This window comes from Poecilia mexicana, unplaced genomic scaffold (genome assembly GCF_051168715.1).
Source record: "Poecilia mexicana isolate PSO_F unplaced genomic scaffold, ASM5116871v1 scaffold_10, whole genome shotgun sequence".
Taxonomy (NCBI): domain Eukaryota; kingdom Metazoa; phylum Chordata; class Actinopteri; order Cyprinodontiformes; family Poeciliidae; genus Poecilia; species Poecilia mexicana.
In genome coordinates, this window is record NW_028263379.1 from 6,355,327 (window position 1) to 6,590,933 (window position 235,607).

The following is a 235,607-nucleotide window of genomic DNA, read 5'->3' on the forward strand; positions in this document are numbered from 1 at the left end:
AGTCAAATTCAGTTTTTTCTGAAGTATGTAATGCTGAGAGACCTCCGGTGATGCACAAAAGGTGTTTCCATTGCATTTCAATTCAACTAAAAAAAAAAAGAAAAACTCCTCAGGCTAGTGCAAAACTTTTTTTTTTTTTTTTTTTTTTTTTTTCAAAATTGCCATGTTTCCATAAAAGCAAATTTATTTTCAGAATTCCAATTTGTGCAATTTTAATGTCAATGGCAACGAGTGCTGCCTGCTTTGTCCAGCTATAGCAATTGTGATCGCATCAACTTCCAAAGATGGTCATAATGTTATGCCTAATTGACGTAGAAAAATCCATTTTATGAACTGACATTTTAAGCTTCTGCAGCTGAGAAGGCCATTACCAGACTTAAACAATTAGTTCTGTAAAACCTGTCCTGTGAGATTTCCCTCCATTAGTTTAAGCACTCAGACAGAGAAGTTACGCACTTCAGGATTATTGAAACATACTCCAGTTACATCCACTGTCTCAGTATTGGGTAAAAATGGAAGGAAGATGGAGTGATGCTAAATTTTAAACCCTTCTGTTTATCTAAAATAAGTTTCCTGGAGACACAGAGGAGGATTTGTTGGTGCGAATGTGAGAAGCATACAAACACGCTGATGTTTAGCTGTAAGGCAACCCGTGTGATTATTCCGAGCATGTACATGTGCCACTGCTTTTCATGCACAAGTGGGTCCCTCTCACATCAGCAGAGTTTATGTCGCTCCACAAGTGGGTTTGTGATTCACTGTGGATGTAAAAAATCCATTTCATTTCATAGATGTTCATTTTCCTGCCGTCGTTTGTGGCTACACTCAATTTCTTCAAGATGAGACTTTTCCCGTGTATTCACTGATGTAAAAATGGACCTGTTTTTTCTCGGTGTGTGTGGAAACACTTTTTCTGCTCCCAGCAGGAAGCCTGAGCAAAGACGGGCACCCTGGCTTCACACACATGAAAGGTCACCTGCAGAGGAAGTACAGCAGATGGATTTTCAGTGTCATTATTGCAAAGTTCCTTAAAGCAGGGCAGCTAAACTTGTTTGCTGGAAAAGTCACTGTGATGACAGCTACATTCCACCCGCTGTTATCTAACAGAAAATATATAAATAAATAAATAATCTGCTGAATGGATGGCATTTTTGCTGCCTCAGGTTGCTACATGTCTGCTGCATTCCTATTTTATGTAGCTACACCACAGCATGGATTTGGTAGTTGCAAAGGCACCAGATTGTTTTACATAAATTAACTCTAAACAGAATTGACTTTTTTGTCCTGGAGATAGAAAGTGCTGATGTCAGTCTTCCATCGAGACATTTAATGTAGCAACAGCCCAAGGTTGACATTCCTGACTTTTCCTGAAACATTTTGAGAATAACACATTCTCCAAATCTGTGCTGATGATTGAAAAACCCACAGTGCCATCCGTACAGCTGAAGGCTCTGTGCTTTTAGCTGTTCATCTTACATTTCAAACCTGTCAGATACTCTGAGAGCGGTTCTGACAGCTCCTGCTCATGAGCTGAATACATGGAGGAAGAATCAGAAAGGGCCATTCATTTGTCCAGGCACAATCCAATTAGCAAAGCAATCAAAATTAGCTGATTTATTTTGATTATAAACTTTTAAAAGAAATGAATAAGTGAACATCTTAAAATATTATCACCCTGTTTCATTTCTAGCCTTTTATGTCTGAATGAAATTCATATGCTCACCAGCTTCTAAATGTATTTAAATCTACCATCAAGTATAAAAAAATGTGAAAGAAATTCCTCTCTGTCATTATTTGTGAACCATAAAGCCAAAATGGAAAAGTTATGTGTGAAAAACTTGCGCTCCAAGTAGTGAACCTTTAAGCATCATGTCTTGATGCTTAAGGTTATAAAACCACTATAAGCATCAAGAAGTCAGAAACACTTTTAATTTATGTCTTTTACACTTTCTTATAGTATATTAGATGAAATCTGTTTTTTTTGTATAATGTTACTAAAGTCCATGTAGGTTTGCAAACATTTGATTCTGTACAGCTTCTTTTAGGTTCCACAGTTCCTCAGTTGTTTTCATTTACAGCCTTTCATGGTTATGTTTGCCTTTATTACTGAGATTATTCTCCAGTTTCATGACCGCATTTCAGCCAAACCTCAGCTGTCAAAGAAAGATGGCCTCACATTTGACCCATACAGTGGAGTTCCTAGTCAACTCGGGCCCTGTCCACACTAACCAGTATATTGGGTTAAATAAAAAATGTCTTTGTTTAGATCTTCTGTCTGCACATAACCAGAATTAAACCATAAACTTTTTTTGTGGTTCAAGCTGTTCTGTGTCTGATAACCTGAGCAGGTAGTACTCCGGCTCTCGCCTCATGACAGATAGAGACGGGCAGAATCTGCCCCATGATCCTGCATGTTTATGATGCATACATCTATTCAAAAGCATGACATAGAGGCCAACTTAGCACAAGCCTGCTTTTGCTTTCTCTGTTAAAAATCACAACAGTGTTTTTAGGTTATCTTCCTACTTCTGCTTAGCTTTGGTCTGGCTGTTTGAATGAAAAGTGAATGACTGAGAGCCAAAGAGAACATATACATTTCAGAAGAGTCCATAGCTCACCTCTGCTTTTATCCATCCCCAGGATCTTCTTCGTTTGAAATTAAATACAGTTAATGAGGACATTATTGCTCTCTGACTCAGTTTAGGTATTAATGCCATACCTTAGATAAAGGAAAACTAGAACTGTAACTTATGAAAGGGTTAGGGTTATGTGTGGGTTATGTGGGTAATGGTCTGCCCCTTCCAGCCCATTACGTCAGGTTCCTCATCAAACCATCATGGACCATCTAATAACACTGCTAACTTCCTTACAGATACATTCAGATTACAATGTAATATTGCTATTCAACAGCATTGGAGGAAAGCTCAAAAAGCAATTACAATAAAAAATTCCTCCTAAACTTCAAGATATTCCTAAAGAAAAAGGGTGACATGCAGTTATCATGTTCTAAGATAAATGACTTTTTAAAAATGAAAGTAATTCAATTTTTTTAAAGAAAAGAAAGCATTCAATCTAAGCTCACTAATACATTTTGCATTCAAAAATTCTCGAAATATTCTCAGAGGACCATGTCTATCTACTACAAAGCAAAGAAAATATTACTCTGAAATTGTTGTGGTACACTTAAATGTAACTTTGCAAACACAACTGGTGCTGCCGCAGCATTTTAAAAGTAGAGAGATTCTTTGAATAAGCCATTTTTAAAAACTCAAACTTGTTTTTTTATGGGATATCCACTCCTGGAAAGGCTAGCAACTGTATGTTTCTGCTTGTGAGCAATGTTTTACTGTATTATGACATTCCAGTAGTTTAGAAATGCCTTTAAAACCTTTCTGATAGGAAGCAGGAACCACTCCACTAAGATCCTTGCTGATGTTTTTTCATATTACCTGTTTGCTCCAGAATAGTAAAAGTTCTGCTCTTATCACAGTGGATACACGTCTTAATGATCAATTAATAAACTGGCTGCAACTTTCCTTTTAAAATGAAAGAAGTAGGAATGTATTTATATTTACACATACCTCTTTATTTTGGCTTTATCTTTGCTTAATAAGGAATTTGATGGTGGAATTGTACATTTGAAGTCACACTTAATTTCAGAACCTTTAAAGATCAGGTTATTTGTGTGTCCTGATAATAAAAACTCCCAGACCTTAAAACTGCGGCTGCTCTGTTTTCTCTACCATGACTGTATTATATCTACATCATTAATCAGAATTGCACTGAGCTTGTTAGGTATGTTTTATCCAGCATTTACATTATTTTTCTACCTAATCCTGCAGAAACAGGCTCTAAAGGAACTAATCTAGAACTCACATATACCCAAAACCTGACACAAAAATAATTTGCACCTTTTCCAGTTCTGCTCAGCACACATGCACACTTAGCGTGTCCAATCACAGCTGCAAAACTGATATACTATGGTTATTATTGTTTTTATTTGAAGTTGACCTTATCAGTCAATAGAAAATCACATGTTGACAATGCATTTTATATTTATGTCAGCAAGCCATCCCAAACAGTACTAACAACACACCTCTGGCAGGGTGAGAATAAAGAATCGTATTACTTTCTATCCTGAAACTCGGTCGGGTGTTATAAATAAAACAAAAGTCACAGTAGTTTGTGTTCATCTGCTGTTGTTCATTGTTTACCTTTAAAGCTGGGTCAATCATGCAGATATACTGAAAACTGGTAGGAAAATCAAAGCTCCTCTCCCTTTATGATGTGCATTCTAAAAATGTTATTTATGGCATCAAAAAAAAAAAAGAACATTGGGATTTTTTTTATTATTTTCATTTTGTATTGAGGAATGATGTGCTTTTGTCTGATTCCCGATGTATTTGTCACACTTTTAATGCAAAAAACTTTTTTTTTCTTTTAATGAAATTATCCTGTTTACAGCTAAGACAAACATGCTCGTATGTTTCACACATTTTGTAGTGTATATATGAACAGACTCTGTCCTTTCCTTTTAGTTTTGGCTGTTTTTTCATGCCTTTTATGGCTATTTCAGTGTTATGAATAGTCATGACTACAGATGTTCATTCTGTTACAAACAAATGTTTATAAATTGCAAGTGGACAAGTGTCAATGATTCATTAAAAAATCATGCTTAGTTTGACAATTAGATTTTTGTCCAATCAGTCTCTATCAAACAACTGAAAGTCTGAATCACTCAATCAAGTTCCCTTTTCAGAATGAACAGGCTCTCCACAATGCATTTCATTCTCAATTGTAGAGAAATAAGAAAAAAACATTTCAAAGATTTTCTAAAAAATAATCAATGCAGCCATTTCTAATACTTTATGCTCAGTTTGCAGAAAACTTTGTTTCTCCTTTCACACTATTAATTACTGGAAGTACTTTCCTGAATGTAATATAACAGTTAGTCTCTGTGTGCTCAACAAAGAATGTATTTATTTTGGACAGGAATGAAATTAAGTTTTATGTGTCATTTGTTGCAACACAGGAAGCATTTTTTTTACATCCTGTTTAGATAAATCCCCAGCTGGTCTGGGGGTTTGAACCTCATCTCACAAACTCCAACATCACAACACATTTTTTTACAATGTGAAGTACCATACTGGCATTTGTAAAATAACCAGTGCTGTACAATAAAATACAGTTGTGAACTCCTAAGTGAATTCCTGTTTTTTTTATTTCTGTGTTAAGTTAGATTTTTCAGTCTTTTTCTTTACTAAAATGGAAAGCATGTGTTCCTCAAAGCACAAATTATATTAGGCTGCTAAAAGGTCACTTAACTTTGGATTTTGAAGCTGAAACAAAGTGTGCAGTGATGTGAAAAAGTAGGATGATTCATATGAATTTATTAGCCTTTCTGACACATTTGGACAAATTGAAATTAGCCTTTTTTCACAAAAGCAGACACTTGGATATTTAATCTTTTGCATAAATGTGTGCTTTTTTTACTGCGAAAGCTACCCCTTCCCTAACAGATCATACAGATCAATAGTTTTTCCTATTAAGAATTAAAAGGCAATTAAATGTTTACATGCAAGATGAGGAAGGTGTTGAGTTAAACCAAAGGAATAAAGTGTGGATTTTGATTTGAGTATTTTAGAAATATAATTTGACAAATGTAAAACAAAGTACCGAAGAATAAAAATAGAAAGCAATAAATATTTTGTACATTCAACATGAGATTATTACTGAAGGTATTGCTTCATGTTCACTAGCATTACTCCAATTAGCATTTTGAAGCAGTTCACCCCAAGAAAACATGTATGTAGTTTAAATCAGGGTTTTTTGCCCCCCAAGATTTTTCAAAATGATGTTGACATTATTGACATGGAAAATCCCAAATGCTTTGCAGTTTTCTCCGATTGCAGTTTTGAGTAGATTATATAACTTTTTAAATTAGTGGAAGTTTTTATTAGAACACAGATGCTGTCAAGCCCACGGGGCATGTGTCCCACTACTGAGCTGACCCAAAAAATTCATTTTATGTCTTAATGAAAATCAGTACTGAGAGCGAATAATTACAGATAATAAATGAAAATAGGTTTCCTGTCAGTAATGTGTTTTAAGCATTTAAAAACTGAAGAGTTTAGCATTACAAAATGCAAACCCCACATTTGAGGACAACTATGGCATCGCAAAATGTTATATAATTCCTTAAATTAATGGTTACGATTAGAATGCCAGGTTAGTAGCAATAATTTTTATGCTGGAATAAAATATAGTGTGATTCATTTAATCTTTCTTTGACACAATCTAGTGCCTTTATCACTAAAAAATATGGTTTTACCTCATGTAAAAATGAAAGAAAAGTTAAGAACTTTGCTGCAATTGAAAACACAAAGAGGTTATTGGAAAAGTAAAATCTCACATGTGAAGCTAACATCAACCAGGCTTCATGTGGAGCACATACATCTGGCTGCAGAAACTGATAACAAGCCTTAAGGGTAAGTAATTACTTTTCATAGTTAAAAAGCATTTCAATTTGTAAAGTAATTGCACAAGCTGCATTCTTATAAAATAAATTATACTACAATACGGAGACGGAATCCGATAGATTTCACTACACATAATGGTTTTTAGGCTCAGATCTGAAACTTTTATACAGTAAAACCTGAACTATGTTGTCTGTAAAGATGAGTGTTCCCAAAATGACCTCTTTACCAAACGTTCCAATTAATCTGCTGTAAATCCTGTGTATTGAAATCATATATCTAATTAATGGCTATGATCAAGTAGTTTAGAAATGTCTTCAAAAGACCAAGTGAAATAACAGAACAGGGTGAGTGGATGCTGAGGAGCACAGAGATCAGCAACTTTCTGGAGAATTAAATGCTGCAGACCTCAAAGCTTCATGTGGCCTTCGGATTAGTTCCACAGCTGTGTACAGAGAGCTTCACTGAATGTGTTTTGATTGAACAAGAGCATCAAAGCCTTAAATCACCAAGTGCAGTGGAAAGCACACTGCTGCTGGACTCTACATCAGAGGAGACGCGCAGTGACTAATTTCACCTTTCTGTCTGGCAGTCGAGTAAACAAACTAGAGTTTGTCAATTGTTAGAAGGACAAACCACACTTGGTTGAATGCATTGTGACAGCAAAGTTTGGTGCAGAGAGGAATAATTTGTATGGCTGCTTTGTTGGAGTTGAGCTCAGATCCTTAGTTCCAGGCAGAGAAACTCCTTCAGCCAGCTTTCTGTTCCAACTGCACACTAATACATAAACCTGGGACATAGATGAGACAGTTTGTTGTGAAAGATTTTTACCGGCCTGTCCTGACCACAACCCAATAGAACACCTTTGGGATGAATTGGAATGGGTCTGTTTCCTTCCGTCCAACATCTGTGTCTGAACTCACAAATGAACTCTTAGAAGAGGAAGATCAGAAGTTTGCATAAACACACTCCTAAGCCTTGAGGAATGCTGAAGTTTTAACAGCTGCAAAAGAGGGGACATTATATTAAACCCTATGGATTAAGAATGTGATGTCACTCTCATCTGTGTAAAGATAGACAATTATGTTCAGCTAAAACTCTGCAGTGATGAGACTTTTTATCCAGTCCATTTAAAGTGCGTTTACAAATCCCTTTTTATTTTAGTGTACTTCACTAACTAAAATTAGTTATATTATTCCCAGTATTCTTACAATTGATTAAATTTTTAATGAACATTTTTAAGATGAAAACTTTTCAAAAGTATAGTGTACTTGAATGAATTGAATAAGAAAAATGGCCACCAGCCAAGGTTGGTAGAATTCCATTAAATTATTCTTAAAAATAGCACAACTTCAATCTATTTCACTCAAAAGTGAAAAAAAAACAAAAAAACATAGCCCTCCAAGAATTTACTAGAGAGTGAAACGGTCTTTGGTAAAAATACTTAATACTAACTGAACATCTCATTTTATATTTTAAAATGCTATCAGACTGACAAAAATATAAAGTTATGTGCAAATTCATCTATTTTAAATTTCTAAAACAAAGAAAATTATTCAAATAAATAACCATTGACAATGAATATTGATTACGGTTTATTCACTGAACAGACTCAACAGGTAGAGAATGACAGAACAACAATGTTTATGTACAAATTAGTCTGATTTTAACATAAACTGTCGGTTTGGAACGTATACATTTTTGGTTAAAATCGCAATGCTCTTTGTTCAGTGAAGTTATTCACAGTAGTAGTGATTTCAGAATAATATTAGTTAGTTAAAAGTAAAAAGCATGGTGAAAAAAGTATACCAACCACCTGCAAAAAAGTTTATATAAATGGAACTATGTAAATATAACTATTTATTCTCCGCTTCCGGCCCCTATCAAGCTGTAATTTTGTAATTCAGCGTTAAATTTTCATAATGCTGATGCATTAAGCATTGTCCAGTAAAAATATTAACAGTGTAAAACTCATTCACACCAGATAGGGAAAGCAAGTAAAAACCTTAGTTTTAGCCTATTCCTTTTTCTTTTTTTAAAGTAAATTATTGATTCATGAAATAGCCTTTTATTTGGCTTCTTTTTTTGTCATGTTGTAAATTTACCAAAGTAAAACTAATCTGAATCCAAATTCATTCAGTGAATTTCAGTGAATTCTGTGAAGTATATACAGATCTACACATGCGCAGTTCCGTATGTGTAGAGTAAACGCAGCAGCGTAGCGTATGACGTTCATACGTTGCGCTGTTATGAGACGTTGTTTGGTAAGGCAGATTCTGCGGTCATTACTTGTTTGCCAGGCTGGGAATTGTGTAAGGTTTGGACCGGGTTCGAATTGAACACAGAATTGCGTTTCTCTGGAAGAGGAGCCGCTGTCTTCTGGTGGCTCAGCGGTAGTGGACAGAGGATGTTTCCAGCCAGCAGATACACTTGTAAAGGTAAGTAAGCTAATTTAGCCGTTGGGCTAACAGGCTGAGATTTAGTTGTATATGATTAAAAAAAAAACAAGAAGCAACTTTAAAAGTTAAGCTAAATGCTTCCTCGACCGTTTTGGATACTTTAATCTATTTTGTCTGGCTTCCTTTAATTTTCTCGTGTTTCCTTAAAAAAAGCTTGGCTTAGCATTCTCATTTTTGCTAGCGCAAAGCTAATGTAGGTGAAAGTTGAATCGGTTATTTAGGTCACAGGAAATAAGGTAAAGATATCTACTGTAGATTATAAATATATATTCAGGTTATATGTGTAAATTAACTTTACAAAGTTATCAGGAATATTTGCATTTAACTGAAGATGCAAAATTGATGTTTCTACAGATGTTTAACAGCTGCTTGCTAACGACACTTGCTTTTTCTTAGGCAAACGAATTTAGCTCAGATTTTAAAAAAATTATCACAAAGAAAAAATAAATGTCATAAATCACATTTTCCAAGTATCTTATGGATGTTGATGCTCTGGGCTGGAAGGATCTTTGGTAGCAGTCAGTCTTACAACTAATCTCAAGAAGCTTCTGACTAAAGACTGTATGCCAGTCTCAAGACTGTTGTGATATGCTAACATGCATGTCACATGTTAGCATGTCAGCAGAGCTGATACTTATCGATCTCATTTGTTTTTTCCCTTTAAATCTCTGTCTAGCTGTGTGGTTAGAAAGCCAGGGAGGGAGAAGTTGAAGTCCTTGCCCAACAAATGGAATAGATGGCTTGAACTTCCTCCTTCCCTGCTAAGGCTCAACCCAAAAATAATCAACGTTATCAAAGTTTGTAAGAAGAACAAATCAGAATAAACACTCCAACATCCTGCCACCTCAGTTAGCTTTATTTGTCCTATGGAGCAGATTTTAGTGTCCCTCAGAGGATCCAGTCAGCCTGGTCTTAGCCAGTTCAAGGTCTCCCATTCCGACCTGTTAGAACTGGTCTGAATCAAATTCAGACCAGACCTGATTTGGAACTTCCTTCCTTTCTTGCAGCGCACAGATGTATCAGGGCATTGGTGACGTTACAGAAAGACCCTTCAGCCCCACAACTGTACTCTAGTATACACAGGAGGACTTGCTCTTCAGCGTCGACGACCCGCATCACCACACACTACACCATTCATCCTCGAGATAAAGATGCAAGATGGGAAGGTGAGATCTTTCATTTTCTATATTCATGATTAAAGCTCCTGTAATATTTTAATTAATCCAAGTCAGGTATCCACCTTTAACCTAAAGGGAGCTCATGTTTTTATACCTTTATTGCTTTGGGTCATGAGATTGTCATTTGGTCTAATTATGTAATCTGATCTGTTTTTCAAGATAAGTGTGGACTTTATTTTTTTACAATACACTATAAGGAAGTAAACACAGCAGATACTAAAGGCATTAAATAATGAGTCTAAACTGTGGATAGATAGTTTGAGGTAACACAGTTTGGGTATTACAAACAGCATGTTGTTATGAAACCGACAATGCAATGAGAGAGTTTGACTAATGAGCTAATGGTAAATATCAGCTTCTTTTTCTCAGTGTTCCTCTATAAAATAGCATTAGATCATTTAATAATTTTTGTGTAAATATTGAAATATGTATCCATAAATAAAAAAATCATAGTTTGGATAAATGCTTGTTAAAGTTGGATGATTGTCGACCATCGACGATAAGCTGAGCCTTTCGCTGGTTTTATTTTTATTTTTTAAAAAGCGTTCTTCTTTGGGGGCTGAGGGAGTACGAGTTAGTTTATTAATTAGTAAAAGTGCTTAAAGATGCAGCTCATAGAAAAAGATCATAAATAATGCTGTTTTTAATGTTGTACACAAACTCCTTCCAGCTGCAAGCAAAGCTTACATTTTTTCCTCAGGGTGTCTATACGTTCATCAGTGATTTATTTTCTCAAACTTATAACAGAAAGGCAGAATGGTAGCAACCTATGTTCAGTAAATTCATTTGTTTAAATAATAACCACAGTGGTGGAGAGGGAAACAAAGATTGGCTTTTTTCTTCTAGTTTAACCAGGTTTACAGGTCGTTCCAGTGTTTATCTGTTTTACATACTCAGCTAAGTATGAAACAACAAATCAGCAAACATGTGCTTCTGTAAAATCAATCTCTGCCACAGTTTATGGTCTTTTTGAGCAACTTTGTGCATTCAAAATAAATAAATAAATGAATGAATGAATAAACTAGAAACTATAATGTGTCCATACGGAATAAGAACAAGAAGAACACGGGAAAACAATCCTTACAAAGCTTTAAGATAAATTCTTTGACTTGAGTTTTATCTGCGGTGCTGAAGACGTTCCAAAGTTGTGTTTGTGACTGGTATGCACATGTATTTTTGGATCATTTGTGACATCAATGGGAGATGTTATTTTTCTTCATGCTTTTTCCACCAAGCCAGTTGATGTTCCTCTTCATGACCTTTGACCTCCTTGCTGAGGTAACAGTCCATTTCTGTCTGCGCCCATTCTTCCGCTGTACACCAAGTTGGAAGCCTCACTCTCCATAAACATAATTTACTTTAAGAAATATTTAGATGCACTGTATTTATCTAGAGCTGTCCCTTTTTGTGTTCAAATATTTTAGTAAAAGTTTGTGCTGGTGAAAAGCCTTTCTAGAGCTTGTTGATGGAAATCTACCACCAGATAATAACGTAGCATGCACGAAAACTTAAATTCTCATTCATGTTTGACATGTATGAGACGATACGTCAGCACAAGCAACACACCGCTTTGTTTACATCTTTCATCTGGTTTAAAGCCAGAGTAACCCCAAATAGGCAACTATTTATGATTTTATTATTTTGATAATTAGTTCCTCCATTTTGGACCTTTGTGTTCTAAACTGGCAAATTAGTGTGTGCATGTTTACACTGCAAAGTTACTTGCGTGAATATCTCCCATTGACATTTGTTGGACTGATGAATATCAGTTAGAAAAATGTTACATACCGCCCAAGTTGATGCTTACTTCACCTATTCTTTATTGTCTTTTTTTTTTTTAGGCAGATACAAACACTACGTAGCTACAGACAAAGAAAATAAAAATAACTCTGTCAGCTTGTAATTTGTAACAAATTAATTATAATATACACATAATCAAATAAATATCAACAGTTCAAATTTACATCCCGCTTGTGGAATGAAGCAATCTTAAAATAAAACAAATAAGTCATTCTGTTTTCATAATCGAAGGGCCCCTGGCTGATAGGGAGGCCACAAATAAAGGGAAAAAATATCTATCTAGATTTTTTATTTTTTTTTGCTGTAAAAATTTTGTTTTCTCTCCTACAGCAAAAAGCTAACACCCCCTTGTGTCTTCATGAAAGGGTTTGTTGCTGTTACTAAGCTGCCAGGAAAAATGGTAAAGTCAGGTTTTCAAAAAAGTAAAGAGAAAAAAGAAAAAGAAGACAGACAGAAGTGTCACGGGTGTCAATTTGAAACCTAGTTTTTTTCCGAGAGATCACAGGAAGTAGGGTAAACGTATCTAATGTGTATGATTATCAAGGTTTTAGCTTATTTTGCTTAGCTACACACTACTCAGGGTTTCCCCCAATGCATCGTAAGCCTGGTGGGACACCAGGCTTTATTTGCCCTCCCAACCTTTTCTTCATGCTTTTTCCACCAAGCCAGGTTTGGTTTCCACCAAGCCAGGTTTGGTTTCCACCAAACCTTGTCAAAAGGTTTTTTTTATATATATATACACCAATAGCAGTGATTGCAAAGAAGGGTCTATAGTCAAAGCACTGGGGCCAAGGCCAGGGATGTGCAATAGCATTTAGAATTTATTGCTGAGTGTGCTGTGAGACTGATGTGAGATCATATATTTTTCAGTCAACTTTTAACATTATTTAGCACAAAAACATGGTGAGCCGCTGGTGGACTTCCCTGACCACCAGGCTTAGCAAGTTTTCTCGGGGAAACCCTGGTATTGTTAGCCTCCATTTCACCAGCATTTAATCAGTGAAGAAATATATTTACAAAGTTATTCATATATTTAACTTGTCCCTGTACCTTTTACCACACTTAACAACAGATGAGTCAGCAGCAGCCCTAGCCCCCCTTACCATCCTATCTCCTCCCTGTCCCAGTGAGAAAGGTGAGCAACACTGTTCAGCGACATGTCAGTTAGCATCATTTCAAGGAGTCTATGGGGATTTCTGTCTCTCTTTGCTCTTTTGACAACAAAACTGAAATATTTATTTCTAACAGAAATTTATCTTTATAAAATGAGTACAGGGACAACAACATTTTATTGTCATGGAGCCCAAAATTGCATACATATTAAACAACTGTCAATATGCGGAGATACTGATTACCAACAATAAGCTCGATCCTCAGCTAGCCTTTCATCGATCAGGTTTTAAATCACCAACATCTCAGTTTTGTTGGTTTTGTCAACAGAATAATGCCATAAAATCTGCATTCGTAAATCTACCATGAAGCCGACGTTAATATTTCCCTCCTTGTCTGAGGCTCTGCTTCCAACCAACACAACACCTCGGCCTCTACTGAGTTACGTTTGCTTTCACCTGTTATTGGTCATAAATTTGTGGTGGGACTATGTGGAACTCTGGATTACACCTTGGGACTGGTTTCTGCAGCACTTAAACCACTTTTCTTATGTTGAGCTTTGGCCCTTTCTGCTGACTGACACTGTTCAGTGTTCAGTCCTGTTTCTTGTGGACTTCAGTGCAGTCTCACTTAGATGCATTCAGATTCAGCACTTTTTTGACATATAAATAAGACTAATTCCATGTGGCCTTATAGTTATTAGTTATTTCTGATTTTGGGATGGTTTACAGTCTGGATTATATCCCAAATCGTGACTGAAATCAGATGGAAAATCTTAGTTTTTTTTTGTTTTTTTTTTAAGTTATTTGTTAATCATCTCAATACTCCAGACATAGTTGTAGTTGTTACAGACCTTCACAAACATGCACATTACCTGTGTTGCTCTTTTTCTCTCGCAGGTATGGAAATGGAGAGGTTTGCGGATGAGGCCGATGTTGTGATTGTCGGCGGCGGCCCTGCTGGTCTCTCTGCAGCCATCCGCCTTAAGCAGCTTGCAAATGAACAAGAGAAGGAACTGCGAGTGTGCTTGGTGGAGAAGGCCCCTCAGCTCGGCGCTCACACGCTGTCGGGAGCCTGTTTGGAGCCCCGCGCCCTCATTGAGCTATTTCCTGACTGGAAGGAACGAGGGGCAAGTATCTCAATATGTGTGGCCCCTATGCTGCCCAAATACCACTAAGAATTTAGGAGTAAGTTACATCAGGTGGAGCTCATTATTGGCCTCTGGAGAACAAGATCAATTAGGAATGAACCTATCAGATCTTGTATTTTGTGGACTCTAATATTGATTTATTTTTAATATATTTTTCTATCCAGCTGTTTAACTAAATGCACAATAAGAGTGAAATCTTCCAGGTAATGGGACAAAATAAAATTAAAATGATCTCAGTTTTTCTGGTTCAGGCAAACTGTACCAAAGAAAATAAAGGGCACTTCTGGATTGGTTGCTTTGCAAATGCTAGCCAGTAGCGTGTTAATTAGCATTGCTCCTAGAAATATCAGCTTTCCGGTCTCTATTTTCTTTTGTGTATTTAAGATATTCTGTATGAAAAAATCCACAAATATGCAAATATTTCACAAATTATTTAAAGTTAACGTTCCACAGAAAAAATAATCAAATGGGGGGGGGCTCCTATTTGAGCCTCCTGTTCTTTCATTCTTCATTTACAGTCAAATACTGTAGTTAAATGAGTCACTTAGATATTGTAATTAATTCCTCAGCCAATTAATGTTCATTTTGTCATGCTAATACTGGCAAGCATATTAAACTGTTGATGTATCAGTAAAGTGTAAAATGTATTCAGGAACATATTTAATATTCCCTCAGGCTCCTCTGCACACTCCGGTGACAGAAGATGTGTTCAGCATTTTTACAGAAAAGCACAGGATCCCCGTCCCCATACTGCCAGGTAAAAACCTCCATTAGGCTCCTTGGATGGGAAGTTTATAACTCTCCCTTTGTTGATGACATGATTAATCTGAGTTTTATTCCTGTTTATTTGGGCCAGTCCTAGATTCATGGCTGTTTCTGTGAGTTCTGTATAACACGAAGAGACTCCCTACAATTTCAATGTTTCTGCCTGGACTGCAATTTGTGTGCATCGTCTTGATGCTGTGCATTTACGTTGATGTGGAAAAGATGAAATGTTCTTCAGTGGTGCACCTTATAAATATGTTTGACTTGGTTCATTTGAAGATATTTTCCACATGGTGCCGTAAACACTTTGAGCTGAGAATATGCTTTCTGGATGATTTATCTGGAATAAACCAATGTATCATCCAACATGACTGCATATGTTCTTGTGATTTATCTGAATGTGTTTAGGACTGCCCATGCAGAACCATGGTAACTACATTGTGAGGCTGGGAAACCTTGTGCGTTGGCTGGGGGAGCAGGCTGAGGAGCTGGGAGTGGAGATTTATCCCGGTTATGCTGCTGCTGAGGTGAGATCTTCAGTTCCTTTGATCAAAGGGGATTTACATATTTTTATCCTGTTACATGTCTTACAACCATTTTATCCATTTTGTTCACATGTTTTGGTTTTTTTCCCCCCCAAATGTAATTTACCTATAAACGTAGAGCGGATTTCATTTGGTTATTTGTAGAATTCTGTTATTCCAGGACATCTCTGCTGGTATAAAGTTAAAACATCAAACTTATGCACAATTAAGTGTCTTTTCAGAGTTTAATAAATTACAGTATAATAATTCAAAGCTGCTCTTTAAGTTCTATCTTTCTGTCTCAAGAAGGTAGTAAATGAATCCTTTAACAGTAATTTACACTAACTGGCTAGCCCACTGTTTTTACAGTATCCTTGTCATTTTAATAGTTTGCCAAGTATTTTTGTAGTTGCAGTGAGTGAGAAGCTCAAGGTGGGGTCTTCAGACTGCATGACTGCCCATATTGAATTGAAGTAAAGTTGCTGTTTGCTTTACTTCATTTTTCTTTCCATTCTGGCCTCTTAAGCTCTCGTAAAGCTTAATTTCATGTGTTTCGGATAATCTTGTTAAGTGCTGCATTTTATTCACCCTCACCTTAAAGGAAATTGGAAAGTATAACAAGTCAGGACCCTTCAACGCTTTTCTTAAGTAGAACAATTTGTATTATGCCAGTGGACAATGGAAAATGTCAATAACAATGATAAAATAATGTTTTAATGTTCCATAAGGCAGAACACCAGCTGTAGAGACTTGACTTATTTTATGCCTGTAAATCCAACATACTTACAATCTTTAAACACAACAAAAATTGATTTTATACATCAGCTAATTGATAGTTAAGTCTATGTTTTTCTTTGTAGACTTGTAATCAATAATATCTCAAAATGCTCCAGAGAAGTTTTATTTAAAAACAAATCTCTACAAATTCTATATAAATTATTAGTTGAAGCAAAAGAAAACAGCATAAGTTGTATCATACAGATTGAAAACACTCAACAATAAAATGTCAGCCTGGTTGTTGTAAAGTATTCTTTGTTCTGATGAAACTAAGATCAGGAAGATGAAAGTGTAGCGAAGGCTTGAAACGGTAGACGCCGCCATGGAGGCAGTGATACCACGGGTCAGGACGGCTTCCAGATGGCGCCCAATCGCTGCTGGTATTTGATCATCTGACAGAAGCAGGCAGATGAATTCTGGAGGGACGCGCTGTCAGAGCCAGCCAGATTCAGCACGACGCTCCGGCATTCAGATGGACACTGATTCAAAGCATACTGCGAAAGCAGCCCAGGAGACGTGGAAGGGAACGAGGTGGGATGATCTGCTGACTGGGTCACTCGTTTGATCTCAAGCTGGCAGAGCAGCATTTCACTGCTGGAGGAACACGGTAGAGGAAGAGCCATGGAAACCTGCCTGAAGAAAATCCAACAAACCCTGAAGAAATATTAAAAAAATTAAAATCTGCTATGACTTTGTTTAATAAGCCCACAAAATATTCTGCTCTGCAAATTAAATATTTAACATTCTTTCCTTATTGTGTACTTTAAAGTCAACTCTTATTATATCTTATTATTATATTTTATTTATTATTTTCAGAAACGCCTCCTTGTGTATAATCCCAGCTCTATAAAGACAGTGTTAATCCTTTGTGGCTATTTCTGCATTTTACTTTCAGGTTTTATTTCATGAGGATGGAAGTGTTAAAGGGATCGCCACTAATGATGTGGGGATTGCCAAGGATGGCTCACCTAAGGTAATGACCCATCTAGAAAGCTCATTTTATTTTAGAGTCTCTTTGTTGTGCAATAACAGCACTGGAGGATTTGATTCGTCAGGATAGCTGACTTTAAAGTTGAGACCTTAAGAATGTACTTTTGACTTCTGTCCCTCATGATTTATTAAATATGTGTTGTGAGAACAAGGTTACATGGGGGAAGCAAAAAGCTTTGAGTCACCGCATTTCTTTAAATCAGAGGTCCAACGAGGCAACTGTCCGGTCAGTTGCTGTGATTCTGAACTCTTTCTTTAAATATTTACGATCCTTTTTCCACATTTTTAGGTTCAGCTTTTATCCTTTGACCCTTTTCAGCAGGATATGTTTTATTTACATGTTAGAATAGTTAACATTTTTACAATAAATCACTTACTTGCAGGAGATAAAATAGTGTCTTGAGTTTTAGGATGTTTTTTATGCTAATGGCTAATCAGTTTCAAAGCGGAAACCTTTTATGTTTCTCCAGTGTAAACCGTTTTAAAGCAGTTCATGTAAATGTTACCAAAATATAAGTCGGTGGCAGTTCAGCTAAATTCAGGTCATAACTTCTGATTTAATCCGAGTTTAATTTATTCTAAGAAAAGGAAGAAAAAAATATTAAAATCATATTTGGTATTAAGAAGTTAATTGAGTTGAGATTTTATTTTTAATAGCTCGTTCCTACGTTCCTAGGAACAAATGCTTCTCATTGTTGATCAGATGCACAAAATTTTTATGGTTGTTTAAAAATTGTGAGTAATTTTCCAGATGCTTCATTGTGTTTGAAACAACTTTATGTTGATATTTAATACCCGTTTCAGGATACTTTTGAGCGAGGAATGGAGCTCCATGCTAAGGTCACCGTGTTTGGAGAGGGCTGCCATGGCCATTTAGCAAAGCAGCTTTATAAGCAATTCAACCTGAGGGAGAACTGTGAACCCCAGACCTACGCTATCGGCCTGAAGGAGGTAATTAGCAGACTGATTAAAAAAAATAAATAAAAAATGATCACTGAGGTTGCTGTTCCCTTTTCTCCAACCGGTTTAAGTAAATTATTCTGTTTGAAAGATTAAATATGAACTGCATAGTGTAAAGACAATGTGCTTTTTTCAGCTGTGGATGATTGATGAGAAGAAGTGGAAACCAGGCAGAACAGAGCATTCTGTCGGGTGGCCTCTGGACAGACACACATACGGAGGATCCTTCCTGTATCACCTGAATGAAGGAGAGCCTCTAGTTGCCTTGGGCTTTGTGGTGAGTGCTATCACATCTTGTGTGTATGACAATTGAACCTTATTGTAGTAATAAATAAAAAAATCTCAGGATAATCGGATGCATCCATTTCTCATGGGCGCAGTATTCCAATACTGCCTGCAGGTAATGTTGCAAATGTTTATTTGCTTTGCAGAATGAATCTGCTGCATATTTCTTTATAACCAAAGCATCTAGTTATAAAGTTATATTAAGCCTACCTTTTGTTAAAAAACACTTTGATTTTTGTAAGATTAATATTCAGGGTTCTTACAGCTTAAAGAAAGATCAATTTAAGACTTTTTTTAATGCAACTTGAAATAAAGTTTAAGACTTAACTTCACAATAGACACAAATAGGGGGGGAAACAACTCCAGTTACCACCAATTTGACCCAAATGTTTTAACACATGTATGACGTTTTGGTTCAGTGTAAAAGTGTCAAATTTGGAAATAAAGAAAACTTGGAAACACACAAATGGCAGATGACTATTAATTCCAAATAACGACTCTACAGTATTCATAGGTTTGTTTTTTTATTTTTGAGGTTTTTTGGCTCTAGTTAAGTATCTTAAAATAACATGCTTGCAAAACCAGAAATGACTGCCGACTGTTGGCAGCTTGATCTTCAGGCTTTGTTTCACACTTCCCACGTGTGGCTGCACTGCCTTGATTTCCGTTGTGCCGTCTTTGAAATAATTCTTGCACAAAATGCGATGCATGGCTGGTACTGGTCTCAGCTATGCAGAAATATCTTGGTTAGACAGACAATTTTTGTTTGTTTATTTTTTTCCCCCTATGGGGTCCAAATGCTACATGAACGGCGTGCATCAGCTCTGAGAGTCCCGGCGTTAATGAATTCAGTGCCTATTAAGACTTTTTAAAGATTTGTGCAAACCCTGAAGATTGCTTTTTCAGATATTTCAAATTCATAAAATGATGGATTGTCAGAGGTTTATGAATTCAGGTTTATGGCTGCTCTTCTACCAATTATGCCCTTTTTTTATTCCAGGTTGGTTTAGATTATTCCAATCCGTATTTAAGCCCCTTCAGGGAGTTTCAGCGCTGGAAGCATCACCCCTTCATAGCTGCCACGCTGGAGGGAGGCCAGAGGATTGCTTACGGAGCCAGAGCCTTAAATGAAGGAGGATTTCAGGTATGTTGCTTTAATTGGTGAGGAAAGCTACTTCTGGTTGCCCTTAACAAGGTGATTGTTATTTTAAATCGAACTTCTCCCGACTTCACAGACTGATCTGGTGTAAATGTCAGAGCCTGAGTCCTGCTGAGACTTTGGGGGTGGAAGCAGTTGTACTGACATGATTAAGGGAGAAAAGTTTCCCCTTTGGGGGTTTGTTAACTTTAGTGCTTCTGTGTTTGATTAAAACCATCTGCAAAATGGCAAAGTCAAATTTTGCAAGAACACAGAATCGTTGCTACAAGTTTGTAACAAAAATAAACAGACCCTGTATAAATTTCCTCTATTGTACTGAGCCTAGTCTTTAATCAAACTAGGCTTTAAATGTGTTCAACCTTTAATTTATTAGTCCTGATTTTCAGACTTATTACTATTTTTTCTTGCTAATGAGGAGCCTTAGCAGGTTTTTGGTGTTGGTGTTATTATGGTGTTGGTGTTGTAATCAACAACTCCAACAGCTGATTAAAACTCTTGTTTTCTGGCTGTTTCTTCCTTAGTGCATCCCAAAGCTGACGTTTCCTGGAGGTTTGCTGATTGGCTGCAGCCCGGGGTTCATGAATGTCCCAAAGATAAAAGGAACCCACACGGCCATGAAGAGCGGCATCCTGGCTGCTGAAGCCATTTTCCCTAAAGTCACTGCAGAGAACCTGGACTCAGAGACTGCAGGTCTAGTTTGTTTCTGTTCACTGTGACTTACAGTGGCTTCTCTGCTTCTGCCATTTGCAGAAATGTAATTCAAAAAGAAAACTCATTGACATTTCATCCTGAGCAAGCATTTCTCTGATTTTTTTTTTCTTTTATTATTGTGGTTTGCAGTTAATAAAACTCCAAAATTAAATATTTGGGAAAATTCAAATATTACATATCTTAAAAATATTTGATTTACACAGTTTGCTAATTTGAGATTTATTTTCTTTAATAAATGTACAGCTTTAGTAGTTTTGCACTAAATCATATCTTAGTTTTGCCAATAAACCACTGGGTTTTCTTGGTCATATGACCTTTTCACTTAAAGACAGAATATTTTATTCTGTCTTTAGGTGTACATACAGTAGCTACAAATATTTCTTCAGAGCAGAACGTTTTGAAAAGTCATGAAGGTTGACTTTTACAAAGTTTGTAAAAATTAGAAAAGTGTAAGATGACAGCAGCGGTCAAACTGGAACTAAACGTCTGAAACTGCAGGTGCATCAATCACAGAACTGAAATATCAATAAAAAACGTCTGGCCAAAGACTTTGAAAAACAACGGCTAGCTTTGAGGTCCAACATGCTTTGAGAGTGAAGCATTGTCAACTTGAAAAATACTCAAGTGTGGCACAGAATATTTCACAGTAAAATTGGTAACATAATTACTTTTCTGGTCTGCATTTGATACATGACAAAATATGGATCAAAGTTAAAGGTGTTGAGAGAGTTCCTGGTTGGAACTGCATCAGGAACTCCTTCTGTTGAGGTCAGAGTTCAGTATGGCTGCTCTGCATGTAGAGGTTACTTATTAGCACTTCATTAACCTATTTGCAAACAGTACTGTTCAGTGTCTACTGGTGATTATGTTGCATTAGTGTTTAAAATCCATTTTTGGCCTGAGTTGCTACCAGCTGTCACTGAATAACCAAACACACTGGTTTCTATCTGGCAAATAGAAAATGTTCACCTCAGATGTAATTTAATTTCCAGTTCAGAGTTCTTGACTTTTGAAGCAAATGAAATGGAGAATAAATGAACCAATTTTAGCTTGATTCTAACAAACTGGACCTATTATGAAAAGGTCGTCTAGTTGGTTGTTTTATATTTTCCTTCAAATCTGTCATTCCTTAATGTCACAAAAACAGAGAGTCTACAATTCACTCTTCATTTTAAAACCTTTTATGTATCTTAGGGCTTCATATACCTGAGTACAGTGACAACTTGGAGAATTCCTCTGTGTGGAAAGAGCTGCACGCTGTCAGGAACATCAGGCCGTCCTTCCACAACTACTTTGGCCTTTATGGTGGGATGGTGTACACCGGCATTTTCTACTGGATTCTACGAGGAAAAGAGCCTTGGACACTCAAACACAGAGGTGAGGAGGACCGCTTTATGTGGGTTTAACTTCAGACTTTATCCAATTGATTACTGATGAAAACTATGAATATTTGATAACAGCAAATCTAACGTTTGCTCAACTGTATAAGGTGAAATGGGCAAAGATATAAAAGCCATAAAAGAGAAACAGTTGAAATGTGTTTTCTCTTTTCTGAAACTAAAATGCAAAAACCAACACAAGGTCAATAAATAATACAGACATTCCTTAATGAGTGAAATGTTTTGAGTGCTTTCTTTTTCTAGGGCTGCATAATTTCATAAAAGTGTTTAACTGTGACACTATTGCTGAAATATTTAATATCGAAAAGAATCACCTCTCATTTTCAGGACACTTCCTGAACAGCTTTGTGGTCTCTGTAGTAATACACCAGATGTGAGTCCATCTGATTGGACGGAGATGCTTTAAATATTTATAGGGTGATCAGATAGTTCTGTAAATTTACTTTCTATCAGTCATACGTTTGCAATCATAGTATTGCACACACCAATATGACCAAGATTATTGCAGTTCATTCAGTGTGTCATAACCAAGCATTTTAGAAAGTTGGGCAGAAAAAAACCAATTGGAGAACTACATTCCTGAGAGGATTGTAAAGCCAGACGTAAAGCAATGAAGACAATGTTAAAAGTGTTTTACCTGAGATAAAGATTAGAAAATACCAGATTGTTGCTTTAGGCTTGCTGTTCAGATGAAAGTAAATTTCATTAGGAAATAAAGATTCCATATTCTGGAAGGACAAAATGCAATTTATTGACGTTTCCACAGCATGACGATGAGAGAAGTTGGTGTATCTGCTGATGTTGGTCCTCCTTGTTTTCTCATTAGTCAGCAGAACGGCTTTTTATTAAAGAGTCAAAAAAATAAAGAGGACTTTGGTTTAAAAAAAAAAAAACGAGAAAATAAAGAATTTGGGGGTCATCAGTTGTTTTCTATTTTATTGGCTGAATTTTTTCCATTTTTAACTTGTAGTTAAGGGCCGGACAAAATAATTTCAAAGTCCACAAATGGCCCCCGGGTCACACTTTGGACTACTCTGGTCTAGAGGGTTGGACCAGGGTTAACTAGAGGTTAATATCGAGTCCTTTTCAGTAGCTCCAAAAACCTTTTATTTATTAATCTTGTTCACTTTGAGGCACCGGTAGATGAATTGCACTAGCTGCAGACATCACCACTGATCTGTCTCGACTCGGAACGGTCGTCTGGACGGTTCTATTGTTTGAGTCGTCCTCTGAGGACAACGCCTCCTAACCCACCGTGCTCTTTCTGCGGCAGGCCTGGATGCAAACCAGCTGAAACCAGCTAAAGATTGTAAGCCCATTGAATATCCGAAGCCCGACGGCAAAATCAGCTTCGACCTGCTGTCCTCGGTGGCCTTGAGCGGCACCAACCACGAGGGCGACCAGCCTCCACACCTGACCCTAAAGGACGACCGCATCCCCGTCGAAAAGAACCTGGCTATTTACGACGGACCTGAGCAGCGCTTCTGCCCGGCAGGTAACCTCACAGCCTTTCAGCAGAGCATGAGCACATCGAGTCTGTCCAGGTTCACAGAAGGCTTTCTCTTGTTTTAAAGTAACATATCTGTCAAGACAATCATCTCTGATAATTAATCTAGAAGGGAAAAAACTCTTTTAGTCTGTATCTTCAAGACAAAAGGCTAGTGTTGAATGTGTTGACATGGAGCTTTCTCTAGAACTTCATAATTTAAACTCCAAAGAAAAACCTGTTAACAAGCAACACTCTTCTAACAAAACAACGTTTCTGCCTGGGGTCTGTTTTCCTCCAGATAATAAGAATTTATTGATTAAAATAGTCCAGCATCTTGAGTGTTGCATGGGGCAAACAGGGCTGCTGTTGGTGTGGAAGTGAGGCAGACGGTTAAATTATTGGCTGTTTATCTCATTTTGAATGCAACTAAACTCATTTTCTCAAAGACTGGCTCTGGTGGAAATGGCTGGAAAGTGAAGCTTCATTGTGTGGCTCATGTGACGCTCTGGGAAACTCGCTGCTGCTGTTTTTACGCTTGTTGGTTTCCTTCAAATGCAACAAACAAAAGCACAGTGTGTTGGATCATGCAGGACGGCAATTAATCAAATGACCGTTCACTTGACTTTGAATCATTTTTGTTTTTGTTTTTCATGGTTGCAGCTTCAATGTTTGTGTTAAAATAAATTTTAATGTTTTTAGTCTGTTATGTTCTTTCTTCATTATTATCACAGTTCAATTATATTTAAGCATTTTGAAGTGATTCGAACTTTTTATCATCTACTGCTTCGTCCTCACTTTTTCTACACAAACTCGCCAACTGCAGCTAAATATCTTCCACACAGCGTCTGTTTATTAATGCAATTAAATGTCAGATTAACCTTCAGTTATTCTGCAATCTGTGGCTCATTGTTTTGCTCAGTTTGGAAAACGGAGAGTTTTGGCAAGGTGTGCCTATATCAGAGGTCTGCAACAGGTTTAACTTCGGATAAAATAGATAACGCTTTTAAGTATGGATTTGTGTGCTGTGGAAGAAACTGTGTACATGCTTTATTTTAAAACTTAAAAATAGAAATAAAATGGTTCTTTAAAAATTTGTATAAACTTTCAATAGTAGATATATATATTTTTAATACTTGTGGCTCTAAATGACTTCTGTTTAGCTGAACGTGGTACAAATGTTTCTTTGGATTTTAAAGGTTGCAGAATTATGGTTTATATTAATCTGCTAAAGCAGTAGCAAGGTTAGTACTAAACAGGTTTTAATAAAAGATTATTCTACTAAATTAAGTAGGATATTAATTAATTAAATGTTGATTTAGCTGAACTTATTTTAGATGCTCAAACATTTTATAGAAACTTTGCCTTTAAGCTTTACAGATCCATGTTATTGCCACACTTTAAAGTCTATTTATAAAGCAGTCCAGGATACATGGAGCTAAATACAAGGCGATACGAGGAATGAGTCTACATGGATCAGTGATATATTTTAAGAAAAATGCTTAGAAAACTGAAATAATTAAATAAGACGGTGAGATCAAACTTAAAATTGTTTTTGTAAGTTGATGTAAAGATAAGTCCACAATATCAATTGTAGACTTATGAATTAAATCAAAATCGTATCACGACGGACTTTGTGAAATCGAGCAACATTGGTGTCATCATCCAATCAAATCGATCTAATATTATGTTGTGATAAATCCAGTGATTTGCATCCTTGAAAGTCCTGATTGAGGATTCAATACAAAGACGTTCCTTTCAGGCATCACATGAAACCTGATTGAATTACATTTAAGTTAAATATTTGTCTTTTTAAAATTTTCTTTGATCCATCCATCCTCTAGGTGTGTATGAGTACGTTCCCGTGGAAACCGGAGATGGGATGAGATTACAGATCAACGCTCAGAACTGTGTCCACTGTAAGACCTGCGACATCAAGGATCCCAGCCAGAACATCAACTGGGTGGTACCGGAGGGCGGCGGCGGACCCGCCTACAACGGAATGTGAACTTATATCTTCAACAAAACTTTTTTTTTCACATTAAGGAATCCGGAGTGGTCAGTATGTGCCTGAGTATGAACCGTTAGCCGTGTAACTGTCTGAGGGTACAACTTTAAATTATAAAGTGTGTTTATGAATCTTGAAGGTCCAACTGCTGGGTTCTGCATGAGCTCTGTGGGCATTTTAATCCTTTTAAAGAGAAAATACTTGATCAACAGAAACATTTTCTGTCAGTTTTGTAAAAATTAGGCTGTAAATTAATGTCTGTTGGCATTTTTAACAGAAACTAACACTGTATAATGTCACAGAAAATAAAGAAAACTTGAGTTATCCCTTGTTTTATTGACCAGTAAAAACATAAATAAAGCAAACTGGTGTATTGCATCAAAATCTCAACAATGAAATGATACAAGATACACAACTTTATGTAGAATAAGACACGACAAAGCTGTGTTGCTCAGTTAGTCAGCTGTAACCTGAACATGCTTCAGACCAAAGCTTGAGGTAATCACAGTGAAGTGTTACAGTAGAATGAGAATACTGTTACAGTCTCTGAATAACTTCAGTTTTTACTGAGATGACTGCAAAAATGAACAAAAGACAACTTGTTGCAGCACAAAGTTTGTCTTCAGGCAAACATCTTGGCATAGATTTTCTTTTCCTTCTCCTTCTCCTCTTGGATTTTAAGTTGAACTTTTTTCATCTCATTGATGATGGCTGTCAAAAAAATTGAAAAGGTTTCATTATTGATTTTACATGAAATGGTGACATTTTGATAAACTATTTTTAGTTCTACTGTACTGGCGTCACTCATCTCTTTTTTGTTAATGTTGACTAATAGGCAGTTATTAGCCGATGAAACGTTTTTATTAGACTTTAAGTTTTCCAAGCTGAATTTAGGCTTATAGGGGTGACATGAAAAATATAAACTATTGTAAAAAAAAAAACAAAAAAACAAAAAACATACCTTTATCTTCTGGAGCAATTTCCTGAGCTTTCTTTAGATCACCCTAAAACAAAAAGCAAATAAAATAGTCTTAGAACAACTTAGCAGTACAAAGGTTATCACTTTCATTTGCTAAATGGCTGCTTTAAAAAATGAGTATAGCTCAATATTCTATACATGTAAAAGCAGCAGCTGTTTTGATAACTCTCTTTCTCTTCTTCTCTCAAGATGAAGAAAAGATGTATATGCAATGAGATCCCATTCAAGTTTAACTTAAAAGAAAAACTGATCAAATCTGTTGATGTTCAGAAAGCGAAGGTAAAGGAATATTACTCTAAGAAGTGTGTAAAATTTTCATTCACATGTCCATGTTAGAAACACCTGTTTGCTGGTCATTTAGTCCTTACTAGTACATCCAGAACCATTTAACCCTGTTCTGAAATAAAACACTAAAGTATGAGAAGCATTCAGACATTCCTCTGGACTGACCCATTTTCATCAGGACGGCTATACAGTCTGTACATCATTAAATCAAGGTCACCTTTTTAACGCCTGTTTCACATAATGAATTACCTCATGGACTGCTATTCTTTTGAGCGCACACCTTTTAATTAATTACACCAGAACCAGCAGCATGCACTGTTGGCTCTGTTAGTTTTTGATTACTCTACTACACCTTCTTGTAAATTTGGCATTTAGAAATAATTTCTATTAAAAACAACGATCCAGGTTATTATGATGGACTGCTGCTATTACTTTAGACACAACCGTGTATAAAAAACCAAAACACCCCCAGCTTTATGAGCTGCCAGTTTTGTCACATCCACCACCAGCAGCTGCTTTGATAACTCTCTTTCTCTTCTCTCAAGATGAAGAAAAGCTTTGAACAGCTTACCAAGGCTTTGTTGTATTCCTTCAACCCCTGCCAGGCCTGGGCCCTCCGGAAAAGTGCCTTTGTGTTTTCTTGGTTTAGTTCAAGAGCCTGAAACAGAAATTTTATCTTTACTCGATCCTGTTTTGATTAATGCCTTTAAAGCTGCAGCTATGATGCTCTAACTGCTCCTAAATAAATTGGTTTCCAGTTAAAATAACTGGAAATACAACATTTTAACCCTGACTGTTGATCTGATGCAGTAAAGCAGCTATAAGAGCAGAGCTGCTGGTGTCACCTCATCGCAGCTCTCCAGAGCCTCCTGCCAGAGCTGCAGCTTCAGTTTACAGGCGGCCATGTTGAGGAAGCAGCTGACTGCTGTGGGCTCCAGCTTCCTGTGTTCCTCTTCATCCTCCACCAGGTTGCCACTCATGTCCAGGTACCTGCATAAACACACAGCAGGCCATAAAGGTTCAGGTGGGCCAGGTAATTAGCCCTTTTTGTGGCTAATTTCATTTTTTCCCAGCTTTGAATTGCTGATACAGATTTCTCTCAGTCATAAGAAAGGACAGAAGGACACTGAAATGTGTCAAAGCAGTTGCTGTAAAACGGTTTTTATTCCTATTTTTAAGTATAAATATTAAATACTTTTACTTTTGACTCGATGTGGAGGCTAAGTGGTAGAGTTCACAGATTAAACTGTATTTACCATCTCATATGTAATTAATGAGGTTGGCAACAAAAATAAGAGGTGTGTGTACTTCAGAAAAACTACAGTACTGTGACACTATTTGTATCCTTACAGGCTTTTTTAGCACTTAACTATTTCAGATCAAACTGCTTTTAATCAATTCATATAAAAATAAAATTTAACTATAAATGTTTCTTTAATACAATTTTGCTGAGGTGGAAAATGATTCTCCTTTGCCATCCAACCAGTGTGAAAAAGTTAGTACTCCAGTTAGTCAATGGTGCATAGAATCATCCAGGAGGTCAGAAAAGATGTCAGAAGAACATCTGAAGCTCTGCAGGTATCACGATTTGTCAATCAGGTCAGCTGTCAATCAGGTCAGCTAACCAGGTCAGTTGGTTATTTAACCAACTGACCTGGTTAAATAAAGGCAGGCGGTCAGAAAACATCCTGATCAAATGGTCAAACCACCTCAATTACAGACATTGTTTTTTCATGCTGGAGGTTGTGCTGAAAGAGTCGAGTTATAAACAAAAGAAGAAAGGTCAGACTCTGAGGTTCCTGAATCACACACCCTTCTCTCCATAACTTCTACTATATGACCTGCCCTTGAGGTTCTGTCCATGAACACAACACACATCCTGGAAGATTCCAACTCGCACCAATAAAATGAGTTCAACTTTTTGCTCGTTTCATTCCTTCAGGGGCAGAAAGCCCCTAATAGCATCTCCAACACCACAGTAGACTCTAATGGCTGCCAGCTTCTCCAAATCCATCAAGTCTGTGACAGAGATTGAAAACACAGGAGGATAAAATAGAACGACTGCATTCAGCCTTCCATTATCTAGCTTAAGTCTCAACTTCTTGTAGCTGAATGAAAAAAATGGATTTCATTTTAAATAGCTTCTTAAATCTCTGATTCCTCTGAACTTTTTACTGAACACCCAAGAAAATAGATTCTTCACTTAACCACAACAAAAAGCACCATCATGATTTGGCACTAGTTGGTATGGTGCATTCACTGACTGGAAAAAATTTTTATTTTTCCATTTCTGACAGGCTGGTTTGGTAGTAAGCTGAAAACTGGATTTTTCCTGCTCATTTTTGTCAGGGAACCTTTAATTCTGTCTTTTTTTATTGCTCTCCACTTCGTAAGTGTCTTGCATTCTGATTTATTCTTTTTCTAGACTTTTGGTCATGTTTTAAGTCGAGGTAATACAGCAAGTCTTCAGTCAGAGGCCCCTTCAGATTTGTTGCAACTGACTGCTACCTGATATTCTTCCTGTTCCCAGCATCACCGTCCACAACGACACTTTGAAGGTACTTGGATGTTACGAGTTATGACAACATTTAATTTCCCTTGGGGATAAATATGGTATTATTGAACTGAATCAAATCGCCTTTGGGACAACAACTTATTTCAAATACTGTATGAAATATCCGTTTGATTTATGCAGATGACCTTAATATTTTTAATTTGATAGCTGCTTTATTGAAGCGTTGCTTGGATTCGTGCGTCTCTCCCAGGACGGCTGTGACTGAAAGGGAACCACAGCTGCAGAGACATGGAGTCTTACCTGAGGGCTTTCTTATATTTTTTCACTGCAGCTGTCCAGTCCTGGTTCTTAAACATCACGTTCCCGATGTTCTTCACGTCTTCGGCAGTCGACACAACTTTGTCAAGCTGAAAGATTAAAATTAAAACATGACATGTTCCCCGTGTGGAAATCTTGTCTTGGTGTGTTTTTGTTTTTTACTATGTTGAGGTGTGATTAGAGGAAACCAATAGCCGGCTCACTCTGCTGTCAGACTGCTTATTTTATGCTGAGACCGACTGTTAGACGTGCTTCTGCCGGCTAATTAATTTTCTGCTAACTAGTAAACAACTCCATTTAACTGCAACTGCATCACTCTGATCTACAGAAACCCAAGGAGTGCCATTGGTGGAGAAAAAAAATCCAGATTTCCCTAAATTTAAATTTTCATAAACAGAAAATGTATTTAATGGATAAAATTGATTTGACACCCAGCTCCAACTTCCAGCAGGTCATAACAACAACAGGTGCTTTGCTTACCACTAATTATGCTGGTCATGAAAGGGTTGAAACATTTTGTAACTGCTTTAGTAATTTAGTAATTTGTGCTAAGCTTTATTGAATTGAGATTTTAAAATAAATTCAGCCATTAATAATATTTTATTTCACTGAGCTGCACATGAAGTTGATTAAGGTTTGAGAAAGACTAGCTGAGTCACTTTGTTTAAATACATTTTCAGTGACGTGTTTATGAGTAAATGTTGCAACAATTTTTCCAGCTTCCAGGATAAGGGTGTCCTTAAAGCTCAGAATGAAATTTGTTTCCGTTCTCTGGGCTGACTCTGCAAAGGGCAGCAAAGAAGCACATTTCCAAACATGGCCTTCCAGTCCTGGCGGAGCGCTCTGATGCTATCTGCCAGGATGAACCCGTGCCCTTGAAGATCAAAGACGTCGCTGGTACTTACATCTTTAAAGTCGATGTCGGAGTCCTCGGGGAAGTCTGGGTGAGCGTCTCCGGTTCCGTCATCTGGAGTGGCGCCCCAGCTGTCCCCGTCCTTATGTTCACCACAGTCCGCTACGATGCAAGGCTGAGGGGGGGGGGAAGGCAGATTACAGGACATTTTACGTAGAACGATTTTATTTGATGCTCAAATATTTCTAACAGAATTAATGCAAAGACGGTCTATAAATATATAATGTCGGCTAACAGTGTAATACTCGCTCAGGGAACAGAGACTATGAATTAAATCTGTTTGATAACCAGACTTATTCAAAGAGAGGTCAGAAATCAACTATTAAATATGTAAATGAAATTAAAGCCCTACAAGGCTTATGGTTAAAAACTGCAACCACATACAGACATTATGTATGTTACAACAAAGGCTTCTCTTTAAATCTATTCTTCTCTGATATGTAAGAAACAGGGAAGTGTGGGCATAATAAATATGTTGAATACCAGCTTAAAGATTATTTTCAAAAAGTACTTTTAATCTGACAAACAAGCCCTCAGTTATATTAAATCTGAATAAACTTTTTCTGTTTTAGGTCACTTGGGGTTATTAAAATGATTTCTATTTGCTATAATTACAATATTTTTCTTTCTTTAAATTCAAAACTTTAGATACAAATGCCTGCTAAGCCAACACCACCATTCAAGAGTGTTGCACGGTGATGCAAAGCAGTGACGAATATAATATTAATAGTCTGAGCCACTGTACTTCAAATCTTTAGTACACCCAAATATTAAACATCATCATTTTGCTGAAACTGGTTAGATTCTGTTTTGAAGCGCTCTTTGGCCTTTTTATGCAGGTAAATCAGGCCTATGGCTTCCTGCTGACTCTACCTTTATAGGCGTGTCCTCTGTGGTTTCCACGGACTCTAGCATTTTTACAACTCCTATCCCTTTTAACACCTGTCCAAAGACCACATGCTTTCCATCCAGGTGGGGTGTGGGAACCGTCGTGATGAAGAACTGTGAGCCGTTGGTGTTGGCCCCAGCATTGGCCATGCTTAGCAGTCCCACTTTGTCATGCTGCAAGAAGAGGAGAAACGCCTTCAGTAGCATCCATGAACCAGAACAAAGGCAGGTATAGACAATTGCCTTACATTGTATGTTTTTGAGCTAAATTAGTTTTTGAGAGCAAATGTAGAAGTTGAACACATTGCAGACCTTGTAGTGGAAGTTTTCATCCTCAAACTTCTCCCCATAGATGCTCTCCCCCCCTGTGCCGTTGTGGTTAGAGAAGTCACCTCCCTGGATCATAAACTTCTTGATGACTGTCAAATAAAAGAAAATAGATAAAGCACAGTAAAAGCCTCAGAACATTTAATATTTTAAAAACTGTATTTTGAACACTTAAAATTATTGTAAGGCAAGGTCATATTATTTATGTGGCAAATGTTGAGCAATAAGGCAGTTCAAAGTAACAATTTGTAATAAAAATGAGTGTCCCTTTCTAACTAGAGCAGTGGTGCCTGAGGTCAGTCCTCAAGGCCCAGTGTTCCAGCTATGCTACCCATGAATCCGTCCTACCTTGTGGTAATGTGCAAGCCCACAACGATGCTACATCACATACTGCTTACTCAGCAGATTTCTTTTCAATACATCCTACCTGTGGAAGTTTCATTTCGTCTTTTTGATTTTGTGGAATATTAAGGTAGGCTTTATTTAATTTATTTTATTTATACCTGACTTTAAAACAGTGTCCCTATACTTTAAAATATTGTGGTTTAATAACACTTTTTTTAAACTGTGCTAAATAGAACATGTTGCTAATGATATTATTTGAGATTGAAGCTGTGTCTACGGTGTAATATTGGTGTATATAAGCATATCCTATCATTTCAGGTGCACAGTGACCTGCGCAGTTCGGTGGACACGTTATGGCTGTGCTGCATATAAAGTCTGTCATACAGCATATTAATGAGCAAAAAAGAGTTGTGGTGATCTGTATTTGTAGATGTCTGTGTTTAATTTAATTTCAATAAAAACCTGTTTCCCCTGTCTGACAGTCTTATTTACAAACATCTCTGTATTGAAAATATTTTTTTTAAAAAGGATAATAAAAGGACTGGTGCATACATCTATAGCTTTTCATTTTAAACAGGTAGGATATTCAGATAAAGGAAGTGATATTGTGGTTTTGTCATGTATATAAATTGTTCCAATGCTATGCTAAGTATAACTCTAAGCTTCCACTTCAGTCCCATCACTCAAATAATGTTATCCAATGTATTTAACCTTAACACAACCTGCTATAGTTTACGGTTTGTAGACAAACTGTCTTGTTTCTGCTGCCTTTACCAGTTGAAATCCAGCATCTATGCAAAATGCATCAATTCAAGTATAAAATGAAACTATAAATGTATTGCAATTTTTATATTAGCATTTGATGTACAATTTGTCAAGAAATCCAATAAAATGTAATTAATGCTTCAATTACAGCACATTTTCACCTGTTTTTATATGAAGCATTTACCAATATTTAACTGTTGTTTTTTTTTTCAACTATGGCTAAGAACAGTTTTTCCTGTAACTATTGAAAAAACAACAACAAAGGACTCTGTACTTTTCTTAAAAGGTTATCACAACTAAAACTTGAGATTTTTAAATAAAACTGAAACCAGTAGTACTTCAATCCTGCACCAGAAGGCATAAAACATGTAAAGGAATGTAATATGGCCAAGTGCCGACTTTAAGAGCTAGATGTCATTATGTGTCTCTGTATGAATGAATATTGACAATAACTGGATAAATAAATTTACTTTCAAAGAGTTAAACCTCTAGCGGTCAACAAACCAGATCGGCTTGTCACTGTTTACAGTTTGAAGTCCACCATCCAACATCTATGTTAAAACTGAGCTACATAAGCATAACTTTCATTACACACCCTCCACAGGTACAATGTGTCGCTTCACTGGAAGCCCCCTTCAGCCGTTCACCCACCATACATAGGTTCTAACTTCAAGGTATCCTCCTGATTCATTCAACTCAAATGTGAGATCAAATGAAAGGATGAGGGCCACTTACTTCTGTGGAACGGACATCCTTTGAAGTGCAGCGGTTTCCCCGTCGATTTCCCGACGCCTTTCTCTCCGGTGCAGAGTGCCCGGAAGTTTTCAGCAGTCTTAGGGGTGACGTCGGCAAACAGCTCCAGAACAATGCGGCCGGCTGAGGACAGAAAAGCAAGAGAAACAGCTTCAGAAAGAGGACAGTTTGGGTAAAACTTTGATAAATCACAAGTAGTTGTAAACATGTCAGCTAAATAGTAAAATCTTAAAACTGAGTTTAAGAAATCTTTGTTTTGAATAGTTCATGGATTTGCTCCATCATATGCATAATTATATAAGCTGTACAGTGAAATATATCCAGGTAAACTCTGTTTTAGGCTATGCAGTGACTGAAAAGGACTAGAGCAGGGGTCCCCAAACTACGGCCCGCGGGCCGGATCCGGCCCGCCACGTCATTTGGTCCGGCCCCCTGAACAATGCCGCATCCGGCCCGCCTCCTCATACCAGAGAGCATTCAGTGTTTTTTTCATATATTGTATTTTCTGGTTTATATGTGGATTTTTCTTCAACCACCAGGGGGCTTGAGCAGATGTGAAACTTACTTTCCCTCAATGGAATATATACTAGTCAGTCCCAGTCACCGTTTCACTCACGGTTTTTTCCATTTGTATTCTGGGTAAAAATCTATCTAAAAGCGTGAATGTGTCGTCGTCCCCGTCCCCGTCCATCCGTCCCCCCCCCCCGCTCGACAAGAATTTTCTAAGGTTTCTTTCTCCAAAAACTAAGACAGGCCCCCGACCAGAGAAAGGAACAGCTATGTGGCCCTCGCAGGAAAAAGTTTGGGGACCCCTGGACTAGAGGCAATAAATTGGATTAAAAAGCAGTAAAGCAAGAAAAAGTGCTGGGACAATTCAACACTAATATATGAAAAATAAGCAGATTTAAGCAAACATCAGAAGGATTACTGATGTTTGCTACCTTAGGAGAAAGATGATGGTTGAGGTATTCAGATCATTAAATGCATGTTAAGCTGCTAACATTGTTTGAGTGGTAACTGCATTTTGTATGTGATGTGGATGAATAAATGTGTGTGGACATGTACAGATCTGCAACTAAATGTTCATGTAAATGTATTGACTCATATTTTGTGTCAAAAAAAGCAAACTCCTGTTTAGACAAATGGATGAACTAATCTGGGACAACTTTGAAAAAGAAACTTGAAGTTTTTACCTCTCCTTTTGGAAAGGACTGTCAAGTGAAACAGTGTCTATGTTTCAGTTTATGTTTCTTATTATTATTACAAGCCTTTATAAATTAACATTTATTTTCCTTGACGTGTTCTAAACGAAAAAACGCAATCTTAATCTGTTCCAGTACTTTTTCAGACTCGTGAAAAGTAATGGTGAGAAAAAGGGAAGATGATGATGGACAAACAGACGAGTGGATGGACATATGGACGGAAGAACAAGCAGATGGGCTGAAAATGAACAGATGGAAGGGAGAACAATGTTCAACCAAATGGATAATGATGGACAGCTGGATGAAAGAATAGATGGATGGACAATAGATGGGCAGACATTGGACAAATGGGTAGAAAAATGGACTGATGAATGGTAGAAATTTATAGTGAATAATTTGCTGTGATTAATGTATAGAGTGAAGGTAAGATAGATGAATGGATGTCTTACAGAGAAGTCTTTTTTTTTCCATACTCCATTTTTTTCCCAATTTAATCCTGACCTGAAAGACGTGTAAAAAAATCCCTGCTTTTTCAGATTGCTAAAGAAAACCGTGAATTCCAATTTTAACTTCAAATTTAACTCAAACATGATCATAAAACCGTAATAAGGAAAATAAAAAGTATAAACATTATATTGACCTGATATACTTTGTAAGTGTGATACTCCCAGATCTTAATAATTAATCATAACTACTCAATACAACATTTTTAAACTGAACTACACTGATTTACCACCATTCTTTAGAGAGCATATTATTTTAAAGACAATTTTAAAAAATACGTGTGGCTTTACAACGCTAGACTTTAACAGTGAAATGTTATCATCAATCTAACATGTTTATTTTATCAGCTTTATTTCGTTTTGACTCCTTAGAAACTGACAGAGCTTCTGGAAGCCACTGGGGCGGATGTAGCTAATAGGCTAACAGTTCAATTAGCCACAGAACGTGCTGCTACATGAGTTCATTTAAAATAAAAAAAAACGGACCTTTTTCCCCGTCGATGTCAACGTCGAAAAAAACGCGAGGATTCTCGGGGTTGGATGGCTTTTCCGACGGCACTGCGTGAGACATTTTAAGGAATAATTGTTGCAAATTGTAGGTAGGTGAGACCGTCGCACTGTAGCCGTTGACGTTATGAATGAAAGGCATACGTAACTTCCAACTCGACGCTTCAAAATAAAAGCCAACTCCGCTAATTGACACATTTTTGACGATAAACTCGAAAGATCATCTGGGTTCTTTCATAATTTAGCAGGAATCATACCCCTAATCCTTACTGTGTTGGTTGTCAATTACAGGACAACGGAGAAACACAGGACAGAAATTAAACACACTCATTCATGACCAGGGAAAACCAGCAGCTAACCAGCTAACAGTCATGTTTTTTTTATTTTGGTACCCGATAAGAACACACGGACGTATAATGAGTGCCTCCAAACTCGAACGCACGATCATTCTTTTGCAAGGCAAAAGTCCTACCATTTTCTCGCTTCTATGTGTGTTATAATATTAGGATAAGCAAAACAATGCAACCCATAAACTAGAACACAACGAGAAAAAAAAAATTTCACTATAAAATATGCGTATTCCACAAAAACATAATTATACAACAAAGATCATACGTTATAATACATGATTTGCCGCTTTACAGTCTCAGGATTTTCTTCACAGAGATCAGCACTGAAGAACAAAAATAACTTTTTATGCAATGTTAAATTGAAATTTTAAATTATTTTCACTTTTGTGGTCAACAAAAAATTTAATTTGAAGTAATTTTATTTTCTTGATTGAAAATGTTCCTCAACTTGCTCCGGTAAATACGCGAATTTGTGACGTCATCTCCTTGTTGTGGGAGGGCCGTAAATTTGCAACATTGGACAAACAATAACACGAGAAATGTTAAAAGTCACAATGTCTCATCAATTTATGTCTATTAAATCCAACAGGACTTTATTCTTCTATTTTTTTTTTTTTGTTAGTTTTGTTTTTGTAGAGAGAAAAATACTTGAGATGAGACCTTTGGAATGGCTTAACTACCTTCAAAGACCACTGGTGCAATGTTCCCATCACTGCTGAAGGAGCATCAGTTGATCTCCTTCTCCATTATTTCCTCATTCATGAATAAGACCCAGTGAAAAATAAACTCCATCTAAACTCCCAGTCCACTTCATACTGGGTTGGGAAAGTCAGTGAAAGATGTAGATCACAGTTTGATGAAGCCAACAGAAACACATGTGCAAAATGGAGAAACTAGATCCTAATGCCACCAAAATGGATCCTCACAAGACTTTAGCTGCACCTAGAAATTCTGTCTGTTAAGGTTATCTAGACCAGTGTTTTTCAACCTTTTTTGAGCCAAGGTACACTTTTTTAATTGAAAAAATCACGAGGCACACCACCAACCAAAAATGTAAACCAAGGTACTCTGTAGCCGCCTATACTACATATATAGTCATTCTTATCAAAGTGTCTTGAATAGGAATCAAATAAACACAAAAATGTATTTTTATCACATTTTACTTATTTCAAAATGCACGTAACATGTCCACTTCAAAAATATATTTGAACAGTGTCACAACACTGTGGTATTAAATTTAAAGAAGTTGTAGAAAACTTCAAAGTGTTTTACAAACTAACCCACAAGCATTATTTAAGCTGTAATACAGAAAATCATTCTTATTCTGAAAGAAGCAATAATATTTGGGGAAAATTTCACTGTTACAATATGAAGATTTGCATGTACAAAATGTCAATATCTGTATATTTTACCCATCTAGTGTGAAACCTATGCATATTTGGATGAAAACAGCTGATTTCCTGGCAGAAATTGAAGAAAGACAAAGTTCTTCCTCAACAGCTCTCAGTCTCTCTCTGGTTTCAGTTTTTATAGTAACCAGGCTTGAGAAGCTCACTTCACACAGACATGTTGAGGGAAATGGACCCATGTTCTTTCCAACTACTGCTGAGCTTCACTGTCTTTTCCATCACTGTCGTTAGTCTTGCTAGATACGATGCTCTCACCGCTACCTGTAACATTCATGCATCACTGATTATCTTGTTTTAATGTAAAATGCTCTGTACCTACTGCCATCTAGTGGTTAAAAAATACATGATTTACGTCACTAGCCACTACTAACCATGGTTTCGTTCACGCCGAGTTTAAGTGCAGCGGCTCTATTTCCCTCCTGTAGTGGCAGCTCGACAGCCCTCGACTTAAAAGCTGCATCATATGAGTTTGAAAACATTTCTCCGTCGTGCCTGCTGCTAGCATGTGGTTGTTCTAAATGAAAAGTAACGCGTTCTTCTTTGATTTACAATTTTGACTTCTAATGATTCACTTCCTGCTAGAGAGCCCCCCGGTGGTTGAAGAAAAATACACAGAAAAGCTGCACCGGGCTACAATCCGCATGGTTCAAAGTTTAGGAAAAAAGAAGCAGCTTATAGTCCGGAAAATACGGTACCATAGGTGAAATTGGATCATTTCCACGGCACACCTGACGATCACTCACGGCACACTAGTGTGCCGCGGAACAGTGGTTGAAAAACACTGATCTAGACAATCAGTGGCAAGAGCAACCTTGACAAAGTCAGGCTCTCACCAAAGATGATCCCGACTTAGTCCCTCAGAACTTCCCAAAAGACATGGTTAAACTCCTTTTCCATGTCCGCAAACTCCTGTAAACTTATTGGGTGAACTCCCTTGCACCCACCAATTAAAGAAGATTAATTGACACATTTCAACACATTTCGTCATAAGATGCCCTCAGGTGGTGGCAGAGTATGTCCAACTCCACTGAAGCACTGATGTCATCCGCTTGGGTCATAGTGTGGAAATTTATGGTTTTTCAGGTGCCAAAGAACTTGTTCTGTTATCTACAGCAGACATAAGGGGATGTGATTGCTGGGCCCTGGGGATGGATTAACAGGTGCTTATCAAATGATCTAAAATGTGTGACAAAGGACCTCTGAAAAACAACACCAACTTGAAGTCAATGTCATTTCTGTAGGTGAAGTCCGATTTGAGGAATTATTTCTATTGTTCAAATTTTGACAATTTCAGGCCTTTTCTTGGCTAGTTTATGTGATCAGTAATGTATAAACCTCAGATTTCATAGATATAGTAATAATATTATATGAACACAGCCACAAACTTGCCATGAGCTTTCAGATGTGTGGAATTTTTTTCTTACATCATCTGATTGTTAATAATGCCACTTTCACATACAAGTTGAAGGGTGTGGATAGAGTCAACTCTTTATACTGAGTAGGAGATGTTTATTCAAACTCTCTGTGGGCGGTGGAATACCATCTGCTGTTTGCCCTAATTGTTTTTGGAAAACTTGACTTTTTCTGAGTCATCAATGTTCCTTCTGAAAGAAAGACAGACAGGAAACCATTGGAGGGTACAGGAAACAAGAGATACAATGCATTTGTTGAATAGCATGAATAGTTTTAATGTTTATCAACAGGGCAGAGTAGTTTTTATTCTTTTTGTTTGCTCAAAGTCACATATTTGTCATTTCTAATGGACATTTATTATGATCCTAGGAATTTACATTTTCTCTTGTGTTATCCCATTAATATAACTTTTCAATATAGGCAAGTTTTTCATTATTATTATTATGCTTGGCAAAATCTCCAAAACCAAATCAATACAAACTTCAGCCCATGCAGATTTTGATTTTTTACTTTTGTCTTTACCTGTTTTTTCTCTCCTATTTTTACCATTGCACTGAATCACTGTACAAACATTTTTCTTTTTAAGGCCACATAAGTCTGACCTCTGGCTCTTTCACCCATAAAAAATACTATGACTGCCTTCACACCTGATTTAAACTGACTTAGTCTCCAAGTTTGTTGACAGCTTTTTGAACGTCTTTAGCATGCAGCACAGTTAGAAACCTCACGACAATCTGAAGGCAACCATGACCCAATAAAACATGTTGGCCTTAGTACAAGGCAGAGTTTTATCTCTACTGCTTTCATAACTATGCTACTATCACAGGTACTACATCTGCACCAGGTTATTTCTTATTGACCTCTGATTTTGCTACATATGTGAGGTTTCTGCACATTCACAATCAGTCTTTGTACAAATATTAAGTTGGAAGCATTGCAATAATTCTAAGGAGCCAATAAATGGATACTTATTAAGCCAGTCATCTCCATATTTTACTGAATTTCTGTTTCTTAAAATGACAACATGGCAAATGTTCTTCAACCTTCTTAGTGATAATTTGGATCATATTTAAATTCTATTTATGGATCTCTTTGAAGAGAAATTGGTCACTTTTTCAAGTGAAAACCATGTGAACAAATACTGAAAAATTCAGACCAACAGAACTCTTTTACTTTTGATCCTTCACATTATTTCAAGTTCATTCATTATTAATGAAAAAATAACTTGAATCTCATCAACCATTATCTCTGTCATCTTTGTTTTCCCACAGTTTCTTCTTCAATGATTTATCCCATTGTTTCGCTACATCAGTCTTACATATAATGTATTTCTCTATTTGAGTTTCCTGCTTTTGTGTTTTTAGTGATATCCTTTATTGCTTCACACAAAGATTAATGTGCTGCAAAACTGTGCAAACCTATTTGGGAACAAGAAAGAGAGTCATTTTTCAGAGCTTAATATCAGAGATACATAAATGAAAGATGGGAATACTCACCCATTAGTGGCAAAATTTTAAAAGAGAAATCCATCAAATATCCAACAGAACAAATGTAACACTCTTCAAGGTTTCTAACAAAACCAGTCGGATGAAAAAAACAACTATAGAAACACAGAACACTCTGTCCATCATCATCCTTCAGCTGTGCTGCCAGCAAGGGTTCTGATCAGAGTAAATGTGTCACAATCTTCCATAGATAAAGTTAATACAAGAGCCCCACTAGAAATATGTCTAAATACTGAAAAAAATAGATTTTGTATATTAAAGACCATGCATCTTTACACATTAGTTTTCACATTTTATTTATTTTCTTTCAACTCTACAGAAAATCCATTGAATGGGATGCATCTCAATAAACTGGAATATATGTAAACTCAAATTAATCATATTCACTACACAGAGTAAAATATTTCAAATGTTTATCGATATTGAGATATAAACAACTCTCAGTTACCCAAAACCCATATTCTCAGATAATTTGAATAGTACATAAAAAAATAAAAGATTTTAAATACAGGAATAAAAATCCATTGCCCTGACCACTTGGTCAGGGATTTTGATGCTTGAATAACTGCATTATTGCACTACAGGTTCTGCACAAATGTTCAGGGAGCCCATGTTAATCTAAGAGAGGCCTTCAGGTCATCTACATTGTTGAATCTGGTCTCATCTTCCTTCTCACAATACTCCATAGATCCTTTGTGGGTTTGTTGGCCAATCAAATCCAGTGATACCATGGCAACAGAAGCAGATAACAGTACTTCTGGTAATCTGAGCAGGTGCCAAGGTTTCTCATGAAGTCAGCATCTCCTTAAAGCTTGGACCTATTTAACCTGATGTACTTTATAATCTTCTCAAGGTTTTCTGTGTTGTTTGTGCTTTACATATTTTCCTTCCACTCAATTTTCCATGAACATGCTTAGTTACAACATTCTAATCAAAAAGCCAGCTTCTTTAAAGATGACTTTCTTGGGGAGTGTGTCAATGACGGTCTCCAGAACAACTGTAAAGTCAGGCCAGCATGCCTAGGTGGGCCCCATGTGGGGAAAAGGAGGGCAGACTATATGGGTCCCATATGGGTTTGTCCGCGGGTTCCACGATGGCCCCACATGGGTTTGCCCATGTAGGGCCAGAGCCCACATGGGCCCTGCATGGGCCCTATATGGTGGTGGCCCACATTGGTTTGTCTATTTAGGGCCCATGTAGCGCCCCTGTGGGCTGTGGCCCTACATGGGCAAACCCATGTGGGGCCATTGTGGAACCCGCGGACAAACCCATATGGGACCCATATATCAACCCTCCTTTCCCCCACATGGGTCCCACCTAGGCATGCTGGCTGCTATTATAGCATTATAGCTATTGCAGTATTACTAATATGTTTTGTTTGTACTATTCAAATTTTAGGGAAATTTTATTTTATTAGCTATGAGCCAACACATTGAATCTTTATTATTTATTAACAGTTCTTTTTTAACTTGAATTACTGAAATAAAAAGTTAACTTTTCAATGTTATTTTAATTTATTGTGATATACCTGTACTATTCCGCCATTACTCAAGTAGAATCTCTTCAAGTTATGCCTCCCAACATACAAAACATAAATGCCATTGCATTTCATGAATATTTTTTTGTAATATGAAAAATGTAAAATGTAAATAAACTCTCCAGACGGTTTGGCGGCTGGGTGTCCAAGTCCGTTCTGGCTGATTTCGTGTCCATGGCTTGAGGCGCTGTGTGTTCTCATTAAAGTGGACATGTTGCATTATGGATGAGGAAGCAGGTAACATGCAATCCAGCTAGCTCAACACTGTTCAAACATCATGTACATATATCATGTTTATGTGTTTCAAATGGACAAATTGGGACCTACTGGTTCATCTGAAACTTCTGAGTGACTCTGTCCTCCAGTGTTTGCCTAATGTCAGTTTTCTGTCAAAAAATAAAACATAGTGAAGTTTTAATTATCTTGGATCAGGATCCAGACTTGATAAATAATCCATGTGCCAGTCCTGCCTTGTTATAGAGAAAATAAATTCATATTTCATTATCTCCGTCTGTTCCTCACAATAAAGCTGAGTGTTTTTTTTTTTTCCACATCAAAGTTTATGCCTCAACCTTCTCATTAGAATCAGCTCCACAAGGTCATGTTTATACCTTAATTTGCATGTTGCTGAGGAGCCTGTCTCCATTCAACAGCTGGTTATACTGCCATCCCCAGCCCACCTCACCCACAAAGCTCTGCCTGGGCACAGGCGGTGGAGCGTCAGGAGCAGCTCGGCATAAATAACTTAGATCACTGGTGGCCTCGGGAGAAGTGGCACCCACACCAATGTAGAGGGGGAAATAATTCGATCTTGGTCTGTAGTCTCCAATTCCACCTGGACCTGGAGAGAGTTCGAAGTTGTGAGGAATGAAATTGCGTCCTACTTGTGATTTGTGATCAATGGTGCCTGTGGTTGCATTAAGCTGAATGGGACAAACAGGCAGATTAGCTATAAGACTTCAAATGATTTCATTATTAAAGGCAACAAAAGCATGCCTCTACGTAAAAGTATAATTGCACCCTTTGCTAAATCATGAATAAATTATGAAAAAATCACTCCAAGAATGCATCAACAACTCATCCAGGTCACAAAATACCCCAGAACAGGGACCATCAACCGTCACCCAGTCCTCCTAATCAAAATTTGTCTGAGGTAAATTAAATTTGTTTAATAAGGACCAATTAAAAAAAACAATTGCTAAATCAAAGGAGCAGAGCCATGTTTTTGTTTTTAGGTTGTTCAAAATATAAAACTTTTACAAAAGGTGACAAACATATTTTCTTGACTTTTATATGCATGTACGTTGTCTAAAAAAGCACACACTCTGAAAACTTATACGAATAAACTGAGGAAACAAAAATATAATCTTTGCATCACTTGCTGAATTCTGTTGTAGAAACCACAATCAGAGATTGCATAAGAAACAAACAAACAAACAAACAAACAAACAAACAAAAATCGCCCTGCTAAATATATTCAGTTTTATCAGCTTAGGAAAACACTTCTTCCTTATCATTTTGGCCAAAGCTATCAGAAGTCCAGAGCTCCAAATTGTAGAACATCTGGATAACTACAGGCTTTACTTGCCCCATTTAATCTCAGAGTTTATGGTTCAACATTAAGAAAGCGAAACAAAATGAAATTTTCATTCTTGAAAATCCTCCAAAGTTGCTGAATTAAGACAATTCTGTGTAGAAGAGAAGGCCATAATTCCTTCACAGTGGTTTAAAACACTGAGGGTGGACCAACCTGTTATTGGGTTGAGGTTGGCATTATTTTTTAAAGACTGCATTAACACTGCATTTTGTACTACTCAGTTTGTAAACTGTCCTTTAAAACTTCCTTTCAATCATTTGAGTGCTTAAAATCCATGTTATTTATTAATTTATTAGACTATGTCATCTGACAGCTACATCAGAATTGCTTTAATTTAATTTTTAGCTTTTTAGAGTCTCAGCTGAAGGAAACACAACAAAGGCACATTGTGATTTAGATTTTCCTACCTGTGAAAAGGATCCTCTGCCCATACCGTATCTCACCTGAGTTTTTGTTACTGTTCTGCATCATTTCTAACTTATTGGAGCTTAGAAAGAGCTTTCTAATCCCCCTGATCAACTGACAACATGAACCCAACAGTGCTGTCCATGGGGTTATGCCTGGTTGTAATACAACCAGCGGTTGTCATGGTGCCACTGCCTGCGGCCTACTTACACTCTACAACCAGGAAACCTACATTATCTACTCAGCTATGCCCTTTTCTAAATATCTGTAATATTATTCATACAAATAGATTTGCATGTGGAGAGAGAGGCACATCAGACAGTCTCATACATACTTAACTATTGTACACCATTCAAAAGAAGTAGTTTTTGAAAGGTAAACATATTTACGACCTTTAAACTTCCGAAAAGAAAGTTAAAGTGTGAAGATGTCTAATTTTGATTGGCTGGAAAAATTATCTAACCTGGGGTTTCTTTTTAATAAATATACATTCCTAAATGTGAGCTTTTAATGATTCATTTGTGTTTTGGCATTTTACTTAATTGTATTTAAATCATTTAATTTATATGTTACAATAAACGTGTTGGACTTCCTAGTCTTTCGTGGAGTTTGGAGGAGTTATGTATGCCATAGTTCTTTACATTTAGCCCTGTAATTTCCGACAACGTCACTTGGTGGCGCCAAAGCACTACCTTTCCCACATTAACATCCCTCACTCAGTCCTTTGTTGAATGGACTCGCCCATAATAAGCCTCCTCCATGTTACTAAATCCTTGTCAAGTCAAATAGAGATGACGATGGATTTGGAGGAAACAGAATTTTCTCCCTGTCTAAATAATATCAATAGGGAATAAACCGAACTGAAAATTATTACAGAGTTTTCTTTTGTGAGTTTTTACATCTAGTTTTATTTGTATATCTCCGTTTGATAAGTTAATTGCAAAATGACCATTGTGCCAATACAACATTTTACAAGTACAGTATCCCTAAAAAGAGCCTGAAACAACCCAGCAAACAACAAAGAACAAACGGAAACATCATGCAGAATTTTTTTAAAATGTTCCTATTCCATTTCATTGTTTTAACTTGCTTCTGTCTCGTGTAATCTATATGAGAGCATTAAATGTATATTTAATTATTTTTTTACTTGAAAACTTAAGTACAGTTATAATATATATATATATATATATATATATATATATATATTTTTTTTTTTTTTTTTTTTTTTTTTTTTGCAGAACTTTATTTTGAAAATCGCACAAGGAAGTAGTATTCCTAACTCCTTCGGACTTGATGTCGTATGTCAGTCACCATGGTGGTGGCATACAACAGAACACGGCGAACGGTGGTGTGCCATTTCTCACTTTTAGTTGTCTGTAAACGCGAATAAAATGAGTTTTCTCAGTGAACACAAGGAGTTTTGACCTTTTCGTGATGGACGCCATGTTGTTGCTGTCTGGTTAGCTTGTAGCCGTTAGCTTTCCTTTTGTTTACCGGATCCTTTATGGAATTTCTTCCCGTCGCCAGCAGAATGCTGAGGAGACAAGGAATATCTTCACGTAACGCTGGCTTCAACGGTGGGACTTTAGGTTTGGCAGTTTGAAAATAACTCAAAGAGACTGTTTGAAACATTTTTTAATTTAAATAAGTTTAAATAGTCGGTGGCAGCGGGGACCGCTGTTGGCAGCCGGTTTCGGGTTGGGCAGCAGAGAGGGACAGACACCCCGAGGAGACCGCTCGGCTGTCTGGCTCCAGTCGTGGCCTGGCTTGGGGCACTCCCAGCTCCGGACCACAGCCAACAAGAATAAAGTACAACAAAACAGAGGCCTACGTCTGTGCATATACATCGCCTCTGGATTCCTATAAAGTGATTTTCAAGAATAAGAAACTGCGCTACACGCCGCCTTCCAAGACAATGGCGTCTTATGTGGATAACCGCTTTCGGCAGGCTGTGATGATGAATCCGTCTGAACGGACGCAACAGGTCAGTGGGAGAAAGGATTTACTACATTGTACTGCAAATTAAATCTGTCGTGCTTATTTCTGGAAGTCTATTGCAACATCTCGACACTGCAGCGCCCGGATCTGCAACAGTTTAACAATGTTTCTGTGTGCAACTGTTGCCATGCAGTTGGTTCCTGCTAGGTACGGCTGCATCCCTCTTTAAGCCCCTTATCAGCTCAGATAATCGGGTACACTTAACTTACAACAGGAACTGCAACGACCGTGGGAATCCAACCCGCATGCATGCGTGTGCATCGTGGTTTTAGGTCGCTGCGGTGTGCAGGCATTGCACCCTCAAGTTCACCCCATGCGGTATACATCAGTATGGTGGCCTCTAATGTTTTCGATGTTCCTCTGCCTCCATAAAGCATCCCAGCATGCCAAATTCTGCACAAACCTGTTAATGACCATTTAATATAAATCAGATGCGGCAGAACATGCAGGACAGTGAGCCACTAGGACCAGGAATAGGGACCGAAGCGTCACAACACAATATGAAACAACAGCAAGCAACGCGAGATTGTTCGATTTACACCATAAGACACGAATCCTTTCTTTGTTTACATACAAAACTTCACCAGGCTCATACAATTGGACTAAAAGTTTTTGCGTGCTGTGTACTCTACTGTGTTTGTATTTGTTGTGATGCACAGAAATAGAAGCATGTAATTTGTTATTTACATTTCCATCGAAAAATATAGATATGCAAGGTTACTGTGTCTGGATGGCTCAGCCTTTATTATGCCATAACTCTGTTCTTGAGAAACATTCCCATTTAAAATAGACACTTACTTCAAGAAGTGTGATTTGTACTGTACACAGTAACTGCATTCAATCATATTTTCAAAGTTTCTGATTTTATTGACGTTCTTGTGACGCAAAAGAAGCGGAGAAAATGATATCTAAAAATAACATTTTTAGATATTGTGTTTTTTTTAAAAATTTGATTTAATTTGATCAAAGTTCTTATCTTACGTTTTTCACTATAAATGATAAGCGATATGATAAATACCCATTCTTAATTCCCAGTGTTATGAACATGCATTTTACATTGTCATGCACAATTTAGTCTCACGGCAGCAGATGTCACAATGGACACTAATGTCATTACGAAAATGCTAAATGACAGAATGATGGAAAGAAGGAAGGAAGAAATGGGGATAAATCACAAGTGATGATGTCATTGCAATATTTGCCAATATTATTGTTCTTCCAAAATATTGTAATATAGTTCAGATCTGGAATAAAGCAATGCTTTGTTTTTCTGACACTCATTGCTCTTTACTCCTCTTCTCACATCTCTGTGTCTACGTTTGGATCCCTCTCCTTGAAGCTCCTGAACTTGCAGATATTACGGGTATTGACTTTGATCTACCCGGGCACCCGTACATAAGCTTGCATTAATATTAATTTTTTTCTGATTTACCTCTATTATAGGTCAAACATAAATGTATTCTAGCTGTAAAAAATGACATCTGGTTGGCATAGACCTTTCGCGTAAGAGGCAATCAATACAATAACACTTAAACTGGGGGTTACCGATGGAGGCAAACCCTTTGCGTCTCTGTGAATAACAGTGTCATTGCTGGCTTGTTAACTGCCCCAGGCCGATGGTATTTACAGCTTTTTTGCAAGCTGTAAATTAAGTGGATGAGAGATGCCAGCGTACTGAGGATTGGGGAAAAGGAAATCGCTGCCATTAGAGTTTTATGATGAAGCAACTGCAGAGAATATTTTCATTTACAGCCGATCAGTAGGGTTTGCATTCAGTCGGCTTGTGGAATAAAGATAAGAAACTCTGAGATTTGGTTAGAAATGTTGGAGTCAGCTGCATTGGATATATATATTTTAAGAATTTAACTTTTTTCTGGCAGCCAAGTTTTGAGGATTTATCTCTGCATGATGTGCCAGTTCAGTTTGAGAGGTTCTTTACCTGCCAAACATGTGTGAAGGAGTTAAATCGTCAACATATGTTTGCTTGAAAATTCGGAGAGAAACACTTAAATTCAGGGTTTCTATGGAGTCTGGAAAATTATGAAATTTGATTTAAAATATCTTTCTGGTTATAGAAATAAAAAGGAGTATTTCAAATATTTGTATAGTTCTCCTTTTTATAAAGTTTAGCATTCATCCAAACATTTTTCTGTTGAGTTATCCATTTGTCAATTCATATGTTTTCTGATTTTCAGTTTGTCCGTTTCTGTCCAGTTTCTGGTTTTACCAAATTAGTATTTAAATGAGTGTCTGCAGTATAAGTTCATTATGTTGCGATTTAAGACTTATGCTCTAAACAACCCACGTTGTGCAAAGATGCAGAAAATATTTGCGGAAGTCTCTGAAGAAAACAGAAAAAAAGGAAAATAAATCTGCAGGAAGGCAGCTCTCTGCATGCTTGTCATTTTGCATTTATGATCCACATAATTTTTCACCCTCAGAATAAAAGCCTCTGCCGAAAGCCAAGTTATTTCCAGCTGTATCTTTGTGTTATTGCAGATCACGCCATTCTGACACAATATTGGTGTTGAGTGTTTTTCATTCCTGTGTGTTATTCATGTGTGGAGTGGCTGCAGCGCCTCAAACGGGTTTATCCTAATGGTGCTGGCAGGACCTCTCTGTCAGGATTAGCCAACTGATGCAGGGATCTGTCTTTATCTGTGAAGACTCACCGCAGCGAGGCTTGACCCCGAGCCTCACGCTGGTGTCACATGGCAGGTTAAATAACTGACCACTTGACAGTTTGTGTTCTCGCACTTTATCCGTTTTCTTTTTTGTGATTATAGGGTGGGATGTTGGATATTTTAGGCACAGAGGGAAGAACAGAAAAAGGAGGTTGACATAATTTTTCTGCAGAGCGCTGCTGCGCGTTCTGCGTTACTCTGTCAGTTGTAATGCAAATTACGCAAACCGGACGTGATGGTTTTAGGTTTCATGGCTGCTTTGTGTCTACACTTACTGATATGTTGCAGAGAAATTGAGACTTTTGGCTGTGAGAGATTTGAATAAAATCTGAAAGATGTGCAGCAGTTCTTAGAATACTTCAGCTGGTCACTGCACTTTCTGCAGATTCTGAGTTCTCTTTGAGATCTTCAATATAAAAAGGCATAAAAGTGACACTTTTAACTCAGCATTTTTGCCACAAGACCTCATACATCCTTTACATCAGGAAACGTGGGGGCCTCATTCCATGTAAGACTGTAAAACTGTGTGTTTTTTTTTTACTGGTCGTCTTAAACAAATAGAAGATAATTAGGGAGCTGACATTCTAAATTGGTTTGAGCATCAGTTCCCTCATCAGCTCCGCAGCGACCTGGTAGTGAGTTTAGTTGGGGTTTGTCGGTCCACAGACTCAATCAACTAAGGGTGTTTTCATACCTGATAGTCTGGTTGACTCGCTTCCCACTCGGGACCAAAATTCAACATTTGTTCTATTTTCAGCTGCTGCAGTTCATTATCAAACTGCACTGTGTGAAATAAGGGGAACTGATTGAAAAACCTGTTCATTTTCTGTCTGCTCATTCAAACAACACATTCTTATGGAGATTTTAAACTTTTAAAATTACTGCACTTTATGTGCACTGGCTGCTGACGACCCGTCTGTTTGTCTTTAAGGTCAAAACCAACAGTCTTTGTTTCAGAGACAATGAGATTTTCCACTTGTGACCGACCGCTCAACACATACTGTTTTGTTTTTTATTGCATTGTTTTACAGAGACTGAACACTAGTTTTGTTATAAAGATCTTGTTTTTTATTTCAATGCAACAAAAAGTCACAATTTTCGAGGGGGAGGGGATAAAGCATCATGCTTTTCCCTCAGCAGGGGGAGGACCGTAGATGTTCACAGCTTGGCTTTATTTATCAACGGGGACATATCTGGATGCAAGAGCGGCATCTCTGCTCTTCTTCAGCCAGGTGGCAAAGCCAAAGGGCACAAACAACAAACCGCCCCCCGCTGCAGTGACCCTGGTTCACGGCCACAGAGCTGCAGGGACACGCCGCCTACTTTACATTGTTTCCACATACTCTGGGGAAAGAGCAGGAGATCAGTGGCGGCTCGCTGCGACCAAACTGGAAAAAAGAAGACAAGTTGGAAAGTTTCATCTAAGAAAATAGCAGCTTTTGACACTGAACTAAGACATTGTTAATGCAGCTAAGTTGCAATTTATTAATGAAATTCTAAGCATTTGGCTGATAATTTTAAAGATATGAAAGTGAGCAACTAGTTTCTATTTTTGGGTTCTCTTTATTTGTTGGGTTTGCGAAAAAACAACAACAAAATCCCACATAACTTTAAAAATGCCATAAATTATGTAATCAGAATGTAGTTATGTTTAATAAGAGGTAATGAACTCTTATTAAATAGGCCTGTACATGACGGAGGCGCTTCGCTGGTTGAGATGATTGATGGCGGCGTTGTTCCTCAGCATCCTGCTCCGTACAGTCAGGAAGAGGAAAAGCACCAGGATGTCTTGTGAACCTTTTACAGGAAGAGTGCCTCCAACGCTTTCGCTCCAAAGCAGCCTTTCTGTTTTATTGATTTTTTTTAAGTTTCTTTTTTGTTTTGTGAGTTGCTTCCTATTTTTGTTCTGGTGTCATAATCATCTGAACATCTGTTTGAAAACCTTCCTGACTGAGTTTCTAGGGCAGGGCTCTTTAAGCGCAGTAAAAAAAAAAAAAACAGAGTCCATTTTTCTTCCTGGCAACTAAAGACTTGTTAATTCTCCAAAAGTCTGATCCAACCGGTATATTTAGCTGCCACTTGCCTTGGCGTTTGTAGAGCTGAAGTGATGTCACATGTTATTTCTGAGTGGAAAGTTGAGAGCATGTGCAGACTGAAGTAGTTACACACTGCCGAGTCTCAGTGACGTATTCCTCTGAGCCTAAATATGGGGGAAAGTTTCAGGAAGGGAAAAAACAAACATGAGTCATCAGGGATGCCCAAACAGAAAATGAGCAGAGCTTCAGACGAGCTTATTTCAAACAATATTTGTTCTGTAATTGCAGTAGGACTGGATGCTGCTCAGTGGATTGACTCTTCAGGAAGCATCTAATGAATTAAACTAATACTGTTTGATAATTATTACATTATTAGTCATTTAAGTCTGCTTTAAAGTAGGAATATGCGATCCATAAATGTTTCCCTTTGCTGAAACTCAAACGAATGTTTGTGCAGAGCTGGAGGCAAGCTAATAAGGAAACATAGATCAGTTGTAGTTGCTGCAAATGGACCTGAACCTGCTGTAGTTTGACCTGTAGCTCATTTATTACAAGTCCTGTACAAAAACCAGCTAAAGTTCTGTTGGCTAAAAACAGCATTGGTTTTGTTGCAATGACAGATATTTTACATCCCATTTTCATAAATGTTTTAATTTTGATTTTTGAATACGTTGTCCTATCAAATGGGTTTTAACCGATTTCTAATCAAGAACTCAAAATTATAATGCACAAGTCTACTTTTTATTGAAATGTTTAAAGAAAAATGAAATGACCTTCTTAAAAAGAACTCATGGTCAATGGTCTATCTTGGCTTCTGCAACACAAATGATGCTATAAAAATACAGCAAAATCTTTCAGGTTTTGGAAACCAGGTATAAAACCCAAACCAAGGTATTTATTTTCTTTCTACAGGACCCATTCAAAATGAATGTGATTTTTTTTTGTTTTTTAGGTTTTGTGGTGCTACTGTAGAAATACTTGCAAGAAATTTTGCCTTCACTTCCAAAACCTACATATGAAGACAGAGAGAGCAGTCAGTGGTCCACAACTGGCAGTTCTTTTTTTCCTCCTGAATCCTAGCAGTGCTACCAAAAGTGTGCTCTGCCTGACTGTTGTCTTGAAACATATCTGAGAAGATTAAGTTGCTATTTCTCCTTGAGTCATGATGACTTCACACTTGAGGTACTCTGTAGGATTATTGTTTTAGCATGTTAATCCTTTTGCATAAAAAAATATAAAAATGTTCTCTCAATAACTTTGTTGTTACAGTAAGAATTAGTTCCTTAGTTATAAGTTTCCAGTTTATTCATCTCATTGTTCTGTTAGTAATTCTTGACTCGTTTTAAGTCGGACATAAAGTGTTTAAGGCGGATGCTTCCTCAGGAGGTCCATGTAGAGAGAAGTGTTTATGCTGCAGAAGAGTCTGATTTCCTTCAAATACTTCATGTTTCTTATACAACAATAGAGGGTCAGAGAAAGTTAATGCAACATAGTCCAGTTCCCCCCGTGTTGGTTGCTCTTAATGCTTTTTCTTTTTGCTCTTTGCGTGTAATGAGGGCTTTTTGCAGGTTGCGCTCATGCAGCGGCTGCTTTGATCAGCTGGTTGCACCATTCTGTTGCAGCTCACAGCTTGTGTGCAGGTGCCTGAAGCTCGACTGGTTTCCTCCATGATCCGTCAGTGGTCACATTGTTCCCGTGCTTTTTATCTGCAAGATAAGCTTCAGGCGTGGCTTCAGGGTCACTATGCACAGTGTAACCCACAGAATCACACTCTCTACTTAGAAATGTACGTTTTAGGTTCCCATGATAACATTCCTCTGGGTTTTTTTTCTCGCACTAAACAAAACATATCTGGAGAGTAAATTCCTCCAGCTTTCCCAGCAGGAGGATACGGCCGTCAGTCCGCTGAGTGACCACAGCCTTTACATAACCTAACCCCTGACCTCTTGCCTTGGATTTTTATTAACAACCACAAGAAAAGATCACTTAAACACCAGTTTTTTATGCTGTTCTGGTATTTAAAGGGGACCAATTCACATTTTTCAGGTTTTGTACTTCTATTTGGGTTTCTACTGTTTCTATAAATAGCCACAGTGCTGAAAAGAACCACACAGACTTTTTTTTTGGTAATAAATCCGATGTCTAGAAAATGAGTGGTTTCAAAAACCTCCCAAATGTAATGTTACAAATCAGCAACCTAGAAACCCTAGCAAAGTCCAGCCTGTTAACCAAGCAACCACAGCCTAGCAAAGCCCATCACCTAGCAACCCAAGCTGAGCTCCAGCACGTTTGGTTAGCTGGTTTTACTGTTGTTTGTGCTGTACAATGGCAAGTTTAGTTGTTAACTTACTATCCAGAAACCACATGTTGCATTTTTGTTGGTTGTGCATAAGGCTCTACTTCTGCTTTTCAAAGATGTATGGTTTCATAACTGCGCATCTGTTCACAGCTATTTTTTTGTGCGAGTGTAAACATTGAGTTGGGGGCGTGGCCAACACCAGCCTATTAGGATTTTAAGTGACAGGGGCACTAAAACAGCTCATTCTGAAAGGAGAACTGAGCAAACTAAAATCTCATTATCTAATGATTTTGTACAAAAAATGTAATGAGCTTCTTTTTGTTTAGCCCATAGATCTATCCTAGCGTGTTTAGGAAACATAGTAGGTCACCTTTATGCCTCTGAATCTGAAGTAGAACTCTGAATTTTATTTTGAGCCACCTCTTGATCAGTAGTGGTAGTATTATTGTTCTTTGATTGAATTTATTGTTATCCTTGGTCCTAGACAGTACAGGCCCACTCTGCTGTGTAATCCACTGTAATCCTGCCTCACGGTGGACTGCTCAGGCGTGACATGGATCAGAGGGAGAGCTGATTAATTTGCCTGATTATAGATCTCTTAAATCCCGTTACGCAGGTTCTACATGTAGTTACTACTTGTTTACACTATTTGGAAAAATGGTGCTTAATGATATTTGGTTTGGCATGACAGGATCCAGGGCAGTACTTATGGTGAGGATGTTTAAGTACACAAAGCTTATCTAGAATCAGTGAAATGAAAATATATTTTCTTGTTAGATCTTTTATCTATGTAAAAAGTAAACCAAAAAGGAGAGATGCACCGATCAGGCTGATTCTGATGCTGAGAAAAATGATGCATAAGTGAGAAAAAAATGTTTACTTTAAATGGTGAAAGTTATTTTTGATGCACTAGATGAAAAGAGGGAAAATTGTCCACTTCCTGTCTGTGGTCAACTGATTGATGCATCTTCACCACAAACGATTAACCAGCCTTTCATGCAGCCACATTTTATGCAGCTGGATTCTGGGTGTACATTTTTCAGAATTGTATTTTAGGTTGTGCATATAATTTATTGGTTTGCAAAGGTTTGTCACATCTTAGTAGTAATTTAGTGAAAGAGGAGTGAGGCCAGGGCTAACAGATTGGTGCAGCTCCTGCATGCATGTCTCTGCTCAGCTGCAGATCTTCTCCAAGCAGCTCACAGCTGTCTGTGTGGGAAACATGGAAGACACCAGACACACAAAAATTACCATTAAAACAAAACATCTTCTGAAAGTTTTGTCTGGGTTCCATGAACAAGACTGAAAACTGTTAAAGCAGAATTACAAGCTGGCGGCTGTTAGCCGAAAAAGGTTTTTAATGGGAAAGAGAACATAAAGAGTGATTTACATCAACTCTGACCCAACAGTGAACAAGAAAAATAGAGACACGAAGAACATTTTAAAAAAAATCTTTTTCAAAATGTCTTTCTCTTTCTCACTGTTTTTTCAATGTCACATGCTGCTTTTATTTTAATTATGTGAAGCACTTTGAAATGCCTTGCTGCTGAAATGTGCTATACAAATAAAATTTGATTGATTGATGATTGATTTATTTCCCTTATAAAATAATGATGAGGAGAAAAGATAAACTCAGTGAGTTTTGGCTTGAACTTGAATTTTTATGTATGGATAAAGAAGATTAATAAATATTAATTAAAATAATATTATTTTTTAAAGAAAGTTTTAGAGCTTAACAGAAAATAAATCCTGTAAATTTTACACAGGAGTACCAGAATGGCTGATCAATACTTTGTCGAAACCTTCCGGTTGTTGCCGGTGTCCCCTGGCTTGAATACTTGAGACTTTCTCTATACATACCTATTTTAATAGTTCAAACATATCTAGTCCAAATATGACTGGATAGGCATTAATATACAGAGTGGCAACCACTTCAACGCCACTGCAGAAGCTAACATTTACAGTCTTCCTTACTGCTACTTGGGGTACAGACAATCAGTGGAAAGTAAAATGAATGGCGCTGATTGTCTGTTTTAGGAAGCTAAAATCATACATTTCAACTTCCCAAGCTGCATTTTCTCTTGAATCTTTTAAATATGATGCACGGCAGTACAACCAGTGTAAACAGCAGCGCATGTTGAGAAAGGACAGGAAGTTTCTGACATGTGATGACAGATTAAAAGATGAAAAGCTTTTTGCAATAACTTGTGACTTGGTTCTATGAAGCTGTGAAGATTCCAGTGATTAATGCGGCCTGTTGAGCCTTATGAGGTGCAGCGCTGCTCGTAGGCAGGTTTTTACTCGTCATGAGGCTCCATAAGAGCCGATTCATTCTTCTAGCAGCAGGAGCAACGGCAGCTGTCTGCTGAAGGAGGCTGCTCTGCACCAGCAGCTGTTGAGTTTGCCCTGCAGGAATATCTGGAGTGCTACATGTTCACTTTCCTCATTTATAAATCAGTGATCAGTGTCGTTCCACTTCCTGCATGTAGCAGAGCGAGCTGGTGTACCGTATCTGTACCGTTGAAATCTTATCTTGGTAATTGGCCCTGGAGGGTTTGTCTGACCCGAGGCTGGTCACGTTTCCCACCTCACAACATTTTCCCCCAGTTACCCACTCGAGGGGAAACGTTCATTCACTTCCAGGACTTGAACCTAATCTGATTCATGTTGGAATGCTTGACAGTTTCTTCCCACTTCCTGCTTTGGGGATGAAGGGCCGTAATTATCCCAACAGCAACTCCAATTATCTTCCTAACATTTCTGAAAGCAGATCCCTAGAATGCTAGTCGGGAATTTTTTTTTTGGAGTCTTGATCCAGAAAACTTTGCACTGTAAGGATCTATTCTGGAACAGAACCTCGTGAGATATTTACTGGAATGATGCAACATTAGCAGCCCAGAAAACATCCATTTGAGTCTGCTGACAGTGTGGTATGTGCACCATTCCAGCTGTAGTTTTTCTCTAAATGATGTCAGTTCATGTATTAGATGGTATTATCTTCTTGGCGCCTTAGAGCTTCTCCTTGGTTGACCTTTTATGATGCCAAATGTTTTCCCATGCTTCCCTCTGCTTTTCTACGAATCACCTTTGCTGTAATGAATATTTTGATCTCCTTATGCATCATTCAACCTTGATGCAGGAAAGACAAAGAATCAGAAATACGATTACGTAATACTGCATTAACCTTGTGTAGAGCTAAAGCCCGGCAGCCTTCTTAAAGTGGCATTAGCTTGTTTGCGATTGAGTAATTTGATTAGTAGACGCGGGATTGAAAAGTTTAGAGAGGGAAACAGTCTGAGCGATTCAACAGGACACTATCAGCTCAAATCAAAACCACACAGTCCTGTTTCTACAAGTCTGCTGGTTTAAAAAGAAAAAAACCCTGAAGGAGGTGGAGCCTTGACATAGTTGCATCATACATGCTGCTAATCAGACGCTCTGCTGGGAATGAGTGGTTGTAATACTCGCCATGACTGAGTCAAAACTCGGAGGAAAAAATAGAAAAATGGCCAATAAGCAGAAGTTATTCTGATTTCATTTTAGATTCTCGATATAACAGTAGTTAAAAATAATATGCTTTTCTTCAGATCACCGGATTTTGATCTAATTGAAATAAAAAATTTAATTATTTCTGTTGATAAAACTTTTTAGGCCTGCAACAATAAATTATTTTAATAATCAATTGTTCTAATACAGTGGTGTCCAAAGTTGGTCCTTGAGGCCCGGCATCCTGCATGTCTTGCTTCTCTCCCTGGTGGTAGTAACAACATTTTCAGCATGTCAATGTTCTTCTTAGGCCTTCTAACAAATCATCATTTGATCCAGGTGCGTTAAACCAGGGAAAGAACTAAAACATTCAGGATGCCGGCCCTCCAGGACCGACTTTGGGGACCACTGTTCTAATCAATAAATAAATAAAATTGGCACATTCTGCAGATTTTTTCATTTAACCACTTTAACCAAGGGACACGAGCTGCGAATTAGCTTGTGCTAAAGCACTTGGATGCAAACAAGACACTTCTGTTCTGTTCAGTTTGTCTGTGTTGATGTCTGTCCCTGTCAAATAAACTTAAATTAATTAATTTAATTCAATCAATCAAACAAAACAATCAAATTTTGTTTGTACAGCACATTTCAGCAACAAGGCATTTCAAAGTGCTTTCCATCATAAAAACACAAAAATACGAAGTCATGCAACAAAGAATCAACAATCAAGGCATTAAATCAGGTGCCATTGTTAAATTCTTAATTGATTGTTCAAAAGCATTAATTAAAAACATCTTGTTTTTTTAAAACAAAATATTGTTTTTAAAAATACAGTAAAAGATGTAAATAACACATAATTCTGATCTTTTAAAAATAAGAAAATAAACATCTTATTTCCTAAAATGCAGAAATAGGAATCCATTAGTGTACGTTTCTTCATAGATGCATCTGCAGCTAAAGAATCATGAAAAGCTCAGACCTTTCTGCTTGACTTAACATCAATTCAGTGTAGCGGATCTGTTGACTATGTGTTTATAACCAGGTAGAACAAATTTACAGGAAAATGTTTGTTTTTTTTACTGACTTTTCAATTGTTCCATGAATGTGTAACACTAAAATAAAGACAAATTCCCCAAAATATTTTTTGTGCAAAAAAATCTAATAAAAAATGTCATCCATTTGAATAAATTATATTTTTTTCAAGATGATATTAGATGAAATACATTAAAACCTACTTGTATGTATTTTTCTTTGTTTTCCTGCTGAGCAGGTTTTCATCTTTTTGACCAGATGAAATTCTCAAATCCCTATGATCAGTTCATTTTAACACCAAAAACAAACGTATTGGTTGTTCATGATGTGCTGTGCAAGCAGATTTTCTTACATCATCTTGTGCTCTGTCCTTGTTCCTCCAAGATGCCATTCGTAGCATTTCCAGCTGTTACAATACATCTGCAGCAAAGAATTTCCTGCTGTGGAGAGCATATGTTAGCTATGAACACAGAGAAAGTTTCCACTAACTAACCTTTGCATCAGTTATCAATGCAACCTAAGCTAAATCATTGATAATGGTAATAAACCTGCACACAGATAAAAATTCATAAATATAAAGCCCAGCCATATGGAAGTAGATCTTCCAGTGAAACAAAAGGGAAGGGAAAAGTGAGGACTTAAGTCACCATGATTGTTTTGGGAAACATCCTCAGGACGTAGTCTGAAATCCCCATCCGTCTGGAGCGGAGGCCTATTTCAGGCGAGGCGAAGTGAAAGGCTTTGGGTGGGATCATGGGGCAACTCTGTAAACAGGAAACTTCCATTCAAGCCCTAATCAGCTTGGTTTAAATCAGTGCTACAGTGTGCACTGCATGGTAAACAAAAGAACGCTACAGTCGTTTTGTGAGCTGTGCAACATTTACAAACTGAGGAGGGTTTCTAGTAGTGCGTTGAGTGGAAGAAAATAAGTGCAGTTACTCTTCTTAATGTCACACAAATATGGGACGGAAACATGGGTGATATTTTTATAGATTTATCAATGGATCAGTAGTTTTATTCCACAGAAATTTAAAAGAACAAAAGCATAAAACCACTTATCCGGCAATTCCACATGAGCCAAATAGAAAGTGTTCAAGTTCAAAAGGAAGCCACAAGAAGTCCAGTTTAAAGTTTGTGACGAAGGAGACAGAGCAAGCATTTAGAAGAAGATACTCTGGTCAGAACATTTAGGCATACATGCCTCACCCTTAACTCTTTATCCTCATGGTGAAACATGGTGGTGGCAGCATCATGTGGTGGGGATGGTTTTCTTCAGCAGCTGCAGAGAAACTGTCAGAGTTGATGGACAGGTGAGTTGAGCTAAATTCAGGAAAATCCTAGAAAAAGCTGATAATTTTACAATTTGGAAAACTTGGCTAACGCTAATTACCATAGGACCACCAGAGAAAAGGTTTTTAGGAAATTATTACACCAAAATAAAACCATATTTAATTTCAATTTTAATGTCAAAAGATTATGAAAGCACAAATATTTGTATAAAATGATAATTGGCATGCTTCGTCTTCTGCAGAGGTGCTGGACATTCAATTTGCTGTAAGAGCCACTGAGTATTACCAAGCGATATTATGTGTTCTCTTAAAGACTTTCACCAGTGTGTTTACAGAGTTGGGTGTGTATTTTTTTGTCCTGTGCTCTAAAATAGTAATAGTTTTGTGAGAACAAAACTAGAGTAACTCCCAAGCAAGCTGCAGTGTCCCTCCAGTGAGCGGGGAGTGTTTGTGGCCTTCGGGGTTTGAAATAAAAACTCTTGCATGAAAGTGGCTCCAGCAGGACGGAAAGCTTTCCCCGACTGTTCCCTAGCAACCAGATGCAGGAGTGGCATTGTAATTCTGCAATTATTTCATGCAGCAGGCCATAGGACAAAGCAGCAGAGATGTAAAAGATTGATTATTGTATTCAATAAATATTTTAGATTCAGCTGGGGGAGTCTGAGGATTAATGTCTCTGTTCTTCAGGAAACGCAGCTAATTGATGCTTCAGCTGAACAGAATTGAATCCGAGCAGCGAGGAACCTGGGTTCTGTTCTCCCTTTGTGTTAAACTTTAGGATTTCATTAGCAGCTCTCCTCCAGGCTTTGGCTCCTTTTTGTGTCAAGTTAATTGGACAGCAGCAGAGGGAGGGAGGTGATGCGGGAGCCTCTTGGGGTCCTTTTGGCCACCAAGCGAGCGATTAGCCCCGGGAAGATTAAAGCACATCTCCATCCCACTTCATCCACCCTTACCCTTTCTTCTTGTTTTTCCTTTGAGCTCTCATGAATCGATCTTTATATATGACGTTGCGTAACTTTGCGATTATTGCAGCACACCTCTTTGAGGGCTTTGTCTGAAAGAGATGGGGCGGGTTTCATTTGGCCGGACGTTTGGCGTTTTTCCCGGGAAAAGGACCCTCTAGGTTGAGGTTCAGTGACGGAACAAAGAGATTCCTTTGTGTCCAGTATTGCTGTGTGTCCGGCATTGAATCCTCACTGAGCTGTTGTTGTGGTTAGAGATTCTAAAATAAGACAAGATTTTAATTAAGATCATTAACCCTAATTACGCAGAGACAATTACATTGTTTTGTTTTATCATCTTTTTTTTATTATTATTGTTGTTCTAATTATATAATATAAATTAAGATGGTTTAAGTAACTAAACCATCTCAATTTTGCCTGTATTTAACAAACAGTTGAAGTAAAACATTGTCATGTGTTGAATGTACGAACAGTTATTTAGTAAACTTGAAAATTGATGCCCATTAAATCTCTTACAAACATGTTTTTCTGATTATTCTGTCAATGTAGCTAGTGTAATTGTTGGATACATTTGGAATTCTCCTGAACAATAACTAATATTCTTTATTTCATAAAACAAAAATACATAAACATTTGAACTTTGACATATAAATTGTATCTATAAAGTGCCACTTGGAGCATAATAATCCTCCCAAATAATCTTTTTAACCAACTGTATTCACACATAAATCCCTGGGTATTCAAAATGCTAAATATGAGGAGAAGAAATTGGAGAATTGCTGGGTGATGCTTTGTCATACTAATAATTTTTACCATAAATATGACAAAAACAATATTGTAATAAAGTTTTAGAAAGTATTTAGAAACTCATCAATCTTCTTTTCATATGTTGTGTGTTTGTGTAAGCACCACACAAACACACCAAAACAAATACTGTTCTGAAAGTAAAAGGTACCTTTTATCAAAGAGGTCAACTTAAAACAAAAGTTATGTAAGTATTGTGTTTGTACTGGTAAACGGCACACAAGAATTGCATTCAATCATGTGTTCAAATATTGATAGTTAGTCATACTCTTGATGGATCTACACTGAAAAATAACTCAAACTGCAAAAGTAATAATCTCACTATATAGTCATTATTTGGATTTGTAAATGTCTAATTAAATTGCAGTGGACTGCCAACTATTCATAGACATTTCTAGGTAAGACTCCAATTTCTTTTTATCTCAGCCCATTTGATGGTGATTCTGATACTTTGTGACCTTGTTTGGTTTGAAACTGTTGGTCTGTCAGAGCCAACCAGTGACTGACACACCCAGACACACTCCACACCTCTGCAGATGTAGTTTTATCCACATGAGCCGGTTATGGTGTAGATACTCTAAGGATCCATACAGAATCAGCATCGCAGCCATCCTTTTTCTGTGCACACCTTATCCAGCTTGTGGACACAAACTGCCAGCACCTACTGCTTGTTGTGGTGTTTATGGTCAGTTCTGTACAGAGGCTGGCTTTGAACAGGCTGTGGCCAGTAACCGTGGTAACGAAGTGTGCCAGCAGGCTGCTTGCTTGATGTTGCTGCATGTCTGTATTAGTGACAACAAAGAGCCTCTGCTGGGACCCAGGAGGACCCCAACTGTGACCAAACATCCCCCACTTTGTTCCACGAGCTTCAGGTGTTTATAGATGGATTGTTCATTTTATTCTGCTTTAGCTTTTAATAAGTACAACACAGCCCCGTAGATATCTGATTTTCACTGGTGTTATGTTTTATTTGCTACTTTCAGGAAAAACTTGGAATGTTTCTTTGTTTTATATTGACTACGCTTCACTGAGTCAGCAGTGATAATTAAATAGCTGTAGCAGCCTGCTTGCTGCAGGGATAATGGTAACAACTTGCCAGACAGAGGCAGTAAAGTTTGTCCTTCATCGTAGATGAACTTATCTTGTTTTTACCTACAAGGACAGGAGTAGAGTATTTTGTCCTGGCAGTTTTTGCTGCAGCTTCAGAATATGCATATGGAAGCTCTTGTACTGTTTCCCCTTTTATTCTGTTATACTGATTAGTCTGTTATTTAACAAAATATTCTTTCAGGTTCTGGTTGTTCCATAAGTTCTGGACACAAGATGTTTGAACTTGTACCTGAACTTTGTAGCTTTGAAGAATCGCTGTGAATTGTTCTATTCATCCCTTTTTTTCCACATTTTGTCACACTAAAAACACAAATACATTTTTTTAGGACAAGATTGTTGTGATAAAGCTACAAAAACTTCTGCATAGTCCTCTCCGTCCTCCGCTATCGGGGTCATCAGGCGGGATCATAAAGAGTAGTCTGAGTGTGTCCAAGTGACCGTATCAGCAGGAGCTGTTTTCTGTGATTGTAATTCAGTGTTTCTTCCAATTCTCCTCTGGCTGTCAGTCCTCTCTCCTGGCAGAGCAAAAGACAGTGGCTGTCTTTTCAGACTTTGGAGGTAGATCAGTTTTACATGTAAGTATTGGACAATCACCAATCTTCCAAAATTAAGGAAATCTGTGCACCCCTTGTGAAAATCTTTACATTTTCAGAGGATTTGCAATCACAGCTCCTACAGTTTTTGTGTATTCCCTTAACCTGTTTGAAAATGTTCCCTTGTCAAGGGGTACAAAGCTGTTTCCTTCGCTTTGCCCCTTGCAATTGTAGAGCCATTAGCGAACATTAAATAGAAATCAGCTTATACTGAGATTAAATTACACACGGGTAAACTCCAAGGTGAATCCACGCTGCACTTTAATATTTTTATTTGTAAAAAAAATTAACAGTTATGCACTACTGTGTTTTTGTCTCATATAAAAACACATGAAGATGTTGAAGAAATCTGTAAAAATTGCAATGGATGTGAAGACTGAATATTTTAAGTGCTGCTGGTTCAGTTTTGTTTTTAATTTTCTGCACTTTAGACACATTTATTCATTTCCAAAGCTGACTGCAGTGCTGATCAAAGCAAATGGATGGAAAAAGTCTGTTCCCCTGTGGTCTGTTCAGATATGTTTCCTACCAAAACTGTTTGATCATTAAAGTACATCCACCTCTTATTATTATCTTTAAGACACATTTTCCAGACTTTCGAACAAACCGACTCTCCTGCTCTCCACCATTCATCTCATTTGCCTCCCACTGGAGACGGAGTTCATTATCGGTCTTGAGGGTTTTATCCTGGCGAGCAGCTCAAGTGGGCACCGCTAAGCTCATTCACATGCCTCCCTGGCTCCCGTTCCAACCAGTCGCCATGCCCACCGGCTGCTTCAGCTCGGTGGGGAGGAAACATCAGCTTCTGGCTGTGGCAGCATAGCTTTTCAGTTCACCAGACCTCCACATTAGCATTCTGATAGGTGTAATTTCTATCATTCTGTATAGCAGAAGCTGAAGTGGACGTTGTCTGGAAGCAAAAGGAGAGCTCTGTCTCTGACTTGAACACATCTAAACAGGTGGCAGAGGAATGTAAGTGTGTGTCTATTGCCGCATTCAGCTTCCAGGCCTGGGAAAGAAAATGGTAAAGTCCACTCTGCTGTCTGAAACCATTAACACCCGGTGATTAGTAAGACCAATAACTAGCTTTGAATTATTCCTGACAATTCCATAGAGGTTTTAAAGTGTTGTAAAGTAAGAATATGATATGATAGTCCAAAAATGTTTGTCTTTTTGATCCCATATTTAGGAAGTCGGCAAGAATGTTTCTTTTCTTACAAATCAACACTGTAAAATTTTCTGAAATTAATTTGAAATTCTTTAAAATCCATAAAACCCAAACAATCTCAGCTTAATCCCAAAAATGTTTAATGTTTAATTCCACTTTAAAATTGTTAACTTCAAATATTAATATCTACATTAGTGATTTTAACCAGTGCATTTAGCATTTACATTACTTCACTGTTTTTATCGGCAAGCCCTCCACCTAAAATAACAAAAGAGTTTCCATAAAAACAGTGCATAAAATGCAAAGATCTGAGAACATTATTTTTATTAGGGAAGGAAGTGTGTCAGTGGTTGACAACATGAGTTTTGATGCATCATTATTATTAAGCGTCATCAGATTTAAACTAGACAGAAAAACATCTTGTATTCAAGATCCTAAAGATAAAAAAATGTCAATCCAGAATTTATTTTTAAAATATGATCATATTTTTTTCATTTTGAGTTAATATTTTAAAACTGTGGGTGTCTTATTCAGTATTAATTACATTTTATGAATTTTAACCCTTAAAAGGTCAGTATGTCATTTCTTACAAATCTCCATAAAAATATATTTATTTTTAAACACACATATTTACAATTTCAGTAACAGGGATCCTAAAAGTTTGAAAAGTTTCTGCATTCTTTGAAGGGACGTAAAGTAGTCCCATCTGGAGGATAAACATTAACATAGTTAGTTGTCCAAACTGGAATCTAAATATAATTGAAGTTGTTAGTTTATGTTGAGATTAATGTGGAATTAACATGCTTTTGGGATTCATCTAAAAATAATGAATAAACTCAATTTTAGTTGCTGGTATTGTGCCCAGGCCAGTTTATGTGGTGAAAGCGGGTGCAGATAGCGACTGCCGCCACCATGTGACCTTGTTTTAGCATCCACCTGCTCTCTCACACAGGCGAATGGATAAAAATACCGTGCAGATCCCACACTCTCTGTCAATATAGAGTCAAGGACAGCTGCCGGCCACCGTGTTAACACACGGGAATGTACAAACAAAGGCAAGGGAATGCACACAGGCACACACTCCTGAGCACAAACAGAGGCTACGCAGCGGCACCCGGTGGAGCATCATATCGCCTCCCTGAGGTGCGTGATGGATGCTCTGCACATTTTGGAAGAAAATGCCGTCGCTGCGGTTTTGGCAGCTGTGAGAAGTGGAGGAGGTGGTCTTCCTCAGTCCCACTTGGCACACAGACGTGGTGTTTTGTTTTAGCTGAGTAGACAATATGAAGCAATATATTGTCATTAACGGATACTGCATCGTAGACAACATGACCTTCCAACCTTCAGCACTCGTCTGACTCCCAGTTGTCCGTTTACCTCATTACTTTGCTCCAGGCTGTTTGTCTCCTCTCACTGCTGCTCCGTCCACCTCATTATTCACCAACGTTCACCTCGGGTTGCTGCGCGGACTAAGATGGAGACTCATTCTTTATTAGATTGCAGACAAAGACAAGGCTGACATTTGATTTTAAACAAAGCTGCATTAAGCCAAAGGTGAAGACTGGGAAGAGGACACTGCAGGATGTGTCAGCATTCCTGCTTGTTTCCAAAGAAAATCCTGTTATGTCTTTAAGGCTTAAAGGAAGTTAGGTCTGGGTGACCTTGTCCTTTAACATCAGCTAAAAGACTTGTTTATGGACAATAATAAAGATCAAACATTAGGGAAAAAATCCTCAATACTTGGAAACACAAAATCTAAAAAATAATAAGCATATGCATGGATAAGATGCTTCCTGATTGATAACTTTGGGTAAAACATCAACAGTCCAGTTGCTTTTTATTTAAAATACAGAAGCAAAAGATATCCCCAATCCTGTTATAAATAATAAAGGAAACTGATTATTATATCTATGATATCTATTTATTGTTTTTGATTGTAATACATAGACTCCAAAAAAATGAAAGAATATAGTTTTCAAGTGTTCAATCCCCCAAATTAAACCTATATTTTATCAAAAATATTTCCAAATCTCTAAATTTGCCTTTTTGTTTTTTTTTTGTAAATTTGGGAAGGAGGGTACTAGCCCTCTTTCAGCCAGCTGACCAGTAGTGCACAGAAATGGGTAGAGCAGGCGCTGTAAAACCTTATATAATGTGATGAAGAAATTGTTGAGATTTATATGGAAAAGCTTCAGCTATAACCATTAAATAAGTAGTGTCAATTCATAGAGGAATTTTGTATTGTAAGGCTGTTTGTTTTTTTAGGTATGTTATATTTTGAAAAGGTATAAAATATTGCATTTCATTGTTCTGTTTTATGATAATTTACATTAACAGCCCCGATTTTCTTGATATTGGTGATCAGCCTTGAAACTGATCTTTTACATGATCTTATCCTCCTCCACAAAGGTTTGAAAATCGGCCACTGGTCAATGGTTAGTTTGATGACTTAGTCCAATGCTAAGTCATTGAACTAACCATGACTTGGCAGACAGAATAAACTGTCACTACAGATGAAAGTGGTCAAATTAAACTCCGTAATATTAGTTATCTGAAGTGGCTCTTGCCTGATTGGTCAGTGAAAATGTTTTGGCATGCCGTGCATTTGCGTAGCAGTCAGTAGAGTACTCAGGGATTTGCCAGTGACATATGAGGAATTCAAGCCTCACTCCGGGCTGATACATAAGACGGACGCTGAGATGTCCCGGTAACTGGATCCAGGAATGCTGGTGGCTCTCTCAGCGAGGGCGGGGAACCAGAATAGAAAGGCTACAGAGTAATCCACAGGACCTTTAAACGCTGTGGATCACTGTATTATGTTGGAATAATTTACGAGCATTAACAAATTATAGGCATCATCTTTATGCCCATGTTTTTGTTAAAATAAAAAGGCCACTCTTTTCTTAAATGAGGTGTTTTTAACATAAATAATACATTCCTGTGGTATGTTGTTTGATTGCAACCTTGCTTTGGCCCTCAGTACAGTTGAGAGAACAAGAGGATGGAGGAAAAGCTGACCCTGCAGTGACAAACGAGCAGTTGTTGTAAAACTGGGTCGTTCCTGCGCTCAAGTGGAGGCCGATTAATTTGTACTTTTTGTAGCTGTTTTCTCAAAGAGAACAGTAAATCCTCTCTGCAAAAGCAATGAGATTGGATTTGCCATTCCCACTTTGCCTCTCGGGACTGGAGGTTGGAAGAATGGTCAATGGTGGGACGTTTTAATGAGCTAAATTGAAGGAAAATGCAGTTTGTCTGCAGCTTGCCGTACATTAAAAACTCCTGCAGCCTGATGATCCCAGTTTAATCCAGGGTTGCTTAATCTCAGGCACAATGCTGTCCTTTCTTTTGGAATGTTTTGCCTACTGCCATCTTTTTCAGTTTTTCAGTCATCTTCTCAGAGCAAAGAGAAGCTTTGTTTCTGTTCAATAGGAAAGAAAGAACAGGTTTTCTGGTTCTTGAATTAGTTGTTTCACTCTGAGGACCGACTGCTTTTCAGAGGGAAAACTCTTTCAAACACCCTCCTCTCATTTGCTGGGTGGTGCTATGGAGCTACTAATGATGTCAGTACCTTGTCTCCCCATCTGTCTTTTGTTTTTTTGTCTATTATGAATAATTTAAGTAGAAATAAGACAGCTCTTGTGATTTTGGTCCATTGTTCCCCACAAGCTGTCTTTAAATCTTGTGGTCGATTTCTATGCGCTCTTGATCTTCAGTTGATAAGGTTATGACTTACTGAGTGCTTCTACTGACTCTTTTTTTTGTTTCTTGAAATCAGCTGACAGTTTTCTTGGCTGAAAAATCCCCACTGGTTTCATCTTCAAATTCTTACCAGGAATGTTTTGGTACATTTCTCCTGTCGACTCTTCCTTCAGCTAAGTGAACCCTACATACCATATGTTGAAAAACAGCCTACCCATTATATTCCCACCTCTCTACTTCAAGTTATGTTTGATGTTTTTGTGGGCAATAATATTTAAAGAGTTGCATTTTGGCTAGACGTTTTTTTCCTGAATTGAATTGTCTTGTCTAGACCTTTTCCGACAATCCTTAAACAAACTTCTCCATGCTTCTCTTAAGCAGTGGAGTATTGTGCATAGACACCAGTTTTTTTGTCTTAATGGAACAAAAGACATCTGCTAATTCCTGGTTATTCTGGTTCTAATTTATACTCAAATTTGGCAAGAAGCTGTATTTTAGGTTTTCAAGCTCCAAGCCTTATTCCTCAATATAAACATTTGAAATGAGTCACTGTGATTAATCAGTGAGTTTCAGTTTTTCTTTACAACCCCCTTTTCTTCTTTTCTGCATTTTCTCAGTACCTATCCTCCAAGACATTTTATTTGTTTCACAACCCAGATTGAAACTATTTTTTTTGTTGACCATTTCAGTTCTTGTTGACATCTGGAGTAAATTTCATGTCATGTTTTAACTTCTCACATTGAAAACTTTTCCTGCTGAATAAATAATAAAGAAAATAATTAATGCAACTATAATCAATCAATTTTGCTTGACTTTGTTCCAACTAATATTTTACAGAAAGTGTGGAGGAGCTCATAAGAGAACTTGCATTTAGTGAATAAACTCAAACGGGCTGTTTGTCATGGAAATGTGATGATGAAACATCTACAGTTTCTATTGCAACACCATCACAGGAATCAATAAATAAAACATCAGAACTCACAGTAAGGCCACAAAATAGCTTCTTTCTGCTCAGAAGACCTGCTGCACTTCTCCATGACCAAAAACCTGTCATAGACACACCATCAGACCAGAGATGTGATAAATGTATTTTTCTTTTATCAATCTGTAAGAAAGTGACTGGAGAATATGGGAATAGAGCTATGCTCTAATAAAAACACTGACATGTTACAGGTCAGGGTGAGTCAGAGGTTCTGCAGCCCAGTTGGCCAGAAACCAGGATGTGATTGTGGTCACCTTCCCCGCTGTGGGCTTTAATACCTCCAGCTGGATGTTAATGTTATCAGTAAAGAAGACATGGCCGTTGATTCACTCTGCTTGGTGGCCCCGGGTGGCCAGTGGCGCACAAACACACCAATCATGTCTGATTTTTATCGGTCGGCCATTAATTTGTCATGCAAACATGATTGTAAATTGCAAACATAAAACCTGTACATGCAATTTGCTGACCCATTCAGTAATAGACTCCATGTGTATCTGCTGTTCTGCAAGTGGGTTCAAATATCAGAACTCAACTCGTCTAAATAGCCTTTATATATTTTTTTTACATAAAAAAAAATAAAAAAACAAGTAGCTTTTCTTTCAGATTCAACATACAAATGCTATTTCCCTGCAGATCCGTCTGATAAGATCCGAAACGTCCTTCACTTCCCTACCTGGGTCTTTAATCTCTCCCACAGTGTCCCATTGTCTCTGAAACGCTCCAGCCCCTTTCCCTTTGATGCTTGTCTGAAGCTGCTGATGGATGGACACAGAGCGCTGCTATCTGCTCTCAGCCAGAAGCCAAATGAATAAATGCATTGACCGTTTGTGCTGCGGTGAAAAGGGGTCCGACCTGAGAAAATCCCACTATCTGGCACACAGATACCGTGGCGTTAGGCGATAAGCTGCTGTTGGGCCTGACCCAGAGCTGTTAAATTAATGAATACAAATAGTGGCGTGACATTGACTGCTGCGTTAAGATTTAGGTTCCTCTGCTTTTTCGTTTTTTTATAATGTGACAGTAGAGCTAAAAAGGCATGTTTATTGATTTAAACAATCAGCCAGTGTATTAAGGGTTTTTCTTTCTTTTGTCATGCCATACATTTTGCATGCTTTTTCTTTTTTCCTCCTTATTATCTTCCTTTTTTCATTTTCTCCTTTTTCATTTCTTTTCTATCTTTTCATTTTTTTTGTTACTATAATAATTAATATCTGTTAGTAGGAGAATACTTTATCTTAATTTGTCCAGGAGCCTCAGCCTGTCTCAAATTATGACTCAATTGACCCAAATGGGAATGGAAAGAACCAAAATAGAAGGGAAAAAAGTAGTAATAAAAGATGTAGGAAGTATTACAATTAAATTAAAATTTTCAAGGTTTTATCAGTTTCATGACAGCTTTATTATTTACTAACAAACTACAAAAAAACATGAACTGATATGCTACGGTTTTGATAACATTAAGAAAAAATGGTTCGTTCATGCCAATGTAAAGGAAGTAGTAAGGGACAAAAATGATCTTTAGTGTTTAACTATCAGTAATAATGGCCTTAATGTTAGTTGGTACCTTAAGGTTTTTTCCTCCTGTCTGACAAGAAGTCAAACTTAGCTTTTCTGTTTTGTTTCAGTTGCCTAGTAAGACTAAACTTACTGCGTCCTGATAAATCCACAATCACTTCCTTGACTTCCTGTTCTCTGCTGAGTGCTCTGCCACCCAATCGGCTGGCAGTAGGCCGGACACTGCCTCTCCCACTCCGGGGGGGCCCAACATAAGGGGTGGGAAACCACGGATGGCCTGCTCCCTGTGTTTGCAGGACCCAAACAGGGCATACAAGGCCTGCCATTGTTTAATTCCTGTCCTGGAAAGGAAATGCCTTTACTTGTCTGGCTGCATTGCTCTCCTGTCATCTGCCTTTACAAAGGAAGGTGCAAGATTCAGTTGCATCAAGGAAATCACTATTTGCAGAGGTCCGGTTGCCAGTGTGTCAACGCTACGTCAGGACTGAAACCAGTTTAAAAAAAACCCTTTTGGGTTTTTCCTAGATCAGCGTCTGGGTATGTTTCTCCTCCTGTGGGGGCCACCTGTGTTCCTACAAGGATTAGTTTATCGGCAGAATGGAGAAGGATTAGATTGTTGTTACTGGTATAGACTGGGATTTGCTTTTTTTCTCCATAACAGACAAAGAGCAGAAATGCAGCTGAAAGCAGCTTTCATCAGCCCAGCGCTCTTTCTTCTTCTTGATCTTGCTTTCAAACATCGAACATGGGCACCAGACTGCCTCCTCCACTGGTCCTAACTAAACGCTGAAAGAAATGTAGCTTTTAAAACAGCTGGAGCCTCTTAATTTTGAATAAACTTCTCAGAATTTTTTTTTTCCCCTACAACTTTCATCTTTTTTCTCCATGTAATTTCTGGTTCTGTTTGCCCTATATGCAGGAGACGGGTATTAGAGACCGGAAAATGTAAGGTCAGGGGAGAGGAAAACATGGGGTCCTTTACGTTCTTTCCATAGAGTCAGTCTGAAATATTTGCGAGTGAAGCCACAATTGATGGTTCTGCATATTTCTCTGTGTGAGGCAGCGCCTCAGTGGTGCTGCTTTATTCAATGTGATGTCAATCTGGAGGCAGAAACAGGCCTGCACACACTGCCACCTGTAGGCGTCTCTCTGCTAGTGCTTAAGAAGGTTAGCTTAAATCCCTGCCGTCTTAGGAAACACTCATCTCCTTACATGAAGTTATTTATACACGCTCATTGTTTTTAGATGTTTATAGTCACTGGTTTCTGAAAGAGCTAAAAGAAAATCTGTGGAAAATCTTTTGGTTTCTATATGAGCGTATTTTTAAATCACAGCAAATGAGGAAACTAATATGCAGCTAAATTCCTGGCTGATGGTTCTTGTGGTTAGCCGGCAAGAAGAAGAAGACGTGGTTCTGTTGCAGTTATGTGGTTCTGGCTTTAGAGCACTGGGCCACCAAGCTGCCTCATAGTCAGTGGTTAATATAAAAAAATAATCAAAACAATGCAGACATAATGGTAGGAAAGATTCTTGCTGACAAACACTCCAGACTTTCTACATAGATTATATTTATTCTTGTAAAAAGATTTTAATGCTCTAAAAAAACAGCCTCTTAAACTATTGCTTTTTAAATTATAAACTAACCAATGACGTGTTCTCTTTCTCAGCCTCACAAACAATAAAAGAGCAAATTAACAAAAATAAACATTTTATAGCTCCAACTTTTGTTTTTTATTGCAAAACTTTGGCTTTGTAGTTTTCAAAGGTCCAGAAAACAAAATAATTGTCTTTAAATAAATGTTCTTGATCTGAAAACATCTGAAAATCATGTGTATTCATAATAATTAAACATATTTTTTAAAGATGGAGTATTGTTTGAATGTATAATCAGCTTAAAAATTGACAAAATGGCCATGCTGCTTTTGAATTCAGTGGTTTATACCGCTGTTCTTTTGTCGTCCAGTGGGTGGCAGTAGTTGTCTTCAAATAACCCCTGCTGGTCCTCTAACAGTAGCTGCTCTTCAGACCTTTTGAACATTGAAATCTTGTTACTCAGGATATCACTGTGTGAGTTTACAGAAACCATCTCCATGGCAACGCTAACCTCTATGTGCATCCAAACTGACCTCTATTTTTACAAGTATTTTAATACTTTACAACATTTTAATGTTATTGCATAATTAATCTGTGTGACTATTATTTATTGTTAAATCAAAGGTAGAATCAGGAATGGGATGACATTCTCACAATATAACTGAAAATAAAACTTCCAAACTAAAATGAGTATGATCTAACTATTTAAAACATAATGGCAACATTTTGTTTTAATGTTGCCATTTAACAACATTAAAATTAAATGTTTTGAAATAAAACATTAAGTCTAGTGTGGCAACATTATTACAACCTTGATTGTTACAGTTATAATTGTTATTTGTGAGGCTTATTTATTGTTTTCTGGAGACAGTAAGTTTGTTATAGTCCTTCTTAGGTGATCCTTACAGATGTTGTTGCCTTCGTCGTTGTTACATTTAATGTAATTTCCTATTTTTGTTTTTCTTGTTTTGGTTTTAGTTTTTTCAGTTTTCTTTTCCTCTAGAACATTTTTTATTTAATTATGTTTTTCTTTTTTTCTCCTGTCATTCTTTGTGTCTTTCTTAATAACTTCATTCCATGCACAATCACATATGGTGACAAGTGAGTTACAGCGTGGTGGAGGGCTGTGTGTTTACGTAGCTCCTTAAGCTAACAGAGCCTCGGTGTGTTGCACAGAGGTCAGCGATCCTGAGGGAGAGCTTGGTTAGAAAGTCTTCATCAGTACTAATTTATCTGTGAATTACCATGTAATAGACACTAAATGCATGTTATTTACCTGACATTTTAAATATGTTTACCTTTCATCATTTTATAGCCACTGAAACCAAGAGAAGCTATTTTGTATTTGTATTGTGAGCTTCTTAAATGAACTTCTCCTGCTATTGTAACAAAAGTTTAATAAACTGGGGAAAATGGGGGGGGACACACACAAAGTCATACTTTCTAGCTTTATAACATACATTGTCCTTGTAGCTTGCTAACTGTAGTTTTTAAAACTGTTGTCTTTATAAGGGTGATGAGAGGAACTATCTGTTTACAGGAGATAGACAATTGTAGGATCTCTTTCACCCAGCTGACCTGCAGTGTGCTGCAGCAGTGTGTCATTAATAGGATCTCATTAATAGTTGTAACAGTATATAAAAAGAAATGCATTAAAGAATAATATAAAGTTAAAAAAAAAAGAAACTAATAAATCAATAAGATTGGGCATAAAATAGAAAATCAATTCTAAATCAATCCTGTTGAAAATGAGAAATAGTAATTTATATTACACTTTATAATAAAATAAGTTGGGAAAAGTCCTTGTTTTTATTTATTTTTTAATGCAATATTTGATACATAAATTACTTAATCAAACCATGTATTTATTTCTATTTAATGCTAATTTTAGCAGGATTTGTCCTCCATATCTCCCAGCACCATCCCATGCCTAGTTGCACTGTTGATTCATTTCCTTCAACAACAAAAGATCAAAATGGCTGCTAGCGATACTCATTCATAAGAGAGATTAAAAAGAAACCATATTCTGAAGCTTTTCCTGACTGGTTTTGATTTGAAGGTAGAAAATAACCTGGATTTGAGCTATTTTGGTCACACTTTATACTGTCTGCAGCCTTCCAGGTCAAAAGTTTTCTTCATTTTATCTTTCTAAAAAGTGATTGTCTTCCAGTTCTTCTGTCTTCTTTTATTCATTCTTTTTTCCATGAAGGAATACAACATTGACAGTCCTCTCACACACACCATGAACTCTGACAGTTGTCTCCATGTCACAAAATGTTCAATAATTCCAGGATTGCTGCTGTGAGACACTTAACCCAGAGACAAACTGTGCGTTCAGTGTGGCTTGATGCGGACGTCTGGCCGGCTCTCAGGACAAGTTCTCTGTTGTCCCGCCGCTCTGCCGTCGCCACATCTACCTCCAGTTTTCTGCCTACAAAGGCCTCCCAGTAGCTTCCACCAGTCGTGCGGCTCCAGCCCAGACTCAGGGCCTGGAGGTCTGTGGCCCAGTGTGCAGCGGCAGACAGTGGGGTGGCTGTGCTGTCTGCCAGCTCTGGGAGAGGGCCACTTTGTTTCACCTCAGACTTGGACAGCGGCCAGACCATCCCAGAGTTACTCACTGGGTCACTTGATGAAGTAATTGAATAGAGTTTATAGTTGAGCCGTGGATCTTTATTTTATTTCTTCCCCTCTCTGCTGCTGCTTTATTGCCGTCTATTCCAACGTTCAGACTCACAAGTCAATGAAGCCGTGCTTGTTAAGAGTTTTCCGTCATCCCACAGTCAGTTTATGTTCTGCAGCATGAACTAGCAGCATTATAACTGTTGAAGCGAATGCATAATTATAATTCACCAAAGCTCAAATGCGTCAATTTGTTGCGACACTCATTTAACAAGAATAATGTTAATAATCACAGATGAAATTTATTGAGAAAAAATGGGTTTAATTTCAGTTCAGGGATGCCAGAAAATTATTTCTGAAACTATTAATGATATAATCAGTTATAATGATGAATAATTTACACAAGAACATCTAAACAGAGCTTCAACAAATGATTTATTAACTTTTTACAACTCTTATGATTAAGTTGGCACGGATCTATGTCCGACTGACCTTCTGCTCCTCTTCCTCAGGACCTGGAGATCGTTTACTCGTATCTGCATGGGATGGAGGCTCTGTCCAACCTGCGGGAGCACCAGCTGAGGTAAGCGTCTGCACCAAACGTAGATATTCTGATACAAACATGTTCTATCGGCATACATCTAAGATGGAAAACTAACAGCAACTTGCTGAGGAAGGACTGAAAACTTTGACAAGGTCTTTTTATTCTCTAAGGTCTCTAAAGACTTGATACAAGGAATATTTTAATATAAATTTTACAAAAGATAAAAATAAAACTGAATAGAAGCCACAGACCCTTAAAATCACATTTTATTGCTTGTGGGTGCTATTTAAGCTCAATATTTTTCCTTATTAACCTCATGACTCTTCTTCCTGACTCCTTTTTGTTTAGTCAATCTGCTTTCGATTATTTACTCTCTTCCAGCTTTAATTAACATAATTTAGCATTTTATTTTCAAGGTTAAAAAATCTGTCAGTTTTAAGTAGAGGTGCCCAAAAAAAAAAAAAAAAAATATATATATATATATATATATATATATATATATATATATATATATAATTTATATAAATTATATATATAATTATATATATAATTTATATATATATATATAAATTATATATATAATTTTGAGCTGACTGTATAGCTCAGTGGGTAAGACACCAGTCTACCACCTGGGAGACCGGGGTTCGAATCCAGGTTGGGGCAAGTTACAACAGTGCAATTGAGCTATGCAGTGTGGGTCCCTAGGCAAGACCCTTGGAGCTATATAGCCTACCTCATACAATGAGAGACACTGATAAGCATGACATGCCGGCTCAGACGTCGCCCGGCCAAACAAGGTCTGCGTCAGGTGCTGGGGAACCAGAGCACCTTGATGAAAAATGGGCTACTGGAACAAGACGGAAATGGGCGAGAGACGAAAACATGGATCTGTTGGAATGCTACTACTCAAGTAACCCTAGTCAGAGGGGTTACATGCAAAGACTGAGGGTGGAATGGTTACTTCGACACCCACAGTCTACAATGACTGCCAAACAACTAGTAGCTCAGTGCTCCAACATCCGCAAACGGCAACTGCTATCACAACTTGAGATTGACGAGGTACAACACAAATGCTACGGCATAAGGGAGGAGCCCAAAGGTAAGGTCAGGGGGGAGTTAACTACTCCCCACCCCGAGACTGGGTATGCAGCCCCAGTAATGAACGAACTATCAAAGCTGAACGAGACAGCAACTGACCTGAGAGAGAGAATCGTGGCCCGAATGAACACCAGGCAACCCCGACGCCAATTACAACGGCTGAGTGAAGTACCATCAGAAAGTCTCATTGAAGATGTGAATGCAGCATTGAGAACAATCCCTACCAACACCATAACAGAAACCAATGAGCTGATATACAACTCAGCATCAGTGATCCTTGAAATGCTCGGCTATAAGAGCAACCATGAGACCCAATATCCATCATGGAAAAGACGGTTAGAGGCTAAGATCAAGATAACAAGGAGGGAAGTGAGCCAGCTGTCAGAGCTCCTAAGGGGTGCAATGAAAAGATCAGTACCCAAGAAGTACAGCCAGATGCCCATACCTGAAGCACTCGAAACTGCCAAACAAAGGCTCCAAGCCTTGGCCAGCCGCCTAAAGAGATACACAAGAGAGAATGAAGCCAGGAGGATCAACCGGCTCTTCTCCACCCAACCAGCTAAAGTGTACTCTCAATGGCAGGGTACTAACAACAGAACAGACCCACCAAGGCTGGAGACTGAACAATACTGGAAAGGCATATGGGAAAGGGAGGCGTCCCACAACAGCAAGGCACAGTGGCTAACCTCTCTACGAGAGGACCACAGCAACCTCCCTGAACAAGCCCCGGTAACCATCACTGTGGCAGATGTCCAAGAAAGAGTCTCGGGTATGAAAAACTGGACAGCACCAGGGCCTGACATGATCCATGCCTACTGGCTAAAGAAACTCACTGCCCTCCATGAGCGACTGGCAGCTCAACTGAACCAGCTGCTACAGAATGGGACTCACCCTGAATGGTTAAGTGAAGGGCGCACAATCCTGATCCAGAAGGATCCCTCAAAGGGTTCAGTCCCATCCAACTATCGGCCAATAACCTGTCTCTCTACAACATGGAAGCTCATGTCAGGCATCATAGCGGCTAAGATAAGCGGACACATGGATAAATACATGAGCACGGCACAGAAGGGCATCGGCATAAATAGTAGAGGAGCCAAACACCAACTCCTTGTAGACCACACAGTCGCCCGAGACTGCAAAACCCGACACACCAACCTGTGCACCGCTTGGATTGATTACAAGAAAGCCTATGACTCAATGCCACACACCTGGATCATTGAATGCTTAGAGATGTACAACATCAATAGGACTCTAAGAGCCTTCATTGCAAACTCGATGGGGCTGTGGAAAACCACCCTTGAAGCCAACTGCAAACCGCTTGCACAAGTGTCCATCAAATGTGGCATATACCAAGGAGATGCTCTGTCCCCACTGCTGTTCTGCATAGGCCTGAACCCCCTCAGCCAAATCATCAACAAGACTGGCTACGGATACCGACTTAAGAATGGGGCCACAATCAGTCACCTCCTCTACATGGATGACATCAAGCTGTACGCCAAGAGCGAGCGAGACATCGACTCACTGATCCACACCACCAGGATCTACAGCACTGACATTGGGATGTCATTCGGACTAGAGAAGTGTGGCCGGATGGTTACAAAGAGAGGGAAGGTCGTCCGCACAGAAGGGGTCTCACTCCCAGAGGGAACGATAGCAGACATAGAGCACAGCTACAAGTACCTGGGAATACCACAAGCAAATGGCAACCTCGATGAGGTCACAAGGAAAGGAGCCACAGCCAAATACCTCCAACGAATAAGGCAAGTCCTGAGAAGCCAGCTCAATGGCAAGAACAAGATCCGTGCAATAAACAGCTATGCCTTACCAGTAATCAGATACCCTGCCGGAATAATTAGCTGGCCAATGGAAGAGATGAAGGCCACGGATGTTAAGACTCGGAAGCTACTAACCATGCATGGAGGGTTCCACCCCAAATCCAGCACCCTGAGACTGTACACGAGCCGTAAGGAAGGAGGCAGAGGACTAGTGAGTGTGAGAGCCACTGTCCAGGATGAAACATCTAAGATCCATAAATACATCAAGGACAAAGCCTCAACGGACGATGTGCTCAGCGAATGTCTCAGGCAATGGGGAACAGAGGACGAGGTGCTGGAGGAACCATCATGGGAAGACAAGCCCCTACATGGGATGTACCACCGACAAATAACTGAAGTGGCTGATATCAGGAAATCCTACCAATGGCTGGAGAAAGCTGGACTCAAGGACAGCACGGAGGCCCTCATCCTGGCCGCCCAGGAACAGGCCCTAAACACCAGAGCAATAGAAGCTCAGATCTACCACACCAGACAAGACCCAAGGTGTAGGTTGTGCAAGGAGGCCTCTGAGACAGTCCAGCACATAACAGCAGGGTGCAAGATGCTGGCAGGGAAAGCGTACATGGAACGACATAACCAAGTGGCGGGCATAGTGTACAGGAACATCTGTGCAGAATATGGACTGGAAGCCCCGAGGTCAAAATGGGGGACACCCCCAAAGGTGGTGGAGAATGACCGAGCTAAGATCCTGTGGGACTTCCAGATCCAGACAGACAAGATGGTAATGTCGAACCAACCGGACATTGTGGTGGTGGATAAAGAACAGAGGAAAGCCGTTGTGGTGGATGTAGCAATACCAAGTGACCACAACATCAGGAAAAAGGAGCATGAGAAACTGGAGAAATACCAGGGCCTCAGAGAGGAACTGGAGAAGGCCTGGAAGGTGAAGACCACAGTGGTGCCTGTGGTCATCGGGGCCCTCGGGGCAGTCACCCCCAAACTGGAGCAGTGGCTCAAACAGATCCCAGGAACAACATCAGACATCTCAGTCCAGAAATGTGCAGTTCTAGGCACAGCTAAGATACTGCGCAGAACCCTCAAGCTCCCAGGCCTCTGGTAGAGGACCCGAGCTCAGAGGATGAAAGAGACCACCCACGGAGGGTGAGAGGGGAATTTTTTTTTAATTTACATATATATAATGGGAATCTGTATCCATATTGAAAAACCTGATGATCTGCACTATACCATGTTCTTTATTTTCATTTTTTACTACATCTGTATTTCATTAAATTGGACCCTCTAAACTTGTTCACTCAGTCCAGTAAAATTAACCTCAAGGAATATTTTTCTAATTGTTGGTCTATGTCCACTTTCATTCAACCTATTTGATGTGTGAAAATTGTAGATTTTTTTTCTCTACGTCAGCCTCCCCGCCTATTTTGACTCGCTGCCCAAACAGTGTGTGTTAGAGGTCTGTTCCCACCCTGGCCTGTGTGCACACACAGGAATTATGTGGAGTAGGGAACAATGTTTCAGCGTGCGACTCGTGAGCGAGAACATTCCAGCGCCTGAGCCTTCAGAGGCCTCCCGCCCAGCAGCAACCCGCCGTGGTCCTGCCTGTTTGGATCCCCAGGAATGTCCTCGTAGTCCCACAGACCAGCCCACCACTCCTGCCAACTTCCAGACATCCCACTAACTATGGGATTATGTAAAGTCCTTTTTTCTCAACATTTTTCCTCGCAAGGAATGTGTTGTTTTTCTCTTGTGGTACTTTCACAGCTACTTTTTTCCAACAGTTTTTTTTTTTTGTTTGTTTTGAATATTGTGCAACTAGATTTCCTGCTATAGTTGATTTCACTACAGTTCTCTCACACAAGTATTTCTAAACATATGGGGAAAAGTTTTCTATGGCTTTTTAAGTGTTTATGTAGCTGAACCATGCGATTCAAAAATGGGACCTGCTGCTTGTCAAATGCACTTGGCTGTTAACATGGTGCCACTTGGAACAGAAAGTAGTTCATCTTAGGCCAGTTGTCTAATCTTGTTTATATGAACTAGATAAAAGTTGGCTATAAGCTTCAGGGTTAACTCCTCTAATCTAAAAGCAAACCTTTCATTGTTGCGTTGCCTCTCTTTAAGAAAGTCTCAGAGGCTCAAGCTGCCACCCTGCAGGTGGTTAATGGCAGGATGAATGAAGTTTAAATCTGCTGCACATCATTTTGGTGTCTCATAGGCAATGGGAGACCTGTTAGGATGAATGAAATGTAACATTAGCAGATTATGATGAACATATTTTACCTTGTCAGTTGTGATGTGCAAGCTTGGTCCCTATAATATAGTGGTCTACAAAATATTGAATACAGTCAGTGATTTGCAGTTATGACGTTTTGAAATGTTGATGAAGAATACAGTAGAGTATATCGTGCAGCTCTATATTAGTATTTAATTGGATTTTATGAACTGGAGAAATGTCTGAAGTCAGATCAGACTTTGTTTCCACCTGGAGCTCAGAGTCTGTCTGTTGGTGTGAAGTTGTCTTTTTTTTCTCCTCATCAAGCATGCAGCACCTTCTACCAGCTATTTATAAAGGCATTTAGCACCTGACAACGTACATACTGCATGTCTCTAAAAGTGGTGGAAAATAAATCTGAGAAAATGTCCTGCATGTGTTTATGAATGTAACATAAAATTCATATTTACCTCTGCTAGAGCTTTTTATGTAGTTTCTTTCAATGCTTGAAATAAATGTGATATTACTGCAGGTGACTGACGTCCTTCTTGCTCTGTTTCCACAGAATAATGTGCGAGACGGTGCGATACGAGAGACACGAGGCCAACGAAGTGCTTTACTAGTAAGTCCTACAGCGTGTGCATTCATGAATGCAGCAAGTAACAGATTTACGGGCTCTGACCCCGGCAATAACTGGATGTTATTGATGAACTGAAACAGGCTGGCTGCACACAGCAGAGCAAACGAAACGTTGCAGGCAAATGAAAACAAATGTCTAAAGTGCAGACGGAGTTAAGGCAATCCCCTGTATAACGTTAGTGAGTAAAAACTGTTTCAAGGCATCTGAGCACCGCTAAGAAGAGAAAAATATCTTTTACAGCAGAGGTAGGATGTTAGCTGGTCACAGCTTCACATTTCCTCCTTTAATATATAATTTGGGGTTTAATTGAATCAGGGAGGTGTATTGAAAGCTTCTGGATGTGTTAGATCAGTTTCCAAAGGCTGCCACTGCTGCGGTTCACAGAATCAACACTTAGTGTTTGACTGCTGTCACATGGTGACGACTTCCCAACACCCATGGTGAGAATGAAGTCTGTTAATTAACTCTAAGCTTTTCCACAGGCTGGAAAGAGTTCAGTGTTCATTATTTTTTCTTCCTTCACATTCCTCGTATGTGTTTTAGGAGATAATGAAGAAGACCAGACACCTTCCTAGAAGTCCTCCTGGTGCTTTAGCAGCTGAGCAAACAAAAGGTCTACAGATTAAGTAGTGGTTGAATAATGGATTCAAGTTTGAGCATGATTCTCTGGAACCACACACTGTGCCATGAAAATCTCATAAACCATTTCTAGTTTTGTATATTACATTTTCGTAATCTTTAAAAGTATCTTTATTCAACTATCCTCCTCACCTACTGAAGGAAATAAGCCAAAAAGCAACCAGAAATGTTTTTAATAAGCATTTTCAGAACAATTATAGAAATATACTCCAAGACCACTTTTAACCACACTGAGAAACTAACAATCTGAAAACAAAATACATAGAAACAAGGAATTAAGTTAAAACCTCTACACAAGCTATCGTGTGGTGTTATCTTCTAATCGGTTGAGTTGTTTTAGTCCTCTGTGTTGCTGGATGTTTCCCATCAGAGCTTTAAACATTATTGGTGCACTGATAAATCAGCCCTGATTTTCTTAATTTTGGGAGATCGGTGATAGGATAATATTTAAATATGACACCGATCTTTTCTACCTTCACAAAGGTCTGAAAGTCTTTGCTGTAATAAACCAGGGTCTTTATTCAGTCCTTAAATCTGGAACGACAAGGATTTTTATTCAGGGATCTTCCATGTATGGAAACATTCTAAACAATAACCAGACTCTATCCCTTCTCCCATGGAAGCTGTTTCCATCCATCCAGCTCATCTTTCTTTCTGTCCATCTATCCAAGCATCAATTCATCATCCATACTTTGATCCATTTCTTTCTCCCATAATTTTGACATAAAAACCATAAAAACTTTAATAAATGGGCGTTATGTTAACTGAGGACTGATTTGTGGTGTCCTGAAAGTATTCGGTGACATGTTAACCAAACGAAAGCAGGAAGCTTCGGCTGAATCTCGTGGAAGATGAAGTGTAAAGCCAGCTCCTATTTATACAAGATGCACTACGATGTAAATTTAAAATAGGAGATGCAAGTTCTTCAGGTTTCCAAGCATACTGTTTCTATTTAACCAGATAGAAACCTGGCTCTCTGATGTCAGTAAAGCTTTCCTAAGGTGTGGAACATTCAGAAAGTAGTTGAGGATTATAACCAGGCAGTCTGTGTGCCTTGTAGCTGACTTCTCATAGAAACAGTGATGTAGCAGCTCCGCTCTGATAGATCTGTGAATTAAAAACCTTCTCAGAAACACAGCAGGTTATTTCTCTCTTCCTCATTACATGTTTCTAAGCCTGTGGCCATTTTCTTTCCAATGACTTTGGCACAGCTGTTCTGTTGCATGTCTGTTTGCATTTATTAACCCATAAAAATCGTGCAGCGCACTCCCTGATAAAAGCAGGGGTAATAAACAGCAGAGGTTCAGATTGAGTTTTGTCATGCAGCAACTCAATCGGACCTTTCCTCTGGATCAAACAAACCTTTAACTGCCCGTTATCACATCTTTATCTATTGAGAACAGTAGCAGCAATATGCTGTGGAATGAGGGTTGTAAAAGCCAATGAGGGAGGAGGACTGTTAAGGTAATCATATGGCTGAAGCAGTTTGACAAAAAAGAAATGCTTTAGGAGTTTGTCATCAGTGAGACGAGGATTTCTCCTTCAACCATCCGATTTTTACGTTGGGCTAAACCCGGACTCTTAAGTTTTTCTCTCCTACAGAGACATTTTCCAGAAGTTAGTTAATGAAGCACTCACTTCTAAGCTCATTGAGTGTCTGTGGCTGTCGGCGGTCCTGGAGTAATGATGGGAAGATGAAGACAGTAGTTCTAAAAACAGTTCTCATATTTACTGCCTGCGGAGCTCCCTGCAGTGATGACACTATATATATGCACAAATATGAGCAATCTCATTTAATATCTTTTGAAGACATGACATCCCATAAAGAGCAGAACCTCCCAGGGTTTACGCTCGTAACGTTATTGTGCTCAGCCATCGTCACGCGGAGACGTCAATGTTTTCAACGGTGGGAACATTTTTCTGTCTAGGAATGCCTATAACTGCGAATATTTGACTCATGCGGTGCACTGATCACATGTTTACATTTATGCAGCAGAAAGTACAAATAAAAAAATATATGTATTGAAAATTTGTATGTGGTAACAAGTTTCTTCTTAAAAAATAAGAAAAAATAAATTCTTTCAACCTGTCTCCAACATCCTCACTTAAAATCACCCAAAATGTCAGCATATTAGTCATTAATCCTATAGCATTGCTAGAAGCACTGTATGGTAAAATATGAGAAAATGGATGGATGTGGTTTGAAATGACCAGTTGAGAGGTGGGTCTCTTTTCAGAGGAAACCTCACAGGTTCTAGTACATCCTGAGGTGTTTTGAACTGAGCCCTTAACCAAAGGCAACGCAGCTCTGGCATGCTGCATGATGGTTGAGGCTGTGTCTGTCTATAGGCATCTAGTTAAACAGCAATCAGCAACTGTATTTGACCAACAAGTGCCAAAACATTGAGTTTTACTGGTTGAGACACAATCCTAATTCAGGTATGACATGCACAGGATCTTTAGACTTTTTTCCTCTATGCACACACGCTTGATGGTTCTGGACGAAAGCCCCAGTTCAGCACTGTCGCTTCAGTGCCACCATCGCAGCAGGAAAAGGACAAGGACAAAAATGCAGCATGAGGGAGTTATCACCCACATGGTAGCAGCACAAAGACTGAGAAACCACTGTCAAGTCTTCAAGAAGTGTGCAACAGTTAAAGCGTGTGGATGCTTCCATAATGATCTTCATTCATTTTTACTTCCTAACTCAGTTCCAGACATTTACATTGACATCTCAGTCATCTCCAGAAGACATATCTGTCTCCGCTTGTATGACTTTACCAAAGATGAGCTGAGTTTTTTTTTTTTTTATCTGATTATTTGACACACAGATCAACAAAATATCCAAGAAACCACGGCAACACAAAATCACCTCTTAGTTCCACCTCTGGTGTTCCTCAAAAACTTTAGCCGTTCGTTAATGTATTCCGAATTATCTGTATAAATATCTGCATGCAGTGAAAAACAGATTTCATCCCCTCCTCTGAGCTTCTCGTCAGGTTCTTAAGTTATCATTCTTAAAAGTGGAAAATCATTCTGGTTCATAAAAATTTACTTTGGTTTTTCCAAGCTTTCCAAAAACTAGAAATCGGAAATTGTCCACAAAACATTTCAAATCTCTAACCAGTTGGTTGAACATTGTTTTGTGTAAATATGAACTGGACTCTGTGAACTGGAGCAGAAGTCACCACATGTTGGACATTACATCGGCGCTGGGTCACAAACTGCTGATGGTGCGAATATCACAAACAGCTGATCCCAAGTTCCTAAATCACGATAGCAACCAGGGATTTCCTCTCAGGTCATAAGACTGACAACAAAAAGAGCAGAATTCTGAAAGATTATTCAGGATTTTTTCCCCTCAATAAATGTCACTGAAAACTACATTTTTGTACTTACTGAGTTTATCTTTTTTATATTAAATGTGTTTAATGATCTGAAACATCTTTGTCAACAGCACTAAAACAAGGGGGGGTAAATAATGTTTCACAGCACTCTACATTTTTCCAGACTGTCATTTCCTACGTTTGTGAGGCTCTGAAGCTCTTTGTGGGGAAAAGCAATCTCATTAAAATCTCCCCACATTTTGGTAGCTAACCAACATTCAGCACTGACAGAACAGGTTTGGGTAAGGAGGAAATGTTTGATCCTGTTCTGAGAAATCCCACTAAGGTAACAATGTCTCTCAGCCCGGCACTTGAGCTGTTTTTGGTTCTGTTTATTGTAGAAAAATTGTTAGCTTTATTTCGTAACATTACACACATATTGTGGCTTTGAGTCTCTGGAGAATTTCATGGTGAAGGCAGCCGTACAATAACATCTTAATGGTTACCGCTGCTGTTTTATTTTCAGTGGAGAGAAACCACCGTTGTGTCGCAACTCCTCGCTCTGTGTAACCTTGTGTTGTTCTTGGTGGACATTTCTTACATCTTTGTTTGGCCGTTTGGGAATCCATTGTAGTATGAACTGATTCACATATAAAGAAATCATAACTGTCATGTTAAAAACACTTAAAATCCAACAGCTGCTTTTGTTTAAATAATCTTTATTAAACATCAGTTGTATGAAGATTAACTATTGATTTTAAACCCATATGAAAACAAATTCTCCATGATTTTTTTTATATTCTAGATGGAAATGTTTCATGTTTGTTTATATCCTGTCAAGGATATAATAAATATTGAATCTACATTTTAATTTCTTTGATTTTTATGTATTTATAGTTATATTGATCATAGTCTAATTTGATCCTTTCCATTCTATTATCCATTATATAAATTAAGAATTTAATCTGTAAATCAGTTTGGAGTTGATTAGATCAGGAGTCTATGTAAGACAGACATCTTCAAAGAATTTGTATGAACTTGTGGAAGTATAAATCTACTTTTGACTTCATGTCTACTTTGACAATAGTATACATTAGTACTAAAAAACTGTTCTTAGAATGTATAATATTTGACTGATTTGAACATTTCTTACGAGTAACTTCTAACAGATAAAAAGCTCATGAACTGGAATAACCTTTTAAGTTTCCATATAACAAAGATAAAAAAAAATGTTTGAATTAGCAAAAAAATGTAAAGAAAACCACTTTTGTTTTTAGCTGATGTTGGAGTTGGAGCTCAAACCAGAAAAATCCAGCTGAGCATTGCCAGAAGGGAAGTGGTTATCATGCTGAAATCTGAGGGAGTGCAGAGTTATGAACTTCTGAACCTGGATTTTACTAATCATTGATTATCATAAGGGGAGTTTAATTGTTGCTTCATGTTTCATGAGTCAAAGCTAATTTTCTGAAACTCTACTTACTGGAAGGGTTCTGTCTTCATGGTTTCACCTCTCCATCTCCATGGCGCACACACAAGCAGACTCCCTGTTGTTCCAGGCCTCCCTGTGGGCTTTTACAGTGTTAGTGTTTGGCTATTGCTTCCTATACGGATGACCCAGATCAGTCAAGCCGTCCCAGAGCATCCTAGTCTTCTTTCTGCGTCTTTTTTGTTTTGGTGCGCTCTCCTCCTCCTCTTGTTAGGCGCTTCCTTCGTTTTGTGCTTGCTGGTTATTAATAATTGAAGGTTTTGTTTGTGTTCATCCCAATGCAGAGAGGGATCATGAAAGTATGGAGCGAGTACGTGGGAGAGCGGAAAGAGACGGTGGAAAATGGAGCATGATTCCTTTTGAAATAAATGAGAGATTTTACACTCTGTCAGGTGAAAGTGTGGAGAGGAGGAAGAAGAGTTGATTAAAAAAGAACAAGTCAGCAGCACAGAGGTGTTGGGTGTAAATGTATGCTCTTGTGTAGAAGCAGGTGTATAATAGGTTCACCCATCCTTTACTTTTCTGTAAGCACAAACCAGTGTCACATGTATGATTCCCCTTCTGTTTCCTTTGCTGGTTTTAATTAAAAAGTCAAATTTAGCCCTTAAACTTTGCTTGTCGGTCTCATGACTGTCATGACATGCTAATAGCTAAATTTCTTAGCAGCAAAGATGACCTTCCACAGTAACATGTTGTTGACAGGCTATGCTAATCCACCTCATTTGCTTTTGTCGCTCCTTTTTAAATCTCTGTCTGGTTGTACGGTTAGAAAGTAATCTCTGAAGATAACTGGAATCGTCAGTTTGGAACTGATCTGTAATTTCTATGTTTAGCTTCTGGGTTTACGTCACATTACTGGCTAAAAACTCAGGATTACGCATAATATTAATGTTTCCTTCTCTGAATTTCTGCTTCCTCTTTACAGTCTGCCAGCTGCCCTACAGCACCTATGCTGACAGTGACCACAGTGGAGTGCTGTGTTAAAAAATGCTGCTGTCCATTCAGGGAAAAGCTGTTTTTTTCCTGGTAGTAATATGTAAAATCAACTTTTTTGAGTTTTTTAAAGAGACAGAGGCCCAATTTCAAGGCATTAAGTTACAAAGTTAAATTTCTTTTTGCCATATTTGATATATACTGCGACAGACTGGCGACCTGCCCAGAATGTACCCTGCCTCTCACCCAAAACGCTCGCTGGAGATCAGCACCAGCAACCCTCCTGACCCCACTAGGGAAAAGGGTTTACAGAAAATGGATGGATGGATGGATATTTGATATTTATACTGCATTTTTATAACAACAGAAGGTAACATAGTTACTTTATTGTGCTACAAAGTGATACCCTGTAGCTGGAAAACACATAACCCTGCCCCTTTAAGGGAAAAAAGACAAATTAAAACATAACTGATCCTCGTGAGTTGTCCTCAGTTCCGCTACAATAAACAACCGACTCGTTAAAATCCTGTAAATGGTGCCAAAGGTCAAAGGTGGTGAGACTATGACTCTATTTTTGTGGAATTACTTATGGACGATGGAATTGATCTACTGATTTCAAAATTGATCTATTAATTTCTAACCTAACACTAAGAATTTATTTAAAGTTACTTTAGCAAAGTCAGATTGAGTTTTTCAGTTTTTACTATTCTTTATTGCCACAACAAGAAAAACATGTAGCAATGTTTTTATTCTGTATGAACATTTTTGAGAATAAAAGGTCGGTGTTTCTCATTAAGATCCAAAAAACTAATGAGTTGTCAGATATTATCTGAACCCTAAAACCCCATCCATCACCTCTTCCATCGTAGCATCTCTCAGACCAGCTAACTGTGCTTTAAAATAATAATTTAAAAAACTAGTACGGTTTGAGGCTGCATAACTTGGTGACTTAAAGCAAATATTCAAAAAGATTCAACAGAAGGCATCATCCTTGCATGTGGGTATGATTTATTCTCTGTATTTGTTTGTTTGTCCTCTTGTAAGGATTAGACTGCCTGCTACATCGTCTGAGGGTCAGTGTGAGTTTATGTCTGTAGCGCCCAGATTCTCTGTCTACATCCCTCAGCAGGGTCATGCTGTGGGTGGTTTGTTCATTCATGGTGCTACTCCATCTGTGCGTCTCCAAGGAAGCCTTCTCTTTGTTTTCTGCTTCCTTTTTAGTCATTGTTCTCCCACAAAGCACTACAAACTGAAATTTTAAAGTAAAATCTATGAATGTTTGATCCAGGAGAAAATATATTATACACTGTCAATAAGGGGGCTGCATTTATTTAATATTCATGTTAAAGAAGCTCTTTTCTAGCTTTATTATGTTATTTATGCTACTATTAATGATGAAACTAATGTGTAGATGATAATGTTGATGCAAAATATAAAGATGAGTTTATGAAAGTGCCTCTTAAATTGATGCTTATGTTTGGAGGTTATTTTACGTGACAACCACAAACATCAATGAGTTATACTGGGAGTAAATTTAAAATATTAAACAAATCTTAATATTGCTGGATGCATTTGTATTCAGTCCATTTTACTTTGATAGCTAAAGCTATCAAATGCATGCCACACTTTTCAGATTTTAGTTTTTGAACACCATCTTTACTTTTTCTTCCACTTCACTATTATGCACTCCACTGTGTATTTTCAGAGTATTTTAAGTAAAGGGGTTATTAATTAGATTGCAACTGTTTGTAAATTTAATTTCTGCAGATGAAAACTGTGCAGAAACTGGCCAATCGGAAGAGAAAGAGCTATTAAAGAACTTTGAGGGGTGAAGAGTTAATATTGCTTGATTTGAGTGATAACAGGGACTAAATGTCCTGCAAAGTAACTGTAGTGAAGTGTTGCTAATTATCAGACTTACAAGTAAACCTTTTACACGCCTGTTTATTACTTTTTCACTATATTTGTGTATAAAACTCTTGGAATGTTGTTTCTCATTCTTTGTATTAATTTGAGTCTTTGCTTGTGATTTTCAGCCCGGATGATGTGGGAAGCTGCTGGTACATCCTGTTGTCAGGCTCGGTTTTCATCAAGGAGTCCATGTTTCTCCCAAGAAGCAGGTAAGATCACCAACCAGCCTCAGTGCTATTGGAAAGTTTGATCTTCCTGAAACATCAAAACAGTGTTCTTCCTGCTGTTTAGTGTTCATACTTGCACAGTCGAGAGATAAAACTTAAAATCTGGATGTTCTAGACCACTATATCTTGTTCATTATAACTTATTTATATCTTCTGCAGAATTCAGTCATGACTCATTTTATTTTTTTACTTTACAAAATTAGTTGTTTAAACTCAATAATTTTTCAGCACAAAGCATTATGAGGAATTTGCAGTTTAATCCACAGGATTAGAAATGTCTCCGGGAACTCTGCACTGATCAGCACCACTGGACCCAAAACCCAAATGTTAAAGAGCTGAGATTTCACAACCAGAGCTGTAAAATGTGGAACTCTATCTGTGGGCGGTTTGGAAACAATGATCTTTTTATGAATCCAGCTTGCATAACACACCTACGGCCACTGAGCTTGTGGCTGACGCTTTAGCCATTGGAGCAGAACCCTCCTGGCTCTGCAGCGGGGGTCTTAACGTGTCATTCTTTGGGTTCTTATGAACATGGGAGGAATTTAAAATGGCTGAATTTAATCAGAGATGCTGATCTAGTCTGAAACAAACCTCAGTTTTACAAAGGTGAAATTGTGATCTGGATGCCAGATAATAATTTGCAGGTTGGTTAATGCCAAACGTCTGACTTCAGTCCCTAAAGCTTCTACTAAGTGTTGGTTGTGAAATAGCTGAACCTCTGCTGAATAATGAGCTTATGTGCTAACTGATGTGATCACAGCTCTCAAGTTTCTACATTTGGTTGAAATTGTAAATATGGTGCATTAACTGCTTAATGATCAACTTTGGAGCTTTATTATTTGAGTAGGGAGATGGGCATGTTATTGCAAAAGTCAACATGTCTTTTGGTTGTAAAAATCCACATTATTATCCACATTGACTAATCAGAGGCCGATGTGGCTGATGGAAGAAGCTGATCAGGTGTTGCAGTGTTGCAGTCTGAATATTATGGGAAGACATAATATTCAGATTCAGAAAATCATGTTGGAGGAAAGTTTGGAAAGAGAAGCTGTTGATTGTTTTAGTAACATGATCTGTAAACGGCAGCCGACATTAGACAACACTCCAAGATGCCAAGATTCTATAAAATACTCTTTTCACAACATGCAAAACTTGTTTTCTTACAGAGGCCTCTATTTTTGGTGTGTAAAGTTGAATTAGCACTCATGATTTTCACAAATCCACCCACTTTTCCTGGGCTGGATTCACGAGGAAAACATGCTGTGTTGCCATTTAGCTGCCGCACATCTATGTTATCATGTTTTTGTTGGTTTCAATCTTCCTCTACTGAAGCAATATGGGAACCAGCCTGGTGGCCCCTAAAGCTATATAGCCGTTATAAATACGTGAATCAGGACAGTGTTCATTTGGCAATGAAAATGGCTGTTTGGCTCATACAAGGTGTCAATTTCTTTGTTACTACTATCAAAATGTGTAGAATTTCTGCCTCCACAAACAGTGGTGTTTTGACTTGTACTCTTGTTCTCTGGGTTTAATAATGGAACATGTTTTTATAACCAGTAATGTGCTGCAAATTCTGAAGACATGGCTGACATTGAACCCTTCATAAGAAATGCTGATACTTTGACAGGAAATCATTTCAAGCCTTGGTTTAGTTTCATATTCTACTAGTTAGCTGTTGGTCACCTTATGATTCGAATAAAAAAAGAAAAACCCTCCGCTCTAAATGACAGAGCACCCTCTCAGCTTGAAAGGGAAACCATTTAATAACAGGAACAGTTTGGTTTTTATACTGGGGACTGCAATAAAAGTTCTAATCAGTGAATATGTGGAGGCCACCCCATGTTGTGTCTAAGAGTATCATTAGGGGTCTATGACCTCAGTTACATTTAACTGCCTTGTAAACGGTTTCCTAAATCGTTACCTACTCCATTTTGTCAGGTTTCCTCTTATTTAGAATGACTTCTCCTCATTAGATGCTTTTTTGAATTTGCACCAGGAAGAAAACACATCCTCCTTCATCTAGTCTATAAAGACTGTTGAGGGCAGAATGGCTCTGAGGGGAAATTGGTTGTGACACGAGGAACTGAACAGAGTCCGGCGGGACTTCCTGAAGCTTTTAAAGATGCGCTGGAATTGGGTTTCAGGCGGACCTTGCCCAGAAATGGCTCTCCGTATCTAGACTGACAGCAAGGTTGAAAACCTGATATGGCTCCATCCTTCTCTCAGTGCCTCTGCTCTCCTCCCTGGTAGCGGTAGTGAGATCTGATCTGGGGGAAGATGAATGACTCAGCCGTTAAGTGAAGAAGTTGGAGCTGTTTGTGCGAGATTTCACCCATGTGTGAAATAAAATACAACTCTTCTGAATTAGTCTTTAGGAGTGGGTGACGGATTTAAAGTGAGTGCAGGAGCATAGTCTGGTAAGCTTGATCAAGAGGCATCATGTCTTTATATTGAAGCTTAATAAATCATTATGGGGCTGCTGTAATGACAGATTACTAAAGAGTCAATAAGAATCTTCACTTTTCTATCTTGACAGCCATAACAGTGAAATGACACTGTGAAACCATTTTCCATAGCAGTGGTTAGTTTGCGTTTTGTGGGCATGTGTTGATTTTCTTCAAATTAGATTAAAATATTTTTTCAGAAAATCTCATAATTTCTTAACCAACTCCTCACTCACTTACTCAGAAATCTTATTTTACATGGAACAGGGATATCTGACTTTTAGTTTTGGATTGACTTGTGGTAATTAAAAGAAAATCTCAAATTAAACCTGGAGTCTTCAGTCTTAATTTATTACACATTTGTACACAAATGTGTGTTTATTTTTGTGACAATAACATTTTTCTGCTTGGATAAAGATTGTATATGTGAACATGCCAATATTTGCTAATGATTAAGAGAAGCATGAATGTCTTATCTAAAGCTATACAATATAACTTGATTGTGCAGATTATTGCAACCGACCATTTGAAAGACTATTGTTGAATTTGTAAAGGTTCAGCTAACTCAGATATTACTGATTATTGATGCCCCCAAATTTATAGGAACATTTTTGGGATTCCTGTTAAAACCTGACCTTGTACAAACAATGGTCTATAAAGATTAAAGTGAGCAAGTTTGGTTCTGAACTGACCTAACTCCCCATTTCAAGCCCACACAATGCTGATTGCATGAATTTGAGCGGAGACTGCAAATCAGGCCTTCTTGCCCAACAATTCTACAATAATGGTCAAAAACCCCTAAACTTGCGGATCTTTCCCACATGGATTGAAGCTTGGATGACATGTTTAACCCCATGGATTAGAAATGGGATCTCACTAAAGTTCATGTTTCGAAAAGAAGTTTAGAAAATACTTTGACAATATAGTTTATTTACAAAAGCCAGCAGAGTAAGTGGACAATTTGCTGAATACAGATCGGTGTTCTCAGGTTTCGCAGCTTTTCTGACAAAACATCCAATTAACACTACAAGTTCTTAGAAATTATTTAACTTAGGATAATATAACACTTGAGTTGTAAGTATAGTGTGTCAGGTTTTATACCAGCAACCAATCAAAGCCATATTTAGTTTAATTATAGATTTGGAGTAACTGATTTTGGGTAATGATTGCCTCTGAATTTCTTCTCGGTGTTCCTCAGCTCTCATTTTACAGATTTTTCTCCCATCCTTATGTGACTCAGACTTGTTGCTGTAGGCAATCCAGTTACAGATTTTGTTTACTACTAAATTTAGAAAAGCTAATTCTGGAGATTGTAGTTTTTCATGATGGACTGAGTAACACAAGAGGAATTGTTCTGAATGTTGGAACAACTTCTCTTTAAATGAACGTGATAGCTTCCCGTGTATTGTGAACTTTATTAACCCTGTTAACGGTTTAACTTCCCTCCCTGCTGAGTCGGTTCATGATGAGCAGACCGCTTCTAGAACCTTCAGCCACTTCTAAATGAATCAGCACCTGGTTAGTGGAGGAAAATCACGCTGATGAGTTAATTTGTGTCTTGTGTGTCGCGAAACGGGCCAGTACAGCTCAGACTGAGAAAAGCCATTCCATCTTAAGTTTCTGTTGCATGACTACTTGTGTTTTTTGTGTCCAAAGCTATTTTCAAACTGCTGATCTTTTTATTTTTTTTAATTCCATGCAAAAGAAACATGTCATCTTTCATCCAGCTAGCTGGAAGTGCACAGCAGCAGTTGAGGGAGAGGAAGCATCCAAATATTCTGTACTCCATACAATCTAAGATAACTCAAGTTATTTGAGCATGTTTAAAATGTTGGAATCGGTAAAGAAATTACATTTATTCCCATCGCATAAAAACATTGTCAATAACCTTGGCCATATTTGTGTTTAGATCAGAGTTCATTGAACCACATGCTCTTGTTAAGTTCTTTGTAGACTAAAAGTACCGATATGAAAAATTGGGCCGATATTGATATTATGTTGGATTCTAATATTTAACTGTATGATTTCAATTTTGATACAAACAGCATTAATTTTACTTCTCTACTTTAGTTAAAACCCCCATCATCCTGCATTACATAACTGTGACTGTTACATGACCAAACAAACATCACATGGCTGACCAACCCGCTTTACTGGAGCACAGTCTGCAACAAAATGAAAATAAAGATTGGTTGTTAATATCAGCCCAGTTTTACTTATCAAACCGCTACTGGTATATTGATGTCAACATGTTGTCCATCCTGACTTAAAATAGGAGTTTTAATGTTTGTTAATCAAGACAGAGTTGTCGTGTCTGAAAGATTAAATTTCATCTCCTATCTCTGTCTATGAAACATTGCCTATAAAATTGTTCACCTTCTTTGATTTGGTGCTTTACCCACTTATTATTTTTACAAATCAGTCATGATCAGTAAAATTTTGCTTTTTGACAAGAACCCAACAAAAAAGACTTTCATGTCAAAGTGAAAATTGATAATAGTATTATTAATTTAATAATAGTATTATTAATCTAATTAAAACACTTAATATAAGATGAGTGATTCCATAAATATTCATCCCCTTTAAAGTGGCTGACCTAATTTATCAGAGGTCCAGCCAATTTGTGCAATTGGTCCCACATTGAATGGAATGGAGATCACCTGAGTGAAGTTACTGATTTTTAAATCAGTAACTTTTGGGACGAATTCTTGGGACTCTTTCCGGACTATCAGGAGGAGATATTTTAAGGTGGGATCTATTAAGTTTTTATTATTGTTCACAGTAAATTATAGTCACTTTTCGAAAACAGACTGCCATTAACAGAATGCTTTAAGGTGATGTGATATCTTTGCTGAGTCATGTTGAAATTTAAATATGTGAAACATGTTAGAGAAGATTCCTGAAACTTTAAGGGAATTTCCTCTTATGTGTAAAAGGATTGATTTTAGTATAAACTGTCCATTTAAAATTATTAATAAAAAATCTTTCTTAAAATAGATTTTCATTGAGCTAAAACTAAAAGACTTAATAAAGTGAGAAATTTTTACTGTAATGGGAGGACAGCGGTCTACACCTAACTACAACATAAATACACCCTGAGAACAAACTGTCCTCCCTCCCTCTCTCTCATGCGTTGTGACTGTAGCAGGAAGTGAGTCGTACGCTGGAATGCTGTCTGTCGTCTACGCTCCACATTACGCTGGGAGAGAGGAAGGGCAGACGAGAAAGGGGGCAGAGCTTTTAGACAGGAGCTGATCCACACACACACACACTTTCAGAGCCACACACTCCCATTTCACAAAACGCAGATCTCCGACGGCAGCAGCGGGTGTGTGCAGGACGATATGCTGCAGTCACACATTAGTCCCAGAGCTTGGGACGGATTTTTGGGACTCTTTCCGGACTATCAGGAGGAGATATTTTAAGGTGGGATCCTGTTGTCTTCCCAGGTGGCCGTGTCACTCTGCGAGCACTTTAAAGTGACAGGGTGAGTGCTCACACTCCGGCAGCAGCTGCAGCTTCTTCAGTCTGATTCAACCTAAAGACATGATTATAGCTCTCACTACATCTTCCGTCGACTCTGTGGAGTTCAGGGTTGTGAGCTTAAAGTGGGGCTCGTCTCCACGCCGGGAGCTGGTAGCTGTAAAGCAGTCACGTCTGGAATGTGAAGCACGCCTTTGAAGTTATTTAGGATATGTCAGCAAGGAATGGGTGTGTATTTCTCAGGTTTGTAGGGTGGCATGCGACTTTTGGCAACTTTATAACCAAAACAAGACATACTGCTCATGCTGCAGGGGTAAATGTGTTGGATATGTTCCAAATGAATTGTTCTTTTAGTTGTTTTAAACACACTTCTTCCCTTTCTTGTCAGTATCAGGAAACTTGTATTTTGGGAAGTTAAAGTCACGAGTCATTCGGACATTCTTGGCCTCAGTGATGACTTCTATTTTGGGTCTGAGGGTAAAGGTTTAGGCTGTGTGTGATCCAGCCATGATGATCCTCCAAAGCATTCTGTTCATCTTTGCCAGGTGGGCGAGCGATCAGCTGCAGCTGATACAGATGCTCCAGAGCACTTCAAACCCAAATGTGGTTTTCATCAAATTATGAATCATGACCAGTCACTCCTCTCCTCCAGTCTCTTCTCTATACTCTTCCAAAGTGTTGTAAAACCAGGGAATCTAAACTTTATTCAGCTTAGAGTGTTGTAGTGTTAAAATCCAGCATTTCCCTTTTAGTGAGTTTAATACCTAAGCAAAGTGAAGAGATCTTATCCACCCAGATCAGATCCAGGATCCAGGCTTCTGGGTTAGTGATCCTTGTGGAATGACATTTCAGATGCGCAGGTTGGTTGGAATGCTAAAGGGCCACCAAGGCAGAGGAGAGTCTGTCAGAGATGACTGAACAGTAGCAGCTGACACTTTATTGGATATAAAAGCTGGAGGTGAAATGATGATTCTGATTTCGTAGAACTGCACAGTTTACCTATGAGCTTTACTACTTCTGATGATGCCCAACTTCCTAGTTTTGATGCATTCATTGACAAATTAGCATGCAACTAAATGAGACAGGGATCTGAATCTAGGGCTCGAATTAGTGATTATTTTATTCAAATAATCATTTATCGGATATCTTTATAGGATAAAGTTATCGGATATCTTTTTTGGATGAGGATATTCGATAAAGATAAAAAAAATTGGCACAAATTTTGCCAATTTTTTATCTGATTAAGACAAATCCATAATGCACAGAAAATTGAAACAAATTCAGCTCATTTTTGAAAAAGAAAATAAGAATGTTCTTGTCTAGAATACCATAACAGTATTTCCTCAGTGCATGCTTCATTATTTGAAACAAAGGATGATCTGCAGCTAGAAAAATGCTTCTGATATCAACATATACAATCTCAGCCCTTTCTGATTGACTTGTCAATACAGTTTAAAGCTCATTGTTTATTTTTTGGATTAACCAGTTAATAGTAGGTTAATAAAAGTTGTTTACTTTTAGATTTATTTATTTATTTATTTATTACAATTTGCAGTTGGTGAAGATAAAACAATACCTCTTGAGGAGTTCTGGGTAGAACATATTTAAAGCAGATTGTTTTTTCATCTTAAATACAAAGTGTGTATATTTCTTACAGTTTTGGCTCAATTACTGTTCTGAATATGTTTTCAGCAATCTGCCTTTTTTAGTCTGTATGCTCCAATAAATTATTTATTAATTACTTCATCAGTTGACTTTTATTTCAATAGCCGGTTCATTACTATTAATCTGATTAATCGTTTCAGTCCTATCTGTAACAACAATCTGTAATTAAAGATAACATATATGCTATTTTATTGCACCATTTTATTCTTCTAATTAAGCAATGTAAAGAATCTTCTCTGCAGTTTTGCATTGTACATGGAGAGCGTGTCCTAGTCCAAGCAAGTGAAGGACTAAATGAATAGTAGCGGGTTTAGTCAGGTTCTTATCATTGGTATAAACAATAGTAAAAGAAAAAAAAAACAATCTGTGTTGCAGCATTGCTGTGTTAAAAATAGGAGAGTAATGATTAATTCTGACGTATTTCTCTGGCTGTTAAATTTGTCTTTCTGGTTTTGGAAGTTTCCCATCCGATGCAGTTCTCAGGAAAGCTGAAACAGAGCTCACTTCAGACTAAATTCCTCATTGCTCGTAGGAATTCGTAGGAACTGCTCAGTGCACTTCAGCACCATCAGTTCTGCTGATAAAAATCAAGTATTTGCATTAATTTTAGAAGTGCCTCCATCCCACTCAATTCTTCACATAATTTCTGCTCTTGCAAGACTTTTTTTTTATTTTTTTATTTTCACTGCTAGTCCTGGAGCACTACAAGCTTTAATCTCCAAACAAGATAGTTTTGTGTTCCTCCCCCACGCTGCACTTCCATAATCCCTGCTTTAATATCTCACATTGCCAGCGGTGCGTTTATTTTTTATGTAAAATTGAGCACTGGATTACTAATGTCAGGAATGGAGGAGCATGATTGAACATGTCACTCTGCTGTCTGCACTGGGTGGCCTGATGCGTCTGTGATATGTATATGGGTGGAAACACAGCTTAGAGCTGCTGGTAGCATCAGAAACAGACCGAGCTTCCTGTAAAGCCACTGCCTCCCTGACAAATCAGCAGTGCTGGAAACCAGTTGCAAAAGAATTACAGCATTTGTCTTCTTGTCGAGAACCGCAATAAAAATACTGAGTAAGCTCTTCGCGTCGGTGTGTTTTGTCCCGTGGTGGAATTCAGGCTTGTGTTTGTCAGGGAATACAAGCAGAGTTACAACGGCGTTAGACTGAAGCTCAGGCAAAGCAAACAGCAACAATCAGCATTAACCCACTCGCTGCCATCTCCCTCAGGCTGCCGCTCATGTTTTCTTTGATTTAACACAAGCCTCTTGGCTTAACTTATTGCTTTTTAAATTGTTGAGTTATCAAAGGGAGCTTGGAAAAATGCACTTTGTCACTAAACAACAGACAGACTGACAAGAGTTGATAGAGTTTCTAAGAGTTTTCTAGAACAAGAAAAGCAAAGCCAGCGAGATCTGCTTGGAGAAATGAATGTGTCTGCTCTGTGCCATTGCAGCCAGCTGGTAATTATTTCCCAGCGTGAACAAACCCCAGCTATAACATGTAGCCACAAGCCCACAGTGTTTATGTCCTGCTGGGCCAGAGGTCTGCTCTCATTGGCCACTCACTTAATCTCTGGGCGCCTTTACCTACCTGAGATACCAAAGTTTGCCAGTGGATTTTAAGCATCTTTATAGCTTAGTTGATGACATTAGGCAACAAAAATATGGTAAAAGAAAAAAAGCTTATTTGAAGAACTGATACTTGAGTATTTAAAATGTCAAGGTGCTTTTAATGTGAAAGGATTGCCAATGGTCTATATGATCACTCACTTAATGTCTACACTCTCTATGCTTGGGAGTACAAGACAATCAGCACCAAGGAAAATGAATGACTGTCCTGGATTGGCTGCTTTGCAAAATAAATAGCGTGCCAAGTAGCTTTACAGCTATTTTAGCCTCCAAAGCTGAATTTTCTTTCAAATATTTTTGATTTTCACTTTGGGAAAATCCTTGATTAGGTGGATTTTATGCACATAATTTGAATTTAGTTCCACAGAAAAATCTTTAAATATTGAACAAGTGGTGGTCTGTAGTCGTCATCCATCATATATAAATAAATAATTAACATTGGGCTTTTTTCTCTTGGACTTTAGTTTCCTAAAAGCTTTTGCTTCACCCTGGTTGTCAGTTGTGTGGGTTTCCACTGTGGAGTCCAAATCTGGGTTGTTTATGGAAATAATGTCTACTGAAGCTGAAACATCTTCCTCTCCACAGAAGTGTCCAGGGTTGGATCAAATACCCTGAAATCAGACCAATACAGCATTTATCCTACAATATTTCACCGTTATTATGGTTTAAAAACCAAGTAAAGTCACTCCAGACAGTGTGGCAACACGTAACTATAAATGGACTTAAAATGAACTGCGTTGATCCTGAATCAAGAGTGTGTGGGAGAGGCCAGTGGTTCCAGTTAGAAAAATAAAAATCTGTCACAGCGACCACACTTGCTAACTTTAGTAGAGTCACTCCAGACCTTATTTAAAAGTACATACTGCAGCTTTAGCAAACTTTAAATTAATCACTGACACAGACATCACTGTTTCCTCAACTTTGGAGTTGGAGGAAAACTCTCACCAACGCTGCAAAAACACAAAGTCACACCAAGTAAGTTTGTCTAGTTTCTTGTGTAAAGACCTCAGTAGATTAGCAATAAGACAAAACTAAGTCACAAGTAAATTTTCAGCACAATAAAGGAGCTTGTTTTAAGTAAGTAATTTAAGTAACTTCCTATAAGTAACAATATAGCATTAGAACCAGTACTTTCTCATCAATATTAAGGAATTATTCTCTTAAAACAAGCTTCTCTATCTTGCTGAAAAGTTACTTCTATGTGAATTTTGTCTTATTTCAAAGGTTCCACGATATTTACAGTAGAAACTAAACCAAAAACATTTGGCAAGATGTTGTGTTTTTGCAGTGACAAAGCTCTGGTCGAGGTTTCAATCTGGGGTTTTCACCCAGAACTTGTGCACAATGGGTACGCTCTGAAAATAATTCATATGCTAAAGTCAAAAGAAAATTTTTAAACGTTAAAAACTTTTATTAGTTAATCCCCTTGTTACCTCTGAAGGGAGAATTAACCACCACTACCAGCTATCAAGTATGATGGTATCATTCAAACGTAAAAATTGTTAATAATCAACATTACTTGAATGTTAGTACTTTTAAAATAAAATAGATGCTTTTGATTAAGAGGACTATATTTTAAAATGCTCCTGTATCTCAGTGATATAAACAGAGATGGTTTGTTACACTAACTCCAATAAATCTCAGGAGTTTATCTAACCAAACAATGAGCAAACAATCGAGATTTGGGTCACATTGTGAAGCGAAAGATGTTTAAAATAACAAACAAGGACGCTCTTGTTCGTCTAGATGGGAATCGTGTTCTGGACAAAGGCAGCATTCTTCCCAACACCCACAACTGGGATCTGCACGCTTAAAATTTCCATGGCTGAGAATCTTTTTTTTTTTATTATTATTCATTTTGGATCTTTGCTGCTTTTAATATTTCTCTGATCATTAGGAGGAGGGCTTGCTGTGCAAACTGACGTCATGAGAGTGGAGTTTTCCAGAGCCGGGTGTTTCCCTCCTGAATCTGAAAGGAGGCGGTGCACAGTCAAAGCTTTTCACTGTTTTTGGGTAGAAATATGCAAACATTTATGGGATTCTCCTCTGATCCTAGCTGACAAAGATTAACAGAGAAACGTGTTCATATGTGAATATAGTGCAAGTCAAACCAGACTCTGTTGCTTTAAGGTGCATTATTGACATTTTTTTTTCTTTAGTTTTGGGAAGCGATCAGCAGGCAGCCTGCGGCGTGGATGTGAATGCATCGTCCTTGAACCCTCAGAAATGATTGTGGTGAGTTCATTTCTCTGCTTTTTAAACTCCTGCTCAGAGCAGACTTCCTTCTTATGAAAAGTGTGAAGTCTGATTTATTTTCTAAGATAAATAAGTATGGAAAAAGAAAATGTTGCAGATGTTTATTTTTTTCTCACTTTATTCCCATTGTCATTCCTTTCTTGTATCCTTTCTTGTCATTATGCCCACTTTCCTTCCATGTCCCTGCTTACTTACTCAATTACTTCTTTTGTTTTCTCTTTCCTTTCATACACTCACTGTATCCTATCTGTCCACTTTTTCTTCTTTCTTCATTCCTTCTTCCTTATATATCTGCTTTTCCCCCTTGCTTTCTGCCTTGTGTTCTTCCTTCTTTACTCACTTGTGTCCCTTTTTTGTCCATCATTTCTGTTTCCTTCCTCATTCTAATCGTCTTCATTCCTTGATTACTTCCTTTCAGTTTCATTCTTCTTTCCTTTCACTTTTATGTTCTACTTCCCTTTTGTCCTCCATTTATTCCTTCCATATGACCTTAATTCTTTCTTTTCTTCTTTATTTGCTTTTGTCCTTTTTTCCTTAATAACTTTCTTCATTAATTTCATCCCACCCTTTCACTTTTTGTGTCCTACTTACATCTTTCTTTCCTTGCCTCATTCCTTCCTTGTCTTTCCTTCTGCTCTTTCTACCCCTTACCTTTCCTTTTCTTCTTACTGTTCACTGTAGAAATGTCTTCCATAAATTTGAAGCCAGTTTTAGTTTATATTTTGAAATGACAGTAAGTGCTGGGAGCTCAGTATGAGTGATTTTCTCTGTGTAAATCCACTGAAACTTCAGAAAACAGCCATTAATGTGGATGTGAGTTCACTCGCATGTTGCATCACGTCTTAATGGATTATTGTTAAACCCACAGTTATCCACTTACCGCCTGCAGTGTGAAAGTTGCATCATCCTGTGTGGCCTGCTATATAAACTATATCAAGTTTTAACACAAACTGGGCTTTAGATTGGAGGTTCGTTCAGCATACTTTTGATATATTATTAAGCATCAAGACCTTTGTGTTCATTAAATTTAGATTTTTCCCTCTTAATGCGGCTTTGCTAAAATTAAAAGTGGCTGAGAATGAAATTTCCCCTCAGAGCGAAGTGCAGCGGCCAAGTTGGCAGCAGGAAACAGTCATCTGCTGAACAGAAGCTAACTGGGGCCTGAAGTCACCCCATAGACTGCTGAGGATCCTGCCAAGACACATTCAGACAGCTGCAACTTCAAGTCTGTTAATACACCAATGCAATGCATTGGATCTGTTGACCTTTCAACTTGCAGACTTGAACGCATCACAGTTTAAAACCTGAAGACTAGAAGAAAACCCAAGTGGAAGTTTATTTTCAGATGAATCTGCCACCTTTTTACAGATGAACCCATCCTCAGAGTGAGGTTTTATTCTTGGAGGCTTCATAAATAACGCAGAAAGTAAAAGTCCTAATGTTAATTGATCAGTTTTGTGCTACATCAGGCCTGAGAAGATTTAGATTACTGTTGCATGAGACACCAAAAAGCTGCAGATATGACATCATGAGTAAAATACTGCTGCAACATTTCTTATCAATGTCCTCAGCACTAAACCCAGAGCATTACTTTGTAACTACATCACTCCACTTTGGACAAGGTTTGTGTTGATAAGATGGCTTTTTATGGTCTGTGGCTTTATGAAAGATAAATGTGCTCATCTTTATGATCAATCCATAAAAAAGAAATGAAAGCCACTAAATCAAATCTTATGGCTCAAATAAAAAACAAATCTTGGTACAAATATGCTGATTTTATTGATAGGTTCAACATGAAGCCAAGTGCTGAATACTGATCATGTGCAAAAAGCTGTCCTTGTTTTCTAGCTTCATCCAGCCACACTGTACAAACAGATAAAAGCAGCTTCACACATTAAAACTACAAACTTCAGTGTATTTTGTGTAAATTTTATCTCATATTCTAAGTAGAAGGACATTTATTTTTATTAATAAAACGCATTGAAATTTCAGTGATTCTGCCACCACCATGTCTCATCATGTGAATGTACGGCTGCATAAAATCCATTTTATTTTCAAAGTTCCTTTAAATTTTTTCCGTCAATAACAATTTTTCCATTTTTATTTCCACATCTTCCATTTTATCTATGTGTATTAACTCAATAGCAACAATTTAACAAATCAACAGCCAAACATTTCCATATTTCCTCTTGTTCAAGTTTCGTATTGCTATGGTTCAGCAGAACATTGAATGATTTTGCAAAGTGTTTAAAAGTATTTGATTTTTTAAACATAACTTAAACATTATGAGAAAAACTTAGAAATACATGTTTTTCACATTTTAAAAAAGTATAACCCCCTTCTGAAATGCATTTCAGTTGTCATCACCAAAATGTCAGATAAAGAAACCTGCAAACAGTAAAAGCCTCCAAAATCATTTTTTTTCCAAGAGAATATTGTTTTACACAGAGCAGCAAAACATTCAACAAACCTTCGCCTCTCTTTTTTCTGATTTTTGGTCTTCAGTGGTGCATTATTTTGTTGGGATGCATATTATATTGGCATCCCAATATCGCTAGCAGAAATTAATGTCATTTTTTAACATTATTATCAGATATTGATATTGGCAAAATTTCCAATCTGATGCACCCCTGTTATTTTGTTGTGGAATCTTGCATAAACTCTCACAGAAATACAATGAAATCTGCGATCATAATCTGACAGGAAGTGATGAAGCTGTATTTTAGTTGTTTGTTTTTGTTTGTTTTTTGTTTTTACCACATAATAAAATCTCACCCATTAACAAACACTGCAGTCTTTCAAGGAAGTGCAACCATGCCCTACTTTCATCTTCCTTCCAAGAGAAGCAGCAGAGGTAACCTGCATGCTGTCAGTGTGCAGGAATAACAATGGACTTCCACCGCTGCAATCACAGCGTGTCTTCATTTCACATAATTGCCGTGCAGATGGGACGACAACTCCAGCAGATCCTCCCCCCTTATTAGCAACTCCACCCTGGTCTGCTGGCTGCTAGCTGTTGCTTTTGCTATCCCAGAAGCCAAGCCGTTTCATAATTACGAAGCAGGATGGATCAGAGGTTCCCCTGCTGCAAAGTTTCCACTCGGCTCCATGAAGCTGCAGTGAAATAAGCACATTCATCCACTGCCGAGGTGCCTGTACTGTACACACACACATGCACACACACACAGCTTAGAGAGAGCAATTAGACACACAAACACGCTTTTATGCCCTCGCTAGCACACAACTCTGCTGCCGTTGTCATGGCAGCCATTGGTAAGGCGGAGTGAGGTTTTTAGCAGCGTAATCCCAAAGGTTGAGCTGCAAGAAATGTGAAAAATAGCGAGAGAGATGAGAAGGATTGGGCCCCGAATATGAAGATAGAAAAACTATTTTAGGATTACCTGGTAGGATGAGAGCTGTCCTGTTCCAGTTTTCTATGTTTTTTTCTCCTTCTCCTCATTCATTATGAATGGAAGCAGGGATTTAACCTGATTTTAACTTAAGGTAGCAAAGTGTCTTTTTCTGCACGGAACTTCATCATTGTTTATGTCTGCCTGTCAGTCCGCCTCTCTCCCAGCTCACCACTCTCATACAAATTCCTCACTGTCTCTTGTTTCGTGATGTGAGCATCCTCTGACGTCGGTGTGCGCCGCGCTGCACAGCCCACACACACACACACTTCTATTTTTACGCAACCAGAGAGGCGGGAGGCAGGAGAGACATGGGGGAGTTTTGTTGTTATTATTTTGTTTTCTTTTGCTGATGGGAGGATGAGGAAGAGGAGAAGGGTGTGAATGAAGACGAAGACAGTCACTCCCCTTCTATCCGTGTTGCTTGCAGGTGGACTATATGGATGAAAATGAGGAGTACTTTCAACGACAAGCCTCGCACCGACAGTCCCGGCGGCGCTTTCGGAAGATCAACCAGAAAGGCGAGCGACAGACTATCATCGACACGGTGGACCCGTACCCCACTGGAAAGCCGCCCGTAGCCCGGGGTTACCACACGGTGAGTTTCAGCCCGTGTTTATTCTCGCTGTTCTCCAGAGCCGCTCCTCCGCTGTAATCGCTGTTAGGGTAACTTTGTGTTTTCTGCCTTTAGCTGATCTGGTCAGAGAAGGTTGTGCTGTGATGTCTGGTCTTTTTGGGGGGAAGGGGAGGTGCTCGCTTTGCCCTGCCCTTCTGCTCCTTCATGCTTTCCTCTGATCTTTGCTGATTTAAATCGTTTCCCTTCTTCTTGTTGGATTAGAGTTGCTCCACTTCTGTGTCTGTTTAGAGACTCTTGAGACCGTTCAGCTTTCTGTTTGTTGATCTGTCGTCTTTTTAATGAATGTTTCTGTAGTTTGTTCAGCGTGTCTAACTGAGTCTCTTCTGGAACCATGTTTGGTGTCAGAGTAGCTCTATTTGTGATTCATGTTGGGATGTTTGTGATCTCTTTAAAGTGACTGGCTAAGTCATCAGGTTTTTTTCGTAGAGATGTTGCGGTTTCAGTGAATTTACAAAAAAAATGTAATGGCGTATTTTCTTCCAGCTGATAGGCAGTGCACATGTACTGGAGGTGGAAGTAGAAATGCTACAGCTGGAGAAAACTCCACTTTCTTTAAAATCTCATTAAAAGTAATTCAAACCGCAGATAGTAGAGATGCACCAGTCAGGCTTTTCCTGACTAAGACCGATTCATGATTTTCTTCTAAGTCTGCTCTGCCAGTCCCAATATTTTTACTAAGGATTATAACATATGAGACATTGGTTTGCAACTTTGAACCTTCCACAATGGCTCTTTATAACTTTGGCTTACTATTAAATAGATCCAGTTACTGTTTTAATATGGATATAACAACAAATGCATGTTGTTTCTTTTATATTTGCACTGAATTTCTACAAAGAATGACACTGTGAAACTACCAGTATTAATTTTGATGCATTTAATAATAATAAAAAAATTCAATATTTGAGCTGCAGATCAAAACTAAATTGTCAGATTTTGATCTATTTTTTGTTTTTTATCTTTACATTGAAGAAAAATTAGCTGGTTGCTGAGTGTTGTTCCTCCACATAAACTCTTTGCACTTTAGTTTATTTCCCTGGGAAACGAAATCTCAAAGAAATAAGTAAATAGCCATCATGCAGTTCCTGCACACAACTTCCTGTTCCAAAGCGTCTCACAGCATTCCTCTCGTTCCCAGCATTCCCTCGGGTCCTCGTCAGGGTACTCGTCTGTTTTTGTCTCCGACTTTGTGAATCTGTTCCTCTTAAAAAGGAGAAACGTAATCTTCCAGCTTTTATCACACCCTACTCTGATCTCCAAATACATGCTGGACGGTTCTGAACTTTCTCATGGCCCGACATCTCTGCACGAACTCTGAACTCTGTGCTCGGAAACAAATCCTGTGAGAAGGATGGAGCCTGCGCAATGACAACCAGTATTACCAAATGGGCGCACACTTAGAAGTACAGTATGGAAGGCAGATTATTTAACAATAACGTTGTTGCTGAAGGAGAAGGTAGTTAAGATGCTGAATATTGGCGGTTGCTAAGCTGGCATAGCATGCTAATCTGTAGCTTTTAGAACGCCAGGCATAACCCAAACGTTCCATCCTTCCTCCCTGAGGCTTGTTGAGGAGGAGAGAAGCACAACAAAGAGATTCTTTGAAGCGAAAGAAGAAAAGGGCTTATCTCAGTTATCGTCTTTAAGGTAGATGTGAGGACAGGTGTGAAACCACGGAGAGAAACTCAGTCCATAACCTCAACTTCCTCATGCCTATAGATGCCAGTAGAACATGCATCCAATCCAAACAAACATCAAGGCAGAACAAAAAAGTTGACCCACGTTGCCACCTTTAAGATGGTGCAGTATGATTAAACAGCATTTTGCCCTTTGAAAAACTAGTAAAATGGTTCAATTCTGTTCAAATGTTTGAGACACTAAATTATGTATATTACAGTGAAGTAGTATTTGAATATCTTCATCTCTAATTTGGTGCTTAGCTAAACATGTTTAAATGTCAGCCATAATACTTGGTGAATCCTGAAATAACCGATTTCTTTGCTAGAAGCATCAGTGGCCTTCCTGATTTAAATAGAGATTGTTGTATAACTCTCAGGTCCCAGATTGTTTGCAGGCAGCTGTGCGAACCCCTCCTGTCCCTGAGCAACACTGGGTACAGGTTGTAAGCTGCTGCAGAGCACCATGGGTGAAAAATCAAAGTCAGACTCACCTCAGATTGAAGCTCCCAGTGGGAGGGCTCACAAAGACAAACAATCTGAAGCTGAGCTGTTGTTAAAGGAACTTTATTAGGCCTTTAAGGTTCAAACATAATGGAGGATAATTCCTTAAACACAAATAGAGTCTGCTCTCATGACTGTAAGCATGTTTATTTTCTGATCTGAATGAATTCTGTTACACAGAGGACTGAACTGGGATTAATATTAACATCCATTAGCTGATGAACTTCACTACAGTTCTCTGTTACTCTGTAAAGCCAGAGATCAATCAAGTCAGGAGTGATTTATTACGTTTATTTCCAAAGTGCAGGAAAGTTGTAGTGCTTTATCATGTTAATCAAAGAAATAAGCATCTATAATATTAATCTTACTGCCCGTTTAAGGGCTACAATGCAAACATCACATTAGGTTACTCGATAATTTAGACCGCATTGTCTTTTTTGGGTGTTCATCCTGCAGAAAGTTGTGCAGTAAAGGGATTAAGGTGACCTGATTGTGTAGATTTTACTGTTTTTATAGAACTGCATAGATTCCTGCTTTTAATGCCAGATCTCAATTTCACCCCAAACAAACAAATTCAGGAAAACTTTAGTAGTTTAATAGTTAAATGCCACATGGATGCACTAGAGAAATGTTCTGCAGGTTTCTTGAGTGAGGTAATAGTTTTATTACACAAATAATTCTCATTTGTGCATTAAACTGTATTGACATTGGTATGCTGGGTTGGCATACCAATGCCAATCCAATGCCAACCTGGCATTGGATTGGCATTGGTTGTTTAGTCTAATTCTTACTCCAAGGAAAATTATTCAAGTAATGTTTGTCCTTTAATGTATCATGAATAAATCCAAACAATAATTTTTTATTGTCACTGAAAATAAAAAGACAAATGTTGGATTCATAAGGATCAAGATAAATATTTCACATATATTTCTGTTTCCATGGATAAATCAGTGCGTGAAAAAGGACAGTGTTTAGGATTCAACACATGCCTCCTGTGTACTCAACACTGTGAGATGACACTTGTGTGCCTTGTTCAAAATGAACACACACACACACACACGCACGCAAACACGCACATACACGCGCACACACACACACACACACACACACGCACACACGCACACACACACACACACACACACACACATACTTGATCTTTTTATATTTCCTTTCCAAATGGCTGATAATCTCCATTTCTCAGTCGCTCTCCATTTTGCACCTTATCTCACATGTGCTATCTCTTCCTCTAAAATCATCGACTATTTGAGCTGTCGACCCAACACACACACACACACACGCACACACGCACACACACAGAGGTTTTCTCTCAGATCTCTTTCTCAGTCACTCTCTTAAGGTCTTTGTGGGGATTCTCTGTCACTCAGACTAGAAGGAAATGTCAACATGGCTGCTGTTGATGGATCTTCTTTACTGAATGCTGCACAGCAGATCAGATCCATAGCTCTTTTTAAGTTCTTGATTTGGATGTCTCCCTTCTATCTTTATTTAAACTCATCCTTAATTCCAGGAAGACATTCCCAAACCTGGAAGGACTGGTGTATCATTTATTTTTAACGTGTCAGCGAGGTTTGCACCTTCCAGGTAGATGTCAGATAATTGATTTTCCTTCAGCTTGACTGTTTAAAATGTAACTCCAACCTCAAAAGCTGAAACTATAATAGAGTAGTTTCTCTCCAACACTTTGATCATTTTCTTAAAGGTCACCACAGAGGTAAAACAAGAAGTCCAGCTCAACTATTTCCTAAAATACCATTAAGAAGTAAAAAATGTTTTCTCTTTCTGTGCTTATATAGCTTCAGGAACCATCAAATTCAATTCTAATTTGACTTAAACATAAAGAGAAAAGTTTTACTCTGTTAGCTGCCCAGAACTGTCCCAAAAGTCAGGGCTTATCTGCAGCGAAAACCTTCTCATCCCCGTAGAAGCTAACGTCTCCAGTCTTCCTTAGCGCTACTCTTTGGGGTTCAGCCAATCAGCACCCAGCATTGTATTTCAGCTTCCAAAGCTGAATTTTCTTACAGGGGTCGACTACACAGCTTTTGTTCTTTTATTTAATCACAACACTGATGTCACATGTGACCATCAGTGATCATTAAAACTGTTGGTAAAAAGTGCATTCTGTGATGTATTTAATTGAAACTTGGCTTTCACAACTTTTTTCTGCTGTTTTGTTCATAACTTAGATGTTCTCAATGCAAAGGTTTCACAGTTCATATGCTAATCTGGAGATAGAAAAAGATAAAACCAGGTGTATGATTTATTTTTAACATGTCAGCAAGGTTTGCACCTCCAGTTTCTCACACCCTCAGCTGAAAAGTGTCGTATTTGATAACTCTCCTGTCTTCTGCTTCCTTTCACGGCTCGCCCCCTAACTCGGCTTCCAGGAATGCAATAAACCGAAGAAGGTACCGTATCCATTAGCAGTGTTTGTCTGTTGTTTTCATTGTGCGTCTTTTGTTTCTAGCTGCATGTGTTCGGTAGGCTTATCTGCGTCTGATTCCCCATTCGTCCTATCTGTAGCTGCTAGCAGACTTCCTCAATAAACACCTTCCATTTGCAGGCGCGGGCGCTGATAATGATGGAAAGGGAAGCTCTGCTCCGCTCTCCAATTCTATTACCATCACGTCAACAACAATATGAATTGAATTGTTAATAAGAAGGACTGATAAAAGACGCCCATTCTGCTGCTGCCATCCATTTTATCTTGATTTTACTTAAAAAAAAAAAAAGCAACCACTACCACATCCAGTTGTCATGTAATGACAGGGGGATGATAACTATCACTCTTATACAACTTATAGGGCTGTAAAGTGTGATAATGGTAACAATTGAGATGATTGAGGTGCATGTTTTTTCCCTGAAGATTATCTTTGGGCTCTTTGGATTATTATTATCTCTACTCTGGTTGTCGTGACAGATGGAAGATTTCAGTTTTAATAATTCTGCTACATATAGAATGCTGTTACACCAATAGATCTGCAGCTTTTTCAGTCTTTCATTAGGGTGCTGCAGTAACAGGGCGGAAAGGGATTAAGAGGGAGAGGTGGAAGAGATCAGAGCTCAAAGCGCTGATCGCTCATACCTGCTGGTAAATGCAGAGAGAACAAACCTGCCACTCTCGGCTGCAGAAAAGCCGTGCTCCTATTTTTAGAGATGTCCTTTGTGACTGCCTGCTCTGCCTCAGCTGCTCAGAGTTACAGAAACCTCACTCTCGCATGGAAATTGTGTAGGAAAGGCAGTGATCAAAGCATAATGAGTTTATTGTACAATTATTCCTCATCCTGCATCTGTGACTGCTTGGTTTCTCAATGATCCAGTTGAACTTTCAGCGTTTCTTTCATAAAACATCACGATTGTTTAAATTCTATGCTAATTCCCTGCATAATTCATTCTCGTATGTTTCAGCTTTCCTTTTTAAATGAATAGAAGTGGCAACAGTGAAAGGAGTTCTTCATGCTTTTATTGTCAGCAGTGTGTGGGTAGACTATGCAGTTTTTATTTGAAGTATCTTTTGTTTCTTTGATTTAAGCACCCACGCCTCTTTTCCCCATCATACTCCACAAAGCCAACAGCCCTGTTTGTTGTTATTAATAGCCTAATATCAAACATTAAGTGTTGAAGTAAAGTGGAGCAGATATTTTTGGCTCAATAGTTCAGCTGAAATAGAGGCTTTTGTAGGTGAAGGAGAACTGCTAATTTATTGGCTGGGCTTCGGTTTTCAACCTGTGGTATAGAGAAAGCTTAGGTTGCCAGGTACTTTTAGAGACCGAGTGTTTGGAGCATGATAGATGGAGAACATCTATTTGAATGGTAATATGCCTGCATGGCAACAATCTCAGTTTCCCTCTTTTGTCTCTTTGAAGCATGATGAAAATCGGGGCTTTAAGCTCATAATAGGATTGTTTGATCAGTTTATGGTTGAGCTAATTTGCTTGATCAGACACTGCAGACTAATATGGCAGTCTGGCCTAAACCTTTGAGTAGATATCTTAAAATATGATTAATAAAATAAAAAATGGAAAACATTCACATGTGTAATCCTGTGAAACTAAAGAGATGTTTCTATTATTTTTTTAGATATATTGAGATTCTTTCAACTGCAGCCTGAGCAGACAGCTCAGCTAATAAACCTGCTAATATCAGTTTGTCGTAATCATGTTACTCCATAAAGAGCCAAACGGCAAATATAAGTTGCTGAAAACTACTGCTAATTTTAACAGGTGTTTTATTCTATGCTTGTGTTGATTATCAGTCCAAATAACTCATATTCATACAGTTACATGAAAACATAATTTTGGACCATATTGATCAGTTGGTTAGGTTATTTTTATAACCACTGCATTGATATACTTTTTGAATTTGAGAATCTCCTCCCTTTCTTGATGCAGTTGGAGATTAAAGTTGAAAGTTGTGATCATCACATTTCCTGCTGTAACTGACTGTTGAACCTGAAGAAGTAAAGACTACCAGGTCGTAACCTTTCAGTTACTATCTGACTTGATCCGGAAACCGCAGGTTACTGATGAACTTCTCCTGCTCTCGGTGTGCTGCTCATTCTCTTGAAAGCACCGTAGTTCATGTTCCTCCCAGATTTATGCTGCTTCCAGCAGGTGCTCCAGTACAACAGATGTTTTGCCCTGATGAACCTACAAGTGTAATCTTTTAGGCGTGTCTGGCAGCCCGCATCTCTATCAAATTGTTTCCAGAGCACCGTGCAGGTGACAACAGCTTGAAAAATGAAGTAATCCCATGAGCTGCAGCAGCTATGAAAATGGAGTCTTTTTATTAGATCATTGTTCCCGCTCTCACAACGCCACTTAGAGCCGTCGTAATGGGACACATGTCACTGATTAATGTCCTTGCTGCACGTGGCTTTCTGTTGACTTCCAAACAAATTCACTGAATACGTTTAGGAATGGATCAATAAATCAAAACCTGAGACTCTGATCTTCTAATGGATGCTGCAGGTCTTTCAGAGGATCAGAGGAGCAAAACGTTCATGTTTGATCAAAGAACTTTTAACCGGCTGTTTATTGATGTGAGGTTGGATTTTCTGACTCCTTACAGCTTCTTATAGACATTGCCTTGCAGAAAGATTCAAACCACACAAACTTTTAATATTTTGCATACTTAAGTCGTTGGAGGGAAAATAACACAATGGATTCAAATGAAAACCTGAAAATGGTGTTGTGCAGATATATTCATCCCCCGTTTATTCCGAAACCCCTAAATAATATCAAGTGCAACCAGTTTCAATAACCGGTCACGTAACTGTGTGATTTAATGCAGCCATTTTGTTTCTGGCTCAAAGAACAACCAGCATCATGAAGACTAAGGCCTAGTCAAAGTTCATATTTAAATCCAAATTAGAATCTATGTCAAAAGTTAAACATTTATTTTCTGTAAACAAAATGGACGACGCACTTCAGGTGTTTATTTGTAAAAATTATTAAAATAGTTTCCTTTTCCTAACATATTGCAGTTGTGCTCTACTTTTGTTGAAATCTTGTTACCTCCAAATAAAAAGCGAAGTCAACATAAATGATTTTTAAGTTTGTTTAGTTCTACTAAGTCTTTGTATAGAACCTAACAACACAGTCTCGTGTTTTACTCTTGGATTCCTAGATGTCATTTTCGATCCGACCCAAAAGGCAAATTCCCGTTATATATTTATATATTTGTTGTGCTTTATGGTTCTGTATAAAAGTAAAGTAATAAAATGTTTCTTATGTCAGTTTACTATTTTGATGTCAGATGCTTACTAACTCAGGATCTCTCTAGAACTAAAATTTGGGCCCCTCATGCTGTTTTGAGTATATGACTACAAATCCACCCCTGTTCTTTGGTTTAAAGCTGGAATCTCATCGCTGTGAGTCCATGTGTTTGTTTTCTGGAGATGTAATGAGGTTTTTATAGCTCCAATGCTACGCATCAGCAAGTAAAGCACCATGCATGGCCTTGCTTATCACACCCACTTTGCAGTGTGTTTACAGTGACACATGAGGCCCCCCCCGCCCCCACCTCCACCTCTTGCGTTTAGCACTCTCTGCATCTGAAAATGAGAGCTTTAATGCTATTCTGAGGGGGGGTGTTTTTTAATGTGCCTGCCTTTCCTTTAAATTTTGTTTATTAGTCAGTAAAAACCTGATTAATTGGTTTGTTGCTAGAAAGCTCCAGATGATGGGGGTTGGGCAGGAGTTTCTGATATTCCCAAGGCGCAGTCTGGTTGCTGCGGTGATGTAATGACGCCCTCTGTCCTCTTCACCCCCCACCCCCGGAGACAATTGTTGGAGACATTAATGACTGGGCTGCTCTGCAAACCACCTGAGCATTTTTTTGTGCTTGTTTTGAAACATTACATCATGGCTGGGGGCAGGAAAGGTGATGTCATCCTGGGTCTCCAGGCTTCTCTCACCCCCCTCCCACTCACCTCCCCCGTTGCTTTGACTGGAGCTGCTCCAAAACCAGCTAGTAGTACTCCACTTTCCAGGCACAGGCTGAGGACTCAGGCTTTGTGCAAGACACCATCCGCAACAAATATGAATCCGATGAAATATTGCTTATTAGATTTTTTTGTGTTCTTGATTGTGCATTCATTATTTTTGGATGTTTTGCATTGGATGTTTAACGCATGTATGATATATATATATATATTTTAATTCTTGTATGAATGGAGCAGGGATGTGCAGCCGCCATTCAGGATTATGGTTATTGATTTTCCTGTTTCCCAGTTAATTGTGTAATCTTCCAGTTGACTTTGGATACATTTCCCATGGCAGCGTCCTGTGCACTAATTCAGATTCTGATGGTAGATTATTTTTGTAAAACTCCCCCCAAGATAGTTTGAAGCAATTTATGAGCTAAAGCACCAAAAGACAAAGAAGGATGAAGCTGGAGTAAAAAGACCAATCACATAATAAACGATAAGTAAATATTACATGTACAGTTTTCATGTTTTTGTCTCTTCTGCTGCAGCTGGTTTTTCTGCTCTGACTGACTTGATTTCTGCTTGTTTTGTCGTGAACAGAAACTCTTTCACAATTTATTGTCATGTTTGACACTTCCATCCATTATTTCCGCAAATCTACCTTCTTTCTCTTACTGTTAGCAAAAATACAAGGCAACTTCTTTGCATCAACTTTCAGCATCTCCACAAACTACAAAAAAAAATATGATGGCACCCCTGGCGAAGCCTTAAAATCGCTACACTTTTTATCGCATCAGCCTAATCTCTTACTTAAAATTATGGGTTTTTTGGTTCTTGAAGATTATTAATTTGGAAAATCTGGTTTTTTGCTGGGGGTTTTTTTGTTTTGTTTTTTTTGTCATCAATGCGCTCCTCGGTTTTTCATAGTTCAGCGTGATGGCAGCAGGCCTATCATCATGTGTTTTAAATCTTTAGTTTATTTAGATTCTGAATTCAGGTTAACCTTATGAGAGAACATTATGGCAGACTACATTTATTTAAGGTCATAATATTACCAGAAATAATGTTGTAATATTATGAGAATAAAATGGAAAGTTTATGAGAACTCAAGACATTTAAAGTGAGAAATACTGAGCATCTTGTGAAATTCAGGCCCATATCAAATTATTAGCAGTAGCAGGACTTTGAAACAATTGTGTAAATGACTTGAAGAAAGAACCATATGAACTAATTTGGTCACCATATCTTGATAACTGTAATTAGTTGCACTTAGTTCTTATCAAATCAAAGTTTTTTGGGTTTTTTTTGTTGTTTTTTTATCATGTAACTTGATGCAACTGAAGTACAAGTTGAATTTTTTTTAAAGGTTTCTTGAGTGGATTTGTGTATTTCCCAGTTTGTGAAACAGAGTGAATAGTTAGTATCTCGGTTGATGAGTGATTGGAGCGTCTCCTGGTGACACTGCGGCTCGTTGTGGTCCAGGTGAAGTGGCTCACTCTGCTGCCACTTTCTCCGTCTCTTTTATGCTCTCTTCTCCCCTCCCTCCCTCCATTTCGGTATGTCTCGCTGCCTCCGTCGCCACAGCAACTAAAGGCCCTGGAGGGTGTGTGTGTGTGTTTGAAGTGTGTGTGTGTATGGGGGTGCTGGATGGTTGGCTCTGTGGGTGCGGGGGCTCGTAGTCGCCTAGTTGCCATGGCTATCTCCACTGAGTGGCAGCTACAGCTGGACCTCCATCTCCTCTTCGCTGCTTCTCCGAGGAGGAAGTGCTACAACTTCCCCGCCCAGGAAATGGCTTTCCTGCAGTCCGTTGCTATGCCAACCGAATCCAGCTGCTGTCTTGTGCTAAAAAGAGTGCAATGATTGCATTGTTCAGCTTCTGCCTCCCTTCAACACCCCATGCCTTCATACCTCCATCACTCATCCATCTATTCATCTACCTTTTGATCTCTACATCAGATTGTTCTTCATCTCTCCATCTCTCATCCTCCCTTCTCTTATTTCCATCTCTGAATTTGCCAGAGGAGCGCTCCAGCAGCATCACTGTCAGACTGGGAGGAGGTTCTTACCCCCTTCTCCTCCTCCCCCTCCACCCCTGACACACATCCACACACGCCGCTCCAAACAAACCACTGGGTACCTCACTGGAGGCTGCAGGCGTTTCAGGCTTGGAATAATCTAATGGTGCACAAAAGGCGTTTCTACGTGCGTGCGCGTCGCTTCACTTTCCGAACGAGGGAGAGGGAAGAAGAGGGAAAGAGAGAGAGGGAAGGCGGAGGGAGCAAACGTGAGTGAAAGTGTTGTCAGCCATTTTTGTCATCTTTTTTTTCACGTTTTTCTGCTTTCTTATCGGCGCGCTGCTGCTCCCCGATTGGAGATGTGACAGCCAAAAAGAAGCAGGCTGTTTATCACTTGGATAAAAAAGGATCTTTTTTTTTTTTATCCCTATCCATCTTCCTCTGTATGGTTTTCATGATCCAGCTGGAATAAACGCAGGAGGCGTCGCTGCTTTGGAAAGCTGAATCGGGCCGAGAATAGCGGGTACTCCCAAAACTATCAAGCAGAGACGGTGCAGCTGAGGGAGAAGGGGTGGCGGGTTGCTGAAGATGAGGGGAAATCAGGCCTGGGATGTTAGCTGTTAGCCCGGTGAACATTTTTTCATTATGAAACCATTAGCAGCATCAGACAGCAATGGAGTCCCGAGCCAGCAAGATAAAACCCCGGTAAGTAGCCTATCGATGTGCATCCTCTTATTTTTTTTATTTTTTCTCCTCTCCCCTCATCATTTATGACCCTGTAGATATGATTACCGGCCCTGTAATGGACGTGCATCGGATTTCTATTGAGTCTGTGCAGGATGAATGAAGGCAGGGCAGACCAAGGACGCGATCAGAGGCTGATCGTTGCCCCCGTTGAGCCTCAGATGTGTGTCAGTGTGTTGTACTAGAAACGGCCGCCATGTGCTCGCTGTCAATGACGCGTGCAAACACACTCTCAGATTCTTAATAACACTAGCTGCTCGCAGTGATTTATATATTAATCTACGCAAATAAATCTACTTTGTTTTTATCAGCATCATCAGTGACATTAAGGTTGTGTTTTAGAGAACATCTGTGATTTAAATGCTGTTAGATGGGAGCTCTGGGTGTTTAAAGAACGACGCCTCTGCCCTCGTTTTGCAGGAAGGTGTCAGTAGTTGCATGTGAATCCTCTAGAAGTGGCCATGACATTCAACACTGTTTTACATGGGAGGAAAATTACAGTGGGCGTTTACATCCTGGCTTCCATTTAAAAACACTGATGATAAGGATGAGAAATGCATAAATAAATCCTTTTTTGTATTTTTTCACCTGCTGAAACCATTTGATCCACCACTCCGTTGCTGGTGGCACTGTCCGTGGTGCTGGAAGCAGCCTGCAGCTCCGGCAGACACACGGAGAGGCCTGACACCATCTGCACTTGAACAGTAAACGGATTGATCGACTGTCAGCGCCGCTGGCATCACTCACACGCCGCGACCACACGCAGACACACACTCAAGCACATGCAAACAGCAGGCTGTACATCTTTGTGATGGACGGTGCCTGGTTTGCAGAGCACATATGCTGTGGAGGGAAAAAAATCACCTTAATATTCCTGTAATTGCCGTAAATGTGTCACTGCTGATGAGTTATCTCATCCGCTTTTCTCACAGTTTGCGCTGTTCCCCTCAGGGAGGCCTGCAGGATACCAAAGCCTCTGACATGCTTCGCATGATATAATGCTCAGTATGAATTTTTAAAACTGTTGTAGCCTATGTATAAAAATCTTTGTGTAAGTAACTTTTTTGTCTGGTATGCTAAAATGTCTGTAACCATAGTGGGCTGTAAATGTGGAAACTTGCTTTCAATTAAATTTGTAATTATTAATATGCCCTTTATATGTCATTTTAGTTTCAAATTAGACCAAAAAGTGAACAAAAGTCCCAACAAAAGATTAAAAAAACCTAAAGTAGTCAATCTTTTTTTCTGTCTTTTTGTTTATATGGTATTTGCACACAAATGAGGGCTTTTGTAAACAACAATTTATCTCAGCAGGATACCCCCCAATGGGCTAACAGATCCTATTACAGTAATGGCATCATAATGTTATTCCCATCAGCATCGGCTGCCATGACAGTAATGCCATGCCTGCTTATCTCACCCATTAACACCTGTGATTTCCATTTCTGGTGTAGCTTTTTACTGCAACAGTGGGAAAACCATCACAATTCAGTTATTGTTGATTTTTCAAATCTTTTTTTAACATCCTTTAGTTTTCGGTAATATTTTTTTTTCAGATGCAATATATGAAAAAGCCCAAATTTCAGCTAAAACGGTTGGCTCTGATCACCATGTTGATTTTGTCAGTATCAGCTTATTTATTCTAACTAAAATGTTAGTATTATCCGTTTCTGTCTTCCTATTTCAACTTTCTGAAAAAAATCATTAAATCATAGCTAACTTCATATTTTTGAAATTATATTTCACAAAATAAAAGTCAGGGCTTTCCAACCTTCTGCTTGAGAGCACAAACTCTGATTTGTCAGGTTGCTATTAAATCATTCATTAACTATTAAATGTCTGTACTGTTTGTCAGTATCAGATTTAATGTCAGTGATCAAGAGAGCAGTTGGTGTCACACAGCTTCGCAGTTGGACACAATTTTGGAACAAACCAAAATCACTACAGTTCAGACAATTTCAACTTTCTTTAACATTTGACGTTGCATATCTGTTTTATCCACGTGAACCCCCACAAATCCACCCGAGTGTTGTTTTAAACATACCAAACCCATAGGGGGCGGTGTAGAGCAAAGCTAAAACCTGTCAGCCAAACCAATTGCTTCAAATCAACCACGACTTCATGTTGGGATTTAAACGTGGCACCAGGAGGTTCATTTAAACAATGTCAACTGGAAATCAAAACAAGTTTGTGGGTATTTTGGCACATTATTTGTGGCAGACTACAATGTGTGGAAAATCTCCATTTTTTTCATGTACACACACACACACACAAAAATACAGAGTTTTCTGAAATGTGGCAGTTAGCTACATTGTAGCCATAGCTGCCCTGGGAAAGACTAACAGCAGTGAATGGCTGAAATTTAACCAGCATCAACGGGTCACTGACCACCACCAGCAGGCAAACTGGGCGAAGAATCTTCTTGCTCAAGGACACGACTGAGCGACTGTCGTTCCAGTAATTCCATTGGGACAAAGTTTTACAACTTGTAGCATGTTTTATCATTGTGGAGTGAAAAGTCTTTTCTTCACGATAAATAGCGTGACTCGCTTTGTGTGGGCCTGACTGATGGAGATGTAGAAAGTGAAGGAAAAGCCCAGAGAGCATATCAGACCCATTTAATCAGACGCCCTGCCAACAGGATTTTAATCTCCTGATCCCAAAGGCTCAGGAAAGCGAGAAGCTGCCGCCTTGGTGAGAGAATCTGAATGTGCTCCCAGTTGCCATTTATTAGCTAGTGTAGTGTTTTAATAAAATCTAACAGCACATTCAAATAACTTAAATGACATAGTGTCGCCTTAATTTAAACCAGCTACAGGAATAAAATGACTATTAAAATGTCGTCTAGGTCTAAATCTCTGTTTAAGAAGTTTTATTTTCTCTTCTGATCGAGTGATGGAGTATAGCAGGACAGATTCACTGGCTGCATGCAAGCAGTAAATGGATTGAGAGGCAGCCAGTGCTTCTACCCAGCAATCTAGGTCATTAGGTCTGTAATGTAATTTAAGGAGCACCACATCTGCTCACATGTAAGCAGAACTGAGAGTTGTGGCTTGAGCTTTAGAGCGATGCCTAATCCCCCCGTGACGCCTGATTGGACGTGTTTTCAGCCCATGGTCCTGCAGAGCTCATTTGTTTTCAAGAGAATGTTGAACTTAAAGCAGAACAGAGCAAAGAAGCAGCTCAGACAGCAAATTCATGATGTAGTTCATGTTTATTATATCGTTAACATGTTTAAACTGCAGAATTAAAGTATGGATTTTTCAATCAATCAGAGCTCACAACAGAGAGTAGATGTTGGGCCTCATGGCTGTGCACTTATTGGATAAGCCTAATGAGCATGTCATTGTTTGACTGGCATCCAGTTTGACCCAGGCTCCTGCATTCCGTTGGGCCAGAGAGGTCAACAGGCCACCACATGCTCATAGAGCGAATGGACGTTGGCTTATTGACCGACAGACGGGTGACCTAAATGAGCGGAGAGAAAGGATTACTTGTTTATTATCCGTTTGCTTTATCCGCCTCCCCTGCTCTCACTTTGTTCCTCACATGCCTCTCACTGGTGTGAAACGATTTAACACAATAGTCTACAAACTTTGTGTCACATGGGCCACAATCGACCAAAAGGTACATGTGGAGCACAAAAAGAGAATTTGGACTTACAAAAACATAAAAATATTTGCTCAATAAAAACAAAGGATGCAGTTTTTTAATCAAATGGATAAACTAGTCAGATTCTCGTAGGCAACGTGCATGTTTGCCTTATTAAAGAAAAGGCATCCAGTTTGCACATTTTTTGCAGTATTCAGTGTTCTTTGCTTGGAAGAATTTAGTTTATTATCATTGATGAAAAGATTGGTCGCTCTTTCTATTAAAGTGCTTGTCTGTAGATTTGGCTGCATCAAGGCAAGCTTTTTGGTAAAATTAATTGGCTACATCTGGTCACATTTAAGAGAAAGCAAGATGTGTGGTTGTTAAAATACTGTTGCCCTGATTCATAAAAAAGGAAAAGGTCTCCATGTGCATCAAATACTTGTTCTACCAGGGGCAGATTTTGTACCATTCTTGGTTCAAAATCCCCATTTTGAACAATGTGTGGCAAACTCTCAGTTAACCATCTTAATAATATCTGACAGACAACTTGATGATTTATGTCATGCTGAGTTGTTTACGCTGCAGTAGAGCTGGATTTCTTCCATGCAAAGACATTTCCTCAGAAAATGACTAAGAAGGATAGCAGGATCATGATTGTGCCTAAAGCACAACCCTGAGGCACTCCACAGGAATGGCTAATAGTTTGATCACTTACAGGTTAGAGCATCATATATAAATAAAAACTCCACCTGTCCACTCAGTAACTTACATTTACAATAAAAATGTTTCAGTTTGCCCCCCAAAAATTTAAATATTGTAACAGTTCAGCTTTTTTTAAACATAAAGCAGACATGCAGAGTAAAAAGATATTTTTTAAACCCCAGGTGTTGTTTACTCCAACATAATACATAAACAGCATAGCTATTGGTAGTTGCAGGTTAATCATTAGATCCCTAAAACAACTTCAGAAATCTAAATAAAATTTAACTTTAAACAACATGAAGTATTATCTCATAGATTCCTGCATGAATTTCCTGTCAGCTCTAAACCTGAGTATTTTGTATTACACTGTAAAAAACTGTGATGTGATGAGACTCTATCGGCTCAGTTATGGAGAGACAACAGTAGATTCATCAGCGTTGCCCAGCCAGTGGTAATAACGTGGAGGCTTTCACATGGCCGTCCACCAGCCGCAGCCTGAGGGGGGTTAGCGACTGACTGGGTCCTCCAGTCGACCATTTTGGTTAGTGCAGCCAGCCAGATAATTAAACGTGATGGAAATCTTTGACACACTGTAATCACATCACACCTCAGTGCTGCGAGAGCTCCACTGTCTGGCTCCCAGTCTCTTGTCACTGACACAGAAAGGCACTTTGTGAATTGATACGTCTAATTTTTCCACATTTTCCCCTCATAGCAGCTCAGAAATAAATTGCTTTCTGAAACAGCTCTGTTCAACGACTCTTACAAGACCTTCAGTTTCTTTGTGACTTTGTTGCAGACTTAAGCAAAACCAGCCTCCGGTGTGTGAAAAACCAATTCACCAACATCCAAAAACCCCATAATGAAGCCATAATTAAAGACCTGCAATCAGAAACTCAACTCGATGTCTTTCTTTTTGAATCCCTTAGATGTGTCCCCTTTAAACAGCTGGTATGGAAAATTAGCCTGTTTTTAAGTTTAGGGAAAGATTTAAACTCAAAAAATATTCAAAGACTTTAAATTCAAACAGCTTGCAGGAGACTAAACTAAATCTTCTCCAGATGTTTAGATCTGGTTCCAACTTTCCAGCCTCTTGATGAGTTAAGTTGGTTCATTAAATCAGACCAATTTGAGTTTTGGGGGATTTAAATCTAAAATTAATGATCTGCCACAGCCAAAAGTTAGGCTGAAAAGGGGCTCAGAGGAAATGATCCCACTTCCAAGTATTAAATAAATAAATATTTGGTAAATAAAACATATGGAATATAAAATATTCACATATACAGACACCATGAACCAGTTTCTTTCCTCCCCCGTTTGACTAATCAGATATGATGGATTTATTTAAAAAATACTACCTTGTAAATAGGGATGAAAGATATGAAAAGTTGGGCTGATATTGATTTCCAGAATTAGTTTTGCTGTTGTTTAATAACCCAGCTAAATTAAAATCGAAGAACATCACAAAGCAGCTGTATTTCTGGAGGTTCCAGATTTATTTGTCTGTTTCTGATGTATTTTAAATTTCGGGGTCATCTCCATAGAGAAGTGGGTTGGCCCATTTACACTATTTTTAATTACAGCTGCTACTTTATGCAGCATAAATTACTCAGAGGGGTTTCCCCCATTACTGTTTCGTGTTTGTTTAGTTTATTCAGCTTGTGAAGCATTAATTAGAGAATTTTCTTCTGCCATAATAATTTTTTTTTTTCTGCATTTGAGCACCGTTTTAATAAAAATACCCAATTATTTTCAGATTGGGTTTTGACACTATAATAGCTATTTTGTTCAGCGTCTGAGCCCCTGGAGAGTTTATTTTGTCAGATTTGTTCCCCTTTTGGCTTTACTTAATAGCAGGTTTAGTGAACTCTTAAATTGATGACTTGATGCAAAATCAGGCAGGCACAATTATTTTTATGTTAAAGTTTTAAAGTAATATTCCATTTTGGTGCTTACTATATTATAATTAAATACCAAATTGTATATAAATAAGAGCTTTTTCAGAAACACAGATTTTTGGTTGTTTGTTCTGTTGATGTTGCACAATTACATCTAAGAAATGAATTATTACCCAGTTATTTTGCTGCTATTTTTCACAAATAAAGGTTAGAATGACAAAGTTTTCTTAGGGTCTTATAAGTGCATAAATCTTTAATAAAATTATGTTGTAAAGCACTTTGAAATGCCTTGCTGCTGAAATGTGCTATTCAAATACAATTTGATTGATTGATTGATTGATTGATTGATTGATTGATTGATTGATTATCCCAGTTTTAAACCAAAACTCTTAAATATGTCCAGATTTACTTTACAGGTATAAAAACTATTTAATTCAAAATGACTTAAATAAGGAAATAAACTTTTGTTGTGTGTATAATTTTTTTCAAAGACTTGCTGCAGATGCTGATGGTTTTGGGCTGGGAGAGTCTTCTGAAGCGGTCTGTGTTGCAACGGCTGTGATTAACCTCTGACTAAACACAACAGAGTCTCCATTTTTGTTTACATTTGTGAAGAAGGAAGTTGCACTCGGGGTCTTTTTCAGAGGTTTTTGTGTCGTTTCCTTTAGTGGTTCTTGGTGCAGCGCCACCTCAGGTGAGGAGCGGAACAGGTTTATTTAGTTTGACGCAGTGTTGTGTGATAGAAAACCAAAGCAACTAATAATGTAACAAATGTTGCAGTTTTGTTCTCAATCAAACCCAGTTTACCGGTCTATCAGACATGAAAATAGTTTAAAAGGTGTTAAAGTTAGGGAATCCAACTTTAGAAGACCAGAGCTGAAACACAACCACATAAGTCATCAGTAATTTTAAATTATGTTCCATAATTTATTTTTGTATCTAATTTAACCTCATGAAACTTATAGAAACCCACCATAAAACCATCAATTTCATCTTTCACGTCCCCACGCACCCAAGCTAAGTTCGTGGCAGTCAGCATGTGTGTTAGCGCTCGACCAGAGGTGGCTGCTGGGCTGACCGACACTGACCATGTGTGTGTATGTTGTGTGTATGTATGTGTGTGTGCGCAGCTCCCTGCAGACTTCAGCAGACTACACCTGGCCGACGGCTTACACCCACAGGTGACCCACGTCTCGTCCAGCCACTCAGGATGTAGTATCACCAGTGACTCTGGAAGCAGCAGCCTGTCAGACATTTACCAGGTAAGGCCTCCACTCACCGGCCCTGGACCCCCAGCCAGGCCTGGGTAGTGTAGAGTCACACCGAGGATGCCTCGGTCTGCTGAATTATCTCACTTTTCTCTGAGGAATTCCGTAAAATAACATTTGAGTTTGGATGAAATGAACCTTAAATATGTGCATAAATGGAATCAGAATCGAGCTGAAGTTGGAAAATGTCCTCCTTGTGGCGAGCTGACATCCATCCCTGTGTGAACTCTCCATAATCTTTTTAAGCAGAACATTTTTCCAGCGTAATTCAAAGGTTTTGCTGGCGGAGCGGCTACAGGACCCTGACAGCAGAGCGGCGCTGCTCTGCAGGTGGCAAGCAGAAAGGCTGGATGCTGCCGAGCAGGTGGTCCAGCCCACATCCTGCCTGCCTCCATCTCTGCCTTTTCATCACGTTAGAGCCAGAAGCACACAAGTCCTGCAGAGTTAGCAGCTCTTATGATATAACTCTGACTAAAATCTTTCACTAACCTCGCTGATTTACCTTTTACTCATGTTCAGACGCTACATGAAGCCAAATAAATTTCAGTAAAATAGTGGTGGACTAAATATCCAGCTTAGAGGGACACACATCTGCCAAATGTCATGACTATAGACTTCCCCCAAAACCTGAAGCTAATCCTCTTAGCGGCACACAGCCGCCCATTGGACCTGCTGTGTTCCTGTTTGTGTGTCCCTGTGACTTCCCGCAGGGCCACACTCAGTCACATTCTCTTTGTTTATCTCAGACCTCTTGCTGGTTCTGTTCTGGTTCTGGTTGTCGGGTTGCTGCTGAATGTTTTCATCATATCACCGGATTCTGTATGTGGATGTCAGGCCTTGTTGTAGATGGCTGCAGCAGGTTAAACAGGCTTTACTGTCTGTAGTCCGGTCTGATCCGGGTCTCAGTGCCATCTGCTCACAGCTCTGGGACAGGATCTGGGTTTTTCTCTGTCACATTCACAAACACCGTCCTCTGCTTTTGTCTTCCTCTTGTAAACTTTTAACACTTTTCTTCAGTTTCTTCCTTTGTTTTACCTTCTGTAATCCCTGCTGAACTCTTGATTGCAATGAGCTGTTTTCCCCATATTTGCAGCTTTGTTGGAAATTATGAATAAATTAAAAATTATGACCTATGACTATTAAATATACAACTGTTTAATAGCTCATCTAGTGGGTTTTTTATCAGTCCAAAGCTGAATCCTGTTTCACCCTTCACCCTTGACCTTTAGCTGTTTCTATAAGGTACGGAGTCCCAGTTGTTTCTGTGTTGTCTCAGGAAAAAAGTGGAGCCAAGCTAGCAGACAACTCATAAATATAAATACTTTAAGTTTACATTATTTATGACACCAAATCCAATGCAGTAATAACAGTAGCAGAGATAAGATGTCCTAATTTAAAATATTTTGAAATGAAACCCTCTAGCAGGAGGCTAGAGGGTTTATATATATATATATATATATATATATATATGTACCTTTTCAACATCATGAAACAACAAAATAAACATTGGTTGTTTATATTGGCCCAGTTTTACCTTACAGAGCAATACTGTTACCATAATGACGTATTGAACATCCCTATTTAATAAATTGATTTTAATTCTTGTTAACCATCAAAAACAGAGAAAATGTCATATTTCTGTTTAAATATTTTTATTTTTTTTATATTTAGAAGAACATACTGATATAATAAGAATTTTTGTAGATTAGTAAACCTAAAATCCTATGTTTTGAAACTTTTGTGCATTATAATGTATTTTTCTTGGTATATTGTACATCTGTACAGTATAATATCAGAGTTGCAAAAGGTGACTTGGGTCCAAAATATGATGGGATTTATTTGCATTACATTAGCCTATTAAAGCTGCCTTTGACCAGTTGGATGGACTCCTAACACCTGAGTGGTGTATCTTTAATGTTTAACATGTCAAAATATGTCTAATGTCATCAACATCAACAGTTTTCAGCAACAGTTTTGCATTTAGATATTTTCCTGATCTTGTGCAGTTAAACTATATTGGCAATATTGTACTGAAAAACTAAATACCGGTGCATTAGATTTATTTTTCTTTAGGGCACATTTGGTCCTCTGTATTTGTTCTTCCCTAACAAGCTTTAAAAGTAATGCATGCTGCGTAGATAAATGTAAATGTCTCAGTTCTCAGTGGAGTTTTTCTCCTCTCCTAAATTAGGTGCCAAGAGGGGAAGTGAAAACCTTCGGAAATGAGGAGCTCTTGGGGTTATTCAGGCTCATCAACTCCTGAATTTAAATATTTTTCCAATTAATGTGTTTTTAATTACATGATAAGAATTGTATAGTCCAGCGTGTATTGTTCTTAGATATTAAACTTCTGATTGTATAACCTTAACCCATTTCAAAATATTTTACCATCAGAATATTAACAACACGTATCTTTATAATTAGTGTCATTTCCAATTATTTTCCATAGCAAACAAAGTGAATATAGCAAAATCTAGAAGAAGCGAAGGCCACTATTGTGTCTACGTTGTTTTGATTTTTTTGATGTATTTACGTTTAACTTTATTTTTAACAAGCCTAGAAGAGAAGCTGCATATGACTGCTGCATATTTAGTAGACTTCATTTTATTAGGTGACATCTATTTAAAATAGAAGAAATCCACAAACACTAGTGTTGTATCAGCTTCCTGGGAGACTCCCTTCCCACTTGCTCAGTGGAATATTGTACCCACTACCTGCATAAAGTGACAGGTTAACCATAGAAAAAGGGATTCAGCCAAACTGCTGTCAGCTCCTAATGATGTAAAAATGCAAAAAGGAACAATCAGTTGTTTTGGTTTGTTTGCTGATTACCTAAAATGTGTCATTCCTCCAAAATTCTGACAACTTGCCTTTTTATCATCATATGAGCAATAACTGAAAATTACAACATCTTCCTCCAACATGTGTATGATGTCAGAGTGGTGATGCTACCCTTTTTAGTTTGGTTGCTTTTCCAAGCTTCTCGGGTTGTAAACAGAGAAGCATGCTGCTTAGCGTTTTATTAGTTTGATGCTGTGATGAGAGTTGCTGAGCAGACTGGGAGCAGGTTATTGATGGGAGCTCTGAGTGGTCGAACAACATGGCCTCTCTGCTGCAGCTGCTGTAAAATCCACATCCTGGGACTGGAGTGGAGCGCCCCCGCATCATCGGCGCGTCACTGCCAGCATGGCTGACTGTTTGTGTGTGAATAAATCATGATATTGGTCCTTTGAAAGCATTGATCCAAGAATAGCCTGCATGAAATATTAACAGCCCGCTGACTCCTAATGCTCGCTGCAGGTTTTTGAGGTTTTCATATATGCTTAATGTGCTTAAGAAAACAAAAACACATCATTTTAGCGCAGTATTTTGTCCAAACTGTAGCGAACCTGGTGACCTTCCAGTTGCAGTATTGTAGACACTAATGTGTAAAGCTCTCCATCTTGCATCCAGCGTCATCTCTGCAGACATCAGTTTGGCTCCGCCCACCAGATTTTGCACCAATGGAGGCCAAATGGTTAGTCAGACGCTGAATCATTAATGAGCCTTTTCCACATGGCGTTTGAGGAGAAACGACTCGGTATGTCTGAGCATTAAAAAATGAAAAGCAGAGCGGCAGTCTGGAGGCGACAATGCGTCTGGCTCTTAGATGTTGTGGACAGTTGGCTCAAGCAGCCTGTTCTACTCTTGTTGTTAAAACTGCTAAAGGTGAACGGCGTTTTGTGGTAAGATTTCTTGTCGGGTACCCTCAGAACTGACGTTTTGTGTGGTCCAGAGGAACTGATTGCAGCGCTCATGCACGGGTATCTGCTCCATGTTCGCTCTTCTTAGCTGGCTGTGCACATATTTTATCTTTTGCTTTCAAGGAACAGGATCTGGCTGCAAGGCAGGCTGTGGAGTTCTGCTGAGGGGGGAGGAGAGAAGAAAGTTAAGATTTAATTAGCTTGTTACTATGCATAGCAGCCTGTTTGATATGCTGTCTCTCTCTCATACTGTATTCAATGCCTCATGTCACAAGGCGGTTTGAATCTCAGTGTTTGATATGAAACGAGTCTTTGCAGATGATGTTTGTGCTGGAGAACAGCTTCGCCGTGCGTATCAGTTGTAAAGCTTCTGGTCATTAATTAATTGACGAGCGTCCAGGTGGTTGCTTCAGGTTGATCTCTGACGGAGTCACAGCGTCCCGCAGCGCGCTTCTCGCTCCACACACGCTGAACCTCTGATCCGTTTGTTCCCCTCAGGCCACAGAGAACGAGCCAGGCGACATGGACCTGAGCGGCCTGCCCGAGACCGCCGTGGACTCCGAGGAGGACGATGACGAGGAGGACATCGAGCGAGCCTCCGACCCCCTGATGAGCCGGGACATCGTCCGGGACTGCCTGGAGAAGGACCCCATGGACCGGACGGATGATGATATAGGTGAGCCACTAGGGGCGGGTTTTACTTCTACATGTTCAATCCTGGAGCCACATTTCATGTCATTTTTCATTTTATGATTTTTTTTATTTCATTACACAATAATAAATATGAGTAATTCATGTCAGGGTTGCACCAATCCACCTTTTTCACTTCTGATACTGATATCCGAGGTTCAGTATCGGCCTATACGATCCGATACAGAAAAACATTTATTTTTTTTAAACACTTGGGTTCTGAGCATAAGGTCACCCAGAGCACAAAGCATAGAATCAGACTGAATAGATCTTCCCTTTGTCACACTGTCACCGATACCCAATCTAGAATTGTTTTCAATAGCAGGACCAATACAGATACTAATATCACATCAGTGTATGTCTTGTTCACATAACTAAAAGAAATCATGAATGAAATGGAACAGAAAGAAGTATAAACTTATAAGCTCTGCTCCCTATTTACAAAGATAAAATCAGATATTCAGCTCATATGACTACTGCAGGCATATTTCAAATAAACAATAAAAAATACACAACAAAATATTAACTTATTCAAGACCATATTGCTTCATCATAATAATTTTTTTTTTATTATTAATTGCAGAAAGAGGTTTAATCAGTTTTATCTCACTGTGAAGGTTGTCGCACATAAACTGGCACCTTTAACTGAAATGCATCTTTCCATCATCAGGGACCTGAATCCACATTTTGTACATAAAATTAGTTTAACTGTTTGTGTGATCTCTCTGTCCACTTCCACTTATGACCCTTAACAGTTTTCAAATATTCAGCACAATATGTCTCATATGGAATAATTAGTGAATTATACAAACTATACAAGACCTTTTTGTTTAGTAATTCCTTTACTCTATTTAAAACAGCAATTTTTTATTTTATTTTTACTTTTATGTGATTTATATAAGATTTCCATGACAAATACTCATCAGTGAGCGCATCTAAACACTTAAAACACTTAATTAGATGTTCTTAATTAAGTTTTTTGGTATCCCAGGCATTCATCTCCTTTTCCCAGTTCGTAATAAAAGCCACTTGTTATTCAGATGAGCCACAGTAAACATCCACGGCTGTTATGTTGGCTTTCGAGTAATTCTCAAAGCCACATCAGGCTTTTCGTATCATATCCCTTAAAGCTATGACTCAACTCCAGCTCTGATGATAGGCGTGTTTAAAAAACGAAGTACACAGAGTCGGTCGGGGCTTAGCAGCTGATGTGGACTTTGGGTGAGGATGATGCATTGGATGCAGAGAGAGAAGGAGCGAGCGCCAGCCCTTCCCCCTCTCTCCATCCGCTGATCTCCCTGCTGCGCACCCTTTCCTCCCTCCCTCTGCCGGGAGGCTTTTCTAGGTCACTCCAGCACATCCTCTCGCCTCACCTCTCCCAGCGCATTAAACTTTCAGCGATATCGCAGCTTCACACACAACGCTGTTGCCATGCCAAGCCCAGGTCAGCCGGTGCACAAGACTGCTGCTGGTCAGGACCAAGGTGGAAGATGTTCTGGATGTTTTTCTTCATTGACTGTCAGTAGTGATACAAGAGAATAATTACAGCTTTTAAGCAATTATACATGTGGAATTTAGTCATTTTAGTTTTTTATTCCGTTTATAAAATATTAAAATTAGTATTGCAAGCTTCATCCTGAATAGATATGTTAAAGAACAAAACTGGCATCCATGTAGGTGTAGCTCAGCATTGTGGAAAAAATGCACATAGCAGGTTAAAAACAGACTGATTAGAGATTCTGATTAACCTTTTTACTATATTTCCACAAATATTGAAAACCGAAGATCCATGATGTGATCTGAATGCTTTTATTTTAAATAAAAAGAAATGATGATCCTGCTCCTAAGTGATTTTTTTCATTTTACTCCTTTTAGAATTGTACACAAGCTGATATGAGAAAGTTAATATCCGTCCTAATGTAAAGCAAAATCTTTCTGTGCTGATCATAATAAATGTTTGGTTGTAAAAATACAAATACTTTTCCTTTGTAAGAAAATTATGTCAATAGTTACACTGTTACAGTTACAGTTAATTACACTGATTAAAAATCAAAAGTTTAATACATAAATTTGTGTCATTCTAAGGTAAGGGCCACAAAAGGCCCCGGGCCGCGCTTTGCACACCCCTGCCTGAGCATATCTTGTCACTGGGAACCAGCCAATGCTTTGCACTTGTTAGCATAGTTGGATAGCTGGTTATGCATGTTAAGAAATAAACTTTTCTCAGTTGTGCTTAGGAATTTCTCTGATTTTAATCCAGCTTGAAGGAATGATGAGTGACTCAAAAAGTCACAGTGTGATTAGTCAGCCATTATTCTTGGCCTCCCTCAGATGACTGTATCAATAGAATTGATATTTGGCTCAAAGTGATTCCTCTGCTGGCTCCATGATGATTGCGGTGACGATCAGGTCTTCTTGTCTCGGTGGAGGGGAGATGCTGGATCACGCTAACCAGCAGCTCTGCTTCCTTTCTCTCTCCCATCCAGGAGTCAAACCTCTTCCAGAGTTTGATGGTTTTCGTCTGAACAACCTGTCTTCTCTTTTTGTCCCTCTTCACAGAGCAATTACTGGAGTTCATGCATCAGCTGCCAGCGTTCGCTAACATGACAATGTCGGTGAGGAGGGAGCTGTGCGCGGTCATGGTGTTTGCCGTGGTGGAGCGAGCCGGCACCATCGTTCTCAATGATGGAGAAGAGGTTTGTCTTGGTGCATTTTTATTCCATGTTCTGTGTCAGTCTGACCTCTACACACCAGCAGATCTTTGTTCCTCTGTTGGATGTTTTTTCTGCTCTGTTAACCCTGAATGGTTCAAATAGTTTATCTCTGGGTCATTCTACGTTCCCTCAGGCACCCAAAGCTAAACAACCATTTGGTTTGGGTTTCATATTTTCAATGCATTGCACTTGAACAAAAGGATAAAGAATTTATCTCTAAGGCCTTGATTCAAGAGTAAATGAATGCGTTCAGAGAACTTAGGCTTTAAGCATGTTGTTGCTGTTATTGGTTGTCAGATTTTGATGAATTTATGTAAAAAAAACAACATATTTTTTCCACTAAATGTATATCAATAATTTTAGCTCTAAATCAAGCTTGCAGTGGTTGCAACAATCCTCATTTAAGATAGAGAGCAAGACACCATCTGTTATTCTGCTTTCTTTTTGCTTAATGGCTTTGACTCATTAAGGGACACCAGCTGTTGAAAATCCAACCATGTATCACTTCAGTTTGTAGGTAGACAAACCTATAAAGCATCTTTCTTTTATCTGTATTAGGTCAAAGTGCTGCTCACATGAGTTCATAAAATAAAGTAACATTGAAGTTACTCTAAAACTAGTAAACAATTGTGTAATAAAACCTTAAAAAGAGCAATGATTAAAAACGACAAGCATACACAGCATGTAATATTGAAAATAAAATAAGATATAATTTAAGACATATTAATATGAGCATGTTGTATTTATTGAATCGGTTTCTCCATAGCTTATGTATATAGTTTTAAAACACATACCATGGAAAGAATGGGAAATAGTTGACTGCAGCGGTCAACAGGGATTATGGCAAGAGAACAAGTTTGTAAAGATGTTTGAACTTTAAAATCAACTGGAAGAGTAGAAACCAAACCTGGCGTCATGTTTTCTCCTCTTGAGTCCTGTAGTTTCCCTGTGGAAGCAAACAAGGTGTTAGAATAATGTGGACATATACATTTCTGCATCTACTTTTGTCAGAAATCATATTTATTAAATGGAAGTCCAGAAACAATGTTCTGCATAATCTGAAATAGGGCTGCAACTAACTATTATTAGTAATAAATAATTCACACGATTGGTTGGATTAAAAATTGCCACATTTTGCAGATTTTTCATTTAACCACCCAATCCTAATTTATACAAAAACAAAATTAACTTCTTCTTGCCTAAAATGCAAAAATAGAATTTTCTTTTGTGTACGCTTGATCATTTGTAGCATCTTCAAATGTATCTAAGAAGTATGTAAAGACATAGGTCTAACATCAACACCGCCCGTGACTTACTGCCACTCAAATTGAACATACTAAAAAAACTAATAAGGTTTATTAGTCCTAGGAGCTAAATGTATATATTTTTTGTACAGTTATGATGTGATGTTGTGTTAGCAAATTATCTTTTCCAGTTAAAAATAAATTGATTACTAAATTAGTTGATTATTTCAGTAATCGATTCATCACAGGTAACTGTTTCAGCCCTGAAGTGAAATCTGAAGTTGTTCCTGTTTTCTGTCTGCAGCTGGACTCGTGGTCGGTGATCCTGAACGGCTCAGTGGAGGTGACCTACCCCGACAGCCGGACAGAGATGCTGTGCATGGGGAACAGCTTCGGTGTGTCTCCAACCATGGAGAAGGAATTTATGAAAGGCGTCATGAGGACCAAGGTGGACGACTGCCAGGTTGGAACCCTAATTTGAGTTGATCTGTCACACTCTGCTAGCATGAACAGCTCCATTTCCTTTGCATTTCAGTGTGCAAAACCTGGCAGGAGGCCTGTCATCCTGCATTATTGTGTCCCACTGTGCCCCACTTGTGCTGAAATGTTTGCAATCATGACACAGAAAGTTGCTTCCAGCAGTAGCACCCTCTTATATGTAGAGGAATCTGGTTTTTAATAATTAAACTGAATAAAACATTTATTGTATTAATTTGTAGAAGTATCTCCTACTGTGGTAAAGTGAATCGCCTCCTTTCTTTCAGTTTGTATGCATAGCCCAGCAGGACTACTGCTGCATCCTCAACCAGGTGGAGAAGAACATGCAGAAGGTTGAGGAGGAAGGAGAGATTGTCATGGTGAAGGAACACCGTGAACTGGATCGTACCGGCACCAGGAAAGGACATATTGTCATCAAGGTGACACCTCTACTGTCTTCTGCAGACATACAAGTTTTGCAGGATCGACTTGTAAACTTCTGTCCTCATTCTGGATTATCAGGGCACGCCTGAGCGTCTCACCATGCACCTGGTGGAGGAGCACTCAGTGGTGGATCCTACCTACATCGAGGACTTCCTGTTGACCTACAGGACCTTCCTCTCCAGCCCCATGGTCGTGGGAAAGAAGCTCCTGGAGTGGTTTCACGACCCAAGTCTCAGGGACAAGGTACGGCCAGCAGGGCGGAGCTGCCCTAATAATTAACTTTTTGATTACATTCAAATGTTTCTGAATTTGTTTTGAATTTGGTGCCCTGTAAAGATGTTGCCGTGGATATGAACGTGTGCCGGTCATGTGATTTTCTCAGGTTACACGGGTAGTCTTGCTGTGGGTAAACAATCACTTTAATGACTTCGAGGGAGACCCTGCCATGACCCACTTTCTGGAGGAGTTTGAGAACAATCTGGAGAAGGAGGTACGTTTCTTCAACAAATGCAATGAAAAATTTGAGAAATCCATATTTCTGTTATATTTTTAATACCTTCTTTTTTTTTTGCAGAAAATGTGCGGGCACCTCAGACTGTTAAACATAGCGTGTGCTGCTAAAGCCAAGCCGCGGCTGGTGACGCTGACCAAGCCGTCCAGAGACTCTCCTCTGGCCTTCACCCTCCTCGGAGGTCAAGAGAAAGGTTTCTGCATCTTCATTGATGCCGTGGAGCCAGGGAGCAAGGCAGCAGAGGCTGGACTCAAGCGTGGAGATCAGGTGACTTTCACATGAAAAGATATTGTGAAGTCCTCAATGTGGTTTTTGTTTGAATATTTTCCAGTTTTATTTAGCCCTCTGGCATCCTCAAAAGCTTTTTAATGTCTTTCTCTTGACAACTGTGAAGAACAATCTCAGTCAAAGTTATCTTTTTTTCCACTTGAAGCTCATTTTTCTTGTGAAATTGGTTTTGTATTATGACCTAACTGGCATTAAAAGGCTTCCCTTTGAGAAGTCTTAAACTGAACTCTCTAGTAGCTGCAGGCACCCTGTAGACTTTCTCCTCGCAACTTGACATCCCAGCCAGTTTCACACTCTGCAGGCCTCTCAGCTGTAAGCAAAGGCTCTTAATCCTTGAAACCATCTCACAAGTGTTTGGGTGTGTGTTAAGCCCTCTCGACACCAAACATCCTCTGCAGCTGTTTCTCCCAAACGGAAGCAGAAAAGTTGTCTTACTTGGTAGCATTTACCCCCTTTACACCACTCACACTGTCCATGTTTTACCCACTTCAGGACCTGTGATTCAGGACCTTCAAACTCACAGCTTTAGTGTTATTTTAGTTGTCACAAAATCGTGATGTGCTGCATACAAAGAGATCTGAGCTCTGCAGGTTGGTGCTCTCAGAGCATCTCAGACATTTTACAGATTGCATATGACATTTCATAAGCTATGTTTAAATATCTGATTGTAATGCAAATTTTGAGCAAACTCGGGTTTCCATCTACTAGTTTGGAGTGCAAACGCAAAGCGTGATTAAGTCAGATGTTGACATTAAGCAGAGCTGTAATAAACGGGTTAATGTTTGCTTAGTCAGAACTTATTCAGCAACTGTATTTCCATCTCCCTTGTAGCAAATGAACTCTTTTTCAGAAAAGCCAAAAATTACTATTTTTGCAAAGTTGAAGTTATTTGCATCAACCTTTTCTAATATGATACTTCTGTCTTTTGCTTCTCACCTCACTTATCTAGACTCTTTGTGCTCCAAACCCTCTATTGAAGTTCATGGTTCAATGGTTCAAGGGCCTGGTAGTTTTTGTTTTTGTTTTTGAGATATTTATGTTTGTGATAGTAGGACAAAAAAGGGTTAGGGATTAGTGTCAGTATGTTGATAACTGTTGTTCTCAGCTTGCTTCAGTTATCTAAAAGCCACATGATGCATACCTGGAGATCAGCTGCATCTTAGTTGAGATTTTCTTCTTGATGAGGAAGAGCTGACTGATAGCTGAAGGTTCTCAGCTGGAAAAAGCAAATTCTGGTCTTTGTAACTCTTTCATGGTGTTAAAAAAAATTGCATTTTCTAACTATGTTAAGGTTCTGATTTACTGGTTCTGTTCTTTCTGCAGATCTTGGAGGTAAATGGACAGAATTTTGAGACTGTCCAGTTCAGCAAAGCCAATGAGATTTTAAAGAACAACACCCACTTATCCATAACTGTGAAAACAAATCTTTTAGGTAAGTTTTAATGTCTCCTATTAATAATTAATCTAGTCTTTCTCGGAAATAAAATGTAACCTTTTCAGTGCTTGATTTAAGACTACGGCTGATCTTTTGACCTCATTGCTTTCCATTCAGTGTTTAAGGAGCTGCTAACACGGCCAGAACATGAGCATGAGTTGGATGGGGACGAAGAACACGACAGGAAGAACGGTGCGCCTCACCTACCAAAAATCGGGGACATTAAGAAGGGGAGCCGTTACTCCATACCAGACCTGGCTGTGGACGTGGAGCAGGTCATGGGGCTGGAGAAAGCCAGCAAAAAGGCCAAGAGCAACACAGTGGGAGGCCGCAACAAGCTGAAGAAAATCTTTGATAAGACACTCACCAGCATCCTGCCCCCGAAACCATACAAGTAAGAGAATTGACTTTATGAAAGTAATAAAACAAAACATATTTTTACTCTCAAATACATTAAATACTCAAAAAAGGCTGCAGTTTTCAGCACAAATGTCGCCCTCTGCTTGTTGCTGACAGAACTCCACTCCCACTCTCTTTCCTCTGTTCTTCTTGTTTCCATAGCGACGTTTGTGTAGGCCAATCACAGGATGACAGCATAGTGGGGATGAAGCCGTCCAAGCAGATCCCACCAGCTCTGCCGGTCAGTGGGAACCTGTCGTCGTCGAACCCGGACCTCCTGCAGTCACACCACCGCATCCTCGACTTCAACAACCAGCCTGGTGTGTATTCACACACTGTGGGGGCTCAATGTGAGACTTTGACTCAGTGGCATCAGTGTGTGTATTTATAAATCCTTTAAATACTTTTGAGGTTTAGCACGTGCACCATGATTTAAAACTAAACTCTGGAGAGGATCAAGACGAGCAGGAGGGATTATTTAAAATATGTGCTGTATGTTCCCACCAGAAATCTTATTTTTATATCTAAAATATACTAAAAAGTCAATGGGGCTGTAGAATAATTATTGTTTAGTGTTGCAGTGACAATATCACAGCAAATCCATATTGCCTCTCTTGGGTTTTTTTTTTTTATTATTATTATTTTATGTCTTTCTGTGACCTTTGGTAAAAAAAAATAAATAAATAAAAAAAAGCTTAAATAATCATCCAGAGATTACAATCTTTCTTGATAAGCTCTGATCGCCTATCGGCAAATCAGATGATAGCAAAAAGGTTGCATCTTTCAGGGATTTGGTACTATTTTCAGTCTGTACACACAAACTCAACGGCATCTAATTTGATGCTAATTTTTGAGGAACATGAGTTCAAACATGTAGAAATTCATAGTTTGAATACCTTTGTTTCTGTTAATAATAATGATTTTCCCCTTACAGCTAATAACATCATGTTTTTAATTCAGAAATATGGGATTAATGGAAAGTATGTTTAAGATCTGCTTAAAAGTTTTTGTTTTTAAAAGATACTTGTACTTTGTAAACTAATTTCATCAGAATGCATATTCTATTTTTTTATATGACTGTAAACAAAAGCAGCACATTATTTTCTTTTTATTTGTTGATGTAACTGGAAGAATAATTGGAATCGTCCATCAGAGCTCAAGAAAACAGAAAATGTGTCAGTCAGGAAAACCTTGATCGATTAATCTCAGACTTTTAGGTTGAATGTACAGTTGGCATTCAAAGCATTTATTCCAGGCACAGCAAGTGATTTCAGACAACCGAGTATAGCACATGCTGCCAAGGAAATACTTTCTTCAAAATAGTTAAAAAGTATTCCTTTTACACAGATTTTGTTTTACATGAGTTTAGTGAAATGAACAGTGTTTTCATAATATTTTGTAGGTCTTAATAGGGCTAAACACTCAGCATATACAGTACATAGCAACTTAATTCCATCATTTGTTTCATTATTTCAGTACCAGTCGTCCCGAGTGAGTAGTTCCTCTCATTATTCTCCTTCTCAGCCGTTTCTTCTCTGTCATTCAGGAATCTCTTAGCAGCTGTGATTTAGTAAATAGACATCCGAAATCAGTTGCACAACTTTTGGGGGATAAATGGGTGATTTAAATGGTGTGATGACGCAGAAAAATCCAGTTTTTAACCTTTGGTTTGGGTGTCATAATGGTGAATGTGGCGGTTTTTAAATCTTTAGGGTGTTTCTTTTGCTTGAACACTCAGAAACAAACAACAATCTCCGGTGTTTTCTGTTTTTAGCCAGAATAATGTAGATGTTTGCCTAAAAACAATGATTTCATGTCCGTAGATATGTCAGACCAAGTGCTGCGAGTATTCAAGGCGGACCAGCAGTCTCGGTATATCATGATTGGGAAGGACACAACGGCTAAAGAGGTGGTGGCCCAGGCTATCAGGGAGTTTGCTCTGACTGCAACGCCGGAGGCTTATTCACTGTGTGAAGTGTCTGTCACACCTGAGGGCGTCATTAAGCAGAGGCGCTTACCAGACCAGCTTTCCAAACTAGCTGACAGGATTCAGCTAAGTGGCAGGTACAGATGTCTTAAATTTGCACAAACTCTAAGAAAGAGGAAAGCTTTTCTTTTTAACAAATACTTTTTTACTCTTACTAGACTAATTCTTGAAAAGCTACGCTTTGTTTTTACCTAAGTACAATTTTTGGTTACTCTCTGCACCTCTGACATAAATTCTCATTATATTTAACTTAATTTTATTTTATTTTTTTTGCCATAAAGATACTACTTGAAGAGCAATATGGAGACGGAGACATTGTGCTCTGATGAAGACGCGCAGGACCTCCTACGAGAAGGCCAGATCGCTCTGCTGCAGCTCAGCACGGTGGAGGTGGCCACCCAGCTCTCCATGAGAGCTTTTGAACTTTTCTGTGCCATCGAGCCCACCGAATACATCGACGACCTGTTCAAGCTGCGCTCCAAGACAGGCTCGGTCAGCCTCAAGCGCTTCGAGGAGTCCATCAACCATGAGACCTTCTGGGTGGCAACCGAGGTGGTACGGGAACCCAACCAGCTCAAGCGCATGAAGATCATAAAGCATTTCATCAAGATTGCTCTACATTGTCGAGAGTGCAAGAACTTCAACTCCATGTTTGCCATCATCAGGTTAGACAAATAAATGTTATGTATAAACGTATATTTTCTTATATTCTGCCATCATTTGACTAATTGTGGTTCTTCTTGCAGTGGCTTGAACTTGGCTCCAGTTTCCAGACTAAGGGGAACATGGGAAAAATTACCAAGCAAATATGAGAAATTGTTTGGGGACTTGCAGGATCTCTTCGACCCCTCGAGAAATATGGCCAAATACAGGAATGTTCTCAACAATCAGAACCTTCAGCCACCAATCATTCCCCTGTTCCCAGTTATCAAGAAGGACCTCACCTTCCTACACGAAGGTACGTGACAGTAGAATAATTTTATATTACAAACTATTTTCACCTACTATGATTAATTGCAGTTCTGATCTTGCTTTGCGCCAGCTAAATTTTAAACTAGATTCTTCTGCTTGTAGAAAATATTTATGGAAATTACACTAGAATGTTTTCTTACAGAGCAATATAGAGTAGATTACAAACATTATTTTCAATCATCTATTGTCAAAATGAGAATAAAATGTCTTGGAGACTGTTATGCATTAACAAAAGTGCAGCATAAAATACATAAATACTAAAACCGCAATGGCAAATGTGTAGAAGGACCGACACCTAATTAATTTAGCTTTAATAAATGGCCACAATAGCCACACATTTCTCAGAAATACATTCAAAGCTGAGACAAAACATTTTTATTTTCAGTTGTATAAAACCAGATCCCTAAACTGAAATAAAAGAAGAAAATTTGTTGACATTTAACAGCATTAAGTAAAACTTAAGCAACATCTTAATATATGAAAAATTCATGCCTCTTTCTATATTTTATGCTTATGAGTTTATTATTAACTTGATGAAAATTGAGAATTTAAACTCAGATATAAATTTAATTTTAAATAGTTTAATGGCTTAGAACTAGTTATACTGAATCACTGCTGAGATAAGTTAGCTAGAGTGGCTTTTGCTAGCGGTGGAGCTGTGAAAACTAACCAAATACATTTTTTATTATGGAAAAAAGCAAAAAGAGCTAGAAATGCTTTTAAATTTGTTACTGAATTATTTAATATACAGACTACATAAGTTATCTATTTAAACAAAAATGTACACAAAGTTCATTTTGAACACGTAATGGATTACAACTAGTTAAATTGAAGTCAGTGCTAAGCTAGATTAGCCATGCTAGCTTGGCTTTGCTGTTTTCTCAATCCTTATGAAGCTGTTAAAATTTACCAACTACATGAAAAATGAAAAGAAGCCTTTATATTAACAAAAAGTACTAAAAATAGTTGGGAAATGATGGTTTAGGTAAGCTAATATGAGAAGTCAAAAGCTAGCATTAGCTTAACAGTTTTGCTGTGGTAGCTGTTTGATTATTTGTGGTTGTCGTGGTAGTTTGTTGTTTGTTTTCAGAAATCCAGACCTGTTGTCCACAAACACTCTTATATTTACATTTCTCCAGTGACTGAAATACATTTCATGTATTTAATTCTCAGGCAATGACTCCAAAGTGGACGGTTTGGTGAACTTTGAGAAGCTTAGGATGATTGCCAAAGAAATCCGTCATGTCGGCCGCATGGCTTCTGTCAACATGGACCCTGCTCTCATGTTCCGAACCAGGTAAGGAAAATCTATCAATTAAAGTCAGGAATTATAATCAAGTCCTCACCTCCCCTTTAGGACCAGTAATCATCACTCCACTGACTAACCATCCCTGTGGGGTCAATCAGTCCACTTAGATTCGGTCAAGTTTCTGCATCATGCTTTTCTTTCAAGCAGCTGTTCTTTTTGGCAAATGTTTTCTCGAGCAACTGTTTCCTTAAACGCGCTGTTGGCGTTACGAAGTGCTCAGAGCTTCTATGAAAGCAAGTCTTTGTTCAATGATGTCTTCTTAATGGAGTGTCGCCACTCAATATCCTTTCTGCCAACTTTCATGTGGGTGTTTGGTGTAATTGCTTCTCTTTGGTGATCTTGGTGGTCTTTCCTGTCCTAAGCTTTGTCTCCTTTCTTTCTCTTTGCTCATAAACCCTTTGCCCCTCTCCCCCATGCTGCTGTTTGTGGCATCCCAAATTCTAGGAAGAAGAAATGGAGAAGTTTAGGGTAAGTTTGGTGACAAAATCTTTACCCTTCCCTGCAACATAGCCTGTCTATCTGCAAACTTTTTGTTCTGCTTTGCTTCTTTTCTAAAGCCTTGTTTTTTATTAACCAGCTTGAGTTCCTCCCACTAATTCTCACTGACACTAACCTCAGGATACTGAAAGTACTGACTGTAACAAAGGTCACATTTGCTAACGAAAGGTCACACTGGTCACTGCTGGGTGTATAATAGCAAATGTCACCTTCAGTCATGTTGTTTTTCAACTGCATGCAGTCTCAGTTTTAGAGTTTTACAGCCTTCAGTTTTATCCTTAAGGAGAGTTTCATAATATTCATATTTTTCATTCTTTACATTCTTGTGGTCAAATTATACATTATAGAATATTTAATGGGAAACAATGCAGCACATTTCACTCATTTGTAAATGTCATTTAAAATGCAGTTTTCATATTGTACAAGTTTTCATAAGCTTGTTTTCCACTATGATAAAATTTTCTCAAAGAAAACTTATCTGAGAAAATAAATCTTGACCACATAATTACTCAAATGTTTCCATGAAACTTTGTACATTTCTGTCCACAGGCAGCTGTCATGTTGCTTTTTCGTTTTGCACCACGAGTAAAAGCTTTTACTACGATTACGACCAACTCTTACTCAAGCCACAGAAATGTAAACTATGACTTTGCTACAGTAGTCTCCCTCTTTGCTCCTCTGCTGTTTGACTCAAGCTGTCGGTCCTCTCCACCCCCCTGCTGCCTGGAATGACTGGAATGTTTTCAAGTTGAAGAAAAAAAAACGAAAGCTGCTTTCTGCATGTCTCAGTTTAAACACCACAAATTCCACTAGAGTTTAACAATCTCACCCACATAAAACACTAATTAGCTCTTTAAGACAGTTTATTAATCATTTTTGTCCCTTTTTCTATTCGTTTGTCTGTACCCCACATTCCCTTTTCCGTGTTGTTTGTTGTTCTGTGTACACACGTGTGTACTTGACCAGGTCTTTAAGTCAGGGCAGCGCCAATGCAGCAGTGCTCGACGTCAGCCAGACAGGTGGCCACAAGAAGCGGGTTCGACGCAGCTCCTTCCTGAACGCCAAAAAGCTCTACGAAGACGCCCAGATGGCCAGGAAGGTCAAGCAGTACCTGTCCAACCTAAGTCTGGAAACCAACGAGGAGAGCCTTCAGACCTTTTCACTACAGTGTGAACCCTCCATCAGCACATGTAAGCACCTCTCACTCTTATACTATAAGTGTGGTATATATGTTCAGACTTGTAGTGCATGACAGCTTTGTATTTATTTTCATCAAGAAACGACAAAATATTTAAAAAAAGAAAAACTTGAACAAAGAAAAGTGACAATAGGGGACACAAATGTGCAGAAAAAATATGACCGTACCTTTGAAACGCCAAATTGGGCCATCAGTTCATAACACAAAGTGTTATGAAAGTCCAGCTTGACTATGAGTTTGTAAAGTGAACATTTGTATGATAACATATCTGGTAAGGTGAAGGATGTCGAGGAAAAATGTCTTTTTAGGTCACAAAAATTAATGTTATTACTTACCCAGTTCTGGTCAGCATAATACTTGCTTTATATTTGTAAGCGATTAAGTGTTTTAAGTATAATATTTGCCATTTTAAAAGTCAAACACATCTAGATGATCTGTAACATAAAAAATGTAAATAAAAAAAATGTAAAAAAAATCTAAGAATTGAGGATTAAGTTCTTTTGGGTGTTAAAACGGCAATAAAAGTTTGTCCATGCCAACATTCCCACCCACATTCCCAATGAGAATTCTTTTATTTAGAGAAATAAAAATTAACTCCTGCTTTTACATCCTCAGTGCCCAAGAATGCTGGTGGGAAGCGACCCGACACTTCCCCGGTGGTGTCCAGAGCAGCCAGTCAGCAGCGGGGCCAGTTAGCTAAAGGAAACCAGGTCCTGCAAGTTCCCACTGTGGCGCTCTACCCGTCCCGGAAAAGAGTGCCGGTCAAGGATCTGCCACCTTTTGGTAGGAAAATCATTAACATTTGTCTTTCAGTTTAGGTGTTAAATTGTGTTTGATGCAGCTGGTTGATTCAGAGCTGCTATGAGATATATCTGCTACAGATAAACTAGTAACATTTAGGGAGGTTCTAACTGGATGAAAAATCTGTTGGGTTTAGTTTTCCAAACAGTAAAAGTATCTTTTTCTCTGTAACAATGATGCCACCTAGAGGCTGCCTCCCAACAAACCAGCATAAAATCCCAGACAATGCAGCCTGACCCCCCGGGGAAATGGCCGTGTTCCTCCTGCTAATTATGCTTGTTTTATTGGAAATGTCCACAGGCACCAGTTCGCCCCAGTCCCTGAAGAAGATCCTGTCTCTGTCTGAGGAGGGGAACGAAAGGCACCGGAGGCAGCCAGAGGACACCATGTCCAACGCCTCCTCCCAGCTCTCCTCTCCGCCCACCTCCCCCCAGAGCTCACCAAAGAAGGGTAAGCCAACATCTACCCCCACCCCTCGCCGCCCCAACTCAAACCTTTGAGCTCTTTCTCTGCCACTGTGTGCCTCTCATGCCACCTGGTGGCTGCCAGCTGTATTTTTCCTACAGACATGACATCTGGGATTTTATTCCAAAAAAAAGATTTTTTTTTTTATCAGTTATGGTTCTAATATGTTCAGTAGAAACAGAAAATGATTAAAAAAGGGTCAGTATTTTAACTTTTTTTTTAAGTTCAGCCAGTTTGGCTTTTGTGTTGTTGAAACCCAGAATCTTTTTTGTTCCCCATTTCATCTGAACCTAATAGGTAAATCTTTTAAAATGTTGCTTGCAGAGGTGACACATCCTTTAGAGAAGATTCCTACTGCAAAAAAAAACAAAGATATTTTTGCATGCACCATTTTCAAGTAGAGATGCACCAATCTGATTTTTTAATAATTTACTGATAACGAAACTACTTTTACTTCTGGGTGTATAAAACTGACTTAAGAATAAAATCTTAGGATTACAGTTTTGTTTTATCTGCATCACTGAAAATCAATAAATACAATAAATTTATTGATTGGGACATACTCTTTGTCCCAGAAAGTTCTTGTACACAGATATTAAGCTAAAAAAAATTGATTTGCAAAATTTTAACCCACTTACTTTTTTGTGCATCATATCACAAAATTGTATTTTTTTTCTAGATTCATTTCAAATATGTTTATTTAAAAAAATATTGCCTCTCTGCCCCTTGTTGAAATGACATCAATTCTTTTGCAGTGCAGAAAGGAAAGCATGAATATCACCCTTTACATATGTTGTAATTATCTTCTTTAACTCAGTCACACATCTACGTTTAACGTCTTGATCTTCTCTGTGTCGATCCAGGTTACGGCAGGTCAGGCGACGCCTACTCAGACTCTGGCCACAGTGAGATCTCGTCCCGCTCCAGCCTGGTCAGTAACTCGTCCTTCGACATGGCGCAGGAGGAGCGCAGACTGCGTCACTCTGGAGGAGCTGGCGAATCCCACATGGGGGGGCCTCGGCTGGAGAGAAGAGCCACGACCGACCCTGATCAGTACAGTCTGGGGTATGGTAACCAAACGTTTTGTTTGAAAAATGTTGGGAAAGTGGAAGTAAAGTGATTAATATTTTTTTATGAATGTGTGTTGCAGGTCCTACTCTTCGATGCAGGACTGTCGGGGTATTTACGCCGGCTGCCCCACCGTCCTCTCCTCGCCCAGCTCAGAGGAACTGACTCAGGATCAGGGAGATCGCGTGTCTCTGGACGCTGCAGACAGCGGCCGCGGCTCCTGGACTTCCTGTTCCTCTGGTTCCCATGACAACATTCAGAACATGCAGCAGGGCCGCAGCTGGGAGCTCGGCATCGGAGGGCTGTCTTCGGCATCGGAGGCGTTGTTAGGGGGTCCGGCGGCACTGTGGGCGGCGCAGGCCAGGGGCAGCTGGGCATCGGCCAGCTCCTCCTCATCCTCAGCCGCCTACTGGGGAGAAGAATCAGAGGGAGACACGGGGACGATCAAGAGGAGAGGAGGAAAGGATGTAAACGCAGACGCAGAGACGAGTAGCATCACATCCACCGGGTCGGAGGAGGCCAAGCAGCTCGGCCGGCCGTCTCCATCACCCATCACAGCTGGGGGTAAAGCTTTTCTTTGTGAGTGTTGGTTCTTGTCCTGTCAGTCAACCAAACTTTATTTAGAAAGCACTGCTCATCTGTTCTCATGTTAGAGTAGTATTGTTACTTTGCAGCACATAGGTTTGAATAAGACAAATTAACCAGAAACTTGTACTGTGCAGTTTACCCAACCTGTTTCTGTTGGGACTCCTGTTGCATAAATTTTTGCAGCTCAGAAAGTGTCCAGTCCTTTTTCTTCTTAACTGAGATGAGATTTCCGAGGTTGTCTCTGCTGCAGAAGTATTTTAGCAACACTTCACTGAGCTTTGCTTTAAAATCCTGGTCCTGGATGTTCATCTTCGCCACTGGCTCATTTCTGCTGCCAAACTGCACGATGCTATGTGCATTCTGTGGAAAAAATGTTTGGCACTACTATAAATTTAATTCAGAATGGTCCTAAATAGTTTTTTAAAAGTCTTAAGTTTGAGTTGGTGAAGGCTGCAGAAACCCCGTCTGTATGTGTTGAATGTTTTCTGGTAAACCGATGGTCAGCTGGTACTCAGAGGTGCTGCCTTTGTGTCCCCTCAGCTCGGAAGGAGGGTCGATACCGGGAGCCCCCCCCAACTCCGCCCGGCTACACCGCCCTGACCCTCTCTGACCTCGCCGAGGGACAGCACCCGCCACCGCCCGTACCCACGACGACAGTAACCCACTCGAGCCGCCGACCGCCGGACTACACCACGGCTCTGCAGCGCTCGCGGATGGTGACCCAGTCGCCCGACTCCCACCAGGCCCACCAGGCCGCCAAACACCGGGGGGGCAGCCTCCACCGCACCCGCTCCCCCGCAGACGAGCAAGAACCCGACGACGAAGAGGAGGGTGAGTCCTTGTCTCCCAAACTAGTGGCTCTGAGGAAACCGTTGGCCCGGCACACGCCTGAGGCCCCCAGACCGTGACGGTGTGAGGGGTCAGCAGGCAGGGCCGCCCCCCACATGGCAGGTAAACAGTTCCTCCTCACTGAGGCTGCATGTGAACAAAAACAAACACCAGGACCCTCCCCCAGCACCAGCAGAGTCCGTCCCTCTGCTTACTGTAAAGGTCACAGCAGGTCATGGAGCATGATTCCTATCAGTCACCGCTTCCCTCTCACTCTCTTCTCACACAACTATAACTTGTGGGTAGTCATCTGTTTTCACCTTTCTGAACTTTAACCAGCCTCCACCTCCAGCATGCACACCACTCCTTACAATAAGTGGACTTTTCTCATGATTTAGTAGAGAACTATTGATCATTTGTGTAAATATTGAGCTGCTGGGAAGAGAGAAGCTGAAAGTCTCAACAGTAGTTACTTTACAAAAGGTTCCTGTAGTACCTGAATGCTTCCACTTGGTGGCAGTGTTGGAAACATATGGAGGAGCAAAACAGTCCTGCTGCTGTTTCATCTGCCAAAAAATGCAGAAAGTTAGCTTGATTAATTTTTCTTAACAATGTTTTTTCAAAGCATTTTTGTTCTCAGTATACAATTACAACAAAATACAAGAGAACAAATAGTGACTCTGCCAGTAAAACATTCAAAAACAGTTTTCCAGCCAGGAGTTTGGACAGCCTTTGTCTCATCGCTGTTCTCTGAATTTGGACACAGCCTTTGTGTAGCTCCCTGATTAGTTCAAGGATGGTACAAATCTCCATCCGGAGATTTTAAATTAACAACTGCAGTCTTCTTAAAGACGTTTTAATTATTTATCTTAGGTAAAGGCACAGTCACAAAAATCCAGTGTGTTTTTGCAAACGTTGCTGTATTCAACAAAGGTTTGCATATAAATTTAACTCTAGACCAACAAAATTAAAAGCAGCCAACATTCAGTTAGAAAACCATTTTTATTAAGGAAAATGTCTGACTGTTTTTCAGAACTCCAGAAATCAGTTCTTTTCTGGTTTGTTTTGATAAAAATATTGCATATTTAATTAACTGCTGAGCAGAAAATCTGAAAAATAATTATTAATAAAATTAGTTTGGGTGTTTAAAATATTTTGGCCTCCTATGTGATTTCATGTTGCCGTGTTTAGACACTGTAAACAGTGAGGTGAAAGGCCAAATCAGATGTGCCATGCTTGGTATATGTTGTGTCGTACATTCAGAATTAAGTTAGATTATTTTCTTACCAGGTTAAACTAATTGGTATATTTCAGTTTTTCATTAATAAGCACATGCATGCTGCAGGAATAACTGTTTACGTGACACACGTCAGAATATTGAGTCACATACCATATGAATATTTTACTCTATCTGAATTCAGACCTAAGGGATGTGCTGCTAACTGTCTCTCTTGGTCTTTGTCTCCACAGAGGACGAGCAGGTGTCTGCAGTCTGAGGGGCAACAGTGGACGTTGATTTGTAGGAACTTGAAGCCCCCTGTGCCCCCCTGCCCCTTCAGATGGGCTGGATTAAAGAGACAGACCTACAGACTCGTCAACTCGCTACGTACGTGCCTGCCTCCTCCAGTCGCTGGATTCTTTGCTCCTCGTCTCCCTCCCCTGCCTTAAAGCATCATGGGGGGTTTGATGACCCTGCATGCAAAAAATACTGTGAAGAAGAGACGGAGAGAAGGTCAAAGACAATGACAAAATGCCTGGCACTTTGGACAAATAAAATATTACAATAAAAAAACAAAAAAAAAACAAACTGAGAGACAGAAAACAGCCACTTGTTGACGCAGCAGAATCATGACGTGTCGAGCTTCATCTGCACTTTCTCGTTTTCTCTTTTGAAAAGGAAAACCTGAACAATTAAAGATCATCAAAACAAGACTTTTTATTAAAGACAGAGAACGATTTCATCATCTTCAACTTCCCTCTAGATTTCTTCCCATTTCTGATTATTTTCCTTTAAGTGATTGCACTCGAGGGGCTGAAAACAGAAACCTGGACTGAAATGACCCGTCTGTTGTTGGAGTGTTTGAACTTTAAATCCAGTATTATCTCTTGTTCACGTGTGAACGCGTGTCACTTGTTGGTTTAAATTAAAAATTGAAGCTACTTGGTGTGGAGAACCATCATGCAGTATACTGACATGCAACTCGTTGTACCTACCAGAAACTCTAATTCTTGCACTTTGAGCACAATTGTAATGTTTGGTTTGATTTCCAGGATATGAGCGAAGCATTCATGTCGCAGCTCGTCTCCTCTGTGTTCCAACACAACACAGTTTTGACCTTTGGGAGATAATAGAAAAGCACACTCACCCAAAATCATGTATGATCGTCTCCGTTAAGTTAAACTAAAACCAGGAATTTATGATTAAAACATAAATACCTTTCCATTTTTTTTGTCTTAGTATTGAGAGATGACATAGTGCACATTTCAGGAAGCATTATCGGGTAAAATTGGAAGAATATTTCAAAATAAAAGCATCCACTGATTCAGATTTGGCCGTTTTCCGACCTGAACACGCATCCTGTGAAAGTCAGAGCGCCTTACATTGCCATGGTTGCAGACATGTCTTTACACGGTCGATCACAATGCAAATCAAACTGTTCCGGGATGAAATGCCTTATTTCTGATGCTCCTTTTTTTAAAACGAACAACCAGACTAAAAAGTTTGAGTTTTGTGGTGTTTTTTGTTTATTTTCTGGATGGTTTGTGGCTTCGGCCCACCGTGTGTTACCGTGTCGTAGAGGATGTGTTTCCATCTCTGCTGTTGTGCTTCTAGTTCCATCCTCAGAAATACTTCCTGTCTGTTACAAACATCAGCCTCTGTATATCAAAGTTTTCTCCTTATCTGGCCGTCAGTGGAAGTGACTCAAGATTTACATTTGTTTAGTTTTTATTTTTGACTCCGGTGAAGAAGGTGACATATGAAGTATAATTATCATGTTTTTTCTTTCAAAGCTGCCAATCGCCACACTTTGAATATTGTGAAAAGAAAATGAACGTTTTGTTTCCTTCTATCACAGCGTCACACTGATCACATTGATCAGTCCTGGAAGCTACAGACTGAGTAAATAGATGAACGACTGCAGTGTTTTCCACTGTGTTCTGTGACTACACATTAAATGATTTCTTCTTTTTGTAACGGCTGCAGATTGATTGTTAATAATTTGTTTGTAACACAGTTATGCATCATTTACTTTCATTCAACTCTGAAGATAATGTGCATATTAGCAGGTCGAGTCGTAATTTGAAAAACAAAAAGTTGCACAAAAATTGTACAAGCATAAAGATAAGTGTAGTAGGTAGAACTGCTACTGCGTTCGGTGTGTGATGTCAGTGAGGTGTGTACATTTAGCTGGTGACGAACTTCTTTTCTTCATTCTTTCTTGTACTACTTTAACCTGTATGTCTTTTAAAAAGACAATTGGTGTGGAGTACGTATCAGTTGTTTTTGTATTTTTAATACAATAATTGTAAATATTGGTTATATTTTTGTTCAAATGTAAAATGTTTATGCCTCAACATCCAGTTTATATGAAGCTGGGAATCAATAAATACTGCATAAAGACCCAGTTCTAAATGCCCTATTTATTTTCCTCCAGGTTTTCACCCTGATAAAAACGTTGTTACTAATTTTCTATCTGACCACATTGTGTCAGAATTGAAACATTTTCTTCCCAGTTTCATTTTCTTGCTCTGTATTGTTTTGGGCAGGTCCCACATCTCCATTTTTCATTTGGCTTTTGTTATTAGCAGTTTCATTTTTAATAAAACAGAGAAGCTTATTACTTCTGGGCAGCTTTTTATTACTCCTGCTGTCCTTTTACAACAGCTTCCAGATATTTTATTTTGAGAGGAAATGGAGTGAAGGAGTTAACTGAAATTACTTACAGCAACATTTTATTTCAAACCAGATTTTTTTCACACAATGTAAAAATAAAGTTGTTTTTAGGTCAGTTCAGGTTAAAACAGTCAAGTATCTATGATTGAGATTTGGGGCTATTATTGATACAAGAAAAACAAATTGGAGGAGTAAATTTCTGCCAAAAACCACGTCCCCAAAAAATTACATGTTTATAAGAAAAAAACTTGGAAACTGTTTAAAATTTGCACACTTATAAGAATAAAATAATTTTCCTGTCCCTCTGACAAAGGGTCAGAAATTTCCATCCATTTTCTTTACACCCTTGTCCCTTAGTGGGGTCGGGAGGGGTGCTGGTGCCTCTCCAGCTAACATTCCAGCCGAGAGGCGGGGTCACCCTGGACAGGTCGCCAGTCTGTCGCAGGGAAACACACAACCATGCACACACACACTCACACCTAGGGACAATTTAGAGAAACCAATTGACCTGACAGTCATGTTTTTGGACTGTGGGAGGAAAACCAGAGTACCCAGAGAAAACCCACCCATGTACAGGGAGAACATACAGACAGACCAGGGAATCAAACCCAGAACCTTCTTGCTGCAAAGCAACAGCTCTACCAACTGCACCACTGTGCAGCCGGTCAGAAATTTGTAAGAAAAAAATACATTCATTTCAGACGTTTACTAAGACTGTAAAATCAGATATTTGAGACGAAAACGCCAGTTGTCCTCTAAGCCTGAGGTGGTAAATGTAGATCTAAACGGTTTCAGAACATCTCTGGTCCAGAATTGATGCAGCCATGATGCCGTTTCTTCCTCTCGGTCTGAGGTGAGTATTCTGGATCTCATCGAGGCATCCATGGTGAGTTTGATGTCGTTCTGATGCAGATTTACCTCAATCATTGTGGAAAGTAACCAAATGTGCATCTCTATATTTACCACTTCAGCCTTGGAAGACTTCTTATTGCAGATGTCTGACTTAATTATCTCATTTTTTTTTTTGCTTATGCAATTCTGACTATTATCTGAAAATATCTATTTGAATGTAAATTTATGCTTTTAGTCATGGGAACTGACATTTTCCATGATGATGAAAAATTAGAAATTTTTCTTGTAAAAATGTGATATCAATCTTAAAATGTCTTAGTTCCTCTGCAGTCAGTTATTTGCTTGACACTCAGAGTTTTATAGAATTATGTGCTAAACTGTATTCTTAGAATCATTTTCTATTTGCTTCCAGGCTTTAACATCCTAACTTGACTTGAGATGCTTCTTCAGTATTTCTTCTTTATGTTCCCTCCTCATGATGCTGCCAGCACTGTGCTTTAGATGTGATGCTGGTCACAGACTTGTACGTTTCCTCCTTTCTCCTCCTAATGCAGCAATGGTTTTGTAACCAAACACTTACCGAGCACATGGCATGTCTATAAAAATCATGCTATTTGTCCATTTGTAAACTGTAACCTGGCTTTTTATTTGTCCTTTAATGGTTTCCTCATCGCTGAGTCGCCTTCCAGCTCATGTTGGCACAAGGATCATTGCAGCCATTTTCACGTGTCAGTGTAAAGGGCCCTTGGCCAGCAGCAGCTAATTTGGATTTAAAAAGACAAGAGGCCCTGAAACGGCTCATTCTGAAAGGAGCTAAAAAAATAGCCAGAACTGAACAGACTAAAATCATATGTTTTGTATGATTTATAGCTCTATCTTAACTTGTTCAAGAATGTCACCTTTAAGATGTACCTCTGTTTTGACCACCAGAGGGCACTGTTTCCCTAAATGTCCATCCATCCATTTTCCTTCACCCTTGTCCCTCAATGGGGGTCGGGAGGGGTGCTGGTGCCTATCTCCAGCTCACGTTCCGGGCTACACCCTGGACAGGTCGCCAGTCTGTCGCAGGGCAACACAGAGACACACAGGACAAACAACCATGCACACACACACACACACACACACACCTAGGGGCAATTTGGAAAGGCCAATTAACCTGACAGTCATGTTTTTGGACTGTGGGAGGAAACCGGAGAACCCGGAGAAAACCCACGCATACACAGGGAGAACATGCAAACTCCATGCAGAAAGACCGGGGCTGGGAATTGAACCCAGAACCTTCTTGCTGCAAGGCGACAGCTCTACCAACCGCGCCACTGTGCAGCCCTCCCTAAATGTCATATTTTCAAAATGTTCAGGATGTCCACTGTATTTGATTAATTCCCATTCTTTGATGAAGCTGGTGGTAGTCATAAAAGCTCTCCCCCCCTATCAGTTGTGCTGACGTTCCCTCCGCTGCAGCGCGGCGCCTCAGCTTCTTGTTTATCGGCGCTGGCTCAGATGGCGGCGATGCCCTGCTCTCCAACGGTTTGACATTCTGACTGCAGCTGGTCGACACCATATCACAGCTCGACATTTCCAGTCCTCATGAATAATGCAATCCCATCGTGTTGCTTCCCGTTAACGCTGAGCCCAGGGCCCCAATTTGTCACACTCGCCGAAAAAAATAATAAATAAAATAAAATAACACACAACCCAGCTGCGAAATGAGGGGAAAAAGCTCAACCCTTTAAATAAGGGTAGAATATCAACTTTACTCACTATTTTAGGACTTCACCGAACCTTTGCAACTATGATGCAGAATTTAACCGGCCTTCTAGAAGCATTCATGCTCAACATTACAACCGTCATTGATTTTATGGGGATTTTATGAGACACACCAACACTCGGATTTGTATTCCGACCTCTTTTCTCTGAAACCCTGAAATGAAATTGGGTGCAACCAACTGCTTTCAGAAATCACCTAATCAGTAAACAGAGTCATCAACTTATCTCTGTTTAAGCAGAGTTAGGCTCTAACATCTGTCGACTGGACAAACCTGGCCAGAAGAAAAGTCGACAATGAAACAGGAAAGCTTATCACAGTGGATAGGAAGATGGATGGAGCTAAATGTAGAATAATCCTGGAAGAAAACCTGTTGGAGGCTGCAGAAGGGTTGAGGTGGATGTTCACCCTAAACATCCAGCCAGAGGTGCAAGAAAATTGCTTGGATCAATACAGAATTATGTGTTAGATTGACCTAGTCAAAGTCCAGACGTAAATTCAATCGAGAATTTGAAACTGATGTCACAAACTAAAATATGTATTTGCTGTAAGGGCTACAAAATATGATTCTACAAAGTTCAATCCACCAATGAGTGGAATAAAAAAAAACATGCAACATATTTAAATTCTGAATTATTTATGAAACAATGTAGTATTTTTCTGTCATTATGTTCTACTTGGTCTCTCCAGTTTTTAATAATGTGTTGGGCAGTTTTCAACCCAATTCCAGTATATTCTTGAATCTCCTTAGATATTTTCTCTGTTTACTGCCAGTGATTTGATCGTTCTGAAGCATTTTTTCTCAGGGTTGTTTAAGAAACAAGAAGCTACTCCTTCCATCACCTGGAATTAAATAACATGTTACAAGCTGTAAGTATAGGAAGCTCAGACCTATTCAGTTGCATTCAGTTGATTACTCTTTTTTTGTCCAAGTAGAGCATAAAGGATAAAAAAAGACAGGTTTAAAAATACTATCAAGTAATTTTTTGTGATTTTATTTTTTCTTGGCTGATCCATTCTTAAGATGTTTTCATCTTTTATACTTTGGGAGAAATAAATGTACCAATTTTGTCCAGATCCAGTTTATTTATTTCTAGTCTGCAGGTAACAGCTGGTTGTTTGTATTTTCCAGGAAAGCCGTTTATTTCATTACAATAAATGCCTGCAAGGCTTGAAAATGACGCATCCTTTCAAAAATAGCTTCTTTTTTTTTCTTCCTCCAAACAAACACATCCAAAGCTTTGACAAATCATGCTTTCACTGTGATAAAGTATCTGAAGGGAGGAAAAAAATGACTCCCCCTGCAGCTGCCTGCTGTGGAAAGATAACTGTGACTGACATGAGACTGCATGTGGAACTGCAACAACGGAAAACACACCCGCCATCAAGTTTAGGAGGAAACACTGCAGCAGTCAGCGTCCAACACTACAGCCGCCACCTGACTGCAGTCAGAGGTGGGAGGTTTATCACTCATCCGGCTCAAGGACTGTGCTTTGTTCCCACGGACACCAGGGGGCACTGTTTACCACAAAATGCTGCCAGGTGGACCTGTCCACTTTCCCTGGGCAGCGGACCTTATCGAGGGGTAGCAGGCGGCCAAACGGCCTGTGTAGATAGCCAGCTGGTTATTTGTGTGAAGCCCGGGCCCAGAGTTGTCGACCATGTTCAATCGCAGCAGCTGCAGGTCATATTATGGGGCTGTCTGGGCTCCTTTCATGGTAAATTGGATGAAGGCAGTTGCAGTGAGGGCCGAGGGGAGTGGAGATGTCACCGCCTGCACAGAGTTTGTCTGGACTCAGCGGGTCTGAACAGAACCTGAAAGACAATTCAGTTTAAGGCCGTTAGAGTCAGAGAATTGAGAGAAAGGAAGATTCATAAAAGCTGCTCTGGCCAGATGCCTTCCTGACCAACTGTCTGTGATAAATCCACGGGAGGTCAGAATGAGGGTGAAAACATGCTCACTATGTTTAGAAATTTGTTTTGATTAGAAAAATATTTGTAAAAGTGCCCATGCTGCTTTTATCACACCCATCTTCACAGGTAGGGGAATGTAATTTAATATCAGCATGAGTTATTTTTAATTACCGCTGGTGTTTTCTCTGGGCTTTAATTTCAGATTATTCTGAAGCCTGCTGTTAATCCAAAGCTATTTGTTTACTTGTTTATTCATTAGTTTCCACCAAAGTACTTACTAATCTTCCTGGGCTCCAGTTGATAAAATACCAAAATCTGTCCAAAATAAAGAATAATTTTAGTATTAACCTATACTAAGATTAGTCAAATTTTACTAATTAAATACATGGAACTGGATTTAACAAATGCAATTTCAATGCTCTTTTAAAAGAAAGTGAACTTTTTAAATCTGATGTTTTAGGTAATTTGTTCTGTGGAGAAAATATTTTTGTGACAAGTTTGTCTTTGCATAGTTCACTAATTTAGTCTCACAAGAGTTTCTGGCAAAATAATTATTAATTGATTCAGGTCTCCCTGTTAATATTACTTTGTTATAAAAATGAATAAATCATACAGGAACCACAACAAAGTGTGGTGCATTTCAGAACAGACATCACTAAACAAGCAGCCTTATTATGGACGACCTGCAGCCTTGACAAATCTGAACTTGCATCAAATCTTTACAGTTAATTCGTTTTGCCTTGAAATTGGCCGGTTCAGTTTACTTTCCACTCTCTACATTTAACAGTGTTTTTAGATAATCAGCTCCAAACCAGGTGGGTGTTTTCTTATCGAACATCAATCACATTTCATCTGCTGTGAAATGAAATATGATTCATGTTTTCTTGTGATGTGCTGCTGGTGCTGCTCTTCCCTCAGCTCTGCCTCTTTGGCTCTTGAATTTTCCTTTTTGTGGAAGATGAGACGATAGTGAGATCTGCCTCTGACAGAGCACCTGCACATGTACAGCAATAAGAAGAGGGAGGCGCCCAATAAACGGATCTATCTATCTATCTATCTATCTATCTATCTATCTATCTATCTATCTATCTATCTATCTATCTATCTATCTATCTATCTATCTATCTATCTATCTATCTATCTATCTATCTATCTATCTATCTATCTATCTATCTATCTATCTATCTATCTATCTATCTATCTATCTCCGTCTGTCCGTCTGTCTCTATGTTTCTAATCTGATTAATCCCATAAATAAATATCTTTCTTCATGCGCTCTGTTCTCTCTGAACGACTCACTGGAACCCACCAGCCCATGCACTTCTGTCCTGTTTCTTTTATCATTCATGGTGTTTGCAGGAAAATCACTGAGGAGGAAAACTTCCTCCCGCTATCTGCCGTGGAATGGAATAAAGGTCTGGAATTACAGAGGACAGCGCTCACATGCAGAACTTCAATGTTCAGCCACCGTTTTGGCTCAGAAGAAGTGGCATGTTGGATTTAAAACAATGTTTTTTAAAACCATTTTAAAGACGCCTTAAAGTGGAGACAAAATAAACAACAACCTAAACAATTCCTTTAGAATGAAACTGAAGCTAATTTATGCTTAAATTGATCAGAGTTCTCTGAACATCTTACTGATGGGCCATGGGGTAAATATACCAAGACACAGAGAACATATTCTGTTAGCCACTGGACTGAACTCAGTAAAGTGAGAAACACTTGTAAGGGTCACCCACTGTTCAGTATGGTGGAGGCCCTGTGATGCTGTGGGACTTTTTCCCATCAAGACACAGATGTAGGAGTGCATCTAAAATCAACAATCCAAACAAATTCAAAGTGGTGTCTTTTTATGGAAAATGAAATTTAGAACGATGTTTGTAAGAGCTACTGAAAATAATGTTTATGGACGTCGTCATCATGCAATTCTGACTTCTACCAGAACATTGTTACCTTGGGTCTGATGTCAAACCCAGCTCGGAGTTCAAACTTCCCAGGTAACTTGAATGCAGCATCAGCTCTGAGCATGCTCCTTTCACAGCTGCTCTGCATTCCCTGATTAGACTCACCTGGTTCCCGTCCATCACGTCTCTTTTGATTCTAAGCTTCCTGGTTCCCAACTCCTGGTCTCATCATGTTTTAACTGTAAGTTCTGAATTTCTCTCCCATCAGTTTCTTCATTTAGCTCCTTTATCAAACCTCATAACATAACATTCTATATTGGCTTATCTTAAACACTTTAAAGAAATATCTTCATTTTTCAGTTAGTGTGTTTTTCAGCTCATCTGTCCTTTTGCATTTGAAAGAATTGCAAATGTTTATCAACAGGAGGAGAGCAACAACCTCTTTATTCCTTAGATTTAAATAGAAATTACGATTAAATGAGTATTTTCTCAGCTTTTACCTTGTTTTGTGCACTGGTTGTTGTCCATGACCTCCTCAGTGTGCGATGTGGCATCCAGAGCCTGAGGACGTTCATTAACTGCTAAATGTCCTTTAACCTGACGGGTTTATTCTAATAAATGAAACTGTGTCCTGCAGATTTGTTGAAGAAATCACTACTGAGGGTCAAATGTTGCCATTTTGAGCAAAACAACTCATAAACGCTGTACTTGTAGTTTCCATCCAGGTCGATTTTAAATTGTTTTCTTGATCCCAGTTGGTAATTAGTTGTATATTCTGTTCTTAAAATCCCTAGTTTATCACTAGAAACCTGTCTTACAGTCGTGGTTAAAAGTGAACATGCAGGTAGAAATGTCTAATTAGTTGTAGAATTTTAATAGTTTGTATTTTTAAATATTTCTTCTTCTAGGATTTGCTTGGTTTGGTGTGGAATGAAAATGAATCACAGCAGCTGAAAATGTAATGTTCAATTTCAGTGCAATTTTGGTCCTCAATCCAACCGAGTCAACCGGACTATCAGCTGTGAAAACATCCTAAATATATTTTCACGAGGCTGTAAGTCAGTAATTTTGACACTTTGACCGAGACAGAATTCACAGATATTTTTTTAAAGATCAAAAATACATGCTGACGATGAATGATGTGAACTGAACTCCTGAAAACATAAACGATAAACTGAATGACTTAAAGGCCTGTATACAGGAAGGAAACCCAGTTCTTATCAGCGGCCCTTCATCGCTTTCAACACACATCAGCATAAAGCCTCACACCTCGGTTAAAGACTTTTTGCTGTAAACACATGACATTACATTCTGTGTAATGGACTATGTGTAGGAAGCATGAAAGTCAATAAATGACTCATTTCCTTATGTGTTCTCACACGCTGCGTTCCCCTCCTTTCATCAACCCCAGAGGATCCCGTTTGATTTCTATCCAAGCTGTAAATATAGCTGAGGGCCACGCTTTGAGATGCCCTGAATTCAAATGGATCGTTTAAGGGAACAACCACCCATGGATTCACTTACAAACCTGACTCACAATAAGCTCGTTGGCATGCAGAGCGAGGGGGCTGGCCCTTCATCTCAATGTCCTGAATGGGCCGAGTTTTATTAAAAGGTTTCAACCTACTGAGGGGGCAATTTTTAACAACAGAAAAATAGTGTAATAGGCCCATTAACAGGTGACACGCCTTGATTTACGACCGCACAGGCAGTGTGCTGATTTATTGGAATTTTAAATGTGTTTTGTATGAATAATACAGCGCCGGCCGGGGACTGTTGCTGAAAATGTCAAAAGTGAAACTGTTAATGCCGCAATATCCAATTTCTCCGTGGGGATCATTAAACTTCCATTAATCTTCTCTTTCAATGTTGCCGCAGCGTAAGCAAAGATTCGTAATTTATTAATAACCTGAAAGATAATCCGGCGTGACATTTACAGCAGGCGCCTGTTTTACAGATGATGGTGAATGGAGAAAAGTTTGCAGAGTTTGGAGCCGATTTAACCACATCAGAATATTCAGAAGAGTTGGGGGGGGGGGGGAGACCTGACACGTTGAATTATTTCCTGTTTGGTATTATCTGAGGGAGCATTTCAGATTCAATGCAATGCCAGACTGAAAGATAAATATCAAATGAGCAGTAGGAAAGTATTTGCTCAATAATTTAAAATTACACGTGGGTTTACGTAAATATCATAGAATATCTTTTCAAGTTTTTATTGATATTTTGAGGATTCTGGCCGACATTAAATATTTCCCCTACAGCTTCTAAGAAAATGAGAAATAGAAAGGATTTCATTACAGCAGGTTGGGAATGGTTGAATAGTTATGTAGAAGACTCATGACAAGCTGACAGAGTGCTGCATCAAGCATGCTTATGGAAAGTTCAGTAGAAGGAAAAAGTATGGCAGAAGATGTATAAAAGCAGCTGCTGGCAAGTTTAGGGAGATGAAACAGGGTTTCATTTTTCAGCCATGTTTTCACCATGTCACAGATTAAAACTAAATATTGTGACATGGTCACAAATATTTAGCTTGAAATTAAATATTTAGCTTGCTTTCATTAGCTAGTTTTAGTTACCAAGTTAAATATTTAACATCAAAATAAATATTTAGTTTGAAGTTAAATATTTAGATTGTGATCTAAATATTTAGTTAACCAAGAAAACATTTAGTTTCAAAATAAATATTTAGTTGACTTCCTAAATTGTTTAGGTACCAATGCAAGTATTTTGTTTGAGGCTAAACATTTAGCTTCGAGCTAAATATTTAGTTAATATGCAGGTTCATGTGTCAATAACCAGAGGACATTACTAGCTAAATATTGTGATGTCTTACTAATATATAGTCTACCAATGGCTGAACACTTAGCTAGTTCAGATCTAAATATTTAGTTTTGAGATAGTTAGCTTGCTCACTAAATATTTATGCACTAATTAAATATATATATTATTACATTAAATATAGTTTGAAACTGTGACATTTCCCTGTAAATAACATAACCATATCTTTCCTCTTATGACAGGCTAAATGACCCAAATTACTGCTGTTAATTTTTGACTGTACAGCTTCACAAACAGACACTCCATACGCTGGACCAGGATTCAAAGTATGCTGAAACGTTCCTAACCGCAGCTGAAAGAAACTAGTAGTTTCCCAAACGGATGATTGGAAAACTAGGTGCATGATTGGTGTCAGGTCTGAGCTCTGGCCTCCAACAACACATTCAGTCCAGGTTTCAAGGTGCTCATTTGAAAATAAAAAGTCAAATTCTAGTTAATGCAAAAGTGAGTGTGTTGAACTGCAGGAACCAAACTCACTGCCTTTAACTCCCATCTTCACAGAGCCTCAAATCAACATGACGCAGGAGTCAAAACACCCAAAGACGACTGGTTCTACTGTCTGTGTGAAGAATGACCTCCTCTGTTTGTCTACAAGCTATTTACTTGACCTAAAATGGAAAATGTCAAAAGGTCAAGGAAAAACTGGAGGAAGAAATGACGAGGACTTAACTACACAACAAAGAAAATCCTGCTGCTCTGCAGTGGTAATGGCTCTGTTGGAGAGAAATGTTTCTAAAAATGAGCAACAGAAGAAAAAATAAAATATTAGTTCCTAAGGTTTGTACTTTTTCATTTCGCGCTGGCAGCATAAACTGTGCAATCAAGTGAAAGTATGACTTCATTACCTGGCTGATAAAAGGTAAAGAAAAAAGAAATAATAAATATATTGGAGCAATATGCGACGTTTTATAGACGCCCACCTTTCTGGGCTTCTGATGGGTTAAATGAAAAACGGTTGGTGAAATAAAAATCATGCAGCTCTGCTGTTTTAAGGCAGAGTATCCCATCCTAAAGGAGTTAGTAACCTTACTTTGGATGCGTTTAGAGTATTTATAGTCCTGTGACATGTTCAAGTCCCTCTACTGGAATTCCTCCGAAACAAAAACAATAACTCAGATCCACATGAAGTTCACTTTCCTCAAACTCTACTCCGTTTGAAAATCTGGTTCGTTTGAGGAAGTGTGAATGTGTAGTCAAACTCTGATGTGAACCAAAATGCATTATTAAACGCCAAGCAGACTGGAGAACGCTTCAAGAGCAGGAAGAGAACAATACCAAAGGGCATTCTGGGTAAATACAACCAAAACAAACAAAGTCTAGTGTTAGTGGGAGAAATGGCTTGTGGTCTTTTACCAAAGACAAAAGAGAAATCCTGTAATCTGAACCTACAAAACCATCATTAACATTGATTATGATGGTTTTGTAAACAAAATTGCTTTTCAAAATATATTAATAATCAGAATGGAAATTATCAAGTTCATTTTATTTTATCACCCAATTGATCATTTTCTTACTGCGGCAGACTTGCACACTGTCACATATAAGAACAATTTATAAACACTAATTAAGCTACAAATCTCTTTGGACTGTGGGAGGAAGTCGGGGTACCCAGAGAGAACCCACGTACGAACAGGAATAGCAAACTGAAGAGACCCTGGGCTGGGATTCGATCCCTTTTTCCATGCATGAGTGCTCTCAGGGTCCATCCTCCCACATTTAGAAAAATGTGACTGTAAAGAGATTAGTCTCTGTAAGTTGTATTTTAGGTATAAGTGTGTGGAACAGATTGTGTTGGTCGGTCACATAAAATCCCAATAAAATTCATAGACATGAAATTGTGACAAAGTTGCAGGGGGTGAATATTTGTGTGAGTCACTGTATACTGCCCGACTGTACAGGTGACCATCTGCATTAAGTCCATACAATATGTACTTGCCCTCCTGTCACCAAATGACTTTCTTTTGATACAAAAAAGGAGTAATTTATAATCAATGGCTGTCAATACCTGCCAGAGTTTGATTAATCACAGCCTTCAGGACATTAGTGGACGCCTCACCGGGAATTCTCCGTTCCTGCTGATTCCAGAAGCGCTGTATTTTCCAGCTGCTGTGACAATCCTGGAAACAATGAGCTGACATTCACCTCCCTAATTGGCTATTAGGCCTAACAGGGTTTGAAGGGCTGAAAACAGTTCATCCTCTCACATCACGTCCGACCTCTGATAGCTCGGCTCATCGCCACACTCCCTGGCCGCTTCACTCACGCTGAGGAATAATTGGATAGTAAGTGGGGAAAACCTGTCAAATCCTGGGTGTGTTTACCTCTTTCTGTGTATCTGCAGCCGGACGAAGTATTTGATTCATTCACTACCCGACAGAAAAAAAAATCAACAGCTAATAAATTATCTGCTGCTTTTTTCGGTTTTGTGTTTTCAAACTAAATCTCTCTGAGTAATTAACTTTGACCACACTGATGGAATAAATGAAGATAATTATTAGTTTGCTATGTTGTCAAATTCCTCTGTCAAAATATTTACTAAAAGTGATAATTATTAATAATCTGACAATATTATGTTGCTGAAGTCTTCATACTTCTCAGACCTTAAGATTTTACCACTAATGTTACCACTTGCTCTCTCCCGTCTTTTTTATTTTGCCCCTGTACGTTTTTTTATTTTAGTTATCTGGGGCGGGGGGAACCATTCTTAAAAATGTCTTCTTGAAAAATTCTTAAGTCAATAACTAAAACTTAAACACAGATATCAAATTTTATTCAATTGAAAGTTTACAAAACACCCAAGTCAGTTTATGTTTAGGATTCGATCATAGAATCAAGGAGAAGCCAAGTGTGCGAAGCGTTTTGAGGCACTAATGGAAAAATTAGCTCCACTATTAGCATATTGGTGGAAATGTGCCCAGCCCTTTCGTTTTGAGTCAGTTTTGGGTTTTTGGTTTTTACTCTTTAGTCTTTTTTTAAATGTGATATTTTCCCAACCAAGTTTCTCTAGATCTCTGTGTACTCATTCTGTATTTATTAATTCTTGTCAGATTTTGACTTGTAACACGTTTTGAAAGCCATGTATTTTTTTCCTCTTCTTCTTCACAGTTGGGATGAACTTTGAGAAGGACTACCACATAACATTTCAACAAAATCCAGTCATGTTTGTTGTTGTAAAGACAGTACATGAAAAAAGATGATGAAGTATGGACATTTTTCGCAGATGCTGCATCTGATGTGGTTCTGTGTGATTTTAGGGTTAGTTGTTGTTGCTGTCAAGTCAAATTCACTTTAAACAAGCAAGATTTTCTCTCCTGCTTCTCAGACAGCAAAGGTCACAGAGGCACATCAAAGCTGGAGAAAATCAAACACAAGATAGGTGTTGATGGAAACGGAGTACACTAGTGTTTTCATGGTCGAATTCACTGAAAGCTCGTATCTAAAATGTAGGACCTGATGCACACAGGCCCTCGGTTCAGGCTGGACAGAATGTAAACTCCCAGGTCCGAACATCAGTCAGCTCTTCCATGTCTGCCGGTGCTGAGCGGAGAAGTTCGGCCTTCGCTCGGGGACTCACCAGAAACTGGGCTGTCACTGCTTCTTAAAACGACCGACCACATTAATCTGAGGTTCATTCTGCACAACATAAAGCATTAGTTCTGCTACTGTTTCTGTTTCCTTCTGCGGAAACCAAAAATGACTGCAGCCAGGTTTAATTACAGGCTTATTAAGTGAGTGGTCCTTTGAGGAGGAAAGTTGTGGGCTGGGGACAAACAGATGTTCCAGCTAATGAGTAAAATTATGAATCACTTTACATGCTGCAAAATAAACTAACCATAGATAATTCTGGTTCCTAAACACATCTGACTCTCTGAAGCCATGGTTTGAAACTTCTCCAGTTCGGTTCTCTGCAGATTATCTTTAAGACGGTGACTGAAGCAGAACTGAGCCAAGGTTGAGTTTTATTCTCACAAAGATTTAATCTCATTTTTAAGGCTTTGCATAATCCATACTCAACAAGTAATAATTAAACGATAAGGTGGACTGCCCTCACATCTAATTGTCATTATGCAAAAATTTCATACTTCAGAAGGTTCTTGTATGGAAGTTCAATATTTCATCATTAACAGTAAAGTGTTGACAGAGCACTCTGAATATAATACAGGTTTTAAGTTTCTACAATGCAGAGAAGGGTTGTGACTCATTGCTCTGGAGATGAAGGTAAGCATGAAGAAAAGGTCATGGGTGTGCAGCTGGGTGTGCACTGAGCTGTGGGAATATGTTTGAAGATGCATACCTGTAAATCTGAAGGCATGCTCTGCTGAGCATCTCACTCTATCTGCTGGCAACTTAACAAAACAAACCCCTGAGCTTCAGTATGTTGATACATGTTCCTGTGCTGCAGTCATTTGAAAACCTTTGGATATTTGACATAATTTGCAAAAAGAATAATTTAACTTGACTGGTGTTGTCTAACGCTGCTTTGAGTGAGATTCGGCCCGCTGCTGTGCTGGGGAGGCGGCAGCGCAGCGGGGGTGGCAGCATGGATCAACAACAAGCTGGACAGCCTGAAGGCATCAACAAACGGGAGGATGAGGAATAGACATCTTGAGCAACATGTCCCACCTCCTCTGTGGTGGGCTGAGAGCTGCAGACCATCTCCAGCCTCTGCTGCTGCATCACAGGACGGCGTGCTGCAGTTCAGGTTACGTAATGGTGAAATCATTCTCTCTTGAGCCATAGCTGCGGCATGTATTAAATATCATATTTGATCAGGAGTTTTTAACTTCTGTTCAGTCATCCATCCTTTGATCTTCTATCCTGTGTCACATTTGAGAGGAGAAGTGTGGCCTGGACAGGTCACAGGTCTGTCGCCACGGTAACAGAGACAACATTTCAATCTGCATGACAGCATGGTGAGAGCATGCAAACCCTGAACAGCCAGAGGAGCAAGCCATGTGACAACGTATCCATAGACAACAAAGGTCAGTTTATTGAACACATTTAATATGAGAAATGATCAAAACCAGCAAACAAAGCAAGAGAGATTTAAAACACTTTGCAGCAGTAAAATCACATAAAATAAGAGAAATGTATTTTAAAAATGAGGAAAATAAATACAATTGAGGCTTCCAGATCCACATTGTGTATGTACCTATTTCACAGAGTCCTCTTAATGAGTTTAAATCATGTTTTTAATGCAAAGACAGCATGAAATCCTGGTTTTAGCACTTTACCTACCTTTTTATATTTTATATGACACTTCTATGGTCTATTATTGAATGGATAAACAATGCAATCACCTTTTTGTCTTTTGTCAATCGATCATATAACACAAAGTAAAAAATAAAACTAAGTTGATTCTATGATCTCTATTTGTTTAACGCATGAAGACAATGTATGCATTTCTGTTTTTAGAAACTGAATGAGAAATTGCTCCTATGAAGGGAGGCAGTTTCTAGTACTAGTAATTTGTTACATTTACTCAGTTATATTTGAGTAACATTTAGTGAAAATTTTTGTTTTAGGAGAATTTTGACTGCAGCTTACTTTTTACTTATACTTGAATGAATATTAATTTGTGATTATGGTAATTATGTTATTTATTTGCATAGTTTTTGTTTTGTACTGAAGCAGATTTTTTTTTCTTTTCTAAATCTACCAAGTTTTTACCAAAGTTTTCCCATAAGTCAGTTTTTCTATAATACTGTCCTATCTTATTTAGTAACCTTAAATAAATATTCACTTTATTTAAATAAAAAAAGGAAGTCCAGCTAAAACAGGCCATATTTTTTTCAGTTTTGCTGATTTTAATTAGCAGCGCCTGTAGCTTCGGTGTCTGACCTGCTCACCTCCCCAAACACTCACACTCTGCAGTTTGTGATTCAAACATCATCTGGAACTTTTGAAGCTCACTTTTAATAACAAAAGTGCTTTGATCACTTAACAAGCTGGACCATTCTTTAAGAGTCGGCTGTGTCAAAGGATCAGTGAAGGAGTCTATTTATTGAGTCAAAGGCCCTCTTCAAACTGAAGTTTTCTGCCCTTCTGTCTGCACCTTTTAATCAAGACTTCACTCCAGAGACGCCTCATCTTCTCTTCAAAAAGCTAAGTAAGGCTTTACTTAAACGCTTTAATGCTTTCTGTATTTGTGTGCTTGCTGCTGCCGTCTTATTGATCATTAGAGATGCTGTTTGTCTCTTGGATGTTAATTTCTGTTTGGATGCTGCTGCTTTTTGTGGTTTTATATCAATATTAACTATGCATGAATCTACATTGCTGGTGGTTATTGCTTATTGGTGTTTTGCAGGTATGTCATAAAACTGTGTTTGTTTCTGAGAGAACACATAGGAATATAGTGCTGTGGGTATTTCTGCTTTTGCAATCTTCTCTTAAATTAGAGCCTCTGGTTTGTTGGACTGGTTTCATTGTGAGTTTAGATCTCTGAGGTTATTATTGTGCTGCATATTGGATGTAAACATGCATTGTCTCCTACACAAAGAAATGCATGTGCAGTTATTAGTATTTTTATTTTTTTATTGAGATATTACTTTCCTGGGAGTCCTCTGGTGCACAAGACTGGTGTTCATGTTTGGATTTTTACGACCCAGTTTATATTACAGTTAGAAAAAATACCTCAAAGCAATATGACAGCCAACTGTACAGTTCTGCATATCATAATTGAATCTAAAATGGAAAGCTGCTGATGTTTCCTCACTGCTTTTTACCAAGAAACCAAACTACCACATTCTGCTGACCATCTTCCTGTAATCTTCCATATCATTCATGTGAGGGTTGTTTTTCTTCTCTGTGTTTTTTGGTTCCTGGGGAAATCTATAATTATTCAGTGCGTGAGTTTTCCTGCTGTATTTTAGGTGGATTGCTACATTTAGATTAGTTTAACAATTCTACTGGGGAATGTTGGGAAGCCGCTGCATGTTTGGTTGTTTTTTGTGGGATGTGCAGCTTTTTTAAAAATCTTTTTTTTGTTGTTGTTTTTAGTTTCAATTACTAAATCATTTCAAAATAAAAGTTGGGTGCAAGTAGATGTCCATTCTAAAATGCTCAAACTCAACAGTTGCTTTTAGAGAAACAAACACAGAATACAACTTTGATAAAAATATCCATGAAGTTTCAAGTGTGTCTATGCATTCCTCAGGTTATTAATATGTAAAATCTGCTGCTATGTTCTTGACGAGTTTTGGCCAGAACCAAAAAAACACATTTAACTAAAGAACACAGTTTGAACCAAAATGTTCTATGCAGTAACATTACTTTTGCTTGAACCCAGCCTTCTTGGTTTCATTCAGTGGAGTCTGGTTGGTATCTCGACTTTTCCATTTGCTTCTCAGAGAGCCTGCATATTTCCTCACAGTCTGCCGAACCGTTGAGCCATTCCCTTTGATCAGAATATGCTGTTAGATCTGTCTGCTGTTATAATCGAACTGAAGACCACTCACTGGCAGAATGGTTTGTAGAACCGTAAAGCCTCTGAATATGCAGATTAAAAGCGATCCTCTCTGGGTTGCTCTTTAAATTAGGTGTTATGAGTTATATTTATAAAAAAAAAGAACAATAACATATAAACAATATGGATTTTTTTTAACACCTCCCTCCAAATGCCTTCAATATGCAGTTTGTCAGCTTAAATGTCCAATGTCCATTTTGTACATTTTAACTTCAAAATGATCAGGGTTTTATTATTTTTCCTTTATTTACTTCACTCGTGTCTTTGTTTTGCCCATTGTTTTGTCTGAATGTTGCCACCTTCCCTACTGTGTCCGTTCCTCTTTTTTGTTTTAGAAACAGTGGAGTACTCCCTATTTAACCCAGAAAAGGATTATTTTAGTTTATTAGTAATATCAGAAATTGTGGAGTACGCACTATTTAGATCAATATTATACAGCCTAGAAATGGAATCAGAATTAGAATTAGAATAACTACGAACTTGGAATCCAGAAATACTTAACAGGAACAGTCACTGCTTAGTTTATATTACTTTTAACCCAGAAAAGGATTAGAACAAACTTAGAATTGTGGAGTACTTACTTTAACCCAGAAAAGGAATTAGATCAGTCACTCTTTAGCTTATTTTATCAGAAACTGTAGAGTACTCACTATTTAGAAATGGTATTAGATACTTAGCAACCCTGAACAGGAGCACTTAGTTTACACACTTTAGAACATTAGATTAGTTTTCTTTCCTCTTTTTTTTCTTTCCTTTGGTTTGTTATTTTGTTTGTATTTCCTTTTAACTCATGTAAAGCACTTTGAATTGCCTTGTTGCTGAAAATGTGCTATATAAATAAAATTATCTTACCTTATCTTACCTTTATTGTAGTATATATTTAGGAAAAAGCTTTTGAAGTTTGAAGTGAACCTCTGGAGTGAACATATCAGGCACATAACTCTCTGTAGCCTTGTTTCTGTTTCCTGCATACAATGAAGGGGTCTGATTTTGCAGATAAAGTCTAATCATAGTCATGGAGTCTGCTTATACCTTTTTCCATCTCACATGGTTTGAATTCCTCTTCTTCCTCTAAGATATCATGCTTTTTGCAAGTGCGGGGTTGATTTGCTTCTATTTGCATGTCTAAATGTAGGCATGTAAATGTAGGAGTCTGGTAATGCCACACGTCTGCTCAGTTCCTGGATTATAAGGACTTAAATACAAGATGCGTTGGGGCCTAAATACACGTTTTTGTTGTTTTTTTGTCTTTGAGTATTTGGATCCAAACAAGTTTTTCTACTTGAAGCTTCCAGTTTTACATTAGATCCAAACTTTGTATTTGATTGGTCCCAGTAACCCACATTATGATGAAGACCCTTTGTTATGATAGATTTAGCTGAAAAAGATTTGCCTTACTAAAAATAGAAATCCATCTCGAAACCTTCCTTTATGTTTTAATGCGAGGTTTCCAGCTGATCTTTATCCTAATGACACCATTTCATTTTTTTGTGCCCTGCAGTTATGTTTTCTTACTCATTTCCTGTATTTTCTTTGGTTGGATGCTGGAGTGCATCCACAGAACAGTGCATCAGTTTTCCATCACCTGTTTTTGGAGAAAAGCCATCAGCTTCCTGGCATTAGTAGCCCTGTCTTCTTCCTTCGATTGCTTCCATATTGTTCATCAAATATCTGAGTAAATATGGCTGTTTTATAGTTTCTATCTTTTCATTTATGGCCAGATACTTTCACACATTTAACTGGTTTCAGAATATTTGACATGTCTGTGTTTTTCCTGATGGCAAAATTGTTTTTTTCTTGAGGTATAATTCTTTTTATTTGAAAATACACAGTAAAAAAAAAAAAAAAAAGCAAAACCATCAGCAACATCCGAGAGTAGAGGACAAAGAGTACACCCCTGTGGCAAAATACAGTATGGAGCACATTATGCTGTGTTCATGAAAAGCAATAACAGGTACCACTGCAGTAAGACTCTTTCAGCTGTCCTCTGGTGGAGAATTTCCAAAATTAAAAATAAAAGCGGATGTAGAAATTGCATTATATTGGGTCTTGCAGTGGAGAAGAGCCCTGCAGCTCTGAACACTATGAGGAAAACATTATTGCACATGGCAATAACTGCTTGTGGAGCTGCTGCTAAATATCAATGCGTTATGTCTCACTAAATCACTCAGGGAACGTAAAATTAGTGTATCTGACAAATTAACCTGAGTTAGCTGATGTTTCCTTGAAGTTTAGAAAAAAATATGTTTTCAGTCTTTGTTTACTTCCAGGGGCGGATCTACTGGGGTGGCATGGGGTGGCAGTTGCCACCCCAAACGAGAGCCTCGCCACCCCTGTTGCCACCCCAGCTAGCGACAATAGTTATGGCAAATCAGACATTAAGCGCATGAAACTCTTTTTTCCGACAACATTGAATGCAACACAATGTAACCTGACATCCACTGCTAAGTAGCGGGAAGTGCGAGAGAAGGACAGAGCGCCAGCAGCATTGATGGACATATTACTGGACTGGACATTATGTGATTTATCGTAAGTCACACATGCGCAGCTGCTGTCCATTGAGTCAGGAATATCGGTGGTCAGGAAACTACTACAATCATGCAAAGAATCAGAACAACGGACGCAATGTTTAGCAGTTAATTCAACCATAGATAATGGTAATAAGGGCTTCAGATTTCATAGGTGAGGACAACGTTTTCATTTAAAGAAAACATTGAACAAGTGAGCAGTGGGTCAGTTATACTAGCCTAACTGTTGCTGGCCTGGTATTGACTGTGATAACCTTAGCATGTGCTGCGCAGTTCGGTGTGTTTTGGTTCCGTTAGCACTAAACAAGCCCCCACCAAGTCATCAGTAGAGCAGCTGTTTAAATCAGCTAATCAACCACCGCGGTGATCAGGCGAAAACTTATTAATAATCACATTATGCTGTCAGGCTTAATGTCTATATTGTAACAGACTGGATGTTCTGTTTTAGTGTTTTTGCTACTTTTTTGTGTGGGAAATGTTTGCTTTTGGGTGTTGATTCCCCTGATCGGTAATCTCTGCTCTAACTGCTCTTTGACCTGTTTGTCGGTTGCCATGGCAACGGATCCGCATAAAACCGACAAAGGCAGAATAGAGGTTGTTGGGGCTATTTTATCTTTATTTCTTTATCCTTTTGAATTTTGTTACTTTAATCTTAAATTTATATTTTTTGTATTATTTACAGAGTTTATTTGTAGGTTGATAATTGTTGATTTTATTTATTGTTTTGTTGTATTATTTTCTAAAGTTAGACAGGAAGTAATATGGGTCAGTCCTCTTTCTGTAAGTGCAGGGGTCTGGTGAAGGACCAGCAGGCATTTGGGTTTGGGGCCGATGGTTTTTACCAGAGCAAGAGTGGTAGCATGAGAACAAATGAAAGTTTGATCTCTGTAATTCACAGAGAACAATCAATAAGTTTGGAAATTGAACCTTCTTTTGCCCGTGTCGAGAAACTTGACCCCAGTGCCTCAGTAGTGGCTTGGTGGAACTTTTATTGGATGTTTGGCTTGGCAAACAGTCAGAAGTGGTTCTGTCTAGTTTGGTTTTTCACCTGTTTATCAGCTTTATTGTAGCTTTATTGTGGCGCACTGCAGCTGCTGCAATTCCTAAAAACAAGCGACAAAATCTGAGCTAATCCCCGGTGTTCACAAAACGTGATATTTATAACAGTCGTCAAACTGTGAATCCTACAGCATATTTAAAATAAAACGATTGACCAATATAAATAGAAATTTGCCCCTTCTTGCATCTTGACAAGACTAACAGAAACTAAATTGTTTATAGATTTGTATCATTGAGAATTTATCAAACATCAGTTTTCTAATCTTTATTTTAAGTCATATTTAATAGATATATCTAATAGCAAATGATGGCGCTAATATTTTCGTGACAGATTTCTCCTTGTCCTGTATTGGGATAAAATGGTTTTCTGGACACAGTGCATATCAATTGATATGCATATAAGTAATGCATATCAATTAGCAGGAGTTTGAAAGACGTAAAAATAATTAACTATACTACATTAAGAAATTGTATTTCTGCAGGGAAAACCCCCCCAGCAAAAATTAAAGTTTCTAATGTTTAATGTGTTTTGTTTTCTCCTCTGCTGTCTGGGATGTTTGCTCCTTCACTTGATTCAACTCCAACAGCAAACAAAGCAACTTTAAAAAGTGGGCAAGCAAACTTGTTTTTGCTTTCTGACTAAAATCTGACCACTCTCTGCAGTCAGAGAAATGTATAAATAAACTTGCTTTAAATTATTAAGCATAAAATAAAGAAAAAAAACTCTTGAATCTTAGTTTCGCTCTCCTTCACCTTTCAGTTGGCTTGATCCAACTCTTGTGTCAGTTGGGAAAATAAGTGGCATCACCTCAACATATTTTGCTCAGTGCACTCATAGAGAAAGGAAAGGATTCAAAACCTGCTTTATTTTAATTCTCCTGTATATCTGTTATTGTAAATCAGATGAAAAACAATAGAACATTTTTCAAGGCTGCCTGCAGCAGAGACATGCAAACACATGCAGGTGTCATGTAGTCTGCGTCGATAAAGATGTCAGAACGGAAACATCATCATAGTTATTTTTGAACCAAGTCTCCCTCCAGACTCTAAACAGATTTAATCACCATGTAGTCAAGATGGAAAAAGTGTCAAGTTTTCACCTGAAAATAAACTTCTGCATTAGTCTAATCCCTCAACTCTGACTAATCTGTCATTTTAAAGTTTTTTTTGATTAATTTTGCTGACTACATGCTGGCTTAAAAATAAACATGAACTTTCTCTTGGGCTTGAATGTATGCAAAGTTTTCCTTGCTTTTTATCTCTGCAGTTTTTTGATTAAAAACACTTTTTAGAGACAAATTAAAATAACAAATGCCCATAATTTTCCAACAGAATATGAACGATCAATCTAAAGTCTTAATCTGCATCTAATTAAAATCTGTGTCTAATATCGCTGGGTAATTTTTCAGTTGACTGAATAAAGCCTTCCTAATTCATGCTCTTTCCAAAAAAGAATAGATCATACGTGTTAAAAAAAAAGCACAAACTCTTGGTACATTGGTCATAAAGGCTATGTGAATTAGCAAGCTGACATTTTAAAGGTGCTGCTTTGATTTACTGAAGAGGCAACAGACTGGTCTTAAATATAAACAGGTATTTCATGCATGCTTTTGAAAGATTAATAAAAAAAATCTTTTTATTGCATCTTCAAACTTGGCTACAATGAATCAACTGGGTGTGAAGACATCTGCTTGTATGCAGTTTGTGCACCATGAGGCTTTCTACAAACCTTATCAAATATTTTGATAAGGGTTATCAATCGAGGTTCATCAAATAAACTTTGATACGATTTACTTGACTCTACCTTGACTCTGGCTGAAGCTTCAGGTATGTGAATACATTTTTGGAAATTTAATGAACAGAAGATGATTATAGGAGAATTGCGTGAAGTATTCACAAGGGAGGGACCTGAGAGAAAACAGTCGGTCTTCCTGGACAGGCTAATGAACACTGACCAAAACAGAAATCTCAACTTGAAGTTTTTTGAAAATGGACTCTTCGATCTTGTGCTTAAAAATCAATAGTGAATAATCCAGCTGGGGCCATATAAATTCAGCAAGATATCTGGTAAAAAGGCTAGAACATCCAACGGACCCCATGGTATTGTTCCATATGTGGTTTGAAGGGTTTGAAAAAATCTTAATAAACCTAGAAACTGTTTTTCTGCAGAACCAAACTGGCTCACCCTGAGGACGAGACACCAAAAACACAAGCTGCACAGTGCTTATATATGCTTTTCAGTACAGCAAAGGAGTTCACACTCCTTTATTTATGGCAAACAGAACTGATGCACAACAGTAACTCAACACAGGAGCGATCCTCTCATGTCAGCCAGCAGCTTGCGAATCTAATGGATACGAAATCATTTGAAGACTGTAACGTACTCTGGACAGAGCGAAGAGAATATCTGAAGCTAGTGAAGACGGGTGCCTGGATGCAACCACAGCTGAACAGGGTGTGGTGGCCCCTTGCAGTTTCCATGTTCTATAAAAGGGTAACGCATCTGAATCCAGTGCTAACAGCAGGGGAGATTATAAACCAGTTTGTAATCCTGCCACCAATCCTCGGAATAACAAACACTCCAAATATGATTCTGTGTCTTTCCAACTCGATTTGCATTTTGTCATCCTCCTACTGAGCCTAAAACTATAAAAAGAGGTTAAAAAAATCTATGTGGATACAGAATTCTAAAGACATTTAATTCTTACATTTGATTTAAACTGGGTTTATTTTAGGATTTAATGTTTTCTTTAAATCCATTTCTTAAAGAGTCGTTAGGCTCTTTAAGAAATCCCTGGGGCCTTGGCCAGTAGAACTGCTTTTCTATGTTATTATTTTAACAGTCAATATGAATGTCATTGTATTCTCAAGTAAAGGTTGGTTAATGAGAGAGTGGATATATAATCAGATGTTCACAATGTTTCTACGGTAACTGTTGGAGCTTCTGTTCAGGTTTCAGAAGTAAAAAATAATCTGTTCTCAATAAACATTGAAATTAATAAATATGTCCATATAATACCCAAGGTGTTGAGCTATTTTATTTAGGCTTTTCTGCTAAAATTGTCCCTGGATCACCATCAACCAAGCCTTTTATTAGTGGCCAGCTGAAAACATATAGAATGAATGCAAGGTTCCAGGACCTTATTTTTATATTTAATTGTTTAATCATTTCTTGTGCAATTCAACCATTTATAGATTTCTCAAAACTACCATGACATTCAGAGAAAAATGGCAAATTTGTCTCCATAAATCCTTTTTGGCATGATATTAAGGCTCACATATTCAGGTGTGTGGGACTGAATTCTTGCACAGTATTTCTTATTAAAAAAATAATTAGTAATCACAATCAAGGATAACTCTTTATTGCTTTTTTTTTATTGCACTGGTAATTATTTTGCAGCCACATAATTTGACTATAAACTAAATCAAGGCTCATTAAAATGTAATTGAGGCTCCAGGTTATTCACTTCATTGAACAAAGCAGCTGCCTCAAAATAATACAGAAATCACAAGAAAACTAAGGGATGCACAGTTAACCTCTTCAGTTATGAATATATGGATAAAAGCTGTTCATTTACATGGAGTCATGGAGACCAAGTAGTGTGATTATTCATGTTGGTGTGACCAAAACCCAGTAAGCATGTCGACCAACATGAGAAGTAAATAAGTTTCAGTATTTTATTGGCTCTTTCAGACGTCTGCTCACACTTAACTGGAAACACAAACTACTCTATGGTTCTCTTGAGAAAATAATCAAAATGTGCTGAATGGTATTCCTGTTTTCCATTGTAAGAGTAAGTTTAACCTTTTCAGTTGTGAATATTGGAAAAAATACCGAAACAAATCTGAAAATTATTACTCTACAGCCCTACTGAAAACTCACAAAACTTAAAATGGTGTTCTTCCCAGATGTGAAATGCTGACATGCTGTGGGCTGTCTTGTATGAGTGAGTGTTTCTGCCATAAACAATCAATAATCAATGCCTCAGAATTGGTAATGACCACAAAACCCTTCCCACTGAAAGAAAAAAAAAAATGGCGCTGGCAGTATGGGTGGTGGCCACCCAGAGCTTGGAGGTTTGTTTTCGATAAGTGGGGTTACACCTGTTTTGAAGTGTGAGTAATTAGCCACATGGGTAGCAGCTTAAAAGTCATGGGCTCCCTCAAAGCTGTCGTCTGTAGCATGCTGATAACATTGACGTGCCCTTCTCTTGTCTCATGTTTTGCTCTATGCCAAACAGAAAGGCTGTAGCTTTACGCAGAGGAATGGAAGCTCGCACGGAAGAGAGGACGTTGAGGAAGACGGTGATGGATGAAGAAAGAGTCTGACCTTTAGTCATTAGTAAAGTGACCTTTTAAAATCAATGACAAGTGCAGTTGAAGTCTGGACATCGAGCTGACCCATGTGATGGGGTTTGAGGAAGGCGTCTTTCAGGGTCTTAAATTCAACAGTTTACTTATCTTTCACATGATCTGGATTCATATTTATCCATCAAGACAGCTATGCATCTATTTGGATGGATTTTGTTTGGACTCAACCAAGCAGCAGCTGGAACAGCTTCTCATTCAAATGTACTTTTTAACTGTATTAGTTTTTTTTTTTTTGTTTTTTAATCAAGTTTTGATTTCTGTGCTTAGTTTTCCTAAGGCTCTTGATCTTTTTCTCTGAAAGGCTCTATAATAAAAATTACTTTGGTTGTTCTTGGAAACACTACTTGACCTTTTAGTTTTATTTGACACTAATGCTGTTTAAAATTGCTTTGTATTTTTGCCAACATGGCAAAAAGTCTTGCTGTTCATTATTATGCATCATTAACAAATTGGATAATTCCTCATTTTTTTAAGACACTGATTTGTTCTATTTTGGGAACTCTGCATGAACTTCTTGAAGTTGGATTAAATATTACTTAAAATGTGATTTTGACTGAAACTGGAGAACTAGATGGATCCATTTCTTATTTTCCCTATTAACCTGCACTACTTTCATCTTCTGAGACTAAATTGGAGGAAAAGAGGATGTGAAAGTTATCATCTCAAAAGCATCGAAAAGAAATGCATCTTTAGAAACCTTTGGTTATGGTTGCTTTTTCCTCTTCCAGATTCAGAATGCTGTATTATGGATTTAGATCAAGGTATATATTTTAATCTCACAGTCCATGTTTTTGATATCTATGCTGATTTTATAAATATGCAATCCAAAACTTACCAAAAAGTGCTTGTCTGACCTTCACTGGAAGCTGTGTATTGACAAGGTGAAGTAATGATGATAAATGTGTTTTCATTTGTTGTTTTCAGACTGAAAATAACATAAAACACTTTACTCTCATCTGGCTCTGGAAGAGCTGTTAAAAATATGCAGCAGACTGAAAGAAATATGTTTGCCACCATTTCTGATACTACTGACACTGAAATCCACAAAACATAGGCCACAGTAAGAGAATGAAATTGATTTCTTACTGAAGGAGCCAAAGAAAGCTGCAAACAATCAAGCTGAAATGGACTGACCTTCTCTGGATCTGCAGAGTATTGAAACTCCTTTTACTTTTCATTTTTTGGTAATTTCAGAGGTTATCGCTGCTCAGGCTTACTTTGAGCTAAACTGGGTATTCAAAAAGCAATTTGAGTCTTTCTGTCTTCATTTTACAGTTTTACTCAAGATTCATTTTCAAGCCAAACATTGAACACCTGAATTTAACATTTTTAAAATGTGTAAATAATGACATTCAAAAATTGACAGAGCACAAGCTTGCATTTGGTTGCAAAAGTCTCAATATTTACCTCAATGTTTAAGTTTAAAGGTGCCCTTTTTAAAAGAAATACATAATCATAAAGATTATTTTGATTTGAGTTTTAGTTAAGCTTCTATCTTCTGTTTGTTGTGAATCAGTTTCAGATTTGATTTTGACTATAGATTGATGCTCAATGTCTTGGTCCAGCTACTGCTTGTTACAAGCTTCTATCAGCATTTGTTTGAAAGGAAACTGTACTTTTTACTTAATATTTTTTGTCTCTCAATATGAAAACAGTCTGGCCTTTCTCCAGCAGTCGATGTGTGGAAGACGGAATACGTCCTAAATTTGTCCCAAGTCCCTTACAGAACAACAGACACACAACCATGCACACACACCTACTTGCAGATAAATTAGAGAGACCAGTTGACCTAATAGTCATGTCTTTGGACTGTAGGCAGAAGCCAGAGTACCCAGAGAGAACCCAGGCATGCACGGGGAAAACATGCAAACTCTATGTAGAAAGGCTTCAAACCCAGGGACAGTCTTTCACCAAAACAGTGCTACCAACCTCTCAATTGTGCAGGAAATTGATTCATATGCTAAAATAAAGAAATGCAAATTAAATGTTTGACTGGTGGATTCAATAGATGACAACTACAGAGAGGAGGTGGATCTTTTCATGATGTAATGTAATAAAAACAACTGGCTTCTCAATGTGGACAAAACCACGGAACTGGTGATCAACTTTAGGAAGAAACAGCCCATGATCCCTCCATTCTACACCACAGTAGAGAGGGTGGAGCTCAAGCAAGAATAATTCCTGGAAATTCACTTTTGAGGCCGCAAAGGTCGCAGCTTTCTCCAATTTCTACACAGGCACCTTCGAGTGTGCTGAAAAGCCACATCTCTCTCTGGCATAAGAGCAGCAGTGCTGAGGCCCTGAGAAGAGTGGTGAGGTCAGCTGAGAGGACTATTGGGGTCATGCTGCCATCTTTTGAGGGCCTGGTCAAACAACGCTGCTTATCCAGGGCAAAAAGCATCATGAAGAGCACCTCACACCCCATCCACTGCCTGTTCTCACTGCTGCCCTCAGGAAGATGATACCGTAGCCTGAGGTGCAGGTCGAAGAGGTGATTGAGGAAGTTTCTTCCCAACTGCCATTAGACTGTTGAGCAGTACAGAAATAGCTGCTATTCTGTAAATTATTATATCATACAAGTCTGTCAAAACCCCTTTTAGTGCAACAATCATTTCTCTTGTGGAATATTGAATATGTTTGGTTTAATGCATGATATTAACTGAGTTCATATCATCATACCCCCAAGGACAACATTGCTGGTAGTCGTCTGTTAAGGACAGAAAAGTCCACAATGGTCACTGACGAGCTAATACTAATTTACTGAAAATTTAAGCAATAAAAATCAGACATTGCTTTTGAACTGTGGATTAACAAACTTTTTTTTAAAATAAGAAGGCCTGAACAAAAATTATGGTAGCTGTAACTTATTATTTTGTTGGGCAACCTTTTGAGGCAGTCACAAACACAAAAAGCAAGCAGTTAACCACACACAGAAGTGGATAGAGCAGTCAAAAAATGCACTCCATTAAGAGTTGTACAACTTCAACAATTTTTTTAGGTAAAAGTAAAATGTTGTAAAGTATTTGGGAAAAAAAGGCTTCATGAGTACTGAGTAACTGATCATAACATTGGTTTTAATATTTTAAAATATCAGACCAATATTTGTACAAATGCTAATATTTTAAAAGTAAGAAGAAGAAAAGAGAAGAAAATAACAATTTCAAAATAACAAATTTGAGCAGCAGCAAAACTTTTCCAAACCATATTCATCTGCCTGCATTTACAGTGCTTTCCTGAGGTTGCGATGGGAGCGAGAGTGGCGAAGCGGAACCTTTGTTTGAGGGGGGGCTGCTTCCGGGTTGGTTTTGGGGTGGAGTTCCGGTTTGCCTCAAACGCCATAGACATAATATAAGAAGAGACGCCTCATGAACCGCTCTCGCCTATTATCGCGGACGAGATTTAGGGCGGCCATGTTGGAGCGGTCCACCACTCTACTCAGCGTTATTTGTTTAGCAGGCACAACGACGTATCAGCGCATTTAATCGATCATAACACGCTTTTTTGTTACTGGAAACCATATTCAAACATCTATCAAAGCTACAATTATAAAAATTGTATTTTTTAAGTATGTTTTTAATACATAGTTCAGCATATTTAAATATGCTTAGTGGCTATAACAATAGAATAGGAATGGAATATTCTGATATTGATGTATGATGAGCATTTTACAAAGCACACAGCCGTTCATAATTTATTTAATAAATTATTTACATATTTATATAACTATACAAACAAATAAATAATGATTAATACTGAATAATATATATTGGATGCATGTTTATCTATCAATCTATCGATCGATCTATCGATTGATCTATCGATCTATATATATATATATATATATGTATATATATATATATATATATATATAGATCTATCGATCTATATATATATATCGATCAATAGATCGATCGATAGATCAATCGATAGATGTATATGTTTTTCAGCCGAGGAGTTCTAGCTTCAGAGTGATTCAGCAGCTGAGATTGAGTCCAAAATCCGATGCGAGATTCATCCGTGCTGCAGTGAATCCGTCTCTCTTAAAGATATCTCCCTCTTCTTCCTCACATTGTGCCTTTAGGAAACCTTCAAAACAAAAACGGAAGATTTGGGAGCTATCTTACTTTTGACAGAGTGAAAGAATTACGTATAAATAATAGTCTTTACCACCTGTGTAAACTTTGCTGGTGAATGTTATAACACATAATATACGTTTTATAATATATGTTACATTATTTAATTTCTAATGTGGGCTCTTGTGTCAGATAATCTAAGTCAATGTTAGAGAATAATTATTTTTTTTTAGATTTACGGAATCTCAGCCTTCATAGCGGGGCTGAACCCGTATTACACCAAGCACGGTAGCTAATATTAGCTGGTATCTCGCCGGTGGACATAAATACAGTAAAGTAATATTCTAATCACAAAATATACACAATAATATGTTCATCTTACTTGTGAAATGTTGTCTGTCGAGCCCTCACATCATTAGTCCATCGATCCGAACAACAATATCCCGCAGTGCTGAGGCATCTTCTGTTGTTTTTGTTGAGCAAAGTAGGAGGGACGACCGCTCCAAGATGGCCGCCGTATTTCCTGCGCCGGAGCAGCCAATGCGGGGTCTACTCTTATATTATATCCATGTCAATTGCAATCTGGATGCTAGAGGTAGCGCTTCGGTCGTCATTGCTGACTTCTGTTTCATTATCCTTCAGGTCAGTACACGGTGAAAACACATCATAATTACTCTGTAAGATGTTTACCTCTTATTTGACCAGTATATAGCAATGCGTTACGGTTTATGTGGACCGTTTTGCCAGTAGTTACCAGTTTTATCAGGCGAGGGTAAATTTGGCAGTATGGCAGCCCGCGCTGGGTCAGTCCCCCAAGGGAAGGTGATTAGAAGGCCATGATATCTTACTAACACTGGGTTTTAGTTTTATTTTCCCTTTGTTTGAATAATATTTAGTGTAAGTTGCTTGTTGACTCATAATGTAGCTCAGAGCATGAGAGTAAAGTGAGTCTAGCCAAAGTTAAAGGTAGAGAAACTATTCTTTTTTCATAAAGTGTAGGAATTGAGGTTAAAGTTGTAACAATGCTAAGTTGAACTCTGTATTTGTTTTGTAAGTCTTGGAATAAGGCCCCATCCACACCGAGACGTTTATAGGTGTAGCCACAAAAGCATGGTTCAGTGGCATCTTAGAATACCAGAAACAATCATTTTTTTTAAACAGGCCTGTTTAGAGTAAATTTCATTGCTCCAGTTTAAAGTTTACCTGGTGTGTGCAATTTTTTTTAAACAATGTAGTACATTTACATCAGTCTCTATCCCACGTATTCCCCACTCTCAAAAATGACAAACATGGCACTGTTTGTTGCTACAGCACTACCGATTGGTGTGGCACACCAACTACATTATTTTCTGTGATGCTGCATCCCATCATGTGGACACACACATTTGTTCTCTGTGTGATGGCCTAAGTCTATAAAATAGTTGCATCACAGCCAGAGTGTTCAAAAGTGACTCTTGGTATTAAATTACTTCATTTAATATCAGTTCACTTTCATCGATAAATTGAGCATTGATAAGACACACAAGTTAATTGCTCAAATAATTTCAAAGATCTCCCTCTTACTCAAAGAGATGAGTTGGAGATCGAGGAGAATTGAAGCCGCTATAATGCACAACACCTTCCTTGAACTCGCATTTCTTCACCTCTACTTTTGGATTGTGTGCACTCTTGTTTTCCAGAACAACATATGCTTAGTCCAGTACCTCTTGATTAGGTGTACTCAGGTTGAAAGCTTTTTCAGGCAAACTTGTGATGAATGGCTGAATCAATAAATTGCCTTGAATTTGGATGACATTTAAGAGGTTTGAGTACTTCCAGCCCTCTCTCCAGAATTACTGCTTCCAGCTCCCCTGTGCTCTGACACAACAGATGGTCATGTCAGAGCGTCAACCAGGGATGCTGGAGAGGTGAAGAGGGGTGGGGGTTCTCCCATAGCCGCCAGTATATAGACAGTTGATCAGGTTGGTGAGGTTGTGTTATAAACAGCTGCCAGGTGGGCTTAACGTCAGTGATTTTTAGATGCTGTGTGGGGGAGTAATAAGGTGGGAATTAGATGCACGTCTAAATTGCCTAGAAGGATGTCCTTGGGGAGCGTCCTGAAGTGATGCTACTCCACAGGAAAAAGCAGATCTGCAGCTGACTAAAGGGCTCTTCTTTCAAGCATTACCTACAGCTGAGGCTCAAATCTGTGTAATGAGTAACTGATCAATTTACACAGAGCTGCACACTTTCTGTCATCGCTGTGCTGCTGCTGCGGTCTCTGGAATATTAACGAACCATGTCAACAGAAAGTAATTTTAATGAGGTCTGCAAGGCTGGACGCAACTGAGGCAGAGTAACACTACTTGTGACTTAACACACAACTTATTTTACAATGCAAGTGATTTCTTGCCTTTTGAGGAATTGTCTAATTGTTCATTAATTTTAGATTAGTCAAGAAACATGCATAAAAAAAATTGGCAGGGAAACTTAGAGCACTTAATACACATCCAGTTCAGCATCCAGACAGACTGGCAGGGTGACAGGGACTTTTTTTGACCAGAATGGGTGGCCAGCTGTTGCTCACCACCTGCCTGCTTCCACAAAGGACTCGAACTACAATGCACTGCAAGGACCTTTTAGCCTTCCTGTGCCTGAACAAGTGTAAGGTAATAATCCAATTATAGCTCCAATTTGTATATGCAGGCTTGTTAATGAGAGGAAATGTTCAACTTTGTAGGATGGATACAAAATGGCAGAGCATGAAATTTAATTATAAGGGAGCTGGAGATAAGAGAGGCCATTAGTGGAGAACTTGGAACTGGTTCAGTTCTTTTTTCTCCCCCCCAACTTCCAGAACCCAAAGTCTTTCACCTTGTACATTTGTTGTCATAAGTCTACTTTGCTGTCTGTGTGTAAATACGGGATAGAAGTGGACAAGAATAACATTCAATGTTTCACAGTAACTTGTCAAAATAAATGTACAGTAAAGAGCTTTTTATGCTATTACATTGGACTTGTTTTGTCACTCTTTAACCTCATACCTATAATAGCAAACTAAATGTTATTCAACTTCTGAATGACTTTTTGGCAATAAAACACTCTTCAGTGTGGGTGCCGTTACAGGGTGAAGGTGATTAAGCCGATTATAAATTAGCGATTATAAAATAAACTGAGCTTGATCATTTTCATTGTGCTATCTTTATTTGAAGGGCAATTTTGTTTAGAGACTTCATAATTCAGTTATTCCTGGTTTTGTTTGTGTGTATGGGCTTTTTAAATTTCCTTTTTATTCATTGTTGTTCTTTTTTGGATATTTAAAATGTCTTCCAGTTCCAGTGGAAATTGCTTGACATAAGTAAAAAAAAAAAAAAAGATGGCCACACACTGCATGAGATGACAAATGCATTTCAATGCAGTTCTATTCATATTATCTATTTTTAAAAGAATTAAAAATTAGGTTTGTAAAGCTGATTTCATCCAGAGATCAAAAACGACCCACAAAATTCTAATACATGCATCTGAATCCAAGCTCATCTGGTTCCTGTGGAACAATAGATGAGCAGTGAGCATTTTCCAGTTGGAGTGAATTTGTGGAAACAGGAACACCATGTCCAAACTTGACAATAAGTATAGTGTTTAGTTGAATGTTGTCTTATTGCCTGAATAACTGCAGCTATTGTAGATGTTCCTTATTTACTGTGGTCAGGACTTTTAAACTACTACAGAATTGCTGAAACGGTGTATGCTAATCCTGCTGAAAGGGTGAAAGAATGCACAACAATGCAGAATGTTCCTTGTGGGGCTGCCCAGCTGCGGAAAGGTCAAGTTCCACTGCCAAAAATGCTGACAATGGCCTCATAAACATCAGAAATGAACAGAAAAATGCAAGACTGTGGTCTGGTCTCTAAAATTGTTTTTTATACATGCCTATAGCTGACTCAATGTGGTTTTCTTGCTCTCTGTATGAGGAGTTGTGGTCAGGTAAAATGCTATGCTTCATCATTGCTATGTAACATATATTGTTGACATTGCTACTTTATCAGTAGCTTCTGTTGTGGAACAGATATTTATTGATGCTAGTTGCCTCACAATGACTGGACGGTGTGTCACAATGAATTAAAAGTAATTTAGCCCCAAGTTGTCTAAAATTGTTTGTAGCAGCCTTGCTACTTGACAATCTGGGTTGTTTTATAACTGTTGTTTTCCACAATCTCAAACTAAATTGTTTTATAACCTTGTAAATACTTCACAATAACGGCTTTAAGTGTTAAGTTTTCAGAATTCAATTTTTCGTGGTTGCACTTGTTTTTGTTTCAATCTGACCTTTCCCCCCCCAAAAAAAAAAAATCATTGAGTGGTCTGCACTTTGTTCAGTTTTAGTCCTGAATTATCTGAGTATTTTATCATAAGTCACTGAAAACATGTTATTTCTGTCTGTAAAATATGTCTTTCGTTACTTCAGGGTTCTTACACTCAGGTTAAAATTTAATTGCTATTGAACGAAGATTAAGATATTATTGCTTCAGGTGCTACTAATTAAACTTTGTAGATGTATAGTTCTACTTATTTTCCAATTGTTGCCATACTCTCAATTTTAATTTCAATCTTAGTTTGAGATTCCCGTATATTTATAACCTGCATTAGCAGTTTTTTTTATGGTTTGGCACTGAGGGTGTGTGGATGGGCAGAGGGGGGTCTCATGACTAACTCCCAGAAGTAATTTGAGAGGTTGAGTGTCATCAGTCCATTGCAGAGCAAACTTCCAACCACAGCCACTCCTAAAGGCAATTTACAGGGACTAATTAACCTTACATGCATATTTTATATTTTTAAAACTGGAGTATGCGGAAAGACCCCAGGCCAGGTTTCAAACCCAGGACCTTCATGCTACAAAGAAACCTTGGATGTAAGAAATGCATGGAGCAGTGGAAAATTCTAAATTTCATGCCACAGAAAATGGGATTTCAACAGTTTGTGTGAAGTTTGTGTGATTTCATTTACGAAGTTCAGGGTTTCCCCCAGAAAACTTGCTAAGCCCGGTGGTCGGGGTGTCGAGTCGGTCCACCGGCGGTCCACCGTGTTTTTGTATTAAAAGATGTTAAGTTGACAGGAAATGTAAAAGTATTACTGTGTAATTATTGTTACGGGAAAAGATCTCCAGTGAAATGCTATTTAAACCCACAACTAGTCTAAAAACAACAAATTTGCATTTCTGTTTAATCCAAATTAAGTCAGTGGCTCCATCAGGCCCCTAAGGGCTTCAAGGGCCCCATAAACGCTAATAATTTAAAACAGACCACAGATACATAAATGTAACACTTGTTTATTGAGATTATCAATGCTGTTAAACTTTATTCAATTGTTTAGGCATACATAAATTAAATTATTTTAAATTGTTTAACATTTAAATACAAGATTTTAAGGAGCTGGCAAGTTTACTTTGTAAAACTTCAAAGAACAATATTCATAGTTGGATTGTTTTGTTACCATAGCAACAATCTGATGCTGTGAGTTTAATCTTTGAATTTACAAATACAAATTAGTAAACTGCGATGATAATTTATTGCTTTTTAGGCTGGCCAATTAAACTACTCCCTTCTCCCATATTTCACTAACTCTAACACAGAAGCTGTTAGAGGTGCTGATATTTTTTAGCAACAAAAGGGGCCCCCTAAGTCAGATTCTGCTCCAGCCCTCATACAGCCTTGGACCGGCCTTGCATGATGAGGTAATCCGCTGCACTGCGCAGATATGCGCAACATACGGGAGATTTAATTCAATGCTGCTAATGTGGCTTTAGTAACTCTTCCATTTGGTGTTTGTTGAGTTTTTAATAAGCGTCACAGAAACTATTCTGGTTGGTCAAGTTTATGGGACGAGTTTATCAGATCAACGCGCCTCTGAATTCGCTACAAGTTATTCCTGCAGTTCACATAGAGCTGCGCAACCAGAGCTAACGCGGCGGGTTTTAAACTCTTACCTAGAGTTCTCCAAAGGATCATAATTCCTCACAGTAGGTTTATGTAAATATCCATACAGGTCAGCCTGTTTCCAGTTTGAGTGAAAGGAGGAGGCAGCGCGCGATTCCGCTGAGGTAAAGCAGCGGCAGCGCGCGAGGCAAAGCGCGGAGGCGCCAGCTGTGTGATTGGTCCGCGCTGTCGGCTTTTAAATGCATAAACTATAAACCTATAAACCTATCCTTTAGGAATAAATCTGCTCTGCTAGTGAAATGCTAAGAACAAAAGGGACGCTTGCAGCTCGGCTTTAAAAAAAGAAAAGAGAAAAAAAACAACAATTTGATTTTTATTTATTTATTTTTTATTTTCCTAGAAACGCTTAGGAGGGGCTAGTAAAGCATGGCGGGCCGCCAGGCTTATAATACACTGGGGGAAACCCTGAAGTTGATTGATTCTATGATGATGATGATGATCATTCTATCTTAACCAAAACAGGATTATTGCAGTGTTTAGTGTTGCCTATATGCTGAAAGGGACAAGAAGCAGCTTGTAAATTGTTTATTTGTGAATCCTAAAAACTTTTTTACTGCTCCTCTTTCAGCCATTTGACACTTATGATGTTGACAGGCAGGCAGCATTGCTGACCTCAAACCTGTACTCTGCCTTGAAGCTGATGTCTGTCAAATGCAAGTTATTTTATTGGGTGATCTATGTTTACACAAGATTTTATGTTGTACCAGTTGTTTAAAACATGAAATTTCAAGAAAGGGAGAATGTAGCTTTATCTCTGCGGGTATGGATGCTGCTGTCAGGAATTTTGGACATTTAACATGGTTTGCCAATTTTTGACATAATTTGTCAAACATTTCTTTTGCAATAACATCTGGCCAAAATGGCTGTAGGCTGGTCACATAATAAGTAGCACATGAGTGAAATTGCATGGAAAAGAGACCTTGGTAAGCCTCATGCAAAGACTAAGCCTGGACTGAATCATTTCCCCCAATCTTTTAAATTCATTCAGGAAGTTTTGCAGACAAAGTTGAGACTGGAGGTGCCAATAAATTTTCTCCCTATTTCTGTTCTTCTGAACAAAATATGGTTTTGAATAATGAGTGTTGTTGCACAACACCCCCCCCCCTTCTCTCTCTCTACTTCCTCTTCTGAGAGGAGGGAGATGTTGCTCCCAGCTCTCCGTCTAACGGGTGAATTGAGTTTCCTAAATCTGCCGAGATTTACCCTACCCAGAACTGAAGTAAACTCTGTTTAAGCTGGGTGCGAGAAAGACTAGCCTGGTTTCTAACGACCTCCATCCAGATGTCCCACCCTTTTTCACTCTGTGAATTAGCCAGATTAAGTAGCCCGGAATCAGCTAGTTTCACAGAGCACACCTGTTAACGGTCGCTCTTTCTCTTATTACAACTTGCACTTGTTATTGAACCAGGTTAGTTTTAGTGACTCGGGCGAGTCCCAAGGGTGTTGTTTTAGTTTTGGCTAAAAGCAACCTATAAAACATTTTCCACTTTCTCCTCCCAGAATCAAACTTCATAGCTATTTTACAACCATCAAAGAACTTTAAGGTGACTCATTAACTGAATGTCCACAACATCTTTTAGATTTTCTTAATGCTAATTATTTTATTAGTAAGGCAATTTTGCAAGGGTCAGTACAGCTTAAATCAGTAGCAGAAATAATCAAATAAGTAAAATCAATAATCTAGCCTGTCTTTCCCTAATGCTGACACTGTGAACTAAAAAAGATAAACTTTGAGAGAGACGGACGGTGTTTGGCATTTTGAACCCCAGAACTGGCCTGATGATGAAAAAGGTGTTGCAGCAGCAGGAGGCTCCCAGTACAGGAAGAGTACTGAGTCAGAGCGGCAGGTCTCGGGCCTCAGGGTGACTTCCTCATGCTCGTAGCGGCCCTCTCCTTCTTGTCTTGCAGCTCTGTAGCTCCTTTCTCCTCGTCTCACCATCTTTCTGGTCCTTCGAGATGTAGAAGGGCTGGTCTCATGGAAGGAACCCAGTTCTTCCTCTTTGCCTTTGTTCTTTATCTTTGTCTTTATCTTCATCTTTGCCTTGGTCTTTGTCTTTGGCTTTGTCTTTGGGGTCTCAAACCCAGCTGAGAAAAGTGCGATTTGAAGCCACATGTTGCGGGGCTAACGGGTTGGTCCCCATGTGCAGAACAGTCTTCGGTTCTGTGGCCCCGGCTCTTCTTCAGCTGCAGAGTTCTTTGTCCATCTCGATCTTGGCTCGAAGCTGCCTGAAGGATCCAACCAAAGATTCCTCTTTTGCACTCACCTTATATAGGGTTTATCCACCCTTTTGGTGCATTTGCATTGGCTAGCTTTGTTGCTGTGCCTGTTTCATTGGCTGACTGCTTGGACCGATAATCTCATATCCATCACCATCTTTGGACATGTCCTGATGTCTGTTCTAATGTCCCCGAGTTGCTCAACAGCCCTCTTGTGTCTAACCTTCTCTTAGGTAAGTTGAAGTTTAGCAATAAGGCGTTGGACACCTCCGCTCTCCCATCAGTTCCTCTTTCCACCTGACCTTTCACCTACCATCTACCTCCAACACAACATCAGTGACCTTTAGTTACAGTTACACACTTTACACCATTTCAAGTTCAATGTCAAAATCACATTTATAACCCCTTAGTTTATCTGATTTAGCATTCACTTATAATATTATAATAACCATTACTTATTAGTTACTCTTATAATCATAATGTGAGTTATTACAGACATTTCTGAAAAGAAACCAAGAATAATTCATTATTCTAATCATTTGACACCATGTTACAGTTACTTCTTTCTCCTTTAAGTACTTCCATAAGTGTAAGAGTAAGTATAAATATTCTTATAATCAAACCAACATCAACCACTGGTTAAACCAATATTAATTATCGGCTAAATCATAAGTTATCATTATTAATTTAAGTATTTTACTCTGGGTTTTATCCAATTACTCAAAACGTCTAGTTTTTATTCCTTAAACCTTTAATGCTCAAAATGAGCAGTCTGAACTATTTTTAATCACTGCAGGCTGGAAACTTCCTCTTTTTCCAGGAAACCTGCTTTTCCTGTTTCATAACTTTCCTTCTGTCAGACTATGATTTTTTATGATTATATAGAAAAAAGTAGAATTAAAGCAAAGTTTGCAGGACACAATAACACACACACAACCAGATTAATTTTATTACCATCTGACTCTACTGTTGGGTCTTGATGTCACCTGTGTGATCAGTTTTAAAGATAACTTTATTTATTGTTATTATTAAACTAAAATCTCCAGCATGGGGAAGTGGGATGAGCTCGACTTTTCTCGACACCCCCTCCTCGAGGTCGGACCTTTCACATGCTGGGAACCCAACACCCTCCTTCAGGTCTGCGTCGTCATCCCCTGGAAAGAGAAGATGGTCCTCTGGGATGTGAAGATGCAGATCCTCAGTCGTCACCAAGGACTCAGCAGCTTGTGATGTGAAGATGCAGAGTCTCAAAACTCCACTGCTCTTTGACACCCCCTCCTCGGAGTTTTGATGCCTCCCAGGAAGTGACGAGTGTCGAAGAGAACCCAGGTCGCTCTGATCCTCAGCTGGATGAACTGTCGGTTCTTCAGGATGTGGCAATTCCTTAGGAACATGTTGATGAGCTGACGGGCTGAGGCAGAAACCTCACAAAAAAAAAAATCTGGAAGTTCAGCAGAACAAAGCAAAAAGCCTAAGCAGCATGACGCTTTATCCACAATCGTAATCCTTTTCCGTCGCTGGAGGTCATTAAGGGGTACTGGAGTTGTTGGAGACATCAGAAGTTGTTCAGGTCCTGGGAGGAAACTGTTGACCCTTCCCCTTCCAGGTGTTCAATGCTTTGTTGCAGGATGATTTTGGTGGTTGTCTACGATGCCACTCCTTCCTCACGACTTCAGTCCCTTTTCCATTTTAATCTATCTGTTTGTGACAGGAGTTCTTCTTTAGCATAATCCAATTTCTTCAGGGCCCTCCCAGTCAAAGCCTTGAAGTTGTTCTTTGAATGGCAATCATCCTGTAATAGTGGAAAATCTAACACAGGATGGCATGTTGCTTGATTCTTGCAATGTTCTGGTTCGCTTTAGCTAAGAACTGGCTTGAGCACTGACCTTGTGGACCCCTTTCCTCATTAATAGTACTGTTTTGCAGTGCAGTACTTGCTTCACAAAATTCTTTCCGTTGAATTTCAGCTTGATCACCGTTGTTGCAGGCTGATCTTGAGCTTTAATCCAAACTTTCTGCCCTGTTTTCAATGACACTGCAAACCGCAACTTCCCCTTTCCCTCTCTGGGCCAAAAGGAGAAGCGCCTCCGCCCTCCTGCTTTCCGTGACGTGAACGGAGTTTCTCTGCAGGGGAAGACCTACTCTTCTACAGCTGTCACTGTTACATCATGTCCATCAGCACCAAGAGGTACTCCTGACCTCTCTTTTCTGTTATCCATGGGGTCTGCTACATCCATGCAGACTGAAGCCCTGGGTAATGTGCTCTTTGATGAACACCCTTCCAACCGTTGCCCTCGGCGACCTGCGTTGTATTTTCCACACACTTCACAGTCCCTCAGCACGCGTTGGACTTGTTTCACTGGGATCCAAAGTTCATGCTCTTCCAGCTCCTTACGGGTGGATCGCACGCCTGCATGTCCTAAGGCCCCATGCACGCTCCGCACGACCTCGTCCACGTACTCTTCTGAGACCTCCCTTCCTTGGGAGAACTGTCCCACTTCTCGATTCCAACAAAGACAACCTTCCTTTGATTCACTCGAGTCCATGTCTCAAATCCCTCGCCATACCGAATCACTCTCACTGGGGCTGACTGGAACAGGGATTTAGACAGGGATCAATCTTCATCTTCTCTCCTGCTTGTCTTTGTGTTCGAGTCGCCTTTCCCCCAAAGCCTCTCTTTAGCCTTCAAGCAGGGATGGGTTTAGGCTATTGGCTACTGGCTTCTCGTCCGGATATTCGAATCTATCCTCAGCAGAAGCTCTCCCTCACCTGCATGCCATACAGTTACTGCGAGGGTTGTGACTGACAGCCGGATCAGTCACCACTAACTCTATTCCTTAAGAGCTAGCCTCCAAGTGAGCTATTCAGATACTCGCCTCTCTGTTTTTACTGACTTGGTTAACGTAGGTCCTTCCTACTCAATTGAAATGGGCCCACCTCTTCTCAAGGGGCGGTGCCCCACCTCTTCTCAAGGGGCGGTGCCCCACCTCTTCTCAAGGGGCGTGGCCCCACGTTGGGCGCCACCTTGTTGTTGCACAACACCCCCCCCCCCTTCTCTCTCTCTACTTCCTCTTCTGAGAGGAGGGAGATGTTGCTCCCAGCTCTCCGTCTAACGGGTGAATTGAGTTTCCTAAATCTGCCGAGATTTACCCTACCCAGAACTGAAGTAAACTCTGTTTAAGCTGGGTGCGAGAAAGACTAGCCTGGTTTCTAACGACCTCCATCCAGATGTCCCACCCTTTTTCACTCTGTGAATTAGCCAGATTAAGTAGCCCGGAATCAGCTAGTTTCACAGAGCACACCTGTTAACGGTCGCTCTTTCTCTTATTACAACTTGCACTTGTTATTGAACCAGGTTAGTTTTAGTGACTCGGGCGAGTCCCAAGGGTGTTGTTTTAGTTTTGGCTAAAAGCAACCTATAAAACATTTTCCACTTTCTCCTCCCAGAATCAAACTTCATAGCTATTTTACAACCATCAAAGAACTTTAAGGTGACTCATTAACTGAATGTCCACAACATCTTTTAGATTTTCTTAATGCTAATTATTTTATTAGTAAGGCAATTTTGCAAGGGTCAGTACAGCTTAAATCAGTAGCAGAAATAATCAAATAAGTAAAATCAATAATCTAGCCTGTCTTTCCCTAATGCTGACACTGTGAACTAAAAAAGATAAACTTTGAGAGAGACGGACGGTGTTTGGCATTTTGAACCCCAGAACTGGCCTGATGATGAAAAAGGTGTTGCAGCAGCAGGAGGCTCCCAGTACAGGAAGAGTACTGAGTCAGAGCGGCAGGTCTCGGGCCTCAGGGTGACTTCCTCATGCTCGTAGCGGCCCTCTCCTTCTTGTCTTGCAGCTCTGTAGCTCCTTTCTCCTCGTCTCACCATCTTTCTGGTCCTTCGAGATGTAGAAGGGCTGGTCTCATGGAAGGAACCCAGTTCTTCCTCTTTGCCTTTGTTCTTTATCTTTGTCTTTATCTTCATCTTTGCCTTGGTCTTTGTCTTTGGCTTTGTCTTTGGGGTCTCGAACCCAGCTGAGAAAAGTGCGATTTGAAGCCACATGTTGCGGGGCTAACGGGTTGGTCCCCATGTGCAGAACAGTCTTCGGTTCTGTGGCCCCGGCTCTTCTTCAGCTGCAGAGTTCTTTGTCCATCTCGATCTTGGCTCGAAGCTGCCTGAAGGATCCAACCAAAGATTCCTCTTTTGCACTCACCTTATATAGGGTTTATCCACCCTTTTGGTGCATTTGCATTGGCTAGCTTTGTTGCTGTGCCTGTTTCATTGGCTGACTGCTTGGACCGATAATCTCATATCCATCACCATCTTTGGACATGTCCTGATGTCTGTTCTAATGTCCCCGAGTTGCTCAACAGCCCTCTTGTGTCTAACCTTCTCTTAGGTAAGTTGAAGTTTAGCAATAAGGCGTTGGACACCTCCGCTCTCCCATCAGTTCCTCTTTCCACCTGACCTTTCACCTACCATCTACCTCCAACACAACATCAGTGACCTTTAGTTACAGTTACACACTTTACACCATTTCAAGTTCAATGTCAAAATCACATTTATAACCCCTTAGTTTATCTGATTTAGCATTCACTTATAATATTATAATAACCATTACTTATTAGTTACTCTTATAATCATAATGTGAGTTATTACAGACATTTCTGAAAAGAAACCAAGAATAATTCATTATTCTAATCATTTGACACCATGTTACAGTTACTTCTTTCTCCTTTAAGTACTTCCATAAGTGTAAGAGTAAGTATAAATATTCTTATAATCAAACCAACATCAACCACTGGTTAAACCAATATTAATTATCGGCTAAATCATAAGTTATCATTATTAATTTAAGTATTTTACTCTGGGTTTTATCCAATTACTCAAAACGTCTAGTTTTTATTCCTTAAACCTTTAATGCTCAAAATGAGCAGTCTGAACTATTTTTAATCACTGCAGGCTGGAAACTTCCTCTTTTTCCAGGAAACCTGCTTTTCCTGTTTCATAACTTTCCTTCTGTCAGACTATGATTTTTTATGATTATATAGAAAAAAGTAGAATTAAAGCAAAGTTTGCAGGACACAATAACACACACACAACCAGATTAATTTTATTACCATCTGACTCTACTGTTGGGTCTTGATGTCACCTGTGTGATCAGTTTTAAAGATAACTTTATTTATTGTTATTATTAAACTAAAATCTCCAGCATGGGGAAGTGGGATGAGCTCGACTTTTCTCGACATGAGCCATTATTCACCGATTTCTGTAGCAGAAGTCGGTGAGCAGAAGTGTTACTCAGAATGGGTTTGTATAATGAACAGATATCAGTTCTGAGGTTATGGAGGTGTGAAGATGCCCAGAGCACTGAAAGAATGAGGAAACTAGTTAGAATTTTCAGGGATGACCACAAATCCAACAGTCTTTACGTCCTCCAACAGAGGATATGAAGACCCATTAGGTGGGAAATTAGGAGTTTAGGGTGTTTATTTGCCTCCATATTTCGACAGATATCTATTCAGTCAAGCATCTGTTGGATTTGTTTGCAGAGCACATCCGATTCATGGACACCTCACCTCAAAGCTTACAGGATTTAAAGGATCTGCTGCTAATATATTGGTGCCAGATATGGCACACCTTCAGGGATCAGGATTCAGGACATGTCAGGGGTGATTTTAGCTGGAAAAGGGGGAGAAACATACAAACAGGACATGGTGTTATACCTTGTCAGAATATTCCCAGTTAATAATTGGCTAAAAGGTTTCTCTAAAACAATTACAGTTATCCATGATAAAAAAGCATGCCTTAATTCTGTAATGAAATGATAAAGAGCATTTTCTGAGCAATTATTTGGTAAAAATGTTATTTGAAAATAGGTGCTTTTTTATTTAAATTGATCACGTTTTATGAAGGTGATAAAAACAAGTTTTCTCTGCATTTATTAAAAGAAGCCACACATTGCTATGCAAAGTTAACTTGGTAAAGTTATAGACAACAAGCATCACACATGAGCATCACACATGAGCAAACCTGTGAACACACAACATAATATATGGAGAAAGATACTGTACCAGTATCTAAGTTGTCTCACTGGAGGCATTAGCCTGCACAGCCACTGACCCTTTAAAGCTTATAGCCACAGGACTAGGAGTGCGTAATCCACATAAAATGAGGGTGCCTCTTTAAGAAAAGAGAGGTTAGGAAAGCTGGATAGTCTGCCTAACCAATCAGAATGTCTAGATTCCAGTGTGTTTCAACCAATCAGAATGCAGACTGTCAGTGTAGGTCCCGCCCTTCTTCTTTGTATCTGCAGCATTGTTGTGTGCTTAGTTGTAGAGCATGAGTCTTTAGTTTACAATGAAAAAAGTACCGGATACAAAACTTGCACAAACCGTTTTGCACATAGTTTTGCCGATGTTGAGCTGGAAGTAGCCGAAGTGAGTAAACAGACCTGAGTTTCATTTTTTTGCTGAAAGAGCACTGTTGGAGCTACCTCACTAAACTCATTAGTTCTTGTTTGCTATTGGTTCCCTGAAAGTTCATTTCTGCTATATATAGCACATGCAAGGCACTTTACTCATGTTGAAATATTATATTACTGTGGTTAAAGCATAAAAAACATGTCTTACGTTATCTAGTGCTCTAAGTGTTCTGACTGAGAGACACCTTATTGTTGTCCCTATAGTGTCGTATTGGGATCGGTTAGCATACTCTATATGCTTTTATTCTGTTAGCACATTAATTGTTCAACTGTAAACTTTTACTGAGTTTTGTATAAAATTTTGTTTTTAATGTAATTTTTTTGATAGGATTTTAAAAGTGAATTGATAATACAGTACAATACTGCATTGCTGTAAAACAGGTTTATTGTAGATTTTAGTAATTTGATAAATTGATGTCAAATATAATGTTTACAGAAACCAGAAACAGAAACAGCTGAATAAAAATGATATAATTCTTCTGGTCCTGTCTGACATGTCAGTTTTTTTTTTCTTTTTATATGGTGGATTGTTCCTGAGGTGGATTACTCCTATGACTTTGATGCGAGTCTTCCCAGCTTCCCAGCCTTGGAGAAAAAGAAGTGGGTTCCATCCTTTCCCAAATGGAGTCCTGCAACACCCGGCAGCATAGTTGGCCTGTAAGTCTTGTACAATTTCTTGTCAATTTTATGGCTTAGTTCACAAAAGCCGGTTTATTCTTTAAATTCATATAACTGCCTTTGTGTCTCTCTTAATCACTCCACTGTGCTCCGATAGCAGATCCTATTGGCACATTGGTTTAATTTATGTAATAATCTTCACTACTTTGTTACAAGTGCATTTGCTACTCACTCTGAGCCACCAGTGTTCAATACAAATTATTATTTCAGAATAGATGAATTATTTGGAGCCTATTAAAATGTGATCCAGGAATTGAAATCATTTCTGGACAAATTGTATACCAGAACCTCATTCTAATGTACATCAGTCCAAACTTGAAGCATATACAGATTTTTTTTAAATGTAGCTTCTTCCTAACAATTTTTATGTTTATTTTTTAAAACTAAAATTGATTTCCTTTGGTCATTATTAGAGTTTGACTTATACCTTTGTATTCAGTGGTTTTGCTGATTTTCATACACAGAACATTTAATGTGCTTCGAATCATGCGGGAACATTGTTTTCTTGTCAGATCTCTTCATGGAGGGAGAACCAGATGTAAATACAAGGAGCAGATGTTAAATTCTAGACTGGAAGAAAACATGGAGAATTTATTTATAAATTGTGTTTCTGGATAACATCTTAAGTATAATTACTGGAAGTTATTGCTGAATTGATTTTAAGAATACATCTTGAAAATGAATTGGGGCTTACAGGAAGGTGTTTGACTCGAGCTTGCAGCTGCTGGTCAGATTGAGGTTGGAGCACATCCATATAACAAACAAACTTCTCTACAGTTCGCTTAGAACCAGAGTCCATTTTGAGGTCTAGGTTCTGTTTTGATCTAATCAAATTCTGATTCCTGTGCTCAAATGTACTGCACCTAACATAATTTATTTTAAGTGGGATAAACGTCTTTGTTTGGAAAATGCTTTGGTCACTGATGTAGAAAGATGTCAGCACTGTACTCAGTAACTGAAGCTTCAACATTGAAAACTATAGTTTGTGAATATTAGTGGACTGCTGCATTAAAGTAGCTTCTGAACTGCACCTCTATTCCGTTTAATAAATACCTGCAATGCAAACATATTACAGGTTAGTGAGAGGATGGTCTGAACACGGCTGAAATAACCAGAACCCTGTGCCAGAGTCTAAACAAACACTAGATATGGAGAGATTTAATGAATTCATGAGGCTTCCAGCTGCTCAGGCTTTCTTAGGTAATAAGATTCTGGACTCGGTGTCCCTGTGTTCAAACAGCCAAGAGCTAGAACTTATGTGAGCAAAGCAAGAGTGTGTAGGATTTAGAGTGTTAGTTTGTGTGTGTGTGATGAAGGATTTGGGGTGGTTGTCATCAAAAAGAGCCAGTGTGCTTATTTTCACTGTCACCTCTGGTCAGTGGAAGCTGTAAGTCATTCCGCTGTCTAAGTGAAGCAATCACAGACTGCAGACTTTTCAAGGCTGCTGGGTAGCACTCAACAAGAAGCCAATTCCCAGAGGATGTGCCTGCTGCACATTCGTCTCTGCAGATACCTCTGTAGGTTAGGAGCTGTCTGCAGGGACTTCCATGCAAATTAGACCAACCACAGCTTTACACGGTTGTTTATATTTTCTTCTGTCCTCTCAGTCTTAAGTGTTTATTTGCAGCAAAGTTATCCCAGACTCCTCCTCAGCTACTCATGTTGGTTTCAGCAGAATTCAAAGTGAAATTAACATCTTGAAAATTAATGGGGGCTTTAATTGATTATGTCTTCTATCATTTTCATTATAATCTGTTTGCAGAAAAAAATTATTGAAAAGTTTCACCTAATGGTTAGGAAAAAAAATCTTTATGAAAAATGTTTTATTAAAATTTTTTGTCATGGGATGATTTTTTAAAAATTTTATTTAATGTTTTACAAAGAAAGAACATTTTGAATTTGTACATCTGTCTTCTTCTGATTATCTCTACCCATTAAAGCCCTATACCTCTCATCAAGTGCTTTGATGCCTTTTTTTGAGCCAATCATTTATTTGAGCTCTGTTAGCCTACTCAAAAATGAAAGAAGATATTATCTTTTCTATTCAGAAGCTTTTTGGTTTTTTTGGGATTCCACAACTCGGACCACCAATTTAAACTAATTTTCTTGTCTTCAGATCACTTTTTCTCCTCAACATTTTGCAGACATTGTGCTCTGCCTTTGCTGTTTTTCTTTTCTTTTTCTTCCATTGTGATTTCCGCTTAGTTGGTTTGTAAAAAAATCCTTTTATGACTGAGCAGAGCAATATGCACATCCATTAATGCCTACAATATGATCAATAGCTTCTTTTAATTAAATTATGCAAGGAACTATCACCAGGTGGAGATATACAATGGTTATACAATGTTTTACTGGCAAGAAGTGATGAGCAACAAATGATGTAGGATTTTGAGTTGAAGAAGTAGATAATATTCCCTTTTCTCTGTCTGAAGTTAAATCAGACCAAACTTATTTTGTTGGTCTGATTTATTTGCTATTTTAGCGAGTAGAAATAATCACCAAAATTATTTATATTTGGTAAATTCCACAATAATTAAAAAAAGAATGTCAGACTTATTGTGTGTGTGAGCGACACATCTTACCAGTGCCACCAGTTCTGTCAGGAGGAATGGGCCAGAACTCCAGCAAACTATTGCGAGAATCGTGTTAAAGGAAACTTGGAGCATATGGCTTGTGTCATAAAATTCAAAGGCAACAGTACAAAGTACCAAGGAAATTTATGTAAATTTATGATTCTGAAGACATTCATAAATCTTTAACCTTTCCCTAATGCCTATTCCAGCATTTAAGAAATGGAAATAATTTAGTAATTTTAACCATCCTAAAACAATAACTTTGCTTTTTGTCATTTAATTTACTGTATGTAAACTTAAACTGAATGCATACAAAATCCACTTAAGACAAATGCAGTCTCAAAGCAGTCTACAAGACCAACTGGTACAATTCATTTCCAATTGTAGAATCCAGTTCAGTTCAAGATGGTAAGATTAGTTTCTTCGAATTCTATTGGATCATCCAGACACACTGTAAAAACTCGATTTATTTCCAATTAAAGCACAATTGAATCTAATTGATCTTAAAATTGAACAACCTAAAATCCCAGTGTGCTAAAAAAGTTGACTAAGAAATACAGTGGAGGATGTAATACAAACCGGATTCCAAAAAAGTTGGGACACTAAACAAATTGTGAATAAAAACTGAATGCAATGATGTGGAGGTGCCAACATCTAATATTTTATTCACAATAGAACACAAATCACAGATCGAAAGTTTAAACTGAGAGAATGTATCATTTTAAGGGAAAAATTTCATGACGTCAACAAATCCCAAAAAAGTTGGGACAAGGCCATTTTTACCACTGTGTGGCATCTCCCCTTCTTCTTACAACACTCAACAGACATCTGGGGACAGAGGAGACCAGTTTCTCAAGTTTAGAAATAGGAATGCTCTTCCATTCATGTCTAATACAGGCCTTTAACTGTTCAATCGTCTTGGGCCTTCTTTGTCGCACCTTCCTCTTTATGATGTGCCAAATGTTCTCTATAGGTGAAAGATCTGGACTGCAGGCTGGACATTTCAGTACCCAGATCCTTCTCCTACGTAGCCATGATGTTGTGATTGCTGCAGAATGTGGTTTGGCATCATCTTGTTGAAAAATGCAGGGTCCTCCCTGAAAGAGATGACTTCTAGATGGAAGCATATGTTGTTCTAGAACCTGAACATAGTTCTCTGCATTAATGGAGCCTTTCCAGACATGCAAGCTGCCCAGGCCACAAGCACTCATTCAACCCCATACCATCAGTGATGCAGCTTCTGGACGGAGCGCTGATAACAACTTGGGTTATCTTTGTCTTCTCTGGTCATGGCGTCCTCTCAACACATGGCGTCCCAGTGTTCCATAAAGAACTTCAAATCGTGACTCATCTGACCACAGAACAGTCCTCCATTTTGCCTCACTCCATTTTAAATGACTCCTGGCCCAGTGCAAACGGCTGAGCTTGTGGAGCTTAGAAATGGCTTCCTCTTTGCACTGTAGAGTTTCAGCTGGCAGCGGCGGATGGCATGGTGGATTGTGTTCACTGACAATGCTTTCTGGAAGTATTCCTGAGCCCAGGCTGTTATTTCCTTGACAGTGGCATTGCTGTTTGAGGTGCAGTGACGTTTAAGGGCCCGGAGATCACGAGCATCCAGTAGAGTTTTACGGCCTTGACCCTTACGCACAGCGATTGTTCCAAATTCTCTGAATCTGTTGATGATGTTATGCACTGTTGATGATGATAACTTAAAAGTCTTTGTTATTTTACGCTGGGTAACACCATTCTGGTATTGCTGCACTATCTTTCTGCGCAACAATGGTGGAATTGGTGATCCTCTTACCATATTTGCTTCAGAGAGACACTGACACTCTAAGAAGCTCTTTTTACACCCAATCATGTTGTCAATTGACCTAATTAGTGTTAATTGGTCTTCCAGCTGTTTGTTTTATGTTCAATTTCCTTTTTCCAGCCACTTATTGCTACTTATCTCAACTTTTTTGGATTTGTAGACACTGAAATTTTGAATCAACATATTTTTCCTTTAAAATGTTGCATTTACTTAGATTAAACTTTTGATCTGCCATCTTTGTTCTATTACGAATAAAATATTGACATTTGTCATCTCCACATCATTGCATTCAGTTTTTATTCACCGTTTGTTTAGCGTCCCAACTTTTTTGGAATCCTGTTTGTATAAATGCAATGAAAATGTGTTTATAATAAACTCTTCACTTCATGTTGCATGTTTGTTATTGCCCCCATTTCTCCCTTATGCTCTCAAAAAATAAACCTATTTACTTGCCAGTCTATGTGCCATATGCAGTCTATCACAACTTTGGCTCAGAAGTCTGTTTATAATAAACTCTTGTCTGTGTGCGAACGCTCTGACTGCTGCCAGTATCACAGATGTAGCAGTAATATAACTTGTCAAGCTGAATGCAGTGAATAAGGGGGCAAACACACTTTGAAAAAGTGTCTCTGTCCAAGTGTGTTCTCACCCAGGCACCGGTTGGCAGCTGTGGCCTTTTTTTATACAAACACAAAATATGTTTTTTTTTTTGTTTTGTTTTGTTTTGTTTAGCTGCTGCTGTTAAAAGGCAGTGGAACAGAAAAACAACTGTAGCATAGTCACATTGTGTAGTGGCAGAAAATATTAGATAAAAACTACAATACCCTCAAACAGACAAGAAGATACTTATCGGAGCTATGTACAGGTTGATTTTTCTTTTTTTATTATTTTATATCAGTCAATGATTAAAATTGGTTACATTTTTGGAAGAAGCCTCCTGTAATGGGACATTTTCTTACAGGTTACCAGCATGATGCTGCTCAGTTCTTTATTTTTATCTGTCAAAAACACTGGTTCAGTGGGGACTAGAACTACAGCAACTAAAAATGTGATTTTTAAATATTTCTGGGGAGAAATGTACAAGTAACGGATACAAACTTATAGCATTTTTGATATCCCAATACTATATCTCCATAATTCATATTTAACCATCAAAAGGAATAATCATTCAATAAACTGCCACATTCATTAAATTAGAATATTATTGAAAAGTGAATTTATTTTAGTAACTCAATTCACAAAAAAGCACACTATACAGATTAAACACAAGCTTTTGCTTACACCTGTTCTCAAACGTTTTTCTGGTAATTATGATTTTCTGCTTAACGCTAATGAAACGCACCATTTAAGATTAGAAAATTACATCAAACAAAAAAAGCAATTTTGATAAATGTGGACTTGATAAAAACATATTTTTAAAAGGTTCTTTAAGTCCAACAAATAAGCCTCATTTGATCAAATATTGTGGTTCACTGATTGTATAGTGAAAATCATAGGAATGAGATGAAACTTAAAGGTTGACAATGAAGCAAGAACCCAAAACCACAGGTAAGCTGTTCATTTATACACATCTTTTGAATGTTCTATGAATTAATGCGCTTGGCTCTTAGTAAATGTTACAATGATTACACACAATGAAAATATATCAAACTGCAGCTTAGTCGATTATCACAGTAATTAAAGTAAATTCTAGTGTTGCAACATTTATTCTCAATCAGTAGTGGTGTCTTTTTTTCTCTTTTATTTTTTTAGTAGAAAAATGTGTCACCTGGTCACTGTTGCAGTAGGATTCTCACACACTCATGGGAGGTCGTGCTGGTGTCTTTGAGCTAATGAGAAAAATCTTTATTTATATACTGATAAATGTTGAAGTTGATTTTTCTGAAAATGTGGCTGAGTTGGTGAATAAATCTTTTTTTTGTACCCATATTGTTCACAACTACAAAGTCTAAAATGTGTTTGAAATGAAGATGGACAATTTTTTTTAATCTGCTTTTTATGAAGATTATGTCTGTTTTTTAAAGCATCATCAAAGTTATACTTTTTATGGTTGCTTTGTGGTTAGTTTGGGCTTAAACATGAGAAAGATAATAAATATATTAATCTAAAATTCTGAAGAAACAAATGCCAATCTTTCAGTTTCACTGAATGCATCATATTTTAGTGTTGACATTACATTTACTGCCAGTAACTCAAAATGTAACATTTTAGATCGGCAAAATCTTTGAGCTGTATTTCGCAATGAATTGTATAATTTATTTCAACAAAAGCCAAAATCAAAATGAAGCAATTGTTTATGCTGCTTGATCTTATAGGAGCTAAACGGGTTAAAACTGATCCTAAGATTGAGAAAAATATTCACAAATGGAGACATTTGAGACAGGACTGAGCATTACAGCAAGTTAACTGAGGTGACAGACATCCTAAAAGTGTTTAATTACAGAATCTGCATTTTATACTCTAAATGGCTTCACATTTACATTTATGGCTTAACAATGAATCCTGGGAAGGGCAGATAGAACCAGAGTGAAGATGACTCCATAATGTAAAGCAGCATCTGAGGAAAATTAAAAAGATTTTTGTCAGTCCATGTCATGTCTGCCATGTTCAGTTTTGGATAATTAATTCATAGCCAATTCACAGCAATGGTTGTTTAGAGGCACTTTACCAAAAAATAAAAATAAAAAAATCAATTCAATCATGTATACATTCCAACTAATCCTAGTTCTCAAATGGTGCACAAAGCTCAGTTAGTTATCCAAAATAGTTAAAGTTTTCTAAAGAAACAAAACAGTTATTGACTTGCAGCATTTAGTCCTTCTGGACGTAGCGACGCTAGACAATCTATTGCATTGTCAACTTTACAGCAGTCTCTCTTACTAAGCATGCACATAGCGACAGTGGAGAGGAAAAATTCTCCTTTAACAGAACCCGGCTCAGTACAAACGGCCATCTGCCAAGACCGGCTCAGGGTCTGGGAAGACGGAGCAGAATGCACAGGAAGAAAGATTAAGTAGGATTGTTTTCCATGTTTATGGAAAGTAAAAAGTTAATAGCAGAAAAGTGCGAACATTTAGTTGTTGGCAGCAGTATCTCAGTCGATGCCCTCCTCCAGGAAGATATCAGCCAAACAGAAAGCCAGAACAGGTGTAGCTTCTATGGAAAGGAGAAAAAACATAAAACTAACACTTGCAGATCGGAGAGTGGTAGGAGAGAAAATGTGGTTAGTTTGTCCTCCACCAGCCTAAGATCTTAACAGCATAACTAAAGCAACAGCGCAGGGCAACTTAAGCCACCCTAATTATGAGCTCTATCAAAACTGAACTGGACTTACTTTTCATTAACAAGTCTTGGTCATCTTGTTTTCTAAGATGTAAATGTGCATCTGTGTACAGAGGAACTTGAGAGGTAGTTATAGAGCTGCCTGACCACTAAAGGTTCATTCAAACTGGACCAGGAAGCAGGACAGTGATCCACAACAGCAAACAGAATAGTTTACAAAAGAAACCAACTTTAGTGGCAGGTCAGAAGTCTGACCCTCAACTGTAGTGACACCTGTAGGAGATATACTCAAGAAATATGGTTAAACTGAACAGGTAGATTAATATGGTGCAGACTTTGTTATCCCAATAGCTGCTGACTCAGCTTTGCTAAACTATATTAATGTAAAATATTCCTATCACAACCAGTGCTATGTTAAAAATCTAATTTGAAGAAATAACTTCAAACTTTGAAGTAGATATTGCATTATCCTGATTCTTAAGATTTATTCAGCATTAATAAAATAACTACATTTAAAGATTGATATGGAAAGAAGGATAAATAACTAATGAGTAGCATAATCAAATTATTTAATAATCACATTTGGTCTATTTCCAAGCATGTAATGAATGCTAACTGATAAAACAACAAATGCATAATATGTTGTACCACATGGAGAAAGGAGAAAGTTTTATCAAGAAACTGAATGTTGGAAATATGAGCTTTAAGACTTAACTTTTAATCAGAAGTTCACTGCTCTGTCAGTAATTTAAAGAAAAGGAATTGGGAGCTTTAACTTCTAATACCAATGTTAATTTGAGAGGAAAAGGCTTTACTGGGAGAAATTTCCAGCTTGCCGCTCCTCTTTTGTGTCAGGCAGCTTTGCATGGTGGAACTGTTATAATTGAGCAGAAAGGAGCTCCTACTCTAGTTTGACTCAGGCTGTTGGCTCATGGTGTACTTAGTCATTCAGTGGATCTCCTTTTCGTATTTTAGTCTTGTTCACTGTGAGTTCCTTTCACCTAACTTTGAGATTTGTTAAATTGTATCTGGATAGATAAAACCAGAAACTCTGACCTTTAAGATTTTCAGTGGAGGCATTTATCTGATAAAATTTAAATGGCATTGAGCACACCATATTTGCTTCAAAGATTAACATAAATACATGCAAAGAAGCTAGCCAAGAGAGTCAGAAAATGCATGGCATGCAACTGAATACCACAGTACTACACAGAAGCTGCGTCAATTTATGCAGGATGAATTCAGGCACAAAACTGAGCTGTGATGGTCACACACATCTTGGCAGCACTCAAAGTCTAATATATACAATCACAGCGGGAACATTCCAGGTGGAAGCATAAAAACATATTTTGGGTGCACTCAAAACCATATACTGTGACTGCAATGCTCCCCATGAAGACGACCAAATTGATTAATTTGAGTACATCTGTTAGCTGAAGCGTGTAAGTCTTGACGCTGAAAAACAAGGATTTTCTTTGGAGGAATTACTTTAAAGCCAAACATGTTTCCCAGGAACCATCATTGCTCTGTATTAACCCAAGTTTTGGTAGCTCCTATCCACATCTTAATGATTTTTTGAGAATTTAGATCCAAACAATTTTCTTTTACTGTTTAGCAACCAGTCAGGTCCAAAGTCTTTTCCTTGTTATTTGTGGAAAGAAAATACCCATATCCATAGAAAAAATGTTTTGATATGGTTGTTATCAGTTTTGCATAAATATTTACAAAAATAAATTTGCATTGTTTTATATGTACCAGTGCAGATATTTTTTTTTTTGAAGCAGAACATTGACAGTGATTAGACTGTTTACAGATCTAGTCTGTCTACATGATTGGACAGTAGTGAGCATCACTAACTAAAAAGATAGTTATGCAAAACATTAGTTAAAATGAAGCTAAAGCACTACACAAACACAGTATTTAGCAGAAGCTAATGCTAAAACACTAACTTCAATTCAAATCATGTTTTTATGCATTTTTTTCCTTTAGTTAACTGATGAATTGTGGAAATGTGCATAATGTATTTATGCAGTACCTGTAAAAAGTATTGCTGTTTTTGCTGTTGCCTTTGAACTTTTAGCCTTCTTTGTCTGACTATTTTTTAATGGGGGTTTTATGATCGATATTAATAATCTGAGTTCAGAGCTGTCCTCATCCAGCTGCTAAGGGACCTGAATAAGTATTACGAACCGTTACAGATGGCAGAATTAGTCTCCCACAGACCAAGTGTTTGAGCAGGTGTTGGAGAAATGTTGCCTTTAAATATCCAGTGAAATAATCTACAAAACCCCATAAGCATTACAGATAACTTTGTCATGCATATCTTTGTATTTTGTGTGATATTTTGGAAGTTCGTCTTGTCAAAGGAAACGTATCTTTACACTGTATTGAATAAGCCCAAAAGGAAAATGCATTTCATTTGTTGAATGACAAGTTTTACTAAAACTGGAGGAAAGGACTAACAAAAGCCCTTAAATGTATTTTGTCGATGGCAACCATTTTCCTTAAAACAACCTCTACTAGGATTGCTGCATACATTTGCATAACAAAATATTTCTATATTCAGCTGTAATACTGTGGTACCAAGAGGATTTTTTTTCTTTACTGATACACCAAATTAAATGGAAGCATTTCTAATTTTACAGTAATACTTCATTCCTACTGCTCTTCCATATCTGTAATGAGATAAGGGCTCTCTAATTGGCTGTCTCAGCTTGCCTAAAATAAATGCCACAGATCAACAGCCTCTGCCGGGTTTGCTGAAAATAATGAGCCAATAAAGATAAGGATCATGGGAAAACTGCAGATTGGAGGCCGCTCATATTCCCCATGACACATCCACGCTCCATTCTAAAGTAGCCAGACGCAATCAATTCTTTCAATGGAAGCTGTCTGAAATTGAAAACTACGGGCAGCATTAGCAGCCTTGTGGTCTATAATATGTGGAGACCTTCAGTGCTGAGACCTTGGCTGTTTGGTGAAAACTTATTGTTAAAAGTGGTCTTTATTCTCTCAACTCTGCTTCAGTTCCCTTCAAGGCTGACAGGCAAACAGTTTAATAGCAAATTCTGTCACTCTGCTGTTAGTGTTTTTATTTGTGTAATAAAACTTCAGTATCTTGTTCAACCATCCGAATACATCTTAAAATGTTTCATAAATTCCTGTTCAGCTTTTTGTGCATTTACTGCCTTGTCAGGCCAATTAGAGGGCTGCTGTTTTATAGACTGGTCCCAATAAAACACAAACCCAGTGCAGTCACTTAAGATGTGCCATGCAGATGCAGCCTCAGAATAATGTATTTGCTCTGTGTTGCAGAAATCTAACATTTTCATTACATTTTTAAGTCATTAAATTTCTGCATGAATACTCTGCACATTGCCATTGACACTGAAAACATGTTGTTTACTATTGTTGCATAACCTCCTTATCAGATATCTAAACTACCTGCCCAGAGTTTGCCTAATGATCTCTTTGCATACATGTGAACCAGGTTAATAAAAGCTGGATGAAAAAGTAATTGTTTCCATAATCTGTATTTGATGCAATTTTAAGCGTGGTTCGTAAATTTCCCATAGTGCTTAGGTCCAGGACATTCCAGCAGCTTCACATTAGCCTACTGTACTTATTCCAAACTCAGTTAGGATGTGTGTTTTGGATCACCTTCCTGTTTGAGCACCCACTTGAGTCAAAGAGGTTGATTTCAGAAGAAATTGAAGAGTTTGGAAAAGATAAACTTGACTTCTCCAAAGAGGATGATTCTTGTTTTGGCTAAGCAACACGAGCCTTCAGCATCTAGCAGCACACTCATTAACCTGTGTATATATATTTGAACATGTATATATAAATTAGACCCTGTGTGGCTTAGATATAATAGAAAATCTAGAATGAAGTCTGTGGACAAATGATTCTTGTTCTGAACAATCGCTAAAGATAAAACCATTTTACATTTTTAAACGGTTCCTCATGCATAAATAAAACCGGAAACTTAATGATTTTCATGCTTATTGGTGTGAAAGAATCAAACTGACAGCTGATCTCTGGTGGTTTTAAAATTTTAAATTGTTGTACAGTTGAAACAGAGATCCTTTAAATCAAGACTAAAAAAGTATGTTCAGAGTTTTACTCAAGGACAGTTTGCATATGAAAGCATAAAGTTAAACTTCAACACTGATCAATTGACGACCATGTCAACCAATAGAATCACAGACTTCCAAAAGGAATAGTAAATACCATGGTACAGGTGATTTGTGAGCATAACATTTCCAGCTGGCATGAAAAGGATTTTTGGAACTAAAAATGGTTTTGTCTTAACATCATATACGTGACTATAAAGCTATAATTGTGGCAAAGAATTGTAGTACAAACATCTGAGGAACTTATGAATATACACAGTTTTTAATGATCCATAACCTTTTCAATGATGTCAACTAAAATGAAGATTAGCTTTTCTTTACAAGTTCACAGTTTCAAGTTGGACCATTGCACCCTGTGGTGTAGCCTTTGTGATCCTATTCATTTCCCTCAACGTTGAACTCTTGTAAACAAACACACAAAGACTGTCTGAATGCAAAATGAGTTGATAGCTCTGGCAGCACAACATCCAAGCAGTAAGTGCTCGATTGGCAGGCTGCTCCAATCGAGAGCAGATGAATAAATAACAATCGGCTCCTTTTATATTGAGATGCATGGCTTAAGTTTTTTTCTTTCTGAACGAAACCACTTCGGGATGCACAGCGGGAATTTGGTATCTTGGTAAGAGCTGAACTCTTCTTAGAGAGCTGTCCTCTGTAATCCCAGTTTGATGCCTTTCAGCCAAGTTTGAAGCTCAGCCATGCATTTTACTTCAGCAACACTTTCTCTGATCTAGTTCATGTTTTTATAGAGAGAAACATTTAAACCAACCTATGTACAGATACTGGTAAATGTAGGCTGTCATTAACACAGTTTAATAAATGGGCATTTATATATGTATATATATATATATATATATATATATATATATATATATATATATATATATATATATATATATATATATATATATATATATTGTTATTATTATTTTTTTTTTGTAGCAGTTTCTGATTTCTTCTTTAAAAGGATATATGATAAATGCGCTCATGTGAAGTCAACCAGCCGTACACACCCTGAAACCTACAGGCAATTTTGGGAGTCCAATTAAGCTAAAAGTAATTTTTTAGGACTGCAGAAGGAAGCTGAAGTACCTGGAGAAAACCCACGCATGTATGGGAAGAACATGCAAAGTTCATGCAGAAATGCCCAGGTTGGGATTTGAACCTTTGCTGCAGGGCAACAGTGCTACCAACTTTATCCATGTGTTTTTTTATGATATTGTAACTATAAAATTGGAAGATTTTCCAAGTACATCCCTCTGAAAGGACATTAGGAGGAACCCAGAACTAGATGGAGGGACTGTGTGCATTTCTATCTTGAGTTTTCCCACAATGAGCTGCAGGATTTTTTTGTACAAGTGGAAGACTGCAAATGGATGGATAGATATAAAGTAGCATGGAGGAGTCATGATAGAAGCTAAATTTGTAGAACCCGCTCTACAGATTTAACTTCAGACAACATAACTTTATACCAAACCCTGACACATTTGCATAAGCATCACTATAACGTATTTTATGAAGGATCACAGTGATTGTGTTGAACTGACAACTTTATGAATAAGATTTACTTCCTGTAGCATGCTAGGCTAATTTATGCTAACTGTCTGTACAGCCACAGTTTTCATAGTAATGTTATCTTTTTGTCCCATGTATGTATGTGTTTATTATCCCAGATTTATATATAAAAATGTGTTTGAGGTTACTATATATTATAATTAATGAGTGTTGGTAATCTATTGCGATCATACTATTAACCATTATGAATGCTTTTGTGTGAAAAAATGTTGTGCTCTGTCGTGAAACTTTTTTGATGTAAAAATACCAGTATGCAGTCATAAAAAAGCAAAGCATTGAAAAAAGCTGGTGAATACATATATTTGCCACAAACTGTTTATTATACCAGTTCTTCCAGTAAAGGACCCTAAAGAGCCAATCCTGTTGATGTGGCACACCAAACACAGGGTGGCATACATTCATACTGGTGGCGTGAAGTATTACTCTGTCACGCTAGCTGGTATTCTAATGCATTGATATTCTACATACTGGGAATAAATATCATCCTGCTAAAGAAAATAATGTTAGAAATTATCACAAGTTGGGCACAAGTGTACAAATGATGAAATTTAACTACTTTGTCCTTTGTGGACACACACAGTGCTGCTTTGTGTTTTAACTGCATTACGACATACCATAAAATGAGACATAAGTATATTGAAAAAGAGGTGAATAACAGAGTTGTAGCATTTTGTGTCTTGTCTCAAAGCAGATGTAGCATTTTATTGAACTTTGTTCAATTACCAGTGGTATGCATTGGAGTTATTTCTGAATATTGTCTTGATCTGCTGTAACAGAATGCAAGCAGCATCCATGACATTAGTTGAAGGTCTGGCTTACTTCCATAGTTTTAATTGGCTGGTTAAACATGTGAAATTGCTGGTGAAATTAGGAAACTCTCTGTAACAGAACATAAAAGTTAAGCTCTCGGACCTACAAAGACACTAAACCACATTAATATCCAAAGCCACAATGTGTCCTCCATTGCAATTGTGTCCTTTACTGCTTCCCTTGTCCTCTTTTAAACTTGCCACGTATTAAAAGTAGATGGGTTACACCCAAAGATTGGCCTGATCCTTTTCAATTCTCTCTTTTTTTTACACCCTTCTTTCCACTCTAGTTGTTTCCACATTGGGGTAATTACGATTCAGCACTCTCCTGAAGGCTCCAGCTGTAAAATTCAATCAGCAACCAAGCAAGATTTAACTCCCTAACTCCCATATGTTAAGCTTTAAGGCCTTTCCATTGATTTAGAAGTAAGCTTGCTTCTCTTTGGCTGTAGTGAAACTGTTGTGGCACTGGTTTATTTGATCACAACAATATTGAAAATAGATGCATGCTGTGGGAAGATTACCATATATAGGGTTGCAGCAGATCTCTGCAGCTAACCTGAAGTAGAAGAAGCAGAAGTTGAGAATCGATATAGATTAATATTTTGACTAGTCAGGCCTCCTTCCTTATCTATCTGAACTTTTGATTAAGATTTTTTGTTCAAGGTTACTCAATACAAGATATGGTTTTCAGAACAACTTTTTTTTACTAGTGCATTTAGTGTAGATTTTCAGGTTTGTTTTAGTTAAAGTGAGGTTGCACTTGTAAAATTAGAACTAGAATTAGATATTTTTATAGTTATCTGTCCAACAGTACCGTATTTCCCGCACTATAAGGCGCACCTAAAAACCTTCAATTTCCTCAAAAGCCGACAGTGCGCCTTATAATCCGGAAGTCGTCTGGATGAAAAAAAACAAAAACAAAAAAAAAAACGAATGCTGTATGCGCTGGGTTTTTACCTTAGAATGGCCAACTCTCTATTATTCCTATCAATCAATCAATCAATCAATCAATCAATCAAATGTTATTTGTATAGCACATTTCAGCAGCAAGGCATTTCAAATTGCTTTACATAATTAAAATAAAAACAGCATGTGAGAAAGAGATTTAAAAAACATCATTAAAACGTAAACGGTGAGAAAGAGAAATAAAAAGCTGTATAACTTTAGTTGAGACGCGGTCAACTGGGACTCCAACCCTTTGGACTTTAGTCAAAACGCTGTTTGACAAGGACTCTAACCTTTCAGAAACAGTGAGAAAGAGAAATAAAAAGAAATTAATAAATAGATAAAAAGAAAAGATAAAAACATCAGATAAAAACATTAAAAACATAAAAAACATTGAAGACATCAAAACCCACACTCACCTATGTCAATTTGATACAGTAGAGGCTTCCACACTTCCCATATTTGTGTCCTCTGTCACTTTTATCAGCAGTTAAAACTGTTTAATCCGCTGTTAGCATGTGGTAACCTGTTTTTTCGAGCCGCCTTTAAACGAGCTACGCAGGTGTGTTAGAATCACGTCGGCTGCAAACCAGCAAAACGCAAAGAACTTTTCACAGTTTTCCCCCCAAACTAACAGACTGTTGGATGCAGGTGAAGTTAGCTAAAAGATGACTAGCTAATATCAATACATCACCTTAAGCTTAATAAGTAGCCTGTAGGCTACCGATGTTGGTGTCTATGTCCAGCTATGTACATTTATTTTGCCCCCCAAAAAGTTAGAGACAGGGAGTCTCTAAGAATCCACTGATCTACTGGATGCATAACGTAACTCCAGCCTCTACTGTAGCACCTATTCTATGCGCCTTATAATGCAGTTCACCTTATATATGAAAAAAGTTTTAAAATAGGGCATTCATTGAAGGTGCGCCTCATAGTGCGGAAAATTTGTGCTCATAAAATTACCATATGAAAATCCACCTGCCTTTTTCTACTTCTGTTTGCTAACGTTAGTAGTTAGCCAACTTTTAAGTTGCACATTAAATTAACTTAATTTACATTTTTGTTTTCTCACACTGTTAAATGAAGACAAGTGATTTATCTTTCACACATTCCCATATTCAGTGGATTTTTTAACCAGTCAAGTCATTTGTATTAGTATATAAACCCATGACTAATAAAAGCAATTAAAACCATAATTCAATAACAGAGGAAATGAGGTTTGCTTGTAGAAATAAAAGCAATGGAACCAAACCTCCTTATTATTCTAAAACATTGACTTTTCTGATTAGCATTGCTATGGTAATCACAATTAAATAGATTTTATCGAACAGTCTTCTAAACTGTGAAAACTGTGTTAATGTTGACAAATGCTGTGCAAACACATTGTACTCCATCTATGCTAACTTTTAGTAGAACAATCTTCTTGATTATTCATTAATGACCTTCTGGATCCAGACAGAGATGTTTTATTCATGGATATCTGATAGAACATGAAATATTCAGCTTTCTGACTTAATTTCTGATAAATCAAACACTTGTGACATATTTATTATTGTGTTACATTAGTGACCTTCTTATTATTGCAGCAGCTTTCCTTTCCACTGTGACTTGGGACCAGTGGGGTCTTTTATGAGTGTTCTGTTTTGACAGAGCTACAACAAAATGCAAACTCTTCTGAATAAAGAAGTTTGCATTTTGCATTGTTTATACCCCATCCTCATTGTAAAAGCAATGTTAACTTAATGGTTATTTGATAGTAGCACTATATAATTGTATATAAAGTGTTTTGATGTTAATAATTGAAAATCAACATAGTTTAAAATGATGGGAGTTTGGACAGTTTTTCCAAAATGTCCTTTCATAGTAACCTGAACTTTAAAAACAGATTACATTCAGTCCATCAAGAGAAACTTCTGCTTTCCCCCCCCCCAGGAAAAGCAAAAGATGGAAAATGACCTGGAGAATATTTCATTCACAAACACACAGAAAGTGAAGACGCACAGAGCAGCCTATTCCTAACTGACTATTTAATGTCAAACAGTCCCAGAAGTCATCTGTAGATACAAGGTAAACCGTGTAAATTACCCCTGCTAATAGCTGTCAAGTTATGGGCGCTAGTGGAGAAAATCTGTATGGAGAAAGTAAGACACAGTGACAGTTTATTAAGATGGATGTGCTATAATTGCTTTCTTCTTTACCACTAATTAGTGTCAGTTTAAATGTGGCAATAGTCGGGCCAGAAATAATTTAAATTGTAATTATTGTTGTTGGAGCAGTCCTTTTTAAGCCTTACGACCAATTATAAATAAAAGAGGTAAAAAATATCAGCTTCCCTAATTTTCCAAAACAGAAAACATTAATTTAGTAGATTATTACTGGAGTGTTATGTTAATATTATGAAAGCACCAGCATTCATTCCCACTTTTAGACAAAACAGAATTTACCTAAAAACCCAGACCGGATGGATCACTCCAGCTAAAAAAGGAGGGAGAACTGTAAGGATGAGTAAAGTTTGGAAGAAGATTCAACCATCAGGCAAAGTGAGTCAGTTGAGAGAGGTCCTTAGTCGTCTGGGGGTCTTAAATAAAAAGTAACTTACAAAATGTACTGTGAAAACAATTCATGTGCAGACTGAGATACAAAACCACTGAAAACAATGTGGTTCACCTGAATCAAAAAACCATCTTTACAGTACAGATCTTTTTTTATATTTCTTTTTAATAATACAAATGCAGTGAATCTTGACCAACACAAGGAAATGTGTAACACACACCAGTACTGAGTCAATGAAAAAGTATTTGTAAAGCAATAGATCTTAGAAACGTATTAGTGGTACTAAATGTTGTTTTGAAATATTTCACAGTTATCAAGTCTTAATAATCCAGAGTGTTGAGCTGTTTACTCAGTAATCTCAGAACCTGGAATAAACAGAGGAAGAATTTTTAGGCTCAGAAAGACCTTAAAATCTTTTTTTTTTCTGTAAAGTTTTTTCTTTATCTGTTCTAAGATTTGTATTTTTCTCTTGTAATGCTTCACGCTTGTGTAAGCATTGTATGCATTGTTCTTATAATAGATATTTTAACATATTTTCTTGCATCTGTGAAACTGCTCATGTTTACAGATAAACTTGATTTGGCCCCACTTTCATTAATTTATTTCTTGAGGATTTTTGTCCCATCAGATGGAAATGTCGTACTTTTTATTTAAAAAAAAACAACAAAAAAAAAAACACTCACATCTGTTCACTGCATCTGCTCCTTCTAGCAAAAATGGGGCAATAACCCAAAATTATACAATATATAAACTTTTAATGTTCTAAAAAGTCATTAGCAGGCCATATCGTGCAATAATTTTTCACACACAGCATGGATTTATGTGGAAGCACTGCTGCATAATGCTCCGCTCTCCACATCTAAATTGGCCAATGTGCATTACCAGGTAATTTTAGGTTCAACGGGATTTTTTTTTTTTTTTGCCTTCCTGTGTTGAGGACCTCATAAAAATCTGGAAGCAGCAGGAATGAGATATTAGTCCCCTGCTGGCTGCAATAGGCCTGAAATGCTCCTGAACAAAAGAAGCTCGATGGTGAAAATTCTCCTGTAAAGGTGAAAGCACAAGCGGTTCGTGATCACCTTCACTGGATTTATTGCATGTGGAAGATTTTGCTTCAGTAAGAAACCCTTAAAGGGAGCATATCATGCACAATCCATGTTCTTTTAGCCCTAAAATACATTTTGTTGTATACTTGGAGTCTCTAGGAGTACAGAAAAGTTTTAGTGCTGTGTACATATCTTTATATTGTTTGGATCATATTTTCCTGTTTATTTAGGTTTCTCTAGTCTCTATTTCTTTTAACCATTTGTCGTATTAAAGACCAAAAGTCAGCAAATTATAACCCTGCTCGTGTATGTCGATTTTTGGACATAGAGACAAAGAGTGTTAGACTGAGCAGCAGTGTGTAAACCGTGCTGTGCACAACTGGACACAAGGTAATATGAGAGAGATTCAAGTCAGAAATCAAAATGTTTCTGGCACAACTTCACCGATTCCCAAGGTGCATGGAGAGGGTCAGAGATCTGATGAGGCCACAAGCCAAAAAGTATTAAAGTATTAGTCGACTAATAAAGTTTCTTAGCACTTCAAGTGTTGCCGTAGTCTTCACTTTATCAGAGACCCAATAGAAGTGTCCTGTTTAAATCCAGGATGTTTTTTTCTTCCATATTTCAGAGTTTTCTTGATTGTAGCCTCAACTCGTGTTCAAAAAGCTGCTGTCGCATGATTTTATTTCAGTCCAAGAGTCAGATGATTGTGTGAGACATTTAGAATAATATACTCTCATAATTCTGGCTGAATATTTGATCACTATTGGCAAAGTCCTGGCATGTATCTATCTTTTGAGCATAGAGCAGGTCTGACCTATTCCAGAAGTAGTATTAATATTTCCGTTATAGCTACATTGAATCCAGTTTTGATTACTTTCCTGTTGTCACACTCAGTCGTTAAGGTTTAAACAATTTTTCTTGATTTGAAGTAACATTGAAGTTATACTTTTTTTTGTCACCCATTTTGTGAAACATTAGCACAGCATGTTAACATCAAAGGTTTGAAAGTCTCAACTTGACTCCTTCAAACATTCGTCTTGGCTTTCTGGATCAATGCTTCTTATCTGATTGTAAAACTTTTCTCCAGGAGACATGTGAATTGTTCTTGGGGAGTTTGAGGATGTTGACATTGGAACTGACTCTTTTGATTGGTTGGTGTTTTTTAACATCCTTTTAAGACCTCTGTTGCTTTAACAGCTGCATCTCCGCTTGGCGATTTTAGGAGCCTGAAGCAATTGGATACAAAACAAAATGTGTTTTGAATTTGGATCACTACCACCTACAATAAAAATTGAAGCATTTTAAGAATAAAATTGACACCCAAGTATTCTGTTGTATGCTTTCACATTATGATGAAAAGATTTGAGTTGTTGAGTAGCATCAATCTTACAAGATAAAGTGTAGAAGAGTGTTGCACTATAAAGTCTAGATATCGCAAAAAAGGAGCAGTTTGTGTCTCACATGTCAGACTGATTATTAGGAACTTTGCAAAGTGTGTCAGCTTGTTAAAAGGCAGTAACCTCTGGTTTATTTTGTGTTGGAGAAAGAATTTGTGTTTAAACTTAACAAATCAATGGTATTGGAGTTTTTAGTTCACGTTATTAACAACATATATTAACTATGTGCTTCCAAAACAATCGGATGGCAGAAATACAGTGCATACTCCCAATAGTCAAGGACAAGACTTTAGCTGACAAACAAAAGGAGTTTGCACAGATGGCAGGTTTGGGGGTGGAGGAGAATGGAGATGGATTTCAGAGGTAATTAGAGATGACATTCTTCCAAGCCTGCAGCAGCGTCAAAGTCCCTCTCTGCAAGGAACTGCTTGTTTCCAGGGAAAACATGTTAGGGAAGACCCCTGTAGATTTGATGCACTGAATCCCTCTATGCTTTTCTTCAGTGAAACAGATGGTTGACGACTTGCTGACGCTGAAAGTTCTCACACTGACAGAAATATGAAAGTGTTTGACCAACAGGGGTCTGGGTGGACAGAAACAGGTGAGCAGAGGAGTGGAGAAAAGCAAACTTGATTAAGGTTTCCAGCTGGTGGCTTTTCTTTGTTTTGAGAAGCAGCTTATTGTATTTGCATCTCATGACAATTAGTTCCTTTCAGGTTTTTCATTTTTAAATTACTTTTGCTCATTCTTTTCATCGCGTTGAAGTAATATCTAGATACTTAAAAAGCTTTACTGAGGCATTCCCAATTATCTCTCCCTGTCCACAGAGCACATTGGGCTCAACGAGGAGAAAACACAAGGAAAATAGTTTTGGATGTCTCATCTAGATAAGACACAATTATGAAAGGCTCATCTATGGCCTCTTTCTAGTGTTCATTAATTCCATTTTTCATGATAAGGAATGTGAATGCAGAAAAGAAAACCCTCCAACTTATTAGCCCCGTCGGTATTGCTTACTTACAGGATCCTTGGTTACCTATATATGAAGTTTAGTGATGAAAATTTGAGTTGAGCATGTCTTGCAGTGAGAACGCGTATTGCATTATGATACATTACAAAGTAATATACTAGCTGCTTTTCTGGTTGTGAACAGATTCCCGTGGAAAGCCTGATGTGAACAATCTTTGTCTATCAGTCAGTAATCTGGTGTCCTCCATTATGTCCCTTATCTACAGCCAAACTAATCTGTTAAACTGAGAACTAATGAGAGAATTTGGAAAAAAGCAGAAACTGAATAACCTTGAAAATTTCCCTAAAATAATCTAAACATTTCAAGTCAAAAGAAGACTTCTGTAATCTGGAGTGACATATGTAATTTATCCATTAATATGCAAAAGCTATTCATATTAACATTAGTGATATTTGTTGTTAATTTAGTTTTCAAGTAATATTTCCTTCCAATCAATGCTTGAACTGTGATTAGTTTACATTTAACACAAAAGCTTTGAGGATTTTTGCTTTTTAGATTTTGTCATAACTCACTGGTGTTTTGACATTGTTATGCTTTTTAGTGTCTGAAAACACTGGGGTACATTTGAGGGTTCAGTTTACTGCTGTATATGAATAAAAAAAAATCTGAGAAATTAATTTCAGTGTCTAAGTTCAAAATGTGACTTACACAGATTTATTTTCCACAGTGACATTTTTCAGGTTTTCATTTCAAATAATATTGATAACCATTGTTTATCAAAACAGCTAATAAAAAACAGAAGCTTAGTTTCTCAGAAAATTATATAACATACTTCTTTGATCAGAGCTCCTCTTAAATCCACCAGTGCAGTAATCCGTGCACCAGTGCATCCTACTGGTGTTTTCCTCCTCAGCCCAGGTGAGATGCGTTCTGATAATTTTTCGACACAAGGAGAGCAACAGTTGTATCTCGTGTCCTGAACACATCTGTGTGTCGCGGCTCTTAAAGCTCTGACTGCATTCTTGTGAATCTCCCTCAAATTCTTGGAACGGCATTACTTCACAATCCTCTCAAGGATGCAGTTATCAGTGCTGCTTGTGCACCTTTTCTTCCAGACCTTTTCCTTCCTCTCTGCTTTCATTTATATGCTTGTATGCGGCACTCTGAACAGCAATCTTCTTCCACGATAACCTTTTGTGGCTTATCCTCGCTTTGGAGAGTCCTTGACTGTCTGCTGAGCTACTGTCCAGTTTGCTGGCTTCCACCAGACAAATGAAACGTTTCTTTGAATTTCGTCTTTTTAGACGCACCTTTCTATTTTTGTTACAATCATTAAACTTTAAATTAGTTTTTGTCTTTGCTGACATGATTCCACTTGGTTTCTAAGTAGCGCTCCATTGTTTTTATAGATAAGAGCAAACTTCTGAAAGTCTAACTCAAACCATAATTAGTTTTTACTTATCAAATTACCATCTGTTTTTTTATGTATTTAAAATCAGTTTTTTTACTACACAGTGTTAACCCTGAAGATATGATCTTAGGTTTAGTTTACTGATGATTGGAGTAAAAGATAAAAAAAAAAAACCTTGTAGAGTATACCATTGCTTAAAATAATTCTCTTTGTGAATGTAAAATTACTCTAAATTATGGTGCTAATTAACATTATTCATGCTATGTAAGACAGCTGCTAGCTTCTGTAAATTGCATAAATTAACATTCCTTTAAGTTTCTTGTTAAAATTCTGGTACTGTCAGGATATTCTTTTGAAAGTATTTTGTTCTTAAGAGGTTTGAAATTATTGTTTTGTAAATATAATATATTTTAATTTGAGTAGCTTTTAACATGCAAGATATCAGCAGGTGTCTGTTTTTAATGAGGCACAAATTTGCTGTCTGGTATTTACATCAGCAGTGAACTGCCAGAGGCAGCCTGCCAAAGTCTCTAAAACATACAATTACATCCGGTGCTCAGCATAAGACAATACAGAGTAAGGAACTATTTTACACAAACTGAGCAAACTTGAACCCTGTAAGGAATCAGTATGTTCCTCTTTTTTACCCTTTCAAAGAAGATAGCTGAGATGCTTTATATTTTACTTCCTTAATTTTTTTCCCATTTTATTTTTAAATTTCATTTTCAAATGTTGCTGAGAAAAGACAAAACTAGAACACATCGGGCAGAAGATACATTTGAAATGTTTTTTATGCGAGTGTCAGTATTTCCGGTGGATCTCAAAAGAGACTGTGCCTATTAAAAGCATTTGTATCTGTTGAATTTTGTGACATTATTGCATGTTGCAACTAGAAACCTTAGAGTATTTTGATGTAGCACATAAAGGAGAAGTAAATGGTTGTACTATTTTTTCTCAAAATATTTCAAAAGTGAGGTGTGCACATGTATTCATCCTTCTAGCAATTATTTATGTGTGTGTGTGTGTGTGTGTGTGTGTGTGCGTGTGTGTGTGTGTGTGTGTGTGAAAGATGCCTGCCTTTCCTTCCACTTCACAATTATGCTCCACCTTGTGTTGGGCAATTGCAAAAAAATAAAATGAAAAATCATCCTAAAATAATCAGTCTAAATCTCTTACAGACCAAAATGTGACAGGCAAGTTTATTTGTACAACACATTTCAGCAACAAGGCAGTTCAGAGTGCTTTTCATCATCAACACATTCTACTGTCAGCAATTGTGAAACAGGAAATAAATAAGCAATACTTTATTGAATGAGTTTACTGTTGTTATTATTGCGGTTGATTTATTATTTATTAGAGGCTAGCACAACCCCTGACTAAATGATAAACTGACAATACAAGTTTTAGGTCTTAGTAGTTCTGCAAAATGACCAGATTACGTCATCTTTGTTTTCTCTTGGAAAACAAAGATGCATCACAGTTTGAGGATCCATTTTGTTTCCTCTGCTAGTGAAACTATTGACTCATCAATATATAGTAATCGATCACCAGAAACTGCTGACAGGAAAAAGAAACAAAAAACCGTGCATCCTCAGTCAGGTGTTGCAGTTGTCTGTGGTTTCAACTCACTAATTCACTTTGTTTCCTAGCAGAGCAAAATGGATATAAATTGGACTTTATTGTATAATCCCTCTTGTTTTGTCAAGGCTTTTCTGAGGCTGCATGACTCTCATAATAAATCACTCTGTTAGGTTTGGTACTACCATACCATCAGTCTGCTGCAGCTCCCCTCCCTCCGTCTGCCAGGCAGGACCCTCACATGTACCAACTAAATTTTCCAACATGACCAGTGGGCCTTTCATTTGCGGATGCTCCACTGCTCCATTTTCATTTTCACTAAGAATGTCTCGCATTTGTCTTTTCTCATACATTCTTCCCTCCGAGTTTTATGGTCCACTTGACAGCTTCTTCCCTGCAATGTGTTTGAATTAAGTAGGGACTCTGAGACAGCTGAGGAGTTTGAGTGGCTCAGAGGGTTGTTAAGATTGCATAATGTGGGGATATTTGCAGTTTTTAGTGCTACAATATTGGTACCTAAATAAAACTCTTTTGATTGTTTGGATGTATTTGTGCAGGAATAGTTTTCTAAATGGGATCATTTGTATTTTATCTTCATTTTAAAGGTTCTCTGCTAGTTGCACTCAAGAGAATTTGCCTCTCTTTACCAGCATACAGTAACAGGTTTAGGTTTAAAAAATTTACATGTGTCAAGGCATATTCTGATTATAAAAATTTTGAAAAGTTATAGTTTCAAAATTGCAAATATTTTTACTGTGTTCGGTTTGAATACCTAGTAATGTGCCAAGAAGAGTGTCGTAGTGACAGTCATTTTTAGTAGCACAGTAGTACTTCTCCCCACTTGCTGCTGCGCACTGCCAGTCAGCTGGATGGAAACTCAAGACAAATTTTACATATTGAACTGTTTAATATTCACCATTCTGCTCTTTAATCTATTAAATTTCTACCAAATTAATAATGTATTCAAGTTATATTTTGGCTCAAGTCCGTACATCCATCCATTTTCTTTACACCCTTGTCCCTCAGTGGGGTCTGGAGGGTTGCTGGTGCCTATCTCCAGCTAACATTCCAGGCGAGAGGCGGGGTCACCCTGGACAGGTCGCCAGTCTGTCGCAGGGCAACACAGAGACACCCAACCATGCACACACACATTCATACCTAGGGACAATTTGGAGAGGCCAATTAACCTGACATGTTTTTGGACTGTGGGAGGAAACCGGAGTACCCGGAGAAAACCCATGCATGCACAGGGAGAACATGCAAACTCCATGCAGAAAGACCAGGGCCGGGAATCGAACCCAGAACCTTCTTGCTGCAAGGCAACCAACTGCGCCACTGTGCAGCCTAAGTCCGTACATTAAAATCTAAATAAACTTTTACATATTATATCATTATAACTTTGCTAATACAGTGAATCCCCGTCACTTTTTTGTTTTTTGTTTTGGTTTCCTTAGTGGATATTGAGGTTTATTTGGTGTATAAACTATTAAAATAGGCAGCTACAAGAAAAGATAATCTGATATATTTTATTTCTTTATAAGAACCTAATTACCAGCTAATTACTAGCTGAGAAATTCAACATTCTCCCTCTCATTTCTGTCTCTAGTTTCCACAGTTAATAACAGCTAAGATACTAAAAAAATAAGTAGCATGTCTGTTCTGCATGTCTTCCAGACAGGAAGTTAGTTTATGTATTAATACAGACACGCTAATAGTTACTGATCTACTGGTGTTGACCATCTGCATCTTTTTCATGAAATATTAAGAAAACGACCTTCCACAGGTTGTTAAAATTTGAGATATTGGTGGCTGGTTGGTTAGCTGGAGGCTACCTTCTCGCTGTCTGTTGGTGACCTTCATTTGTTTCCTTTAAAAGGGCCTTTTCCAGATAAAAAATGATCACGGGTAAATTTGAAGGCATCTGCTCAAGGACTCAAAGCAGTCTCTGGTTGGATCTTTTCTTCCCTTTTAGTCCCGCATAATAAATCTAGTAATATCCCCTAACCCATATTTAATTTCTAGAATTCATTGAAACATGTTAAAATATAAACATTAAAAGCCAGAATCCTCAAAGAAAAAGTACCATAAAACATTTAAACGTATCCTAGTTGGCTGTTCAAAGTGTTGATTCAGAACTTTGGACTCTTGCTTCAGTTCAGACAAACATGGCCTCTGACCTCATGGGTGGCAGTCAGTGAACACTTCTAAAGCTCTGGAATCTCTGCAGATTGGTCCCATGCAATATTTCGCTAGACTGATTTTAGCTGCTTTATTGACTTGAACAGTTTTCTATGTTTAAAAGTAAGGTAATGTTTTTTTTTTTACTGGTTTAAATTCAAGGGGTAATACTGAGTGCTTTTCAGTAAGGGACAGGGTGTGTTGTGTAATTCCAGCAATGTGCAGTTTTCAGAGTAGACCCTGGACAGGTCACCAGCCTGTTGCAGTGCCAAATCGTAGAGGCATGCCACAAAACATCCACGTTGTCAGCAAATGAAATGATCTCATCCAGCAACCGAGATGCAATAAATGATGTACACACCAATAAATTCTGCATTTAACTGGCTTCTTGGACACTGGTATGGTGGGGCTCTATGGTGCAGGTTCACACACCTCCAAATTGCACATGCAGAATAGTTATTTGAAGGAAGATTTACAATATGTTTTAGCTACAGCTTAAGTCATACTTTATTCCAGGGATTAGAGCCTTGATGATCAGTTTATGGTACTTTGAGGGGGAAAATATATTTTATCATGTTCATGATTCCTTCAGACAGCATTTACCAAGACACCTGCATAGAGCCCTGGCCCAGATTAAAATTACTATGCAGTGTTCTGTCTTGGAAACCTGGTTATTTATATTCTCTGAAACTGCTGGCAAATGCACGGACAATCTTTTCCATGCAGAAAGCTTGTATTTTATATATATAAATAAATGCAATATCAATGTAGAGACATATCAGGATGAAATTCTTCAGTACTGTTTCTCTTCTCTAAGGTATTGAATTTTCTCCTCCATAATGTCAATGCTCACCTCCAGAGAGCAGGTTTTTTTTTTTTTACCAGACAATGCCTTCACAATTTGACCTGCTTGCAGTCCTGATCTCGACTCCATTGAATATCTATGGGATCAGCTTTGAACCAGTTATCGATACAACTGGATTGGCTGACTTGCAACAAATACTGGTTGAAAAATAGGATGCTGTCTCAGAAATGATACCAAATTGTTTACCAGCATGTGTAGAAAATGGTTTTGTAGTGCCAAAAACCTATTTGCTAAGTTATGAGTCCACTTGTGTCAGATGGCATTAGTTTTCCAAGTTTACCAATATCTAACAATGTAAAGTCATGGAGGTCCTGGAAACTTGAAATCAGTTTAAATCTAGTGTGAAGTAGGCCTAAGGGTTTGTGTCCACACAGTATTTTTATATACAGTTTGAGTTATAAACTTGTTGGATGCTGAAACTGAAATAGTTGGGATCACTTTTTGATGAAGCACAAGGAAATGCACCTTGCTCAAATCAGAAAGGAGAGATGAGTATTTTTTCCTCTTCAGAATCACAAAAATGTTTAGAAAAATATAAGTAGTGAACTTAAATGAACTTTAAGGTCTTAGTTTTCATTAATTCTGAATCTTAGAGAACAACCCAGAAGTCTGTCTTTGCAGTTTGATATCCGTTTTCTGGATAACAGTAAATTTATCAAGCAAAATTTACTGGATAAGTAAAAGGAAAGATATAACTTTCTCTCCATTATACTCATAACATTCTTGTTTGTGTTTAAAAATTACAATGTTAACACACAGCTCAGAACGGAAGTCATGGTCATATTTACCAAAAGGACAAATTTACTTTTAGTGAAAACACAGACTTGAATGAGGTTGCATTCTTCCAATATGTGATTACCTTTTGTTTTCTGATAAGAACACTGGAAATTGCTGTTTACTGACTACGTATGAGTAGCATGAAAAACAATTGTCTTCTCATCAGGAAGGAAATGACCGAGGTCTAATAATTGTGACACTCATTGTTTTGTCAAATAAAAACACAATTTAAAGCAATTTGAGAGACTGTGTTCTCCACACAGGGCATCCATTCGTGTCATTTATGACAAATAAATTAAATAATTTCACATTAAGTTGAAATTTAACATCTTAAAAGCAATATTCACAACTTATCTTTTCCTGTTGACTTGCATTACTTGCAACTTGCAACAAGGCACTTTCAACTGCCTTGTTGCTGAAAAGCCCTTTTCAAATTGGCTTAATTTTTCTGTCCCTAAACTTCAGCCTAAACCTGGCATTCCTAATCATTTCTGACTATGAACTGACTCTTGTGTTATCTTATCCACTGCTCCTCTAAGGTTGCTTTAGTTATTAAAATAAGAAAATTGCATCTGTGTTTGTAGTTCATCTTAGTTTTTAAATCACTCTAGCAGTTTTGTAAACTCCCAGAGGCATCATTTCTTTGTTGCAATCAGATGCTAAATTGCCCTGGAAAGGAAATCTACCCCTTGGTAGTTGTGTATCTTGGGTGCAGTGCTTTAATAATGTTTTAAAATCTCCCTCACTGATTTTTGCTGGGAATAGTGGCGTAAAAGATACCCACCTGAAAGAGTTGGAAAAACATCATTATGGACAAATGTCAGGTTCTCACTTTGTCAGAAGTTGTTCCACGCTTCTGTACTTTCTTTCTGCCCTTTAAGAGGGTTAGTAACCTTGAGCATTACAGCATCATTATCACCAAACTGCACTCTCATTTCGTCAAGATGCGGAAATCTCATTTACATGGCACATCTCTGGGAGAGGAATTTCACAGCGCAATATTGCATTGCAGAACTAAATGGATTTCCAAGTGCCTTCACACATATTACCACATCTTTATGTGTTTTATGCAGACAGTGATATTACAGCTGTGGATAGGGCTGTATAACATTGAGTTATCTATAGCTATTTCAATCAGTTTACTGGTAATGAAGTCACCAGTGGTTGAGTAATTTATTGGTATGTTTCTCACTACGCTGATGGTGTTTTGCCTCATTAAGTCTCATAGTCGAGGCAGGTATTTTGTTTTAGGGTTTAGATGCAGAAGTTTCACTCTGGCTGCAGGTAGTAATTTGCTCTTCTTCCCCTTGCAAATGACACATCAACTTTCCTTACATATGATGATGGAGCTCTTAATTAGTTTCCATAATTTGTTTGCTTTAGCTGTATATTAGAAATAAATTGCCACTACAATATGCAAGGCCATTGCACCTTATGCTAATATCCTTGCAACATTCATTTTTCAGACTATTATCCCATTCCAAATGCAAACGAACAGACAGTTGATAGTGTTAAAATAAATGTTCCTGGCGCCCTTACTCTTTGTCCTTAAGAAGCGGCCCTATAACCAAGTTCTGTGAGGAGTCTGTCATTAAATCATGAAGCAGCTCTGCTCAAGAGATTACCGTTTATGGCTTTATTTGATAAATGATGGTGTCGGGCAGGTTGATGAGGTCAGGGTAAGATTTGAATGCTAAAATAACACCTTAACCCTTCACGGAAAACTTGTTTTAACCCTTGTGTACTTTTACAGCCCATTTCAGCTTTCTCTACGTGCCATAAGTAGGGATGGGATGTAATACTTTATTAACTGTTTAACTTTTGGTGACATTAAGAAACCAAAAAAACCGACATAGTAATTTAACTTTTTCAGTTCTATGCAGTAAATAAATACTGTTTTCTTCTGAGTATACAACTGTTTGTTATTACGCAATAGCCAGCCCCGCCCTTGTCTCACCACTCAGGCGACTGACTATTGACCAGTTCTCTGTCTAACAGGTCCGGAAAATCTCTGAAACCCAATCCAAACAACATAAGCAGTAATATTTATAGCAGAACAGAAGATCAAAAATTCTTCACACTTTGCAGCTTTCTTGACACTTATTGTCAATTCAATAAATACAGCATATATTTATATGTGTAGCTGAAAGTCTTTTTGGCCACGGCTTCTACAATTGTGGCCACGTTTTTTTTGAGACTTTCAGAAATGCTGTTTTTGAAAAAAAATATATATATATATTAGTTCATTCATCAAATTTTAATGTTTTTATTAGGAATTGAAAATGTGAGAAGTTCTCAGCATTGGTCGTTTTGGAAAATGTGTGGAGTGAACCCCTTTAACAAGAATCTAACCCACAAATGTCTCCAAGTAATTCCCTGTCAGTAGTGTTAAACTGTTTGGTAGTGTTAAATCTTTCTTCCCCAGTCAATAATTCTTTATAAAAACAGTCTTTAGCTCCTCATTAGTGGAATAATTGCAACCAGGTTCTATGCAGACCATTCCTGGAACTTCTTGCTGATGTTTAGTCCAGGAACTTGTGTCTTTTCATGTCTCTTCATATTTCATAACATTTCATCTCTGTGGGCCTGAAATGTGGGAGTGGGCCTGAGTTGGGTGCTGACTGGGAACCCCTGTGTATACAGTGTACCCAGTATATTTAAACCTGGCTGCTCCTCATACTGTGTTCTCTCCATAGCAGAGGAACCAGGCATTTAGTTTGTCTCCATTATGCTGTTTGTTTTACACCATTCAACACTAACACTTTCTTATTTCATAAACATCCACAGTTTACATGAATTAGTACTGATTCTCACAGACCACACTTTATTTGTTGTTTAATATTTTTTCTTTAAACCTAGTCGGCATCTGAAACCAGTGTGCCTTCTGATTGTGTCATGAGCCGGGATGTGACTCTATATTTTGTTTTATTTTAGTTTTATATTTTGTCTGTTCCTTGCTTTTCTGCACATGAACCTAACATCCAAATAAGAATGATCAAATAGTGCCATTAATTCATAACCAGAGCTTTTAGACAACTTTCAAAGACCAGTTAAAGTTATTTTAAAGTCCATATTTAAGCTGAAGACTAAGATGGCATTAAAGAGTGCATGCAAATTAGCTTCAGTAATCATTTTAGTACTTTTGGCAAGACAGTGCACATCTACAGCTGGGAGTCTGTTGGGGTTTGTACACAAGATTCCACAAAATGTGATCAGCAATTTCAGCCCGAATATCGGAAAGTACGTGCAGTATACGGTAGGTTAAATTAGTTTTAGTAGTTTAACACAAACGTAAGTTTGTTCTACCTCAACTTTGTGGAAAAGGGAGTAGAGTTTAGATGAGGAGGGTCAGTAGTTTTCAGTCGTATGTCCTAGAACTGTTCCTGTAAATGAATTTGGTACCTGCAGGTTTTTTTGTTTTTTTTGCAATATTGCAGCAGTGCAAAGACAGAATTCACTATTGTAGACTATTCTACCTTCACCTTATTCACTACATCTTACATTTCAAAGCTAACAGTTTTATCAACACAATTAGACTTCATATCTTCACATGAATCTGCTTCATATTAACTGCTACCTGACTGTCATCCAACCTTTCATGCTTTACCTGTCAAATCCATTTTTTCTTTTTGTTTACCCATGGATGAAATATTACATTTCTATTAAAGTGAGCTTGTGCAACCTATTTATTTATTTATTTTTTTTGCTGAAGAGTGAATTAATCCATCTAATTACTAAACGTAGAGTTGCTGGGGTGACACGCTTCTATAATGCTGCATGATGAATGCACTGGCTGAGCTGGTAAACACTGAAAATGGATTAATAAAAGGGTAATGAGGGCTGAGGGACAACTGGCCTGTAAGTGAAGTGACTTATGTGTGGGGAAAACTGCTCTTCACGTTGTTCGTTCTTGTTCCCAAGATTTACGGCAGAAACTCCAAACTGCAGGCATTTCTCTGTGGAGATTTTGCATCGATTTTAGGATTGGACCATTAGGGACTTTCAGCATCCAATGAACAGCTTACAGTGGTCTTTGGCTAGTTTGTCTCTCAAAGATACATTATATATTAGAAATGGTAAAGAGGGAGAATCTATAAAATATTTAAAAAAGTAGACCTTTATTGGTCTTTCCTGCTATTTTTTGCCATACCAATAACTTTCTAGTAAACTGTCTATAGGTTCTCTTGTTGAAACTGGGAACATTTCTTTCAACTTCGACCAACACATTGCATGAAAACATGTGCAGTCGTCTGCTTAAAGCAGAGGTAGCCAGAAGGAAAAAGAAATTGTGATTCGAAATCAAAGCCAGTATAAAAATACAACTAAAAAAAAGACGATTTGTGTTAAGAATTGTGTAACGCTCGACAACCAATCAGAAGGAATAAACTTATGCAAGGAAACAGATTATACTTTGTCATCTTGGACATTCATAAGACAATTTGATTAAATCTTTGTTTTGAGAGTCTGACTTTTTCACAATGTTGGAAAAACAGATGTTTTTGTGATAAAAAGTGTTCAAGGTTTGGTTGCATATAAGTTGAACTGATCTAATATAGCCACAGGCACAAACTAACTTTAAGGTGGTTTGCTTATTTATAGTTGTTAATTTAAACCTTTACACAAATTAAGATCAACTAATGGTTTCAGTAACAATCTAATTATCAACAGTGTGTCTTCGTGCCACGTTTACATAAAAAAGAATGTTTTTTGAAAACTCTGCTTACATTTTTAGAAATGTCAAAAATGTAAATTAAGTAAAAACTAAAATAACTAGAAGATTTTCATGAATTGAGGTTTCTTTGCTGAATTTGAAAGTTACCCAATTTAATGTCCATTTTTATGTATTTCAGTTATGGTCCAGTCTGATGATGAAAGCATTTGTGGCAATAAAAAGCAAAGCCTGCAATTACTCAGCAATGTGGCCAGTCCTTATTTATTTGCCCCTGAAAGGAAAATTTCATGGCATTTGGTCTCTTGAAATTTTGAGTCAGCTTTAACAGGACTATTTGAAAAGTTCTTTAGGGGGGACTACACAAATCACTGCTGAGATAATTATTTCAGTTTCTAATGAAAGCCGTCTACTTATTCAAATATACGGGGTGGAGGTGGCAGGCCTGTGCAATATTACAATGAGGTTTTTCTGGAATCTTTAATCAGAGTCTGATGGGTTCTTTTTAAATAGATTAATCCAAATTACACTTGAACCAGAGTATGGTCGATGGCCGAAGTACTCTGTGCATACCAAATGCATCAAATAGGAGTGTAGTTTAACAGGATAAATGTGTTGGCTGCTGATGGGATTTAACCAATGACTTTCTAATTACAGCTAAGTATCTTTAAACCACAAGGGCACCTCTACCCTTTTCCTCCAGGGAAATCACACCCAGACATTTTTTTCCTGTGTTAAAGGACAAGAAGCTTTGCATCATATTTTACGATTTTGTCCTTGTCCGTCAGATTGTTTCCTAATTTTTTTTTCTCTGTCTTCTCCTGCTTACTGAGACGTTTCAGTTCTTCAATCTTCAGGTGTACCATGTCCTCTGGAGCCCAGAGTGCAGAATGTTCTTCTAAGAGTGGCAGGATTAAGGGTTTTCAGAACATGTGGGTCAATAGATGGATCAGCAACCCGGTACTGTTAAGGTCATGGGCAGAAAACTTATCACAACCATCATGTTATAGATTTTTGGATTAACTGGAACCAGAAAACCTTATCTTGCGTTCACGTGTTTCAGACGTGTGTATGCAATTCAACTGTGCATTAACTCTGCACTGAATAGTAAAACATTACAACCACTGATTAGGTTTGTCATGATGCTTGTTTGTAGACTGCTAGTAAACGTGTTCTAAAAGCTGATGTGTTGGGCACAGAAAGTAGGAAAGTAAGTATTGAGGCAAGATTGACAAGGGCCAAAATGTGATTGTGAGACTACTAGGTTAGAGAGTGTGGAAAAGTGTAACATTTTTGAAGGGTGTTTCTGGTTTGCAATGGTCAGACTCTCTCAGAAGTGATCCAAGGACTAAAACGGTACCAAACATGCAACTTAAGCTCATTGATGCTCTTGGAATGAAGGCTGGTTTATATGAACCAATGAACTGCAGTAGTTTAAAGAAACTTAATGCTTTTCTGAAAGAAAAATATTGGAATGTCTATTGCATCATTTGTTGCATATGTGGCTGCATAATTTTGTGAAGTCACTATATTGCTAAGGCACCTTTTCTGGGTCCAGGTTGATTATCGAATGCATTTTAAGACCCTTGTTTTGACTTGGGTCTCTACATGGACATCCTAGATCTACACCCCCATCAGGGACCTGGGGTCAATCGGGGCAATCAGCAGGCCTTGGTCTGATCAAGGCCTGCTGATTGTCCCTCATACAATCAGCAGTATGTGTGTATGGGGGACAATACATAGCTTCCAGTCTCCTTTAGACTGAAAAACTAAAGGAGACAGCGCCTTTTCTTCTGTGGCTCCAGTACTTTGGAAATCCCCCCATCGCCTGACTCTGAGATGAGCAGACTCATCTCAGAGTCAGGCGAGAGAGAGTTACTTAAGACTTAAGTTTTAAGTCTTAAATAAGACTTAAAACTTATTTTTAACTCTGCTTTCATTTAATTTTGTCCTGTGTGTTTTTATCCAGTTTGTTAGTGTACTAAGTGATTTCTATCCTGAAAGGTGCTGCTTGAAGATTAGTTGGTTCCTGCTTTCACCAAGACTTCCAAAGAACAAAATCTTTCTACTAAGGGAAGATTTGGCCTGAGGAGTTGGTGGAGAACCACTGGGACTTGAGTAGCCATAGGAAGGCTGAGGAAAGAAAGGTGCAGTTGGTAGCAATACCTATCGGATCCTGGGGGTTGTTGGACAGATAATGGTCTTTTTTCTGAGAATCCCTCTTCAGCTGAACCCAGCTCAGTCTGGCTTCCAACTCCTCTGATTTGGGTTTATGAAGTGCATTTCCTTTTGTGACCAAATAACTTCTCCTTTATATAATCACTTTTGAGACACACGTCAACCTTTACGCTGCTGCACACTAAGCAAGACCAACAGTACATAGCATAAGCTGCTTTTCAGTAATAATACTGTTTTGTATCACTCTGAACTGGTATGCAGACGTATTGGAGTTGACACGTTTTAAAATCAGAAGCAACAGGAGTGGAAGTGTTTGAGAAAAGTAAAATTGGATGACAGAATGGTAAAGAAAACAAATAACTTCACCACAGCTCCCTCAATTGTGTTTTGTTTCTTGGCACCATCTATCTTCCCTCTCCAATAGTACCTTTTCTCCACACTGGTAAGGTAAGTGATGATCTGATGATCTAACAATGAGGACAACAAGAGCTGCAGCTCATAATTATAATACTCATTTAATTCTTTTATTTTAAGTACAAGAACCCCTTTGACAGCTTTGCACTTCGGCCAGCAAATATTTAGATTTGTGTGCTCTTCAAAACAGATTATTTTTCTGCCGGATGACTAACCTCTGTGGCATAATATCAAAGAATACGGCACCCCTCCTCTGCCTCCCTGTTATTTTTCTTCATCCTAATTTCTGGAGGCCAATGGTAAGCACCGATTTTTATTATTTTTTTGTATAAGCCGCAGTTTTAATCAGTGGGTTTTATTTTGAATTTTTGAACATTACTGCTGCAGATGATGCGTTAAATTGGATGAAGGCAGAGGGTTGGCTTGAAATTTGGAAGGAAGATCTGAATTTCTGTTTGCATCCAATCAACTGGGGGAAAATTAACAATGCTGATTTAGTTAGGTGTCCGTTTTCATTTTTAAACTATTAAAAGTACTTTTTCGTCCTGTCATTTACTTTTACTCTGCTATGCCTTTTTATCAGTTGGTCTGTTCATACATTTATTTCCATTTTCTTATTTCTGGCTCAGGAAAGATATTTACAAGGATTACTTGGTTTTCAGGACTTTGTTTGGCACTGCTTGATGTTTTCCCATCCTCAACATTAAGATGTTTTCATCAAGTCTGCTGTACAGAGAGATTTCCTTCTTATAGGTTTCACGTTCCTTGTTATCACAGGCCAACCGCTTCTTGAGTAATTTCTGACATTCTGTAGTGTTTCATAGTAAATATACAGATCAGGCCTAATGTTATGACCAATGACAGATAAAGTGAATACCTCTTATTTCTCCAACATTACACCAGTCAGGCGGTGCAATATATTAGGCAGGAAGTTAGGTGTTTATCAATTGCAGTTTTCTGGCTAATCTCTGATTGCCGATCTTTAAAAAGCCTGACTTGCCAATTTAAATTTTGGATGATACCAAGTTCCTTTTTCTGAAATGTTGCCTAATATAGCAAGAAAGTCGCTGATTGGCGACAGTAGGGCCACCATGTGCACCATGGTCTGTCAGTTAAACCTCTCTCATGGCAGAGCAGAAGACGACAGTGGCTGTTTTTTGGGGGGGGGTTATTATTATTTAGAGAACGAGACGGAGCACTAAAGGTTGATGCGACTGAAGCAGAATTGCATAGGAAACCAATGGTCAAGCTAGTCAAGCATCTTTCTTTAATAATTTTCAGCAGTCGATTTCTGTCTTGTCAAGTGCTGAGGTCAGCATATATATTTTTAATCTGCTTTATAAATAATTTTGCATTGACATCCATTGGATCTGCTGGACAAATGAGCCCAGTTCAGTGGCACCAACCTTGACAATTACAGGGCTGCTTCTGCTGTTAATGTCCTGATGGCAGTTAGAGCAGCAAACCGTCAGCTGTCTAATAAAGTCCTGCCTCGATGGTACTGAGACATTTTGGCAGCAAACGAGGGACGTAAACAGTGTTAGGCAGGTTGTGATGTAATGCTTGATCAAAGTAAATAGCAAATGCCATCAGATTTGACTAATTACAGTATAATCTCGAAAACAAAATGGCTATCCAAAGAAACTATTAAAGGCTAGAGTCGTTAAGTTAAAAGCCATCTTAATTAGAATCACTTCCATGGTGCACATAACAGAGGCCAAGGAAAAATACTAAAATGAAGATGAACAGAAACTTTAATCTCCTAAAGCAATGACCACATTCAGAATAAACATTTGTGACAAAACTGTTCTGACATATTTAGTTTCCACAAAAACAAAAACTGGAGAAAATGACCTGTTGGAGAGTTGATGGAGAAGTTGGCATATTTCTGAAGACAGCCACGTCTCTGCTGCCTTTCAGTCCACCCCACACCTAGCAGTTTTCTGGACATTAGGATTTTTCATGAATGTTTTTCCCCAGTATGCTGGAAGTTATTGTATCAAAGTTTCCTGTGTAACAGCAGGTCCATTTCTTGAGGCCATGCAGGGAAGTTCAACATGGCCCCAGGAGCCCAGTATCTCATTGGTGCAATAGTTGTTGGACATTTCACCTGCTGCCTGTGTTTATTTGCTTTAGTGTAAGTGGTATGAACAGAGTGCAATGCAATGAGCTCCCTCATCTAATCCACTGCCAGAGTTATTTATGCTGCTGTGCAGTCATAGTGGATCCAATCTCATCAGGAAGCCAAGCACCAAAAGAGTTGTCATTTTTATGACTTATTGTCAGTCCAGCTCTACGTGTTTTCTGCAACTACCTTTCTCACCAGCCAGGCTTCTTTATTTTCCTCCCTCGTGTCAGGTTAAGGGTTGTGAGAAATATCTTTTCTAAAAAGAACATTTCAGATGTTCATCTGACCTTTCAACTCGGTCCCATAGTGGCAAGTGATGGGGAAAAAAAGAGAACTACCTGAAGCTGGGCCATGCTGCAGGACAGACGGATAGGTCTGATAGTGTGTTGGGGGAATTCAAGTCTGGGATTGTTTCATTAGTCTCTTCCCCTGATGCATCCAATTCCTTCAGGGAATTAGCCTGTCGATAAGAAGGCATCAGACCCGCAGCACAGGATAGAATCCATTTAACGAGCCTTTTGTTTCCAACATTTCCCTGCTGTCGTCTGGAAAATGTCATGGCAACCTTATCGCAAGAGCCGCATGATGTAGTGTCAACAATTGGGATCTGACAAAGGAGTGTTGGAAGTAATATGACATGTCAGTTTGTACAGTAGGTGCTCCAATCAAGCAGCTGCCATTTTGCTCATTTTACCATAACAAGCTGTGAGTGCTAATGCTGTCAGAAGGTTCGTGGATCGCTGATGGTCTTTTTATTTATTTTTTTGCATTTGTACCATCATCTGTCAACTCAGGTTGTCCTGGAGAAACTTATTGCTTGAATAATTTTGATGGTGATTTATTATGATGGCTGTCATGGTTAAATTAGAGCATAAAAAATAATGTTCCTGCAGGATATGAGCACAATTATTTCAGATAAATTTATTATTCCATATGAAAACGATGGCAATTATGTGAGGAGAAAAACTCATCTTAATTCTGTTCATTTCAGGAAGACTAGAATAAAAAAGCAAGATTAAACGGGTTTAAGTCTTTGTTATAAAAAATGTAAAGTCTGGAACTGTGGTTCTGTCTGGAAAAGCTGCATTACTCCACCCAGATCAGGGTTCAGCTTCAGCCTCAGGTGGAACAGTTCAAGTATTTTGGTTTCTTGTTTGCGACTCATGGTGAATTGAGCCTCATGTGGACTAACATGGATACTTCTGGTCTGTTGTGATGAAAAGGGTTGAGATAAAAACAAAAATCTTTGATTAATCTGTTCATTTGCATTTCTGGATTCTAGTTTTCGGAAACCAACTGGGAGAGAAGGCACAACTTTTAGGCTGCATTCACAGCAGCCCTGTTTAGTTTACTTTAACCTAACTCTGGTTTGTTTGCCTAGAAAGCCTGATTTGTTTCCAGATGTGTGGCTGTGTAATCAAACTCCCATGCAGACTAAAAAACAAACTCTGGTCCACCTACAAACCTAAGTGTCGGTTCGGTTGAACTGAACTCTGGTGGAGTTTGAATGCATACGTGACTGGAGACCGCTCCAAAAGCATGAAGTGGACTAAAGCTTGGAGCATTCTGGGTAAATACAACCAAAACAAACAAGCGTCTCCAGCGTTAGAGGGAGACATGGGTTGTGGTCTCTTGCCCAAAACAAAAGAGAAATCTTACAACTGCTAAAATCTCATAGCACTCCATTTTTATTTACATTTCATAAAGAAGCAAGATGTGATTACTATCTTCTTCAGAGGTTTGAATGTCGTTTCCTCCAGCGGTTCTTGGTACAGCGCCACTGCAGGTGAGGGAGTGAACAGATTACTAAAAGAATTTGGTTTGTTGGGCACATTGCAGCGTGAAAGTAAACTGCAGCTGCTGAAAATGAACAAATGTTGCATTTTTGGTCCTAAATCAGTCAGTCTACCAGATTATCACCTCATTTATGCAACACAGAGATTATGACTGCTGCTTCAACATGTCATACTTGTTGGTGACAGATGATGTGCAGGTTTATCGGAAAATCCTTTGGCTCGTATGTTTTGATCATAATCTTGATGCGAGGATAATCTCAGAAGAAAAATAGCCATCCTTGATCTGTATTTTTTATAATTTAGATGTGCTTTTCTCCCCCCATATGCTCTCTTGGCAATTCCAAGTATGTTAAGGAGGCCAAACTACCATAAAGCCAACTGGTTATCTCTATTTCAGGATAGCTCTATTTTTAAACAAGCAGCCCTTGAAGACAGAAAGCCTTTATTCTTGAACAGTCCTCCTTTCACCGATTGCACTATGCCATGGTGAAGCAGACAAGCAATTAGTCCACAAAGGCCAGACAATTACGGAGATCGCTGCAAGACTTCAAAGAGAGCAAGGCGTAAATCCTTAAGGGCACAGTAAGCATCTCCTCACACATCCCTGCTGGCTGGCAGTTTGTTATTTTGTCTGGAGCGGGAGCAGGGAGCCAGCAGGAATGTGTCAGTCTGAATTTCCGCTGAGGCTTAGGCGAGATAAAGCTGCAGAATCATCCTGCAAGCACAGAGAGAGACCTGTCGGTAATTTTGGCAGAAGTATGGCTCCTCTTTGCAGCTGGCATTTGGTTTTCTGCTGTGGTGCCACTGTGAATGCGCCAGATCTGACCTCCACTGAAGTCTCACTGAACAGACAATAAAATCTGTATCAACTGACTGAGAATTTTTGTTAAAGTTTGCTAAGTTTCAACTTGATGCACAAGATTTTCTTTCTGAACGTACGAAGCCAAGTTTATATGTTAAGATTAACCCTTGTTTTAATCTTGTGTGACTGCAAATAATGTGGCTGAGGAGCAACAGACAATTGCTAGATTGACTTGTTCAAATACGACTGAGATCTTGCATGAGAACTGTAGAGAACTAAGTGTTTCCTTACAACAAAATCTTTGCAATCTGAAAGAAATGCTGATGAGAAGCTGCTGTGCTCAGCTTCCTGTCAATTGCTTTATAGCACTTGTGCTGATTGGAGGAAAAACACTATTATTAGACAAAATAACAATGATTTGTCAAAACTTCAGATTGATGCTTTTTAAGGATTTGAGGTGAAGTGTGCGTCACAAAAATGATTGTTGAGGAAAAAAAAACCCATACTTTTTGAGCACTTGTTTTAATATGATATATTAAAGGAAAATACAGTTTTGAAGGCTTGATTACTATGTTTAAAGAAGTTTAAGTTTCATCACATTCTAATCCCAGTGTCTTTTTACCTTCATTATCTTAATAAATACAATATGTATATAATGTAATAGACACAAATCTGATAGTTGACCTTTCACCTATGTCCATTCTTCTGCAGGTGGTGCTGGAATTTTTAAAATGTAAAGAATTTACATTTTTTACATTATTTTTATCTTCTGTTGACATGAAAGCTGCCAACTGATGTGGACAAAAATCAGTTATATTTTCTATGCATATGCTGATTTTTCATATAAAGTTTTGCAAGATTCTATTTTTATTTTTTTTCCCTCTCGATGGGTTTTAACGTGTGTGCTCACTTTGTACCATTTTTTGTATCCTCTTTTTATCACCAACCCAGTTCTGGTAGTAATACAAAGTTCAGAACCATCCAGTGATCTAGACCAAAGCTGACATGTAGCTTCCTTCTGAGTGACCTTTCGGCTGATTAGCTGTTTGTTCTGAGATTTCCCCAGGAGACCCGGCCCAAAGACATGGAGTCAGAACCACATGCCTTAAGAGAGATCCAGAGGGTTTCTTGGCAGGTGATGCCACTCAGACCACAACAATGGGTCCATGTGGCTCAGAGACTTTAAACTCACCTCATTTTCTTTCTCCTCTCAGATTAGAGACTCGGTTCAAAATGAAGCCATAAAACATTCATGGAAACAAAATATATTTGAAAAACAATATATCTGAGATCAGATTTAATGTTTTGAATGGAGATTCCCTAATCACTGAACATCACTTTAAATTGTTGTAGGTGAGTCTAAAAACTGCAGAATTGTATTTATTTGTTTATTTATTTTGCTTAAGAGTGTAAATATTAGGAGGAAAGTTTAAATGACTGCGACTGGTAGGTCCTCGTTGGTTCTTTTTATCATCTTTGAGGAGTTGAATTATCCATCCATCCATCCATCCATTTTCTGTACACCCTTCTCCCTAGTGGGTTGGGAGGTGCTGGTGCCTATCACCAGCTAACGTTCCGGGTGAGAGGCGGGGTCACCCTGGACAGGTCGCCAGTCTGTCGCAGGGCAACACGGAGACACACAGGACAACAACCATGCACACACACACACTCACTTAATCCTCAGAAATACACAAAGCTGCTTTTTAGGACAGATTGCTCATTGGAAAAGTAAAAATCCCTCAAAATTAAAACTTAAATTAAAATTGTTTGTACAATGTGAGCAGGAATAAAATAAGGTAGAAAATGTGTGAATTGTTGAAAGCCATTTATTATTTTAGACGTCCATAAATCATTTCATTTTCCATTTGTTTTTTTATGTTTAATTAACCGAAATAAATTACATCCGTAGTATAGTTAATTTCATTATGTGTTGAATAAAACATTTTCAGGTGGTAGAGTAGTGCCTTGTGTCTTCTAAAGTTGCTGCTCAGTGAAAGTTCTTCATAATGTCTTAACATATAGGTGCATCAGACTGCAAAAAACAACATTTTATGGCTTATAGAACAAATCATTTGGAAATACGGTTGAACTTCTTTTAAAGACGGTGAAATTCAGACCATCTTTAACTACTAGTGGTGGTTCTCTAAAGGCTCTCTGATTCTCTTCTGATAGAGGTGAGCACTTAATGTCTTGGCAAAATTAGCATATTTTGCAGGATCTATTTTTAGTCTGAAGAAGAAGGCGCCCACAAAATGTAATCAGCATAATTAAATCCATTTATTGTCTTTCCTTTGTTCTCCTGGAACTGCTTGATTATCACAGTGGAGTCATCGTCGTGTGATTGTGAAGGGCCACGTAACAGAACGAGATTATTCAGCCCAAAGTGTTGTATTAGAAATTACTTCAATTAATTTGACTCCCTGAGGGCTGATAACGTGCCAGTCAATTGGGCCGCTCGAGAGCAGAAACCACATCTGTCACCATGGGGACACGCTTTTATTTTTTTAGTCCCTATTTTATGCGAGTCATCATTTTAAAAAAAAGTGTAAAATACACCTTCTGATCAGATAAGCTGTCTGTTTAAGCTTTGAAACATATATATCAACGTGTTTCTGAAACCAGTGGAGCACAAAATTACCTGACAGACTCCTGTCGGGTTTGTGATTAGGTGTCCAGCCTGAATGTGAACCAATATCCAGTCCCGATTGTTCTTCTGGCCACCCGACGAGGCTTGGTTAATGATTGGGCTCCTTGGGAAACAGATGAGTTATGTCACTAATCATCTGTAACGTTTCCATCATGCTCTCAGCTGATTCAGAAGCTCCAACTTCAAAAGGCAGTTGGGAAAAAAAGGCACCTTTTGAAAAGAATTTCATGTTTCTTAGCACATTTTGAAAATATTTCTCATGTTTTCAGGTTGACCTTATGAAATTGATAAATACAAAACTAGTCTTAGAAACAGGAAAGAGGCAGTAGTAAAATGATGATTCCCTGACTTTCTAATGTTAAAACGAATAGCCTTTCAGCTGAACACAGTGTTCTGCTTGACTGGATTTCTCTGCCAACTTGACTTTTTCAGGGTGCGACAGAAACCAATAGAGAAAATGAAAGAAATATGGAAGGAGAGACCTGGAAAACTTGGCTCTGCCAGATGCTCACTTAGCTCAGAGAAGACAAAAGAGAGCCAGAGGGCTCGGGAAATGGAGCTCCACTTCCTTTCTT

General features: G+C 38.3%; 4 protein-coding genes and 2 long non-coding RNA genes across 13 annotated transcripts; 3 read left to right on the top strand and 3 right to left on the bottom strand.

The window, feature by feature from the left end:
• The first annotated feature begins 8,708 nt into the window (after positions 1–8,708).
• On the top strand, positions 8,709–25,562 carry etfdh (electron transfer flavoprotein dehydrogenase). The gene is made up of 13 exons (XM_014981977.2): positions 8,709–8,914; positions 9,943–10,101; positions 13,923–14,152; positions 14,849–14,930; positions 15,347–15,465; positions 17,135–17,212; positions 18,034–18,180; positions 18,326–18,466; positions 19,475–19,618; positions 20,155–20,323; positions 21,539–21,721; positions 23,018–23,239; positions 25,075–25,562. The coding sequence occupies exons 1-13, from the start codon at positions 8,884–8,886 to the stop codon at positions 25,236–25,238; spliced, it is 1,869 nt and encodes a 622-aa protein (XP_014837463.2). The 5' UTR covers positions 8,709–8,883; the 3' UTR covers positions 25,239–25,562.
• Positions 25,555–35,678, bottom strand: ppid (peptidylprolyl isomerase D). The gene is made up of 10 exons (XM_014981979.2): positions 35,518–35,678; positions 33,309–33,449; positions 31,449–31,555; positions 31,122–31,310; positions 30,241–30,363; positions 29,318–29,424; positions 27,348–27,492; positions 27,074–27,160; positions 26,200–26,242; positions 25,555–25,949 (listed from the first exon to the last, which is right to left on the bottom strand). The coding sequence occupies exons 1-10, from the start codon at positions 35,600–35,602 to the stop codon at positions 25,861–25,863; spliced, it is 1,116 nt and encodes a 371-aa protein (XP_014837465.2). The 5' UTR covers positions 35,603–35,678; the 3' UTR covers positions 25,555–25,860.
• Positions 35,679–38,852: 3,174 nt separating this feature from the next.
• On the bottom strand, positions 38,853–43,820 carry spmip2 (sperm microtubule inner protein 2). Its single transcript, XM_014981974.2, has 4 exons — positions 43,757–43,820; positions 42,364–42,593; positions 42,080–42,138; positions 38,853–38,901 (listed from the first exon to the last, which is right to left on the bottom strand). Exons 1-4 carry the CDS (start codon positions 43,818–43,820, stop codon positions 38,853–38,855), a joined length of 402 nt encoding a protein of 133 aa, XP_014837460.2.
• Positions 43,821–44,942: 1,122 nt separating this feature from the next.
• Positions 44,943–148,097, top strand: rapgef2b (Rap guanine nucleotide exchange factor 2b). 8 transcript variants are annotated; one of them, XM_088009362.1, is made up of 30 exons: positions 44,943–45,738; positions 74,136–74,206; positions 79,836–79,892; positions 88,331–88,414; positions 99,820–99,895; positions 103,757–103,924; positions 122,675–122,806; positions 127,054–127,231; positions 129,805–129,941; positions 131,508–131,666; positions 131,968–132,120; positions 132,203–132,367; positions 132,507–132,614; positions 132,699–132,902; positions 134,247–134,355; positions 134,476–134,752; positions 134,920–135,077; positions 136,234–136,248; positions 136,581–136,821; positions 137,026–137,409; positions 137,491–137,702; positions 138,890–139,013; positions 139,470–139,493; positions 140,490–140,713; positions 141,337–141,504; positions 141,823–141,972; positions 142,851–143,052; positions 143,138–143,634; positions 144,184–144,594; positions 145,942–148,097. In XM_088009362.1, exons 1-29 carry the CDS (start codon positions 45,670–45,672, stop codon positions 144,549–144,551), a joined length of 4,914 nt encoding a protein of 1,637 aa, XP_087865488.1. In that variant the 5' UTR covers positions 44,943–45,669; the 3' UTR covers positions 144,552–144,594; positions 145,942–148,097. The 8 variants fall into 8 exon arrangements, with proteins under 8 accessions (XP_087865488.1, XP_087865492.1, XP_087865489.1 ...); XM_088009366.1 differs by having other exon boundaries at positions 144,184–144,474; XM_088009363.1 differs by having other exon boundaries at positions 143,138–143,619.
• A 6,856-nt stretch (positions 148,098–154,953) lies between these two features.
• On the top strand, positions 154,954–158,418 carry LOC106932495 (uncharacterized). The gene is made up of 3 exons (XR_001421281.2): positions 154,954–155,042; positions 157,868–158,042; positions 158,144–158,418. It is a non-coding gene; the product is annotated as an uncharacterized LOC106932495 (long non-coding RNA).
• Positions 158,419–184,684: 26,266 nt separating this feature from the next.
• Positions 184,685–190,568, bottom strand: LOC148156700 (uncharacterized). Its single transcript, XR_015764448.1, has 2 exons — positions 188,340–190,568; positions 184,685–188,289 (listed from the first exon to the last, which is right to left on the bottom strand). It is a non-coding gene; the product is annotated as an uncharacterized LOC148156700 (long non-coding RNA).
• Positions 190,569–235,607: the final 45,039 nt, after the last annotated feature.

Bases quoted from the DNA above. Each gene is read 5' to 3' on its own strand.
- ppid (XM_014981979.2), bottom strand. From the start codon at position 35,602: ATGTCTCACGCAGTGCCGTCGGAAAAGCCATCCAACCCCGAGAATCCT. The intron at 31,556-33,308 runs GTAAGTGGCCCT...TTTATTTGACAG, and splicing joins AGGATGTCCGTTCCACAGAA to TCATCAAGAAGTTTATGATC. The intron at 30,364-31,121 runs GTAGAGTCAGCA...CCCCCCCCTCAG, and splicing joins CAGAGGACACGCCTATAAAG to CCTTGCATCGTAGCGGACTG.
- rapgef2b (XM_088009362.1), top strand. From the start codon at position 45,670: ATGGCGTCTTATGTGGATAACCGCTTTCGGCAGGCTGTGATGATGAAT. The intron at 127,232-129,804 runs GTGAGCCACTAG...CCCTCTTCACAG, and splicing joins CCGGACGGATGATGATATAG to AGCAATTACTGGAGTTCATG. The intron at 139,014-139,469 runs GTAAGGAAAATC...CCCAAATTCTAG, and splicing joins GCTCTCATGTTCCGAACCAG to GAAGAAGAAATGGAGAAGTT.
- etfdh (XM_014981977.2), top strand. From the start codon at position 8,884: ATGTTTCCAGCCAGCAGATACACTTGTAAAG. The intron at 14,931-15,346 runs GTAAAAACCTCC...GAATGTGTTTAG, and splicing joins CCCCGTCCCCATACTGCCAG to GACTGCCCATGCAGAACCAT. The intron at 18,181-18,325 runs GTAATTAGCAGA...TGCTTTTTTCAG, and splicing joins ACGCTATCGGCCTGAAGGAG to CTGTGGATGATTGATGAGAA.
- spmip2 (XM_014981974.2), bottom strand. From the start codon at position 43,820: ATGATGCAGAACAGTAACAAAAACTCAGGTGAGATACGGTATGGGCAG. The intron at 42,594-43,756 runs GTAGGAAAATCT...AACTCTCTCCAG, and splicing joins GCAGAGGATCCTTTTCACAG to GTCCAGGTGGAATTGGAGAC. The intron at 38,902-42,079 runs GTAGGTCCCAAT...TCTTTCTTTCAG, and splicing joins CAGAAGTTTCAGATGAACCA to AAGGAACATTGATGACTCAG.